This window comes from Oreochromis aureus, linkage group 18 (genome assembly GCF_013358895.1).
Source record: "Oreochromis aureus strain Israel breed Guangdong linkage group 18, ZZ_aureus, whole genome shotgun sequence".
NCBI classification, from domain to species: domain Eukaryota; kingdom Metazoa; phylum Chordata; class Actinopteri; order Cichliformes; family Cichlidae; genus Oreochromis; species Oreochromis aureus.
The window spans coordinates 31,148,169-31,401,955 of NC_052959.1; the positions used below are offsets into that span (position 1 = coordinate 31,148,169).

General features: G+C 40.7%; 3 protein-coding genes across 3 annotated transcripts in view; 2 read left to right on the forward strand and 1 right to left on the reverse strand.

Moving 5' to 3' along the window:
* march11 (membrane-associated ring finger (C3HC4) 11) overlaps nt 1-13,743 on the forward strand; it is a 20,272-nt gene extending 6,529 nt beyond the window's left edge. The window contains exons 2-4 of the mRNA XM_031735325.1: nt 2,634-2,789; nt 10,910-11,102; nt 13,421-13,743. Of these exons, the coding sequence (XP_031591185.1) occupies nt 2,634-2,789; nt 10,910-11,102; nt 13,421-13,743 (672 nt within the window). The remainder of the gene's footprint in view (nt 1-2,633; nt 2,790-10,909; nt 11,103-13,420) is intronic.
* A 4,621-nt stretch (nt 13,744-18,364) lies between these two features.
* On the reverse strand, nt 18,365-146,780 carry myo10 (myosin X). The gene is made up of 41 exons (XM_031735163.2): nt 146,227-146,780; nt 106,657-106,755; nt 94,557-94,715; nt 76,977-77,164; nt 64,235-64,369; nt 64,010-64,134; nt 63,442-63,455; nt 63,063-63,147; nt 62,773-62,876; nt 62,166-62,295; nt 61,451-61,569; nt 57,860-58,006; nt 57,386-57,486; nt 56,518-56,584; nt 56,064-56,156; nt 55,112-55,180; nt 54,850-54,932; nt 53,720-53,828; nt 52,185-52,265; nt 39,224-39,348; nt 38,968-39,082; nt 33,240-33,346; nt 32,920-33,138; nt 31,682-31,721; nt 30,324-31,277; nt 29,780-29,900; nt 29,328-29,571; nt 28,984-29,079; nt 26,531-26,624; nt 25,535-25,590; nt 24,993-25,135; nt 24,384-24,575; nt 24,143-24,300; nt 23,904-24,027; nt 23,457-23,754; nt 23,166-23,373; nt 22,368-22,504; nt 22,166-22,286; nt 21,537-22,013; nt 21,136-21,327; nt 18,365-21,032 (listed from the first exon to the last, which is right to left on the reverse strand). Exons 1-41 carry the CDS (start codon nt 146,245-146,247, stop codon nt 20,922-20,924), a joined length of 6,261 nt encoding a protein of 2,086 aa, XP_031591023.1. The 5' UTR covers nt 146,248-146,780; the 3' UTR covers nt 18,365-20,921.
* A 14,919-nt stretch (nt 146,781-161,699) lies between these two features.
* basp1 (brain abundant, membrane attached signal protein 1) lies at nt 161,700-212,017 on the forward strand. Its single transcript, XM_031735176.2, has 2 exons — nt 161,700-161,851; nt 207,788-212,017. The coding sequence occupies exon 2, from the start codon at nt 207,804-207,806 to the stop codon at nt 208,449-208,451; it is 648 nt and encodes a 215-aa protein (XP_031591036.1). The 5' UTR covers nt 161,700-161,851; nt 207,788-207,803; the 3' UTR covers nt 208,452-212,017.
* The last annotated feature ends 41,770 nt before the right edge of the window (nt 212,018-253,787 follow it).

A 253,787-nucleotide genomic window follows, 5' to 3' on the forward strand; every position in this document is an offset into this window, starting at 1 on the left:
TAATCTGCATATAGACATTTTAACATCTTATTAATTCAGTTGTGCTACTGTTGTGCAGAACAAAGAGGATGGGAGCACCTCAAGGTTACCTTTTCATGTTTAAACTACATGAATATGTGGCTTGATGAAAGATTTTAATTGTACTTTTCTGTGAAAATACTATTAATTGAAGGTTAATTTCAGTTGGTGGAAAAATAGTCCCGAACAGCAGCTGGCCAATCAACTTGCCCAACATAATTTTTTTTACTGGTGCCAAACCCTTGGTTATGTCAAACCCTGCAATATTGTTATTGCCAGTGCATTAAGGCACAGTGTGGACTGCTGTGACCCTGGCATTCCCCGAGATTAGAACACAGGTGAATTGGTTGTTTATCAATATGCCATTATTAGTCACCAAGCCCAGTATCAGCCGATCCAGACACCCATATTCATGACAGTGGAGCTTTTCCTAAATCGAGTCCCTTTTTTTGCTCTATTTCTACAGTCAGTTCAGATTCAGTGATCAGTTGTTGATAAATCCCAACAGTGATGCTGAACACCTGTGCAGGCCACTTTCTTTTCCCACAGAGAAACTTGATCAGGAATTAATAAGGGAGAAGGGAATGATAAGGAGAATCAGTAAAATCTTATCAATGCTCATCATTAACGATCTTCTCTTTATAGATGTTTCTTTAATTTTCAGCTGGAGCTCTGCCAAGCTCTCTCTCATCTCAAAAGAAATACACAAATAGCTTACACTGCTTTCTTACATTCTGACCTTGTGTACTTCTCAATGGACCAACCTTTATGTTACTAAAATAAGTGCACTGTTTTCAGAGAGGCCCTTTAGAGAATTCTCTGACTTATTTAAATTATCCTTGAAGTTGGCTTTATCAATCTCTGCTTCAGTGTATAGCTGACCTGCATCAGTTCATTCAAGCGAAAGCCTCCGAGGTCCTTTTAAACCCACAAGGTTAATATGACATGATGAAAAATGAGCTCTCTGACCACTGACCTTAATATACTATTAATATGCCACTCACAGCCCAGCCAGCAGGTCAAAGCTGCAGTAATGGCTGCTTGAGGAATGCCTAGAGGAAGAAAAAAGAAAAGAACCCATCGGAACAAATAGATGCGGCTGTAATGATTAATGTCAGGCTGCATCCCACCGTTAATATCCGTAAGTGTTGTAGCTTTGAGAAATGGTCATTGATCTGAGCGATGCTGGTAAGGCCCTCTGGTGAACAAGCCGTGTGTTTTCTTTGATGTATGACCTGTTGGGATAAAAGGCCAAACTGAGGCCTGAAAACAAGGATTTCTGGATGATGGGAAAGATGACACATGGACCATGAAAAGGATAGAAGATTAATATTGGATAGACAGCTCCAATATTGAACCAAAAGCAGATAGTTTCTCCCTGTTCCTGAAAAGAGTCTGAGGTTTAATTTATCACTGGTACTACAGGGAGTAGCCAAAATGATGAGAACATGAGACAAGATATGAATGTCAAGTAGCAAGTATAGCTCCAGTTTTTGTTTGCTGCTTTTGCATTACCATGTGCAGGGTTTGCAGAGTGATTGTGAAACACAAGTTCATATCGTGAACCTTGCACAAAGACAGGGAGAATAATGCTCTATTAGTTACATCATCTACAACCATAGACTAATGGATAAAGTCACTTTGTATATGAACATAGATTCCAGGTTTGAATACTAAAACTAGTTTGCCTCAAACCTTTTTAATGGCCAACAGAGAAGACTCCATGGGCTATACAACGTTTATCCAGATGAATAAAAGTCTATCAAACAACAGCTCTTTGGCTGCGATCTCAGTAAATATTTCCCTGTTGCATTATTGGCTCAGTCATCGTTTTTGAATCATATAAATGAACATAATAGTATTTTTTAGTAAAAGTAAATTATGGTCATTATTTGAGTCAGAAAGGGTTTGCTCAAAAGGCACAAGTTGTTAGCTAATGAGCATGCCGTCATTGATGCCGCCAACGATCCAGTCATCAATCAATGCCAACTTTTGGAAGACATCAGATACACTGATCTTTTGGACTGTCTTTGAAATCTCTCAGTGGTCAGTGAGTCCTTGGGATGTCAGTGGAACAGATATGACTTGTTTTTGCAATCACAGGAGTTGACCCCTGCTGGTGAGTAATTAGATTTGAGGTTGTTCGGATGAAGCGTATTCACATTTGTGGACATTTTTTCTCAGAATTCTGAGATTAAAGTCAGAATTCTGACTTTTTTCTCAGAATTCTGGAAAATAAGAAAAAAAAAGATGTGCCCACTTTTTCCCAGTGGCCCTAATCCTCTTGTGTCAGTATTATTGATGAAAAATCTAGAGATGAACAATTGAGGCTAGACTAATCAGAAATCATCTCTGCATCAGCCCTCATGAAGAGAGTCTAGCTATTTAGTAGTTAGTTGAGCTAATCCAGCTGTAGCTTGAAACCATCTCCTTCTTGATATGATTGGAATGATTTTTAATCCATCTTCAATCATTTTACATATAAACCAGTGGTGATTTAAAATGAATTTGACAGCTCTGGTCTAAACTGTATTTGTGTATTTGTGTCAGTTTGTCTCCTCCCCTTAAATTTATCTCTGTTTATGTTTGACCTTTGCCCTCTCTCTGGTCTCCAGGGGGACTTGTTGAACCCGTGCAGGTGTGATGGCTCGGTGCGGTATACCCACCAGCAGTGCCTGCTGAAGTGGATCAGCGAGCGGGGCTGCTGGACCTGCGAGCTGTGCTGCTACCGTTTCCAGGTGATCGCCATCAATCTGAAGAGACCATGGCAGGTATAATACTGCTGAAAGGCAGAGTATTTACCCTCTGCTGAAAGTTGCCTCACTTTCAGACTTAACTGTTCTTTCTTTATTTTTTTTTCTCTGCTGTTTGTCTTTTCTAAACTTCTACCTCTATGATTAAGGTTTGAGTAGATTGTGCAACTAAAACTGCTTAGTTAAGGTTCAGGAAAAGTGTCAGTCATTATATACAGTGGATATATGGAATATGTTAGCTGACCACATAAATAAATAATTACACTCTGACTGCATGAATTTTGTGTTGTGACATTTTAAATAAATTTGATATGTATTTGTGAAAGGGCTGTTCAGTGGTGCAGTGCTTAGGACTTGCTTACAGCAAGCCTGGGTTTAAACCTGCTGGAGGGTGTGGCGTTTGCATGTTCTCCCTGTGTCTGTGTGGCTTCTCTCCAAGTACTAGTTTCCTCTCTCAGTCCAAAGACAAACATGTTAATTGGTTATTTGGTGCTCAGTATTATTTTTGGCCTGAGGTGTGAATATAATTGGTTGTCTGTTTCTCTGTGTTTGCCCTGTCAACTTGTCCATGGTACCCTGCTGTATGTAGTGTAGGCTGGGATAAGCTAGTAACATAGGAGAGCGGAGTGCTGTTTCATTATATGAATTTTCCTTTGTTTCATTCTTGGTCAAGTACTTCCACTATTTATTTTTGTTTTCCTGAATTAATTTTTGCGTACACTGCTCAAAAAAACAAAAGCAAAAAATTCTTGTCTGAACTGTCAGTTAAGGGTTGTTAATCAGTTTAGCTGCTTTGGTGTTAAATTAACAACACAGCAACAATGACACAACCGCCAAAGCAAGAATGGTTTCACAGGTGGAGGCCACTGACGTTTTGTCCCTCCTCATCTTTTCTGATGGTTTCACTAGTTTTAGCATTTGGCTAGGTCAGTGTCACTACTTAATAGCTTGCTCAAAGGGATTGATGATTTTTGGGGGGTTTTCTCTGTTTTCTTTATATTATTGTTGAGGAGGGGTCTGGAACTCCAGTCCTCGAGGGCCGGTGTCCTGAAACTTTTCCACGTGTCCCTGTTGCAACACACCTGAATAAAATTAGTACTTCATTAGCAAGAGTCTATAGAACTTAACTGCATGCTGGCAACCTCTAACCCTACTCAAGTAAATTTAAGTAAATGTAAGTGTTTGGAAAAATGTACTACTAAAAGTACTTTTATTGCACCATGTTCATTCACTCATGAGCTGCTGTAACATGAATCAAATGGCTGAATTGCCACCTCAGCATGCAGCCAAGTTCTATAGTCTTACTAATAACCTACAAATCGTCTTCAGGTGTGTTGCGTCAAAGACATATGGAAAAGTTTCAGGACAGCGGCCCTCGAGGACTGGAGTTCCAGACCCCTGTAGAGTCTTTGCCTTGCAATTTAAAGTGCCTTGCCTGGGCCCTGTAGAGGTTGCACAGGTAGGCATTTGCGAATGCCAATCGAATACTAGAGTTGGTAAATCCCTGTGCTTTTTACAGATGAAAGCAGGTTCAGCGTGAGCATATGTGACAGACATAAAAAGGATCTGGAAAAGCCATGGACAATGTTATGCTCCAAAGGCAACCTGACTGCCATTAGGTACTGGGATGAAATCCTTAGACCCACTGTCAGACCTCATGGGGGTGCAGTGAGTCCTGGGTTCTTTCTGTTGTTCGACAATGCCCAGCCTCATGTTAATAAAACTGTTAGGTTAGGGTAAGAAAAAGATCATGATACGGGTCAAAATGCAAAGGTTGTTAGTTTTTCTAAACTCTGTATTCTTTCCAAGGTGACATCCCCCCCCCCGGAGACTCTTCGCAACATATGTGCTGCATGCACAAAGTATACTTCCTTATGAGTTTCAAACTCATTCTGAATGTCTTGTTAAGAAAAATATGGCCAAACCCTATTCATGAACTGAACAAAAAGAATATTTCATATTGGTTTTTCATGGTTTTCTGTGGCAGAGGTAAAAACCGCATGAAAGGTGGTTTCTGATGTCTAATAAGGTCATTCCACTTCACTAATTTCTAAATGAGATTCTTCAGTCTTCATGCTTGCAAACTGTGTGGAAAGGACGGAGTACATCAAAAAAACAGATGTTTCAGGGTCATCTCGATGACTGTTGTTTTTAATATACAATTTTGAGCTAGAAGATGCTGTCATGTTTTTTTTTCTTTATATCCCATTAATGTTGAAAACAGCAGCTGTTTTGGAGACCTTCAGCAGCCTTTTGCTGCTCTGCATGATTATACCAAACAGTCACATTATGGAGTAACTGATGATTTTTTTGGTAACTGCCAATTCAGTGCACACGGATATGATTGAAAAAGCGAGTGCTCTTCTTTCCAAAACGAAATGCTCTCTGCAGATTTGTAGTTTTAAGAGGCTAAAAAATGACGCGTGCCACCAAACTGCAGCCATTTGTTTCCTGTCCACCTTTTTTTAACTGCTTTTTACTACAATCGAGGTTACAATTTTCCCCCATCAAGTGTGTTCTCTAAATTATTATGGGGGCATTAACTAGAAATTGTTTTTACAGTCACTGATGTTATCGACCCATCAGTTGGATTTATGCTCAGAAATATTCACAGCTTCTCAGTTGGAGTAAAAACAGCCTCACGGAGCCAAACTGGTAAAAAGCCATTTCACTGGCAAGCTGACAACAGATAAACCCACCTGCGTCTGTTAGAGCTGCTCTTGTAAAATGGTTGGCTTAAAGTCATACACAGAACCCAAATGTGGAAGTGCACTTATCCGATGATGATGATGATGATGATGATGCACACTTTTCTCCTTATTGACCGTTTAAATAAGCGCCTCTAATTGCAGTTCAGTGACTCATTGTGCACAGAATGTAGAAATATGTGGATGAATCTTGACCTTTTTCAAAGTAGGATTTAACCCTTCAGACGCAGAGCTGTTTTGCAAAAACTTTTGATTATAAACTAGAGTTTTGTTTTGTTTTTTTTAGCAGCGATTACACAGCTTCAACCACAACGAAAAATCAGGTCCACAGCTAGAAATACACAATGCTGTGGTCAGGGCTGAACAGAGCAGGTCAATGCAAACATATAATGTCGGTATTCTTAAACCACGGAATATAAAAGAACTGGAGTACCTGTTACAGCAAAAAGGCTTTTGGTTTGACGGGTGTACCCTGGGTTTGATCTGGTGTAATCTGTCTCTGGCCTTCCGTGATTAAGCAGTTGAAAAATTGGATGGAGGGGTTTAAACATAACAACGATGTAGTCGCTGAAGTCAATAATAAGTAATGTAGACTCACAAGACAGACGCACATAATTAATATTTCTAGCTTTAGTTTAATCTCAGTATCCAATTGAAATATTAGCCCTCAAAAAGATTTACTTCAATTACATTGCTAGAAATTTGAAAGACTTGAGCACTAGTGATGGCTGTAATAATCAGTTGGTTCACCACTTTAGTTCTTAGACTAAAACATGTCAGCATCTATTTGATGAGCTGACATTAAAATCCTAATATAGGATTTAAGGTACAATAACCCTCTTTTTTCATAGTTAATAAGTTATTTCCTAAAATTTTACATAGCCACTATGAATCAATAATAAAGAGAATCTATAGGTTTCAGAGTAGAAGTTGTTAACAGAAAGCGTGGTTAACAAACTGATGGTGTGACATTAAAGAAAAGATGTGTAACCAGTATCCAAGGACAACTGCGATCTTTCTGAATTATAGAAATCTATAATCGAGATATTTTTGCCTCTATTGCTCTGTTTTTGTCAAAACACAACACATAACCAGAGGTTTTTAATTTTGCTCTGCTCAGCTAAACTTAAAGAAAATGTCTCTTCTCTTAAAGTAATCAAGTACAGAATTTATTGTGAAGAAAACAGAGACAGCGATGGCTGCTTTTGGTAGCTTGAGGTGGATGCGGCGTTGAGTATGAACCTGCTGTGCATTTCTGGTGCCACTGCACGTCACTGCTGTCATTTTGGAGCATCAGGATTCCTGCAGTCGTCCTTTCCTTCAAAAGCCCGAACAGACAGAGACTCCTGAGGCTTAAAATATCTGCATTCTGGATCGTTTCTCTCACTGAAGAACATTCAGGCCTTTTCATATCTGTTCGCTCCAGATGGGAGTTGAGTCACTGGCAGACTGAACAAACACACAGCTGAGGCTCAGCAGAGCTTTAGTTTCTGTCCACAAAGTCCGCCTTAAGTCTTTTCTTCTGAAATGAGCACCGTGCAGCTTCAGTCATCCACTTGTTGTCAACAATCTTCTGTTTCCAAGTTGTTTTATTCGAAAGTTTATTCTGTACTTTCTGGTACCTCTCCATTCTCCTATATTCTGTTTTCTTATTGTTATTGATTGAGCTCTGATGCAGAGATTTCTTATCTCCATAGCTTCTCCCTCCTTTTGTCCTCCTCCTTTACTTTCTTCATGGTCTCCTTCCACTGCTTCTTGGCCATCCTCATCTCCTTTTTGGAGACTTTGTCATTCTTGTAGCATGCTTTCAGGGTAGCCTTGAACTGTTTGGTCATTTCTTTATATTGTCGTCTGTCAGAGCTCCTGGTCCTGTTTTGGTTAATGTGATTATCCAACCATGTGTAGGTCCTTCTAGTCACGTTGGTTATTGCCTGTTGGACACAGAGGCGATGACAGGCTCTTTTTACTCATGTTTTTGTACATATATATATATATATATATATATATATATATGAACCTCAAGAGAAGTTGCATCATATTAATTACATTTTGTGGCTCTCATGTTTTCCTTACTTTTCGTATCCTGCTCAGGAGTGTACTCCAGCTCAGTGAGAGTCTCTTCCGCACACTTTGTGTCTTCAAAGAAACATAAATTACAAATCACAAATACTACCAAGAAAGTTGCTACAAAGATGACTGCCTAACAACATCTACTGCAGTTTTTAACTTATTTTAAATCTTCTTAAATATATTTTTTTTCACTATACACCCACAAGGACACTTACAGAAAACCTTTACCACCAAATTACCTGTATTCGGTTTAGATGTAAACTCCTTGTTATACTATATTTAGATTTTAACTTCATATGTTTTTCACCTTTATTGAGCAACACTGGTTTTTATGTGTTTGTGTCTGTAATTATCTGTAATTGTATATGTACAGTAATTTCCCAACCTTTGGGATAAATAAAATCAGGCTTATTTTATTTCTCTGATAATATTTTTTAAGTTTTTACTTAAGCATGATTTTTTAAATGCAGGAACTTTGCTTTTTACTGAGTAACTTTATAGAGTATTTTATTCTTGTATCAGGCATGTGTTGCCTCTCTGTGCAGTTCTTGAACCCCCTCCCAGCCCTCCTTCTATTTAAAATGGTTCTCTGGAAGTCACTTTTACATTTGCTTTTGTGCACCACCTTTATTCCAGTGTTTCAAAACTGCAACCCTTCAAACATCAGTTTAGTTTTCCATTAACACACACAATCGGTGTACAATATCGGAATGTTAAATATTCATGATTTTAAAAAAAAAAAAACAAAAAAAAAAAAAACGGAGTCCTTTGCTACGAGTTTTAGTCATGTCCATTATGTAGGTGCAATGAATGGAGTTAAAAACTTTATATTTTCCTTCTATGAGACGAGCTAAGGTCACCTGACTACACACCTTATTTGTATGCAAAGATGTTTTAATTAACAGGAATGTGGCACCATGTTTAAAAAAAAAAAAAAAAAAAAAAAAAAAAAGTGAAAGCAGGTTTAATTTTGGTGCAGTTTTATTTTCTTCTAAGCACTGCACTGACTTTAGGGTGAATAAAGACGCCCATTTTTATTTTTGATACACATATTTTTAAATTAGCAGGACTGTAGCATACATGTGTACGTGAGCGTAAGACTGTGAAATCAGTCTAATGCTTTTTTTCCAAGATTGGACGAGATTGCGCATGCTCGGGGTGCAGTCCTAAAGTCCCAAGTTATGTAAAAATGCCCTCTGAGATCAAACACCAGTGCATTATTACCATACTGACAATGCATGAACACCAAGTTATTTTCAAACGTGCAGCCAGTTTGAAAGCAGTTCAAATAAAAACAAAAAAGATGCAAAATGACAAATTTAAAGCAAAAACTGCAAAGCAGTACACTGATGCATTCTGTTATGCATGTTTGACTTAATAATGCATATTTAAGGCCACTTTTAGCAGGTTTGTCTTGTGAGCCTCCCCACATCACTGCACTGATATCATTCGCAGCTGCTTTGCTATACTTAATAAAAGTAGTTATATGCAGTAAGTTAGTGAGTGGAGTGTTTGAGTGTTTACCATCTCCGTGGAGGGTGGGTTTTCTGCGCGCTTCTCTCTCTTCCCTTCGGGCATGCGGCTTTTCCGCGTCTTAACTGACAGTGGCACAATAAAAGGAAGACTTAGAAAAACTGTGTGTGCAACAACCAGACAACTTAAAATCTTTCGAGGTGTTTTCGACGCTCCGTTTTGTGGCTTCTCGTTTCGAACAGAACATGACGTCACGTTTTTCTACTGTATGAAAAGATTCTATTTCTTTGTTAGGCATCATTTAAAATCAGATGAGACTGTATAAACTAACTTAAACTGCTGTGTTGTTTTCAGATCGTTGTTGGTGAAGTGTTCACAGCCACTGTTGCTTAAAACACAGTGTTGTCTAATATAAAAGCACAATTTAGGGAGATAATGGTTTCTCATCGTGTTTTTTGGTCCTCACAGGATGTGTTTTGTGCAATTCCGCCTCTGTTATCGCCAAATAAAACGAAATAACGAGTATGTAGCAATTATCCCTGCGCTCAGTGGCGGACTGTGGGGGTTCTGGTGGTATGAATAGTTGTATTGACCCGCAATAATATAGAAAGAGGATATGAGCTGAAAGAACTGCCGGAGTCCACCAATCACATACTGGATTCTGTCTCTGCCTCGCAGCAGTGTCCACAGGGTTTATGCCTGCTGGCGTCATGCTTATGTATAAATAAACTTTAGACGGTCAGAAGACTGAGAGGGGGGATAAAACAGAAGATGATGCTTAACACAGATACAATTAAATGTATTCTACGAGACCAAGTCATTGAAGCCAACACACACGCACGCACACTTCGATCCAGCTCATCTCAACTTGAGGTGAAATGTGCATGATTAGTGTATTCCTACTGATTCTTTTGTTGCAGTGCTCATCACCATAATATACCTTGAAAGCTCAGCTTTCAGTGAGACCACTGTGTTATTTCCGTGTTGTTTTTTTTAACAAAAGAAAAAGAAAAAATCCGAATCACCTTCCTCGCAGACGAGATAGTGGGTACAATTATGTCTAGTACCTGTTACCAGGATTTTTTAAATGAGGTGACAAAAAAACAGATGTGTTCAGGTTACAACCAGACTGATTATGCTTCGCTGTCTGGTAGATATAGAAAACAATGTCTTTTAAATTAGCAAACTAAAGAAGTTAGGGAACGGTAAGAAGTGGACAAAACCACTGTGAGACATGTAAGGGGGAGTCATTTTTCCCAAACTAAATAATAATAATAGTAATAATAATAATAAAATATTTTAGGACAGTTAACAACTTCCGTTGTGGGTTATTATATTATTATTTAGATATACACTGTACTAGTTTGTTGTAGTGTAGACGGATGAGTGAGAAGAACTCCCTTCACTACAGTTTACTGGTTGAGCTCCAGTCCCACCCTCACACTGAACTTTGAGCAGTGACCAAGAGATTAATATCATCGATAGGTGGCAGGGACAGGGAGGGCTGGCGTCTCTGACTAGGCTGCTGCTTTCTGAAAATGGAAGGATTGATTGACAGATGAATGGAATGAACAGATGGATGGATATAATTATATATTCAATAATGCATTAAAAAGTGCAACATTGTTTTTAATTATAAAAATGGGACTTGGACTGCCTTGTCACTCTGGCATGATACTGTGGAAAGGCCCTCCTTTATTTATGTCTTTGATTAACACAGGGCAGACATCCAAATTTAGTGGTGCTGTGTTTGATTGGGTTGTCGTTACAAAAGAATTTCCTTTGGGATAAATAAAGATCTTATCTTATCTCTTGCTAAAATATAACAAAAGTCTTTATTTAAAGTCAAAGTGTGTATTTCATGTATTGCCTCTGTTCTTTGTGCAGTGGCAGTCCATCACCATTACCCTGGTGGAGAAGGTGCAGATCATTGCGGTGTTCCTGGGCTCTCTCTTCCTTGTAGCCAGCATCTCCTGGCTGCTCTGGTCGGCGCTCAGCCCTCAGGCCATCTGGCAGCGTCGTGACGTCCTCTTCCAGATCTGCTATGGCATGTATGGCTTCATGGACCTGGTCTGTGTAGGTGAGAATGGGCATGCAGCTGCACACCAAACAGCTGTCCTTTGTTGATGTAGCTGACTCTCTGTCATGACCATGTGCAACTTTTAGGAAATTCCCTGAAACTCAGATGTGGATGAGCATTTGATTTCAAATGTACTTGTATAACTAAAATTCCTAAACATAGGCCTAAATTTCAGTGCTTAAAGTCAGTGTCTTTATAAACTCATTCCTTAGATATGCTCTTAAACGTGTTTAGCTGTTCTGAGGACAGAGTGAGGGGGTGGCTGGCTGAGGGCAACAGAGCTAGAAAGAAGTACAGCCAGTACTCAGTGCTCAGGTCGCCTCTCACCTCTGCAAAGCTGGACGATCACAACGTGAAGTGAGTGTGGAAAGCCTGAGAAATGATTCCCCCTATGAGTCAGAGCTGTTGGGTTTTTGTTATCCAACCATCCAATATACACATTGGACAGACCATAAATCCTCCCTAAGACTCCAAGATCCACTTTACACTTCATGGACAGTGTATGATTTCGGGGCAAAAAAATACTGCATTGTGCTTTGAGGTTATCGACTAAAGTATGAACAGCCTTTGAACCACATTTTAGTGGACAGTTCAGTGTTTTAGCAAATATTTCTTTGCCATCTTAAAGATTTTCTGTCAAATAGGATTATAAATAATATTTTTCTCAATATCTAAATTGATTGAAAAGTAATTCCTAAAATAGGATATAATACATGCACATCCACACCAGAAAATGGGACAGGTGCTGTGCTGAAATATGAGTCAATAAGTGGGAAAAAAAAAAAAATAACAGCTTGCACACTGCAGATCTCTAGTTTGCTTGTTTATTGCATCATGGTGCCAAAACTTTAATAATTTTTCATGTACTGAAAAGTAATTACAAAATGAAAAGTTGTGCAGAGACTGGGTGTCTGTCTGTCTTGGACTTCTTTAGCACAAATAAAGTTTGTATTCAATAAATATTTTATATTAGCATTTCATAAACAAAAACAAAATGAAAGAAATAAAACATTTAGGCTTGTGAGAACAGGAAGACATGAAAGCCATTTAATCGCTAAGAGATTCAAAATTACAGTGTCTTGCCGTGGAGACCATGAGTCACTGTACTGAATGAGTGTCAGTACGTATACATGAGCGTATACGCCCGCAGGTCTGATAATATGATTATAAAATTGGTCACTCAGCACTGATGTGTGTCATGGACAATCTGTGGTTAGCAGAAGTCCAACAATAGAAGACCGCTTAGGTTCAGATCAGGCAGGCTGTTGAAGTTTCCCAGTAGCTTAATGGAGTCATCCAAGAGCCTTGATCAGTTACCAGTTCAGTCCAGTTGTCTCCTTTTTTTCAAGCCTTTAAGACTACGGTGATCTGGATGACAGAGAACTAACACAGACACATGAATGGGTTGTTTAAATGATCGTTCTTGCTTTGTATGAGACAGTGTGACTGGACCTCTGTTGTACGTTGAAACTGTGTCATCATGTGTTTGTATACGATGCAGTTTTTGCCATCATACTTGTGTCAGTTTTGACTGGTGAGATAATGTCGATGTTCCACCCTTGTTTGCTGGACATAAATGACTAAATGATCTTTTTAGCAGTCAGTGCTACAAATTGGTTTCACAAATATGAAAGGTTTCTAAGATCAGCATGCTCAAAGTTCATCTCTCAGAATAGTGGTGGACCTTTTTATAATTTATGGTGTCAAGAAAATAATGCACTACTGTGCTTTTGATTCATCCACAGTCAATTTCATACTATCTCATAATAGTGCTGAGCATATCCAAGGGAGTATTTCTCTTCAGTCTTTTGTTGTAGCCATCTTAGCAGACTGAACCTTTCCAACACTGATTTCTTGACAACCACTCGCTGTTGTCAAGAAATGTCACAGCCACCTTAGGTTGGGTTACACAATAAATCACTAGAAAAAACAACAACATAAAATACCACCTTCTGAGCAGACAGTACAAACACAAAAAAGGTTTTTATGCATTTTTCCAATTTTGGGAGGCAGGGTATCCCTAAATTTGTCACTCATCCACCACTCCACTGTCTTTTTTTGTCAGTGGACCATACAGAAAATGCATTTCCCTTCAGATTTCCTCTAACATGCATATAAGAAGCCACGTTCAGCCTTTAAAATCAACAAAGGCTTTGGTGTTACTCTCGATCCACGCAAAAAACAGCTTTCTCAGCAAATAGATGTTGTTGGAAGAGAAGGATAGAAGGGCAACTTTAAAGTGAGGAAAGATGAAATATGTAAGAGGAAACAAATTATTATTATTCCTATAAACGTGTCAATTGTTGTCATCATAACAGGCTTGATCATCCACGAGGGGGCAGCAGTGTACAACGTGTTTATGCGCTGGCGAGCAGTCAACCTTCACTGGGATGTTCAGAGCTATGACAAGGCCAAGGACATGGAGGAGACGAGCACTGGTCACTCTTCGCTGGCCCCCAGGACACTTTGGTTGCCTTTGGCCACCTTTGGGCCCAGCGGCCCCTTACACCCGACCCAGCTGGGATCACATCCATGGACTTGCCTGTGTTTGGCACCCTTTTGCCACAGAATGGTACCCCGAAACAACCTCAGCCAGGACAGTGACTCAGGAGAGGTTGTCATTCGTGTAACATCGGTATAAACTCCAAGCAGTATTTGTACAGAGACAAGGCATCTGATGGGTTACATCTGGGAGTTACAGTCTGAGCTGTGCTGCAAAGTTGTTTTTTTGCAGATTTTTTCCGTGACTTAATACTTTTAATTATTTGAACTGTTTGTGCTGTCTGGGGCTGGTCCTCAAACCAATCTAATACCTTCAGTAACTCACATTTTTGTGTTGGTGCCTTTGTTTTTACTCTGAGATATAACACTGTTTATTTTGTGACAGAGACATGAGCCACCCTCATATAAATCTTTTTTTTTTTTTTTGTAGTGTTCCTTTTAAACCGTTGTGCGGCACTCATGTCATGTGGAATTGAAGGAAGTGATGGGATTATCCAGATTACAACTCTAAGGCACAACATCAGAGATGGTTTAGGATCACAGGGTTGCCTGTTCAAGGTTGAGGAATACTGTATACAGCCAATATCCCCTCTCTCTCTCTCTCTCTCTCTCTCTCTCTCTCATATATCTCTGCTCTAATATGGCATATAGACAGTATGGTGTCATAGTCTCAAGCCACCCTTAATTTCTTTAGGTTTTGTTAGGAAAATGTGAAAAAAGTGTAGCGATTTATTAAAATAAGTGCAAACATTGATGGAAATACAGGATATAAGGCAAAAAAACATATTTTCTACAATTCTAACAAGCTTGAAAGTCAATAATTGGTTTGACATTTCTTTTTCAACACAGCCGGAACTTTCTTAGACAAGCTTACTTACCTCTTGTAATTTCTTTAAGTAGCATTCAGAGACTTCTGGAAAAGCCATTCAAAGTTCTTCTTTGGATGTTGGCTGTTTTTTTGTTCCATTTACTCTGATGAGTCAACATTGCTTCAATAATGATAAAGTCAAGGCTCTGGGGAGGCCAGTCCACGACTGATAGTGTTGGCAGTGTGTCTGAAAATGATCAGAAGCTTTGCGGATAGCATTCATGGTAAATTAAAATCTGATGGTAGACTTCTACATTCAAAATTTAATACATTTAGAAAACATCCCCAAGAACACTGGCTGAAATGCAGCCCCAAATAATGACAGAGCCTCCACCATGATTTCCAGATGGCTATAGACGCCCTTGTAAATACTGAATGATTTGAAACAAACATTTTACATTTAAAACTCAATAAGAACTGGTGCCACTGATTTTCAGTCCAGTTCTTGTGCAATTTTCATTCCTCAGCCTTTTCTCTATTTGGCTTTCAGATACTGTTCGTCTGCTGTATATAGATTTTTTTCTGCAACTTATTCTTTTGTCCTCCATTTTTCTCAGTTTTGCTGAGATAAAATTTGAAAAATTTGCTGAGATAGACCAAATTATCAACTAATAGCTCTTCATTAGTGCAAAATGTACTATTACTATAATAGTATCTGTACTAATACTATTTTTTTCTGTGGTGTCTATGTCATTATTTATCAACAAATCAACAACAAATGATGCGTTTTTGGGAGAGGTTCCTAGTTGCAAAGTGTCTAAAGATACAATTTAAAATTGTATCTTAGATGCCTTTTTAATGCTCTAATCATTCATAGGTCAGTGTAAAATGGCTCAACAACAACAACAACAACATTCCTCTGAAAATTTTCTGGTACAAGAACTGGAGTGAAAATGGTGAATAAGCAGTCAATGTTCAAAGAAAAACTTTGAAAGACCTTACAAAGACCCTGCAAGTATAAGGAAGTCTGGTTCTTTGGCAGCAAAATATAAAGAAAAATATAAAGAAGATGAGATGATGACCCAGATTAAACTGGGAGAGTAATTTTCTTAGTTGGCTTACAGTTTGTAATTGGTACAAAATTAACACTAAAACCTGAGGATGCAGTAGTCATTAAACATCCAGAAGGATGGAAGGGGAAAACAGATGATTCTATTTCTAGTGTGGAAATGTTTGTCAGTCTTACATGTATACTGCCAGGCTTTCATAAGACTGAAGACAAAGTGAATTTTATGAACTTCTTTCAAGAAGCAAGTCTTCCAATATGGGAGCCATATAGGCATCAACCTCTCTTTATTTCTTCTTCTTCTTCTTCTTCTTCTTCTTCTTGGGTCGGCTATTTTTGGACACACTGACACACTGCTGAAAATCAGTGTTACAATGTACTGTTATTACGAAAACATGCTACTATTGGCACATAAACTGAATTAAAATTAGCATTCATGCATGCTAATGTTCAGTGTATCAAGAAGCATTTAAAAGTGCTGTATTGTTAATGCATCGTTGCAGGACTGCTAACACAAAGGTGTTCTAGGTTCAGAGCTGTAGTTAGGAAGTTTGTATAGCTTTTAATTTCAAGCAGGGTCTTTGAGCTTTGTAACTGTACAACCAGATGTCCTGCTTTATGTTTTATGCCGATAAAAGGATTTGACAGACAGGGATGCAGGAGTTATGACACATTTCATATGAGCACAAAAACCTGATGTCAAAATGATATTGAAGTTTTTATTTAAAAAAATGATCCAGCTAATATTTAATGCTGGTCAAGGATGTGATTCTTGCTTTGGGTATAAGAGGTCCAAATCCTGGATGAGCCCCCATTATGTTACACTCAGTCCTAGAAGAATCATGGGTGTAGGATAAAAAGTGAAAAGAAGCATTTTTCCCCAGGCTAAAGGACTGAAGAGTGCCACGGCAGAATTGCACTCCAGAAAGAAGATATTTATTTATCTATTAATGTAGACAATATCAGGGTGTGCACGAGGCCAAAGAAATAGAAAAATGCTTCCCACACCTATGCTTCCTGGAGGGAATGTCTAAGATAATTTTTAGACATAAATAACTAGATCTCTATCCACTCTAGAAATGGTTTTCTATGCTTATCAATTCTTAGGAGGAAGGAGGAGAGAGGCCAGCCTAATAGGTCTCTCATTTAAAGGAGCTGCCATCAGTCTCCCATCCAATCACCAGGTGCCACATAGAACTCAACATAATGGGTAAGCAGAAATGGTTGGACCCAGGGATGAAGGGGCAGACACCCAATGTACATAAACACAATTTAAATTATGACATGGGGCCATAACGTGATTTCCCCCCTCTGCTCCCCCTTTTTTAAGTTCATTGTCATTCATAACATTTCCAGTGCTGGTATAAGCTGGCAAAGTGACATCTGTTCAGCATGGCAGTGTTTGCCTCAAAGGACTGATCCTCAGATGGTTTGTGCCAGTATAAATATAGCTATTGGAAATTGTGTTTTTCCCTGTCTGTAAACCATTCTTTTGAGCTTCCATGAGCCCTGTGATGTTTGGGCCATGGGCTAATCTGTTCTTGACCTACGAGTCATTTAATTTTTTTGGTGCCTTAGGAGGCTGGGTGTCGACGTTGCAATGCGCAGCACAGAAATGACTTGAATGTGACTTTTGCTGTTGGTTGTATTTCTATTTGTTTTGACTGTAACATGGATGTAATGTAGAAAGAATATTTATAGATACAAAGCTGTGCGAGTTATTTGCCTGACATCATATTGGTTTTGAGTATCTGCTGCAGGATGCCGTGTGTGGCATCTTTACAAGAGATGAAGTCAAACCCCCAGTGATCAAAGGTATCATTTTTGCTCATCTAGACCAAAGAACACTGCTGCATATTGTCACAGAAATTTTATTTATGACAGCTGGGCTGGTGACATTATTGTGTGGACAGATGTGCAATCATCATTGGGAACACTGATCAGACAGTGTAACATCAATAAACCTAGGTGGCGAAATATCAGACATTCATCACTTAAGTAAGTACAGATATTGGTGTTGAAATAATAGCAGCGAAGTACTGATGCAAAGTCTTTACTCAAGTAAAAGTGAAAAAGTACAAGCTCAGAAATGTCCTTGAAGTAAAACTAAAACTAAAAAGCAGTAACCTAACATTGACCATGAACAGCACAGCTGCTCTGCCCCACTCCAACTTAGTGCATTGCTGTAAACTTCACCACAGTAAGCAAAATTAGCTGTGTGACAAACTACACAAACATTTTGTGTGTTAGCTGATATTGAGCTGTTAGAAACTTTGCATTTTAAATTACCTGTAACTTACAAAAAAGTCACTCCATTTATTCTTCTGCAGTGCGAGCTACATGCTGAAGAACTATGACCACAAGTAACTGACTTCTGCAACAAAAGCGCTGTTCCAGATTGCTCTAGTTAGGTATGTGTTTAATACTGATCTTATCTATCTATATAGATATATAGATACATACATATATAGCCAGCTAGCAGCTGGATAGCGTAGTGGTAAGACTACACGCCTTTGGAGTGGGAGTCGCAAGTTCGATTCAACATTTGGCTCTCACGGCTAGAAATTGACAAGGTACAACACACGTGCTGTGTTGTCATCACCCCCAACCAAGATTAGGAACCAAGGTGGTGGAAGTTGAATGTAAGAGGAAGTGACCTGAAAGATAGGATCATGGTGATTGCTACATAACTGGTTACTGAAGTGAAGCACCCTTGAGATCTACTAGATGATGTGAGATATATACATGGTGAAGATAAGTAGAAAAAAAAGTGGTGAGGTGTATTTGTTTGAGGCCTTTCTTTAGGTTAGCTTTAGCCATTGGTTGTCACATTTACTTTCTTAAACTAAACCTTTTTTTAGTATTCAGGAAAAATGAAACGGTCACTTGAGACCAAAAGTGTAACCATTTATTGTTAGATTCATCAGTTCAGCACATAACACTAATTACAGCTAGGAGGGGGAAAAAAACAACCCACAAAACATTGTGTCAAAGATCCACTGTCAGATAGTTGTTTAGAGAAAAATACAAGATTTGTTAGCTTGGGAAAACTGCCATCTGATCAGGATTCAGGAGAAAAAAAATAGAAGGCAAAGACTTACAATATAAAATGTACAGCCACATGATTAAAGTATATATAACATTGCACATATACCAAAAAAAGAACCCACACATGGAAAAAAAAAAAGTGTACATCATATACAACAAGGCACTGTGGAGGAAACCTGCACACGCATCTTTGGATGGATCTGCCGCCCGCGGAGCTCCAGTAAAACGTTTTTAGGAATGTTACACTGCAAACAGTCCAACTGAACAAGCCATTCAAGCTAAATCGTGACAGATTACACTGAAATACAATGATTAATTCTTATAATGTCTACACTTTTGTAGTTTCAGCTGCTTTAGGGGATACATGTAATAGCTTTTTTGAATTTGTAAGTGCTTTTTGTAGATAGGCAGCAGACAGAAAAAATATCTGCACCTTTTTATTTCATGTTTTTTAAAAGTATATTCCAATATTTCCTCTTTTCTACCCCCAAAAACCCCTTAAAAATCAATTTACATTTTAAGTTCAGGTTGTTCTAAGAGAAAAGAGGGTGTTGCAGTTCATATTTTTGCCAGCAGATGTCGACATGGATCAGAAAGAGACATCAAATTAACCATCTGCAAATATTTTATTATACGTAGCTTTTTTTTCTTTCCCAACAGCAAAAAAAAAAAAAAAAAGAAAAAGAAAAAGAAAAAAGGTTTGGAGAAAAAGATAAAAACAACTGCATGTATATATCCAATATTGTCAACGCAACATTGTCAGTAAGACTGACGTACTCGGGTACATTTGCAAACGTTCAATTAGTCAATGCTGCAGGCTGCTGCCTCACATCAGTATCTTTAATATTATAAACAATTCACCCCTCAATTCATTTCATTTCTCACTACTGACAGATTTAAAGAAGCTTGAATGACGTCCATTGCTGGACAGAGTTTGCAGTGCACAAATACATTGGCAGTTAAAGGGAAATGTGTGTGGGAGCACCTTTCAGATTCTGGCTACACGGGAATGAGTGTGGCACCAATAAAGGCTAAATCTGATTGGATATCATCCTGCTTCAGTTGGAACAGGCACTTTGTATCATAAGCAAAACAATCAGTCACAAACGTAAAGGTACAGTTGCATCTTATTTACAGTGAACAGGAAAAGGTCAAGTCCCAGAGTTTCTCAAAGCAGAGGAAAAGGCTTGTAGGCTGTAGTTGTTTTTCCTCCGTCTTCTTTGCCTTTAATTTTTTTTATACATTCGGACAGCCTGTGGACACTCTTCTTTTTTTCTAATAACACACTCCCTCTCTCTCACACACACACACACACACACACACGCTTACTAACCTCTGTGAGAAATCGACTCCTTCTGCAAAAACAGTCCCTGTAGGGCCACAGAGGTTTACCATCAGACAGAAAATTAACTGTTTCTTTTCAAAACAAGACACATCCACCTTTTAGAAGCTGCATCTGACTTCATGAAGACTAATATAAAAATATGATTGTGTTTAACCACCACCTAGTTTTCTTTGGTCTAAGAGACTGTGGTTTGTAATTAGAGTCTGGGGGTGAACGTCTGTCATGGTACACTTTGGCCTTGGGATTAGCAGATTAAACTCATCCTTTGTTCTGTTTTCTCTAGTCACCATGGGACGCTTAACTAGAAGGACCCTTTACTTTAATGTGGGGCAAAAATGTGCACTTGTTAGCTTATTTAAGAAAGGGAAGATTGTACACAGCTTTCAGCTTTAAAAAAAGGCCTTCATATTATGTTGGCTGAACAGAGGTGGAATGTGACAAGGATGATAGTCCTTCAAGCATTTTATCACTTTCTGAAAAAAAAGTGGTAATTAACTTGTGGAATTTATAGGAGCAATTGATCTTAAGCCCTAAAAGATCCTAAATAAAAAATAAAATAACACTGACAGCTAGCAGGCTTTGAGGGAACCCAATTAGAAGCTGCCCACAGTTTGAGTCTTTTAAAGTCTGGTCCCTGCTCGTTATCAAATATCTGTTGATTTAGATAACAAGAAGCATTCTCATGTTGCTTTCTCAGTCAACTTTTGGACTTCATTCAGTTTTCTTGAGTTTTATGGATAACTTTCCACCATGTTTGCTACAGAAATATCCACAGCCCTGTGCCTACATATTATCATGATGAATGAGGAGTGGATGCGTACTGTTTCTACAAGAAACCAGGTCAAGATAAGTTGAGCTAGTTTACATTAAGAGCATATTGTTTTTTTTGTCTTTTTTTCTCCAGCATTCAGAGTCATGACATGAAATGTACGAGCTGCTCTCTCCAGAGTGCAGAGGATGGGCGTCCATGCACGGCCGGCACCGGCCACGCTCGGCCCCCTGGCTGCACTCCTGCATGTGGCTACGAGGCAGAGGGTAAGAGGCCGGAGTTCACCAGGTGCTACTGTGGCTGCCGTGGCTGCTGACCGACTGACAGTTGCTGTAGCGCTTCTTGACGATCATGCTGATGTAGGCCTTCATCAGCTTGGCGATGTCCATCACCTGCAGAGGAGAGGAGGAGGAGTAAATGTTGGTGTTTTATTTGATGACCTGCATTGAAATTATGGGGAGACCAGGAGTTATGACTGAGTGAGGATATACACACCATTTGGGTTTCAAACACCAGCTCTCGGCCTTCCACAGTGATTTTGTAGGTATTGGATAATGGGGCTCCGAAAGAGAGTATCTGTTCATACGGGAACACCTCCAGAGGCCACGGCTCCCCTCGTTTGTACACTGATATGGCCTCCCGGCTCACACCCAACCAGAGCTCAGAGGGGAACATGCCATCCCGACACTGAAACAGCAAGCATGGAACATCAAACTCTCCTATCATTCCCTCTAAGATCCATTTTGTTTAGAACTGGCAATAGATGACTTTAAACCAACCAAACAATCCCATGTTTCCCACCTATGGCTGTGTAGCTGTCTTTATGGGAACATAACCATCCTTTATCATGGAGAACAAAGTTTTTGCTTAAACAGAAAAGTGATTTCTCTTCTCACCTCGACGTTGAACAAAGTGGATCCGTATCCCTGCCACTCCTTCACCAGCGCCATGTATTTGACCATTGCCTGTTCCTGGTTCATCCCCTGCAGCTTCTTCCACTTGTCCATCACGCTGGTTCTCACGGCTGCTGCCTCCTCCCTCATCCAGGCCTCCAGGCTGTTCTCCTCCTCAAGCTTCTGCCGACTCAGCGAGCCGCTCCTGAAACTCCGCCTCAGCGTCCCCTCCAGGAAACTCGAGCGTTTCCTCTCCGCCGTGCCTGAGCGGTCAGCCACCGAGCCGGTCCCCGGAGCAAATGTCTTGGCCGAGTTCTGCACTCGGGCCCGCAGTCGAGACATGGGGAACACCTGGGACATTTCAGGGATGGTGGACTGGGAGTTGTGATCACCCAGAAGGTACTGAAGTCTCAGAGCAGCCAGAAACTGAAGAGTCTCCTCAGGGGCCGGATATTGACCACGAATCACAGCTTCATGGGCCTTCGAGGGAACACAGAGAAAATTATAGTTAAATCTATAAGATCTAAGCATTTTTTTTTTTTAATTTCCACAAAAAATCTTTCCAAATTCAGTCAGAATCAGCTATAAAAGTCTCCCAGTCCCTTTCCCAGACAATGAGCCACGAGTCTGACCTGTTCAAACATAAAAGCAAACTCCACGCTGTCTTTGGGAACGTTGTCCGTGTCTAAGAAGCAGTAGAGTTTGAAGTAAAACTTCCAGCCAGTGCAGCCTTCATCTGGGCTTGCTGAAAGTCTGCAGACCACAAAGTGATTGTGTTAGCGTTGGCCAGAAGACAAAAACATTTGCTTCAGAATCAAACATGGTGGGGCTTACTTTTCAAACTTGGCGAGCACGTCAGCCACCACAGTGCGGCTCTCGATGGCTTTCTCTGTGGTGTCGTTGTGTTCAAACAGGGCAAACATATTCCTGCTGTCCTCCATGGCCAGACCGCGGATCAGTTTCTCCACCACCTGACACACACGATGAGATATAACAGGGACACATGCAACTGGTTTTAAAACTGCAGATGAGATTTTAAAAAAAGAAAAAAGCATGAATTCTTGTCTAAATTCTAGACATTTGGGACTGTCATTCAATAAAGGTGGAAAGTACAATTTCTACAACTATAAAATATTTGAACTGTCCTTTTAACAGGGTCTCAGCTCATCATATTAACCAGATTCTGATATTTTCTGCAGCATCAGAAAATAATAAATTCCAGCAACCATGTCAGTGTATGAGCATTTAAGCCTGGATGCTTACACAGGGCTCTAGTCCAAAAGAGCTGAATAAAAGCAGGATTTTATTGCTGTAACTGATGAATTAATTGTCTGCTTTGCAGAATAGTAAATCTATTGAATAACAAATAAGGAAAACGGTAAGGAAGAAGAAGAGCAGAAGAAGAGAAGCTGAGGCTGTTACAAGTCATTTTTAAAACAGCTGTCAATTCATTTTCAATTAAAATAGATGACTGACAGTCATTTCAACTCTGTATTTACTGTTGGGTTGTTTGATCTGTTGTTACAAACATATCTCTTATACTGTGCTTAAATCCTAAAAACTAGAGCTGAGTAAAGAGTAGACTATTTCTTTCTGTGCTTTGGCACATAACCCCGTTTTCCACAAACCTACCTCTCCTGCGGTGGTGTGTGAGTTGATGGTGATCTTGCAGGAGCCTCCTCCGTGGCAGTGAACGGTGGTGCTCATGTCCTGTCGGGCCACGATGCAGCGGATCTCCTCCTGAGACGGCACGTTCTCTCTGGCTCGAGTCTTCCTCAATGAGTCAGCGGCAAAGGCAGCATAACGATCCATCTCAGAGCCGGGGAACAGCTCGCGAGTCCTGCAGAGAGCGATTTGGAAATGGTCAGCTTGAGAGATTAAAAGTAACTTATCTATAAACACATGTGGCAGCCTAGTGCTCACCTCTTCAGGTGGAACTTGAGGTATCTAAGGATGCTCCTTGTCGGGACGAATGTGCAGGACATGCAGGCGAGGATCTTCCAGTTACACAGGTTCCCAGGGCTGCCGGGCTGTGGCGGCCGTGTGGTCTGCTTGATGAGCTGGCAGTAGAGCTCATCTCGCAGCGGTTTGAGTTCCTGGCCCGTCTGCAGGATGCCTTGAATGATGGGCACGGGGTCGGCCACGCCCTCCAGATGCTGCAGCGAGCTGAACACCTTGAGGGCTTCATCCTGCAGGGTTGTGTAGCTTCTGCTTCTTGGAGCTGAGCAGGGAAGAAGTTGTGATTATATCAGTATGTATGGTACATTAATATCTTAACTAAAATGGTAAAAGTTAGATACTTTAAAGACATTAATACTAAGTTCGATTGTCAGTCCCAATTTAATGCTATTCTGTCCCAGTGGTACTCACTGGTGAGATGAATGTCCCCGTAGGGCAGTGGCAGCAGTGGGGAATGCAGAGGGTGATGACTGTAGCGAAGGATCGGGTTCCTCTTGTAGATCTGCTCGACGACCTCAGAGTTCAGACAGTTCTCCTGCAAAGAGAAGAGGAGCTTGGGTTTAGTGCAGTGCTGATTATCTGAGGCTTTACTGGAAGGAAAGAATTAAAATTACCACTGACATCTTTTTTGCACTTTCACAGTTTCCTACCTTGATGTCCTGGATGAGCTGCTGGGTGGGCGTGTCGATGGGAGCTTTGGTATCTATGACATTTTGGACGGAGTTGGCCCAGCGTGTGGCTTCAGTCAGGAGCTTGCAGTAGAGACGGTACGAGTGTTTGCGGCCGTACACGATCACGTTCCAGTATCCTGACACGACAAGAGGAGCAGAGAGAAACTGAAGCTACTGGGTGGAGAATGAGCTGGCAGTTCTTGCCATTTTCTTCTCTTACCAGTCTCTTTGAAGACCTTCTCATCTGGCTGAACCACTGAGCAGAGGCTGTTCAGCACCAGCGTTCCCAGCTTGAGGGCATTACGCTCTGAGCTCTTATAGTAGTCCAGGGAATTGTGGGTAAGCAGGAACCAGCGCTTCTTCAGCTTCAGTGAGGCTTTGGTGCTGTTCTTCATCTCTTTGTGCAGCCAGCCTGGTGGGAAAAAATTACTTTATTAAATAACTTTTTGTATTCTCTGGTTTCCTCTGAACTTTTCAAAGCTATAAAAATGCAGAAAAGTCAAGATTATTCTCTGTGGAAGAGCTTTATTACAGTTTTCTTTAATAACAGAGAAAAATCAAACCTGCTTAAAACTGAGTGTTTGAAGCTTTTGCCTTATAGCTTCTACATATACAGATTTGATTATTTTAATTATAACATTAATTATAACATTTATATGAGCACCCACCACTGGAGCTGTAGATATGATGGGGGAAATTTAAATATTTAATTAAATATTCTTTTATTTAAAATCTGATTTCCTAACGTGCAACTTTTAACCAGTCGTTAAAAATTTAAAACACAAATTAAAAAAGGAAAAACGGCCACGATAAGCGAATCATTTGTCACCTCGGATGATGAACTCCTGTCCGTCGACTCGGGTGTCTCCTTTGGAGCGCTGCAGCAGAGTGATCCAGTGGTGCATTTCCTCAGGCGTGTCAGCATTGCAGTGCAGCACTCGGTTCGCAGTGATCATAACGAAGGAGTTCGGCCTGTCGCAGTTCAGAAATTAATAAGATGACAGAAAGGAGATCGATAGTCAAACACTGTAATAGCTCTTGGGTGCAATTCTTGGATTAAGAGATATGAACTAAACTTTTAATTTTGAACTAGATGACTAAGAAGAATTAAGGCTACTGACATAAAATAGCATGAATGATATATTTGTCACATATAGGTTACAGGACACCACAGAAGAAATACAGGATCAGAATGTACTGATCTAAAATGTTCCCCATGTGAAGAAATGCAGCAGCTGAGGTGCTGAAACCAAACAGGCTTCACTCTGATGGCTTTTTTCCGACACCTTCTGGTTTCTTTGCTTTGGTCTTTGTCAAAGAAAATCCATATATATATGATGTAATGTTTGATGGTTTGATGTAGGTCCTCACCTCTCTGGATTATCTGAAGCACACACTGAATCGATCATCCCCACATCCAGCGTTCCCTGAGGAGACACACAGAGAGATGGAGGGAGGTTCACAAATAGTTTTCAGGGTGTGGATAATGAGTTTGACCTTCGCCTGCACCGTGGAAACCAATTATCTCACACACAAGGGGATACGAGCAGCAATGCCTTCACTCACAGGTGCAACACTGAAAAGCACGTGGCATTTTCAGCACATCTGTGTCCTGTTACTACAAAACAAAGCATTACAACAAAATTAAAAATGTAAAAAAATAAAGAGGAGAACAAAAGAGGGTTGGGGTTAGGGCAGCATGAATGCTGAATGAAAGGGTCAGTGACAGATTTTGGGTTTTTTTTTCTAATTTTCAGTTTTTCCACCAGGTGGCATCCATAGCGATCCTCAGTTTAATTCAGCTGCTTTTCTGTGAGCTTCTTGTCACACCAGCAGACAAACTCCACTCCACAGCCTTTGCCTGCAGCTGAACTTGGAGCTTGTTCTGCTCTGGAAATCTGCTGAGAACTTCCACTCTAACCAGTTTGTCTCGAGAGCTGAGTGGAGAGGCAGCTGATTGTTACCATGTCATCACTTGTCATAAAGTATCTCTTATTATTTACTGAATGGCCGTTGATATCCATTGTGAGGAAACCCAGAAGTAGACATGCATTTATTAACTATGTTTTTTTTGAAGCTGGAATTTAAAGGAGGCAAAAATGCTACTAAGAGGTGAGGCATGAATAAGGAAATGGAGGAACATATATTAAAGGCTAACGTCCCCTCCTCGGTGTGTGAAGAACGTTTGTGTTATGGAAATCTGTTAAAGCGAAGTGCCGAACATTCTGCTGTTAGGACCACATTAATGGCTGCATTTTGAAGACTACATTAATGTGTCTTTAAACACAAAGCTCAGGATATATAAAGCTTCAGAAATGTTATTGCAACTCCATCTCCCAGAGTGCTTTGTTTCCTCACAGTACTCACCACAGCATTCTGGGGATTGGCCTGCTCATCGTGCATTTCTCTGATCTCCTGCTCTGTGGAGCCGTGGACCTGACTCAGCACGCTGAACCACTGACTGTAACCAAAGAGATCAGAGAATAGAGAATAGAATAGCCCTTTATTGTCAGGATACAATATAAATAGTAGACAGCAGGAATAAATAGCAAACTGGTGAAAAATATATAATCAAGAGAAATATAGAAAATATATATATAGAACATGTTGCAAAGTGCTTGGGACTAATGCAAAAAACCCCACCACCAACATCAACACCAACAACAACAACAGCAACAACAACAACAAAAACTGAATAGACTCTGTGTGTAAATGACCTGAGTGATGAGGGTTACTCAGGCCATGGCTCAGATTGGAGAGTTGGGTGGGCAGGGGTGGGGATAGTGTTTGTTAGCAGTCCAAATGGCCCAGGGGAAGAAGCTATTTGCGAGTCTGGATGTGCAGGACCTGATTGATCTGAGGCACCAACCAGAGGGCAGCCAGGCAAACAGGTGACATCATCATCATCATCATGAAATAACTAGCAACTCAGCTTTAAAGGTGGACATATACCCATACAGGCCGGTCAGTTAGACAAGCATCTCCCGTCCTCCTACATTCAAGAATTCACTTGAAACTGAATCTTACTCAACACTAAACTACTTCAAAGTGAGAATAACTGAAAATGAAAAATAAAATGAAAGCATATTTTTAGCCACACTTTTATCATGAATGCAATTATTAATGTGAACCTGCATCTGCGTACCTTTTAATATAAATTGTACACCTATAAGTTTTATATGTGTGTAAAATCCAAAACGATTCTGGGTTCAGTCTGATTGTGTCTCAGACATATGGAGCTGATGCTGGCTCACACTGAGAGCGTCTGGTTTTACAAACCTGCTCCTATCACACACCCACAGCCATGTTTTCATCACTTCAGAGTACATTGCATTAACTAGCATTCATGTCCTGTGACCTCAAACTAAGATTTGTCCTTTTGTATTTTTCTCCCTTAAAGGAGGTCAAATCCCCACAATGTGACAGAGCAAACATAATTATGTCCCAGATTCAGACAGACAGAGTGCTTGTTGCCCTTTTGAGCCACAGCGGAAGTAGACTGTCTGAGAGGAAATCAATGTGTTGCCAGAGGCAACCGTCACATTGACCCTATAGCAACAATACCTCCTGTTTATTATACAGTTTTCGACAGACTGTGAGCAGGTTCATGCCAGTTGAGGAAATAATAGGATCAGGAGAGAAGAAACAAGTGGGAGCACTGGGAGTGCAGCACTAGGAGTGTGATAACGATGTGACTAATAATCACTACTGTGATTATATGAAAAAGATTATAGAGCACATTTAAATCCTGCCCACCAGAGGGGAAACGGTGCATGGCTCTCCATTTACCATGTAATGTGTAAAGATGCCTTCTTGTCAATTCTACTTGGTAGCAGGTACTAAAAATTATGAATAACCCTAGAGAGCCGAGGTTTCCATGAAAAGCTGGTCATGGTTTTTGGCGGTTGCAGGTTTGAATCTGTCACAAAGCGAGTGCCGCTGTGACTGCTTTGGTTTCTACCAAAATGATGCAGTCATCACTGCTTTGTATGAAAGACACCAGCTTGCAAACACTTTTCATTTAATATCTGGGCTGTAGTGAAACTTGAAAAAGTGTGAAGTAAACCAGATAAAGAGAAGGCTTTCCTCCAAAGTTTGACTTACTGCTGCAATCAACACGTAAGGCAAATGTTTTCCATATCCAGTAAGCCTTGCATTTTTCAGTTTCACTACCTCTTGGTGAGTAGTTTGCAAGTGTGTACAGGCAACTCGGCATCTTCCATGCAAACTACGGGAGACCATGACAACCTGCTATTGACCAAAGCAATCATAAGGAGGTTTTTGGTGTCACACAGTATCCCTCTTTGCAACCAGTTTAATGCTACCAACAATCTTCAGCAACCACTGATTAGCCAGTTGTAGAATATCGCACAACTCTTGGTTATCAGCAGGTCACCAGCTAGTCTCTAAGCCTATAAGACCAAGACTTGAGTAGGTTATTAACACATAGCTACCATTAGCTGTTAGATGTTGCTAAAGATACTCCTTTAAAGAAGCTAAATCTTTAAATAGTTGAAGACATTTTGAATCATTGCACTTTTATTCTGAAAAGTGACCGTGAGATGCTTCTACTCATATAATGCATATTTCTATTAATGGACAAGACCATGTAATTAAATCTGATGGTGCAATAGACCAGACACTCTGTTAGTGGTGTCACTGAAGCTAACTTACTACTGAATTCTAGTCTTTACTTGTTATTTCAGTCACTTTGACTCCATCCTAGAATCAAAGGTCCCTTACAGATCAAATCACAGTTACTTTCTTTGGCTACTGTGAAAAGGTAAGTAGAATATATCACAGACAAACACACAGCTCACCTTGCATCCTCAGCAGATTCTGCAATCAGATGATAGGTTCTCTCTGGCATCACTATGTCGATTCCATTCTCCTTACCGGTGTTATCGATGATTTCTCTGCAGGTCAAAAAAAAGGAAAAATAATGACTGAGGTTCCCTGAGTACACAAAGCTCCTTCCATAACCATTTCACCATGGATCCTTCAGACGTCTGAGTTTTTATCTCTCTTCAATAACACAATCATAACTTTCTTGAATATTTTACATGTAAATGATTAACTGACAGCTTTTCTGTTCTTACTGTAAATAAAAGTGTATCATCAGGCAAAAACAACAACCCTCAAAGTGATGTTCTCTTGTCCTTACTTGGCGTTGTGCATGTCCAGCACCCCCTTCATCTTCTCCTCTCCGTCGTTCTCAAAGTACATGAGTTTGCTCTGGCGCAGCACGAACCAGCGCCGCTTCCAGTTGCGTCGGGAGAGGGTGGACGAGCCCCCGCCCTTCTTGTGCAGCCAGCCCTGCTTCAGAGCCTCCTGCTTAGTTCTGAACCACAGGAAAGTCTCGTCCTTCAGAACACACCAACGCCGCTTCCACGTGTTCATCAGACCACCTAGAGAGGAAAAAGATGAGATTTCAAATCCTCTGCCATCATTACATCACCTGGAGGGGAAAATTTGCTCTTTGTCTCTTAGAAGATAACACAGAAAGTACAATGCTTTCTCACCAAAATAAGTCCTAAAGCCGTATAGATGATGCATTTAACTGTTACCTGTTGGGGTTTATTAAAAGAAGAGTATGTTCTATAAGAAAATAATAACCTTTGATGTAGAGGAAGCTGTGGAAGTACGGCAACGTGACACAGCTGTAGACAGAGTCCCGGCGATAAGACAACTCATCATCTGTGTCGAACCTCTCAAAGTCGTCCTCGCTGTCCTCAAACTGGAGCAAATCAACAAAAATTAGAAATTAAACGAGACATGCAAGACCTTAGTTTGCATATTATTTCAACAAAATGCTTTATAATAACAGCGAAAGGTACAATGTGGTGCTCTTTGTACCTGTGAGTTGCAAAATGGCTAAAGTCATGGCATTTAATTGATACCTCTCACTGGATCCTTTTTTTGCTAACTTCAAAGATTACACTACTTTGGAGTAAGAGCAGCTAAGTTTTAGTAGAAAATTGTGCATGAAATTTTCTCCCTGTCATTGAAAACAGAAGTTAAACAAGAGAAACACTTAAAAGTTTTTTGGATGGGGTGACTAATGTGAAAATAATATAACTAAGAGCAGTCTTGTTGTGAACAGTAACTAGTGCAGTTGTATCCGACCTGTTTACTTCTACAAAACTAAGATTCAGCTTACCGATGACTGAGCCCCCTCTGAGCTAAAGCGGTAAGCCCCTGAGCTGTTGTAGGTGCCAACAGATCCGCGGTAATCCGGAGACCACTGTCCACTGCGAGGGTTGGAGAAAGCCATGCTGCCACTAGACACGATGGCACCTTCATCGTAGTCATCCTGATCGTAGTCTGAATCCTCATCTGGAGGTATCAGCTCTACCAGCTCATCAGATTGAGCCTCAGATGAAGCCTGGGGGTGGCAGTAAGCCGAATCCCCGCTGGATGATGCGCTGTGGCAGGCCGAAGGCATCGCTGGCAAAGAGTGGTGAAGCACAGTGGTCGGTGGCAGTGACGGAATCACAGCATCGTTGGCGTACGGGTCTTCTTCGGACGAGTCATCGCTCGTTCGGATACCGCTCGTCCGCTGGCCGTCAGAGTGGCCGTGCTCGCTTGGGTTTGGTGAGTCTTTGAAGGCATCATCATCAGCACCGAACCCTTCATCAACCTCTTCTTCCTCGTTACCCCTCCTCTGGCCATCCTCCTTCTTCTCATCTTCTTCACCCACGCCCAGGGAGCTCTCAATGTTCCTCACACACTCGTCAATCTCATCAAAGTTCAGGGAGTCCAGGAACTGCTGCGCTGCCTTGCAGGCTTCATCCTCCAGCCGCCGGAGCTCCTGATCGCGAAGCCGCTGCAGGCGGTTCAGCGAGGCTTCAGTCAAAGAGAGCTCCTGGCGCTCCTTCTGTCTCTGCAGCACCTGGATCTCCCGCTCTAGTCGAAGAATTTCCTCCACTTGTGATGCCTCGTGCGGACGTATTGCCTCCTCTTCTGATGCCTCCACAAAGGTTTCTGCTGACTCCAGCTCCTCCAGGGCGTCTGGTGATGCTGCAGCTGCTGCTTCATTTTGAGACTCCGTCAAAACCAGAGAGGCCAGCTCCTCAGCACAACGCAGCTCCTCCAGTCTTCTGGCTTCCTCAGCCTGAAACCACAAACATGAGACTGCAGTCGTAACTTTTTTCCCCCAACATATCAACACTAATTTATACAAAATACCCAAAACAAGCTGATTTACAGAAAACAAACACTGAAGTAATCTTAGTTTACTGAGAGAGGGCCTACTTTTATAACCAAATTATACACGACAAATACCTGAGAGGATACAAGCTGTCTTTTTTAACACTTCTTCACTGCCCAGTACAATAAACTGAAGCCTGCTACAATAAGCAGAAGCCTGTGTCATAGCTAAAGAACATAATAGAAAACATAATTGTGGTCTCTGTGTTCTTTACTGATCAGATATGCCTGTAGAGAGTGGGCTGCTCGGGAAACAGTCAGCCAATAAAAGTTATACACTGTCTTCCACTTAAATCAGTTTTATCATACCTCTCTGGTGAGTCTCTCGGCCTCCAGCCTCTGTCTCTCCCTGCAGGACACAAGCACACAGACATCAGCTGAATGAACAGACAGTAGGAGATACGACGTACCAAAACCAGAGTAACTGCATTTCCTGTCTCACTGTGAGATTAAAATATCAGAAACCAATTTAGAATATAGTATGCAGTTCACTATCTATCGAAACAACAAAAATACAAACGTCGCACCACACTGTGAAACCTTTCAGGAAAACATAATGCAAGCTACAGATATATTCCAATAAGGATGTTTATATAAACTCAATAGTTCACTACTGAATTGCGACAGCAGCAGTGATTATAAAGCAATCAATCTGCAGTATAAACTGAGCTGTGGCCCCTTCAAGGTCAAAGGCACCACTGAGGATATGGAGGTCATGACTCAGTCTTGATTGTGGGATTTGAGGGATTAACGCTCTATTCTTACAGACAAATTACATGCTGTTTTTTTAAGCCTGATGACATCTCCTGTCCATAAATCGTCAGAATGACTACCGTCAAAAGAAGATCACTGTGTACGTCTGTAGTAATTTATATTGTTGTCCTTACACATGCATATGTAGTGAGCATAAGATGGGGAGCAGCAGCATGACCCCCCATTGCAGAAAAAAGTAAGCATCAGTGAAAACAAATGTGAGATTCATTCAGTGAGGTAGTCTCTAAAAGAGGAGCTCAGATGGTTGCAAAGCAGCTTGCAGATGCAGAGCAGCTGTAGCCAAGCTAAGCTACTTAAATAGCATGTCCTACATAAGCTTTGTAAATTAGCTGCTGATGAGATTCACTCATCTGATGACTGCAGCTGAGAATGAATTAGTTGTCTGCCAGAACTAAAGCTATGCTCAGTTTCTCCTCCAGTATTATACACTGGCATTAGGAAAATTTGTATTATATATGTGTAGTATTTTTATGTCATTAGAAATAATGGAAGAAGGGGATTTGTACTCCTTAATGTACTCATGATCATATTTGAAAATCCTGAATACAGCCCAGATGATGGACTTGTGTTAGTTCCTCACTAACTGACTGAAATAAACCAGTGCCAGAAGAACATTTTCCACAGTGGGCACACATTTTTCAAACACATTTTCCAGTCCAGATTTCTTTCTCGTTTCTTTTTTTAATTGAAAAACCAAGCAAAAAAAACTGTCATTCGCAAAGTCATTCGGCTGTAGCTACAGTACTACACGGTGAATAAACTGAGAAGCCCACCTCTCCATCTCCTCCATCCACCTGCGACGCTCCTCCTCCTCCTTCTTCCTCCTCTCCTCCAGCATCCGGCTGTAGGTCCGACGGGCCAGCTGCCCTCGCAGACACTTCTGGAAGGTGAGCGCTGCCCAGCGGAGGAGCAAGAACTTCCTCCTCCAGTAGAAAGCCCGGTAGTTCTTCTGGATGACCACAATACACTGCAGCAGCTTCTTGTACTGCTTCCTGTTTGGGGGACAAGGACCGGGTTATTCAGCATTTTGGTTTCAATGAAGATTAAAACTGATCCTATTGAGGTTTATAATGTTTTTATTCATTTTTTGTACCTGGCCATGTAGCCCGTGACATAGGCCTGGATGATCATGGCTGCTTTCAGCACCTCCACCTCCCTCTGCTTCTCCAGGCGATGCTCCAGAGACTCCCGAAGGAAGACCTGAGATAGAAGAAAGAGACAAAAGACAGAAAGTGCAGAAAATGGAAAGAGGTGTTACTTTATTATTGTTACTGAAGAATTATCAGTAAGAGATGTAACTGCTCCTCATTTCTTTCTCTTCTAATTTTGTTTTACTTTTCAGGTAAAATCATGTTCACGTTGACCTTTAAGAGTTAAAGAACATCTCATGACATGTTTGCATAAACATGCCACATTTACAGTCTGCAACACCAAAACAGTTTGGGGGTAAAATAGTTTAAGGAAGTGCTAATATTCAGAGGGAAAAAATGCGTATTTGTGAGAATATGAAGGTGTACATTTGCAAAAGTCACATTAAAGTGTCCCGATCTCTAGTAGCCACAAAATGTTCAAGTCCCAGCAGCTTAACATAGTTCGTCCTTTACTTACGCTGTATTACCCACACATTATGAATAAAAGATTTACAAGTGAACAGAATTAAAAAGAGGCAGGCTGTTTCTTTTTCTATAACATTACCATTTAACAGACAGTCGCTCACAGAAGAACAACAGAGCCAAACAAAGCGTCCGACATAAATCAAACCCAGATCCTCCTCTCTCTTTGTTCCTGCTACTAAAGACTGCAGATTACTGCAGCGAGTGATTTCAGCTACATCTCTCCATGAAAAGACCGATCTTACGGGCACTTAGTGCAGCTGCCTGCTCCAGGAACCAAGCTGTCATCCATTGATAGAGAAACTGTGCCCAGAGAGGGCCGCGGGGGTTAATCCGATTAGGGAGGGAGGAAAATGAGATATGGGACGTGGTCTCAGGCGACTGTGACGGTGGGGAAATATCACGGTGCTACGGGGGTACAGGAGTACACACTGCCTGTTGATATGGTGTGTGTGTGTGTGTGTGTGTGTGCGTGTGTGTGTTGGCTGAGTGACAGTGTTGGATCCTCAGCAGTGAGGCACTAATGAGATTTTTGGGGGGAAATGTAAACTTGTCAGGGTGATGTGGATGTCACTTATGAGCAGGTTAATTAACAGGGAAACATCCATTACATGCCCGAACACGTGCACATGCAATACAAAGACACGCACACAAACCACTGGTGTCTCTCCAGGAATTCAGTTTTCAGGCTGGAAAAGCCCCAGAAACAAAATTTAAAGTATCAGAGCAGATTGGAACCAGATTAATATTTATGTGATATGTAAAAAATATTCATAGCAAAAAAAGAGTACCAACAAGTACATTTACTCATCTGAAAATAACAGAAAAATGGGCTTCATCATTAACAGCATGCTTGTGGACATGCTGCCTCTTGCACTCTCTTCCCAGGTGGCACTCTTGCCTACATGAGAGTATTTTAAGTAATATATTTATATATTAATAGAACACAAAAAAGACGCATATCTATGAAAAAATCTAACATAAAAATCTGTGCCAGCTCAAAGATGCGGACTGTTGTTAGAACCCTTGCAAATAAGGGAGCAGCTGAAAGAAGAAAAGAGCAAGTGCCTAAAGTTAAGTCTTCTGCTGAGTGCTACATGGCAAAGAAGAGCAACTTCTGAACACATCCCAACCTTATCCTCTCATTTTATCACACTGGTGAGCATTAACCACCATAAGCTAAGGGATAAACCTGACCAAACAGGAGGTAGGTACAACTGTGCACATCCCTAGAAATGTCAGTACAGCCTGCAACTATACTCAGTACTGTCGACTTCCTTATATCATTTCTGGCTACTGTTTTGGAACAATTTTTGAATTCATCAGCAAGAGAATAAAAGTAATCGCCTGAATATAAGTACTTACATATGTCATCAGACTCCTAGAGGAAAACTGGTGGTGAGGAAATACACAGAGAAGTGGAATAACTGGAGGGACAAATATGTTTGCCTTCGACACAAAAACAAAAGCAAAAAGAAGAACAAAGAACAAAAAGTTGCAATCCTGGAGGGAAAGAGTCGCAGCATTTCATTTGTTTCTATCATCGTCTGCACCGCATATAAAATACCGGGACACAACTAAGTGGTAATTAACACATAAATCACCATGCCAAAGCACGAATGTTGGTTTTGGTGTCGTCAACTTTTGTAGATTACTTTGTGGGCTATCCAAAGATTCACCAGAGAAGTCTAAATCAGCTGTGACATTTTAGACTTGAATAAAATGTGACAATAAAATGTGAATAAAATGTGACCAGAGCCTGAATCTGGGTGGTAAGAGTTAGAGTTAAGTTGTTGAATGAGACTAAAGTCACTAAAGTCACTTCCAATCTGTAGGACTAAATGCTAAAATCTAGTTTACCCTTATTTCTTTCATAGTAGATTTAATGTAACATGAATGTGTTTTTCCACTGTTTTTATATAAAATATATATACTCTTTAAAAAATCTAAAGAAAGAAATTAAAGTTTTCCCGTGAAGTGCTGCTATCCAGGCTCATTCAGGCATTCATACAAAATTCACACATATAAGCTGCAGAAAGCAGCTCTGTGAATCTCTACAATGCACACGCTGATTTATGTTTACATTAAACAACTAAGCCCACACAGAAATGATGCCACACAAGCTCCAAGTGAAAAACATGCAAATATACAGACCACACAAAAGACACACCCTCCTTTTATTAAACAACCTCCAACATGAGCCGCACATGCTCAGAACGCGCAGCCTCGTGTACAAGTGCACACATTTGCATCCCAATAAAACGAGCGACTAATCCTTTTTAATCATTACTATGCTAATTAGTGCAATAAAGGCCTCGCTAAGCCTCGCCGCGTTTTGATTCTTGCTGCTGGGGCCTTTGGGGAGCACCGCTTACCGTCCCAGGTCAGGCCCGTGGAGAAAACCAAGCAGTAGGAGAAGAAAGCAGAGCCACATCTTTTCCAGGAAATTAAGTTTAAGGCGGTAAAAAAGCAAGACATAAGTCTAAGACAATAGTCTGGACATGTGCTGAATGAAAAGAGCTGCAGGCCTCCTCGATGTAAATCTCACTGCGAGAGGCAGCGGGACAAAGTGGACAAATCCCTCTGAGGGAGATGGAATTGATTTAACAGTTTACAGGCAGTCACAGCAGCAGGGATGGCTCCGTGGTTCAGTGGAGAGTATGGTCTCAGGGTTAGAAGGTCTACAGAGGCCATTCAGGCTGAATGTTTTATAGGAAATTTCAAAAAAGGTCTTCCAACCAATAAGTATGCGATGAGTCATGAACAGCTGTGTAAATCTGGTAAAAGGTGGCAGACACCCAAAAGAAAAGAGAAAACAAAAAAACAAAACATGTTTTTCTCAGTCTTTTAAGATCTGTAACAAATATGTTAGTAAAAAGTATATGAAATAAAACACCTACTGCTATTTATAGTAGATTGTATATATACTAAATAATCTCCAATAGTCTTTTGGGTAATTTAAATGTTGTTGTTCTGAAGCATAAACCATTATGAATCCATTTCATCTGCTTTGATGCAAATGAAAATGATAACAGGCGCACTGGAGAGGCAAACCTCCAAAAGTGAATGGCTTGACAGGCGATGGCTACACACCACTGTGCTCATCCCTCCTGACTGATTGTCTCTATTTTTGCTTTTTGTTTGTGTCCTTGTCACTGCTGGTAGAACGAGACGGTATCTGCAGCCCACTCAGGTTGAACGGCTAATCCGGCTCCTCCAGGACGGCTCATCTATATGTGCTGTCATAGGAAGGTTTGCTGTGTCAGCACAGTCTCATGTGTGTGCAGCAGATACCAGGAGGTGGACTGCTACATGAGCAAAGGTGGAAAAGGCCGCAGAAGTTCATCAACCCAGCAGCTCTTTTGTGCTTTATATGTGTCGTGAATCCATCTCATCTGCTCTGATGCAAATGAAAGCAGATAAAATTTATATGGGTGTACTGAGACCTGTAGTCATAGAAAGGCTCCATATAAGCACCGGCCCACTTAACAGTTTTAAGTGTATCGTTATTCCTGTGACTGGAATAACATTTGTTATTCTCAGTGTGTATTTTATTTTATTTTTAGCTAAATAGCTCATTTTACTTGAAAATAATGAATAGTGTTGAAAACTGTCATTAACATGAAAATAGGTTTTTAAATGGGCTACATGTAGTGGAGGGATCCATTAAATGTTCAGCCAAAAACACACTTGTTCCACCTCACCGCTCTAACGGGGTATTCACAATTCAGTTTCCTGTGCTATTGTTGGTCCTGCATGGACACTGATACACATACTAATGACCACTCATCCGTTCGTCTGTCCACCCACGACCACACTTATCCTTCACTGCTGTCACCTCCTGCAGCATCACACGGTCATGCTGTGATTAGCGATCTGTATCCCCCATCTGTCATTTCCCCTCAAAACACAGACACACACACACCCTGGCAGTAGGTATATTCTTCCTGATCCGGTGTAGTGCAAGCAAGGAGCATTAGACTGAAGGGCTGAAGACTGGATCCAATAATTGTTGGATTCTATGCTTCAGGTGCTCTGGACCTCAATCACACACACACACACACACACACACACACACACACACACACACACACACACACACACACACACACACACACACACACACACACACACACACACACACACACACACACACACACACACACACACACACACACACACACACACACACACACACACACACACACACACACGTACAGTGTCTGCAATGGTTTCATAGAGCTGAATTTCTACGGTGTATGAAGCCAAATTAAGCCTTGAGGGGAGCACAGAGCGGCCAAAATGGATTGGCATCCCCCAGCGGTGATGTTCAGTCTGCATCCAATCATATTCCAAGTTAGCAAAGACAATACAGAACAACCAGTATGGAGCCAGATACATTCAGGAGCTCAGACAGGAAAAAGTCAATTACGCCACAGAGAACTGAGCAGAAGTCATATAATTCACTACTGACAGAAAGGGAATGCAAACCTGTAAGTAAAGACTGAGTGAAAACCAACTCTATTTGTATTGGAAAGCCTTAAACATAAATGATGTTTGGAACTGTATCGTTGCCAGAAACACTTTCATCATTTAAGACCAAGTTTAAACTAAACCAATAAACAGCAAGCTTTATGGTTAAGCAAGACTTATATGTTCTAAAGGACATTATTGGACAACAATATAATCTGGACTGAATCTGGACCTGGATCAACTCTTGGCTATAAGGAGCCAAAAGCCTCCCTGGAGACTTCTATTTAATGATCCACCCAAATGCAGAGATCTCAAATGAGACATAATTATCAGGAGTTTAAGAAGAAAAAACTTAAAAAAAAGAAACAATGATGACTTAATCCTATATTCCTGAAAATGTGACAAATCTGTTCTTCTTCATGAATCACTGTTTACCCAATCCACCAGGACCCTGAATAAGTGATATTACTGAATAAGTAATAAGTTTCCTCTAAAATAACTGCTGCCTGCTCCACTCCGTGTGCAGGGGGAGAGAGACCTGCATGTTTGTTAAAGCTAACCAAAACCTATTTCTAACTTTAACTGAGTAACCAAGTCTTATACTGTACAACTAAAATTCCCCAGCTGCGATGTATTTAATGGATATCTATAAAGTGTGGCAACAGGGAAAAACCTGGGTCACACTCTTCTGACGTTCTGCACTAATGAGCATAAAAGCAAATGCAATGTGCTCACCTTGGTCTTGCCCAGCTGCCACTCTGCACTGCTGCTGTCGTACTGGCACAGCAGCTGGACGCAACACCCTCTGGGGTCTTCTGAATTCAACAAACCACGCATCAGCACCTTGTACCTGAAGAAGTAAAAGCAGTGATGAAGGGTTTTTGCATGATTTTTATGATTGTTTTGTTTTTTAATGTTTGTTTTGGGGTGTGAAATTTTCGGTAGAGGAGTGTGGGCTTATGTATGATTGCACAGCATAGTGGGTACAAACCTCGAGCAGAAGTCCTGAATAGTTCTCCGGACGGGGAAGCCGGTGCGTCGAATCTTGACTGTTTCCAACATGCCGGAATACCTGAGCTGGTTCAGAACCACCGTCTGGTCAAAATGATCAGGCATCTTTGAAGAAAAACAGAAAACATATTCAGATGAATGTCTCTGTGTTCAAGTAAAAGTGATATTGTCTCAAAAATCAAGCACAAACAAACATCAACAGATTGAGCGTCCGTCTGCGTCCTGCAGCTACAGCTAACGATTTTCATTCTTTGACGACAGAACACTTTAACAACACAGCACACATCTATTGATGTTCCCCTACAAATCACTCAATGCTGCTTTCATAACACTGTTACAACAATACTAACAATGTGAATCGCCTTTCACATTGCGACCTTACCACTCAGCATGGTGGTCGATGACGGGGATATAATTTTTTTCACAGCAGTTTTGATTGATTTTGCTTTCTGACTTATTTTCTGTGTGTGTTTGCAGGATCGTGTGATTTTCTTGTATTTTGTTGTCTTTCACTGAGTTGGTCATTGCTTTGTGAGTGTGGCTGGCAAAAAGCGTTCAGAAAGAGTAGCAACACATCACATTTGAACACCATGACAACCAGATGGCAAAACAGCCGATACACATAAGCTTGCTAAAGCTGGCTAAAACTTAGTTTTAAAGTGTTACCTTAGTATAATGTGTTTGATTAGCTGTAGGTAAATAAGGCAAGTGCACACTTACAGACAGCTTTTAGACTGCAATAAAAGCTGCACACTGAAAAATGCTTTAGCTCAACTTAAAGAAACATAGTGGCTTACTAAAATTTGGATATTTGACATATCAGAGATAACGTGCTTGCTCTACACACAAGCATAATTGTTTCTGGAGATGCATTTTTTCATTCTTTTGGTTCAGAGGTTTATAAAAGTCTTGTTCTGGGTTCTTAAAGGCTCATCATACTCGAGTAAAACTATGACGGCAACTTCCTTGTGATTAGGAAGGCAACTGTCCAGGTCCTCTGGTGGGAGGCAACCTGTCCCCAACCAATCGCAGTCTGACTAAAATTACTCTCCTACAGATTATCCAATGTTTGCAAATAATTGCCTTCAAACTTCTAAATGTAGACAGATTGCTAACATGTTACAATCAGTCTGCGTAGATGAGTGCATCTCCTTGCAGTTTGGGTCTTGACTCAGCTGGTTGCCCAATGGCTGTATTCTGGTTATACTCTTATATAAAAGCAAGGTTACAAAGCATCTACGTCATTTTGTAGTTAAACTGCAGTCCTGCAATAACCACCTAACTATTTTTTTTTTCCAGATCTATGAGTTTCAGGCTGGTCTGAAACTGGAATTTCTGTGTGTACAGACGCAAACAATTTCTGATTTTCACTAATTTATCAAAGGTAATGGCCGTATTATCACTAACACATGCATTTCTACCTTCACTCCATTTAATGGCAAACTGATAGCAGATGGACTCCATCTTATTGATGTTTTATCACCATCTTAATGCACTAAAGTCGCTTAGAAGACATAAAATGACTGCAAGTAGTCACAGACTTGGTCCCCAAATTCAGAGCAACCATTTCAAAGGGTGAAAGGTTCATTGCAGACGGTTACAGTAACTTTAATTCATGCTGTGATTTCCAACTACTGTTTTCAAAGTATGACTATAACATACTTTACTAGTACTGTACTGTACCATGAAGAGGTGGGTGTGTGTTACTCACATCACAAGTTATTTGCTAGCAGACAAAATTGATCAAAGTTTCATGATGTTCTGAGAAAGCAGACATTTTTAAGTCCATGCCTTCAAAATTCCAACTATCTATATGGATAAACTGAACTGCAGGTTAGAAAAAATACATACATTTGATTTATGGAAGATCTGTTCCCTTTGAAAAGCCCTTTCTTATATCACAGGGCAGACATGGCAACATTATCATTCCAGTGGAGTCACGTTTCACTCTGCGTCACAGATGCAGCTCCTTTGACTTTTTATCTGGCTCGTCAGATGCTGCATGTTGTTAGATTGTGTACAGCGAGCTTATCACAGCTCATTTGTTTGAAACAGCAGTCTACTGTTGCAAACTCAGTTGATGTGAGAACAGTAAAAGAAGCAAAACTAAGCAATGAAAGAAGCTAAAAATGACCAAGAATGAATCCTGGGTAACTGAAACAATCCACCCATATCATATGACGTCTGCAGCTAAGCCTCATGAAACTTCAGTCCCTTTAAACTCTCATGCACACGCATCCAACTGCATACCAGTCATTCAAAAGTCTGAACTCCGAGACAAAGACATGTGTATGACAGCAGCAGCCAGCAACAAACCAATCCCTCCCCTCTCCAAAAACACACTTGGCTCTGAGATACCATTATTACTTACAGAAGTGCATTCAGAGAAAGCCATTTTCCCGGGGAGCCCTCTCACCCTGTAACCTCGGTGGGCGTAGAGGGGGACTCCAAATAAGAGGGTGCTTTCATACTCGATCGTAATGCCCCCTTTTATTCAGCAACCGTCTCCCCTGATAGCCCGCTGATAGTCCATTTGAGCAGTTGAGATGAAGGCAGGCCAATTCACCACCAGATCTTGACTGAATGATTGAATGGCGCCCTTTTTACTGCCACTGGTCGCAGAGTGCACCTCATTAGCATAATTTGCATTTGCATACGGCCAGGCTGCGGAGGTACAAAGCCAAGCGGTGTCAGGAAGCTGCCCTCTGCCTCCTGGCTTTCTTTGGCCCCACTATCGTTTCCTCTTTTTGCTCAGCTTTTGGCTGCTTCTGGGATGTCAAATACAGCTTTGTCTGGATGCTCCTCTGTCTTGTTCTTCTTCGGCTATCTGGCCAGCTTCAAACTGTCTGTTCTCTTTGATTTTTAAGAAGTTTCAATATGTTTCCACTGGCATTTTTTTCTCTTTTTTTCACCAATCAGAAAGAAGGTCAGAGAAAGACTTTCCTACTTTATTCATCACATTTTCTGTTTTAGAAAGATTCATTTTTTCCTTTGTACTCAGTATTTTTAGTGCTGAATGAAAGCAATCAGCAGGAAAGAAGAGGAAATAATAGATCAGGTGAAATTACATCCCTACAGAGGAAAATACACCAGGGTCTCAAACAGAACAATGGCTTTTGGTATTACACAAAACCATGTGAAAGCATTTGACACATGAATAAAGCCTTTAGGTCTCACAAAATAGGGCTAGTGTCTGAACATTTTCACATAAACAAATTATTTTTGGCATAATGTCAAATTGTTTGGAAAATTCTCCCATATTTCCCTCTCTGGAGCCAGGAACCAATTGTTTTTATTAGTAAATCAAATTTAATACATGGCCAAACACATGTGGCCATCCCTTGTATATGAGGCTGGGCTCATCCTAGTCTGAGGCTGGCTTTTATGCTTTAGATTTAACAAAGGAGAAATGCACCTAATTTTGCTTGGATATAAAATAAATCATTCACTAAACATCACATTTTTTTAACATGAGAAGGCAGCCAAGTTATAAGTATACATGTTGTGGGGAGAGTTACCAAGAATCTAACAATCCATCAGCACAGAACAATAAAAGTGACATAAATCAGCTATCAGGGGAAGGCTGAGCATCCCAAACCTCCACAGGTGCATGACAACAAAAGCCTGAAGGGTAGATTCAGTAACTTTCTCAGCCTAATTTTCCAGCTAAAAGATTCCAAACTCGGAGCATTCAGCAGGACAAATGGGGGCGTGGTAGTCGGCTCCCGAGGGGGTTGGGAACTGGCGCGGGTTAAAAAAGCAAACAAGGAAAAACAACCAAACTCAGGATGAGCTGTCCATCCTTCAATCCCAGTGAGAAGGTTCAGAGAGCTGCAGAGCTGCATTTCATCATAACCAGCGACTGCTCTATCAGTCTTTTAATAGTCCTCAGGACAAGTGCAGTGAAAGTCATAAAACCACTATCTGGCTTAGATCTGGATATTTGAAGCTGAAACAGAATGCACAGCAAAAACATGAAAACACAATCAAAACAATTTGCAGCTGTGCTGAAGCCTGAGATGTGAAAATGTCCTTTCTCACCTTCGTGAACTACAATTGTTTCTTTTTAAAAAAAATATCTAATTAATGACGGTATGAGATCTGACGTTTACTTTGATAGAACAAAGGAACCGTTACCTACTGGCTCATAGTTAAATTCTAGTGTTTAAAAGGTTAATCTCTATAAACAGACACAAATGAACATGCAGAATATGATTTTGGAAGCTTCTGGTTTCCATTTGTTTTCCTGATGTAACCCAGGTTCTGTTGACTTTTAGTACTTGGGTGCGTGCAGGTACACAGGTACAGTGTCTGCAATGGTTTCATTGAGCTGAAATTATAAATCGTAAATGTTTGGTGAGCCCAAGTCAGGTGGCTACCTGATGGGACCCAGAGTGAGAAACTGTTTGTTGTTAATCCAAGTTTGTTTTTAGGTATTAAATTAAACTTTCATTTTGACAAAAATGTTGGGTTTCTAGAATATTTATGAAAAAAAGGAAGAACCTCTTAAAGTATGGCTGTAATACATGTTTAACTGTGTTGCTCTAATATAAAGCTGCAGTTCATTAGTCACAAGCAGCAGTAATTGAATGATGAACATCATTACTCAGAAAGTATAAAAATAGGACAGAGAGAGAGAGACTGTAACTGCTGTTACAGTATTTTCGTAGTCTGCACTTCAAAGTCAAGATTCTTCTGATTAATCAGCAAATTTCACAAAATCCAAAGCAAAGCCTGCTAACAGCTTATTTTCTCCAACATAAAGTCCACAGTCCAAAGGCATTTAATGTACAGTGACTTTAAAACAAGCAATCCAAATATTGCAAAGGCTAGAATTCAGCATTTTGTACAAATAATACACAAACACCTTTAAAGTTGAATGTATTTGAAGCCTTTCCATCTTTGCAAGGATCAACATTCCTGCTCTACTGAGACGACTGAAGGCGTCAAGAGCCCCAAAACCTCTCTTTGTCAGAAGGCTCTTTTCCTGTGAGCATCCAGGTCTGACTGTGGGAGCCAGCTGGATTATCACTCACTGCTCAGTGGGGCTCCTCCAAAGACTTTTCGGGGAATCCCCCGAAACAATGTTTTCGCTCACAGGTGGACATAAAACCCTGACCCTGCTGGACTTAGAGTTAAATCCACTTTGAAGAAGGATTGTTGTGGGTTTGGATTTCTTGGTAATATCAACGGCACAAAAGAAAGGCAATGCAACTGAAATGAAACTAATAAAACAACTTTTCCACTAGTGGCTCATCTTTGGCAAATCCGCTGGATAAATAAAAACAGGACAATATCTGTGCTGATTTTTCACTAATGAACAAAACTTCTTAACCTTCTCTCGTGTGCGTATCAGTTTTAATAAACCCTGAACCTGAGATCCAGCAAATAGGTCTGAGCTATATAAGAGCCCTGATATACTTCAAAAAAGAGAAACCATCAATAAACCAGCAAAAACAGTGCAGCCTGATGCAGAAGATATTTCAATTATCAGTTAATCCATCAATTAGTTCACTGGGTGAGTGCCCGGTCAATGCATTGTCTGAAAGCAGTGTTTAGAAGAAGGCCAAAATCTCATGGTGAGATCATTTGTTGGTCTAAAATCCAAAAGGACTCAGTCTCCAATGATATAATTAAAACAAAAGCAGCAAATGCTCACATGTAAAATATTGTAAGCAAGCAAAGGATTAAAAATCGTGGAATAAATCATACAACTTGACACGTTAAGTAACACCACACAAGAGAAAACACATCTATAAAGTGACGTCCCACCATAGTGCCTTTAAAAATGTCAATTGTGTAGAAAAGGCAAACTAAAGAGTCAACTAGTCACAGTCATGCTACAAGTGCATTCTTAGCAAACACACACAGTCGTTTTCCTCTTCATTATTCTGCCATTAACTAAATCAAACCTTACCATTGTTTTGCCCTTGAACATTGATTCTAACAATCATCACGCACTCAAAAAGCAAATGCTTTCACTGTTCCCTCTTAACTCTCCAGTGTTGCTTCTCCTCAAAATGCAGTGTGCATCGTTCAGGGACTAAAAGCCTTCAAGTCCAATTAATGAGACGACAAACAGAAAACATCAGAAGGGCGGTGTGTTCCTCCAGTGCACGGCTTTATGAAGTTACAGAGGAATAACGACACTGGTGGGAATAATTCCGGCATTTAAATGAATTAAGAAATGCATGCTTGCATCTTTTTCTGGACAGAGTCATAACTAATATGCTCACAGATACTTGGACCACAGAAGAAACAAAGATCAGCCTAAACAGATTCACACGTTTTTACCCAAACTTCAGAAATGTATAGATTGATTCTTATTGCTCCTGCACCCCACTGCCTGATTAGCTTGGTTAAGTCTGTAGTTGAAGCCCTAAAAAACAACTTTAGACATTAAAATACAAGCATGGATTTCAAACATTTCCTCTAAAACCACCAATTGAACCCATGTGTCCCTGGATAATATAATATATTTGTCTGCAAAAAGTGGAAATGAAATGTGCCTGAAAAGCCTGAGACCTGCTTTGTGCATCTGTCATGTAGCCACACACACACCAATGCATCTCCCCTCATACCACAGCACTAAAACCCACCGCTTGACATTTAATCCCCATGCAACAAGCAAGTACTTGAACGCACCACTTCCCATTCAAAGCCTGCATCAGTCCCACCTTGCATCGTAGCTCCTCCACGCCACAATCTTTCAGGGTTTTTCAGATTAAAGGCAAATGACAGAAAACTTCCCAAAGCTGCTGTCCGTCTCCCCGTCTCTCTCCTCAGACACACACATGCACACTCTGCCAACACAGACTCTAACAAAGGCTTTCAATCCCCACAACTCCACTCCCCCCTTTTTTTCTGTGTGAGTGGAGAGAGGGAGGGCCATGGTTACCATGGTGATGCATCTCCTGCTGAGGCTAATTTGTGCGGGCCACTTGTCGGGCCTGACGGAGTGTGTGTGTGTGTGTGTGTGTGTGTGTGTGTGTGTGTGTGTGTGTGTGTGTGTGTGTGTGTGTGTGTGTGTGTGTGTGTGTGTGTGTGTGTGTGCGCGCGTGTGTGTGAAGGGGAGAGAGTGAGGGAGCGAGAGCAGGCTGTTTACTTTCAAACAGGGAGGTGACTTTTGTGTCCGCTCAGTGCTGAGATGCTGCCTCAGACTGGATCCTTGGTACAACAGAGGACCCAAAGGCACTGCAGTATTTCAGTTATGATAAACTTCACATCAAATCATGTTGTGTTTCTAATTTCTGCTCTTCTCATCACACACTCCACACTGTAACTTTGTAACAAAGCGTGATAAATGTTCCTTCGAGTGTTTATTCATTTCCTTTAAGCTGGAATGGTTCAGTTGTTTAATTACCTTCATTTTTCAGACCCAGAAGTTGCCACTTAAGTGAAGCCCATTAGAGGCCTACACACATTCTACAACTCCAAATCTAGGAGTAACAATTTTTTCCTCTGGCATAAATGGAAACATGGCAAAAAGAGAAGCTTTTTTCTCTTCATTATCCCTCCATTAACCAAACCAAACCTTATTACTGCTTTGCCCTCAAACATTAATTATAATAATCATCACGTACTCACAACGCAAAGACTTGCAGGCTTTTCTGTCAACTCGGGGTCTTTAAGCCTTCAAGCCCAATTAATGACATGACAAACAGGAAACAGAGCAGCGGTGTGTTCATCCAGTGCATCTCTTTATGAAAATACAGAAGATTAACACCTTTTCTTTTTGGATACCCATTTTTCTACAGCACGGAAACACTAAATGCCACAGACTGTGGTTTAGATTGATTACTACCAGTAATTACAAAGATGTTCAATATACACGTATACATACAGGAGTGTGTGGAATGAAATTCGTCAGAGGGACAAAGAAACACGCGATGTGCGGTCAATACAGGTCAGGCTTGATGAAAACAAGAACTAAAATCAATAGATTGTGATCAGCTTCAACTATTATTACTGTCACTGTCACAGAGAGTGCAGACACACAGAGAGGGGCGGGGATGCTGTGGTGACGGTCGACTGCATTTGATGAGTGAGGATGATGAGGGTGACAGCTTTTTATGAATTTGAGGTGATGCAGCTCACAGACAAAAATGGAATATGTCCGTGAAAGCTGGAATTTGAACACGATCCTTTTATCCAACAGAAATCCTTCTGACTGTCATCTAACAGGCAGTGAGGATGTCACAAAATAGAAAGATAAAGGACCCCACCCACCAAAAATATGGCTGGTCTGGTGTATTCAGGGAAAACAAAACAGTTTATATGTTAGCTCTGCTGCGTGTGAATGCATTGCACTTTTAAATAAAATTCCTCTTCTGTGTCCATGTTTCAGGCTTTAACACTTTGAACAGGGTGATGTTGTGTTTTGCTGCACATTGAATTGAAGATCTGTTGCTTTGCATTACTTATGCTAGTTGCACTAAGATTGGGGGAAAGTCATCCAATTAAATTAAGTTTTCGCAGTTGCTAGTCTGTCCACCAGAAACAGCAACGCTGCCAAAGTCTTCAAACGGGTCATGCAGGGATGCAAATGTTACAATTTCTGTTTGAAAAAGGGAAGTAATGTTGACACGATATCTTCATTGGGGTCACACTTCCTCATTTTACTATAGATAACTTGTACATCTGCGTGCTGCGCCTGATCTGGACCACAGTCTGTGGTAGGCACGGTGCCAGTGTTTCCATTTAACATACTGGCCGTTGGGCTCAAACATACAGAGCATCAAGTGTTAAAGAACCTTAAGAGTGAGTCTATTTGAAAATGTCCAGCACATGCAAATGCATTTTACATGCTGATATCTCTCCTCGTTGTATTCAGAGCCAACGGTCCCTTCCATTATGCATTCAGTCTATATATTGATATTTCCACAGACTCCACTCACCATCTGCAGGAGTCCCATTGACCATGCAGGTCCTTTCAACAAACCATTACATCACTGCAGCCGAAAAAGCTCTTAGTTTACAGTTAGACTTACAGGAAGTTCCTGAAAATCTTCCTGAAAGTCCTAAATGTTGAAACAGGGAGGGGACGTTTTGGAGCAAGAGCATTTTATTTTTTAATTTTTTTTGTCGAATGAGGTTTTCACTTTCAGATGTTTGAGACTTTTACTGCTGCTCACATGAGCACACTCACTGCATCCCTCCACCTCTCCCCCACCACCCTCCCTCAGACACCTGCTCTGAGTCAAACGGGCAGATGACAGGGACGCCTCTCGAGGGCTTTTTAGGGGCCACGTGCCGTGGTGCTCTGACCCCTGTATCCCCCTGGGGAGCAGCTGATCCTCTCTCCAACTCGTGCCCCCACTACATTAAGCTCCACTCAGGAGTCATCACCCAGCCTTGTTTAACATTCGATCAGAAGAGGAGTCCAGACGCTCGTGTTTCGCCTCATAAAAACACGCCGGCTGTCCAGCTGGACTCGCAGCGGACAGTCAAGATACTCCGTCTGTGTTTCTTGCCGCTGCATCTTTGTGTATAATATAACCTTAAAAGCTTTTCATGAGAACATCGTGTAGTGTGTTTTTTTGGTATAAGCAACAAAGCGATCTGTGATTTGTTCATTTGTTTAACAGTATGGTCTTAAATTGGAGGGTTTTTCACTCGATGCTACAATTTTGGCCTGCTGTCTTCTATAACAAATATAATGTCTCTCAATATACAGTCAAAAAAGTACAACCTTACTGCTTCCATTAGTTTCCACGATCTTCTGAGCAAATTCATCACAAGCTTAGACTCTGCAAGCTTAGTGCGCAAAGATGGATCTGAACAGACCATAAAACCTCTGGAACAATTTTCTTCAGACAGATAAGACCAAGGTGAAGATGTTCGCCCTTCCATTACGCACAGTGGCACGTTCGGTGAAAACCAAACACTGCGTATCAGCACAAACTCTCACAGAGAGATCAGTCACAGCACAGACCTCAACCTGAGTGAAATACTGTGGTGCAGCCTGAGCTGTGCATGAATGAAAGCACAGAAGAAGAGTGGGCCAAAATTACTCCACAGTGATGTGAGAGACTGATAAAAGTCATATTGCTGCTTCAGGTGGTTTTACAAACTACTGAATGAAGAGGTGCGATTAGGTTTTTACTTCATGTCTCGGATTACGTTAAAAAAAGTTACAAATATTTAAACTGCAAAAAAAAAGTTAAAAATAACATTTTTATTTAGTTTATAGATTATAGGTTTTATTCTTGTTACACTCACTACAGTTCTCCAAGGAAAAAATAAAAATGCATCTTAACTTTCATGGCAGCAACCATCTCATATGTACTGCTGATGCACAAAGAACAGACAAAAACTCTTTGCACGCACACACACACACACACACACACACACACACACACACACACACACACACACACACACACACACACACACACACACACACACACACACACACACACACACACACACACACACACACACACACACACACACACACACACACACACACACAGAGAAACAGAAGCGCCCACTGTGTGTGTGTGAATCAGACGACTTCCAGAGACGACAGAGGCACTTTCATACACAGAACTGCTCACAGTGACGATGCAGATGCACCACATCTGCGTCACAAACCTCCGAGTGTCCACGTCCGACTTCGTCACAGCTTCCCAGCAGAGAAATAAAGGCTCAACAACATAAAGCAAATAGTTACAGTTTAAATACCACAGCTGTGCCATAAATCTCAGAACTGATATCAGTTGGATTTGTCAGCGGGAATAGATCCCGCTTCAGAAAACAGGGAGAATGTGTATGTGTGTGTTGATGCCTGGATCGACAAATTACACCACCTACGACTTCCCACAGATTTTCAACTTCCCTGAAAGTCTTTTCTTCTTTTTCAGTAAAAATCCAGTCATACCTCGACCATCTTTTAATGGTTTCCTGACCTTTCAACTCTGTGAAAGTCTTACCAACAGACTTTTACTTTCTTCCACTTCTATTTTTTTCCATTTTCTTTTAAAAGTGATTGTAAGATAATGATGAAGAAAGACAAAGTGTGGCTGAGAAGCAGAGTCTTTCTTATATTTAAGGACGTTTTTGGTTTTTTTAGACTAATAGTCAAACCGATATTTAGAGATATCTCTGAAAGCTTTAATGAACAGCAAAATAAGAGCACTTATAGTATAAAGAATTCTTATTAAATTAAAAACATAATATATAATACTGTAAAATGTTACACTTTCCTCATAAATGAACTAAAACCAGTTTAAAATGCTTATGATCTCACAGTATCACTGGTGACCTTGTGGTTAGAGAAAATAAAGTTAATTAACATAACAATTAACTTTTGCCAGACAGTCGATGAGCAGAGGGAAATTATCGGGCAGCACATGATCACTGGCATCAACAATCAATCAGAGTATTTCAAATTCAGCTTGACGCATTCAGCACTTGCAGTGACGTTAAAGAGGCAGCGAGGCATCCAGACAAATATTGATGATACCCGTCAATACACGAGCACCCTGGGAAATTTGGCCAATTTCAAACCGTTTTCTATAAACCACAGCCTGCAGATAAACATGCAGCAGGTAGGAGCTAGAAAGAAATACACCACAAAAAGGTGGAATAAAAGAGGCAGCTGCTGAGAGTATGTGTGAGAAAACTGACAACCAAGCAAACAAAACGACAATCCAATGTCATGCTCCATTTTCAGGTTCCAGCTTCAGCTCAGCTCCGTTTCTGAAAAGCTGAGGGCTTCTCTGCTGCACTAAACAAGTATCTACGACTATACTGGTTCATTTTGACTGATTCGTATTTTAAAGCAAGCCAGTCATTTAATATTACATAACCACACTGTTTTAGAGCTATGTAGTTACAAACGCTGAACCAAAACTGTATAAAAATACATTATACCTTTGTTGTGGCTCATTATTAATTCTCACTGAGCACAAAAATAAACAAAAAAACAAAAAAGCTGACAATGTAAAATAAAATCTGTTGAGACAGCTGCTGGAAAACACAGGTTAAAAGTAGTTATACACAAACAAAATAGTTCCCTCTTTCTTCTTCAGCTCTTTGATCCATTTACAAAACCAGTAAAAGTTAGATTAGCCACATATCTTTCTGTTCAGACTCTAAGATAGTCTTGATTATGTTGGCTAATTAGCTTTTATAAGGACGTACAATTTTAGTGGAAGTCAGATGATGGAAAATCACCAAAAAATCTGTTTTAATAAGATAAACATAAGATCACAGAAATATATGCTTCAAGCTAGGACATGAAAACAGACTTTTATATGTATTCATATTCAAACGTTTTACATCCAAGATTGCTTCTTGGTTGTTAGCCAGCAAGCTGTAACTTAGGTAAGGTGCATTAACCTGGTGATGGTTAGCTCAGAGCATAATGGAGAGTTTGGATTCATGGTTATTATCTGGAATAGGGCACCTCAGGATTCCTAATGGTATCACATGCCATACTGATGCTGAATCTATCTTTGTCACAACTTCAACCCTATTCGTGTTTGACCACATGGATTATTGTATTTTCTATTGTGTTGTTTTCTACTTCCTCCAATCCTTATAACAAAGAAACCGAAAGCCAAATGTTATCATGCAAAGAATTTGAAAATATTTCATAAGAACAACTCAAATCACTCATTTAACATTATTAAATACAATATGCAGCAGATTTGGTTGATCCTTAGTTTGCAGAGATACTTAATCCCACCAGTCCCAGTATATCATTTGTGTACATTAACCCTGCATTCTCTACTTCTCCTGCCTGTTGCTAAGCAACCGAAGGTGAAAGGTCACCAGAAGGGCCATACACTGTTCATTCCTGTCTGCGGCTCGTTGGTGGGGGGAGGATTGTTTGATTATTAAATGACAATCCCACACAGACTTCCCCACAGCCCAACATCTAGATGTGCTAATGTGTGCTCGAGGCAAAGCTGTGTGTGTTCGTGAGCACTCACCTTGTGTGTATTTGGTTTGATGCATCGGATAAAATATGGGTTGGAAGTGCTGAGCGTGGCCATCAAGGAGTGCAAAGAGTCCTGTAAGAAAATAAATGGGTGTAAACACTTTAGTTACGGCCACCATTACAGCCGTCTACTACAGCTAACACTTTTTACTGCAACAACTGCTAATTCTTTATGACCTGTATCCACCATAGATACTACTGCAACTGCTTAGGCGAGCATTATTCTCTCTTGCAGTTGAGCACACAGAGAGCATCAGACACTATAGACAGAGCTGTTCCTATTCCACTATTTTCCAGCCTGCTTTGAGGATGCAGGCACAGTTGGTATCCTTACTGAGTGCGCTCCACAACAAGCAGGGTACATGAATACAGGACGAAGCTCTGCATTCGCCGTCTGATGATGAAATTTATGTCACTTTGACCTTTTTTTAACTTGTAATCTTTACAAACATTTACAACACGTCCAGTACTAAAGGTGTGGGAACATGTGCAGAAACTACTGTGACATCCAACAGAAGCACTCAGAGATAACGACTCTTTACACATTTCATTCAATCCTTATAGTATTATTGCAACTTGTACAACATTGCTGCTACAACCACTGTTTCTGTTACTATGTCAGCTCAAACTTTTATTATAACAACTACTGATGCTGTAATAACCACAGACTGTATATGAAAATTAAATGCAATTTCCTGGTCTGTAAAGAGAAGCCTATGAGAAAGTACCTCAAACATGCATTCTTTCCAATGGCCAGCAGGGGGAGACTCTTTGGCTGCAAAAATAAATCTTTGTATAGAATTCTATGCAAAAATGACCCTACTTTTAAACTGATTTATTACACCTTTAAATGATTTCCTGATGAGTCTATTATCTCAATCTGTAGTTTGAAGTCTTACTCACTACAGCACAATGTTCATTTTGTTACTGATGGGCCCACTCAGAGTAAAGCTCATGATGAAGCAGTATATGCTACCATATGAGCGCATGTGGTGTCAGTTTCTCAGTCAGATCACAAAACATCATGACAGCATCACTTTAAGAGACTTAGAGACAACTTTGCTATACAATGGTGACCTCATAGCGTCTCCTTCTTTTAATCCATCTTTTAATTACTATCGCAACCATTATTTCTCCAAGTCACATGTTTTTCTTTATCTGGAAAAACTACTTTACTCAAGCGCTCTCTATTACTTTCAAAGTAGTCGCTGCTGCTACCATAGCAACTGCACATTATTGAATAGGTGGTAGTTAACAATTGTTTCTGCTGTTGCTCCTAATGCAATTCTTCCTATTATCACTCTTTCTTTTACAGCCTCTCTTACTAAAATTTGTGCCACTGTAGCAAAACTCCCACTGCTGCTAATAAATAGCTTTTGGTGATTTCTACACACCTGTGCAACTTTCCCAAATACAGATCAATCGGCAAACTTCGCTGTGTCTGAACCGCCAGCTGCAGCATTCAGCACTGCTAGAGGACGATTCAGGAAGACTTTAAAGTAAACACACTGTTTATTTGTGACTTACCTTAAACTGGGTGCTGACTGTGGGCCTTCTGTGCTTGATGCTGCTCTTCAGAGTGTCCTGTTTGTTCCGGCTCAGGACGTGTTCAAACAGATCGTAGACAAAGTCCAACCTGACAAACAGAAGCAAATACTTGGAATTAGTGTGATGTGAAATTCGCAGTGCAAATACAAAAATGAAATAAACTGACAATCGTGTTGTTACGTAAAAGTCAAATTTAATACTGTTGTGACCAGATGACCCTGTTTATGTGGGACTGAATAGCATTTTTATAGCTTCGCCTCCGTCCCACATTTTTAGACAATGTTCCACATTTTAAGTGGTTCTGCAGAACAAGTGCTTTTCTAAAGTTTAGCTTTTTCCCAGTGTATATGAAAGGAAGGGTTTTTATTCTAGTCAGAAGAAGTTCAGCCTGTCTAATGCCAGGCACATCAGGAAAAAACTAATCACCAAAAAGTCTCTAGCTTTACAGATTTTGTTGAATATGATGGGAAATGAAGCAGCTGTTTATTCTGAGAAATAAAGTTTTTGCCCTTTTTGCTAGAGTTATTTTTCAATTTCACACGGGGGGAAATATGTTACAGTATATCTGCTTAACATGTCAGATGTGGCTCAAAAATGTAATTTAATCTCTGAATACATCCAAACTGAAACCCTAAAATCAGACAGAAGCTGATATAACAGTGAAATTAAACTTGGACATTCAGACTACCTCTCTGCATTGTTGACATGTCTCACTGTGTCCCACACAAACAGTGTTTGCCCCACATTTAGGTGGGATGGTCACCCTAGTTAATACTTACAGCACCAGCCCCTCTTATTTAGGTGACAACAAAGTGAAGGTTACATAAAAGTCAGTTCTGATCAAATTTTTGTCCAATTTCTAGTTTTCAGTTTTTGATTATTGGTGTGAAAAAAAAACATGTTTTTAACTGATGGAAACAGTAGAGGCCACATAGAGGCGCTGTGCACAAGCATCTATACACATGCCTACGCAGCTTAAACCTTTATTGGGTTAGGAAAATGCTTTTGAGTCTGATTTCCTTTTGAAAGATAATTTAATTACAACCTTATTTTAATAAATAAATGTGTGATCCAACAATAGAAATGCAAAAATGCAAAGCAGGGCCTACCTGCTCTCCCTCAGCATGTTCAGGATGTCGTCTCTGAAGGTGTCTCTGTTCTTCTCCAGCATCCCCCTCACGTCATACACCACCTGTGCCAAGCCACAATAGTGCGTCAGAGAGAGGCTTTCACTGGAGCAAATAAAAAGCCGAATAGCACCTGGACATGTGATTTGCTTTGGGGCTTTTTACTTTAAATCAATGTGCTCCATTAAAACTACAAAAACACAACAATAAAAAAAATAAACACAAACTGATATTATGGTCTCACCTCTCCTGCATAGTGTTTGACTCCAAAGTAGTGCACAGCAACACGTGGCTTCACATAGAAAGGGTTTTTCTGTAGGAGAAAGCATGCTTTATGACTGAGGTCACACCTGCATAAAACTGAGGGAAATATTTGTTCCTAATGCTAAAAATTACCAGTCAAGTCCCACCGTTGCTTTTTGAGTCTCCACTTAACACTCTTCTCTCTGGTTTTAATATATCTAAGAGTCATTTACTGGCTCTGAATCCTCTATAACAAGGCTGTAAAGCTGCACTAAAAGCACTGCCAAGAAAATATTTAGCAACATTAAAAAAGAGCTCCCACTCACTCAAAGTATTGCTCCTCTTTACTACTTGCAATGACATCAGTGTTGAGTCAAATCAAATCAAGCTGCTTGCTCCACAGCCAAATGCCAAGAAATGAGCAGCGCTATTTGCTCAAAGCGATCGATATCCTCTCAGCAACAGAAGCTGAAACATTAGACATGAAGCTGCACCACAGCATGTAACGCGACACACCGGGAAGTTCCCAGTTTACCAGTTATTTATCAGATGGAAACGGAGAAAGTAGATGTGAAGTTGAGTGAAATTTGAGGCACTGATCGAAATTCATTTGAACATTATCGCAGAAGTCTGAGGAATATTTAAAATTGGGTTTCACCCCACCATAAAGGAGTCTGGGTTTATTAATTAACTGTAGTGCTAACTAGGTATTAGTAGTATTAAGACATGCATTTAAAAAACTAAGATCCCTCACAAGTGAAAATGAAAACAGCAAACTTTTTAAGACTAAGGACAGGTGCGACCACTTTTATAGACCTTATATTCTTAAAGCAATGTTAAAAAAAAAAAGAGGGAAATAGATACACGTGTGGGACTGAACTCAAGCCTGTTTTCCAACAGTTAAAAGGAGAAGCTTAAGCTGCCAAAGTGAATCAAAGTAAAGCGCGACATACTGAGTGCTGGCTGTGGAGTTTCTCCAGCAAGGTGTCGTCTGTGGCTTTGGGGAAGTGACTCTCCTCATTCATCAGTGCCAGAAGACCCAGTTTCTATGGAAACACAGATTTAATTACCATCAGCAGTCATCACCATGATTTATATCATCATCTTAAATGTCTCTACACTCACCACCTTTGTGCTCTTCTTGTTCATGTCTTGTCTACTCTGATCTCATCACTGCCTTTTTTCTTGCTTTTGTAAAATAGTATCAGTCTACCACTAAATTAATAATATAACCACCACGCAAGCAAAATAACCGCTGCCTCAATGAGGTCAAATCAATAACTAATATTACCTGCAACTGCACTTTTTGGAAATATTTGTTTGCACAGGATCGTGGAAACACTTCTTTTAATCACTGACACAACAATATTTGACCGCCACCTCCCAAATTTTGAATCATCTGCATACCTTCTCAATCAAATCCAAACATTCTCCATTATCCATCCAGTCGATGTCAACCCAAACCAGGCCTTCTCTGCAAGAAGCAGCAGGAAAAACAAATAAAAGGATTTAGTAGAGCGAATTAATAATGGACACATTTAAAGGCGGGGATGAAAGTACATCTGGTGTTATGAGTCATTCTAGTCTTTCATTGGGCGTCTGCCAATGTCACCTGCACCAGCATGTTTTCATCCCTTCTTCTCATAGAGATGCTTCACATAATAGCACAAAGCACAGATTGGTGGAGATCCAACTTAGTTTTTAATTTCATAAGATGAGATTTTTTTCTTTAGGACAAATCTTTGTTCTTTTTTTTTTTAAAGAGCATCATGGTTCACTGTGCTGCTCTGGGTTACTCCCAATAAAACAAACCCTCAAGACAAACTTGAACAGATACAAACCATGGATAAATGGAGGTGCTGGGAGATTATGCTGATTTCCCTCAAGCTATTGATCCCATCAACCCACTTTTCTTTAAAATGAGTGGATATTAAAATATGTTTTGTTCAGTATATGTAAATTATTTGGCAGCATACAAACTGCAAAGATTTTCTGTGATAGTTTCTAGTCTCAAAATCTGTTCTGTAATATGTGTCGATCATTTGTTTAACTGGATAATGTCAAAATAAAGAGTCTAAAATATTAATGTGATACATTAATATCAATTAATGTATTAAAACATAACATAACTATCAAAGAGTTGACCTGGACGGCCTGAAAACTTTACAGTTGTCTTCTTTTGAAAGCAGTCTTAACAAACAGCAAAGTAACACTAGATCACAGACTTTTGGTGCAAAACAAATCGATGCATCACGAACAAACAACCTCCACCTACTTATTGTATTCAAGTTGCTCCAGGGAGAAAATGTGCTTGTTAAAATATTCCTGAAGCTTCTCATTTGCATAGTTGATGTTGAACTGCTCAAAGCGGTTGACCTGTGGGAAAATCAGGCGTTTATCAGACATAGAAAACAAAGACGAAGACTTAATGAACTGGAAAACGAGGAATCCCTGAGGGTTATTTACCGATTTCTTGATTAAAAACAAAGTATGATCAAAATTCTTGGGGAGGGGAAATATACAGTTTTACTGCTGAGTTTATTTGAATGTGCTTGAGCAATTGATTGAAATGTAATTGAACTCAGTTACATTTAATAAACTTTATTTGTCCCAGAGGGAATATTACATTCTCATGTCATAGTGGACTCACAGACTGCTGACCCGAGGGTTTTTCCTGAGTTAACCCTTTGGACCACATCTACTTGGTCATTATATTGACAAATTTAAGGGGGAATTTTACTAAACATACCTCAAAGTTCTCAAATCCAAAGATGTCCAGGATGCTGACTGACTTGAAGTCTTCTTTGCCCTTGATGCGAGTGTTGAGTTTGCGAATGATCCAGTTGAAACACTGAGAATAAAGTGCCATGGCCATGGAGTCTCGAGAGTCCACCGCCTGCAGAGGACAAACACTGTTGGTGTTCAGCTGAAGTCTTTAATTAGTGGCTTGAAAGTTATTGGAAGGTCATGAGCTAATAAACTGAAACTACCTGGAAAATTACCATCATCCTCATTTTCTGATTTTATCTCTTATTCTAATTTCTTATTGATTCACTTAATATTTTTACTATAAACACTGCCACAACTCGTCAATAATCAATATGTTAAGTGACAGAAATGTATCTTCATGAAAAGTGAGAATAATCCATTATACTAAATATTTTCTTGGTTTCCTGTTTAGATGACTGAAGCGATCATTTTTAGATAACGTCATTAGCAATACAGACAAGAAACTGGGTACAGAGAAAAAAAGTGTTTTAGATGTAAAGAAAACTGTAAGACAGAGAGGTGTTAAACTGTGGAGGTAACCATAACCAGGAGGATACACAGTCCTCATCCTCCATGTTAACATATTCAGAGAAACATAAGAGCAACAAAACTGTCAGGTCCCAGTAACATTTACTTTACCTCCACTACTGAATTAGTGAAAAAAGGCACAAACAACCTGCTTTTGACTCAAACCCAGCCCCCTACAGACTGATGAACTAAGGAAATAAGTTCAGGGTCTGACACCCCCCCCCCCCGAAGGCCTCAGTCATCACAAAGCAATAACAGCAGAGAATAGCCGGAAAGCTCGAACACTGTTTGGGTTTTGGGTGTGTTTTGTTTTGCCTTCACTTTATACAGCCGGAACCTGCTTCAGGCTAAAATTAGTGAAGAATTGTTCTCTGTGAGGTTGAAGGTTTAAATTAATAACCCAGCAAGACTTCATGTGGAGATGCATTATGGGATGGATGCAGTAGATAGTATGACTACTTAAGATGTGAAAGTCAGGATATTTTTGATCTCTGTTGCACACATTTATCTAGTGTTTATAATATGTAGATTTTGTAAGTCATCCACCTGATTCCATGAATATTATTAAGCTGATGAAGTATTCTTTTAACCAATAATAGAATAGAATAGAATGCCTTTATTGTCACTATACAGTTGTACAATGAGACACAGAGCATCTCCTACTCAGTGCAAACATGCTGGGGGTACAGTTCTGCAGCGCTATATACATATGGGCAGTATTAACAGAGGGAAAAACATATATATATATATATATAAAATGTACAAATATACAAGCCGGTTTTAAAAAAAGTAATATGTAATAAATAGTGTTGTGTATATACAGTTGGGTTATTGCACAGTGGTGGTCCATAGAGGAAGTGGGAAGAAAAAAAAAATTGGGGGGGGGGGGGGGCTGTGTTATTGGTGCATGTGTGAGTTCAGGGTGGTTATGGCTTTGGGGAAGAAACTGTTTTTGATGATGTTTGCTGCTCTGCTGAGGCAGCGGGAGGAATAAATGTCCATCAGGGAGGGGAGAGGGCAGCCGATGATCTTTTGTGCTGTCTTGACTACACTCTGAAGCCTCACTCTATCCGCCTTGGTGCAGCTGCCGTACCATACCGTGATGCAGTAGGTTAGCAGGCTCTCAATGGACGAGCGGTAGAAGGTCAGCAGCAGGTTGGAGTTCAGCTTGTACTTCCTGAGGACTCTCAGGAAGTGCAGCCGCTGTTGGGCCTTCTTGACGACCGCTGAGATGTTGTCTGTCCAGGAGATGTCAGCAGAGATGAGGACACCAAGGAACCGGAAGGTGTGGACCCTCTCCACACACTCCCCGTTGATGTAAAGGGGGGCCAAGTCAGTGCTGTGTCTCCTGAAGTCAACAATGAGCTCTTTGGTTTTCTTAGTGTTCAGTGCCAGGTTGTTTTCTGAACACCAGGCTGCCAGCTTCAGGACTTCCTCTCTGTAGTCTGCCTCGTCTCCCTTTGAGATGAGTCCGACTACCGTGGTGTCATCAGCAAACTTGATGATGAGAGTGTTGTTGTGGGTCGAACTGCAGTCGTGGGTGTAGAGAGAATACAGGAGGGGGCTCAGCACACAGCCCTGTGGGGAGCCGGTGCTCAGTGTGCGAGTGGAGGAGAGATGAGGGCCGAGTCTCACAGTCTGGGGCCGGTTTGTGAGGAAATCCTTTATCCAGGCACATGTGAGAGGAGGGAGGCCAAGAGTGTCCAGTTTGGTGATGAGGATGTCCGGGATGATTGTATTAAAGGCTGAGCTGTAGTCCACGAAGAGCATTCGGACGTAGCTCTGCCGCTGCTCTAGGTGACTCAGCACAGCGTGGAGGGCTGTGGCGATGGCGTCTTCTGTGGATCTGTTTGCACGGTATGCAAACTGGTGGGGGTCAAATTCTGGGGGGAGGTAATCCTTGATGTGCTGAAGGACTAGTCTCTCAAAGCATTTCATGATTACCGGTGTGAGGGCCACAGGGCAGTAATCATTCAGGCTGGAGATGGGAGACTTCTTCGGCACTGGGATGATTGTGGCTGATTTTAGACAGGATGGGATGGCTGCCTGATCCAGTGAGAGGTTGAAGAGTCTGGTGAAGATGAGGGTGAGCTGGTGTGCGCATGCTCTTAGTACCTTGCCAGGTACTCCGTCTGGACCGGCCGCCTTCCTGGGGTTCACTGCTAGGAGCACACGTCTGACATCGTGCTCCGTTACAGTGAGTGGAGCGGTGCAGGAACCAGGTGAGGATGAGGATGAGGATGGGAGCAGGGCTGAGGCAGATGAGTGCTGCTGCTGTGGTGTTTCAAAGTGGGCGAAGAAGCTGTTTATTTCCTCTGCCAGCTGCACACTCAGGTTTTCTGTTTTCGCAGTGCTGCCTCTGTGGTTGATGATGTCTTGCATTCCCTGCCACACCTCCCGTGTGTTGTTGCTGGACAGGTGGGACTCGATATTTCTTTTGTGGTCTGACTTGGCTTTTTTAATCCCCCTTTTCAGGTCAGCTCGAGCAGCCCTGTACAGAGCTCTGTCACCTGACCTGAAGGCGGCATCGCGGGCTTTGAGGAGTGAGCGGACCTCGCTGGTCATCCAGGGTTTTTGGTTTGGGAAAACCCGAATGCTTTTGTCCACTGTCACATTTGCAGTACAGAACTTGATGTAGTCCAGTACTGATCCTGTGAAAGTTTCTAGGTCCTGGTGTTATAATAATAATAAGAACTGGTCCTATTGCATTTGTCACCAAGAAGCCAGTTTTTCCTGAACAAACATTCTAACTAAACTTCTTCTTGTATTTCGCTGACAAACACTGAATGGTTAATTAATGATGTTAACAGTGTTTTTTAGACCAGTCATTTTCCTTGAGTCATGGGGTACGCGTTACGTTTTTCCTTCCATCTCATATTTATCACCTTTACTGCTAATCCTGGTTTGTATCAGTGTACTCATGGCTGTGGCAAAGTGTTGATGTTTAGAGGCCCACATTTAAACAATAAAGGATCATTATTATCAAAACATAACTGTTATTTTTATCCCAGCTTTGATCTGAGGTGTTTAAAGTACAACTGACCTGTTCCACAGTTAGTGGTGTGGAGATCTCCTCGCCTCTGAGGATCATGGACCGGTGCGTCAGGACCTCGGCAACCTGATCCGAGTTCAGCCCCAAGAGTTCAGATGTCCAGCTGAGCGCTGCCAACAAATGAAACACACACCGTTAACAACTTTGGACGTAAAATGTCATTTTAAGTCTAGGAAACCAGACTTTACACATCATGTTTATTAAATTGGTCCTCATTCACACCATGATCACTGTCGTCACCATCCTTTCCATTTGGCTTTTGACCTTTAAATGCATTAGCCTTTAATCAACCCAAAGGTGAAGTCACAGTGAAAGCAGATGAAAGTTTAAAAACAGTCAGAAATTAAAGTTTTAACATGCTGAGACAAAGTTAATTATGGCTTAGATCCTCAGTTTGTTTCTGAAGTCTGAATATTTTACTCTGAATGAAAAGTTTTCAAGGAAAGTGAAACCGAACTAATGACCAGCTGTGGAAGTATTTAGTTCTAATCTTCCCAAACAAACACTTTAAACATTCTGTTTGTGAGTTTTTTAAAAAAAGAGCCATTTCCCAGTTCTTTGTTTCAGACGTGGTTAAGTTTAATCATGAGAACTACTTTGCTGACAACAGTGCCAGACTTATGTGTTTGTAGGACCACAATTAGCTCACCAAAGTTCATTGTAACCATATGAAGAAAACTGTGTGGAAGGGAAGGGTAAACTCTACCTGATTTGGAGGAAATCTGAGCCCCTCCGGCCGTCACGAACTCGATGTTCCCTGTGTGGAGGATCCCAGCCAGGAGGCGCAGGATCTCGTTGATGTTCTCCTCTGTAAATTGCATCGTTCGCATGGCGTTCTGGGAACCGCAAACACACAAGGAGAAAAGAATGGATGAAAACCTCAGGTCGCCTCTGGTGGCCTCATGTTGAAATTCTCACCAGCTGATTTTGTTTCTTTTGGGTGGAAGTTGCTGTTAGACACAATCCGTCCTGAGAAGCTGAAAGGACTTTAGGGCGTTCTTTGAGGTTTGGACTGATTTAAAGCCATAAGTCTGATGCTTTGGTTTGGCAGCAGTAATTTCAGCTTTCAGTCACCGGGATGAAAAGTTTCTTACTCTGACTTATGATTATGAATCATCAGCACCATACAGAAATACCATTTGTGTCAAACTATGAGGGAAATGGAAAAGTATGTGCAGTCTGTGCGTTCTACCTTTTTGCCACATTTTAAATTTGACCAAAATCAAATGTTTTGGAACACAACACATACAGTAAAGTGCAAATAACTGTTACTTTTAGCCTTAAATCAGTAAATGCAACATAATCTCGCGCACCAGAACATCCTGAAAAGCGCCCTTGTCGTTGATTGTCTTGTCGTCCTGGCAGCTGGACTGTCTCAGGTAGTGATAGCTGTCAGGATGTGTCAACCCGAACGCCTCTGCAGACACACAGAAACACACAAAAACACACAAATTACAACATCTATGACACATTTGAACCACGTTAGCTTTCTGCTCTTTCTGTGCCTGAAGTCTGTTTGTACTGACTCATAACTTCATCTGTGTTAAACTTCCTACTTAAATGCTCATTAAATTATATGATGATGTTTTTTCCCCTCCTTCACCTCTGTGCTGGTTGTTGGTTCCTGCTAATATGGCGTAGAAAATGTGGTAGTTTCTCTCCCCTGGGTTCTGCCTGACCACTCGGTTCTGCAGAGGAAGAGGAGAGTTAATATACATCTTCACATCAAAACTAATGCTAATTTTCAGATTTTACCAAACACAGAGAACAGCAGCCTTGGTTAGTTTAAACTTCTAAATCTGAACCCAAAGATGGCGTGCATTTACAACAAGATAACAAAAAACTCCATGGAGCTGCTTGCCCCTCCCTTCTTTACAAACATATTTCACAAAGTGAAAATGTAGTGAAAACCAGCGGCCTCCAGCACTCCTGATTCAAATGTAATCACGGATTTGGTGGGAGGAAGAAAGAAGAACACTCACCTTTTCTAAGAGGTCTGCAGCCACAAAAGTGTCAAGTGTCAAGGCACAAAACAGTTAAACAAGCCTGCACGCACAACTGCTGACAGAATTCTGCAGAAATGTTCAAATAGGACAACTTAAGCAAAGACCAGCATTAAAATTTATTACAAATGTTATCAATTCTGTGTTTACCAGCCAGTTAAACGTTGTCTGAATTGTAGCTGGACCTTTAAGTAAACTTTCAAAACACATGTGAACACATAAACACATAAATAAAGATGAAGGAAAAACAAAAAAAAACAGTCAAATCAGTTTTATTCTAAATTCTAAAAAGTGGTTATTATGACTAATTTATATACTCTTTGTAATCCATGTTACTATCCTCGTGCTCCTAATGAAGGATTTGTGCTAATAAATGAACAGGAAGCTGTGGCTCTCTCTTGCTTGCTGTACTTTGCATATTTTTACCCTTGACAGCGATTTTGCTAACCCCTTAAAGCATGGCCTTCTTTTATTCTAAGCCTGCGTAGGAAATGAGCAGGGAAAGGAAGCGTAGGCCACTTAACATCAAGTAGGTTTTAAAGGATACAGTCGACAATTTTGCCTCCCTGGATGTTGCCTTTCTGGCTGAAATGCAGCTGGACGAACTTCCCAAATCGGCTGGAGTTGTTGTTGTACACAGTCTTGGCGTTCCCAAAGGCCTCCATGATGGGACTGTGGAGTGAAGAAAGGATGTGATCGTTAACCAGGAAAGCAATTGAGCCATTACCCCATAGCATCATGGAGTTAATTTGTAACGATAGGTGTAATTTACCTGCTCTCCAGCAGTGCCTCCTCCACATGTGACGTCTTGTCTCGGGATGATACTTCCAGCGAGTGTTGGCTCATAGCTGACAGGAACTTCAGGATCAGTTTGGTGCTTTCTGTTTTACCAGCGCCGCTCTCTCCACTGAGGGAAAGGAAAGAGAAATAAACACAATCATGAAGATGCCTCAGACATTAAGCAGTGATGTCATAAGAAGATTCATTTCATGGATTCCTTCAGCAGGTTTTAAATCACACTTATAGTTTGGGTTATATGTTAAATTTAATATTAGTGTTCCACACAGAGCTCACGGCATCGAGATGTTCAGGGGAAATATTCAAAACCCAACCACTAGATGGCGCACTGGGCACTGCTAACTGACTTAGGATCCCTGGCTCATGTATTGAATCAGGTCAATGAATCAAATCACACATGAAACTCAATATCATAAAAATAAGAAGTGAATAAACAGAATCTAAAGCCACTGGAAGCACGAACCACGACGGGATGAAAAACCTGATTCATGTTGGAAACAAAAACAGCAAAAAATGAGTAACTCATAGTTACAAATGGCTCCTTTTGCTTTTTCTAGCCCCACATTTTTACTCATGAACTCTACTACAGCATCTTTAGATGGTTAACACTAAGCCTCAAACAGAACAGCAGGTGGGTTTGACTTCTCTGCTCACAGACAGAACTGTGTGCTACAGGTGACCAGATCAGGGAAATCTACTCTCACTGATCGGTGAGCACCGAGGGTCAACAAAACTGTCTGACAGCAGCCACAATGAAGCACACAATTGAATGACCATTGCAACAATGATTAAGTTTAATTCTATAAATAGAGAAAAAGCATCAGTTAGTCATGGATAGTCATTCAACAGCTACAGTCCTTTCTAGTAACCCCACTTTATTTTACAGGCAGTGGCTGTGTGTATTTAAAGCAGCAAACTCCACAGCACTCAGAGCTGACATTTAAAACAGCCACTCTCCATGTGCTGTGGTGATGACTATGATTTTTGCATGTTAAACCACCTGACAAGCTTCATCTGCCTGAACCACAGTCACTTTCATCCCACTACAGGCTTGGTTTACACACCCACACACACACACCCACACCCACACACACACACAGGCATGGATACAATGATCCTGTAGGAACATTGTAATGTAGAAGACAGTCTGCAGGGCAAGAAATAGAAGTTTTCACTTGAACAACCTAGTGACATTTATCAGATGCCTGAGGGACATTAAACACAACACAACTAACAGAAATGGACAGAAAAGGGTGTAAAATCACCCAACATAATGTCCAGCTGCACCTCGACTGCTGTAATCGGTAACACAGCTTTCTTGTCAAACACAGCAGGATACCCTCACGCACATCACGGTGACATTTAACGTGAACCTGGCAACCCACAGCCAAACAGTGTGAGGTTTAGGCGAGTCACGTTAATAATCAACCTGAAAACGTAGACACCGAGAGTAACCCCCGACTGTTAGATTACTCCCCCCAAAATACATTATTCAACAGACACACTAAAGACCTGTAAGAAGATACACTTAGTGGTCATAAGTAAGACAACTACAGCAGTAACAGCTCCTCTGACCTTTTCTGGAAGCCTGGGAGAAAATCAGTTTGAAGGAAGCGTCCCAGTGATACTGTCAGGAAACAGAGCGTGCTAAGTAGACTGAAAAGAAATCCATGCAAGTCAGACTCACAATCAGAATATTTTATTACTCCCTGAGGAAATTATGTAGTTACAGTTGCTTCAACTTACAAAATATAACAAAATAGTTCTGATATATTTATTAATTGAGCTATTTGTATATGTTACTGGTAGGTAAAAGATGGATGCAGCTTGCAAGTCTGCGAAATAAATGTAGAATTGACCTAAACCTGCACTTTTAAAAATGACAAACAGGGGGCGACATCTCTGGATGCAAAAAGAAGTAAATGCATAGAAGTCTATGGAAAAATGACTCTCGGTTCTTTAGCACTGTGGCCTCAGTAAATGCTGATGAGTTTATGGGCTGGATTCATGAATGCAATATGAAGATAATTTGAATCATGAATTGCTCCCATCAGTATCCATGGGGATAATAAACCTTTAAAAGTTTATTCAAAAGGAAAGTAATCAAACTTTTTAAGCTCCCTTTAAAAAAAAAAGATCTGATTTGACTGGTGAGTCATGCAGTGTTTACATCCCACTGAACATTGAAATGAAAGCTCTGGCTTCCTCCCATTCATTTAGCCAGTAGATAGATGCCCAGAGGCATTTCCAAGATGGCTCCTGAGTTACAAGATTGCTTCTAGATTTGAGTGAAAATAATTTGAAAACCATTATCTTCAACATATCTTCAATGTGTTTTTGTTGGGTGGGAGCCTTAATTAAATGTCTGCGAGCCAAAATTCCTATGTGACTTAACCGTTGAGGAGGAAGCACCACAGCACGCTTGCTCGCCTTTGTTATGAAAACTTGTTTATGACACCTCAAAACATTTTTTTTTAAATGAGAGTTTCTCTCCCATCTGCAAACATTTGGTGACAGTAGATGGGACGTTATTTAGGAAGAAAACTCTTCATTTGGATAATGGCTGGGTGACTCCCCTTAGAGACATCACAATGTTTGACTTGTGGTTTTTCCTGCTGGTGAGTGGTAGCTCCTTCACCACTGATCAGACGTGTTTCGGTGTTCTGGTTTGCATGCAGGGAGGGAAAAAAGCCTGAAAGAAACTAAGGATGAGACTAAAAACATTTATGGATTTTTTTTAAAGCCTGAGATCAGCTACAGTAAGATTCTTCTTTTTAATTTTTTATTGTTTTTCTAGCTCATCGAAGCTAAATCAGGTTGAGAGTTCAGAACAAGGATGTTGTAACTTGGATATTATGTGCATTAAAACTGCCCAATAAACTTAGCTGACTGGGAAAAGGTCAATCAGCAACAGTTCTTGGGGGGCGGAGTCAGTTTTGCCACAAAAAAATTGGGAATTTAATCTTTTTTTTTCTTTTTTTGGTACAAAACTTTGAGACTGTTGAAAACTTCAAAGTGAATACATCTGCTTTAACTTTGTTTACTAAATAACTGATACATCAAAAAATTAGTTTTCACATTATCATCATCTGTGACCGACTTTCTTTCCTTCATTTAAAATAATCCTCTCAGAATTTGCACATTACCGAATAGGCAAAGACTTAGATTTAAAGGTCGATTAAAGTCCACTGCTCATAAGCCCACAATCCAAGCAGATAATACACAAATATTACAACACCTTGGAAACTAATTGGTTGCACACTTTATATAATGACACTGGCAGCAAATTGAGGAAATTCCACTTGAAGAGCGGCAGTGGGAAACATATGGACAGACTGCATTACAACAGATCGTCCTCTCGAGGCATTATGGTGGTTCAGAGGCCTGATGTACATACCACACAGTCACAGCACCATGAAAAACATTCATGCTCTTTACATCACCTCGCCTACCACTGACAGCTAATCTGATAACGCACAAATGTTCTTTGTTACCCGACAACTACACCGAGTGATCTGACAGCCATCTTGCTGAACTCCTCTTTTATTTGACATGTCTGAAGATGACTTTGCATGTGGGAAAGTGGAAAGATACCATCTCATTTATGTCTGAAGACTGCAAAACATTATCCAGACATTTAACTTTCTATTACAAATATTATGAGTGATTATCAGCTTAGGGATACCATCCATTTACACATGCATTTATTGCATTTTTTGGATCTATAAATTTAAAGTATTTTAAATTCAAATTATTTAGAGCATAAACTTCATAGCAACCTCCAGCTTGAAGGCACTTCTGCACTGACTTCACTTTTTGGACCTTAATGCTTTCAACTTTACTTTTATTGTTGGCATTTTAAAAAAGGTCTTTGTTGGTTTTAGGAAAAGTTTATGGTTTGGAGTACAGCGTTTTAGTTGATGAAATGTACAACCAGAAATAATGTTTAAACCTTATTTATGTGAAACTGCCTCAACAGAGTAGTGAGAGAACCTATTTGTGGACCATCTTTAAAAGCAGAGCTCCGTGGCAATGACAGCCTTGTTATTGTCTCTTGGACAGTACTTTGGGAAACACTGCTCGGTTTTGCTGAGTTTTATAAATAAAGTTGAACTTGTAGCAGGAGAGGCCACATCCTTAAAGTCAGTGTCACATTCCTGATGGACACAGAACAGGACTGGAGATAACATAAACTCTCTGGGTGACTTGCAATAACTCCTGACATGAACAGGCAGCGCATGAGTGTCGATGTTATGACAGAAGAGACTGCAGTTAAAAAAGGTGGAAAATGAAGTTTTACTGATTCAAATGGCAGATTGGCAGATCTCAGCAGTGCGTCTGACCAACAGCGAGTCAAACTTTAAAGGCTTTCACATGTGACTCTGAATAACTTCTATACAAATGGGCAAATCAGAAAAGGCCTGTTAAACGCAAGTCACCTAAAAGACTTCTGGCAGCGAGCCATCTTACCCAAACAAGAAAACACACACACACACATACACACACACACACACACAGATATCTTAGTGAGGACATCTAATTGACATAATGCTTTCCTAGCTGGTTACCCTAACCCTAGCTCTTAACTTAAACTTAACCATAACCTAATTGTAACCTTGACACTAAAACCACATTTTGAGTGTCAAACATGCCTTCAAACTCGTGAGGACCGGCTTGTCTGTTCTCACAAGTGACTGTTGGTCCCCACAAGTATAGTAACAGTCCAATTTTAGGTCCCCACAAAGATGCCTAAACAGGTACACACACACACACACACACACACACACACACACACACACACACACACACACACACACACACACACACACACACACACACACACACACACACACACACACACATACAGCACCCTGCTTTTGTACAAATCCCTGGCTCTCCTTGTGTTGTTGCCACCCAAGGCAAAAGCCCTCCCACAGGCAGGAAGGAGGGAGTCTTCAGCCGGGCGACTGATTGTGTTGGACGAACTGCCTCCACAGCTCTGGACCTCACTCAGACTCTTTGTACTGAGGCAAAGAGCCTCAGTTTCTGCTTGAGAGTGAAAGAGTTTCTGAGCAGGGAGGAGAAAACAAAAGAGAAAACAAATCTGTCTACACAAGTAATTTAATCTGGGAAATGTACTGGTTCTTTTCACTGGGACAAAAAGGTGAAATGTTCTCATCGATCGATAGCTGTTTTCATAAAAGAAGATTAAGATTAAATTACTTGTCGAGCTGGTGTGGAATGCACCATGTAAGGTTTGACGGGCACCTCTGCACGTCATGTCCTACACACTTACAGACTTCTGTGAATTCAACACATACTTGATTATATCTCACCCTGTCTATGCCTATTAACCCTTTTACAGTAAATAACTAGATCACATTGCATCATGGGGAGTTCAGATGGTCTCACACTCTATATTTATTATTTTATTGTTGTTTTTAATCTGCTGTGTCAGTTAGGGGTGTCCATAGGATCTGGAACATTTGCATTATTAAAGACAATGCTGAATTAACTGCACTTAACAATTTTGTCACTTTAAGTAAAAATCTTCTGAATTAAAAAAAGAAATAATGTGCAGCCAGAAATATTAGAACTTGAAACAACACTTAGAGGGAAATATTCTGTTTTAATGTCTTTAGTGAGTCCCTGTTCTTCCTCAATACACAGATTTATGAACAGGTGAGGACCTCCTTCATCTTCATGACACAAAGCCTCCAGTTTTAGGTTACTGCCAACATTGCACACTATAAAATGATAAGAAATGTGAATGTGTGAGTGACAAACGTGCACAGTTATTGTATATAAGTCTGATTTAATTATAGCATTAAATGGCATTTTCAAGAATTTATGAAAGAAATACTTGTTAGCAACAAAACAAAACACATGATTACCATTTGGAGTTGATAATAGGAAGATCCATTAAAAAAATGTGCCATTCATTACATAAAATTGTGGGTAATTTATAAATGGCAGCATCCAATAACACTGTTCCCAATGAATCCTTAAAAAGGTGTGAGAACACTGCATTAATAGAAAGTATATGAAGACAAAGCCATTTCCTGCTCTATACAGTCCATCTATGAACACATAAACTTTTGCATATTGACACTGTGCTGTTGTGCTGAGTGCTTTGTTGTGTGTGAACAGTTTGAGATTAGATGAGAGACGTGATGATAGGCTGACCAGACATCTGCAGATGGTGCAGTGGGAGCGAGGCTTAACTCAGGAAGTTTAGTCTGATTATCAGAGTGAAGTGGAGCCTAAGTGCAGCTAAGCCTGAGCTTAGACTGAAGTGCGACTCATGCTAAAAATCGAACCCTGTATAAGGGATTAGACCTTTTTCTTGCAGCCCAGCGTCAGACTGATGTCAAAATACCCACAGCTGAAGTTTTCAATCTGACTCAGACAGCTGTGCTGATCAAGTCTCTGCTGCTTACTTATCCAACAACGGACTGAGTTCAAGGTGTTTTTCTTCAGGCACTAATGCCCCCATAACAGCACCGCCTCTTACCCTACCAGTGTTTGCAACAGCCTTTACTTTCATGTGACACCAACCTCCTCCACAGCATCCAGGATCAGGTCACCAGTCCTGTCTGGATGTCCCCCACAAACGGTGAAGAATGATTAAAACCTTCCCCAGCTTTTAGAGCATCTTTAACGGGATGCCATGTGCATTTTAAGTTACCTGGGATATGCCATTATTTAACATGAAACTCATGAAAAGGCACTGATGCTTATTTCTATATGTAAACACTGATAAAACACAAACACCATAAAATTTCACATTTAGAAAACTGCTCGTCTCATGTTACACCTAAATCTGCACAGTTGGTTATGTTTCCTCTCCACCAGGCTCTCTTCCTTTGCTATGATCCACTCCTTCCTTTGGTCACATATTATGAGTCAGACACTCAGAGCAGGCGAAACAGAAAAATCCTGCTAAATCCCAAGAGAAACCCTCTCAGGTATGTTTTCATAAGGCTTTGCTGCAGGGCTTTTGTGACCCCAGATTCCTGAGTAATTAACAGGGCTGGAGACTATTGGGTTTGACCCGGCACCCACCTATGGGTCAGGAGGTCAGCCACAAACTGCTGGGGGAGGAACCTGTAGGCTGTGCAGAAAAACACCTCGACAGCTTTGCAATTTAAAAATTTGAGCCTTTCTAGACATTAAAAAAAAAGCGGCCCAACAAGCCAAAGTTTTTTGCAAATGAAAAAGTTTGATTGTATCGAAATTTCAGGCATGACTGTGCTTGCTTTTGTTTGTTTTTAAATGACAAACTTGTTCTGACTGTCGATTATTACAGTGTTCAAACACCCTGACTGTCTACATAATATAACCATTTGTAAACGTTGAACCATTAACATGAGTATTAATGAGCTGCCCTAACAGCCTCCACTCTTCTGACTTTAATCTTTCACTCACATGTTGGAACCTGCCTGCAAGGACTTGGTTTCATCCATAGCGTTAATGAGGTCCATCACTTCTACTGTGTGATAAGGTGTGTCACAGTCTGCATTCCAAGTTCATCCCAGTAGAGCTGGACAGGGTCAAGGTCAGTGTTTACTGCAGGTCAGTCAAGTCCTGTCCCGGCAGTAACCTCCATACATGCAAGCCTCAAAAACTGGGTACTGTACAAGGACTGAATTTATAGATGTCACCTGTTCATGTTCCATTTAGATTTAGATACAGACGTATATATTTAGATTTAGGGTGTGGTTGCTTTTAATACAATTATCTGATGAAGGCATGGCTTACTCTGCAACACTACAGTTGTAAGAATGCTACTGAGCCAACAATGAAAGCGGGTTCATATGAAATGGAGAGAATTAGCTTATAAAATGTGAATTAGAGGTCTGCATCTCCGGTTTATTGCTTTATTATCCAAACTTAAACCTGCCATGGTGGCATCTTTTGTGCACAGTGAGTGTTTGGAGGTTTTCCAGGATTTTCTTTGCTGGCAGTTGGGAAGGCATTTCTGCTGAAATCTGCAGCACCAGCTCAAAGGGGGCTTCCATTAAAACAATGTGGCTCGATGTAGGCAGGTACCCGCATAATTGAAAATGCAGAGTGGCATTTATGAGCATTAATGAGCAGATGGCCTTGTGTTAGAGCTGGCCTCTTCCTCCTCCTCCTTCTCCTCTTCCACTTATTTTACACCGGCTTCTGTTTCATTCGCCTCCCCCTGCCTGGATCTGATTACCCACAATTCCTAAATCCAGCGAGAGAAGCTTCCTGCCTCGCCTGAAAGTGCCAGCTTGCGATTTATAGCTCTTCTTCCTCCCTCTCTCTCTCTCTCTCTCTCTCACACACACACTATGAAGCGATCCTTTCTGTGTATGGGTGGAGGTGCTGGCATGTTACATGTTTTATGAGGGTCTGCACCGAGACCGCTTTGGTGACTTTGGGGGACCTGCAGGAGAAATGTGTGTGGGTGTCAGAGATCATTGTGAACCATGCCACGTACTGTGGCAGCTGGGCAGGACTTCAACTCTGTGTTAAAATGATCCTCCACCCAAAGTCTAACTTCAGGGTATCAAAAATACGACCTTTATGAGCCTGAAAACCTGCCTGTAAAAAGTCTGCAGTCGGCTCCGTCATGGAGGGAAACGACTGCGTCAGTGATCTGGTTTCAAGTACTGGTTGTCTCACTCTTTGCCACTGAAATGCATTTAAATTATCTTTTTAAATGCAAGTACAGTACAGTCCGTAATTCAGTTCACATTTAATTTGACCCAGTTCAACACACTGAAGCCAATCGGACGTGGTTAGAGATCACATATGAGATACAGGCGAGTGTTTCAACACTCAGGTCTTTCTTCACTGCCATGACTGACACTCATTAATAACTGCAGTTATCAAAAGACTTTTTGAACCATGATTGTTGCATGTGGAGCTTGTTAATTGGATCCTGTCCTGACTAATTAAATGATATCGTTCAATATATGATGTTGAATAACTCAGTGTTATTTTTGTTTGGTTACAGCGAGGACATCATGTGTTTTCAGTGACCACCACAGAGCATGACTAAAACAACCTCAGTTCTGATCCTCAGTCAAAAGGTTGGCCCACACAGCCGGCAGCGGCCCTCAGGAGAAACACAAGGTGGTTAAAAAAAAAAGTGGACGTTCTCTTCCCCTCCCTGCAATTATTCACAGCCTCACACATCCATCACTCAGAGTGGGGGGAGCGCCACCACTTCATGAACTCAGATGTGAAAGTATAAAAGCAGACAAATTCTGAGGTATTGATGCATTGGCAGATGGGGTTTAGAGGTGGGGGCGGCACAGTGGTGAGGTGGTTAGCACTGTCGCCTCACAGTCCAGGGTTTGAAACCAGTCTAGGACTTTTCTGTGTTTTCATGTTCTCTCTGTGTTTACGTGGGTTCTGCAGATACTCCAAGTACATTTTTTTAGCTTTTGAATTTTGTTTTAATTCAAAGATCGTCTTGCATTCAGAGTCCTGTTTGATTTTTACAGTTTCACATTTGAGAAAAATATATATCTATATGTGTTTTTCACAAAGCGCTGCCCAGTCTATAACCCTTAACCCTAAGTGTTTTATTCCTTTGCAAAGTTTAAAAGTCTACCTTCAGGGTAACAATTAGCAGCTAATTAGCAGCTCAGAGGCAGTAAAACACTCACAGAAAACAAACCCAGTGCTTAGAAGTAAAAGTCTTAAACTTCCCTGCCTGAGGGGTCCAAAAGAAAAAAAAACAGAAAGAAACTCTGGTGGTACTGTAGTTTAAAACAAGTTATTTAAGAATAATAATAAATTCTGTATGTAACCTTAAGTATATTGGTAAGTATAATGTCTAAGCATATAGTGGTCAGGCTGTCAGACGACAGTGTTTGAGGTCAAGCTCTTTCATTGTAATCGCCCTCATTTCCTATTTCGCAACATTGTAACCAGCTGAATTCTTAAGACAATGGAGTGCATAAAAAGCTGCAACATTGAACCTCAAAATATTCGGAATACGAAACCAACTGGAGTTAGAAGAAGATAATCAAGCAGTGCAGAGTGTACCTTGGAAAGCTCAGTGTGTCATTTACTCTATTTTAACAGACAGAAAACCATCAGGTTGTGTTTTAGCTGAGACAACAGCTAAAGGTCACGGCTGTGGTCTGCAGTCTGTCCTCTCTGGCCTGGATGACTTCACGTGCTGCTGCTGCTGTCATGGAAAAAACTACACAACTGAACTGTAGGCTTTATTTTTCTTTAAACTTTTCACATTCTGTGGTGAATTTATAAAGTTTCACAAGCTCTGTTCCCCTTTGTTAAAAATTTTCCACAGTTTTGTCCAATATACAAAAAACAACAAATGATTTTTCTTGAAAAGCAAAAGGTGATGAGGACAAACACAAAGCAGATCCACAGCAGCGATACGACTCGTTAACAAAGTGACAGCATTGTGTGGCTGTAATGCCACTACAACGTTTGTGTTTACGCCTCGCTCTGTGCACCATGGCACATGTTCTTCCCACTAACCAACATCCTGCCAGACAAAAGGCTTTCTGTGTCCCAAATACATCATCAGACCAGAAGACGACAGACAGAACACGTGAGATGAGACTGCACGCAGTGCACAAACACAGGGAAGTATTCCCATTCATTTTGTAAGTTAGGATTAAAAATGCTCATCTTTGGTTTTTTAATAAAAAAGCTTGAATGCATGTACAGAAACGAGGTTACTGGCACAGATCAAATGATGTGTTTACATGTGCTGCAGCAAAGTAAGCCAAAATCTGTTTCTATATGGAGCAACCATCGTTTTCATGTCTCTAGGCAGTTATTAAGTTTAATTATAAGCTTTTATGTTACTGGGACATAGAAATTAAATTTATAGAACGACTGATAAACCAACTGCAGCATAATAACTAGTGTCTCCATGGTGGAGCTGAACAGAGTGCCAGATGAAATGCTACCTCATGATCCAGGTGATGGGACACCAGCACCAGTGCAATGCAGACACCAGCACTGAACCGGCTCTTCCTCCTCTTTTAAGAGCCAACACACATTTTAAGAGATTCTTGTGTAGCATTACAAGCCAAATTTGGGGATGATTTTTATGGGAAGACATTGAGAGTGGACAGAATCTGTAGGCTGCATCTGCCAATTATTCCATTTCTTGTGAGATCTCCTCCCAACACACCAACATTATAAGTTTGGGCCCAACAGTGGCAGCTTTTGGAAAAGAAAAAAGGCTGAGAAAATGAGTCATGGTGAAAATTTCCACTTGACATTTTGGTTGATAAATCATGTGAGTGATGTGGATGTCATAGTGTCATAGAGATGTTTTGTGTGGTAGATGGTCAGGCCCTCAATGGTGATGACTACAGAGGTGCAACTTAAACCATCAGCAACACAGAGGCAATTAAACGTAATCGTTAATTAATGTTTCATTAATGTTTAATGCAAACAACAAAATCCCAGCTACTTAACTTTCTGCTTTCCCCACAAACTTAAACCAGTTCAAGTTTAAAGGAAACATGTGTGCCTCGTTATCCCCAACGCCAATTAAGCGAACCAAACAAGGCTGTAAACTAATGCCGGCTAATCCTAAGAAAACTGCAGCACTTTTGCCTGAAGCAGCAGACTGAGACTCTCCAAACGCGACACCTCTCCAGCACCATGTTTATTTTTTTCTGCTTCAGATACTAGCTCTAAACAGTCTTCAGTAATACGGGGATTTTAGTTTCCAAACTCTCAACACATTTTAATATGCTGTGTCTTGTAGATGAAAACATGACACACATTTCATAATGGAAGAAACAGAAATGTGAAGCTAGAATTTTAAGCTCTCAACTCTTGACTACGGCAGCTATTGAGCAAACTGTCACAGGAAAAGCTGATGGAGCTATTCTGGCTCAATAATCTCATATCAAAGCAATAATGTGTCCTACTCAAATAAGCACATGTGTCTAACACACAGTGTACCACCCTTTTTGTGCTCTTAATTTATTTGCTCATCTTTACAACTACTTTGCTGCCAACAACACAATGTTGCTACAGGAAGTTGAATGCCCACGTATTCAGGATACCTTGATGACCACTAACAACAATTCCCACGCACTCAAACTCAGACACAACTCCTGTATCCGTCCTTCACTAAATTAGCAGCCAAATATTATCATATCTGAGATACAAAAATAGCTCCTTGTTAACTTAGTAGGAAGAGAACGTCTGTGTGTGTCCGATAAAACAATGGAGCCACAGTCGACATGAAAGTTGTCCAACTGAAATCAAAGAGGAAGGATGTTGGGACGGAAAGGAGCAGAGAGAGGATGGCGATAGAAAGAGTGTGTGTGTGTGTGTGTGTGTGTGTGTGTGTGTGTGTGTGTGTGTGTGTGTGTGTGTGTGTGTGTGTGTGAGAGAGATCCTCAGAGGTGCAGCCAAAGCACTGAGGAGACTTGAAACCAGATGAAGGAGTTGGGTACACTGAGGGGGGCTATTCAAAGGACCAATAGGGATGCTTGATAAAAACCTCAGGCAAAAAATGGTGCCGATTTTATTCTAAATGTGAACCATCAGGTCTGCAAAACAATAACGAAATATTTAAAATATTCCAACTTTTCGCGCCACACTCTGCCCTCTAGTGGCCACTAGACTTTACATGAGTTTGTTTCAACTCCTTGCTTTGTCTTTATAAATCCATTAAAACTTCTGGAGATTCAAAAACAATCAAAATACATTCACAAAAATAGATCACACACCTGATCAGGACACACTGGTTCTGCAGCCTCTTCCACAGCGAGCGGTAGCACTCATTGGCGATGGCAAAGATGTGCGGGGAGATTTCACCGAGGTGGTGCTGACTGTACATCTCCACAGCGGGTCGGTCATACAGGCCAGGGAGCGGCTGGTAAGGGTTGACTGCTGCCAGGATGGAACCGATGTACGTCTGTGGACGAGTTAAATTATGAATAATTACGCAGACAGAAAGCAAATAAATCAAATTTCACTGAATGTTTTAAGTAGAGGTGAGAACAAAAGAGAAACGTGAAACAATACTAGCATGATGCATTACACGATAACAAGATTCAATGATTCTTCGATACTTCATACACCGATGAAAATATACTTATTAAAATACAGACATTTTTAATGCGTCAGTTCAATTAATAAGCCCCTATTGACCTTCTCTTCACTGTTCCCCAACTGTTTCATCTTCTCTGTTGCTAATTAGCCAAGTTCTGTTCATTTTATCTTCATTTGACTAACAAGCGCCACCATGAGGAGCCATGAAGTAGTGAATCTGAGTAATTATATTCGATACCAGCTGTTGGCGCCATAGAGGAAGCTTTTTTTCCCCCTCACTGCCATTTCAAAGTATGAACATTTGCACAGCATCCATTCTTCTCTAATGATAATTCTCTTGACCTGCATGTCGTTACTCGCCATCTATTGAACAAAGATCGGAGCAAATCATCTCTGCTGCCCATCACTGCTCAGGTGGAAGCACGGAGAGGCCAAAGGCTGCACTTTAATCCAATTTCTCAGACAGAAACACAGAGTCGTAAAACCCTTATTAAGTTCCCAGGAAGGTGGACAGCAGCAAACATCAAGCAGCCAAACATGTGACCTTAGTGATGATCACAGGCTCTTTTACAGCTTCCACTCAGGCTGTCAAAAAGCCCAGCAGCACAGCATTCAGCACATTTGACCTTTTGCTTTTATTTTCACTGCTGACAACCAGACTCAAGATTTTCCAAATTAGTTTCAGATTTCAAAGTTCAAAGCAAAACAAACCAAGCTGCTGAAATAGAAGCTCGTGAAGCCAGAAGAAATCTTGGCTGAAGCTTCAGTGCTGTGGTGGTGACTGATGGATAACTAGGCAGGCTTTGGAAGAAAAAAAAGGCAGCACATCAGCGTGCATCTGTGAGAAAACATCTGGATATTCCTACTGCTGGCCTCGGTTTGAAAAGTTGCAACGGTTACAGCAGAATTAACCGGATTCTCACAGTTACTCGGACTGGGCAGGAAAAAAGGTAATGCTGTCAGAAACGCTCATCGTCAACCGTGAAGGTCTGAGCATTTGCAAAGGTTAGAGAGGCATTAAGCCGATTTTTCACATCCACTTCAGCATAAAAATAGTAACACTGTCAAAACCTGTAAATTCTAAAAGGTCTAGTAAACACAGAAAGAAGCTTTCCATCCCTCAGACAAGAAAACTAAATCCTTAATTGGTCTTTCCACTAAAACAAAAATACTGGAACAGTAAAGGCCATTCACGTTGGAAATGTTACCATTGTTGGTTTACCCCAAACAAGCTTCTTTTGTGAGAAAACCCCTAAGAAACATGTGCAAATACTTTTAAAATGCCTAAATTTACAAGGCAAGTACGTTTCCAGCCTGGTACTACTTGTAGTCACTTTGACTGAGAGGTGCTAACTGTGGGTGCTAGTTGCTACACCTCAGCTAATAAGAGTCACTGAACTGGACTGCTTGATCTTGTCTGTGGTGTTGATGTTTTAATGGAATTACCTGACAAGTAATCTAGCCTGTGGCTTGTAACCGAGCACTCCACACTAACTCAGATATGACTGCTCCAGTATCAAAAATCAGTGTATGACCCTGGCACATGTCAACTCATCAGGACATGTCACTGTACAATTTCAGCAGCAGTCAAACCAACAGCAACCAACAGTTAAAATATTGGTTTCACAATCAGTCAGCGATCATCAATCAGTACATCCTGGCATTCTGATGCAAAATGTGTTTTTTAAACCAGGAAGAAAAAAAAACAAACAATCCACACAATTTATGGCTACATAAATATTGAGCTAAACACAATCGCCACGTGTAATGTGGCGATCTTTTAAACCTCACCTTTCTTTATTTATTTCATTTTTATGTCTCTGAATTCCTGAAGGAAATTCCTCAAGTTAAGTTTGCTATATGCTCTATGAAATATACCAGCTTTACCCTCACTGTCTCTGTCTGCTGCTCGATGCTGCGAGGTTGTGGAAACCAAAAGGAATTTCTAGAGAATTTTTTTAAATTCAAGACTTCTCAAATATGGCTTTAAACATCTGTTAACAATAGTGAAGCTGATGCTTAACACCAGGTTTATCTGTGAATTACCTTTTAAATGAACTGACTGCTTATCTGGCCTACAAATGTGTGACGTCTGACTTACCATGAACATTCATTCAAATAACAGAATCGGCTCATCTGAGAAAGCAATAACACATTTTCTAACAGGCACAAGAGTTGCAAGTAAATTACCTGCTGTGACTCAACAACCACTTTTGCCGAGAAAAGAGCACAGAAACAACCACACAGACAATCTGCAGTGAGGTGAAAGCAGTAGTTAGCAGCTCCCTCGCTGCTCATATTTCTTGTGGCAAGTTTCACAGGGGAAATCCCCACTCATTTTCTACTTAAAAGGTACAGTAATAATAAACCTCACACCTCTAATCTCTGTAAATACGGACAAAGATAACATTTTTGATCACACAATCAAAATTAACGACAACATTTCTGCCGGCGCAGCTTGGACGGAAAGTGAAAATCTCATTACAGCAGTGCACAGTGTTCCCATAACACACACATTAGCTTCTGAGAGTCTGTTGCCTGGAGGAGGAAAAGAAATGCATTTAGGAGAAAGAGAGTGGGACATTTTGATCCACAGAGCATCTGTGTCCTCTGCAGTTACACGGCTGGACTGTCTTCTATCCTGTTAATCTCGCCTGGTTCCCACTGACAGACAACGGCATGTGAAAACAAACAGGACCGTCGGTTTTCTGTCAGTCACGGTCTTCATACCAGTCTGACATTTGCTCTGTTCCTTCAGCTTGATTTATTAAAGCCTGTTTTCTTGCTGTATTTTTTTTTATTTCTTTTAATACAGTTAGTCAAACTGTTTATCAGATTAAAGAAGAGCACCAAGAGGACATAGAAGCACATACAAATTAAAAACAGAAGGCCCTTTTTCCTCAATAAAGGGGTCGATCAGGAAAAAAAAAAAAAAAGAGCCTCAAAACACTATTGGACAAGCAGAAAAAAATGTCCGTTTATAACCAGCCTGAGGTGAAACCGTGCTCAGAGCTCAGAAGTAGAGAGGAACTCAAATTACAACCATAATAGCCATAATTAGGTTAATAGGCATACCGATGTATAGAGCGTGGAAAGAACACCAACAATAACATCACACTGGAAATGCAAAGTTTCTGATGAGCAGTCTGTTGCAGTCGGACACTAAACACTCTGAACATCAAAGCTGAAAGGAAATATTTAAAGAGGTTTTCTCAGGAATGAAGAAAACAACTTCTCTCTTCCAGTTTTTTTATTTTCCAAAGACCAAGTCATGACCAACCTCAACCAACAGTTAATAACACAAATACGAGAAAACACCAAACCCTTGGTTAGAGCAAAAAGATGTAGTTTTAAAAAGCATCAGCTAACATGCTTCTACCACAGTACGCGAGCTGATGGTTGCAGGAGCAGTGCTGTAGATACAGTGGCATTAGGTTACGATCATACTGACTTCAGGAGTGTGTGAAACTCTTCAGATTTTTCTTTCATTTGAATGGGATCACCACTCCCAACAGATCTGAGAGAAGAGTTAGACCTGTGGGAGTGTCTTCTGGCACCAGGTTAGACAACCATGTATCAATAGTTTTTTTAAAAAAAAAATCTGTTATGTGTTTGGTGTCTGGTAAAGCTCTTATGTGAAGCTTTACAGGTATCTGAAAGAACACCTGCAGGGCCAACAGCAGAATTAGCAGCTGTATTTTAAACAGTATTTTGTATTTGATAGTGTGTTTAAATCCATCCATCCACCAGCTCATTCATCCACTTTTAACCACCCACCTCAACTCTGTGTCATGTTTATACATGTAGCATTTGACATGTATAAACACGACCAATCGAAGGGAATTTTTATATTCATGTCTCCTAAACAGATCAGATTGGTACTGCTTGAAAAAACACGTCAACTGAAATTAATACCGAACACTCCCTGAAGCTCTTCTAACTGTTCTAGACATTGCCACGCTGATGTGTATGTGAGAAAGACCATTTGATCTCTAATTCTACTTCATACAAAGCCCCTGTAATGTCTGATTACACCCATGCAACACAAGCAAAGGCAATGGGCTTGTCGATTTACAGCAAGAAATTAAGCTGACCATGTGGGAAAAAAGTACAAATATGATTCTGCCAGAAGTTCCTTCCTGTTAACAGGGAGTTTTTCCTTCCTACTGTTGCCTAAGCAATCACCTGTTTGTTGGGGGTCTCTTTCAAACACTATCGGCTTTTTTCCTTACAGTACAAATTACCTTAAAAGAACTTTTGTTGTGATTTGATGCTACATGAATAACCTTGAACTAAAAAAAAAAAAAAAAACTTTCAAACTATCAAAACCATAAACCAATCTTTTTATACTTTTGGACCTATCACTCCTTCCTGGCTAGACATAAGATGTAACCCAAACAACAGAGGCGAGATGTTCTTAAACACTGCTTCACAGTAACTGTACAAGGTAAGTCTGCACTCACTGTACTCCTCCTCTTCCTACACAAACCTCTTTATCACCTGCACTGCTCACTAAGCTCCTCCTGTTAATCTTTGTATTCAGAGATCCTACTGACTCACTGACCTACATTTGGCCCGGATGCAAAAACATTTGAATGGCCGTTGAGATGACATTTACAAGACAAATGCCGGTTCTGGGCTATCCTGCCTGTGCAAATCAGCACAGTACAGGGATGGTATGTCATAATAATATAGAGTGGATCATAAAGGTCTGTGTGTTATTACAATGTGGCAGCGCTCTGCTCAGGTGAAGGAATCAGTTTCTACACATAAAAGCAGAGAAGTCTGTCTTCTGCCGGCAGTGTAAACAGTTTACAGTTAAGCTAATCTCTGCCTCTGAGGCTCACATGCATCGATCAGACCGTCCTGTAAACCTCTTTCCAGATGCTTATGTAGTGTCATGTATTCTTTGGGATTTTTATGTTCACAGTATGTGGAGAAAGTAGACGGAGAAACACTCTGTGATTCGAACTTTTGCACCTTCTGACAGCTGGAACAGTCCAACACATCGTAAGTCTCACTTGTATACAATACGCTTTACAGTACAGTGAACACGGGACCAGCTACAATGAGCTCAATATTTCCATGTATCTTTTGTCAGTTTTGCCCTGCTGTCCACTCTGACACGGTTTAAAGGTGCACAGGGAAAATATTTTTTATATTTGTCAGCAGTTTTTATGATGGTCTTAGTGTCTGTATTTGCCCCAGAAAGGAAAATCAATAATCCTCTTACCTGCCCCATAACCTCTGTCGATAATATGTATCAATATTTACACAGCTTCATAGGAAATTGTCATGTTTTTAGAGAATTTATTAAGATCTTTTGATCCTAAGAAAGACATCCAGTTACCTTCAAGTCAGATAACATGTTACAAAAAATATCATTTGTGCCAAACTTAAGAAAAAACTCAAGGACGTGCTTTAAACTTGCATCCTTTCTAAGCTCCTCGCAACTTACAGGAGTCACGAGGAGTGATTCTTATAAGTGCAAATAGCAGCAGAAAGCAGAGATGCAGTAACAGTCCAGCAAACATTCGCCTGAACACTTTCACCTCTCAGTCTCTTGTTACAAGTCCTATTAAGCACAGCCTGATTTTTTTCCAAATTATGGTCCCCATTTAGGGCAATAGAGCACCGTATACCTCAGGGTAGCTGTCTTGTGATGCACATGGTGTGACCTTTAGCATATATGGCTACAGGTTGCTACCTTCTCAGTAAGATCTGCCCCTCACTTGTGGTGTTTAGTGTCTAAAAGCCATGATAATAAAACGCCCAGGCTTTAAAAACATGACTTTTCAAACTAAAACTTTATGATGGCCTTTTTTGCATTTCTGTTTGGTTCAGAAACCTTAATCTGTCGAGTGAAATGACATCTGATAGTCTGTAAGACCGACCAGTGACAAAAAAAACCCCTTTAACCCCTTTCTTTAAAAAAACAAACAAAAAAAAATGACAAGGAAAGTAATATTTAAGCACGAGTCTAAAGGGCAAAGTTCACATAAAACAGTTAGTGCTGCTTCAAGTTAGAGAAAAAATAAATAATAAAACAGCCTTAGGGAAAATTTGTGCCTGTCCTTAACTCGATGAATTACAAACATTTGGACCCAATTACATCCCCCTGTTGGTCCGTCGTGGTAACAGTCTCCCTGGCAGCACCGCAGCTGTGACTTCCATCAGAAGCCCGCCCTGCTGGCTGATGTGATTAACTGCGGCCCCTCATCCTACATGTGTGGTGTCGAATACTTGCAGCCATTCCACTGAGGTGACCCGAGTAATGCGATAGCCACTTTTTACAGTGTTTGTTTGAAGTGCTTAACCTGTGGGACTCATAGCAGTGGAAGCAAAGTTTTTTAACACCGTGATGGCTGCCCCAAAAAGTTGTTCTGTTCAGTCTGAAGAAGTCACCTGGATGAGTGACGAAACGTTTCTCCAACTGAAAACACGACGTCCAGATGAACACAATCAACTTTTTGGGATTTCCTTACCTGGATGGTTGAGCATGCATCAACACTATGATGGCTGGTTTGGAAACATTTGTATTTGGGCAGCACTCATTATTAAACCTCCAATAATCTATGTTTTATATTAATAGTGGGTAAAAAGAAAAGTATAATGTAGCATTTAAGCATGTTCTGGCTCGTTCTCTGGTCAGGTTCATTTTCATTTCTGTCATCAGCCTCATAGGGGCCGCAGGAAAAAGTTTCCAGATAAGCCTACAGTTCAAAATCTGCTCTGTACTCAACAACATGCAGTCAAAGTGAGACATTTTCAATAAAGAAAGCCGTTTTAATGAGTTGGCAGAGACCCAACAAAAGCTAAGAGCACAGTGAATACTGGAAACAAGATAAATGGCAATGTCATCTGCGTCTGCTTATTCCACTGCCCACACATGGCAGCAGAAATGAGCTTTAAAGTGACACCCAAGAAAAATAAGATGAAAGCTCCACAGGTGTATAAAGAAACAAGATCCAAGTTTGTAAAAACTGTGCTCTGTCCAGATATTCATACATTTATTGCATGTCAGGAATTCCTCTTCTGTTGCTCTTTTGGAGGTTTCTTCCCTTTCTTGTAGTGTGTGTGTGTGTGTGTGTGTGTGTGTGTGTGTGTGTGTGTGTGTGTGTGTGTGTGTGTGTGTGTGTGTGTGTGTGTGTGTGTGTGTGTGTGTGTGTGCGTGCGCAAACCCAGGGGAAAATCGGCTATTTGGAATATTGGCCTATATAAATAAAACTGACTTGACTTCTCTCAAATGTATTGCATTACAGTGGATTCCAATGAAAAAAATTTCAGTTACACAAACAATAATATATCTTAATCTGCTCTTTATTCAGTGTGTTTCAGAGAAATAATGGCTTCTTTAAAAATATGATTAAATCAGCTGCTTCTGTTCTGAAACACTGCTTTCCCAAAATCCCATAGAAAGTAGCAGCAGCAGCCCCAGTATGAAAGTTTATAAGATTAACATTTTGTTTTCTCTACTCTTTTTGCAGACTCAGTGTAGAGATGATAAGCTAACACTAGCAAGCTACTGCTGCTAATCAGTGCCAATTAATGGATTAACGAAGCACTCATTAAAACTAGAACATAGACTGCTTGGATGGGTTTTACCTCAAAGCAAGTGACATTAATTTGTCAGATAGTGTAATTAAAAAGGCTACAAAAGGCACAGACATGGTTGAGAGTCCAGTTCTATGACTAGCAGACAGTTCACAGCTATAGCTGCATAGGTCAGCAGCACTGCTCCTAATTTTTCTCCAAAAATCCAAAATTCTGATTTTAAAAAAGCATTACACAGACAATGTTCGGATGACTTTTATATAAACATTTTGCATATTGATCGCAATGTTGGCTGATTTTTTTACCACGAATCTTCGTACATCATCCCGTTTGTATTTGAATTGCAGATGAACATATTGTTCTTTTTCAAAGAGTATAACAGTAAACATTCTACAACCAACAAATCTGTGCAGTCCCCGATAATCAAAATAGGATTACGGATAAAAGTATCACTTTACATTTTGTCATCGTGTTCCTTCTATTCAAGAACTAAAACCAGCTGACAAATGCAGATATCTTCTCAAACTGACCTCCGCTTAATCTTTTCCCCTCTGACAGATAGCAGTAATAGATGCTGGAGCGCCTTTATGTTTATAGAAAGGCGTCAGTGGCTGATGATGGTGTAACTGTAGAGCAGAGAAAGGCATGCAGGCCGTCAGAACCTTCCCAAAAAAAAAAAAAAAAAAAGAGATCCCTCTGAGACAGAGCCAGATAAATTCACAGAGAAGGAAATGAAGTCCAGATGGGGGGGAAAAAAACCCTGCAGGATCAGAAGAAAAAGCATCAGCAAACCTGCCTTACTGACGGCAGGAAATGTAGGAGAGAGGGGAGCGAGGAGGGAATATTCTGCAGAATTACTGTGTCACAAGACACAAATTCCTTTGCATTTGTTATACTTGGGATTTAAAGGCATCTTGATCCTCTGTTTAGGTTTAATGTTGCCGCTGATGGACATGCGTGAAAGAAAGGAGATGCCCATTTATTTTCGAAACGATGCGGTTTCTTCCGAGTTCCTGGGAACACAAAACTGTCAACACCTTGTGAAACGTGCAGGTTTTGCTTCAGCTGTAATGCTGAATAAAAAGTTTTCTTACAAATGAAAAAAAAATATCACTGTAGAAACGTGATATTATACATCACAGACTGTAGTGGTGTTTTGTGTTTAGTGCACTCATAACCTTAACCTCACTTTAAGGAGCTTGCAAGTTCATAGCTGTGCTGACATGGATCTAATAAACCTGGGCAGGAAGTTGGATGCATGTCTGCTGTATAATGATAATCAGAGCCAACACGGCTGTCATTACTCCGTTATTTGTCTCCATGCTGCGTCCTCTTTGGCACGGTCATGGTAACAGCTGGAGGATACATCATAGAAAAAAAGCTTCTGCTACCACAACTCAACTGGATTTTGGAATCCCAAACATTTTACTTCCATCTATACGCTCTGAGTCTGTTTTGTCTTCATGTTAACCAGCACATCATTTCATGCTGCATTCCTATTTGAATAGCACGTCGCACTGCGAGACTCAGTTGCAGAGTTATTGCCTCTTCACATTCCCTCCTTCATGTTAGTCAACTTTTATGTGGCCTGCGTGACATTTTTGGAAGCAAAACAGTTTGAAATGTCAAGCATGCATTTTTTCATTTGTGGTTGGGTTTGTAGCTAATGAAACTGAACATGTGTATGATGGCAAAGAACAACTTCTGCATGTCTCTAAAGCACAAACACCATTAGATGCACTGGCAAAAACAGTTGTTTTAATTTTCTAGTTGAAAAAATAAGAAACCTTAACTTTCCTCTTTTTTTGCCTTTTTACAGCTTTATTTGAAAGGGTTTGAAAGCTTAACCGGCGCTAGAAACCTTAACTTTCCACCAGTGAAAGTTACCTTATTGGTTTGCTTCTGAAACTGTGTGTTCAAAGTGTGATTTTGGTGTACAGTCCCCATTTGGCATCATCTTTGTATCTGTATGAATTATAAAAGATTTATTGTTACTAATAACAAGTTTCAAATGAGTTTCAGATAAGCTAAGCTAAATCTAGCCCACATTAACCGAAGTTCACTCCTCAAGCTGCTTTAGTTTGCTGCACAGCTGCAAGCTGCTTTGCAGTCCACCTCCAGTCCAGCTTGTGGCCTGGTTGTTTCTGTACGGAGATCCTGTGATTGCTCAAAGACACAAAGTCACACCACCAAGTTCTAACTCGACATACAAGTTAATGTTCATGAATCAATCACGTCAGTGCACTGCTGATTAAACTTTCTAACTTGAAATTAAACACTTTACCTAATTTAGCATAAATGGGCTATGTAAGTTTAAATCACACCGCAGGAGTAGTGGTTAGACTCAAGACTGTTTGTCCAAAACCACATCTTAACGACAGCTAAAATGATAAGTCATAGATATAAGCTTGAAAGAAAGATCTAATCAACCAAGCCAGGAGTAATCTGTACACCAGATTCCAGACAAATCTGTTTCTCGCTCTTCAAGATAACTCAACAAATAACAGATGGGTGGATGAACTTTAGCCACAAAGTAACTAGCAAACCAAAAAAATGACAAAAATGGAGCAAAAAAAACCACATTCACTAATGTTGTTGTCTTTGCTAACATTTAAAAAAATAATAAATAAACCAAATCAGGATTTACAGGGAGTGAGATCAGCACGTTATTCATAGACATGTATGCAAGTTTCCTCACATCTGACAGTAATCACAACTCTTCAGCTGAAATCTCTAAAAATGTAAAAAGGACTAAACTGGGTTTGTATTTCAGAGTCTCCGAAGGAATTTGTGTGTGTGGCTTAATCCCAAACCTACCAGATATGTACAGAGGGAAAACGAGTGAAACATAATCCAACCCAGCTAAACTATTGATCTGAAAGTAAAATTCCACATAAACAGTCATTTTAGATTCCTCCCTTCTCTGAGCTTGCATCATCTGGATTTTTTCAGATGTTAAGACATGACCCCAAAGCAGGATTTCAAAACACCAAACCGGCCTTTCTACTGCTATAAAGCCACATTCCACCCATAGCTTCTTTGTTTGTAAGTACTTCAGATAATCAAATGAGACTATTAGAAGTTGTCCTGTTCTAAGTTTGTCTATGCGTAATCTGGTTTTGAGCAGTCGATCTCATTGTCAGTACAGACTTTCCACACTTTCTGGGCCTCTTCTTCCCCTGTTTATCCTCACAGTTATGAGTCAAGAGCTTGTGAAAGCGGAGCAGCAGCTGCCTGTTGCAGTCTGTCAGCGGGCCGGCAGCAGATACGCAGACTTGTTAAAATAACCGGAGCGAGCGATGAGACGGATTTTGCTCTGTGCTGAATCTGCCCGAGCCGCCAGAGACTTTGATCAAACCTATTACGAGGAAGAAGAGTGATTTAGTAGCTGTTTCTCAGGTATCCTCTCTGAACTATGAAGAAGCATTTTTGTGCCGCTCTACCTGATAATCCATCTGCTGTCATCTCGATTCTGATTGATTACAAAGGCCATTTACTCCCACCCCTGTGGTTACAGTTAATTGTTCTGTAGGCGGGGTTGGGGTTACGGTTAGGGCAGAAAACACTGGTTCTATTATAACCCAAAATGTTAAAAACAAACATGCTGTAGCTTAGCCTCAGTGTCACCACTGAGACGTCTGAGCTGAATGTTGCTTGAAACTCAGTTGTCTCTTTTATTAGATCCGTTATATTTCGTTCTCTTAACTCTTCACATCCACTGCAAGGACTGTTTTTGTCTCCATGTCGAACTAAACTGTTTTTCAAAACCAAAAGACGGGACTCTAACAGCCAAACATATTTTAGATTTCTCAGATTCTCATATGATCAAGGATTCCTCGGGTCTGCAGAACGTTCTTCACTGCCCTTTCTGCAGATCAGCCCCTCCAGAACAGACAGCGTCTCCAACCCTCTAACCAATTTTGGTAATGTGTGTATCTTACACTGAGCATCAGTGCAGACCCACAGTTCATCCACAGACTGAAATGAACCCTTTTAGCTCTTCTCCCTTTAAAGTCTCCGTCTTATCAAGCTTTCTTCTGATTGGTTGCCCCTCACAAACTCAGGATTTTAAACACCAAGTGGATTGGTCTGATGTTATATAGCCCAACTTTGGGAAACCAGGATTTTAGAGCAGTCTGAAGTCTGAATTTTTGTACACACACTAAACCGATTATTTGAACTTTTGGCCCTGGATAAGCAACATAGTGTCCTTAAGATAAAAAATAAAGAAAAGCAGACTACAGCCACTTTAACTTTGGGCCGTTTGCTCAGGTTAAAGTGCTCTGACTCTTATTTAAAGAAGATTTCTGGGGCAGGATAGTCTCATCTCCTTATACCCATTTCTATCTTTGGGTTTTTTTAAAAAACATTTTGTTGTATAATTTAAAAAGTAGCTGCTGATCCAACGAGCCTTGGAGCCTGTGGCCGGAACGCCGCTCAGTAATCAGTCTTTGGATCCATGAAGAGTATGAAAGTATTATGTACGCTTTGATGTAAGAAGGTCCAAACTTTCATCTTTATGTCCATGTCCCCATGACCATGTGATCAGGCACTAAGAGCACTTAGACAGGCGACTGTTCAAATGCTTTCAGTACCTGATCTGTTATTTTCGGGAAAACTTCTCATTCCAATCAATCAACAATCAGAGTGCATGGGGATCTCCTGCCGTGTGTGCGTGTGCGTGTGTGTGTGTGTGTGTGTGTGTGTGTGCGTGTGTGTGTGTGCGTGCGTGTGTGTATAGAGAGAAATGAGCGGGAGGTCACAGAAAATTATTGATGGGATGGAGGGACAGAGAAAAAAAGAACAGTGTGTGATAGAAAAATGAATGTCAGCGTGTTTGAAAGAAGGACCATGGGGTACAGACCGAGTCAGAGATTTTTGAGTGAAAGAATGTGTGTGTGTGTGTGTGTGTGTGTGTGTGTGTGTGTGTGTGTGTGTGTGTGTGTGTGTGTGTGTGTGTGTGTGTGTGTGTGTGTGTGTGTGTGTGTGTGTGTGTGTGTGTGTGCGCGCTTGCAGTGGAATCTGCAGAGGAGACGAGTGAGGCCACCAGTTGACAGCACAGCTGGTTACAATCACAGCAACTAAACACTGTACACACACACAGACACACACACACACACACACACACAGGTCTGGTAGCCTCTGGGACGAATTCCCTGTTAGACTATGTAATGGTGTTGCTAGCAGCTCTGATGCAGTTTAGCTGAAACAAAAATATTTTTCTGTGAAAGCAACCAGAAAGAGTCCAAAATAATCACTTCTGGATTTTTACACCATCAAAATTCAGCATGTGGCCCCAAAAAGTATAAACTAGAATTGAGGTTTTGCTTGCTTTGTTCTGAGTGTGCACTTCTTAACAGGTAAATATAAAGAAACATATTGATAGATAGAAAAACCACCTCCACCCCATCATCATCATCACCATACAACTTTCTTTGAGGCCAGAGATTTATTCATTGTGGCCATTTAATTATGTGATTGCAGCAGGTTTGTACTCATGAAAAATCTACCACGAATTCCCCCGCTGTATTGTGTTCTCTCCATGTTCTGTGTCCACATCCAAGCTTGGCTTTTTAATGGATGTTTGACAAGGACTTGTGTGATTTGTCCAGCTGGAATGCTTTCAGATTTATTGTGCTGTTTGGATTAACAACAAAACAGAGTTTTGTAATGTTCTTAAAGCTTCAACACCAGAGTTTAAGTTTTATCCAAAGCCCTTTACAGCGAGTAGAACAAGCCTTGAAATCTGCTTCATTATCCTGTAAATGTAATTCAAAATATGGAGATAACTTAAAAAGATATTTTGGCTACAGGGCCTTTGAGAAAATCCACCAAGGCTTTTTATTCATATGCAGAATTTATGCATCACCTTGTCGTGTTCTTGTTTTTCACTGCATGTACTTTTCCTGGAATATAAACGCTACATATGGCTCTTTTGCAATGAATAAACTTTATTATAACAACTGTCCCTGAAGAAAAAAAGAGAGAGAAGAAGAAGGCCGAGGAAAGCAAAGGAGAAGAGGATGAGTAGTGGTGGGAGTAACAGACCATCTAAATCACGCTGAACCCTTTAAACTGGGGTTTGACCAGTTTCATATTTGATCCTTGATGCAGCAGAAACTGTTGTTGGCTCTCTGACTTCAGTATTGTGTTTATAGCTCTTCCCTTTGGTTAACCATGACCCTCTCCATTAAAACATTCCCTCTAATTTTCCCCTTTTTCCAGCTTCTGGCCCAAAGAAAAAAAATGTCAGGCCAGAGATTGGGTGGCTGTGATGAATTGATTGGATAATTTCGACCATACGGGAGCATTCAGATGTGATTAAAGTAACGAGATGGCATTTGTCAAAGGTTAGCGCGACTGCTGCGTACAGAGAGCACAATGCCGCCTTTGTTGACAGCTTGTTTCGCTGGAGAAAGTGCTGGCTCAGGTTTGTTCTTTAAACCATAAGCACAAAATGAGACAGTAATGGTTGAGAGCCATTTGTCCCACATATCCCTTTGTGTTTCACCAGAGCAGGAGGGTTTGAAAGGTTTCTTTACTTTAACTAGGATGGGCAGCAGCAGAGCTGCTTGTTTGCTAGCTCACTGTGCAATTCAGGACAATGCATACACCTAAAACGTTGTAAGGACAACAACACAATGCAGAGATCATGTGTTCAAGGTAACATCCTGTCATCAACACTCCTGGTTAAACAGTTACAGCTACTACTCTTCATACCAGCACTAACTAGCATGACGAGACTTATTAACTTGGATTAACCAAGGAAATCACCTTCTTTTGGTCCCTTTAGCATCTCGACTGTTCTTTCTCACAACTTGGGAGATTAAGCCAGCACCTGCAGGCTCCTGCCAAACAGACTGAAACACCAGCCTCTAAAGCCCAAATAAACCGAACTCTAATTGTGTTCCCTCTCACTTGGCACTTTTCTGTTTTTGGCTGCCAAACAAGGACCACCATTACGTGGCGTCCAGTTTCTAACAAACGTCTGATTTAAAGAGACTCAAAATCCTTCGGCCTGTTTGGTTTGGTCACCTGTGCTTTTCATCGCCTGGTCGACAGCGCAAACATGGAAACACCAGAAACAAGCTTTCCTCCAACAATACTTTAAACTCTCAAAAACAGAGTGGAACAGTAAAAGTTTATGCAAATAACCACACTAACCACTGGCCAAATAACAAGGCTAAATTCATCTGAAACTCTTTGGTCACAGTGCAGTAATGTTTAAGAATTCAACCACCTGCATAAATACTCTGCAAAGGACTCACAAGGCCGCCATTTCTGAGAGAATAAAACGATCCAAGCAAAACAGTTAACTTAGTGTTTGGACTGTTTAACAGGGTTAAAACTGTCCAACTGTGTAACCCCAGCCCTGCATTTTAAAATGAACTCCCTTACACTGAATGCAACAAAAACAGCAGGCAGCAACTTTTGAGGTAAAGGTTCAGATTAAAAATGTTAAGGCTGATGTGATACACTATGTTATATAGAAAGAGACACACATTCTTTCCTAAGGAAAAAATACAACTTGAAGCTGTGAAAAACCATTTCGAAGTGCCAAAGACCTTAGCCAGGTCTGAAGACTTTTCTTCTGACAAGATAGTAACTCACAGTGTAAATCTTTAAAGGACAAAAAGCAGCGATTTCTTGTACAAACCAAAAAAAAAAAAAAAAAAAAACCTCCCCTAAGCTTGCACTGCATTTGAGCAGCGGTTAGGGTGCAGCTTAGGTGCCAGCACGGATGAGCCAATGTCTGAGGGAATGTGAGACAATGTCAGCTTTTTTTAGGGCACTGGTGTGTGTCTATGCTGGGAAATGGGACGTGTGTGCTCTTACACAGAACAATGGCAGGTGTTCATATGGTTTTACAAAGCAGTTTAAAAAGTAAAAACAGACCCTTTTAAGTAGGTAACAGCAATTTGTTTATGGTTATAATTATGGAGCTATTCTAAATTCTAATTTTTAACATTTTATAATTAAGCCATTCTTTAACCTGTCATGCATGAATTATGACAACCTCAATCAGGATTTTTGTCTTAAGTATTTTTATTCATCTTTAGGCATGAAAAGGTGAATAAAAATATTAAAAATGCTGATTGAGGTTGTCATAATTCATGCATGAAAGGGTTAAATAACAATAATTACAATGACACAAACATACACCTATAGCAACATTAAATAGCCAGTGGGTGGCAGGGTATGGAGTGACACATCAGTGTCCAATGTGGTGGTTTATGTGCAAGTATGCCATCAACACTGACACAAATACAAGAAAACAGCCTTTGAATATTTGTCCACTGTGGTGACCACTATGTGTGAAAGGGTTAAAATAATGAGCACTGCCACTACTATGATTTATTATTCTTGAAATGCTTTTTTCTTAATATGTTTTAAGGAACTGACTAACACCAGAAGCTGACTTTAGTGAATTTTAACAAATCCACCAACTGCTACACACAGAAAGAAGAAAATCAGAATCAACCCCAAAACTCTGACTGAAAAGAACTGAAATCTATATATTAGGTTTTTAAGGAATAAAAGTGTTTGCAAAAAGGCTATGTATAATCCTCCAAAAATATCTGTTTAATCTATGTTGTATTTACAGTGAACATTAGGAACTAAATCAAGAAGCTGTCCTGCAGGTTTGTGGTTTGGGAAACCCCTCATCAATACCCAGCTAGGTCTCTACATGTGTTGCTTGGAAGTTAAATAGCCAAACCTTTGAATCAGCTTCACACTGTGTAAACCTGAAAACTGAGTCGCTGAGTCCCGTTTGTAATAAATCTGAGCCGGAAAGCCAAACTTCTTCTGACAGGATATCCCAGAGGAGCCAAAGAACCATGTAGGGATATGCTTTGATTGCACTGTCAATTAATCCTACAGTCATGTACAGACCAGTAAGAAGCTCCAGAAAGACACAATACCTCTCTCACGTCCCCATTTCCTGGCACTGATTTAAAGCAGAGGAAAGCTCTCTGACCCAAGCACCTCTTTCACCTGCCTGTTTCTAGATGGTTATCCCTGCTGTTGTGCAATGTTTGAGCAGCTCAAGATATTCATGGGAGAATGCTGCAGAGCTGATGAATGAAGGTAATGTACCTTGACAAACCAAGCTGTCAACGCAAGCACTGATAGCGCAGATAGACTTGAGATCGGTTCGGGTTTTTGATGCTAGTGGTTCAGATTTTGTTTTTTGTTTTTTTTGTAACCTGCCTCATATTACTTCTGCCGAGTTATCCCGGGGATTTAAACTGCAAATTCAGCAATATTTAGCAAGTAAACCACATGTTGATGAACTGTTGAAGTTCAGTCAGGACCACCATACTCAAAAGAAGATTATTATTTCCATCTGTGGCGATTTTTATTTGATGAAATAGCTGTGTGCTTGAAACCTCCCTGCCCTTTAGCATGTTGGTGTGGATGTGGAGAGAAGTCCATCCCACTCTTCCATTTTGAATTCTTGGAATCCCAGAAGGGTCTAGAGAAGCAGCCAGACCCGCTGCACAGATGCTAGGTGAGACTAATTAAGTCAGACATGTATTGAAGGGCATCAGTGGAACCATCAGCTGTTGTGCAGATCAGCTGAGTTTCAATTCATGGTCAGTCTTAATATTAATATGTAGAATTTTTACCAGGGACAAAAAAAAGATGCTTTCAATCACTGTGTTGTTATCATCAAGTGTTGCTTGTAGGAAACTTACATAGATGTGCTTCTGTTTGTAGCGCAGGGAGAGGTTGTGCATGATGGCGCCATCGTGAAGGTCCTCGAGGCTCGCCATGTCCTCCACCCCTTTGATGCTGCTACGGTGCATGGGTTGCACTTTCTGCCTGGTGAGCGTATTCTGCTTGTAGGTGTACACCTGGGTCAGAAAATGGAAAAAGTCCATATGTAAACTTCGTATATGGCAATTACATGAATGCACATTGACATTCTAAAAGCAGAGGATGAAAGAACTACTGTAGGAAATCTTTGAAGTAGAATAAATAAAATCAACCCTCATCTTACTCAGACTTTATTTCCCCAACTTTAGGGGCGATATATCCCCTAAGAGGCAATCATGTTAAAAATCACAGGAACTCATTTATCCCTACAGCAGAGCAGTTTCCTGAGATGCTGTTTTACAGCAGAATTGGTCCATGTCAACTTCCTCTTAAAGTCTGATCTGGTCACAGGTCATTTCTTCACTGGTTTAAGGCCAGATGTGGACATCAGGCTGCCAGTTTTCTACCACAAGTTTTACAAGTGTATTTTTAGATTTGAATTTCACTCGGTTTGGCTCATTTATGACAGAATGAGCCAGACAAGAACAGATAAAGGCAAGAGCACCAGACCACAGCAGCTTCTGAGAAATGTTAAAAAGCTCAGACTTCTGAAAACCCAGATGTATCGAACAAAGTCGATGGCATTTCCCCCTTTTTTCCTTGAATCTCAACATAATTAAAGTTCTAGAATTAAATTGCATTCACGTGCAGTCATCAGGGATAAACTAGAATGAGAGAAAACATGAAATTCCAAGAACACATAGCAAACATTGTTGTGGTTCATAGTTTCACGTCACAGTCATGATGAAGCGTAACAGACAACAGCTGAGAAAAATGACTGAACCATGACAGGAAATATCGATGTGTCCAGCTTAACACAAATTTTTTCTACAAATTGCAGACATTTTGGATGTCAAACGTAAACCATAATAACTGTACGCTTTACAATGAATAATATTCTGTCTGACAGCTTTTATCTTATGTTACTGAAAGGATGGAATGCAAAGTTTGGTGGTTACAGACAGACAGAATATATTTGATGTAGAATTTCCACATGTTAAAGGTTAAAGGTGTCAAAAACCCACTGATTATGAATTCTACTGAAGGCAGGACACAACGCATGCAAGATACAACTTTGGAAAGTGGTAAAAAAGTAGGAATACCAGAGGCACAGATTATGAGAGAGACCCAGCACACTGAAAATCTATGAGTGAATTCCACAAGAGCTAAGATGATGGTAGAAATCTACCTCCCAGGGGGAAAAGCAGTTTACATTTTATTTAGTGACAAAGCTGCAAGCCATTTATCAGAACTGACTGCTGATTAAGTGCATGCAGTCTCTATGCTCCATTGAAAAGTCAATTCAGATAATGTTCCAAAATACCTCCTTTAAAAAATGTTTTTTTAAATGCCTTGAGGCATTTTGAGATGGCTGTCGAGGCGAGAAGGGTTTAAGAAATGTCGCAGTGACATATCCTTTTCTTTTGAAAACAGGTGCTTTTATTTTGAATAAAGAGAAAGTGCACAAGAATATTGAACAAGATGGATCTTTAGTTTTTTTGTGAATCAAAAGGCAAACTACAAAGCAACAAATGAAAACTTATATTTGTTTTAGATCTCCAGCTGAAAATACACTGAAAATACTAAACTGCTATTATTTGGCAGGTGGCAGCATTTAACTGGAAGGTTTGGTGTAAAAGTATTGTAATTCCTCACAGCTTATAATTCAAGGCTTGTTGTGATAAACCTGACCATGAGCCTGTAGACTACATGAAATCTGGAGCTGGACAAGGGCAGCCATCAGTAGATGTCTTCTTATCATGTGTGTCTGAGGACAAGGCCGAACAGCTTCTCGAGACTAAACTCTCATCCTGCAACTCTAGTGATAGCTGTTAAATACCCCACTGCATTTTCAAGCCATTATAAATCTCAGTCTGTCATTTAATTTCCAAAGTTTTCTAAACTTCTATTACTTCCACCTTGTGTTCAGTCTTCTGTGTGTGTTTCATAAAACTATTACTGAGATCAAGCCAACTTTCTATCTTGCTTGTGATTCAGTTTGGAGGGCAAATTAATTTCACTCTTTGCATAAATGTATAAATTGTTGGTTTCCATCATCAGACAGCCTGAAAAGCCTGATCAAGCACTACATTTAATTCTGAAGAACTCAAACTAATCAAATTCTTAAAGGACTGGTGCACAAATCAATCCACCATCCATCCATTTCATTATGGTTTTTTAAAAATTATTATTTGGTTGAACTAACTGTCCAAAATCCAAACAATTTGCTGAGATCTGATACATGTTTACACTGTAGTTCAGGACATCAGGCCTCAACCACCACAAAGGCTTCTCATAGAGATTTGTTGTTCAGAATTTGAATTTATGCATGCAAATAAGCCGGAGACACGCCTGTCTATTATAGCGAAGAGAGACGAAGACTAAGCGGACATTTGAGCGCTGAAACATGTAACGTGTAACATCATGACTTCTGCTTGTTGGAAAGCCACAATTTCTCATCCGTGTTCTTTGGTAAAGGATCTTTCCTTAAAATTGATTTGGCCTTCATGGTTAGACCACAAACTTGTGTGTGAACATCATGCAGAAGTCACAACTTTGATATCAGTATCACAAAGAAAGGACATTTCATCCAATCTATCTGCTCCAAAGCGCTCCGTGTCTGTAGGACTAACCCATTAAAAGGTTCTCCTATTAACCATATTCTATTTTTGACCATTTCTGTATTCAAATATTATATTTATTAACTTTTTTCACCTCCAAATTAGTCTTCTGGAATTGTTTGTAATAAAAATGAAATCCAAATAGAAAAGTAAAAGCAGAAGGAACAAATCTAGAGTCTCAGCCATGCAGCAGCACAGGCTCAGGCCATTCTTCAAAGCAGCTTTCTACAGTCGGTCAGTAGTGCCAACTGTTTAAGGCCACACGATGGTCCAGTTGTGAAAAGCAAGAGACAGAGAGGTTAATTTAGGGCAGACCTCCAATTATCACTGCTCTGCAGGGAGTTGCAGCCTGCAGATCACCAAGGGAGATGTGCTCAAAATAATGATCCATCACTGCAGGGAGGTCTGGACAGACCAATCTTTCAGAAGACAAATATCAGATTCTGAAGGAATGTTACCGCCTGAAGCGATGCTGAAGTAGAAAACTGTCCTCACTGTTGGACTCTGTTGGTAATGGCTTTTATTTAACTGCTCTAAATTCGTCAGTGAGGTATTACTCCATCTGACTTTAAGTCTAGTTGGCTTTGGGATTGAAAACGCAGAGCAGCCAAACCCTCTGCTGTCTCAGCCTTTTCTCCAAACAACCAAACCACAAAGTATTTTCAGCAACACACACGAACGGGGCATTTCCAAGATATTTCAGTAACCTTTAGCAATGACACATGAGGTGAAATAATGCAGTATTTCAGTTATTGCAGAACTTCGGAATACAAAGCGTTACAGTACATTTGATCATGCTCTCATCCAACAACAGACGGCCTCCACTGGAGACAAGCTGGTGAACATAATGAGACATTTAGCAGTAAAAGCTCAAGATATTGCCGACCAATATACGAGCTAAAAAAAGGGTGAATACTGGACTTCAACACATTTCACACAAGAACTATGGAAGCCGGCACGTTAAAGACCAGCTAATGTAAAAATGTTTCCATTCTCACATGTAGTTCTGCTGGTTAATCAACAAGAATTTTAAGGCTACAACAAAACTTGCAGTACAAAGAACAACTTTTATTTCACAAGCTCAAAAATGTTGGTCAAGCATTAAAACTGTTCTTTACACTACAGGTGTTGCGGGTGCTTTAACTGCTTCAGACCTTATCATCTTCACCGTGCACTTTGGAATTACATAAAGCCTAAAGCCTAAAAATCCTTCAGAGAGTGCCGAGTTCATGTGAAAACAGCTTTAGAGACAAGCTAGAGTTTGCATGTTGCATATTCACCACATTAAAACAAACACCACTCCAAAAGGTCTTTCTGGGAAATGGTAAAGCCGTAGCTTATAGGATGCAAAAGAGGAAAAAGTTGGCTTGTGGTTTCAATAGGCTGGAAAAAATATAAATAATGAAGCAAATATTCCATCATTTTAAAATTTGAAAAATAACATAACAGAAAAATAACGTAACAGAAAGAGGTTACAAAGATGCTGTGTATTTTTAATTCTTTCTTTTGTCCACATAAACTATTGTTACCAAGAATAAAAATGAGACCCTTACGAACCAGCCATCTCAGTGTATTCACACACACAAACTCAAACACACAGCAGAGGGGCCCTGAAGCCATTCGGTGACCCGCTGAGGCCGAGGGACTCTTCCAGAAGAAAACAAGTCTGTGTCTGAGGAGTCGATCACATCTGACCCCACACCCCCACGCCAACACCAAAACTGCCCTTCAGCATCCTGCCAGGCTTCATTTCTCACATTCCTCTCTCGGTGACGCTTCAGGGGATTCAGTTCATCTCTCAAATGTGTTTTTCCTTTAGATGGATGAAACGTGATCGAGTCCAAGAGGCGTTCACAACCTGCCGGCATGTTCAGACGGGTTCATTACTCCAGGTCAGAACACCACATAAGTCAAAATACTTTGACTTCTGGTAATGAAAGCTAAACTGAAAGAGGTTTACACTTCTCTAGTCACCATCACTTGCAGTTTCCATAACTTCTGTTACACCAACCTTAACAGGACTTCTCTGACATCCCCCCATACATTCCTGTAGCACCTGTTTTCAAACACTGTATGAAACACTCAGCTATAGCTCTTCTGTCTTTAAGTTTCTTCATCCAAAAAGCTCAGTTACTCATCTTTTGGTGTGAAAGAGTCTTAAACTCTGTCGGGTTTGTTCAAGATGATCTTTAAAAAATGTCAAAAAAATAAATAAATTTAAAGTGTTAAGTTTAAATCTAATCGTAAGAAGTTCAGCACTAATGTTGGGCTATAAATGTATGAAACATCCTTAGTAATTTAATTTAGCCACTTCTTAGCAAAACGCTTTTCTGTGACAAACAACAGCTGAAGAATTCATGTCTAACAGTCTGTGTTAAACACAAACTTTATTTCAGGCCTCCAACAAAAACTAATTCAAACTGACTTCAACATGAGAGAACAGTAAAGGTACAAATATGAACTCATCTCCAAGTTTTAAGAATCATTCCAGGGGCAAAAAGGTTTAAGTTGAGCCTCGTTATTCTGTAACTTTCCAAGACATCGTAACTCATGTGAATGGTGAGTTTGTCAGATCACAATCACAGTCGTAAGATCAGGGTTTTAGGAGTGCAGAGCTCTACCCTCTATGGGTCATAACGGGATGTGGCCGTTTCCCTTCGTCATAGTCCTTTTGTTGTCTGACAGCAAATATCTGAGAAAACGAGAGCTTCTTTACTCGGCCACGCTGACTGCCTCAGATGAGGGAATTGCTCAAGGATGTTGACTAAACTAGCTAAACACTCGGTATACCTCAGTTTGGCATGGGCTTTGGGCTTTGTAACTTTTATGTGTACAATAAAAGGCATCGTTATCCCAAAGTAAAGGAATTGGGAAACCCCTGAAAGAAAGACATGTATATGAATGCCATTTCAAACTATTTGCTTTTCCCTATGAGGCAAACTGTTGTACGGTGAACAGACTTGTTAGACTAGTCCAATGTAAACACTGTTTATAGCCAACAGTCAAACATGCAAGCCCTGAACCTAAAGGGCAGGTATTTACTATTTACACACCTTTATCTGTCAGCTGACAACTTCACCTTTTCACTTTGTACTTATTTCAACTAGGAAGTTACATAATGAAGTTGGAAAAAATTAGCATTTTAACACCCCAAAAACCCTGAGCATACATATATACAAATATGGCTCTAAATGGCATTGCTTTCCTTATTTTCCTTTTAGAGGTTCAGTGCTAGACAAAAAATGGCAACCTCTTATGTTATGAACAGTATTCTAGGGTTATAGCACTAGGAGAGCACAGATTGTTCGTCGACATTGACCCAATTAGATTTCTAATTGGTTCACTTGTCTTTGTGGAGATAAAGAGGGTCCACGCCTTGAAAACAAAGCCACGGGGGCCTGAGCGCTAAGCCTATAGTGACAGATGCTAACAGGAGTAAATCTCAGTGAAACAAAGCCATTACACAGCATCACTGCACGCGAGGAGGATGCAGGGGTGGGGTCACTGCTGTACTCCTGGATCAACAGGCTCTATTCTTGGATCAAACCGGATAAACTCTGTTGTTTTTACTTTGATGGATCCGGAAAGTGAATTCACTTTACATTCAGGCAATTAGAGAGGAACTTAAAATTAGCAGCAAAGGATTTTCCCCTCGACTGGTCCATCACCAATCATAGTGATACTTATTCCACGGACTGTTCTCTAAGAGAAATGCAGAGTTCGTCAGATTATCGGCTAGTAGCTCGCTCTGAAAGTCTCGAATGACCCAATTTTTTTTATTTATTTATTTTTTATTTATTTACCACCTTTTTTACTTGAAATATTGCCAGTATCTCTTCATAAAGCAAAACAAGGGGCTTCTGAATCCATTTATCCCTGCTATACGTTTATAACGTAGCCTTTAGGGATTACTTTTTCTCTAGTTTTTGCTAATGTGAAATTTTCCTACTTTTTTCTATCAGTTTGGCGAGCCAGATGGCTGTAATTACCACGATGAAAGGATATGAGTCAAAGGTGTAATTCCCAGACTAAAAACAATTTAAAAGCCTTTATCTGCTTCTTATCTTTAGCTTCAGTTTATAAAAAAGGGAAATTCCACTGTGGTGTTTATAGTTGTTTGATACTACTGCATGTAGTCTCCATGGGGAGTCTGACAAATGCTCTCAGGTGATTTTGCTTCTTGGATGTTTAAGCTACAAATTTTTAAATCAGGGGGAGTGGAGACATACCCGTCAAATGTCTGAGATAACAGCTAGCCCAGAGCTAGTTCAGATAGTTCTACGTTGCTACTATTTATATTGTTTTTGCACGCACACACACACACACACACACACACACACACACACCTATGAGAACAGGTGTGGGTGCCTTAACAAAACAGCATTAGGACCTAAAATATCTGAACATCAGACTGAGTCTGTGTGTTAACAGACACTAAAAGGCTGCAGGCGGCTAATTACTTCAGTAACATTTAATAATCACTCTGACTTTTCGTGCCAGTAATCAGTTTGTCAGGAGAGGGGAAATGAAACTCTTCATTATGTGTTGTTAGGAGGGAAAACTGAGCCCCTGGCCCCTCGCTGTCCCTCGCTCTGTCAGCGAGTTGAACAGGTAACCATCCACTCTCCTCCAGCTTCACTCCCCCACCTTTCATCATCATCAAAAGCAGCAGCTGCTCTTTGAATCACCATTCATCTCCTCCTGCATTGTCCTGCAGTCAGTGAAGGAGGAGGAGACTGTCTGCACCGTCAAAAACACTGAAACTCGAGCAAGACGAGAGGAACTCTGCAACCTCTGACAGAAAGGTGTCCACACACACACACACACACACACACACACACACACACACACACACACACACACACACACACACACACACACACACACACACACACACACACACACACACACACACACACACACACACACACACACACACACACACACACACACACACACACACACACAAGCCCTTTAACCACTGAAGGCCACTCAAAGCTTCAATATGAGGAACGAACTGGGCTCATTATTCTCTCTGGGTAGAAGGAATAAAAGTTTGAATTTTATCCCGAGTCTGGTGTCACCAAATTCATCCTCGGGATTAAGAGCTCAGCAGATTTAATGGATTTAGCAGCTAGATTACACTTAGGCTGAACACACTAATTCCAATTAGTTCAATAGTTTGTTGTTTGTCTCTAAGTGTAAGTGACACCGAAGTAACAGAAAAAGGAGTGGACACATTTAGCAGCAGGGTGCTTAAACACTGACAGAAAATTAAACACAGTATGTTCACTTTGCATTACTTAAGAAAAAAGAGAACGAAACATTGAAAGATGTCGTTTGACCGTGTGTAATGGGAATAAATGACACGTGTACAAATGTGCACAGTCCTGTAAGCAACAGGTCAGGTTAATTTTGTATTTGGGTAATTTTTGGAAATAATAATAATGATAACGAATACAACTCCACGCCACTAACACACTTTTATTCTTTAAGCCTTAAAAACCATCAGAAAACGTGCAGCGTTTGGACAGCCTTGTACTTGTGAAGCACTTCTGTAACTTATTAGCCGACACCGTTCACTCTGTAGCCACTGTGATGTTAACAGTGGACGTGTTGCAGTAACGCGTTTCTCTGACTCGTCAGCTTTGGATTTCCTCACAAGGAGCAGCATTTGTGCTGAAGCTGAACAGGTGAAGTTCATCTCCAGTTACACAAAACAGACTACTGGCAGACATACACAAGCACACACACGCATATTTAAATCTATGAATTAGAATGAGCTCACACAAACACACAAAAGAACAATGGACATGCATGCAAACACACGACTTCAGCACTCTCTTAATGATACAGAGGAGCTGCTGTACGATGTTCTGCTCAAGCGCACACACTGCAGTCACGTACTGTTTTAAGGCACTTTTTTTAGTTACAGGAGAGCCGACAGGACGGACGGCCACTCCTTCTGATGCTAGTCACAATAGTTTGTGGTGTGTAGTAAGCGATTATATATAATTATTACTAGTATTGTTGAGGCTCTTGAGCAGATTAAGGATGACTGTGTAATGCCTTTATGTTTTCAACTCTGAGCTTATTAAATTGAAACCGTTCAACACACGATCCTCAATGAGATTATCACAGCTGTTTACAGCAACTGAAGGAGCTGACAGAAAAATAAACTATATGACAAAGAGGAGAAATAAACAAGTAACATGAAATGCAGAAAAAAAGGAAATCAAAAAGATGAATAACAAGAAAATATAGAAAAAAGACGAGGATGGAAGAGAGAAAAATAAGAAACAGGCAGGAAGCCACAGAATAACGAAGAGATCGAAGGAAAAATAAGAAAAGGATTAAAGAGTCATTTAACAGAAAGCCACGAGAATCGATAAGATTTAAAAAGAAAAAAAAAAAAAAAGGAATCCTAGAGAAAACAAAACCTAAAAAAAGTTAAATTATCAAATGATTAGAGACTAAAATAAAACAATTAAAAAAGAATTTAATTTTAAAAAATAAAGAAAAATTAAATGGACAACAGAGATGGATGTATTGGGGGAAAAGGAGAAAAACCAAAATAAGAGAAAGACAAAAGAGAAGAAACAGATTTAAGAGGAATTGAAGGTACAGGTAAGACGAGTAATGAGTAAAACTTTATTAACAAAGACAACTTTATCACCACAAAGTATAAGTTGTCTGAACTTTGAGGCTCCAAAGCAGCGAGTCAGTTAGCATGCTACGGGCTGAATGTTTGCCACATGGAATAAAGAAGAAAAGACCTCAAGATTTTGAGTTACTTACATATAAAACCGTTATTATAAACCTACCATTACAATTCATCATCAGGGGAACATTAATGTTAAGGTTTTATGCTAATTTAGCATGCAGATGTGGAAAAGCTGAGATTTTTCACTCAGTAAGAGAAAACTTTGACCTGCTGGAAACACATTACAAGCTGTAAGAACGCCAAGTTCACGTGGACTCCTGAGGCGACAGATGTAAAGAGAGACGGACCCCTCCATCCTCTAGTTGAGATTTTTTACTGTGGTGAGGAGAGTCATTAGCTTCAGTGGCCGGCAGGTCTAACAGACTCTCTGAACGAGCAGAGGCCAGGAGATAAGAATGCCTTAATCTGCCAGTAAATCTTCAGGACAATACTTCAGCTCAACATGACCCTAAATCCCTCAGCACTCACATTTAGCGGCTGTCCTCTGGTAGTGACCCTCTGCTGCTCACTGGCTACACAGGAAGTCTTTGTTAAAGCTGTCAGCACAGGAGGGTAGTGCAGAGTAAATCCACCCAAACAGCTTGCACAGGTTATTGTTTGTTGGCCTGATTTTAAAGGCTTTGGTTGAACAGGAGAATAGGTGGCAGTGGAACTCACTGAAGCACAAACATGTGGAAGACTGCAGATATTAAACATCCTGGACTCTTTCAATTCCTAAAAAGGTTCCTCTATAATGACTCTGTGACCCACAGTTTGGCTTGTTAGGGTTTAGTTTAGACAAGCCCACCTTTTTTCTTTTTCTTAAGCATTTTTTTTTTTTTTTTTTGGCAGATTCAGTGTTTCACTTCCCCACATTTTGGGTGAGTTCAGTGAAATGACAAATTATTTAGTTCTTTTCCTGCTGCTGGTTCTGGTTAGAACTACTATTGTAGAAAGACTGTCACCAGTCGCATTTTAAGGGTGTCCGAGGGACGCGAACCTTCTTGAAAAGAAGCTGACATACCTGAACTACCTGGTCAACGAGTGAGCTAACAGAAGACAGAAAGGTCGCATCAAGTTAGTTATCACTGACGCAATGTCAAATATCCGAACCGCCACAACTGACTATGATCAAGCTCCTCACCTTATCTCTTTATCACTGTTGATATTGCACCAGTCCATCTATCAATCTCCCACTTGGCTCTTCCCTCATGCATGAACAAGATACCATGCCCTGCCATGGCCCCACACAATCTGGAGGGGCTCAAGGGTGGAGAAAAGCCCAGCCCAAATAAGCTACATGGGTCTGAGCTCCTGTGGTGTCTGGTGCAGTGTGGATTGGGTAGTAGGCAGAGGCAATGATCAGTCGCCAAATTTGGCATTAGGGAAATGGAGTAAAGTGTAAGTGTTCCAAATACTGGCGTGATCGATGCCTCCTCACCAACATGTGGACATCAGCCATAAGAAGTAGTCTTAGTTTGCAAGCTGTAGTTCAGTTACTCAAACTTTCATACAATTAAATTCATTCATCTGCCAAAGCAACATCCTAAAAGGTACCTTCACATTAACAAATGTATCCCATCCCAACTAATACTACAAATAATGAAAATAATCGTAGGGTCTACTTTTTGTTTCGATCTGCCTAATTAAAGAAACACAACAAAAAGTTGGTTAGACATCCAGAAATCCAGATGAGAACAGAGGTGTTGTTGACTTTCTACAGGAAGCCAGCCAAATGCTGCTCTTATATGTGATCTGGTTTGTTGACACCACATGATGCTGACAGCTATGGCTGTCTTTAAAGTGATTACTTTCATGTTTGGAGTCAATAGACCACCATTGTGTGGAGAAACAAACTTTTTGGGTACTCTCGTGAAATTTCAGTCCAAATCTATGGAACAAAACAGCTCAGAAGAAAGATGCTTTCAAATCTAACCTCAAAACCTCCTTGATTGATTGAGGCATGTTAATTCTTAATAATCAACCCAAAACAATGTAAACCCTGTTCCATCTGCCCTACATCCTCCATATCCACTGTTTTCAAAACATGTGGATGAAAGATGTTATGCAAAGCCATATGGCGTTTAGGGGATTTGCGGCATCTTGAGCTTATCCCAAATTATGGGAAGATCTCGTTAAGCCTGGGCTTTCTTATCAGCAACAGAACAGGTGTGGGAAAGATGGGAATGTTTCTCGTCTGCTAAGCAAACAGGCATATAGCCTTAATGTTTTGTTCCAGTAAATGGTAAAGACACTCAAGGAAATGTAACCCTCAGAATCACAAATTTAACCTTGGACTATACCTGCTTTTTAAGGATGTGCTATTTTACTACATCCAAAGTCAATGTTAGGTTTAAGCAAAACATACTTCATATTTTAGAAGTAATACATAGGTCATCTAACTCGTGTTTAAACACTGGATCTCCGGGCCAAACGTGTGAGATACACAAATGCAAATCAGAGTATCAGGGAACCACCACTGCTAAAGAAGCCTTACCTTGTAGCCTAAAAGGCATTGCCTTCATTTTAACAGCTAGCTGATATAAAGAGGTCCGGCTAAACTTATACATGTTCATTATGGAAGTAAGTCTGCCAAGAGGAGCTCATTATTTGGCACCAACAGTCAGTAGTGTTACCTGCTATAGTTGTTCTTACCTGGCCATAGTCAGTGGCAAAGACAACAACACCTCCGGAGCAAGAGGACACGGTGCTGGGAAGGAACTGCTCATCCTCCCGTAACCACACCCGGTCACCCTGCAGAGGAAGAAGAAACGTTTGCTGAAGACTCTGAATCAAAATATGGCATTTATACATTTGTCTCTAAACAAGCAGTGATTTTCTGTTATCAATGATATTGCGTGAATGGGACCGTTATATACAACATACTACATTTCATTTTTTTACCTGATAATTTACAAAGCAAAGGGCATCTTAATTTGTTGTTGCCCCTCAACAGATCCTAACCACACCTATTGTATTATTGCATAACAGAATCATCTAAATAATTCAATTTTATTTATATAGCGCCAAATCACAACAAAAGTCGCCTCAAGGCGCTTATAACCGAGTTGTGAAATAACTGAATTAAAACCCAAGAACCTGCTTCATGTAACCTAAAAATGTTAGAACTCTCTCCTTTTAAACGATTTAACTTGAAGGCCAGGTTTCAGATCAACCCAATCTTGTGACGCTACACAACAATGCTAACTGAGTAATGGGACCCACTTCTGCGTCTGGTTTTCTTTGTACAACATTCTAGAAATCTCAGGGAGACCGAGACACGTAACTTTATGACAGTATTTAAATAGACTATTTCAGAGGTCGTGCTGTTGGTATATTTTGTCCTTTGCTAAAGACACAGGCTTTCATGTTGCCACGGCATGACCTTTCTCTGACCAAAAGCAGAGTCTCTGCTTTCATGAAACCACGGTAAGCTGTGCAGTGTTTAGTTTCAGAGGTCTCCACCTGCAGCTGCCGTCACCCAGGAGGCCAGTAAAGCTGCATGTTTATTGATGCTTTTTAGCGAGGAGTTCCTGAGAGGACTTTAATACCTGCTGGCCAGTCAAGTTTACTGCCCCTGGTTTCTACAGCGTTTCTCCTTCAGGTTAACAGCTGGATATGAAATGACTAGAATTCCCCTACTCTGTTGTGTTTGTGGAGGATTAGCAGGGAATCTGTGGAATTTACAGAGAAGGTCTGATTCTTAAATGCATGTTTAGACGGTTGAATCTTTGTTTGAATCGTTCTTTTGGCTTTGGAAATCTTTAAAAATAATAGCTTCACATCAAGAAAAGCTTTAGTTCTGACAGTGCAGATCATTGATGGATTCGTTTGTTTGATAGGACTCGGTGGAAAAAAGCAGTTTCAGACTAGAAACCGGCCTCCCTGAAATACGACTGAGCTAAAGAATCGAGGGGCCCTTCGAGTGGATTCCCTCCTAATCGCATAGCCACATGTGCTGTTGTTCATTAGCCTGACAGGCTAATGCTAATGGCAAAAACAAGCTCTGCACTTCACTGAGATGCCCCTCCTCTCTCTGAACTAGACATACATGTGACCTTTGACCCATGGGCCCTCACTCAGACAGAGCTGTCCTGGTGCAGAGAGAGGGGCACCTGGGTGGGAAAATGTTAGCAGATGAATGAATGACTGTGGAGTGAAACATGCACACACAAAGTAAAGCTCAGGGTTGCAGTGTCAGCAGCAGATCAGAGGGGTGCTGCGTGTTGTTCTAAACCCCTGACCACTCCTCTGTGCGAGGGAAGCGGCACAGTTCAAACAGTCCTGGGATCTCCTGGTGAGATATAAATGTGGCAGTCAGAGAGATGCGTAAAGGAATTTCTCTTATGATCCCAATTTGGTCATAAGAAGTCGGACAGAGAAACTGCTCATCATCCTTTACTTTGTTTGGCAAATTATGAATGAAACTGTTGTTATACGAAGTCCTCACTTTTGTCTTTGTTTTAGTTGCTAATTTTTTTAGTTTCTGCATTCCTTTGGTTTTGTCTGCCTTATTATTCAGACCTGCTGAAATGACCGAACAAAAGGTAAGAGGGAGAAGAGGAAGGTCCCAAGAGTTAAAAACGTAAGTGCTTAAGACCACCTGAATATTCTCCTCCTGTTTAACCGTCTGAATGAACTTTTCCCCTCACCGTTGTGTTGAAAGAAGAAGTCGCCACATGAAGATAAAAATCTATTAGATATTGAAAAGACTTTCATCAGAAGATAGCACTCTTTAGTTTACAGGCCTCAGAAGATCTCAGCTTACATGAGGACCTAGAGTTTACCGTTGTTCTGGCTCGTTTTACTCACATTATATTTAACCAGTGCTGTTACTTATGCTTGTATGAATCTGCCTCTCTCCTATCTCACCATGTATGGATACTTGATCTACATCGCCTTTTTTAAAAAAAAAAAAAAAAAAAAAAAAAAATTTACCAGCAGGTTGGGTTATGAATGAACAGATTTTAACCCCAAACCATGACCCTCACAATTCCTGAACCAAACCAAACTGTAAGTGAAAGCGAAATTAAACGAGTGAAACAAAGGCAAAAAACAAATGAGAGCTCTAAACAGAGGCTGGACAGACAGCGGCGTCTGGCTCTTTGGTGCTCCAGAAAAGACCCAAACAAAGGAAGGTGCTCCATTGTAACAGGCACAAAGAGAAGGAGTGTGCTGTTTACCAGCCGGGGACATATGGACATTCCTGGTGTGCACCAGCACGGGAATCTGATGCTCGCACCAAGTTTGGATGTAGAAAGCAAAAGGAGCGTCTCCTTCCACCCACTGGCACACTTTTCAAGGCTCTTTTACCTCCAAAGACACCCCCACCCCACCCCACCCCCACAGACACACATACATTCACTTTGTTTGTCCATCCTGTCTGCTGAGAGAAGAAAAAGAAGCATCGGTCACACATCTTATTATCCTTTCTCTCCCACCCCTCTTAATCTTCTCTGGTTCTCCTCCTCCCTGATCTCTATTATCCACACACACACACACACACACACACCAGAGCTACTACCCCATTTCTAAACAAGGGATCTGGGCCAAAAGCCTCCGCTTCACCTCCTCTCCGTCATTCATCACCACTGATTGCCTGAACTTTGAACATCAAAGATCTCATTGGCGCGTTCCAAAGGAATGAAGAAAATTAGGACCTAAAGTTTCATCTGTTAATGGATGAAAACCACGCAGAGTTAAAGGCTAATAAAACTAGCTAATCACTCAAGAAGCACGTACCACGCTGCACAAAGCTTCAGTAACTGATATAAGGTGGGCTGGTTAAAGGGAAAATGATCAAGAAGGTAATGTTTTTAAAACAGCAAGTCAAACTAATACCACAAAAGTTAAGTGTATAATGCATATTTTTACTAGATTAGATCAAGTGGGCAGAGTAGAGGTTTCTCAGACGCCTGCACATAATTCCAACGTGTATGGAAGAGAGGAAAACTGTGTTCAGGCCAAACATGTAACAGACATTTGGTGCATTGCGATTACATGTAAAGTCTTCCAAACACATGACTCAATGCAAACACTTACAAAAAAAAAAAAAAAATAATAATCACTTCACACACTGATGTGCAAGCCTTTCAGCTGAAATGATTCTGCAGACTGTAGAGTCTCTTTATACCGCCAATAATCACAATTAAATCACCAGGTTATCATCGCCAATTAAAGGACATCCAAAGCAGTAAAGCTCAACTTCAATTAGGAGAGAGAACAAAACTGGAAACAGTCGAAAAAGACGTTACTGTTAAATGATTCTGCCTCTCAGTCGTACTTTAGAAACGAATAATTCTTCATTGTTAGGAACAAGTTTAAACACATCATTAACAGGTTAAAACTCCAGCATTATTTACAGTACATAGGACATTACTGTGTTTCAGCTTGTGGCGTTCATCACAACTGAAGCCAAACACTAGTCTAGTCATAAAGCTGGTCTACATGCAACAAGTGATAAGAGTGCTGAGCTCTTTAAAATGAACTTGTTATTCGATAACAGAGCATCAGTACCTGGGATAAGAGCACAACATGCGTTCCTGGTCTGTTGCAAAATGAGTTCTTCAAACTATGTTCCCTAAAATCATTTTTTAAAGACATGTAGTCCATCAACTTATTCTAATTAACCTTTCTTCAGGATCCAACCAATGGTTCAAATACCACAAAACTACGTCAAATTATAAAGAAAGTTCTGTTAAAGGAGTCAGAGAAATTTCAGCTGGTAAAAGCTTTCAAACCCACATCAACACAAATCACCAGCCAAAATTAGGAAAAGTGAGACACCTGTACAAATGCGCAGTTACACTAATTTTCTATCACCACATTGACATGAAAGGAAGCTGGGCCTCGCCGAGCTAATGTCAACACATGAGCTGGGAAACGCTTGAGAGTCTCGGGTGGGACTGGGAGCTGCGGATCAAAGCCCAGCTGTTGCACCAGAAAGACCTCTGAGCCCCTCGGTCCAGCTAAACCTGAATAAACTCTCTCACACAGCAGACTCAGAGGTGTCCGAGTATGACTGGTATGAACAGGCAGGATCATTACAGTGGGAATGAAGCTGCTGAAGAATTAAAATTAGTCTCATGTTGGATGCCCCCTTACACCAGAAAAGAGGCACAAGTTTTTGGATATAGTGAGAAAGAAAGAGCTCTGAGTCACAATTGGTTTTCTGAGGGTAGACACGTGTTATAGGAAGTGCTTTGTGCATGGATTTAGTGTTTTTGCAGGCCGTCTTATCCTATCAGATTTAAAATATATATAATAGTGAGATTCAAACTTCTATTTTTAGTCATTTTCAATTCATTAGGGTTAGAGCTTTATCCATCCTCCAACGTATAATATCCTCTGTAAACATGTTGGGCATGTCTCAGTTATCCAGGGAGATGCACTTTTCTGGCTGTTATCTCAATCCTGACACCTCCTCCTGGCCAGAGCCAAAACACCAACACAAACCTCCCACCCTGAAAGCTCGGGGAGTAGAATCGAAGCAGTCATCCATCTCCTGCGTGTATTTTCCCTGCGTAACCTCGACATGTGTGGCTAATACTCTCCCAGCAGGGTGCTGGGGAGGGGGGACGAGGATACGTTCGGGGCTGGAAGTGTTCATACGCCATCGGTGTCGGGAATGAGCAGCTGCCTTGTTTGGGAGATTCCACTTCCTCTCCCACAACAAACTGCGTCTTGTGCTCGACCACAGCTACCCCCTCTATCAGCGCCGTCAATGCAAAAGCCTGTGAGGGTTTTTCTTTATCTTTTCGTGAGCATTAAAACTTTGGCTCAACACAACTGCTGGTATGTTCTCTGGCAGATGACCCGCTGCTGCTCCTGCAAACAAACGGCACTATTTTCTTCCATCTTCATTTATTCCTCTGACGTTCAACTGCTGTTAACAAATAACTAGAATAAATGAAAAGCCTGCCTTTACACGTATGTATCTGCAAACGAGGAAGCAGCAGTCCAGTTGTTTTCTAAAAGAATCCGTGCAATGTATTGCTGCTGCTGAACTTTGACCTCGTCTACACCAGTTGTTCTGAGAGCAGGCACATCTCCAACAGCTGCAGTCCTCCATCAGTGTCTGCAGTGAATCTATCCTACCACAGTATTCCTTCAGTCAACTCTGACGCTCTACACAGAACTCACCCTTATGGTGGGTGTTAATGGCATCGTTTTGGATGTGAGATGTCTGCACTGCTTCCCTGCGTCAGTCACTTGTTGGCTGAGCCACTACTGACAGGATACGCCTGACAGGCCACTCAAACACCTGATTAGGGTCCATTATGTCAAATCTGCTCCCAGATTTCACACTTGTTTCCTATAAATCTGAGGTGGAATCCGGGCAGAAACTTCCATATCATAGCATCTGCACAAACAAGTACTTTAAACAGCTTTACGAGTTTCCAGAGAGCTTAGTTATATAAAGGAAGGTCAAATTGTTTTGATAACTGATCTTTTCAACCATTTTCCCCAAACTTTTGAAGTAATTTTTACCTGACAAATAACACAGCTTACTCTGTGTTACAGACACCCCAAAAGATTTGTGCTTCACTTTTGGAGAGGTGAAATTTCCTATTTTATAAGACGGTGTTCAGTTCATCCATACAGCTTATAAATGCTGATAACTGGGCACTCTTTTGACTAAATATAGTGACCTTTGGTTCCGCCCCCAAAAAGTAGTTTGGCAGTGCCCAGAAAATACACTATGAGACTTCAGAACCAACAGATGATGTCAAGGTACTCGCATTCATCTTCTTCATGAGATCTATTTTCTACTCTGGTTTACATTCACTGATCTAAGATAGAAGATTCATGTGCAGCTGCATGTCTTCATATATCTTTGTTTCTTTTTTAACTGAAGAAAAATGTTTAGGGTCTATACTGAAATAAAGAGTTTCATTTATTTACCTTTATTTTAGCAGGGAGAGACATTTAGATTACATCTTTTTATACAACAGAGACCTGGCCAAAGCAGCAGCCGTACATCAGTGTTGATATATGACACTACCTCTAATAATCAGAATATGATACAGTCTGCCAAATGGTACTATAATCTCGTCTCCAACCATCAGTCGTCTCCACCTGCAGATCAGCAGGTCCCCTCAGTCAGTCGAGTGGAACGGATTATCTGCCCCTTGTTTATACAAGCCCCACATGCTCATCACACCATCCGCCTTTAACATCAGGCCGAGAAGAAACGAATGACGGGTTAAAGCAAAAAGAAAAGAAAACTGACCCTGGTAATTTTTTAAAGTTCTGCACGACTGCGAATAAGAACAAAGGTGAACAACGGATCAGAAGTGGTGCGTCACGCACCGCTTATCTGAAGTCTAGAAGGCTTATGAACCCGTTTTTGATCTCAGCTGTTTGAGCACAGGTGTGCTTGGTGTTTCTTTCCTTTCATGATTGATGAGTACTTGAAACCTCAAAAACAGGCATGCTGTTTCAAAACCTTACTCTCTCTTCAGTGCTGAAAACATTATTCTGTGGCTTGAATTTTCCACCACCTGATACTCACGCACAGCTACCACTCAAGAGTAAAGATAAACAGTGATGCTGATCCTGCACCCCGTCTTACTCTGACTGTGATAGGAGATTAGAACAGACGGAGTGAAGCCCCAGATGCTTATTATCACGTCGGCTTTGTGTGAGACATTGTGTGTCCAGCAGATAGTGATCAGCTCCTGCAATGTGTCGTAGACGGCAGCTCCAGACCTTTTGTTTTGCTTTGTCTTTGGGTGTGAGCAACCGGCTGGATGAATTAATTATTAACTGTTAGTGGGAAATACGTTTTACGACTAACTGTCACACGTTCACGTGATTTTGAATTTGTCTTCAGTTTATCAAGACGTGACATTTAAACTGCTGCTGAGGAAAGCCTCAGTGTTTGTCAGCTGAGCTGTGAGGTTAACGTGAGATGGATAAAATGTCTGGAAGTTTCCCTCTTTGAGATGACGGTGGCAGCTGGAGAGTAAATCATTTTTACCACACAGAGATAATTTATGATTTCCACAAAGGTGAAAGTGTTTGATTTTTAAGCCACTTCAGGATAAAGTTTATTTTTTTGCAAACCGCGTGCTCCCTGTGCTCTACTCTGATGACAGTGAGTTACAAACAATGGAAACAATGCACACCTATACACCGGTGTTTACTGTGAAACTGCTCTGCAGTCAGGAGGAAGTCCACAAATTGACCTTGAACCTTTGCCAGCATGCGGTGCAGACCAATCACCTCACAAAGCGTTTGTAGAGAACCAATCAGCACAAGTTCAGCGGAAGACGTTATTTAGATTTGAAAGACTGGACACACAGAGTGAGATCAGGGATTGTGGGAACCGATTAGCCTGCTGTATTGACTTGCCTGGGAAAGCCTCACAATGTGTCACACACACCAAAACAAACACACAAAGACAATCACACATGATTAAACTCAAGCGCACTGACAGAAATACACACACTCGTCAGCGTGAACTCATTTATCGGATGCACACATTTCACTCACAACTGTATACACGCAGTAATATCAATAAACAAACACATTCTAATGCAAAACACATGCCATAAACTTGCAAACGTGCATTAACTCACACATGCAAACAAGCAAATCATACAAACTGCAGATGCACAAACACACACACACACACACACACACACACTGACAAATCCAAACACACACAGTTTTACGACCACGCAAACACAAGATCAGCTAAACATACTAAAAAGAATATGGACAACTGAAAATGTATCCGGGAAAATTAGTCTGTCGGAGTCACGAAAAGCTTCACCAATTAAAGAATTGTCACAAAAAAGGGAGAAAACCGGGGGGGGGGTGGGGGGGGACTGGAGCCTATTCCAGATGTCATATGGTGAGAGGAGGAATGAACCTAACATCCATGTCTTTGGACTGTGGGAGGATGCTGGAGGACGTGGAAAGAAGCATTGCAGACACAAACTACACACAGAAAAGAATCTATACCATATCACACACACACACACACACACACACACACACACACACACACACACACACACACACACACAGAGACTGCTACTTGATCCAAAAACCATAATATTTCTGTCATCATCCATGGAGCCTTTAGCACGGCTAAAAATAACAGTTACTTTACATATTGAGTATTTTAAAAGCTTCCGTTTGTTTTTCATTATGTTGATTGGAGACATGTGAAACCAATTTTCTTTTAACAAGCTTTGATGTTCTTCCATATTTCTTGAAAAGCAGTCTTATCTCAGCCTATCGTTTAGGAGAAAGTAACTCACTGAGGATGGAAGTTTACATTATCAAAGTCTGCTACAAAACTACTTGTTGTTTTTCTTTTTTTTCCCTTTAGCTTCAAGGAAAACTCAATTCACTCGAGTCGTAGGAAGTAGAAAGTTGCACGGGGAAAATGTAATTGTCTTCTTTGAAGCTACTATATGGACCAAATCTTGGAAATGGTTCAGCACTGTAAGTGACGTCCCCACCGGTAGCTCGATCAGCAGTGAATACACTCCATCTATCATAATAACTGCTGCCTTTACATGAGCTCCTTATTGAATTTCCAGTGGTTAATGCACCTTAATTAGATGTTACGTACCACTTAACTACCCGGCTCAGTGAGCAGCGCCACGTATTACTGTGCCCTGAGCTGAGTGTGTCTGCTGAAGCCTGCGTCCTGACACATGACATGTCATTTCTTCTGAGAGCGGAGAAGTTTTATCCAACTGTAACGTGAATAAATTTGTGAGTGTGGGATTTTCGGAAGGCGAGTCTGGATGGATGCGTATGTAAGGATAAAGCCTAAAACTGTAGCACCCTGTGCAGAGACAGTGCACAGTTATTTATGAGTTTAAAGATGTTTTGTTTTTTGCCGTCTGAATTCGGCTTTTAAATAAGAGTCTTCCACTCCACTCATCCAAGTTCTCAAAAGACATGAAAATGAATACAGAAGTACAACCACCTAATTAAACTAAAAGAGGGAGAAAAAAACGATTTAATGCACCAGAAGCCGATATCTCCCTCTGTGTGCAGCTCCTTGATGTGGCAGCAGAACAACAGAGTCCCACCACAGCCCAATCGCACCCACTCAGCTTGTAAGACAGACACTGAAAAGCCAAATTCCCGCTTCCCATGGCTGTTCCCTAGCACAGGGGTAAATGGAACCATGTGTGTGGCCCTGCAGACACATCGTACTGAATATTCTGAATGTTTTTCCCACAATCCAGTGAAAAGGTGTTTACGGGGACAAACAGAGTAGCCTGTGCATTATGGAAGGAAGTCAGAGGTTGCAGAGGCTTTTTCGGGGATAACTAATGATGATGGATAAAGGAGAACTGTGATTATCACACTCAAAAACACACCGACATATGCAAAAGACAGTCTGCACACACACACAGGCTCTGCTCGTATATGATCTGTGACCAATTACACAGACATGAGCAGCAGCCATAAAACACACACGGCCCCGCTCACAGCAGCCAATCGGATGCTGCGAGGAGCTGCTGACTTGACTGAGTTTAGATAATGTTTCTGATTAGATTTTCATGCATGGCGGTAATCAGAGCGCTGGCTAAATTCTGACTCTGATGATTTGTGGACAAAGGCTTTTTGTTTTTATGAGGTGTTTATAGAACTACTGCACACTGCATTCCTGTTTACAGTACACTGAGAAATGACTGTAGATGTTTTAGTCACTTGCGTTTTGCTCCAGCGGCCGATTTCAAACTCGATCTCACATTATTGTTTTCATGCCATTTTCACTATTTAAATGAGCCCTCCTGATTTAAACATAAACCGTAAAAATCCAAACACTAAATTATAAATCGATGGAGGTGCAGACATTGTGTTATATACAGTACATTGTTTGATTGGGTTTTATTAATTGCTGCTATGTTTGGCTCATTCTAAGTCCCATTCTGACCACGTCCACGTGCCCATGCACTTTCACCCTGGACGTCAAGCACACAGCAAACATCAATTGTTGTATTTAAACGTTTACAGCCAATCTGCAGTCTTCAGTGCAGACTAGGGTTGTGATGATTTTAGGATTTCAAACTCAGTACCAATACCCACGAACGTACTTGAGACTCCAAACCATTTTCGATACCACAGGCATTTTTATCCCCGTGACAAAGATCGTTGGGGGGTCACATTTCAGCAGATAAAACAAAAAGCAACAGTGTGAACTGACTGTAGTTAAAGCTCCCTGCTAGAGGCTCAGCAGCACCGTTTTATCTTGATGAGGAAATTGCATAAATGACTCTTTTATGAACGTTTTACTGATAAATATCAGCGAACTCTGCATACATGGTCAAGGAAAAGAAAGCATAAATATAAAAATGAACCAACGGAAATCTGTTTTATGACATTCATTCAGGACTTCCAGCTTTCACTGACCACAGGATCAACTTTTAACAAGCTCCCTCTGCTTGCTTTTCACTCCTGTGCCTTATTTTATGGTTTATGACGTCACCATTAGCTCAGTGGCTTTGTGGTTGGAATATACTTAGAGTCCAGACTCAACTCAGAGATGGTAAACATTTAGAGAGCAAGTGTGTGGGTTTTTTCCTTCTTTTCCCCTTCAGGCGAGTGGAAGTTCATCCAGGATCAGTTTACTCAGAGGGAATCTTCTCAGCCAGAAACTAACTGCTTTTAAAACGTATGGGATCAGGAATGAGTCAAATTTACCCCTTTTTTCACTTTAAAACATGTTGCAGTCGAGCTGTCTTCGCTCAATTCTAATTCAGCTCATAAATGTAATTTTTAAAGAATTTGTCCTTTTAAATAAAAAAATCTTCCCTCTGACAGAAACTAAGTAGTGACTGACGTTACACAGAAACATATTTAAGAAAGACACTTTGGTTTACAAGGCAGGAGAGGCCATCAATTAGCTCTCTGCTTATGAGGATGTATAAGGACACAAATTCTTTAACCTGGCCAAAATATACAAAAACAAGGTTTGAAGTTACGTCCTTAACAAACCAGGCTTTCAAGTTTTGGATGCTAAGTAGACAGAAATTATTAAAACTGAAAAAAAAAAAAAACACCTAAAAAATATAAAAACATATTAGGGCACAATATTCCAGCGGCATAAAAGCAAGAAAAAAGAAAAAAGAAAAAAAAACAACAACAAGACAATCACCATCGACTCCTATTTTAAAATAAACATGTTTTCAGCCTTCTGGAAAAATAGTTTTGTCTCTATAGTTTTGCCCTTGATGACAAACGATGGGGCTGAAATGTTTGCATACACCTCACTTGCATTAAGACTTAGAGCCATGCAGATTCACGGGTTGGCTCCTCTGAGCCATTTCTTCTTGTTCGGCATTCGTTTTCACTAAAAACACCCGAAGGAGTCCGCTAGTGTTAAGCAAAATTACAAGAATTTTCTTTTAAGCTAACCAAAAATTTTACAGTGACCTCATGTTTGACTGTTACGGATATATAAGCCGAACTTGAGCTCTATAAATACAAAGAGGCGATGTCATGTCGTTAGCTTAGCTTTGTACAAATTTTATTTTCATTCACTTCTGTAAAGATTTGGTTTGAGCCATAAATGGTAGTAAGATTTTTCAGGTATATCTATATGTATGGATATACCTATATAGGTATATCCTGATGTATCCGTATAAAATACAAAAATCAAGACTGCAGAGCAGCAAAGAAACTGGGAAATAAATCTTATTCTAAAGTAAAGAGTGTGAGGAACCACAGCTTTGGTACCAATGAACCAATAAACTGTGAGAAAAAAAATGAAAAAACAAGCTCAAAACCCAGTGAACTGTACATAACACCTGGTAGGCTTAAATTATTAACAACCCAGTTGTCACCAGGTGTCAGAGGTCCCGTCACGCAGCACATTCTGATGTCAGGTAGTGGGCGTGAGCAGAGGTGTTGAGTGGAGGCTCCACAGGAAGCAGCTGCTCATCAGCAGATCGTCTTCCTGCTGTCAGTGATCAAAAACAATGTGCACAAAGAGACGAGAGGAAAAGGTATCCCCACACTCGTGAAAGTGATACTCGCTAAACAGGACTGCACATCTCAAGAGAGCTGATTAATTAAAAGGCCCATTCATCCAAATTTAAAAAGGCATATTTCAGAAAGCCTTTAGGCTTTAAACAAATGCATGAATAACACTTTCCCACACTAAATTCTTAAAACTTCAGAGACGTTTATGTCTGGGAGATGAAGCTCTCAGTATTCTCCTTCAGCTGCTTGGTGGATAATTAAAAGGCATGTAGCTGTGGATCTGGAGAGCAGCTGTAGGGTGGATACATGTGAGTTTGCAGCTGACTCGGGAGAGACTTGGAATCTCTTTTGATTGGACGACAATCAAACCTCCAGGGGAAAAACACAAGTACGCTGTTTCATGAGCTGAGAACAAGAAACAGCACTCGGCCGGGCACTGCAACAGGACAGAAGGCAGAGCCACAGAGAGGTGTCACTGTTGTGAAATGCCTCAGCAAACACAAGTCAGTGAATCTGATGCCAATTTGTTCCCATGTTAAATATGTTTCTGCCCATTTGTTTCTGTTAGGGACTCAGCGTGCTGAAGAACTTCAGCTTTTCCAACTCTATGTGTATTTACTGTCAATATTTGTAACAGAATCCCCAAAAATGTGATAAATAAATATGCTATAAGCAATACACAATAGTCACTGTATTCATGTTTTACCCTCTTATATCCAACTAGGGTAGCACCCCCCACCTCCTCTGGGGCGAGACGGGGGACAAGCACAGGAACCAAATCAGCTGTCTCGTCTGACTTCCCTGTTTTAGCCAAGCTGTCAACAAAAAAATGAACCAAGTTGTGTAATCATAAATCACTGTGCACTCGTTTGACTCGGGGTGGAGGGACGCCGGAATATGAAAAATACAGTTCTCTGTTAATACTTACTAGGACAGATGTCCAAATACTACGCACAGTTTACTTCTAACCTTAACAGGAGGCAACCTTACCAACCTACAATAAAGACCACCTTCAGTCGGGCCAATCAGGAAACAGTTAGCTTATGTGGGAGAAGAAAATATACCGCAGTGCTGTAGGTCAGACACCCGGCTCAAGTTAATCTGCAGTTAGAAGAACACTTATCTGCACTGTCCTGAGTGTGTTACTGCTAACAGATGAGTGCAGTAAAGCTTAATTTATAGTTCTGTGTTGAATCACCTACGCTGTAGCCTGACATACACCTTTTCCAGAAGGGTAACTACAAATTCCAGCAATGCGGACTACATCAACTGTGGTTGGTCTGCTTTATTTGCTTTGCACGTGGATAATCCCTCTGTCAAACTGGACCTTTTATTTTATTTTTAAACAGTATACACATGTAGCAGTGATGGAAACTCATATTAAATAGATCAAATATGTATATGACAACAATGTAAACCAAAAGCACAGAAGCTCCACCCACCTGCTGTTTAAACCTTCTGTTGGAAGGTTCAGCGAGGAGCAGCCAATGAGAAGATGAGCATAAACGGCTTGTTTTAGAAACAATAAGACCTGAGAGGCTGCACAAAGACCAGTATATGATAAATGAGGATTATTTCCTTGGAAAGTTACTATAGTAGTTTTGCATGGTTCACATGAAGTTTGAGGATAAACATAACAGGTCAATTTTAAACAAATTTAAAGCAAATTTCATATCCCATTTTCTAATTTTTCTAATTTCCTAATTTTGAGGTCCTCTCTCTTTCAGTGTAACAGAAATTATTGATCAATATCTAACAGCTCCAAGTCCAACGGGATCAACTCAGAGCAGCAGAACTGTTCAGTAACCACGATGCACCGCGCTCTTTAAAAGGTTATATTTTCATAGGAGGCACAAAAAGAAGGATTTGGAAATGTTTCGAAATATTGGCAGATTTCCAGGATGAATCAGTCTGCGTTACAAGCCAACCAGAAGCCCAGGAAACATCACTCTGGATGTCACGCTGATCCCTGCACTCTGTAACTGCACTAATAACAGTTTTCTGTCAGCGCGGCGCCGTCATTATCACACGACAGAACGTTTACCATCTCATCTCGCTCCTACAAGTGGATGTCGTTTGAACGGGTAATCTGACAGTCCCACCACGTGTCAACACCGTGACATCTTCAGCTGAAGCAAAAGTGAGGGAAGCATGCAGGAATTTCACAATGACTGAACATCTGTGGATACTTTACTGTCGTTCCCAGACAGGCTTCAACTGTTTGTTTTTTTCCCAATAAGTGCAGTTGCTCAATAAAATTTGCTCTTGGCTGTTTGTGTCTGGACACGTTTGACGGGAGTCTTTCTGGATGAATTTATATTATTTGCTAATCGAACTTGACTGACTCAGCGGGGTGTGTAAGGTTTCACCGTTCTGCCGCTGCCACCAACAGAGACGGTCAGACTCAGATTATTTTTATCTTGTGCCGAAACGAGGAAAATCCCCGAGACACAGCATGCAGCTCTACTTTTGTTACAATATTTCCTGTAATTGAAACTTAAAAAAAACAACTATATATTTTCAAGAATGAGATAAGCACAGGTAATGAGACTACAATAGTTCTTTGTAGGCTGAAAATGTGCCGCAACCTGTACAACAAGCCTTTGAGGTAAAACTGTAATATCACAGCCAGTCAAAGATGTCAGTTAAACACTTAAAATGACATCTTAACAAGTTCTGTACTTTGTTTTTTACTACACAACCTTAGCAGAGAACTTTACTGTGAAAGTAGAATGGGAGGCAGAGCCCTCAGCTTTCAGGCTCCTCTCCTCAGGAACCAGCTCCCAGTTTGGATGCAGTCGACAGACGTCCTCTCTACTTTTGAGATTAGGCTTCAAACATTCCTTTTTGATAAGTTGGTTAGCGCTACAAACCACTCCTTAATTCTTCTTAGTAACCTCATATGATGCACTGAGTAGCTTTGCTTTCTTTAGCTCCCCGAGCAGACTGTGGTTCTGTCACAGGTGGTTTCTCCTTCACACTATCACAAAGTGCTGCTCCAGGGGGATTATTAGCTTTCTCTCTATATAATACTGTAAAGGCCTTCATCATTCCATGTAATGTACTCTGGGATGACTTTAGACTATAAAAATAAATAAATAACCAAAGAGAATGTGTAAATCGGGAGGGAGTAGCAGTTAAAACTACTTAAAATTTCATTGCTAAAAACGGAAAATGTGTAAAAACCCGACAGCTGCATGCTCAGAGTTTAATGGAGCTTATAAAAATAGTTTCAGAATCTATCCACATCTATTCATAGTTTCAGACAGAATGTCGAACTTCTAATTTTATATGTTTAAAAAGAAAATTCAGTACATCAGACTCGTGTACTCACTTTAAACAATTTAAAATGTTTAAGCTGCGTGCACTTTGATGGAAACTGAGTACAGTCCAGATGGCAGCCGGCAGGAGCCATGACTGACAGGCTGTTCAGCCTGAACCACAGTGACCAATGATGCAGACAGTGATGACATGGAAGTTTATTTATTGCTAAACAAAGCCAGAGCAAACAAAATACAAATCTAACAATGAGAGCGACGCTCTCCAGACTTTATACCACAATGACTGCTTTTTGCCTTAGACATGGCGTGAACATGTCTCTCAGGCACATTGTGTGCCATGACTCAAAGTCAAACATCTGCCCACCTTTAGTGTCTCATCAACAAACTGTTCTCTGAGATATTTCTTTATTTCTCTGAGCTTTCTAATGAACTCCTGATGACAGCAGCGTTTGTCTCCATGCACTTCCTGTGTGCTGCAGATGACAGTTTGGTTCACTGCGTCTCATTAACTATTCAGTAGCACTCATTGTGTTGTTCTGGTAATTCTCGAGTCACACTGCACGAAGGTGACATTGTGTGTTCATTAGTCTGCGTTAATGACTCAGTCGTGTATTTGGCGTTGACTAAACTGCCAAACAAAGTTTAGAGTGGTCAGATGTGAGGATGTCTTATTTATCTTAGAGCACCAAACTAACTCCTTCATCACATGTGCTAAACACTGCAGGTCTCAAAAATAAGATCCAGGCAACATTACAGTTAACATTTACAGTGCACCAAACACATTATCTTAAACCATGCAATCAGCCGCCACATAGAGGAAGTGGACCAGTCAGCCACTGCCAAAACTGGAGTTATACTGGGAAGCTCTGAGGATGTGAATGAATAGCATGAGAATAAATCTATGAACATGGAACAGACCGATGCTGGAAAGACCTTAAATACTTAGGAAACCACACTGTAATTACAGACAGAAATATATGTATAAAAAAAAACAATGTGCAATGAATCAATTCATGAAGAGAAAACAAAACATGAAAAATGTGTCTTTAGGGGTCAGACGTGGGAAAGTTGGAATGCAATGATTCCCCCTGAATATTTGACAGAGGCGATTGACTTTGGTTTTGGCTGATGAAGAAAACAGGTGTGGAGCTTCATGCACCACAAGAGACGTCCAATTCAAGCTTAGCTGCAGCTTTCTTGCAGATCTGGCACATATTACAACAACATGAAGAAAAAGGAGGGAATTTGAAGAAAACAAGCCAAATTGAGCATACCATTAGTTAAGGCAGGCCAGGAAGTTAAGCTCTGTGACACTGACGGCATCAGTCGGTATCCTTCTACACATCCAGCTGGGAGTGCAGTTTTAAGCTGGATTAGTTTGCCTGCAGTCAGTCTACCTCTGCAAGCCAATTTGCAACCCAACTTGTAGTAACTTTACAGATGCATCAAATATTCCTTTGCCCATAATGTACACAGCTCTTGCTTACTGCAAGTTGTTACAATTGATTGATACTGTAGATTGTTCCATAATGCCACACAGTGTTAATGTATGGAGGTGGTCGCCCAACAAGAACATGGAGATAGTCGCTGTTACATTTGTTGTCCATTGAGGTTCAGCACTCTCCCTCTTTCCGCTTTAAAGCTTCCACCAAGCTGTGCATGTTACACTGCAAAAATAGTTCCAAGTTTATGTTTCTGCTGATCCAAAACTCACAGTTTAGCAAAGCCACCTGCACACTGTGACCTTTCTCTTTTTCTTCAGCTAAACAGCTCCTGACTTTCTTTGAGTTGGCTCGTTATTTAGTGCCAGCACCTGATCGCTGGCCCCGCTACAGACAACTGAAAAGACGCTTCTGGTTTCCCGTTTCAAGGCAGCCACATGAAACAACACAAGAGCTAAAGATGACTTTGGCTCTGAGACACTTTTAAGAGTCCAACTAAGACATAAGCAGCATTCAAAAAAGACGAACGTGTTCAACGGAGATCTGAAGAAGTCCTTTGAAAGCAAACAGCTTTGAAGTGAAGAAATTCTAACTTGGCTTTCCTGTGAGGACTAATGTCTACGTTGACCCTGTTCTTTCTTTTTTGCCCAGGTCACCTCTGTGCCCAAAGGTTGAGATGGTTGTCAGTGTGGTTTCTCATCCATATGAAATGTTCTGAGAATGATTGTGGTCAACTATATTACAGCCAACCGTAGGTTTTTGAGAGCAGCTTGCAGGTGTGAAGCGGTAGGCGAGGCAGCTTTAAGGTTGAAACCCCGCATCTCCAAAAGTAAAAATAAATTCTCTTTTCATGTTTTTTGAATGAGGAGCCACATTTGGGCCGTTTTTGGTTTGCAGAACAAAGCGACTGTGAATCCCACAAGCCCAGGCTGTAATCTCAGTTATGCTTGTTGGGCAGCTTCCTTGTTTTCTCCTCAGTGAGTCAACCTTGCAACATGCACAGAAAGAGCCAGTGGGGCTTTGTGTGCCATTCTTAGTCAGGTATTTGTTCTTTTTCTTTTCTTTTTTTAAAATTTTTAAATTGGGGGGGGACTTTATTGCCTAAAAAGCACTGAACTGTTTTATTGCGGTCATTTAACGGAAAGAAAGACTTGTTCCTGTAACACCAACATTTTTTTACCTTCAACCAGCAACCTTGTTGTACTCTTGTCAGTGGGAAATTTGTATTTCCATGAATGGTTTTACACCAACCAGCCCACATATTTATTTTCCTCTACAGTTATATTTTTTCATTTATTTTATTTATTTGAATACATCTCATTTACATGAGCAAAGTCACTTTTGTTTCATCTGATCTTAAACAGAACAATCATTTGTATTGAAGGCAGCCTTGGTTTGGTGATCACTTTTCTTGTAATTGTGCTTTTCTAAGACATTATTTCTGTGAAATATATCCGCAGTTGGAAATGGTATTCTAGGCGCTGCTTCCATCCAAGCTTTGGTGTGTTTCCAGCATTTAGATGCGAATGAAATCCTCTACATAAATGAATAAAAATGAACTGTGCTATGAAATTCACAAACAAGATGTCAAAAGCCTAAGACTACAGATGTAAAATGGAAAGAGAAAAGCCAAGTATGACTCCAAAAACATTCTTACAGAGCACTGGTAACAGCTTAAATGAATTCACTTGTAGTCTAAATGAATTCAGCGAAGATGGCACCGTGTTTCACTCCCCAATCCAAAAATTAAACAGCATGAATTTGCTGCAGCTCTGATTCATGCCTCTGTTTGGCTGCTACTTTAAGTCACTGGCAGCTTAAACCCATGAATTCATTCAATTTTGAAATGTTGAAAAACAAATACTTTGTACAAGAAACAACCAGCGGTCAAAAATGGTTCATGTTTTTTTGGGATATCACCAACGAAAACTTTTTACAATGTCTGCTTAATCATGTTACCTACACTAAGCTCACCCCACTAAGCACCTAATGGGAGTGAATATAAACACACCACTGCAACATACCACTATTAACTGTGTTTATCCCATCACAAAACTTGGCTATCTGAGCATATATTTATGTCTCCTTCTGCTAAGAACCGTGCAGATTATGATTTCCAGATTTCATGAAGCTGGACCAGACCACAGGAAACACAGCTCTATATTAAATAAAGCCATTTTATTTTCTCCTCTGAGAGCTTTCAGTCAAAGGAAGACCAATAAGTGAGCTTTCTCCACGCTGCTCCACAAGGAGGGAAAGAAGGTAAAATTAGCATTGGCAATAAGGGATTTAAACATTACACTGTACATGAATCTAATGCACAACTTGAAAACATGATCAAAACATTGTATAAAGAAAACTGAACGCAGTGAACTAGTTTCTGGCTAAACAAATGTCTCGTCTGAGACTCATTAGTCATCACAAGCATGCATGCAAAGCGATTCGTCTCCGCCGCTGCATGTCTGAGCCCAAATCGAACTCACGTGAGGCGAGGAATTCTGAATTCAAAGGAATAAACTAAACTTAGCAGAGACTCTTAAACTTTCTGCAGATGTGAAACTCAGGATCAACAATGACCTGACGTTGAACTAACTGAGCTTAGACTGGTTTCCATCCCTGAGGACCACTTAGACCATAAAGGAGGGAAATGACCAGAGTCCTTTCAGTTGGGCCCACCTGACCTACTTTCTCCTTCTGTGTTTGTCTATGAAAGTATGCGTGTGCACGAGAGCATGGGAGAGTAATTTGTGCACGTTTAAGGCATTGTTTGCACAAGTGCAGCGATTCCGGCTGAAAAAGCATGCGCACATACAATAACTCTCATTGTAAACAGCGCTTTCAGGGACTGCGTTTGCCGGATATTCTGTGCATCATTGTGTTAGTGTGTGTGGGTTTGTGTGTGCTACAAGTTGGCAGCTGAGGCCACAGTTGCCATGTGTTGCCCAGCTGTGGTCGCCTGGCGCTGCTTTTGCAGTCTCCAAGGAGAAGAAACGGACAGAATATAAATACTGCCTTCCCCTCTCTGCCATTCTCCTGGGACGAACAACAGACGCCTTGTTGTACAAAAAAGAGGCGGATTTACCCCCAGAAACAGATTGTGTGACTCTGCAAATTAAGGTAGCAGTTTGGTGTGACCTGGAAACATCTGAAGTCATTTAAGGCGGCAAAAGCAGTGAAACAATGAAGGGGTGCATTTTTAATTTTTAATCACTTTCTTATAATCTTTAATATTCTTATTTAACTTTTTTAGAATCATCCCTTTCATTTAGTCTGAGGTAGAAGTCTTTTATGCAGTGGGAGAATCAACCATACCTACGCTGTGTTAGAACTCCATTTTTACAGGAACGTGAACTAAGCATTTGCAACTAAGCATCTGCTATTGCTTCACATTAACAACGTTTAACTGGTGGCTTGTATTGTGAAGCATTTATAGAAAAGCCCAGCAGACAACTTGTCTACGTAGTCTGCAGTTTTGCACATGTTAAACATAAAAATAACACCCTCCTGTCACAGCTTCTCACTGTCCAAAGTCTTTAAAGGTTTACTATGAAGCAGCTACAAGTAGCCTTAGAAATTGACGATGACTGTTGTTAAAAAAGGGGTTTTGATAATCTCACATACTGGTCCATAAATAAATACCTTCACATTTAGGGTTTATTAGGTCCAGAAAATACAAAAGTATGCAGCATTTGCTGTGACAAAGGAGTCTTCCATCAACAAAAAATGTGATGGCACGGAGAGCAACCAAAGGTCACACATGCATGTCAGGCCTGAACTTTTCCAGATATTACCCATCGAATCTGCAGATACCATTGTCAATGTCATTTAACCTGCCAGCTCCTCAGAACAAACAGGATGTCAGATTGAGCTCATGTGGGAATACTGCACTCAACTGTCTGGCATATTCTCAACAGAAGAGCAGGAGTCGTGTGTCCTACTTCCTGCACTAACTTCCTCAACTAAACCAATTTTCCACGTTGACAAAGTGGCAGGAGCGGATTCCTGCTACATGTGAGAAAGGGCAGCTTTGGACAATGTCCTAACCTGATTCTCACAACAGCTGATCAGCATCAGCTGACTGCTCAGAAAACCCCATTCTATGCATCCAGCTGACTAATCTCATACGGGTACCTTCTTTATGGTATGAGGGCAATCCCAAAAGTAAGGTCTCCAAAGCGGTGGGGTCGTAGAGAAACTGTTCACCACACTGTTGTGATTGGTGCTTCCTCCACTCCCAAACAAGCATGCGCAGCTTTGCTGGGATGCTCAATCTTGGCTTGGCAACCCTTGAAAATGGAGCTCCCGTTCAACGCTACCGCCAAGTTATTCGCGCACTTATTCAATTTTTGAACACAAAAGGCGTTAAGCCAGTTGAAATTAATCGCCAATAGATGGAAGTGTATGGACAGTTGTGCATGGATGTCAAAAACGTTGGCAAGCGGTGTAGAGAGTTTACAGCCGGTCGTACTGAAATTCACGCCGAACAAACGGCAACGAGTTGATTGCTCAATGCTTCCAGAAGGAGACGACGGCGAGCTGGTATGACATGGGCATTCTAAAACTGCCACAAAACCTACGAAAATCCATCGACCGAAAAGGTGATTATGTAGAAAAATAAATCGTTTTTCAACCTTATTATTATAGAAAATAAACAGTTATTTGTATTTCTTGTATTTCTTCCTTACTTTTGGGATTGCCCTCGTATATTAGCAGTTACCCGACAGTTGCTGTGCATTTACAAGTTGCTTGCAACACACCTCCTGTTGTCACTGACGGCTGCTCTGATCTTAAGCTTATGCTTTTAATGTATATGCATGCAATGACAGGGAGGTCCCAGAACATACCGCCATATCTAAATTACTGCAGAGGTAAATAATCTTGTAACTAGAGTGGTCTGACCTGAACTTTGAGAATGCCTAATCTGTCTGTTACAAAGAATATTTTACTTGGCGTGATTCAATTGAAATGTGGAGCTGCTATCCCGAGACTGCAGATAACAGCATTGGCTAAGTGGGCACCAAATGCTCTTCAGATAGACATTAAGAGACATTACAGAACACTACTTCTTATATTTAATCCAAATTCGATTTTCTTTTTCTGTCTTGCTCAGACCTTATTGACGTACATTTTCACATTCTCCCTTGAAATTCTCAGTTACCTCCATCTCTGCTCAGTTTAGGAAACAAGCCTTGATGTTAAGGTACAAAACCCCCTTGAAGCTGCCTGACCAACTGGACAGCAGAGATAACCTTGTTTTCTTTGTCTCAGCATCTTAGCTTGGTGAGCATGAGAAAGGCCTTATTCTGGGACATGCTTCAAGCCTCAGAGCTTTTAACTTCCTCTAATGACTTTATGGCTTTTTTGGAAAAGTGTCAAGTAACTGAGTGCACTCACAAAGACAATCTATGATTCTGGCGGCTTGGACGGAGAAGAAGTGGGTTAAGTGGCCCGGCGAGGAATGAATTAGAGAAGAATTGCTTTGCAGGGTAAACAAACTTTAAGGCTCTGTTTTATCACAGCAGACCCGAGAGTGTGTTTAAATCATCATGTTTCACATAGTGTAATGGGGATATTTTTCAGGCTGAATATAACTCAAGAGCTCTGCGAACAAAGGTAGACAAACACAGACTCTCTGCTACTTACGGCTCAAGGGCACACTGAAAATGGGTGTAATCTATTGCCAAAGACAAAAGAGAAGGGAGCTTTTCATTCATTATCAAACACATAAGAGCTAACCATTAAAACGTGAATAAAAGCTGTTTGTCAGGCCTGAAATTGTGAATCGCTGTAAAAACTGTAAACTGATTAAAATTCTTTAACTCTTCTTTGTAATACTCTGAGATGAGAGAGGAGAAAAAGGACAGAGAAGGGCTTCAATGTCTCAAGGCAAAAGAGAATGAGCTAAAAGCAAAACGACAGTGTTTGTTTCATTCAGGAATAATTTGAAACCAGGTCTGGAGCTGAAGGCATCCAGAGTTTAAACCAGCAAAAACAAACAGTTCATTCACCCATCAGCACTTTTCACGCCAAACCAGACCCAAAAAAAGCTAATTGAGGACTATCAAGCAGCACCGCTGCAAACAGGTTCTTTGAACTTCTTCTTCCATCACTAACCTCAGTAAACACCAACTTGAGTACTTTAAAAGGAGACGCAATCTCATCTCACTGTCCACTCAATTGTTTCCGATCATGGTTGTCAAAAACCAGAAGAAATATATCAGTGATTAACAGATTCTCAAGGACATCTCAGCTAAGTTGGCTCATCGTCACGACTATATACTAGTAAGTAAATTGTCAATAGACTGGCTTATTTATTTATTTAGCACTTTTCAACTCTTACTGAGAACTCAACGTGGTTCTTCACTACAAGCCACATATCCCTGTTCACGCATACTTCCATATAACACCTTATTCTATAAGGTATTTTATAACATTTTTTTTTTGTTAAGCTAACACATTCAGAGATGCATCAGGGACAATTTGGGGTTCAAAAATACTGACTAAGGACAATATGGCATGTGGACTATAGGAGTCAGGGGTTCTACAAACCACCCGCTCTATCCTTGTGGCCACTAGAAGGTCGAGTCAGTTGTTACTATATTGAGGATTTCACTTTACTGAATATTTATTTATTTAAAGAGTTTAATTCTTAAGGAGGTGGATGCAAATTTAGCAAAATAAGAAATCATGCAAAAGAAAAGAAAAGAAAAAAAATTACGTGGCAAGAGACTGCCAATTGGTTTTCCCCACAAAGGGTGCTTTTGCACATTCTAAACCCAGATTCAAACCATCTCGGCTCATCTAGGCTCTTGCCCAGAAGCAATTCATCAGAAAATGTCCTTGTACTTGCCACAATTTGCAGGCCAATTGTGTGATTACACCACTGAACATGTTCAGGGGCTGGAAGATGTCGACTGGTCTGGAAACATTGTTTTGGAGATTTTATGCTCCACATCAGCATCTTTAACCTTCCAACTTCCTCTTTCCTGACATCAGTCCTGGCTGTCAAAATGAAACATTAAACACAAGACAGACTGATAGGGACTAGAGCGTGGCGGGCAGATGAACATCTCTTTCAGCTACTGTTGCTCAATAAGATTTTGTTCAGAGGAAGTGAGACAAATCTGTTCAGTGATTCATGTGCTTAGTTACAGATGCAAAGAACCATCATTTACTGCTCACCAGAGGTATCAGGGAAAAAATCTAAATATGACAGATAACTATCTGCATTAGTAACGAGACATGTGGGTATTTGAGATTAGATAAAATGTTGTCCTACTCAGACTTCAGACATGTTAAGTCTTGCAACCGATCTGTTGAATTAGTTTCACTTTTCTTGTAAATTCCCCGATGACTTCAGAGCTGAACTCCATAAACTGATAAAGATAATCAGAAGCTACATGACACATTCACATTCCCAGGGTGTCACATGCTGCTGTTCTGTCAAACCTGTGGACAAGACCGGCATGATGCACAGGGTGGAGAATCTCAGGTTTTACTCCCAACTCATCACGTACTGACATTTGTAACTTGCTGTCACTTTTAAATGGATTGGGTAGCCTTTATTTTCGATTGTCCAGGGTTTGAATTTGAAAAGGCTCAATTAGCAATTTTATACATGTTAGAAGAACTTTGGCTCTCATGTACAGTAGAAAAACACTTTATAAGAACCAGTTCATTTAAATCTAACCAGTGAGTAAATGCTAAAATAAGAAGCATGTGAAAACCAGCAGAAAAACAAAAAAACAACAAAAACAACGTTCCCCAAATGAAACATGTACTACACCATCCCGCTTGACCAACTTGTGAATTACCGGTCTATTATGATCAAATATTGCCACGGCTGGTGCGTCAAGTTACTGAGGTAAAAAAACACCTTGTGGATACCTTTGCAACACCAGTAGCATCTGGGAGAACAGCAATATTTGGCACCCTGAGATAAGCCATGTAGTAGAAGCGTAATTAAGGTAAAGTAGGAGCTTAAAATCTTTATTTTTAGACGATTTTTCAGCATCATGGTGTCACGCATTCTGTTCACACATACATCTTAAAAATATCCTTTATGAGAGTCCTCAGACCTCTCCCTCCTGGGTATTCTCATCCCATCAATAAGAGTATGCATACTTAATTGCTGCTTACATACAAAGCAAAACAGCATGGTAAGTAGTAAATGGACAGATTTTTATATAACACTTTTCTACTCTGAGGATTCAAAGCGCTTTATACAACATACCTCATTCACCAAATCACCCATTCATACAAAGTTTTTCTGTGCTAAGCACCTCCTATCTAACATTCACACACAGTCATACTCGGACGGATGCATCAGAGAGCAACTTGGGGTTAGTATCTTGCCCAAGGATATTTAGCATGCAGGCCCGTGCAGGCGGGGCTCAAATCACCAACCTTCCAGTTAGTAGACGACTTCCTACCGCCTGAGCTACAGCCGCCCCGGAGCTTACTATAAGTATATTAATAGAAAAGTTATCTTGACCACTCAAGCTGCAAATACCCCTTAATGGCCTGGAAGAATCAGGAGTAAATATGAGGTCGAAGGAAAGAGCTACTTTGATTGCCTTTTAGACTCCTACTGCATAGGAAAAAAAAAAAAAGAAAGAAGTCAATCACATTAAATCAGATCCTTAAAACGATGGAACTTCTTAGTCTTCTCTAACAGAGCAAATAAGAATAGCGTGATGTTCCAGAACTCTGAGTAGCCTCAGAGGAGTGGACCTGCACTCTCACAAGGTAACAGGATCGCATGAGAACGAGTCAATTAGTGGAAATGGATGTTTGGCTTTTCGGGTTGCGCCTAGCTTCTAACTTGTGTGGTGTTGTGTGTGAGTGTGTTTGCATGGATGGGGTTTCCAGGAAGCTGCATTCAGCACAGTGCAGGATCAGATATCCCTCCTCCTACTTCTCTCTCAGATCTGATCTTAAACAGAACTGTGTTTATCAAAGATGTCCAAGACAATAACCAACATCCGACTAAAAGAAACAATTACAGCATTCAGAAAATCTGAATCTTTCAAACAAATTTAAATCAGGGGATTTTTTTATAGGTCCAGTTTAATGTTCTGGTGATTAAATCTTATGCAAGGTTCAATGCATCTGCAAAAGGCTGAAAGGCTTGCTCCGAAGCACTCAAGTTAATGGAAAGATCCGATATCTTTTTGTACAAAATGTTGTCGACTGTCATTAGAAAACAAGTTTGTGAAGTGAATTTATCTGAGTTGTATCTTCTTCCACAATTTAGAACTGTCAAACTGATGGCCTGGAGTTGTCTGTAGTGATGTAGTCTATTCACTAAAGAGAGGAAAGTGTCAGAGTAGAGCCACTGGTCCTCCCCATAGAGAGGGAGAAACATGATATTCCTTGGGACTGAAAGTGTTTCCTGAAGGTAATCACTGTGTTTCGGCTGGTTGTAAACATGCAAGGACACAGTGATAGTGAGAAGCAATATAAACAGAGTTCAACACCTGCATTCCCTCTTGACTCAACATAATGGGCCAATCACAAACTGAAGGGGATGTAATTTTAGAGTAACTGTCAGATCCAGCTCCAAGATGTCGCAGGAGGTGGTTCTCTGAGAGCCACAAAACCCAAACTAAGCCTAATGAATAGTTCAGGCTGTTCCTGTCACAGTTACAGTCGCAGCAACATGGGGATAACTCATCAGGCTTTAAAAGTGATGCTTTAAGGAACTGATCTTGCTCCTCTTCCACTCTTGCGGCGCCAGTCTACATTTTTATACTTGCAAGGGTCGTGATGTGTTTGGACCATTGATGACTTTTGCCTGACAAAACTACAGTCAGAGGAGGCTTCCTCATTATGGGAATACTCTGACCTCGTTTGAACCCTGATCATATCTGTCCATGTTTCTGTTTCTGTATCCTGTATGTCTGAAATGTGAAGTTTAAATGAGGAAAAAAGTTTAACATTTATCAGGCCCACTCTGAAAAAAAAAAACCCAAAGACTTAACAAAAGCACAATAACAGAATATTTGATTGGGTTGGATCAGGTGGTATGAGTGAAAATCAAATTCAAATGTCCAAGAAGTCGAAATAAAGAAAAAGAAGAGGAAGAAAACTCAACAGAAATGTTATCCTGGACAAGTGAACATTGTGAGTCATCTGCTCAAAGATTTTCTTTTAATTTTATTTGTATTTAATTATTTATTTTTTCCATCCAAGGAACCTGGAGTTTAAAATTACCTCGTCACATTCGACATGCAGCTTGCTCTAATCTCCAACACAGATTTCTGACCTTTGAACGGCTGAAACCAAACCACACACTGACATGTCCGACCAAACACCCGTCTCCAGACTCGCCTTCCTTTGAGCCCATTGGTTTTATTCCTTCCTGAAGATGTTTCCATTAAATTATTACAACCATTTCTGAGCGTGATGATGTGTAAACCCTGTAGCGCTAATAATAAAAGTGCTACATGCCTTTAGGTATGTGTAAATCCTAAATTAAACCACACCGAATCAAACAACATCAAAACGTTATTCGCCTACTTCACCTGTCAGGTGTGTATTTGTATGGCTCGCAGTGACAGGTAAGACAAACATAAAGCCATAAAACACAAATTCTGACTCATCCTTGTAAAGCATGACTCCTACACTGCATGACATATTTGCTAATATCATGTTTTGCTTGGCATTTATTCTGAAGTTATTCTGAATCATGCAAGTTAAAGATATTTAATTTCAAAATTAAGAAATAAATGGCAAAATAATCCTTGTAGTATCTTTACCACTGCAGAATTTCTAACTTGCATTTTACTTTTAGGATTTATTTGCAACTGATTTGGCAACTTAAATAAAACCGAACGAGAAACTCTATATGAAAGAAAAATGCCAGAAATAAACCCAGACTTTTATACTTGGATACTGATTTATGAAATAAAAAACAGACGGTGTAGATCTGAAAGCCAGTGAAAAGATCTCAAATGCCCAAAATCAAGAGCCTCAGCTTTCCTCTGCCTCCTTCTGCAGCACAGTGACACTGCAACATTGAAAATCAGTCAAAAGGCTAAAATCTACAGTCGTCCATTCCTGGTTTTAATTGACCATTTCACCAGCGGGGAACCACGACTCAGCAGGACACTGAGGGATTAGTGTCAACAGACCATCTCAGACTTAAACCCATTTTACTGCTTTTTTTTTCTTAAATATTGCTTCTACAGCCACTCAACCAAGAAATGACCTCTCATGCAGAGATGTGCAGGTTCCTGTGTCGCTGCAGAGCTGTACAGCAAGTCTGTACATCAGGTTAATGTAAAGGGAAAATATGTGTAGACATGATACAGCAGAGGAGTGATGGTTTTTAACATTAACTTAATGGAGTTTGATTTATTACACAATGATGGGGTCATAAAGAGGTCAGGACGGAAAATCCTCAAGCTGAAACTAAATCTGCGTACAGATGTACCTTCATGAAAACCTCGATGGCTCGGTTGTATAACAAAAATAAGTAGAGAAAAAAAACAAAACTTGAGGTTGGCTCCAAAAGAGAGCCCGGTGCCCCGCTCGGTGCCCCACATGTTGAAAACATCTTTAGAGACTCATACAAAAATGGTTTTGGTCTCTTGTAATAGTTTCAACTTCATAAGAACTGCACTGTGGTAGTTTTGTTATAACTGACATGTTCATGTTGTGTTAAGGCTTAAAGTTAGCAGGCTTATGTAGCCACTAGCTAAGCTAAGCTATGCTGTGCTTCAGCTGCATTAACTCAAGTCACTTGGAAGTCGTAATTTCTGAGTTCCTAGAAAAGTCAGAGCAGCCCCACCAAGGCCGAGTTACAGTTTTTCTCCGTTGCTTTGGTGCATTTCTCACAACAGAATTAAACTTTGCACAACAGTTAGTTCAACCTCCACAACATGTAGTCGTTTTGGCACAACCTTGTGGCGGTTTCATGTTCATTTCATCCAAAGGCAAATGCCTTTGGACATGAAGCAGTTGAGTAAGTACAAATATCTAAAGAATGGTCACTATCTCCTTGCTTTGATCATGAATGTCACAATTATTTATACTTGTACCGGCTGAATAGTCATTGTCCATACAACTAATAGTCTTCATGTCATTGCTTGTGTCAGTGCACTCAAAATTGTTGAACAACTTGTCAAACAATTTGTACACCCATTTTGAAAACCCTATTTTTAAGGAGTTTCCATGAAAATCTCCATAAATTACTTTTCTCAGGTGAACCTTATCTCACACTAATGAAAATTGGTGTGTGTTACTCTTACTTGCAACCAATGAAAAGCCTCTTCTACCCAGTCATAGGTGAATCGCGTTACAGTATCCCCTACTCTACAAGTATATATATATAATGTAAACCAACAGACAGGATTGGCATGAGGTGCATACTGAATCTACAAAAGCTTGTGATGACATCACAGCAGAGTCCTGCAGAGGGTGGATTCGACACTCCAGACGATACTTTCCTCGCTGCATTGCGAGGGATAACATCTGTTGTGATGTAGATGAAAATATGTGGCCAGACAGACAGGAACGTCTGGATGTGCCAGAATGATTTACTGTACTGTTACATGTGCTGTTTATTGTTCACATTAGTGCACAGCTCTACCAAATGGGTGATTTTATGTTTACATGTATTCTACAGTGAACAAGTGACTGTAGCATATTTTTCTTTTGCACAATTCTGTAGGATTACAAACACTTCTACACAATGGAAATGTGAAACGTACGTATTCAGTGTCTCAGTTACTCCCAAGACTCCCATAACATCTACAGTGACTTCACTGCACATTTCAGATGGCTGTACAGGTAGGCCATAGTGCTGTCGTCAGCATTTTCAGGTGTCACCAGTTGTTTTTGCAATGGGAAACACTGAAATTATAAACTGTCATAGTGGAAACATGACAATGCCATTTGACTATCTTGTTCATACAGATGGTGTCAAGACTTTTCATTTTGATGGCACTGGCAGTTTCATTGACATGGATACTTGCTTTTGCGGTATGGATAATCAATTCTGTGCATGTGACGTGCTTTTGCAGGCTATCCACTAGGTTTTGCAGTTTGCACTAATTGTTTTGGGAAATGCACTAACTGCTGTGCAAATGTTGATGGTGTTCTGAGAAACGCACCAAAGCGACTGAGAAAAACTGTAATAATCCAAGATGGCAGCACTGAAAGTAAACAAGAGTAAAACTAAAACTTTTAGTTTGTATTTGTGACTCATTAAATGAGCCATTCACAGAACACTGAGCAGGCTCCATCCATGGCCGTGCTGCAGCGATGTTTCTAAGCAAAAAAATATATTGCTCTGTTCTGGTGATGCGTGCATCGCTCTATTGTGCTAAGAAGTTAAATAAATCATGTTTTTCCTGCTTTAATATTGAAACATACTCAACTTGGGCGTGACGTCACGCTCAAGTTCCGACTTCTGAGATCTTTCGAAAGTAGCAACAGAAATGAATCTCTGAATTGTGTTTGTGCAGCTAGTGCTTTATTTAAACATTGGCATCATTTAAAAAATAGTTTTGATGAGTGAAATGCTAAAACTCTGCAAGTTTCTCACTTAACACTTAGTATTATTGCATCCATGCTGCCACAGGTCCAGAAAACCAAAGGCTGTGATAATGTTGCCTAAGTCCATATTTTCCGAATAGCTGCTACATTTTTAGGTAATATTTAAATTAAAATTTAAGGAAAAGACTTAAATAGATGCAAACAGCTTATTTGAAATGACCTAACAATACGATCATTTCACTAAATATTGACAGTGCACACGATAACTTCAGCTATATTCTTCAACGTCACCTACGTGCATTTTATTGACTGTTAGAGAGAAGGTGATTATGCAAGTTTCATGTTATTGGGAGGTTTAAATTGTAGTTATTTCACCAATTATAATACCAGGATTTTTTTCCCCAGCAGTGTTAATGTACAGATAAAAATCACAATGAATTGAGCTGTGCAGACCTCTGTGCACAATGTTCCATGAAAACATACACATGTGGAGGAAGCTGGACTGAGTGCGAGGTTAGGAAGTGTTAGGATCCAGAGGAATGTTTAGAACTATCCGGCAGGAAGTCAAGACTTAACAGAAAGCCAGAAGAGAAAAGAGGAGGATCGAGCAACGAGTGAGGAAGGTGAAGAAACCGAACAGGAGTGACGTTTCTGTTCCATTTTGTGTCTGGATATTCGGCACTTTTAACACTGCACTCTGCACGTTGGGATTTTGACCAAAATCTTCCACTTCTTTAATTTTGTGGGCTCGTTTTGTTGAGAAAGACCTTGAGAAAACCTCCAGCATGCACATTTGAATCATTGCCATTATTAGTGAATAAAATTAGGTGACAATTTATTTTTGAATTGGTGAACAATACAGAAGGTTCTGAACTATTTTAGTGATCATTTCCTGAAAAGGGAAAAGTGATGGTTTACCAGCAGGTTTGACATGTAAGTGTGGACTTAGTCCAAGTATGTGTTTAGTCATTTAAATGGTGAGCTGTTTAAAATGATGACATCATACTGTTGATTTAAGATAGCATGGTAAAAGCTTCATTTGTCTACTTTGTAACTCATGAATTCTCACCACGGTGGGCAGATCTACATATCGGACTTGGCAGATTTTTAGCCAGATGCCCTTCTTGATGCAAATCCCAAGGATTGGCGTCACCTTCCAGTCTTAAACCGGGGATCTTTCACATGTTAGACAAATGTGTTAACCACTATACTATGAAGCCACTAAAGCAGGGGCGGGGAAACTGCAGGCCTCACGGCCCGGTGTCCTGCAGGTTTTAGATGTGCCGCTGATCTAACACAGCTGATTTAAATGGATAAATGACCTCCTCAACATGTCTTGCAGTTCTCCAGAGGCCTGCTAATAAACTAAACATTTGATTCAGGTGTGTTGACCCAGGGTGAGATCTAAAACCTGCAGGACACCGGCCCTTGAGGCCTGGAGTTCCCCGCCCCTGCTTCACAATGCATTTTATCAGCCACACCTTTAAACCAAATTCCATTTCTCTGCAACAATAAATAAATAAATAAATGAATGAATAATAGGAAGTCCACTTGTTTCATTTCATGATTCAAGTTCTGCATGCATTCTCTTAAATAGAATAACAGCTGTCAATGTTCTTAAATAGGTTAAAGGAGATTAAAGAGTTTATGAAATTAAAAAAATAAAAAACAAAGACAACCTTGGTGCTAATCCTTGAATCCTAATCCTTCATCTGATGCGTTTGCAGTCGAAACATATGTGTGAGATCAGCCTGTACCTCATCCTCGTCTGAACCACACAAAGACTAACCTCATGTCAACCATGAGGTTCTCTTGATAACAATAACACAGACATACATGCACACAGCTGCTACAATGGCATCTAGATCATGGATTAACCTACAAACTGAGACAAAAAGCAAATATGAGGAAAAAGGGCAGTGTTTAGAGCGTTTTCAAGTCCAAAATGTCTCATCTTCAAGGAACCAATCCCTCACAAGGTGAATGACCAATGTGATTACACAGGAAGACTCTGGGTCAACTATGTTGGTGCTTTCAGCTTGTGAACATAGTCGAGTGTTTATGTCTCTGCATCGCTTCCCAGATAACTCAGAAAGTTCTGAATACTGACAAAAATCTTACGCTGAACATGAAGGCAGCTCGTCTGTGATAGAAATGCACAACTGAGGCTGGAAGATACTGAAATAAGCAGCTGACCAGAGATGATTAACTGAAAAACAATTACAAAACTGCTTGCATCAGTTTTATTCTATGAATTCAACTTTATGGCAATTTTCACCAACTTTGAATATTATTACATCATTTGGGGTGGCTGTAATTCAGGAGGAAGAGTAGGACATGCACTAACTGGAAGGTTGAGTGTTTGATCCCTGGCTGCTCCAATCTGCATGCCAAATAATCTTGTACAAGATAATAACCCCAAGTTGTTTTATGATGCATCCATCGGAGCGTGAATGTATCTGAATGTCAGACAGAAAGCACTTATGCATAGAAAAAAGTGCTTGTGAATTAAGCAAGTTGCATAAAGCACTTTCACTGATCAGGTACAGTAGATAACGCTATAAATAAAGGCTTAACCAATCCTGAACTTTATTGCTGATCCATTTTTCCGTGTTTTCTTCCATTTTCATATCCATGATGTTTAAACGTTTCGGTTATCTGGACCAATCACTTAGTATCTCACTAAAAGGTTCCTCTGGTGCTGAGAACCCCAAAAACAGGCTTTTAAGAAGTCTGATTGTCTCGTGTTCCTGCAGAGTGGAGACGTAAAGAAATGGAAACTTTCTTTAAAAGTTATGAGCAGCATCAAAAAAAAAGTTCCCGCAGTCCAAAAGCGCCCGTTGATACGCTTTTTGTTTCTCCACCAGCGTGCTGAGCTGCTCATTAAAATGATCAGCTTAAATGAAAGTTTTGGAACGGACTCACTGCTGCAGTCGGTGGAGGGAATAAAAATAAACAGGTTTCCTGTCTGGGCCCGGGTCTGAAACTGCAAGCCTGAGACTGTTTGATTTCCCACAGTCGCTGCTGCCCCTCTGCCCTACATGCAGTCAGTTGAGAGCAGTGAAACCAGTTTAGGATCGGGTGCAGGCGCCTCTGGCTCGTATCCAGAGCGTTTGACGGCTTGAGAAGGTGTTATTTTAGCAGGAGGGTAAAAAGGACTCTGAGCCAGAGCTCGACTTTTTTTTCTCAAAATGATGTAGGAAACAGGACACCAGCCCTCTTTAAATATTGTATATGTGACTGTGGAAAAGAATATTTTTTGTTCCACACACACACACACACAATTAGAAAGCTACAGACAAGGTAGCGAGGCTGCCACACTGAAAGTTCGGCTTCAGCTCCAAACAGAAACATTTACGTTTGCATGAAGGGAAAATTTAGTACCACTATATATTATATATATATATATATATATAATATATGAAGTTCCATATATATTTTCTGGTTAAATCTTGGCTTTGATATATTTGCATGAAGGAAAATTTAGTACCACTATATATATATATATATATATATATATATATATATATATATATACACACTTTGCTCCCCTTACTTTCTGCATATAGACAGATCATGCTGTGACACATGACCATCTCCATTATAATCAATAAGGGATATTTAAAACATCATTTATCCCAAAGTAAGTAAATCTTTTGCCTTTTCATCTACGTCCCAGGGCGAGCAAGCTAAATTACATTATATTGGTGTCCACATACTTCTGGTGATGAACACTGCTGGGGGTGACTGTGGGGATGAGTCACTTATGTGCATCTTGAACTCTTCAAACTCTGACTGGTCACTTGTTAAGACGACCTGAAGAAATTCCTGCAGACTGAGCAGGAATTCAGCTGTATGTATAACAGTTGTCTGACATGAACAACATGGGGGGGAGACAAAATGACAAATCTGCAAGCTGTTTAAATTCCTTGCAGTTCCTTCTGCCTGCTCCACAGGTGTCAAGTTTCAGCTTTAATAAGAAATGGAGAAAAGGAGGGAGGGAGAAGAAGCAGTTTGACCCTTCTGCTTGAAATCATCATTAAAATGGAGCAGTATAAAATGGGCAGGGCCTCTGCTTGTTGTGGTGAGCCTATTAATGTCTATGATTGAGCTGTTACTTTTTATGGTTTTAATGGGAAATGCAGGCAGCTGAGGCTGCTGGGAGGAGAAGAAATAAAAGAGGCTCAAAGAATGAAAAGCTTTGCAAGTTTTTCAGGGCTCGTTTGGAATCTAGAGAAGCAGGTTAACGAGTGCAGGGACCCGAGTCTCACTGGTTTATTTTGGAGGCATGTCCGTCCATGTGACTTTAGTACAACAGCGAAGTAAAATCTTTCAGCAGAGTTTAAACTTTGTCTCCAACTCTGAGCTCAGACTGCCAAAGATGCAGCAGCCCCTAATGCCTCGTGTGTCTTTCAGAGTTCCAACAAAGCAGCACGTAAATGCAACAGAGCTCTGCCAACATGGACGTTTATATATTCACATCAGTGCATGAACACAGAGACAGGTTTGAGCTGTGGACCTGTGCTGTGTGCAACACTCCAAAAGGGCGTGTAGTCATGTAGTCAAATATAATAGTGTTAATGGGAGCCCCTGTGTTACAGATCAGTTTTTCTAAATTCTTCTGCTCTCTGCATCGTCCATTGTTCAGTTTATCAGAACCAGCACTTCCTCAAACTACAATACCTGCAGCTCACCACGTCGAAGCACTGGGGAATTTTTTTTATGACATGAGGGACGTAACACATCTTAAGAAGTTTATTTTTATAAACTTAAGCTACAACCATTCAGTTAGCTAACGGATCCAAGTAGCCTAATGTTCAGTTTTAGCAAACAATTTTAGATTAAATAATTTATTCACCAGCTTAGTGAATCATTCATCACTGCATGTGAACAAGGCTAACCACGCTTCGGAGCTCTTCACCTGGCACGGACCTATATTACCGTCTCTTTATGCTACAAGTGGGAGATAAACGTGTTATGGTGGGTGGACAGAGGTATGCTAATTGCTTTCAACCTGCCCATCCCCACCGCTCAGTGGCAGCCTTTCTGGTGCAAACCCTGAACTTGAAGCCCAGTACATATACTGGTATTCAAAATTTAAACCACATGGACAAATAATAAAGTTATAAATCAAACTGCTGTCTGCTTCCTGTCTCCTACAGTAAAGAGAGAAAACCTTTGACTTGCAGAAAAAAAGCTAGGCAGCCAAGAAAAGGCATGAAGGCATGATTATACCTAAACAAAGTGAAAAAAATATGATTTTAGGATTTGTTCTGATTGGTCTTTAAACATAAGGCAGCCATCGTTATTAAAAACAAAGTAACTCTGTATGTCTTTGACTTTATAGCACAAACTCTGGTAAATGAACAATCCTTCTATCATTGCTCCCTGCCTTCAGGAAGCCTGACTGATATCTGTTCTCTTTTTTTTAATTCCCCCATTGCTGAATAAATTTACACTGCGATCACTGCAAACACACACCTGAGGCACAGCCGCCGTCTGATTGGTGGACAGGTGAGGCTCAGCTCTCTCCACGCCCACCAGTTCAAATAAAAACAAACCTTCTAACCGACTGAACTTAGTGACTCCATTATGTCAACACACACCCGAACATACACCACCTCAGAACACACTGCAGTTCCTGCTGCCACAGAAAAGAAAATGATCCTCTGCAGTTTATTGGATACAACAGAACTGAACATTAGCCAATCACAGACACGGGATTCTTTTCTGCTCTTCTGCCTCGAGGCCGTTGGTCAGTGAAATCGGAATGAAATCTGCCTCATCCTGCCAATGAGTACCCAAATAACACAAATGGATAAAGCTAAGCATGCAATCTCTCTGCTGAAGGGTTTTTCTGTGAAAAATACAGAGCATTAGCAATATTAACCTTCATCCTGTGCTACCTTTGTTCATCCTTAACACTAAAACATAAGTGACCGTGTTACGCAGCCGTTTTCTATGTTTAGCAGCTTTTCTCCCCGTGAAACAAAAACCTGCCGAGTATATAAAACGACTCTGATTGCTGCTGGACTGGAAGACCGATTCCTGTTTCAAGAAAATGACCAAGTGATGAAAATGTGCAGTCTGGATTTGTGGTTAGGCTCTATTTATAGTGGCTGGACTGACTGTGCTGCATACTGTTTTGGCTGCAGCTCAGTAATTAGAGATGAGAAACCTCCTGCTGAAGGATGTGTCATTGTCAACGCATTCGTGTCTCTGATGTTCAGGACAATGTGCTCTTCTGTAGCTCGCAGGAATAACTTTTAATTTAAGTCAGGCTGGAGAAATCGTTCCGAGCATTTCCACATATGAAAATCTGTCAGAACTTGATGGATAATATTAAATAAATCGCACAAATTAGGAGAAAATTATCCTAACAGATGTGATGTTAACAGTGAGATTTCTCTTCTTCGCACTCCTCCTCAAACACTTTGAACAGTCACAGTCATCATAAAGATGACAGGCATTAAGTGCTGAAACTAACACATTCTTTCAGTCTTTTGCATTTAACACTGTCGCTTAAATGTGTCATTCTCCAGTTCAGCGTGTCAGCTGCACTGCTTCAACTCTTTGAACCTCACAAATACTCCAAATAAAAGTCTCTCTTCTCCCCAGGAAGCCAAATAAGTTAATAATAATAGGATGAATCCTAACAAAGTGAATGGTCACTGGCTTGTTTCGACATAAATGTAAATAAAAACAAAATGGCAAGGCTAAAACAAACACAAATCTGACAATTACAGATGAAATATTCAGAAAATGTAGCTAAATGGTGCGATGGTTAGCACCGTTACCAGGTTCTCCCTCGCTGCATGGGTTCTCTCCAGCTTCCTCACTCAGTAAGATATAATTGGGTTTAGGTTAACTGGTGATTCTAAAGGTGACCATTAACACAAAGCAAGAAGATTCTTTAACACAGTTAATTTACTAATGGAGTTAATCAGGCACCCTAAAGAGGTTTTCAAAGACAGCCGGCTGAAGGTTTGATGCCCTTTATTAACAACATGTCTTTGTCTGTCCGGTGACTGCGGGTCCCTCATGTACACACAGCATAAATAAGAAACATTTCAGGTTCTTTCCCAGTTCACATTCCTCTCTCCTCAAACCCTTGGCCTCCATATGCAACGACTGAAGCCGGTTTACTTCCTTGTCAAATGCCCTTTTCCTTAAAGACTGGGCTCTTTGTTTCAGCTGCGATTAGCTGGCAGATATACAGGCAGGCAGGCCGATATCTGAGACTATTGTGCACGCCTGCCTGCTTCTGGCAATGAGAATTATTCCCCCTCAGACTTCCACAGAGAGCTGAACTGCTGGATGTAGCCCTGCGCACTCGTCATGAGACCGGCACGGCGTCGCAGTGTTTGTTTAACTCAGCCTCACACACGCACCTATGAGCTCAGTGAGTCCCATGACCTTTGGCCCTTCATACTGCTGAAACTGAGACTGGAATTTGAAATTTTACAAGCACCAATGGGAAAGCAGGTGTTTTGTTTTTTTCAAACCAGGAAGCAAAGCTTTTTATAATTGTTCGCCAGCCTTTAACACCGCTACCTGAAGAGAAACCAGTTTTAAATCACTTTCAGTCTCAAACGTTTTTTATTGTTTGTTTTTTTTCTGAGCAGGTCTGTTACTGAAACCAACGCAGTAATGACAGGTTGCTTTCCTGAGGGCTTCCAAAGGGCAAAAAAAGAAAGCATTCAGGTATGAGTCAGCGATGACTCAAGTGTTACCGCTGTTACCTGGCCCACGTCATCAGAGGAAAAGGTGTGAACACTGATATTGCAAGCGTATCGCAATGAACACCTCTTATCCCTGAGTCACATCTCATGCTGTTAGATGGTGGACTCACACAGTCAGAGTGCTTCAGATAATTGAGAAAAACCACCTGACGTTACAGTCATGAAGGCAGCACAAATAACCAGGTTACAGAAGTCACACCTCAGATCCACAAATGTCAGGAAAATTCTACTCATGTACTTCTGAAGCAAATGAAACCAATTTACTCATTTGTTGTTAATATAATAATTACACTACTGCACTATAAGGCTCACCAGCTGATCACCACTTACACAAAACATGACCATTCTTAACCTCGAGTGAAGACAACAGTCTGCACAAAGAACAAGACAAAAAGAGGCAGAAAGTAGGCCAGCAATCGACAAGCTGCAAAACTGTGATGTTTAGCATTGGAAAGCTTTCTTTTAATTTACATTTTAATTAATGAAATATGTGTTTAATGTCGTTGTTTGACGAAGACTTTTAAGTGTGTTTGAAAATGTTTTTTGCCGAATAAAGACCTGAAATAGTTGAGGAGTCCAAACTCTGCTGCACCATAACACAGCAAAGCAAAGTGACTGCTGCCATTAATGAAACCTCAGTGGTAGCTTACGCTGAATAAGTTCAATCAGCTTTAAAGGCAGGAGCTCATGCTTCCAAACATCCTACACTCACTGAAAGTGGGAATTTCTGCATCTTGGCCAGTACAAAGCTCCCCTTGGCCGCAGGTTTAGACTTCTATCAATATCTTTACAAGACAGTTTCTGCGGAAGGAAAGAAGAAAAGAGGTGCGGAAATACCAAAAGTCCACTGGGACCAGTCCAAACCCCCCTCTGACCAGAAAAGTCCCTGTGAGATCCATGTTTTAATGATGTACCTTTGATATTCTTACAGGGATTTGGGAAAAGCGCGTTTAAAGAATCTAAAAAGTGCTTTATGGCATCTTTATGACATGAGCAGGAACTCCACTGGGTCTATTTCACGTTGCTCACCGTTTAATTTCCATTTTAAAGCAGCCTATCCTACCATTACTCCTGGCACTCAGTAGTAAGTTTATGCCTCATAGTATTTGCATCCTTTCAATATAGCAAGATTTGGAGCCTAACTGCTGTGCATGAGCTGCACGTTTGGAGAGGTTTCCTTGTTTTACAATTCTCCAAAAGTTTGCAGGACGAGAGGAAAAGTAACACTGCGAGCATATGGAAGATGTGCTGCGTGGTGCATGAATGCAGCAGCTGCAGACTTGAGCGTCTTCTTACCTCCGTGAAGAAATTATCCATTGCCCGAGTTATTTTAATCCCCGAGGATTTACTGTATGGCACCCGCGCGTCCGGTCAATCCAACTCATGTGTTGTTAGTGGGATCCAACCAAAAACCAGAAAGAAGAAGAAGGGCGGCGGATCCGAAAGCTTCAGTGCATCATCTTTCTCCTGAAAGTGTGCGGGCTGGAGGACGCTCACGGCGTGGGTCAGTGTGGAGCTACAGTAGTAAGTTTACTCTTTTGTTTCCTGGGTTACTCATCCAGCACAGAGTCCTTTAAAGCAGATCTTTGGGGCTTCTCCTGTTGGAGCTCTCTGCGTGTCCTCCGCGCGTGTCCGGCTGTCACTTCTTGGTCCGCGTGGTTCGGTGAGCACTTTGTTTGATCAACAGTGAAAAGGTGCAGGAGACGCGACTAAACGACACGCCGGTCAAACTTTGGAGACTCTCTCTCGGCCAACCAATCACTCAGACCGGCGGACAATAATACTCAAGCCCCACCTCCAGCCCTTACAGCACCTCCCTCCTTCTCCCACTACTGCTGCCCCGCTGTCTCTCTGACTCCTCCTGCTGTCAACATGAAGAGTCCGGAGCGCAGAGACTGGGAAGGTAAAAAAAAAGGCAAAGGCGCTGGTGCGCAGAAAGGCTGAACTGCTTCCATTTGGAAAAGGACTCACTTTGGGGGCAGCCTCAAGTGGCCAATTGAAGAACTGCAGTTTTTTATTTTATTTTATTTTTTTTTTACTTCAAAGAGGATGTGATGTGATTCATATGATTGTTGGGTTTTTCTCTGTATGCATTACTCTACGATCAGTGTTGGGGAGTAACGGAATACATGTACCGCCGTTACGTATTCAGAATACAAAATATGAATAACTGTATTCCGTTACAGTTACCGTTTAAAAAGGTGGTATTCAGAATACAGTTACTTTGTTGAAATAAATGGAATACACGGCGGTACTTCCTTGTTTCATATTGTCGCGGGTCAGGACTGTTTGGGTTTGTTTGACAGCTACGTTCTGTTGTTCAGGCGGCAGCGTTACGGTTGCCATGGTTACAGGGTGACGCTCTCTCTGCGTGTTTCCTGGGTGAGAGCGCTTTTTGTTGTTGTTGTTGTGCTAAGCTAAAAGGCAGAATGCTACAGGCATGGCCCTAAAGAATGTAGCCTGATGGGCAGTGTAGTCCGTGCCGCAGGGAGAATGGACTGCCATACACGTTATGTGTCTGTGAGCGAGGGAGGAGAGAAAGGAAAAGTCCGAGCTGTCACGGAGCAAAAACGGGAGCTGGAAGCATGTAAATATAATAATAACCACTGCAGCCAAGAAGAGTGCCTGACGAGCCCAGCTGTAAGTAAGCTATTAAGACTCAACTGTACACTGTGTTCGTGTTTTCTCCGGAAAAAATAAGTTCCGTTGGAGCAGCCTTTCAACGCCCTCTCTGTCTCTGGCAAGCAAAGTTGACCCAGACAACAAAGTCAAGCTATTTTTCAGCTACCAGCCCGACACGGAACCCACTGTATTAGCCCGAGGTCCCTTTACTACGGTTCGGAGCCGCGGACCTTCAGTAACAGTAATAAATCACAGCAATAGTACATTCACGTAGTTGTAAACAGCATGATAATATATTAAGTATTCCAAAGTATTCAGAATACGTTACTCTCATTGAGTAACGTAACGGAATACGTTACAGAATACATTTTGGGGCATGTATTCAGTATTCTGTAATGGAATACATTTTAAAAGTAACCTTCCCAACACTGTCTACGATCTACCTTACAATATAAAGCACCTTGAGGCGACTGTTGTTGTGATTTGGCGCTGTATACATAAAATCGAATTGAATTGAATTGATGTGGCTTTGAATTGTACAACTGGATCAAACCTTCATTCAAATCCCCTCCTGCAGAAAAAGAACATTTATAGCTAACATGCCCCAAACACTGTTATGCAGGATTTAGTGTGCTTTGTTTGTGTTTCTTTGCGTACGTATTTGTGTATGCAGATGTGTTTGGATGCAGTCCTTCAGATGACCAACAGCATATAGAGAAGAAAAAACATCAATAAAATATAAGCTTATAACATCAGTGTGAGAAAAGAAAAATAACAGATTTTTTTTTTAAAAAAGACAGTCACTGCAATGAACAGGTTTCACTGGTCAGTTGGTTTCACTTCAGCTCTTTGTTTTTATAACTTTGCTTTTCTCCACGGTTAGCTGAAGAACCAAAAACAACACAAGCAAAAGTAGCCCACAGACCAGTTGGCTGTGATAGCGCCCCCTGGTGACAGTAAACAGCTACACTATATAGACATCCATAGACTCTGCGTAGGACCAATCATGCTTAAGCTCTTTTGGGGTCACGTACGTACTCAGAGAATTAGAGTTACAGCAGGTAACAATTCTTTATTTAGCATACGGTAACTTTTATGATGACTCATTTCTCTGCAGGCGTTTTTCCCACACAAACTCAGTTTAACAGTGTAACCATCCATGTAATTAACTTGGGCTTTATCACCAATAAAAACAATTAAGCTGAGCATTTTTCTGATTATGGTATACCCTATGGTACATTTCTACAAAGGAGTCATAAGAAATTTGTATAAAGTCCTGTAGCAAAAAATCTCAAATTAAGTTTTTATATAAATGTGGCCACTGTGAAAACAGCAATATTAAATATTAAACTACATATGAGAAACAAAAACTGAATAGTGTGTAAAACAACATCAGATGATAACATAAAATATTCATTTAATACACTAGTACTCACCTGAATCAAATAATGTTTATAAAAATAAATGTAAAGTTTGTTTCTTTTAAAAAAGTAAAACATTCATGTTCATGTAAGAAATTATCTCACCTCAATATTTACTGTGAGTTTTAGCCCTGTGTTCAGAATCCCCAGTATAATAATCACACCAAGCCATGAGAACCATTTGGCAGACTGCAGATTTTGATAATATTCCAGTTTGTTAAAAAGAACCATTTGTCACTGAGCGAAATGTTTAAACATCAAAAACACATTCAAATTTCTAAATATTCAGCAGTTTCTGAAACAAGGAGTTCACTGGAAGCCCAAAAGACACAGAGGAAGGTTTTTATCAAGCAAAAACATTTATACAGCAGCGATGATGAAAACTCGACAGCAGAAAATTGTCACATTTCCAACAAGCTGGTTGTGGAGCCTTTTTGTTCTTTGTATCTGTGAGCCGGTGTAGACCAACAGTCTGTATAAACATCTAATGAGGTAAACGGTCAAACATTAACATTCCAGCTACAGGTTAACAACACAAGCCTCACATCTGTGTCTGTGTCTGGTTTTCCCTTCACTTATAGGCACATCAAATGACCCTTAACCTCCGCAGGTTCAGGGTCCTAAACCCCACCATTCAAAAATACATTTGTATTTTTTTTAAATGGTGCGTCTTAACAAAACCCAGATGTGCTTTAAGGTTTTGTGTCAATGCTACATTATCAATGCAATACACAGCTTCAAATACAAAGTAATAGAATTTTAGGAATTTTAAATATACTCTATCGGTACCTGAAGACAGTTACTTACTATTATAGATGCATAGGACATAGCCACAACCCTCTGGTTTAGGGGCTCTGCGTTTTGAAGCGTCAACATTAGCATTATGGCTGCTGACATATTATTTTTTTGGAGGCAGAAGTGACTGTAAATGGACCAGATGTCAGGGACTTGGGTCATCAGACCCAGGGTCCATGAGAAGTTTTTGTACTTGTTTATATGTTGATGGAGCGTACCGTGGTATTGTGTATATTTGCTGTATTGTGCTGTCCCTGGTTTCCCTGCTTGCGTGTGCCCTGCCAGGTGGCTGGCCACACCCAAGGATGATAACACACACCTGCAGCTGATCAGCCTCGTCAGGGGAGCTACTTTGCAGTGTGGTTAAGCTCTCTCCGACGCTGGATTGTTGCGTCAGACTTCCAGTCAGTTACCCAGCTAGATGTCTGTTAGTGTGAGGTTGTCGTAGTGTGAAGTATTAATGGCTGCTTCTATGTTCTTCCTGCAGGAGTGTGGAGACAAGAGGGCAGCGAGCGTGGGTACTAGGAACACTAGGAAGCAGAGTTTCGGAGCACAGACACTGGAAGAAGACACTGCACAGGAGTCGGGAGAGCGCACGGGGATTTATTGTGGTTTATATTTGTGACACTGTAAATAAAGACACTGCTTCATTTGAAGAGTTCTTCCTAGTTCCCCCACATCCCCACGGTCTGCCTGCTCACACCAGAGAGTTGAGCCTCTCAGTGATCACCTGCTGGCATGCTCAAGAAGCCACATTCATAAACTGTATGGGTGCACACCTGCTAATTAGGGATTAGTAACAGACTGATAAAATACTAGAATATGCTAGAAGCTGGTGCACAGACCTGTTGAATGGTCTGTACTTTACAGCAAGCCATATCATTTATCAGATATTTCCATCAAACATACTCTAAAAGGTGCCAATAATACAGTTGATAAGGTTGAGTTCAATGAGTCAACTCAGTGGTGAGGCCTAACCAACACCTACCTGCATGTCAGAGCACCTGTTAGTCAAAGCAGCGGTCCCTAAACTCTAAGAGTTACCAAAAAAGAGACCGTTTTACTGCTTGGCCAAAGCGAACCTGAGTCTGCTAACCCTGTGGCCCGAGAGCATCATTTCTTTGGACAAGATGACTAATTCTGACCTGGTGCAGAGCGCGTTAAGGTGCCACACTGAAACTAAATGTTTCCCATTAAAGCAATAGTTTACATCATGGTGCTGGACCTGGACCCGAGGAGCAAAACTGTTTCCTGGGTTATATAAAAGTGTTTGATCAGGTAATGTTGGTAAAGTCTATACTGCTGTAAAAGTAAAGCTAAAAAAAATGCAGATGTTTCACAGTGAATAAATTTGCTTTCAAAAGTGCATTCGTCTGTTTTGGCTGCGCTTTAGGCACAAAATGTTTGCAAACCATCCATTCGCTTCCGCTTATCCTTTTCAGGGTCGCTGGAGCCTATCCCAGCTGTCATAGGGCGAGAGGCGGGGTACACCCTGGACAGGTCGCCAGTCTGTCACAGGGCCAACACACAGAGACAGACAACCATTCACACCTAGTGGCAATTTGAATTATCCGATTAACCTATCCCCACAAGTTGCATGTCTTTGGACGGTGGGAGGAAGCCGGAGTACCCGGAGGGAACCCACGCAAACACGGGGAGAACATGCAAACTCCACACAGAAAGACCCCGGCCTGATGGTAGAATTGAACTCAGGACCTTCTTGCTGTGCGGCAACAGTGCTAACCACCGTGCCACCGTGCTGCCCACTGGTTCTTTTTTTCAGGCTACATTAAGAGAGTTTAGCTGCTTCTCAATGCTTCTAATCATAACCTCGTGAGATGCAGGCAACTTCTAAGGTGCTTCTGAAATGTTTTCACTGTGGACTCTTTGTATTACTGTGTGCTTGTTTTAAATTTGTGCAATACCAAAACCACAATGATGCATGTGGTGCACAATCCTGTGACTGTCAGCAGCTCACGTAGGAGTGGAAATAAAATGTGAGGCAACCACAGAAAAGAAGAAGAAATAATGCGGTTTAAAAGAAGGAGAAAATAGATTTCTGACATATCATCCTGAGAAAGTTGAATAAGGTAAAGCAGGAATGCACTAACCAGCTAATTCCACATGTTCCAGCAAAAAGGCCATTAAGGTGGCCAAGTATGTTGGCAAGTCTACAGCTGAGAGTGTGTTCTTGCACCAGAAGTCATGCAAAGCTGCCAGATTTGGGAAATTTTAAGGGTTCTGACTCATACACTGATCTGGGTTGAGAGTTACTGCAGATCCAGCCAATGTAAGCTTTGGAACAAATGAAGCTCTGTTTCACAAACGCCAGGCATGATGAATTTAGGCCAATGCTGGACCAGGAGCTTTTGGGTACTAGGATATAGTATTTTTTAATTTTGGGTAGCTGAAAAGAGTAAAATGCAATTAACACGTCTGTCTGTTGTGTCAGACTCAGCTGTGAGAGAGTGCTGGTGGACTGATGAACAGCTGTACTGCACATAGTTCCAGAAGTTAAGGGGTTTAAAAAGGCCTCTAAGCCAGAGCTGCTGAGCGATCGAACGATTAACATCTCTTGTTAGATTTTCAGAGGCTTTTGGTAAAAATTTCCTCTGGGAACAAACATGGAAACAGTGCTAATAATGTGGTTTCATCAATCAAAAAACTATTACTTCCAACTTTAACCCTCTTAATTGTCATTAGTGAAGGCAAGTCCTAATTCCGTGCTATGTACATCGGCTTAAATTTCTTTTACCATAAAGTTTTTACTCTCCCATTTCGTTAAATCAGTGCTTGCTTAGAAATAAAACATACAAAAACTTCTTTCAGTAATTCCTGTCTGAATGAGTGCAAAGAGCAGTAAATGGAAGCAGGGCAGCACGTAAAACTGTGCTGTTGCCTTCAGGTGGTTTTCTCTGTGTTAATGTAGAACACTGATGGAGGATTTTCAAGAAATCAGCTAAGACTGTGGAGCAACAGGGATTAGTTTTCCCTCTCATACCTCGAGCTGTACATTCTTCATTCACTTCCTTCTCGCTCTTATTTTTTCAGAGACGCCGGTGCCGGTCACCTGTCTGGACTCTGTCATCTCAGCAACCCTTGACCTCTAATTTGCGGCCGTGTCAGAGGTTAAGTAACGCTCGTTCCCTGTAGCGATGGTCTTTAAGCTCCTGAGGATTTCACAGCCAGGGTCAAACTGGATTTAATGGGAGCACTGAGCTCAGCCCACCTCTGCAAATTCACACTAACCTGAACATGCCTCGACTTCTGGTCTTGACCCTCCCTGTCAAGAATTTTTGAGATTTGATCTGTGAGCGCTGATTATGAGTGAAAGACTGATCCTTCTCTTGAGTGACGAGAAGCTGCTGAACCACTTAGCGGTGTAATCTCTACATGTGTCAGCCCGCTCACTAATACACTCTCACACTTACCTGTGTTAGAACTTCAGGTGTAAATGTGGACTTTCTCAGACAGCACTTGTTTATTAATTGTGTGTGGATCGTTTATGCTGTGACGATGCTCTCATCCATCATTGCCAACCCAATGCTTGATGTGTGTACACTGCTATTTGCAGGGCATTGTGGGATACCTTGTGTACACTGTAGTGTACACTATACATGTTGACAGCGCTACAAACATTTCAGAGGGAGGAAAGCAAAGTTTTAGTTCACACCATCTATCTTTGAAAGCAAGGTGCATCTGCCTACTGTGTTTGTGCTTCACACTGATACCTGCCACTTGATCACAGTTGGATGATTGACTGCATAGAAAAGCTTTGTTATTTTTCTGACATTTCCATTAAAAATCCTCCAAAAAGTGCAACAAATATGGTTGAGAGGTCCAGTTTAGTAGCAGAGGTGGAGCCCAGCAGAATCCATGTATTTTCTTCCTTTATCCAATTCTGTGTCGGGGTTGGAGGCTGTCCCAGATGTCACTGGAAAAGAGGCTAATCTATGCCAGGGCTAACAGCCGACATGAGTTACATATAGAAAAAATAAATCAACTGTGTTACAAATATGCATATTTCTGCTGTTAAGATAGTCATTGTAACACGGCACAGAGACTGATGAGAACCTGGATCTGCAGTTTTTGGTGTTTTTGTGTTGACTTCATTTTTCAGCCCTGCAGGTTGTTGTTTTTGTTTTTCTGTGACTGATTATAAAAGTCATAGGAATGAAACCTCAGTCAGACATTAGTGGAAAGGTTAAACGACATTTAAATACCAGCTGCTGAAGAAGCCATGGGCCAAAATTTGCAGATGTTCATGTAAAACAGAGAAGCGATTCTCTCTGTGAGCATTGTTGTAATCCTTTCATCATTTTCTTATTTATTGTTTTACAAAACTCACCGACCTCTGTTCACATTATGATCTGGATTTGGATTTGACAGGGTGGTTTATGTGACAGGGGACCAGATGAATAATAAATCATATGAAAAATGTGTTTAGTGTTAGAGAATCAACTTATTAAGAGACAAATTAGAAGACAATGTTTAATGTTGAGAGAGGAAATAAAGAAATGTGTCTGAAATCTGGAACTGATCATCTCATGGTTTACCAATACTGCAGGATTATAAGAGTCAGTTCTCTCTTGTTGTTTGATTCTTGGCCAGCATCTTGAAATTTCCAAGTGCCCAAAACAGGATGAGGAAGACAAACATTTCCTGTGACTCTTTTAGACTTCTCCTAAAGATGTAAGATAACCGGACTGGGAATTATTTTCTTCCAGGACTGTGTCAGTGGTGAAGCCAAAACAGACATCCTCCAGCCGGTATCACGCTGCGAGGAAGACGGAGACAGCAGAAGACTGACTGTGGCAAAATAAAACACTGGAAGAGACGAGGAGCAGGAAAATCAGGTAACTCTGGCCATTTGACAAAGCCCTAAATACTGTAAATGCAAACAATGCTCTAAATATGTGCACAACTTTTTAACGTTACTTTTATTTATTATTTATTTTTATTTGTACTTTTTTTTACCTGCATGTTGAGATGGGTAGTTGTGCAAACTTGTTTCATTAAATAATTTCAGATTTAAAGTAGGAAACAATCTGCACAGTGTTTACCTTCAAATCCATAATTTAGTAGTTTTGTGATCATTGATTCACTTTTGTTGTTTTGCGCTCCAATTCTTATCAATTTTGTGATGTTTTTTTGTTGTTGTTGTCTATGTAATAATAAAACCAGTGTTCCTATAACTGTACACACAAATCTGGAAAACTGATTTTTTTTTTTCACTCAAGGCATAAAATTACTGTGTGAACTGCTCTAACCAATAAAAAGCATCTAAATTTTTAATGTAAGGTTTGCTAAATTATTAAGGTGGAATAAACAGCATTCAATTTAAAATGAAGTCCAGTGAATTAGAGCTCTTTTGCTTCAGTGTTATCTTATAGTTTGACTCATTCCTCTGACTTAACAGGTGACAATTTTGGAAAAATATATGTAGCGGCGATTCCTTTTGTTTGACCAACCAAACATCCAACAATTTAAAAATCTACAAGCCACTGCTGCACTGAGGTAACATTTTGTACGCAGGCAAAAGAAGTCCACTGTCCAAACCTGAAAGTTGCGTTTTATGGTTTATTCATCCAGTTTGGCAAGCAAAGATCAATTTTTGTTGCTTCCTGCTGTTTCTCCTGCTCTGGTAAGAAAAACATAGGCCCACCCCAGTGCATGCTGGTCCTATACCAGTCTCTTTATTTAAAGAAAAATGGCCCTACAGCTCTTACTGACTGACTTAACAAGATAAACAACAAAACAATGAAACAAGTATTAACCTACAAATAAAACTTGTGAATAACCCCCAAAATACAAGTAAACCAACAACAAACTTTAGCAATTTTCAAAACAATAAAAATAAAGAACAAATAGCTCCAATAATATTTTTTTTTTTTTAAAATGAAAACCAATAAACAACCATATAATACGGTGGCGGGGAAATCAAATGCACTGAATCTTCAAAAAACATCAGCAAACAGAAAAATGCTGCAAAAGCTCACAAAGCACAATCACGATGTTTTTTTTTCCTTGAAGTTTTTCAGCGAACAAAACATTGACGATGTAGCAGTTTTAAAAAAACTCACAAAAACGGACAAACACGACGCACTTGGCGTTGCAGGGTTACGGTCACACATACCGTGCAAGGTGCTTTGAGGAAATCTTTGGTAAACAAAGTTTTATTTATTACATTTTTAATCCCAACCTTCATCAATATTCTTACTTTTACACACTTTAGGCCACAAAACACAAACTGCTGTATTATGTGAAGGACCACTTTGCCTTGGTTAACCAAAAAAAGGTTCGATCTTATTAAACGAGCCTCAGTAACTCCTAATCCCCCCCATTAATAACCATAAAGCCTCATCAGACAGACATGAACCCCCTCAAGAACCGCTAGTCTCCTTCAAGGATTCCTGAAACTTCTGAAGGACTTGAGAGTAAATAAGAAAGGAGAGGGGAGGAGAAAAAGAGACAGCGTTTGATAATTACTTTCAGCCAAGCTTGTCTCCACCTCCCTGTGATTACACCGAAGGCTAAATCTAATCTTAACTACTTACCAGCAAATTATGACGCAGCAAACTCTTTCAGTCTGGGCAGGTCGTGACGAGCCTGCTTATTACTATTAAGCCCTTATAAAGAGGCAGAGGTCCCGCAAATGCTTTGAAACAGTAAGTGTTCTTTGGCAGGTTTGTTTTAAAGACCTTGCCCTTTTCAAAAGCAGAGATTGCAAATTAATTTTCTCCCACGATTTTGTAACTTAAAGGTTTGCTGTAACCATAACAGGCTGGAAATGTTGGATTTGATGGCTTTGTTTTAATTTGTTTGAACTGTAGCAAAAAACACTAGCACAACATGAGAAGCAAACAAACAGACGGACAGAGGCAGAACCCTAAATATTTGGACGAAATGACATTTCAGTGTAATACATAACCACAAATTTTCCTCTAGGTTCTTTAATGGGTCTTTCTCAGAAGTTCGACATTAGATTCGCTGAAACTGAAGAAGTGGGCTCTTATAAATCACAGAAAGCTCAATGCTTGTTTGGGTGAATTTAATATTCCCCAGTTGTTATTTGGGTTGAGGAAGCAAAATGAGTTCGTGTAGCATTTTCTATCATGTTTTTAAACAACAATCAGGAAACTGTGTGCGGTATAATTAATGCTTAAATGATGCTGTTAACAGCGGTTTGTCTGTCGTGACTCATCTTCACCACAACATCAAAGCTCCTTTTGAACTAAACTCTGATGTTTGAAAGCGTTTCTTCTTCTAACCTCAGGCCATATCTTTACTTCAGTTAATCTTCCAGTTCACTGTGCACCAATGAGTGGCTGCTCGGCCCCAGATGATAAGGTGTGAAAGTGCACTCAAGCAGATGATTCATCTGCAAATTAAAAAACTAGCACAGGAAGCCAAATGCTGTCAAACTGCTGTTTATTGGTCCTCTCATCATCAAATGCATCGTTATAAACTGCAGGTCTGTTCTCAGGTTGTTTACATGTGCGGTAATTTTATAACTGAGGAGATTAAAATAAAATGATGCAAATAAAGAGTTTTAACCTCTTGACATCCACCAGGCTGCCAGGAAATTGTTTAGGTGTAGGTTTAGGGTTGGGTAGGATTTTAGCCATTTGCTAAACATGCATTATGTCACACATGAAAGGTTGCTGGTTCAATTCCTATCAGAGACACGATTCCTACCTACCTGCTTTGGTGACCCCTTGTGGCACAAGAGCAGCCGACAGTAGCCATGTGGCATTCACATTAACTCAGGAGTGAAAAACCGTGATGCCTAGATGCAACTACCTTTGTCTTTGTGGACCTGACCCTGATGAATTTGGCTTTGCTGATGGCTTTGCTGTTTCAGTCTGCTGTTCTTTGTCTTGCTTGTTCTGAGTTTATGCACTCAGTGTTGGCTGGACCCAGTTATTTTTACAGGGTGCTCAGAACAGATACTCTTTTATTCCTCACAAAAGACTCTGAAAGAGTTCCTACATGTACAAAAGGTGCAGGCCACCTTAAAACTGGCCTCCTGTTGGTGGTATGTGCTGAGTGCACTCAGGTTTAGCACTAAATGTTGGGAAAGAAAGGAAGGACTATGGGATGTGATGGGTCACTTGTAGTTCATAGGCAGTGGGATCATCTGAGAACATGCAGGATTTATCAGCAGCTCTGTGCAGGGGTCAGGTACAGCCGGGTAAGTCAGGCCACTGCATCTCCCAGAACAAACTGACCTCTCCCTAATCCCAATACACTTCCTGCCAGAGGGAGGGGAGGGGGCAGCACTTTGTTGGTCTTCACCATGGGAATCCCTCTGGAGGAGCTGAGATGTTGATAACAAACTGCTGAGTCTCAATGTGACATTGCAGAGGCAACAACAACACATTTAAGTTGTGCATATGAAAATATACTTAAAGTGGACTTATTGTAGTTTTCCTTTTTCTCTGTGATATTTATACAGTTCAGTGATGGATGCTCACATTAACCATCGCAACTACTTTCAAATAAATTAGGTCAGAATAAAGGCAAGTAATCCTTATGAGCCAAACACTCGGCATGATGCCAGTGACATGTGATCTAATATGATCTTCTCGGGCAAACAACTCTGACCCTCTGCTTATGAGAAGCAGCCAATCAGAGAAAAGTTGGCTTACAGGGAGAAGCACTAAAAGCCTGTTGGTCACAGAAGAACGATGAACTGAGGAGCTGCACCAAGGCCAATTATACGATAAATAAGAATTTTTCTTTAATAGAAACATACTTTTAGCTGCTGCCTTATTTCCAAAGGAGTTGATTTTACACTGCATGCAATTACTGATCCAACCCTCACATTTATCTGGGCGTGGGATCAGAGCTAGGGGTAGAGAAGCTTGTGACCACTCTTGAATCTGTGCTCGTTCACAGATGAGGTGAATGTTACAACCACTAATTATTATTATTCTTTAATTATTGTTTTTGAAGGATTACTTTGAACAGTTCATGTGAAAATACTGAATTCAAATGATTCAAGGAGTCAAAAACTAAAACTTTTTAAAGCCTTTGGTTAAAGGTCATAAGTTCACCTGCAAACACTGTGAGGTGACCGACAGCCCTGCTGTCTACACTGACAAGGACGAGATTCCCCTGAGATGTGACAGAGAGGAGAGCAAGTCTCTGAAAGGAAACTAATAGCTTTACAAAATAAATGTCCCCCTCCTTTTATTTTAGTTGAGCTAACTTTTTAGCTCTGGTTTTATGTGGAACCAAGGGTGTAGATTTGGCATGGACGGAAGGGACATGTCCCCACCAATATCCAGCGATTATTGAATTGTCCTCACCAATAATTTGATCTCTTCGAGTAAAGAAAAACAAAACCGTTCTCTACTGGAGTCCTACGTCATGTGACAAATATGGCCAATGTGATTGGCTGTGTTTTTCAGGGAGCTCTGTTTAGTTTCAGCAGCAGCGAACCTGCGCTGCGAGGACCTGCAAGGAGGAGAGGAGGATGACAGCAACAAGGAAGAACCTGGATATAAGAAAGTATTTTTCAAAGAAACCTGTAAGTCACTTAAAGCCAAGTTCACTCATAAAATGTGTCCGTCATAATAACGTTACAGGCTATGCTAGGCTTTGGCCCACATCAGTCTAAAATTGTATGTAACCATGAACAACGTTGGAAACTAACTGCACAGCAGGCAGCACTATTAGTTCTCTCAGTCTCAGAGTAGCATTTCTAATTTTGATTGAAACTGTCAGAGAAAACGTCAGCCTCGAGCAAGCCAGGATATTAGTTTACAGAGGCTGTTAAAATTATATGTCTAACGTTAAAATGTTGGTGACACAATAATTTCATCCTAATGGCACTGACATATTCATAGGGTTAATTTTTGAGACAAAATATCATGAGGTAGTCATGATTTTGCAAATATTCCACCTTGTAGTGCAGTTTGCACAAATTGGTTTAAAAATGCACTCACACTACAAACATTACTGATGAGTCCAGATCTGCACACATTGACAGAAACACTGAAGCAGCTCCACATTTTATTCTTATTGTCATGTATGTCCTATTTGTCAGGTGACAGAAGAACCAACACAAAGCTCAGAGAGCAATGGTGATACAAGATCACAGGTGAAATTGGATGATGACTTGTTGGTTCATTACTGTATTTGAACACGTGTGACTGCATGTATTTGGAATGTCTCACTGTTATTTGTCAGGTGACAGAGGCAGCTCTGCCATGTTGTAGTGCGGACAGAGGTGAAGAGGCGAGGTCACAGGTGACTGACTGATGGTTTGGTGCTATAGATTAACGAGAGGAGAAGGCATGTGTTTGGCTCCTTCACATAGTGAACATTGAGTTGTTGTGTGGGGCACCAGTAGTCCATGTCTGTTGCTGTAACAGTAGTTCATGTTTAGAATAAAAAATCCCAGCTCACTGAGTTGATCGGGGCAATAGTGCCTAAAATGTTGCATAATTTTGCTGAGAGATCTTTTACTTTGTGGTAATCTTAGATGAGTAGTTTTATGGACAAAAACCAGCAGGTCATTCAGTGTTCCCTTAGTGCTAATGTGTAAGAGATGTTGGTGTACTATAACTGAAGTTAAGTCATTATGCAAATGTACTGTTTATAAGATTGAGGAAACCTGCAGTCAGCTGAGACTGAAGAAGTCACTTGGATGAGTGACGAAATGTTTCTCCCACAAAACGCTACGTCCAGATGAACAGATTCAGCTTCTGGAAAATTAATTACCTGGATGACTGAGCATGCATCAAGACGATATAACTTCTTGTTATATCGTCTTCTTTTATTGTCATGACTGTATTTGAAACTTTTTATTTTTGTATGATACCTGATTTATATGGAATATGGCTGAACTAGTCTAAAATACTTAGTCAGTCATTTGTTTAATAGTAATTTAACATTATATAATTCACATATAAAACTATGAATTGCAATTTTAAATGGTTTAAAATCATGTAGAATAACATATGTAGGCAAGTATATTTCTCCTTTTTTTTTTTTATCAAGAAGCAAAGACAAAAAGGAAAAAAAAGGAACGGGGCAGTGTTCGGTGGTTGAATCATCCGTCCCCACCAATGCCAAAACCAAATCCACGCCCTTGTGTGGAACAATGCAAAGCATCAACTCTTTGCAAACATTGCCATCTAGTGTCAAACTTTAGGTAATGCCGCACAGAAAATATGTTATGAAAATATTATTACACATTCACCAAACTTTTCTACTGTACTTAAACAGATGTAAACACATACACATAAACACAGTGACTTAATATTTCTGAAGCCCTCACAGATTAAACATTAAAATATCAACTATGGAGCATTGAGAAGCAGGTCAACATTTTTGGAGTCAACCGTTTTTCCTAAAATGTGAAACCAGTTGAGTTTTTTAATAATTATTATTATTTTGTAAAATCTGGCCCAATAAACAAATGACAGTTTCTTCAGTCTGTGCATCAACAAGTCCGTCCGGCCTACCAAGTCCTCGGAAACACGTGAGTAAAGTGAACAGCAGGGGGCGCCCTAAAGCAACGACTGACGAAAGACGGAGCGCAAGAATGAAGTATTGCAACTAAAAGAAGCGCAGAGAGAAATTTCCGTTCCCAACAATATCTGAGTAAATGTTTTCTACTAAATACATAAATAAAATAAAATGAATCATTTTGTGTAAAGGATTGAACTCAGAAAAGAAAAAAAAACATGAGCTTTACGTTTGGAGACACTGCTCGGTCACACATATGCAGCAGCACAGCAGTGATGAAATGATCATAAAGCAGCATTAAGTGTTTTATGATCCTAAAGAAATAAATGAAAATAAAGACGCGTGCACCAGAGAGCTTTAATAAAGCGCGTCGTTAGGAACACACAGGTACGTTTTCTTCACGCTTCTGCTCTGAGTGCACACCGCTCGCGCGTGCACGTGCGTACGGATGCGTGTGCGCGCAGGCGGAGGATCGCCGCGGAGCCGTACCGTGTAGCAGGCACAAGCCGCTGGGCGCGCAGGAGAAGCCGCAAAAAAATCCAGCAGCCGCTACTTGAAGCTGCCAGGAGCGCAGAGAACGCGTCGGAACTTCAGTGCACACGGTAAGAGCCACTCCATCGCCCCACTCTCCTCTTTTACTGCCCCACGGAGCCGCTCACATGCTCGTGGCTCTTTTATTTTCTTTATTCCTTTTGTCTTTTCCCATCTCTCCGTTTGGAGAGCCGCGCGGAGCGAGTGCAGGGGATGAGACAAAGGACGTGGAGATATCGTGAAAAAAGAAGGAAATCAAATATTTTTTAAAAAACGGGAAATTAGAAAACTGTAAAATTCAGTTTTCTTCTGTGCTCTTTTTTTTCTCTTTTTCTTTTCCAGGCGACAAAATGTGCACGAGTTTAAAAAGGGGTGTGTACAGTCTGGGAGAGCACGCGCTCAGACACGGTCTCGTTTTTCTCACTTTTATTGAGGAAAAAAAGCAAAAATCACCTCGACTGCGCTCAAAGTGCGATCGAGGATCGCGCTCTTTATTATTTATTGATTGCTTTGATATCGTTTATGATTATATAATTTCCACAGACTGCTCCGCACCGCAGAGGGGAGGGGGGGATTTGGGGCTCGGGGTGGGGTGGGGGTGCCCCCCCTCATAATTTGCAGCCAGTAAACAGTTGAACATCCAGAAATAAGAAGAGTGCTCTTCTGCTCGCCCCACCTCTTTGTCTTTGTGGAGGTGTGACACCGTTCTGCCTGAATACGACACGCACGCGCACACACGCACACGCACGCACTCAGTGACTCCTATCACATGCACTCTCTAACCACATCAGTCCGTGTCATGATTCAGATGAATTATTGATCTCATATTCTCGTTTTATTGCACTCAGAAGGAGGATGGAGGAGGGATGGGGGGGGGGTGTTGAGGAGCCTCTGTGGGATGATGATGATGAGGAGGAGGAGGAGAAGGAGGAGGGTGGCTCATGGAGAATCTAAGCTGCATTCCCTCCCGCACAAACACAGAGTTCATCTTTTCACTCGTCTTCTTGTTTCTGCCGCTGCGTCGAATTTATCTGTTTGCTTGCTCGGCGAGTCAAACTTTATTAGCCGTGCCCCGCCGGTTAATTGTCTGGTCCTTTGTTTGCCGCGGCACGCATGCGCATTAGGTGTAGGGTGTGGATGGGAGAGATGCCACCTTGCGTATCAATAGGATGGAGAGGAGGAGGACAGTCTTTCGGGTTTTGGTTTAGTTGTTTATTCGCGTGAAAAAAATGACAATAAACGATTAAAACGTGATGCGTTTTGGAGGGTGTGTGTGTCTGTGCGCGTGTACTTTGTGTTTTTTTCTCCCCTTCGTTTCTCGGTAATGTGACGCTGTGGATTGTGTGTGCGGATGACGGTTTGTGTGTGAATGGCGCCTCAGTTGTGGTGGTGCTGTATCGGAATTGGACTGTGCTGCAGCGATGTGCTGAAATAACTGATTAATCGAGTACTGTAATGATTAATTATGATAATTACTTCACCTGAAATCACAATGAAACCAATGCAGAAATGACAAACAGCATTATTTGCCTAAAGAAGGTTTTGTTGGACAATTTTAATGATTTTCTGGCAAACTGTCGCCTGCACTGTTCATGCACTGTAGCAACGAATAGTTAGGACATTCATGGGTTGCAGTCTTACAGCTCTGAGCCCACCAACAGCTGAAGTCAACATACAGGAATCTGCAGTCTGTGGGAGTTTTTTACTTGTGTTGACTTACTGCTGAAATCAACCTTTTACCTGACACAGCAAGTAAAGGTGTGCAGCGAGGGCGCGTCACACCTAGGGTTGTGAAATTAGTCTGATTTCACTGACACTTCCCTCCTTTAACAATTATTAAAAGAAGATAATGAAGATAAAGTTTGCACTGTGCTGCTCTGCATTTCGTAACACTGCTCTGACCCCGTTGGTCCTGCTGGGCTTTGGCATGTTTACTCCATTTCTTTCTTGCGTTCTTTATTTCCATTCCTATTTCAGATGAATTACAATCAAATTTCAAGGGAGCGTCACAACAGTTAAAGAGATGCGTTCAATAAACCCAGTCAGTCCACAAACAGTCCCGTTAACTGTGATCTCAGCCGTGGCCAAAATAACTGTGATTGTAATTGTTTACTGTAGCAGCAGTTTGTTGGACATCACTGATGAATGCAGAGGCGATTTCCATTTCTAAACTGACTCACTGTCTTTTTCACTGTTGCCCAATGATGGGAAGATTTACAGTTTGATGCTTCAAAGGCGATAGCAGATAGGGAGTGAGTGTAATTGATCTTGGTGGGTGGGCGGTTGGGGTTAATCATCAGAGTGGGTTTACGAAACTCTGCGTGAGATTAGAATTTAAGAATATGGCTGAGCATGTTCACATCATTTCCACTGATATTCCATAATTAACATATAGAGATTTTATAGTGTTCGTTTGCATCTCTTCATTAATTATTTCTGCACGTTTGCAAACACAGCCTCAGTATAAATTCAAACAGACAATAATAACATTTGTGGTGAGGGATAGATGGTTTAAAACGCCTTTTTCAAAATGAATCCCATCGATTCTGATATTATAGTGGCAAGATGGTGGGATTTATTCCAGGGTGACACGTTAAATGCTCTGATTGCTTTTCTGTGTGGAGCACAGCATGAATAGTTACCTAAGCTGACAGTTTGCTTAAAATGTCAGCAGACAAGCTCTGGGAAGTGTTTGTTTTTGGCTGAGGGTGTTAGCCCTCGGTCAGAGTGCTAATGCTAAGACGGAGGCACTTGGAAACAAATCATCCCTTCTTCTACATGAAAAGAGAGCTGGACCAGCATCACCTTGGTGATGTGTTTGCTTGTGTTGTAGATGTGCTGTTAAAAGTGCCTTCATCTGACAATACAAGTAAAAGGAGACCCTGACCACGTCAGGTGACGTAGAAACTCTTAATACAGATGTGCATTTCAGCTATACAGTCCTACACAGTGACCCAGACACTGCTTTATGTTTGGTTTGATCTGTCTTCATTGCACCCTCGTGTTATGTTTCTGTCTGTGACACTCAATAATGAGCTTTCATGTGTGGCTGATGTTGCACCAGCAATGTAATAAAACAATGTTAAGCAGATAAAACAAAACATTTAAACATATTTAAATAGGAGAATGCTGTTTCTTCCTGTTAAAAGGGAGTTTTTCCTTCCCACTGTCGCCAAAGTGCTTGCTTATAGGGGGTCATGTGATTGTTGGGTTTTTCTCTCTATGTATTATTGTAGGGTCTGCCTTACAATATAAAGCACCTTGAGGTGACTGTTGTTGTGATTTGGTGCTGTATAAATAAAAATGAATAGAATCGAATTGAATTTAAAAAAATAATATATGGAGCATTTTGATTGGTTTATATGTGACTGGGGATACTTTAGTCCTTTGAATGACTCTTATTACAGGTGAGGGTGTTTTTTATTACCTTTATTAAGATTTACAATCAGATTGGATTCACAGAAAACGTCTCAGACACGAGGTTGGTTTCTGTAATTTTCCCAATAATCGGTGATCAGTGCTTAAAGGACAAGTATGTAAGACTTTGTGACATCTAGCAGTGAAGTTGTAGATTGAAACTGACTGACTCCTCCTTTACTTCTAACCCTAACCCTCATCTGGACTAATGTGAAAACACGGCAGCCCACTACAGCAGGTTCCCTGTAAGAGGACCCCCCCCCTCCCTATGAACATATGAAGGTCCCATTTACATCTAATTAAAATGCAAAGATTTGCAGTTCCAGTCACTGATAAAAATATGCTAAATACTCATAGCTACGCACTCCTCTTATTTTGTGTTTTCTACTGCAACCTCCTCATGAGTGTTGCAGGATCACCATGGTAATGGGGGTCTTGTAGTAATGCGTGTTCTCTGTCTGGCTGTTGATTGGCTGACATAAATTCATCCCCGACTCTGTTCATTCATCTTTGCCGGTTGGAGACAAACGGCAACCTGATGAGAAGTTAGGATGGTGACTCATCCGTTACCGCCGCTGTCTGCTGCTCAGTGTGTGACTGTGAATACGTTACAGAGAGGAGAGCAGACACGTAGCAATGATACCTCACCCACCCCTGTCTGTGTTACACACATCGTGTACTCATGCAAAAGTAAGCGGACGATGAGTCATAGGTGATTATCAGTGTGTGTCCACATACTTGTTGTGTACCTGACGGACTAAGGGACTGATAATGAGGGGGTGAGGGACGTTTTGTCTAAGTGAATTTGCAGGTCTTAGAGGGTCCGTCTCTTTATATATTTTTTATTTATTTTTTGTTTCATTGTTTGGTCATAAGATCAACAGGATCACTTTTACACAATCCTGCATCAGTCTTAATTAAGGCATCATGCTGTGTGTAATAGAGAAACAGGCTGGTTAACTTAAGGGAGCAGAGATAAAGCAGAACAATGGGAGGCTGCAGCTGCTGTGTAGCACACATGAACAACTGTGTGTGTGTGTACGAGAAGGTGTGTAATGGGTACAGCTGCAGGTTGAGTCACCACTGCTGATGCTACTGTCACTACTGCTCGTACTGCAAAGAAGGAAAGAAAAAACATTTTAACACAGCTGGGCCTGAGAGGGAAAAACACACTGGGCCCATGTTCTCGTTCTCTGCATCTCTAAACACCACAGAATAAGAGTAACGTCTGCTTTAGCGTTCGCAGACATTCAGAAAAGATGGTGTAATTAGATTAACCCAACTTAATAAAAATGTGATTTTAGGACTCAAAATAAGAAACAAAATAAGCCGAAAACATTTGGTTACGTGTTGCACAACACTGTGTGTCAATGTTTGAACGCAGCTCGGGTTACATTTTTAAGGAAGTGCGAGATGATAACTTCTTTGCAGGTTGGAAGTATGTTTTAGTTACCGTGACTGCAGTGAACTGAAACCTCAAGGATATATTTAGTTGCGTGTGATATCATTTGCATTTAATTGCATTAATGTGGTGAGTTTTGCGGCTTATCCTTACAGCAGCCTGCGGACTGAAGTACCAAAAGGTGCAGTTCCACTAATGTCCACTTGAGGCTGACTCTAAAAGAAGAAAGCAAATCCCCCATAGAGTCTCATGTGATTTGAAAGCCTGTGTCAGTATTCACGCAGTTCACAAATATTTTTCTTTAAGTGATGAAGAGTTCAGGCAGTCAGCTTGAGTCAGCTGCTTCTCTCACATGTTTTTTATCTGCATCCTGTGCTATATCCCATCCCCCCTTCATCACTGTAGTCTACCTAAATCATCAAGGTCCTGCTTTTACGGCTCACCTGAAACCTAAGCCGACACCTGCTGCATACAGTATTTTAAACATCCCCCTTAACCCATCACCCAGTTGACCCTAATCACTCCCACTCAATGTTATATTGAGCGTTTCCTGTTGGGCAGTGATGAGATCACACCCTGACTGCTACTATTTCTGCTGCTAGCCCCACCACTGCTAATCTTTAATCTTTTCCATTGAAGCATTCATTTGTGGTTTCTTTCATCTGCAAGAAAACTGTACAATACAGCCCAATGCCACCTATTAAATCCCCAGAAATCACCATAAAAGGAGTTTGACATTGACAAAATGTAACTGCAGTGTCACCAGTGCATATTTTAGGCCACTTGTTCAAGCGCCTCACTCCGTTTGGCCCAGCATATCCTGTCCAATTCTCTATTCAAGCCTATAAATAAATAAAAGGCAAATGACACAGAGTTAACATTTATTACAGCACTGCTGCGGACTTCATTAGTGTGCTAGTGTTTGTGAACCCTTGGTTTAATGCCACTGTGTTATAGTTACAAAAGAAATGCTAAATGCTCTGTTTTCTATTTATAACACTAGAACAGCTGTTGCAGATGACAGCTCATAGTTTTTCTTTTGTAAGAGTGCAAAACAGGGAAGTGGATTTCTTGGACAGCAGCCACAGTTAACAGCCAGTTGTTTTATGTTGTTTGACAGACCAGCTCACAGCAGTGTGGAGGTATAAATGCTAAGTGTTGGCTGAGAGTTTGACTCCATAACGAGTGCACGAGCTGCACTGAAAGCAGAAATAGTTGCTTCCTCACAGTGGGAACTTTTGAACTTGAGGAGACTCTTCGTGTGGCTGCGCTGCCGCCGTTCGATATCCACTCAGTGTCCGTCAGTGTGGTCCTCTGGCCTGTAGGAATGAGGAAGTCAGATGTTTCAATTTCCTGTTAAAGGAAGCATGACTGTGTATCAAATGACTGTAAACTTGTGCATAAAGTTTATTTTGGTGCTGTTTATTTATGCTGCTGAAGTGCAGCACAGCAGTTGGACGTGTGGTTTTGCAAAAGATGTTGTGATGAGAAGAAGTGACTCGTACCTCTGCTACGCCCCACTGCTGACACATCTGTCGTCTCTTCTGTGTTTTATCTGCTTGGTTGGGAATTAAATCGTCATAATTGTAGACGAAAATTAGGTTATTTTTATGCCGATCGCTGTATTTTTAGACTTCTGGTCTATGGATGACTCTCTTCACATTTAATTTTTGTTGACATTTAACATTGTGTTATTGTTTTGTTTAGTTGGTGCAGTTTCAGCAGAAACATCAGATAATGCAGGGCTAGCTGCAGATAAAACCTCATACAGTAGTGTAGATGAAAAGATTAGACACAAGTCAGAAATGAAAAAGGAAGTCGAATTTTTTCTGATGGATTCTGTTGCCACTGCATTTATCAGCTCAGACGTTTTTATAGTAATATTGACTGAAATCATGTGAAAATGCTAACTTGCTAACTGTAAATGGTGATTGGTGATTCTGACTCGGCTGTGAATGCTCGTCTGCCTGTCCACGGTGCACGCTGCCTCTATCACAGCTAGGATTGGCACGAGCCCTCCCACCACCCTGACCTCACAAACCCCACAGCAAGTAACACATTATGATTGTGATTCATGTTCAGCAGTTTCCTAACTTGGTAACATTACACAGTAATTATAAGAAACTAGAGGGGAAATGCACAAGTTAATGGCCTGCTTCTCATAGAACAGAGTTGCGCAAAAAAGGGAGTAATGCATGACAAATGAAAAGCTAATAACATGTGATTAATCTGCAAACAGACAAAGAGTTGATGGTGAGTAGGTTTACCTTAATATAAAGTGCTACCAGCTTTAAAGCACCAACAGAGAGCTGGGGATAAATCTGTGATTTTTAGGTCTTTCTTATGAAAACTGTTCCTTTAATTGATTATTAAAGAAAGCAGCAGAAACATCACATCTGATGTGAGCTGACAGGAGCAAGGCTCCAAAATATACATTAATGTGATTCAACGAATGCTAAACTCTTTGACCCCCGGGGTCTTCTTGTCTTGCATTCAGGGATTTTTTGGAGTGAAAATGTGGGAAAATAGAAGCAGAAGCGACGGCCGGCCCCTCCTCGTGTCCCTGCCCGCTCTCCAGTCTCGCTGGAGGTTTGACGGCACCCCAACATGTCCTCGTCCTCGGCAGCTCTTTCACCGTGAGCGCCATCTGTCACATCGCGCCTCGTCTTCCAGGAAATTACAGCTCAAACCGAAAGCGACAACGTTATCTGATATGTACCCCGACGGGGCAGGAATGAACTCGGCCGTCTCGGCTCGCTCTCTGCTGAATCCCAAATCCACTCTCTCACTCACTCGGGCGTCCTTGTGGATGTAGAATCATTTGGCGAGGGCAGATAAAGGACCAGTGCGGCCATATTTCTTCCAACGACCTGTCCTCTTATCTGTAGAGCAGACCGAGTTCATTCTAAAAGTGGAGCAGACGGCGATAACATTTTCAGAGCTATGGGATTTTAATAGCCCAACAATTTCACTTAAGGCTTGGCTAGAAAAGCGGCACCTGTTATTGTTAAGTAATTGCTATGAAAGAGGGACAGTGCATTGTGAAGGTATTTTCAGCTCTATTAACACCTGTATCAGCCAAACGGGCACATTTTTATAGAGATATTGCTTTGTTAAATAATAACTCTGCCATTGAAGGGAAGTAATTTTTTTCCTCCGGCTTCAGGTTTGTAAACAACAGACACGGAACAGCAAATCCCGGGGAAATCACAAAGTGTCACATTCCTGATTTAAGTACTGTGACTGATATCAGAAGCATTTCTGATTTTCTATGCAAGAGTCAGTTATTTCCAGATTCAGATATTTAGTGTGACTTATAGGCCAGTGTGAACTCGGTAATAGATGTTCACAGCTCTGTCTGCAGCAGCCATCTTGTTTTAGCCCACAAGTGCAGCTGAGCACAATCTGCTGTGTAGTGTGATAAGGTGAAAAATAACGTGTGCATTTCATTCATGTCAGACTGCAAAAGAGAAGAGCGCGACACCAGCTCTTCACAAAGATACAGCTGTTTTTAAGAAACGCCGTCGCTCTGATGGCTAAATATCTATACGCCAGGAAAAACTTGACAGCTGCCTGCTAAAAATGGCCACTCCCTAAAAAAGAACCAGCTGAAAGGTGTTTGATGTGCACGTTAGTTTCATGTGTCCCTCACCTATAAACTGGCTTCCTGCCTCAGCATCCAGCCATCAAAGAACCCAAAGGAGGATTCAGCTCGCTGATGTCTGGTTGCTGCACGTGCATCTCTCCAGAACTGAAGTTGTGATAATACCACAGCTGCTTCTGGGTGTTTTCAGAGGCGATAAACTAAGAAAAAAAATAAGAAAACTGTTCTACAGACAGATGAGGAGACGACTGCCTCATTAATTAAAAATAAACTGAAAGATTCTGATGATGTTCATTCTTCTCCTGAATGCTCTTTAAAAAAATTACAGCTCGTGAAGCAGTAGCTTTAAGCACCAACTGTTAGCATCTCAAACTATTATCAGCCAGTAGCTGAGATCGTCTAACTGTGATGCATCAACAGCTGGCTCAAACGTGTCTGCAGTCACAGTTGTGTTTATCTGACGGAAACCAGAAAATCTAAGATTGCTCACTGATCGGGCCTCAGCAGATCCTCACTGTTGATGTTTTTCGTGTGTCTTACAGTTTCTGCAGCAAAATGAAACGGATCCTTCTTCTTATCGATGATGCTGAACACAGTAAGCAGAGGCATGCTGGTGCATTTAAGGCATGTTAGCATAGTGATGTTAACATGGAGACTGTTTGAATGGAAATTTCTGTTCAAAGTAGCATTAACGATCACTGTGTGATGCATTTAAATAACAGGCAGTTATTAGAGAAACGAAGGAGAAATAAAGGAAGCACACAGCCTGAGTAATTCACTGACATTGGCAGGAAACCTGAGATCTAAAAGTACCAACTTTATTCAGAACTGTGGATGACGAACAGCCATCACAGGCCGTCAGCATTTCCTTCCTTCCTCCCCGTCACTCTCTTTTTTCCTTTAAACCTTTAAGGCATGCCGAGTCTTGGAAACCGAACCAAACGGCATTCCTCGCGTGAATCTTAAACAGTCGAGGGACGGAGTCTGAAAATAATGAGACGGTACAACAGAGTTTAGACTCGGAGGTGTTCGGCCTCTGCGCGCGAGCGCCGCGGTCCCAGTTCTGTCAGCTCCCATCATCGAGAGAGAAACTGACAACGAGAAGAAAATTACAAGAATATCTCTTGCCGGATTTTTTTTTCCTGAAGTGCGAGACGTAATCAAAGGCCTGTCTGAAATCCTCAGCAATGTGTGGGACGTGTGAGACGTCGGTAAGCTGGTGGAGATGTGTGTGTTTTTAATGCATGCAAGGTGAAAGTGAAGAATTTTTACAGCACTGTGCATATTTGTGGTTTCTCTGACCACATCTGAAGCTTTTAAAGCAGAAATATAGTTTATTTATAATTTATTTACATTTATTAAATAATTTATTGTTTATTTCCCAATATTTTCCTGGTATTTATTGCTAAATCATCAACAACTAACACACTTGCTGAATTATTTTTATGTATAAAGATGAAAGTTTATTGAATTTACGTGCATATTTTGCCATGTGTTGGATTACATGCATCTAGCAATGAACTTATTTAGCAAAAAAGAATAAAATATGAAGGAATTCAGTTAAAGATTAGATTAAATAAAGTATTCTGCTTTGGCCTTTTTAGTGTTTTCATTCAAACTAATTCATTAATAAAATGTAATGTAATCATATACTAGATGTAGCTTTAACAACAACCATCAAATAAACACAGCCTGATTATAACTAATCTAATTAAAATGTATTTGTAATGATTTTGCGTGATCGTGTCTTTATTTCTTTATTGCCTTCACCTGGAACCTATAACGAGCTCACTGGTGATTAAATAATTTGGCTTTTATTCTAGAAACAAAGCAGCCCCCATCCAGACTCTGGGTGCCCCCCCGTATCCTCGCTGGTGCTCTCACCCCCACCCCCTGTGGCTCTTCTCGGGGTTAGCTGGAGTTGAGAGTCAACTTTGTCCTGTCTCCATGTCTAGCCTGGCACCCAGCGCCGCTCACTCCAGGGCTGCCCCCTCCCTCTCTCTCACTCTCGCTGTCTCACTGTTGTGGCTGAAGACAGCAAACGCCCGCCACGTCCAATTTCACTCCACCGGCGTTTGGCCGCGAGCCGCAGACACGTCGGTGACAGGGGTCGCTTAGGTCCAAAGCTGAGCGGGTCAGTTTAGCCGAGCTGGGCGGCCAGACAGACAGACAGAAGGAGGAAAACAAGGCTGGGGTGGATGTCTGAGTCTGCAGCTCTGCTATGAGTGTTAGAAATGGATGCAGTTGTTGTTCGAGATCAGCCCGAAGCTGCTTTTACTGCTGCTCAGAGAGTCCTGTTTCTCGTGTCATTTTAAGGTCACAACCACAGTTTCCTTTTTTACAGTTCGAGCTCTGGTGGAAGCCAGCAGGAGATTGTTCACCAAAGTCACATGACCCACATGTGGTGATGTGCTGTGGTGCTAATACTTGATGCAAGTATTTCCAGTGTCAGAAAAAAGCTGGTGGTGAGAAACTGGTTCTGGTGCCACCAAATTTCTTGAACCCAGAAGATGAAATCATTGAGATCTGTGGCTGTGGGAGGGAATACTGAAAGAAATGTACTGAAGACTAACAGTGAGCAGATTCTGTCCACCATGAGTTTGCTTTCACTACGGAAACATAAGCATCATGCGATTCTTTAACCTGACGAGATGTTGGCTGGTGTTGAAAAGGCACCAATGCCAACATGTTTTTGTTGGTTACAATGGTCACAGTATCAGATAAGGTAATTACAGAGTAATAAAGTCTTGACTTGGGGCAGAATGGTGGCGTTAGCACTGTTGCCTCACAGGAAAACTCGCTGTGTCTCCGAGTATTTCAGCCGCCTCCCACAGTCCAAAGACGTGCAGTTAATTGGGTTAATTGGTGATGCTAAATTGCCCATAGGTGTGAAGTTAGTGCAAATGGTTGTCTGTCTCACTGTGAGACTGCAACCGACCAGTCCAGGGTATACCCTGAATTGAATAAGTGAAAGAAAATGGATGGATGGAAAATCTTGAGTTATCGTGACAAAGATGCGACCGACCACACGCAGCTCCTCGATCATATTTGCTGACTTCAAGGTTTCCGTGACAGGTTAGTCTGAAGTCAGTTTCCATCCATTATGGCTGACTAGGGAAGATAAAACAGTTATCAGTCACGCAGCATCTGTCACCCATTTCCATTACCAACCTCAGCAAATGCCCCGCATCACTAAGACTGGGCCACAAACTATTGGCCTGGTTCTATTTTTATTAAGCTACAGATGTGGTCAACACATGTGTCACAATTATATTTAGCCAATAAAAAATATAATCAGACTACTTTTTTAATCGCTAAATAGCATTTTTGTTGCCAACAGCCATTATTTTTTACATTTTTGTTGACTGTCCAAAATGATCTGTTGGTTTGACGCCACAGACGGCATTATAGATGCACAGGCAGACTGTGTGGTGGAGAGGGAGAAGGGGGGAATGTAGGCTGTATTTTTCATCATTTTGCAAACCAAACAGAAACCTGCCTTTCATGCAGTCGGATGTTGGGATTACAGTTTTAACAGCGTTCGACACGCTGGTAGCAGGAACTAAAGGACAGATATTCTGACAGAGAGAAGTGCAAAATGCAGTGTGGCTGCTTCATGCTTGGTCTGCGTGGGCAGCAGCAGCACCCGATAAAAGCTGTTTTTTATGTTCATCTTTTGCTTGTGAACTCACTGCCTCCTTTAAACGTCTCAGGGAATCTTCCTCTCTCTTTGTGCGTCATATTTACAGCAAGATATTAAAGCTAATTCTGGGAGAGGTTTGCTTTATGCTTTTCCTGTGCACTCAGGCCTAGCTGGTAAAGGGGATCATAAACATCACAGAAAAGTCTCCAGAAAGCAGCGAGGAGTTATTACCCTCGACTCTGGGCGCAGAGGCAGGAGAGGTAAAGCATTGAAAGGATTTTTATATCAGACAGCTTCTGTCCTCACTCCTGATGGACTGAGCCGCACTCTTGTAATATGACCGAAGAGACACAACTTTGACCTCCTTGCACAAAAAACCCCCGAAGGCGCCAATTTAAGAATCCATCAGTAAATTCTCTGTTTTGCTCTGTAAGGCTTGGCACTCATGACTGAGACCATTCAGGCCAAATATTAAAGGAATGTAAACATTTCATCATATATTTATTGAGATATCTTAGTCAGATTATCGCTCACAGTGGGTGAAATCTTATTCACTGAATTAAAGCTGTCAGGTAACTTTGTAATCTTTGCAACCCAAATTTTTTCCTGCTTAAATAAATGGGAAACAATTAGGGCTTAAAAGATAAGAAGCTCAAGTAAAATCTAATGATCGTCACTCATGTAAAAAGAGTATGTCTCCAATTAGCAGCTAATGAGCTGAAACATGCAAAACAACTGATACTATTTTAAAAGCCATTTCCCATTAGGACCTTTCATTCCATTCCCAGAAATTTCTCAGAAATGTCACCTGGCTCTGATCCGATGTAAGAAAAAAAAAAACAACCTCTGAGCTCTGCTAATCAGCACAGCCCTGCAGAAATATTGATTGATGTTGGACCATGTCTGGCTCCGTCTGGAAGCCAGGAGGGGCCTCAGGGATCTGTGCAGACAGATGGAAAGGAAGATGGTGTGGGACACAGGGACAGCAGAGCTGCTACTGGTGGGCTTAGAGCTGCAGTTGTATTGATTGACACCAGAGATAGAGCTCTCTAATGCCGAGCTGAAAGCAAGACAAAGAAATATTCTGCTACGAAACAATCCCCCGGTAGCTTTGGTAGCCAGATGGAGCCTCTGTACAGATGTGATAGGAGCAGAATGTTTGCTGTAGTCTCTCTGGAGCTGGAAGTGTCACAGGAAACAGATAAGCAGCAATTAGCCTTATCCAGCATCTTTACAGAATAATACTGCAATCCAGCTGTGTGTCTGAAATTTTTCTATTAAGGTTACATTATTTCTACTCACTGTTGTTAATTAAAGAGCCGAGGCACTTTTGTTATTGCCTCCTGTTTGAATCCAGTGAATTTTGTCAAGCTTTCAGTAAATAAATCTTCATCATTGCAAATGTTTGTCTCAGAGCCTTTATTGAGATCAAATAAAGCCCACCTGTGCTCTGTCATGCAAGCACACATGGGAAATGAAGTTTATAATTGTAGTTGTGTCACTTACCAACAAGGGAGGAAAGCAGTCAAGAAATCTTTCTTCGAATAAAATAAAAAAAAATGTGGAACAAAAAATAAATAAATAAAGGAAATTTGGAAAATGTCACGTTCACTGTGGGAACTCAATCAGCACAAATCTCAAAGCAATCAAGAGCAATTGTGGCATCAGTTAACGTAACCTTTAGCTGTGCCTGCGGTGAGCTGGAACTTCGGGCTTCCAGATTTCCATTTTTCCTGGTTCATCGTGTCTGAGATGTGACTGAATCAGTGGATCCAAGCATTCATGTTTAGTTTGGCTACATTTAAAAATAAAACAAGTTCAAAGTGAAACTTGTGCCAATGTCCACGATGTCATCTGGCCAACTGCTGCGTGAACATCAGCCGGACATAAATCACTGACTGGTAAAGTCTTGATTACAAGAACTTTTGTGCTAAATGTTGCACTTCCTCTAATGGCCACTAGGGTCCAATGGTGTGTCCGTCCCCAGAGATCACCAGGTTAAAATGTGCACGAGTCATGATGTTAGCTTGTTTACAGCTTGGTGCAAAATGCTGTTTTCTTTAGCTAATAATACCTGTACTGTTACTACTTTGTAGCTCTCCTGTTCGATTGTTTTAAGGTTTAAAGTTAAGGGTGTGGTCACTTTGACAGGTGGACGGTGACACAGGCAGCTGTAGCTGAGAGGTGACCTCTCCTCAGCTAATGCCTAAACAGGACATTCATGCCTTTCAAGTGTTTTTACTTAACACTAATTAGAAGGTATGCTTATCGTTCCCTTGCACATCTATAGACCATTATATGCTTTATAGATAGATCTTCGCACTCCCGTCTTTTCCGAATATGGTCAGTTCTCGATCTAACAAATACAACACGGTGTGAGCTACCAGAATCAGACACAGCTATTTTGCAGTGATTGATTGCAATAATATAATCAGTATTTCAACATTTTTACATCGTAACCTCTGGCCATGTACCTTATTAGCACGAGGCAATCTTTGCCAGCAGTCCACTACCAGTTTTGACCAGGGACACGACGTCAGTGGGAATATTAATGTCTCTAATTGTCTCCTAATTGTCACGGTACCAACAAGAGCAGCCAAGTGCACACAAGTTCATGATCAAATATGTCCCGTAATTACTGGAATTCACAACGAAGTCTGATGACTGATTTGAAGAATTAGTTTGCATGATGGATGAAAGTCATACATGGTGTGCTGTGTATAAGGAACCATGTAAAATAGTGTCTTACTAACATCAAATTCACAAAGAAGCAACTTTTATTCTGCGATTACTGGGATTCTGAGTGTGAGTGTGTGTGTGTGTGTGTGTGTGTGTGTGTGTAACACCTGTTCAGGATTTTCAGGTATTCTATTGTTCTTTATGTGTGCTTAACAAAGTACAGAAAGGGGAAGGTATTCAAATAATCACAGAACAAAGCCGCAGTATATGAACATAAAATGCAAACACAGCTGGGAACACAAAGTTTTTATTAGTCGTTACGAAATATCACAAACAGTGGTTATGACACGGAGAGTCGTGTTTATGGACTTATTTAAATGAGTTTTCAATGTGAAAACTGAATATTCATGATTCCTGTTATTCGTGAAGTGTTTTCTCTGTGTAGACCTCACCACAGGCATGTCAGGCCACAGATGGACAAGTAATCAAAGTATATGGCTGGTGAGTTGCACTTTTCTTCCAGGCTTGAGTCAGAAAACTTCCCAGCCTGCCAGGCAGGCGGGCCGTCTCATTTAAATTCAGAGGCACCATTGATGATGAAAGATGCAGAGACGAGATCACGATTCCTTTGAATATCCGCACAAACCGAGGACATTGCAGCTCTTGAAGTCTCCTTTCTAAACAGCGTGTATCTGAGGCTGGGCGGCGACGGCGGTGTGCGTTGGGAGGAAGGATTATTGGCAGGAGCCTGTGATGGAGTGGAAGATAGAGTCGGCTGTCACAACAGTTTGGGAACTGTTCTTTTGAAATGACAGAGAGGACTAACACATCCACCCTGCACCATCTCCAGCACTGCTAAGGGTCCATTTTGGTTTTGTGGTTTATGATGTGCACTTTGCAGCTTATTGAACGTGTATGACATGCATGCCTGCTTAAAATGGCTGCCATTTGGACTGTCAGAGAGGATGGATGGCCTTTAGTGAGGGGCTTTAATGCAACAATATTCCATAGATAGAAAACAATGACCATTCAAAGTATAAAGAAAAGGAAATTACACCCAACAGTCAGATGTTTTGTTAGCGTCTCATCCAGCTCAGCCAGAAATGAGAAACAAAGTTTGCATAAAACTGAACAAAGTCACTCATATTTCTGAGTCTGACTCGATAATAATTTCTTTGGGACAAGCCCAGGAGAGAAGGGACTATATTTATGGAGATGGATGACTTCAGTTGTTAATATTCCTCCAACACATTCACTCATTAATTCATATTTTAATGCCCTTGTAGCCGGTCTGTTCTACTGTGACACAAGGTCAAAGCAGTGCAGTTGGAAGTTGTTTTCTGTTTGCACACCATTGACGACTGAGTTCAATCGACCCGTCAAGCTTCCTGACGACGTAACTTGAATCAGATGCTGTTTCAAGTTACGTCTAGACTGCTAACCAGGGGCCATTATTCCATATTAAGTCAGGATAAATGAAAGCAGACTCTACTACAGTAGGTTCTTCCTGCCTTTAAGCAGACTTCCTCCTGATTGGTTGCCCCTCGTGAACAGAATATTTTAACTGCAGGTGATGGAGCTTCTGAGCTCACGACACCTGTTGTGTGACTGACGTGACAGTGATAGGGAGCTCCCTTCTCAATTAATATTATACTGTACATACACATGTATATACATTTACAGCACGGCTCCCTCCCTGAGCCTGGCTCTGCTGGAGGTTTCTTCCTGTTAAAAGGGAGTTTTTCCTTCCCACTGTCACCAGACCGCTGGTCATCTAAATTTTGTTTTGTTTTGTTTTCTGTGTATGTTTGTTGGGTCTTTACACTATAAAGCGCCTTGAGGCAACTTGTTGTGAAATGGCTTATTATAAATAAAACTGAATTATAAAAAAATAAAAATTGACAGGATTTAGGAATCCTGTGTTTTTTAATTTGCTTTTTCAACCACTTAAACAAATATGGGACCTTTATAGAGAAACTGGTTACAAAGCAACAATGCTGGGCTGTACATCTGTTATTTAAGCCCACTGTTATATAGACCTTTTTACTACAAGCCTCAGTAGCCCAATCACACACAGATTCGTCCAAGTGTTTTCCTCTTACCTGAACACCTTGTCTAACATTGACACTCACACTCTGATGGACACACCGGGGCCACTCGGGGTTCATTATCTCGCCCAAGGACATTTTGAAAAGCAGACTTGAGGTTTTCCCAGGAAGCAAACCACCAACTTTTCTATTGGTAGACGAACCAGTCTCCCTCATGAGTCAGAGTCGCCACAAACTGGCATTGTCCAGCATAGCGAGCAATAATAATGCAGAATAAACAGTCAGCTGTTCTTCTGTGTCATTATGAAAGACTGAGAACATCCAATATGGCTGCCACAAGCTGCATTATGTTAGCTGAAAGCCGTCAAACATTTACATCAACAAAGACAACAGAGGACAGCTGATCCCTGACACACACACACAAATACACACAAACCACGTCTCTGTAAGAGTAAGACGGGTCATTGTGTTGGTCCAGACTATTTTCCATAAATCATGGAGGGAGCAGACAGAGCTCTAGTAGGAAGTGAGAACGGTTTGTGATGACCAAGACAGTCAGTCAGCCATCTTACAGACACTGTTGAAGGTGTAGGTTTTTAACGTAGTTTGGAGGTAATTTATTAGAAGTCCTACAACAATAGAGATTACAATAGAGATGGACTTATTTAATCGTAAAGTTAGAGTTCTCAAACAAACACAAATGCAGACAGTCGGGGCGTAAAACAAGAGATTTTAATGCACTGCTGTGGTGAAGAAAGCAAAGGAGGCACAGGTAGACTGCAGTCTGACAAAAGTTGACACGGAAAAGTCAAAAAGAAGGAACAGACACCGAAGACTAGAGGGAAAAAACAGAAGGAGGACAATCCAACAAAGAGGGAAAGACAAGAACAGATAGGAGGGAAAGGAGGGAAGCGGAACAAAGGTAGGAAGTGAAAACAGATAAAGAAACACGAGAACACTAACCTTCAACGTAAAGAGGGAAGTAGCTGTAAGACGAATAACACGCTGACAAACATGAAGCAGACATGGAAACAGAGATCTTTTAAATCTAATTTGTCTTGTTTAAACAATTCACTGGGTGAAAAAATGGTTACAAGTGAATGCCAGTGCTGCAAAACATTCACACATTTCTAAATAGATCTTTGCAGAGGTGTGAGCGCTAAGAAACATGAACAGTCGTGCTCAAAATAACTGCACATTTGATTCCATATTCCACCTGAAGATCCGGTTCTTGTGGATCTGATTCCTTTACAACTGAGACTCTAGATTTCTTTCTCCCACATGGAGTCCTTCACACTGCTACAAAGAACTGTTTAAATGAATAGTTTATGGGAAAGGACACATAATCATTAATATTCTGCAGTTAGACCAGCTGATTTGCATCCTGATGTATCGACTGCTATTAATTATTCTGTAGCTTTTTCTACACGATGAATATCCGTTGCTGTCCAGATTCATACCAAGCAAAGTAAAATGATGACTTTTATTTCCTCTAGACTGGAATGTTTGCAGCTCCCAGGGGCAGCACAGGCCCTGGGGATTCGTTCCTTAGCTTGCGTGGTTCTCCTTTGAAACCAAGAGACAATATTAATAAATTGGTATTATAAATAAATTGCTTTGGCAGATTCACTGGTATGAAAACACCGGGGTGTTTTGGCTACACTTTGTAGCTCTCCTAATTGAGAGGATTCAGTGCCTTTGACAGATTGAGTGGACTGCAGTGCATTGCATGATTTAGTAGATGGAGGGGCAGCATGCCAGACTGAAAACATTCAGAGAGTTGGCAGCATCCAGAGCTCCACTCAAAGGAAAAGGCAGCGGGTAGCTCAGCCCTTCAATTATCACTGTCTTCGTGCACTATGTTCACACTGATACGTTGTTGAAGGGGATGCAGCTGTTGAATTTCTGATTTGTGAAGGCCATAATGGCTCACGTGGAGGAATTCTGCATTGTTAGCACGCTGGCTTTCTGCTGAATTATTGATTTTTTGTTTCTCTTTAAAAGGGTGTTTTTAAAAAACGGTATTTAGCAGTACTGCTGGAAATTCGCTTTTTGTAACATCAAATATTATGAGAGCAACGTTCAAGAGGTCAGTGAATGCAGCACTTTCGAGCCGTTCACTTTGCCAAAACGTCATGTGTCTCAGAGATACAGCGGTAAACGCTGGATGTGTGTATTTTAATGTAAATAGCGTATATTTTCTGGACTTCATCAAGTGGTTTTTATGGTCCGAACCAAAGCAGCCATTGCAGCCACGTTGAAGAGCTTTCAGGTGCATATTTGACAGAACGTGAAACAAAAGGCAAAATAAATATATAAAGCTCCAAATCAGGACATAAACTGGCCGTCTGCTTTATACTGGTTGGACGTTTGACATGGTCAGGCAACTCCTAATTAATGTTTGTGGCTGTTCAAACACATAAAGCACTGTGAGTTCCTATCTCAGTGCTTTAAAGATCACGTTAACAAAATCAGAAGAGCTGAATTTAAATTCACATATCAGCTAAAAACAAAAAACATATACACGAAGTTCTGTGGTGGCAATGAAGTGAAACCCCTAGAATATGTTTAGTTGTGGTACCATTTGTATTTAATTGCGTGAACATTTGAGGCTTTTTTCTAGCAGTAACCACCAGAGCTGAAGAAAGAAGCCAAAACAGAAGTGTTGAAAGCTGCAGTTCCTCAAACGGCCCCTTGCCTCCAAAAGTGCATCAATCCCCACAGACTCACATGCTAAACATGCCCAACACATTTTCTCTGCAGCTATTTTCCTCCATCATGACAGCTGTACTGGTGATACATGTTTGTATAACTTATTAAATTAAGACTTAATGTTATGCATTATTAGGGCTTTGGTGCTTTGAGCAACAGGCAGCTGTAGCTCACTACCCTTTGGGCAAGATAAGGTTTACGCGGTTACAATAAATAACGCGGCAGCAATCAACATGTTCAAATCGATGCTTCGAAGCAGACTCATCACATCCTTATGATGGATAACCTCACAGTGGCCATGTTGATGTGCTGTTTACAGTTATTAGTTTAATGTGAGCTCTAATTTCTAAATTTAAAAGAAAAAAATGTATGATTAAAACAGTTTTTAAGTCTACGCATGGTAAAATGTTGCTGAGCTGAAAATGTGCAATAACCCAGCCACAGATGATTGTTGTTTCTTTGTGTGCTTGTTTATCTGTTTAATTCCACTATGAGGGTATCTATCTGGCTTCCCCATAAAGATGAATCATCAGGCTGTATATAGGAAGTTGTTATCTGTGCACACAACCAGTTTCACTAATGTCAGAAAGCAGTGAAACTCAAGAACCTCATCAGACTCTTTGTCACTCTGACAGGCCGAGCAACCAACCAGAACGAATGTCTTGATGTCTGTCTGTGCTCAGGCGACGGTGTCACATCTATTTGTCTGCAATGTCTGTGTGTGTGTGTGTGTGTGTGTGTGTGTGTGTGTGTGTGAAAGACTCGTCAGTGTTAAACCCACAACCAACTTTATCTTCCTGTGGTCTGTGTGTTTGCTGTGTGCTCTTAGAATTTCGCCACTCTTTAAAGACACAGTGACTTGCTCTACACAGAAATATTGATCAGTGTCTCACTGAAATAAAAATACATGTTTCTTACAGACTTATGTGTTTCCTTTTCAAACAAAATTAAATGTGTGGTGAGTGTCTGTGCGCCCTAATTTTACCAGCTGGTCGTGCCAAGACATGCTGCAGATCTGTAACATCAGCATTAGCAAAAATTAGCATAAGTAAGCTAACTAGATTTCATAGCCAGACTTAAACATGTCTACACATATTGATAACTATATGAAATTAATATTTACATGTAGGTATTGCCACTTAGCACTAGCTAAAAAGGTAAAGTTATTTGGGGGGGGGTAAAAGCCAATTATCAAATAATTATCTAATAATTTAATAATTATCTAATAATTTAACAAGGCAAACCAAACTACCAATAATATTAATAATAACCTCAATTTATATAGTTTATATATAGACCTTTAAAAAAAAGCTGTTTTGTTTAAAGTATCTCTATATTTCTCTGTTACTACTAGTTATAGTTGTGTGTCATCTGCATAACAGAGTAAGTCAGTTCTGCCTTTGTGGGGGTGTTTTTGTTTTGTTTGTGTTTTTTCGGGGGAAACGTTTGTTTCTCTAGATTTTCCACTCCATTATTTTCCAATACTTTCTACAATCTCCCTCCAGGAATTTGCAGACATTTGTGAGCCCTTGTATTGATTCTATGATTATTTTTGCTTATATTGAGACAATGATTGTTTTTCTTTCACTGATAAATTCAGTAAAGCATAGATAGAGCATAAGGAAGCAGCAAATAATAAAAACTATTCACATAGGACTTACTTATCACTTAGCGGTTTCCTCTGATGGAAAACCACCATTACCCTTTTCTTTATTTTTAAATGATGAGTTGGCCTATCTCTAGTGTGGTGATGAAGTATCAGCATGAAACTAACACGTTTAAAAAATAGTGCCAGTGTCTTTCTGTTGTATAAAATATTCCTGCTAAAAGCTTCTATAGGTGAGAGCGCTACATCCCCTTGGCCTTTTGAGATAATTACTTACAGATCAGCATTTAGCCATTTTCCTGTGAGACAGGAGACACCCAGGGTCCTCTCAGGTCGTGTTACTGCATTGGGGTTTAAAGAAAATGTGGTCATTACTATCACAGTTAAACAGATTGACCCATGTGGTTTGGGCTACTTAAGGGGAATATGCACAGAAAGACTTGCAGCGAAATGGCAACTATGCAGAGATCATGAAATTACTATGAAGTTTTAGTGGTGACAGAAAAATCATTGAAGAAGCAAAATGAATAACCTGAACTCAGCCTTCAGCTGTTCCAGGAGGGAAGGAAATACAGCCAGAATAGGGGGTTGCCAGTTGCTATGGCATGTTTATTATACACATTAAGGCTTGTCATGAACAAAACGGGTCAGCTGAGCCGTTTTAATATTTGCTGTTTTATCCACCACATTATTCTTGAGAATGAGTTCCATAAACCAATTCAGCATTTTGTTTTTCCTGATGAAAAAATCTCACTTGAAATAATTGCAGCTAATGATAGTGTTGGCAGGAGGAAATGTTCTGTTTTGTGTGGACACGCTCCACTTTCTATTCCCAGAGACCCATGATTTCCCAGAGGATGAGAGGCCTGTGAGGACTTTGCTGCTATTTTTGGAAAAACAATTTGGGAACATCCACTTAAGTTTAATTTTCATAAAAACATGAATAAATGCCAAATAAGTGTTTTTTTGGTTTTTTTTAGTTGCTCTTCAGCTTTAATGAGTCAGAGGACACTAATTGAAACATTTCTCTTTCTATTTTTTTGCATTAATTAGAACTAACTCCACTAAGAAGGACGTGAGATTATTTACCGCTCTCTCGCTCCAGATTCCACCGGCGCTCATTAACGTTTCAGCTACATTTTCATGAGGATTGGATGTGAGAGTTACTAGAGTTTCTATCTCCAATGCCAACACCAACATTTACAGGTTCACAAAGTTCACAACAACATGAACAGGGAAGGAAAATAAGTGTTGTGAAAATCTGTGGGCAGCAGTCCAGGATAAATGATGGAAATCGCTTAAACCAAACAAGGAAGCAAGAAAGCAAACTTACGAGACGGCCCAGCAGCTTCTTCTTCAAGTTTGCATCCAGCTTCCACTTTGTATATAAAGTAAAAATGAAGAAGGAAGCCAACTTCCACAAACACATCACATGGTTACAGTTTATCTTCCTAATTTCCAATTCCATTTGACATTCAACACCAGCGGCCTTGACCTTTTCTTCGTTATCGTTATTATGCATTGTTATTGTCACTGTGGCCATCGGTCAGACTGCAGCATTTAGGCTAATAGGAAACACTTTTGTCTTTCACACACAATAGGTCCGCCCTAATGTGAACACCCTGCCTGTCGTCCCTTTTCCCACTAATTGGGGTCATTGGACTAATATGATACAACATGAAAATCGTGTTGGGTTCATTTGGCTTGAATCTAACTTTTTAAATATAAACTCGAAATTATCCACTGAGGTCATAAATCAAATAAGACAAAGGGTTATTTTCCTATAGACTGAATTAGCTTCAACCAAAGGTGATGCCCCCCGCTGTACGTGAGAAAGAATACAGGTTTGAGGCACTTGTGTACTGATTTCACATTTCACACACAGAAGCGATGTCCATCTTTGTCACGGCGGGACACACCTGTGTGTTCATGAAGCGGGCCCAATATGCAGACACAGGAGAAAAATGAAGTATAACACAGAGTGAGCCTTTAATGCGGCTCAATATCATAAACAAGAAACACGACGAAACGAGGGAAAAACTAAACTGAAACCTATACTGGGATAAACTAAGATTAACTATGAAAGCTGTGACAAAAACATGAACAAGAACCTGGACAGGAGCAAAACCTGCCGAGACTTGACATGACGACGACAGACGACCCGACAAAGAACAGAAGAAGACAGAGGACTTAAATACACAGGAGGGTAATCAGGGAAGTGGAAACACCTGGGGAGACACAGCTGACACAAATGAACATGACACTACAGGGGGACGTAAAACAAAACACACTGAACATGGAAACACTCGACTCTTCAAAATAAAACAGGAAACATGGAGAGACGTAGACATGACACACGAGCTTGACAACGTGGACACAACACAGACCTCAAACACAGACTGGACAGGAAACATCACACATAAACCAAGGAGACATGGATGAAACAAAAACCAGAATAAACCATAACTAATAATACCACAAGAACTTACAATCACAAACTTAACATAAGAAACTCAAAAATACAGACTCAAAACGCCGGGTCACAAAACTTTATAACCACATAGAGGAGAAATATCAGACATTTCCCTCAGTCTGACTTTACTTTTAGCCATTTATTCTTTATTCTGTTCATTACAGCACTTCATTGACATGATTTCACTCTTACCTTGATCGAAAGTTTCAAACCCAGGAGGTTTCCATCAAAACATCGTCTGTAGATTTCCCCGCGGTTCAGCGTAATGCGTCTTATCTTTGGGAAACTCCCGACAGGAATTTAAATTGAACAGTCAGTTTGACTGAGATCTGGCGAGTGAATGTGTGGGAAGCAAAATCAGAAAAGAAAGAAACAACGAAATGAAAACACGAAAGGAGAAATGGAGGACTTTCTCACTTTGACTTATTTTCTTCTTTCAAGGTCTTTCATCCTTTTATAGTCACTTCACAGAGTGTTTTATTCCAAAGGTGCTGCCGCTCTGACCTCTACATTCTGTAATGTCGCTCACAGACAAAACTATCCTCAGTCAGCGTCTGGATTTTGAAGGGCAACAGCTAAAAGCCTAAATGTAGAGGGTGGTGCTGATATGATGAGGTCACAACATGACATTTACCAGGTGACATGGATGCAGAATATCCTGGTGGGGCGGACCACTTAAAACCACTTTAGAGACAAAGAGAGGATGACAAGAGCAGATAAGCAGATAAAGTGTCTTAAAAAGCTGTAAAGAGTCTTTGATCTGCAGATAATGCTGAAAGCTGCACCAAATAATTCTAACATCCATGTAAACAAATTATAACCATAAGATTGGTTCAGCCGCGGCTAGATTACTGGAAGTTTCGGGATCGTGCGCACCTGTTTTCATGAAAGGAAAAGGTTTATACTAATGTAACACCAGACTTTATTCAGCTGTGATTGTAGTTTTTGCTCAGGAAGAAATGGAGCTTTCGTTTTGGCCCTTTCTTTAAAAAAAACAGGGAATTATTAAATCGATTGCCTGACCAAAACATCCCTGTACTATAAAGAGAGTTCAACATATCCAGGATGTCTTTTCCTTACCTGACTCTACTTAAACCAACATGGACAATCAGACTCAATCACACAAAAATCATTTATTTGACTAATAAGAATTCAGTTCCTTTTAGTTTTATTTATACATCACCAAATCACAACAACAGTCACCTCAAGGTGCTTTATATTGTAAAGTAGACCCTACAATAATAGAGAAAAACCCCAAAATCATATGACCCCCTATGAGCAAGCACTTTGGCGACAGTGGGAAGGAAAAACTCCCTTTTAACAGGAAGAAACCTCCAGCAGAACCAGGCTCAGGGAGGGGCGGGGCCATCTGCTGTGACTGGTTGGGGTGAGAGAAGGAAGACAGGATAAAGACATGCTGTGGAAGAGAGACAGAGGTTAATAACAAGTGTGATTCAATAAAATAAGCAAACAGACTTATCAGCATCACAGCTTGTTAAGGCAAAGGTAGAGTCAGCGATAATTATAATGATATATTTTGTTAATGTGTTCTTTTCAAGCATTCATATGTGATGTGAGACAGTGTTGTTGTATCCACTCTCAGGTCCAATGGACCTTCCATGAAAGGTGATGCTGTTTTCCAGAAAATCTCTTGGTCAGTAGGTACTGGTTTTGTATATGCTCCCAGTGTGCACTGTAAGCACGTAACTGGTTAGAGGTGAACCACCATCTATTCTCACAGCACAGCCTCCGTTGAGTAGGTGACAGTCACTGGTCATCCTGGTACTGTGCAGTTTCACATGTCGTTTAATGATGGGATATGTTCATACTGTCAGTGTCACAGTTTTTTCACAATTAAAATGTACCTTTATTAAAAGTATAAAGACACTTTTCTCTACATTCGATGTCGTCATCAGTGCAACAGTAACTTTAAAAAAAACAACGATAACATCATAATTATTAACTGTATAAATATTAGCCCTAAGCATTCTTGGGCTCAAACCATCTGTGATGAACTACAGATTACATCTTTTAGTATCTGCAAATAGACAGATTCATTTGCCTGTAAAACGCTGAGCTTTATTGTTGACAACTCTGTCCCAGGACATTACGATCTGTTATCATCTTACTAAGTAAATCACTCCTTTAAACCCTTCCTGAAGGAGTCTCACGAGCAGATGATTTAGTCTTTTTATGAGTTTCCTGATAAATTCAGATTCATGGTTTGTGGTATCCGGCTCAGGTGACAGTTGTGCGGTTTGCGCCATTTGAACAGTACGAGGTGGGTGACTTTGTGACCTTATTTTGCGATTGACAGCTTGCATGACACCATCTGAACCTCACCGATGCAGTAAACGCCGCCCATCTGGTACCGCTCAAAGCAAACACCAAATATGGCGTGACCCTGGGCCCGCGCTGAAGGAGAGCGAGGCGGGGAAGAGGAAAAGTAACTTCTGTTTTACGCAGGAAGCGCCCTTGACTTATGGCTAGGAGCTGGATGACTTCAAATGAGGTTTCTTAAATATACAGAGCATCCTCTCTGTGAAATATTCACGGCTTTAAACAAGGTCACCGGTGACTGAGTGCACCGCAAACAGCACAAAAAGGGAGGAATAAAACTCTTTAACTCCCACCCTGTGGTGTCTAGTTGAGCATATTCTACATCGCATGTTTTGTCATAAACAACCGATGACTCAGAGCAGCCCGAAGCTGAGGGATGTCAACAGGTTTAGCATCACAGCCTAAATTCACCCTCCCGCGTTTAAAGTCAGAACTCAGCGATTCAGATCAGGATTTATTTGGCTTGTGGTTTGTTTCTGGTGATAATTGAATTTAACATGTAGCGGCTATGACTGTGAATAATTTATCTTTAAGGTAACACACTGCAAGTCTTATTTTCTCCCTCGTGCACGACTCTCATTTCTTTATGATGTACATTCTTTGTGATTTATTCTGTTTGAAATTTTTATTTACATATTTTATTTATCTTACGGGGTTTAATCTCCGTACCAGGTGACAGAAGGAGTGCACATTTTGAGGAAGCGCCCAGTTTGTGTTTGGCCTCTATCGTCCGGGGTTTCTGTCTTTCTAAACATCTACTTTTTCCTGCTGACTTACTGAAAAACATCTAACTCGATGCAGACGTTTTTAGCAGAGCTATCTCTCTGAATGTGAACGTTTAGTTGAGCTTACGTTTTGTAAAGGAGGGCCCCCTCTTGTTTTCTTTATGGCAACCTTCATGCTGACGGATGGCTGTGTGTGTGTGTGTGTGTGTGTGTGTGTGTGTGTGTGTGTGTGTGTGTGTGTGTGTGTGTGTGTGTGTGTGTGTGTGTGTGTGTTTAGAGAAGCTGTGGGCTGGTCAGAAGTCACATATTTCTCAGACATAACGTCCACAAAGCTCATTAATAAACACTGAGTGTTGTTTATCTACGCAGATATACGTTGTGCTGTTACAGAGTGTGTGTGTGTGTGTGTGTGTGTGTGTGTGTGTGTGTGTCAGTACATGCGTCAGTGCTGTGGCCTTGTGCAGACTCACACTAATAGAATTTCTGACTCCCTGAAACGTTTCATATATTTATGCTTGCAGTACTGTCACAGTCAGGTCCTGGTGAACAGTTTGGGTTCATCTCTAACAGCTGGTGTATTTTAACCCACTTGTTTCAAAGCTCCATTTTCTTGGTTTCCATGATGACGCATCCTCACTGAAGACACAACAGCACAGGGCTGCAGACACAATCCCTGCGTCCTACTACAAAAAAGTCGTGCTGATAAAGATGCAGGACAGTTTGTGTCTGTGCACCCAAACACATAGTTGTTGTTTTGCCTGTGAGAGCTGGCTGTATAATCAGTTAACATAAGTAATCACCTCAACAACTTACAGCTGCTTTAGAAAAGAGGAAGTTCTGGTTTCCCTTTTTTCACATCTTTGTATTCCCGACTCTTTTGAGCTGTTCTTATTTAATGAGATATATTACATGATTTAAAAACTTGTTTTTCTGTCTAAATAATATATAATAAAAAATCTCTGATGCTTAGGTTAAATGAGGGCCGTCTTGGACCCAGCAGGCCTCCCAGTTTGCAGTACGCTGCTGAAATCTGGTATTTAAGAGCCTTAGTCATGGTGGTTGTTTTGAGATTGGTTATTAAATCACTTGTATTAGATCTCATTTTCCCATGAAAAGTCAAGCATAATTTATTCTGTTTAAACAGGGTGGGAACAAATATCCTGTGACTGAATTGTGTTGACATGTTATAATGGCGTTTTACATTAAAATGTCATTTAAAAATGCATTAAAAATAAAAAAGCCAGTAACAGATTAGCACTACAAAAACCACACATGCCCCAAAGATCAGCTGTTTGTGCATCGCTGTTCTCATTATGTGTGAACAGATTGGCATCTGTTCTTAATTTCTTGGAAACCTTTCAGTTTAATTTTTCTTTGTTTGTACAGTATTTATTATGTTTATGGTTTTGGCATAAGCAGCTTTTCCATCAGGCCACCCAGGAAATGGATGCCTGCCAAACAGCAGCCCCTTATTGCCTCAAATTAAACCTGTCTGCATCAAAAAGTAAATGGTTACAATAGCCATAGCTAAACTGTGAAGTTGTATTTAACGGGCGTCTCGGGGATACTCTGCTTACATGCAGACGTTGTAGCTGGAACACACCGCAGTTCTGGAAAGCAATGCATTAAGCTGGCTCAGGATCTCACTCATATTCAGTGTGTTAGCATCATTTTCTGGTGGACTGTGATGGGTTTGCAACACACAGGGAAAGAAAAATAGGGCACAAAATTTAAATCTAGCATGCAATTACAAGTAAACACATTTACAGCCACCTTCAGTGGTCTCTATAGCTTATTTTATGACAACAATATGAAATTAATTTCTATATAAATTCACTAGTTGGAATCCTCTATGTCCTCTGTAGTTAATGCACTAATTTATAAGATGAGAAAAATGAGGTATGTGTGTCTGCGAGTTTTGCACAGCAAGTCTATCAATGCAGATTGCTAACCGAGCCACCAGCATTAGCTGATAACAGTCTCTATGATTACTTCTGGGAACAGTGTTGAGTAATATCTTGATTGCCACTTACATCTTTGATATACAGTTCTGATATTTGTGGGACTAAACACTCAATATTAGCATTAATAACAAATTGTATTTGTGGTGAGACACGGGGTGATGTGTGGTTTGGGGAGACTGGCTTGGAGTTAGAAATAAGTACATGAGAGTGACAGCTCAGGTTGAGTGGTTTAGAAATAAAGTTAGAGGGATAGTGGATATATTAGACAAAGGATGTTGAAGATGGAGCTGCTGAACAGGAGGAAAGAGAGACCTCAGAGGAGGTTCAATGATGTGGTGAAGGAGGACAGTGTGGCAGAAAAGCGTGCTGGAGTTAGGGCGATGTGGAGGCACATAATGTGCTGTGGCAAACCCCTATAGGAAACATACAGAAGATGAAGAAAAACAAAGGGTATTGTCCATCGGCGTCAACACAAAAGGTGTCATTTTTCTGTATTTTTGCAGCCCAGAACGTGTTGTAGGGTAAATGTTAAAACTGATAGTGAAAAACTAAAAAGGGATATAGATCCAGTAAGTGTCGTCAGTGTAGAGAGGACACGTGTGGGTGGATAACAAAAATATTCTAACAAGAATTTAAAAAAAGAAGAAGAAGGAGGCGGCTCGGCTTTGGTATTAAAATAAAAACGTATTTTTAACTGTCGTGGTTATGTGTATTTATGATTTGACTGTTGGGAATTCCTCATGAATATCTAACGTTAATCATTTTATGCTGCAGGTCGTGTGTGTGTGTGTGTGTGTGTGTGTGTGTGTGTGTGTGTGTGTGTGTGTGTGTGTTGAAATTGGATCCATTCCCTGTCGGAGGAAATACAGCAGTCTGATTTCCTGCCAATAAACTGCAGTTATGTTCTGGTTGCACTGCAGTCTTTCTATCCACATCTGCAATGAGCTGCTGGTGCTGCTCATAAATATATGTAAATGCACTTGTAAACAGTACACACACATTTTTCAGTGCTCTGTGTGTGTGTGTGTGTGTGTGTGTGTGTGTGTGTGTGTGTGTGTGTGTGTGTGTGTGTGTGTGTGTGTGTGTGTGTGTGTGTGTGTGCAGAGTTCGACAAATCACCTGCACACACACAGATATTAGAATTACACAGTGGTGAAATGAGTTTTTCCATTCAGAATAAAAACCCATGTAACACTAACATGATGAGAATGTACAAGGTTGCATTTAAAGCCCTCTGAGATGCTTGGAAACAGCCATGCATGTTAAAGAGTAAAACTTGACGTGTTATTTAATCATCTCGACAGCTGTGCTTGTTAATAAGGAGACTTTTAATGTTCATGCAGTTCTGTCAGAGCTGCTGCATCGATAATCAGTTTTAATCCTACTACAGTTCATCACAGCATATTCACAGTGAAGTTACATTTTTGGCAAGTCTGTGGAAATATAAGCAACAGCAGTTCATGAAGTCCTCTGAAAAATGACATTTCTCTATGAACCAGACAAAAAACGTCTTTTTTGCTAATTGCTAATTTTAGCAATTGCAAAAGTTAAATCTTTTGATTTGAAGCCACTATACAGTCAAGTTTGGTTAGATACAGGCCCAGACACAAATGATGTCAAATGATGTCTTCATGGCCATAAGAAACCAGGTTTAGAGTTGAAATCTGTCCACTCTGACCTTCTGATTTTCCTCCCAGAAGCACTAAAGCTGCAATTCCTTAAGTCACTTAAGGTCTTTATCACACACACACACACACACACACACACACACACACACACACACACACACACAAAGGTCTTTATGAATTTTGATTTCTAAATTGAAATCATCTGTATGTCTATTAGGAGTCACTAATAGGCACTGACACTGTTGTTTTGCATGAGTGGAGACAATTACTATTCTGTAATGGTGGTTCAGGTTTTTAAAAATTAATTAATTTATTAAAAGAATGAACTTAAATATGGATAGGATGTAAGATGTTATCTTGAGGTCTTGAGGTCTCTTGAAAAAAATGTTGTAAAAGGAACTTATTTTCTTCATTTTCTGTCACATATATATATTGAACGGACTCCTGTAAGTAATTAGTTTGTAGATTTTTTTCTACATTTGGCTCTGTCACATGTCAGAGAGTCAATATCCTCAATATGGTCATCTCAATCGTACCGATCTGGCTGTGAGTACAGAACCTCCACCCACCTGCTGTTTAACTGTTGTTTTCTGCAAGAGACAACCATTAGAAGAAGACTTCCTGTTAACAGGGAGATCTTCCTCCCCACCATCAGAAACACCCTTCCTCACTGAGGGTCATCTGACCGTTTAGGTTGTCTTTCTAATGTTGTAGGGTGCTTTGCTGTCAATATAAAGCATCTTCAGTGACTGTATAATTTAAAGCACTTTGAACTGAAGATAATTTAATTAATTATTCATCAAGTTTATTGGTAATAACCATTTAACCATCAGCCACATCTATCCCGGCTCTAACTTTGGTGTTTTTTAACCTGCAGTTCCTCAAACTAAAGATTGCTAGGAGGAGGTTTTTGTTAAACAGCAGATGTTTATGCCATGTGTTGGAATTATGGGCTTTATTTTAATACTTCTTATTGCTCCTTCCATGAATATCGCTTATTTACTGTGGACAAAATTTCTGGCTGATGCAGAAAGAGGAAATATAAGAAAAGTAAGAGACTTCGTGATATCTGTGGAGTGAAAATACAAAGTTTCTGAAAACCTTAGTGAAACGGGTTTAATACTGAATGAGATGCAAGAACTAAATATGGATTTTTTGGAAATGTGCCATCGCTCGCCTACATATTTGTGCACGATAAAGAGGCACTTGCATTAACTCTGACGTGTTTGCCATTGAAACCAAGCCTTCAGCCTATATAGATAAGCCGCATATTTGCCTTTAAAATTCATGTTTGTCAGCTCTCCTGTGTCTTATCTTTACAATATGTTGTACTTAGCACAGGTGAAGGTAAATAATGACAAAACCATCAAGCACAGCTCATGTTTAAAAGTCAACACTTTTCAGCTTGTAGTGAAATAGCTTATCATTAAAAAAAGATCTAATTTACCTGGTTTAAGTTTAAGTGGTTGCTTGTCTTTGCTAAGTGAAATATTATTATGTTTCATGGTACCATGACCCTAAAAACCTGATTCAAGCATGTCTTGCTCGGACACGTCTGCCAAAAATTGTTGCAAAAGGTCTTTTCAGATGCTAAGAAAGACCAACATCCGAGAGCAGAGTCTAAAGCAAGCCCTGGATTGGGAGCTGTTTCATGGCTACTCCTGTGTTTGTAATCCCTCCCTGTGCGCTCACTAAGTTTGACCTGCAGTCCAGTTATTGCTTGCATTTCTGAGAGCCTTGCACCGCAATTTTATTCCCAATAAATTTCACCATTTCCCTCTGCAGCCATTCCATTTTACTCAGTTCCTGATCAGTTTTGTTCTCTTGCAACGGATTCAGAAATGTTTTGAATGATTTGGGTCTGTCGTGGTTTTATACTGTAGTTCCACTTGCTCTAATAAAGTCAGTCCACTTTGTTTCCCACAGATTTAAAATCTATTTCTGCTTGTAGTAGTTGAAGGGAGATGGTAGAAGAAAGGGGGTGTAAGTGTTCACATTTCTCCTCTGCAAATATTTATTTGTGACACAAAGAGCTGCCTCGCATAAACTGGATGAACTTCAGCGCCACCATCTTAGACAGCAGCTAGGAACAGAGGAGCTTGCTGCGCTCTGCAGCCTGAGTGAACCAAGTTCTCTCTGATAGCTTATCATGGCCCTCAGGCTCACAGCTGATCTCCAGGAGAAGGACTACCATTTCCAGCTTCAGTAAAGACAGTGGAGTTGGAGTATGCTCCACCACTGTTTGAGATGTAGTAGGGGCAGTGCATTCATTAGATTGTCGTACTGCTCGGACTATTCTGAAGCCAAAACCTACTGAGTCATTCTGAAGTGTGACGATTATTCATTTCACTTTCATAACTGTGAATATCTGCTATATATGTCTTCTATAAATAAGCTGAAGATAAAGCTATTCATTTTGAAACTGTCACCTGAAGGTAATTCATTATACTTATTGCTATATCCATATTTTTATTGCTGGATTCTGCTAGAGTTGTTTTGTATGACTCCATAGCAGTCATACATACACTTTGGTCATTTTTAATATGGGTATCAAGCTTTTTAACAGTATGTATATGACAGAGAATAAGCAAAAGAAGAACAAGTGCATTTAAGCTTTTGAGAAGATCCAGACTTTGTATGTAAATGACTTTGACAATTACATTTTTATTGGAAAATCTGCAACCTAGAATGATTTCTTTATGCTATGTTCAGGATAAAGCCTGGATAAACTTTCCAAACCCTCCCTTTACACATACATTCTAACTATCTCATACTTGCAGTCGACATTATCTGGATCAGCTGTGAGCTAATGGAGCTAAACTCTTGACTTGGACTCAAAAGCCGGAGACCAAAGGTTGAATGTTGTTCATAAGTTTTCCAGACTGATAATGGTTCCACACAACCTTTGAAACTGCACCCTACATGTCAGCTATCAGGGATGTGTTAAGTGCTTCAAGTTCAATAGTGGTTTGAGTTGTGGCATTCATGCAATCCACAAGAACCTCCAAAGACATTTCCACTCACTGTGTGTGTGTTATGAGGGTGTATTGAAGACGCCTTTGTTCCTGTAGGCCCCCATAGTTCTCCACGCTGCTAAATCACTGAAGTCCCATTTAGCATGTTATGATGTTCGAACAAGGCGGGAAAGCCAAATCGATGCACATTCTGTAAAAACTCCTCCCAAACGTGTTTTTGTTGTGAAAGTGTCAAGACTTATATTGACACACTGTAAGGTTCTTTAAAGCAGCTGAGCTAACTGAACAGTACATACAGAAAATCATTATAGACTTTCCTCCCACAGGCCTGGTTTGTTAAAGTAGCTGGAACTGGAAAAGAAACCATTGGTGTCACATTTAAACTCACCAAGTAATCCTCATTTCCTTTGGCATCCATCTGTATCTTAGCCTGAAACTCTTTCTTTACACTTCATCAAGCTTTCTTTGCTCTCTAAACCTAACCAGTGACTGAAAGTGAACACCCAACAAACTAATTGATATGGCCATTAAAATGTGAAACTTCCAGACTTCAAATTAAGAATTCTTTGGAATTAAAAAGATGATTGTCGTCTTTTGGCATCTAATATTGTCCCAAAATCTTTCTGGTATGTATTTCTGCTACACCATCAACATCTGGCACCTTGGGATGAGAACGTGTTCTTTACATACTCGATGCGATAAAGCGGCAGCTTCAAAAGAGCAATCCGGTCATTCATTCAGCTCTTATGTACTCAACGACGATGTATTAAGAATTGACTTTCTTACACATCGACAGGTTTAAAATGTCCAAGTCTTCAGCTGTAAAAGTAAGCATCAGCAACATATGAAGTTAAACTCCTGCAAACATTTGATGTGGAGAAAATTTACTCCAGAAATATTTGAAATATCATTTTAAATATTTCGGATACATCAGATAAAAGCAAAAGGTGACCTCGCCTGACAAAACATCAGTATTGGATGTCCAGGGATGAGAAGGCCTCGCAGAAACTGGTGAAACTGGAGTAATGATTGGACTCATGTAAGTGAATAAAATTCCAGTCGCATTTAGGTTGGGCAGATGAAGGATTCTCCGTGCTTTCTCTTTATGTTAATGGTGTAGCTTGTCTTTATCTTCAGCAAGTTGTGACAGTTAGACTTAATTTATGTTGTGTCCCAGAGTCCATGCGGGGGGAGCCGGTTCATGCTTTTCACTCAGTTCCTCACCGGGCTGCAGACTGAAGCACGTCCCTGTGGACACCACAGCTCACAGGCTGATCCACCTGAGGCTCATTAGTATTCTCAGCATTTGGTGATAATGCCAGCAAATGAATGAATTTCTCCAGAATGAATTCCAAATAGGAAAGACAGTTATTTGTATTCATTCGGAAATCACTGAAGTCCTGAGTGTGGCTGAGAATGACTCAGGCAGAGCTCCTCTGAGGCAGAGCGGTCAGACATAACTGTTTGTGTCTGGCTGCTGAGGTGGTGGGTTTGAGATCATGTAAATATCAAACACGCCTTGGGGTTCAGTGACGAGCCGCTGTCTTTCGTCCTTGGACCTCCTCAAGTCTCTTATCTGTCTGTGAAAACAGAGCAAGTGGCCAAGGCAGCGAAGGCGTCTGACAAATCCAATCAGTCATACTCACCGCAGGGTTGGTGGAACTGACTCTTTTTACAAGTAGCCTCAGTAACCAGGTGCAGTGCTGTGTTCATGTGCCGTTATGCACTCAATAACCTCATAACACCTTCAGGCTAGAGACGATGACAGTACATTTCTGCTTTGTCACCTTAAGTTGTTTTATCTTCCTGCACATTATAAACCAAAAGATTTGTTGTCATTCACTCGCGTTTTGGGCCTTTTGGTGTTTTTGATAGCTTGACAGATTTTTCTAAAATATTCCTGTCACTCTTGCAGCGATATGATTTGTTTTTCTTGTCTATAATCAGCAGCTGTGTCTGAGTCATTTTGGCCGCCTCCTGTGGCAGCACCACAACACTGAGAGCAGTGCGTCTGACAGAGGTGAAAAGTGTAAAAGCAACAACTTTACAAATGATCAAAGTCAGGTCAAAGCAGGTACGAAGGGAAATCAGATGATGATGAGACACAAACAACAAGCTGTGCCTCACTCACTGCTACAAAAGACGGAGTTTCCACATTATGGGATGCACTGACATAACCTTTGCCAGTTCCAACACCGTGGTTTCAAGTATCTGCTAACAGAGAGTAACACAGTTAGATTAATTAGCTGAATTCCTCTCTTTGAGGACAAGAGTGGGAATCAGTCTTTTATCTGCAACGCAGCAGGATGTCTTTGTAAAGCACATCCAAGAACATAGATTTACTGAAGTGGTATTTATTAGAAAAACAATAAATGACCATTTTTTAAGGTACTTATGTCAAGATTTCATTTGAATCAACTCTCCTGACCAGTTTGTAATTTAGTCAAAAACAAAGAAAAGCTGTAAGACTTAAAGATGTGAAGTATTTACAAAAATGCTGACCCTTTGTTGTGAACTCTCTTACTAGCAACCAGTTCACTGCTGCATGGCAAAGTAAAGAAATATTCAGTTGAATTGAGCAGATCAGTGCCGTCGATCGACATGTTTTTGGATCAGTTTGTTTTGCCCTTGTGTTTTGGTGAAGTTTTTATAATAAGTCAAAGTCAAATGTATTTCTATAGCACATTTAAAACAACAACTGTTGACCAAGGTGCTGTACATTTGAGATAATCAAAAGAGATAAAAACATAAGAAGACATATTAACATTTAAGAAAAGAAGCATACAATGAGAAGATTTGATTAAGAAATAAGTCAAATAAAAGAAGCACAGACTCATTCTGGTTTAAAAGCCAAGGAATAAAAGTGGGTTTTCAAACAGGATTTGAAAGTGTCTAATGTTGGGGAGGTCCTGATGGGAAGGAGCAGTTTGTTCCACAGCAAAGGCCCGGTCTCCTCTGTGCTTTAATCTGGACCTCGGGACAGACCTCAGTGATCTTGCAGGAGCGTACCAATTCAAAAAATCAGAAAGGTATGAGGCTAACAAAAAAAATGACAGAATTATTCATGAGTTTTTGGTTAAATGCCACTAAAGCCTTTCATTCAAACCAAACCTTTAATCAAATGACCTGCAGGTTATCAGTCAATGTACAGACAAGCGTTGGGGAAAGAGCGAAGTCCAGAAAAAGGCAAAAGGTCGTTCTCAAGGAGCGGTGACTAGAAACGTTCCAGACAGAGGGGGAAAAAAGGCTGCAAACTTGGCAGTTAATTGAAAGCTTGACTGTGAGGGACACAAGACAATCTGGTAAGTGACAAGGGGAAATGGGGAGAGTATATCTGGGGGGGAGGTTGATTGGATCACCGCTGACAGTTGGTGAATGAAATGGAATGGCAAACTTTGAAAAAGAGCAGAAGTATTAAAAGGTCAGATGCAGTCAAGCACTTGGGTTCCAAAATGAAACAGGAAGTAACTAAACAGAGATTGTGGTTACATCAGCTGTCTTGATTGGTAAATGTATGTATTACAGAGAGCTGTGGGTAATCTGCCGGAGCCGCTGAAACTTTGGTAGCACCTGTTTCATCACTTAACAGAGCCTGAGAGGCTGACCTGGATGTGTCACACAGCATTAAAAAACTTTTCAACGCTTTACAGGAGAAACAAGGCCAGCGGCTTTGCCACGATTCACAGTAAATCAGGATGGAATGACAAAATTATTACAGGTTGGTGCACACAGAAAGGAAAAGTCTGTATTATAGTTTCTTAGAATGAAATGAGAAAAGAAATCAAAAAACAGAAACAAGAAAATAATTGTTCTCATAAGACAAGCCTGCAGGCTTTATTTTATTTGCTGCGTCTGATATTTGTTTCCATCAGCAGCAACTGAAGCTGCAGTTTTTCTTTTATCTCTCCCGGCCTCCCTTTTTATTTCTACAGAGGAGTAAATCACAAGGGAATGACCAAAAATACAGCTTTTATGGTTGATAGTATAATCGATGCACCAGTTAGGACAGGATCACTTTTGTAAACTTGATACGATTGAACATTTGATTGATTTAAGCAAATTACAAAACAGTTAGTCATTTTTTTTTTAGATCTAATGCCTCTTCCAGCCCTCTCTCCCATGGTTGTGTGAGGTTTGTTGGACCAGAGGTCTCTTCCTACTAAAAGGGAGTCTTCCTCCCCACTGCTGCTCGGTGCTTCCTCACAGGGAATGGTCAGATCATTAAGGTTCTCAAATCTTCCCAGTTCAATACAAAGATCTCTGAGACACAGTACAGTATTGTGAACACATTCAGTCAAACATTTTGAGAAGAATAATTTTCATTTGTAGATTCACGAAAAATAACATCTGACTGTTTCCAAGGTCATCATTCGAATCCAACTGTTTGGTGCAGAAATGTGCAGGAATGTGACAAGCAGAGAATTTGTGGCGAGTCACTTCCCTTCCACACAAACTTGCGCCAGCTTTTGCAGACATGGAGGTCATGTGAACGTCTGAGGAGGAGAGGATTTAGCAGAGCAAAATGCCACTTAATCCACAGAGACGGACATAATCGCTTTCAGTTCTGTTTTGTTTTGTCTGCCGTTGCTTTCCTCCGCAGCCAACAAAGCGTCGGGATAGATTTTGTATTCAGTATTAAACGTCTCGGTAAAAAGCGTCTCAAAGCGTCTCGCTGGCTTTCATCTCTGCTGAGTGCGTCCTCTGACTCATAAGCAGCAGCTGAGCACACAGCGGCCCTCTGTGGTCCCACTGCACTGATCAATAACCATTTCCAGCCCAGGAGTTTTCTCAAGCTCTGTCAATTTGAGGATTGATTGTCTAAACAGGACTGAATGTGAGTGTGTGTTTATTCATGCCTGCGCACGTGTGTTTATCATTTGTTTCAATGCACATGTTTGTGTGCGTGTCTTCAGCCCGAGGCCAGAATAAGCAGTGGGCAGTTCGTGTGTACTCTGGGTAATTAAACTGCTCTCCAGAACAAAGTGACGACTTTGTTTAGATCGGCTCCTGCCTCAGTTTAAAACCCAAAATGATCCACTCTCTGCTGACAAAATAAACAGTGGCTCAATTACAGAAGTTACAACAAGCAGTAATTCCTCTTTTAGTCAACTTTAACTGGTTTTTACGTTTATCATTTTAATTTGGAATTATAAGATACATGTCTGTCTTAAATCCGTTTATTACAGAATAAATAACACTTTCACCCAAAGTCACCTGCTACAGCGTATTTCATGTCCAAGACAAGTGAGCATGAGTGTTAACGACAGTATCATCAGCATACAGGTGTATATCTGCTTGAATGTTCTTACACAAGTTTTTTTTTTTAAAGAAATTAAAGCAAAATTGTTTCTATTATTTAGTTTTATCTCAACTCTAGTTTAACTTGTTTTTTCATTTAACCAAAAACTTTTTTATACCTTGTATTAATTTAGTCTCAGTGAGCTAGGATGACCTTCTTGATGACTTGTACTTTACTTTGTAGTATAACTGTATAAACTTATACAACCACAAGTCCTTGAAACTAGACGTCTTACCCTCTGTTGGCCATTAGAAAGAATGCAGTTTTAAAATACTTGCTCATTGGACATTCAAACACTGCTTTACTCATAAATGAGTGTGCATGGTCGCTTTTGTGAAGGACTATCAAATTGCACTTTTTACTGTCATGCACTTTACGGTGTTGTTGGAGAGTCCAACATGTACCTTGTATGAGAGCTGTTTTCTTTCTATCTATTCTATTAAACTATTAATTGTTTAATGTCTTCATATAGAAAAATATTTCATTAAGCAGTATACCGAAGCTAACTTGACTTGTTTCGTAGAACTTAGAATAAACACATCTTATATTTCATATATATTCTCTATATGTAGCACCTTCACACATTATTTTTTAATTTTGCCTCAGACACATGAAAATAACCACACAGCTGGAAGCTACAGTAAACTGAAAAGTGTTTACTGTTGGACAAAAATAGCAGTAGCCGCTGGTCCTGCTGTAGCTTTGACACAGGGGACCAGTTCTGATTTCCTCTGATAGTACACGTTGTGCTCGCTTGTGCAAATTCAGTCCATTCAGGCTGAAATAAAAGAGCAGAGCGTGTGGTGGGAGTGAGGGGAGAACATAGTTTTGCAACATCTTTAACTCGAATGTGGAAGTGCTCGTCAAGACCCGGGGTACTGAGCTTTTAAAATAGCCCAGCGCTGTGGGAAAATCGTATCGCCGCAATGTGAAAATTTTGTCTCTTAAAACCCTCGTCATGGACTCCAATCTGTCACTTCAGCTACTTCAATACCTCGACTCAGGCTCCTCTGACTGTGCACTCCCAGCATCCTCCACTCCCTGCTTTTTCTTCCATCTCAGCGCAGAGAACCAGAGCAGAGAGCTTTTTTTTCATTTATTTGTGTCTGTGTGTGTGATTGGGCCAAATTTTCTGCTCCAGTTTTTCTGCCTGTCCGCTCAGCCTCCTGCACTCTGCTGCTGCAGATTGGTGAATCAGTCATTTTAAATCAGCAAGCTGGATGGCAGCGGGAGGCAGTGCTCAGGCCTGTGTTATGAATTATAGCGTTACATTTGTGTAAAATTTATTCATGAACACACATGGCAGATACTTCACCCTAACCACCCATTTATCAAACTGTTGTTGGATGTTTGTTGGACCAGTGACAAATTATAGTAAAAAGCCGAACCCTTGACCCCCTACAGAAGGTTTCTATTGGCACAAAAAAAAGTAGCATGGGCGGGAATAAAAGTCTGACTGAACGAGCAGTAACAGAGTCTAAATCCACAGCAGTCCGGCACAATCAGATAGCTGCAGCAGGTTGTTGCATACTCGTAGATCTGTTCAGTCTGATGGCACAGAACTGTTTTAAAATGGAGGTCAGTGTGACATAGGACGAGAAGCTGCTGTTATTGTCCTCAGGGAGAGGATGCTATCCCTGTCAGTGAGTCCTGTGAAACCAAAACTGTGTCCTCAGTGTCAGTTTCACTGGAAAAACAGCTTTGTCAAGTGATGCAATCACTACAATGTATTTTTCTCCTTAGAGTCAGTTTCTTTTCCTTTTGTGTCACATACGGTATCTAGTTTATAGGATTTTTTTTTTTGTATCATCTGATTAGCTTCAGTGTACATAAAATTTTAAAAAACAGAATCAAATATTCTGTAGAGGGCCAGAACTGCAAATAAACTGCAAAGGAGAAAAATGAAATAATACACAAATTAATAAATAAGACATTTAATGAATCACAAAGCAAAAATGTACTAATGTAAAACATAAATTGTCAGAATTCTTTGAACTTTTAATGAAATGTAAGAGATAAAAATGAGAAGAAATACATGGAAACAAGTTCATAACATGAGTGGAATTAGTGGTATGTATTTAACGGGGACTATAGATTTATTTTTGTACTTTTTTTTTGTACCTTGGCAATTTTGGTCCTCCATCCTGCACAAAAAAGTTCATTTTCTTCACTTTCATAAAGGTTAAAAACACCAAACCATTAGTGCTCCTGCAGTTCTTCCTGTTTTCTGCTGTCAAGCTGATTTCCCAGCAGAGTGAGAGTGTCCGAGCAGGACGGGGCGTCGGACAGTGACAGCTTTAACCTTTAACGTGTCATCTTGGATGGCAGGAACACAGAACCTGCCAGGCCGGCAGGTTCACTGCTGCTCTCAGGGCGGGGATTCACGGAGACCCTGGGACCTCCTGGAGACCGCCATCTGCCGGACCGGAGGGACAAAAGAGGGACTTCAGATATTTAGTAGATAGGAATACAGTATCTCTTCAGAACTTCCACATTTTATACGTGTCTGATCCAGGTGGCATTATGTGGAGACTGTAGCTGAAGCAGAAGGCGGCAAAGATGTGGAGAAGAGTGGAGGCTGGAGCGATGATGCAGAGAAAAAGTGGAGCAGAGCTGAGCAGTGGTGTCGATGTGTGGGCGTGACAGATGACTCGCCAGAGATGGTGAGAACTGGAGAAGCTCAGCCATCTGCTCCTTCAGGGACTTTTGCTCATCCTAAACCTCTCTGCCACCTTTTTGACTCGCCAGACATGGACATGATCGTCACTTAATAATGTTTAAATGCTTTATCGCCGTGCGCCACCGCTGTAATCAGTCGTGGGTTTTGTTAACTCTGCAGCTCGAGAGGCTGAGGGATTGGAGAGTGTGTAGCTGAGGGAGGCAATTGCTGAACACAGTGGGGGAAAATAGGAGAAGAAACGCGCAGGTGTGTTAATCTTGGGAGTGTGCAGTCTCAGGAAGAATAAATGGACCTTAGAAAGATGCATCGACGTTCGCTGAGGTCTCTACAGGCTGCTTTTTAAACATGCTGAATCCGGGTCTTTTATGGGATTTCAATAGTGTCTTTAATTTTACTTTAGCTGAGCTTGAAAGCCTTTTTTGCTGTTTGTCAGCATCTTCTGGAAACAAATGTAGAGTTGTGGCGAAGACTGAACAATTCCAGTAACTTGAGAGTAAAATTACACTCTTCCCTTTCCCCTCACCCAACCGTCTGCGGCATACGGCCACCCCCTGCGTGAGGCTTCTTCCTGTTAAAAAGGAGTTTTTAACTCCCCACTCTTGCTCATGAAGGATCATCAGATTTTGCTGGGATGACTCTTGTTGGGCAAAGATAAAAGAATCCAATGATGGCAATTGTTGAGCGACTGTAGGAGTCCCAGATGTAGTGAGTACCCTCCACTTCACAGTCCCTGTCACGTTTTTAGTTTGTCGCAAAGGTTAAAGTTTCACCTATTAAACACATTTTCAGTTAAGCCCGTGAAGTCTCTCTCGTCTCGAAACACAGTTATGAAATTTGGAAATGCAGATCAACCCTGGTCAGAGCACAAGAAGCGATTTCACAGTGATGAGATCAGGGATTTCCACAGTTAGAAGATTAGCTTCTTACAACCGTAACAATGAAAGTGTGTCTAAGTGGATTGAGACAGTTGATTCCAAATCCATGCAGAGTGTGAAATAAAAGGTCAAGGAATGAGCGTAAAGATGAACTGATAAAAATAACAAAGGATTCTTTTTATGTGTGGCTTGGAAGTTTGTCCAGTGTTTTTTGGACCTTTGCTCTCTGCCTTCTAGTTGCTCCTTTTTAATTTCTTTCAAGCCACTAAGATGAAGTGGCCACCTTTCCTAAGCGCTGACGTTATTGTCCACACAAAGCCATGTTGGAAGGTCATAACAGACCATTCACACTTGCTTTTGTGCTTCTGTGACTGCAGTGTGCAGGTTAAATTAAGTCTTTTGTCAGCTGGGGGCCTTTTCTCCAGGTTGTCTCAGCCCTGCCCCAGCTCTTCAAACACTAGCACCACACGCCCAGCAGTGAGAAAGCGTGCCTTTCGTGTGAATAGCCATTGTCTGCCCGATGATCATGAGTCATTGTACTGGCAGCGCAAGCCGGGAGTCAAATGATGTGATGCGGCAGAGAGACTTGCATTGTGGGTCGTATAAAGCTGCGGCAGGAACGGCGGCCCTGGCAGATGCCAACTGTTGGACGCCCGCAGGAGCATTGCGTGAATAGTGGAGTAATTCAGTCAGTGGCGACGAGGCGATTAGCATTTTGAGTGGATTCACCGTCAGCTCAGCCCCATTCGCAGGGCAAAGTTGTGAGTAGCCGACAGAATCTCTCAGTGGTCGAGTTTGTTTGGGAGGAAAAGGTCACGTCTGCGTTCGGAGCCATTTTGACAGATTTCACACTTTTACAAGTGGCAGCACAAAGAGGACGCCTTGGTGTTAACCACATAACTGAGGAATAATAAAAAGGTCTTGTGAAGTCGATCCGTCAACATGGCCCCATGTGAGACATTCAGTCACAGAGGGCAGTTTTTTCATATTTAAAAAGAAAAGAATTATTTGTTTTTTTATTGCTCAACCAATTCAAAAACATTCTGCTGGAGGTAAAACTCAAAAGGCAACGCAAACGTCTGCACACGCAACGTAGCATAGCCTCTTGATGTATGTTTCTAAGATGGTGATCTTTATCCCTTACCTTGTTGGTAAGGCAGCTGAATTGCATATTTCACATACGCTGATGAATTCAAACTGCTTTAAGAAGAATAGCTTAATAAAATTACGACTTTCTTTCTCTCCGTTTTAATCGTCGGCGTAGAGGGATCTTATCCGAAACGGTTCCATCTTTGATCCTTTGCTCCTAATAAGCTTGATTCATTGTGGCATTGAAGTCCTCTCCCCTATGAAGCAGGCAGATGGTGACACTCCTGAAAAAAATCTTCAACTGAAAGACTGAGCCAGGAATCTGCAGGTGTGTGTGTGTCTGTGGGGGTGGGAGTGTGTACTGAGCCTGCACACACACATTTCTCTGCCTGCTTAGTGACTGGTGATTTACAGTGCTCCAAAACACCCTTTTTTATAGATTCCCTGTGTGCTTCACATCATGGTTGAGTATTTCAAGGAAATATTCTATCCTGATGACAGAATTTCATGCAGTACAATTTGAGATTTCATCTATTCATGAATAACTTGAATGTAGAAATGCTGGGTTTGAAAACGTTCATCAGCCAGTTTTGGCCACATTTTCAGATTAATCCACTGTTGGGACGAAATATATGACAGAAAATAAGGAAAGAAATGCTCTACCAGCTGTTATTATTATTCTATTATCATTAATTTTCATGAGATACATGATCAAGGACAGATAACCCATTTCATACAATATCAACCAATATTGCATTCGCATTATGACTTGTTATCGGTGCCAAAAAGTGCTGCACCAGTAGTTGGTGACCTTCTTCTGAGGTTGTTATCATTTGATTCATATGCAGGCGCTGTAATATGAGGCAGCGTTTATAGTTTTCTCAAGGCACATCTGTTGGGTTTAACTTGTGTCACATCAGGTTTGACATCCAGTATCTGCATCGGGTTTTGGGTTGGTTGGGTTTAGGAAAAGATGACAGCTTCTTCTCCAGGTATTGAGGATGTTTCAAAGCTATATTTTCAAGAATCTTTTTTTTATTATTACATCCTACAAAGAGTTAACTTTTAGCTGATCACTTATTTCCAAAGTCAGCACAGGGGACAGATCAACTTGTCTGATTTGGCACTGGCTGCCCTTCCCGACACAACCTTTCCATTAATCTGGTCTTTGGATCAGCACCAGGAGTACACTGTCTCGTGACCCCCTGAGGCTGGGTTTGTGTCTCTCCCTGGTCTTAAATCAGGGATCTGCCATGAGTAAGGTGCATGCATTAATCACTACAACATGGAGCCACTAGGATGATAACATCTTACTCAGGCGACTAGAAGGTTGAGGAGTGTGCCTACTGGTGATATGAGACTAATGAACTGATTGGTCATTCTAAAGACTGAAAACATTTCAGTCAGGTGGGAAACATACTGCAGGACTTGTATGGCTAGTTCGTGTTAATCAGAATTACATCGCTTTATCACTACCCGTAGGATACTAATCTCTGCACTGAGAAGATTTAACCCCAGAAATCCCATTCTGCACACTAAAACAGCAACTATTATTTTACACAGTTGGACACAGATCTGTTTTATATCTACTTCTCTGCAAAAATAGTCTTTCCCATCAACCAAGATAAGAATTTAATTAGCCGTGTTCGGCGGCCATTTCAGGAACTTAGGAGACGATTTGATTGGAGTGTTGTCTCAGTAACTTATTCGAATTTCCTTTACTGCTGGCATCTGAGCTTTGAAAGCTCTTTTGTGCACCTATAATTAGATGTTCCTGATCTGAAAGGTGAGAAACGAGATGTGCCTACTCTCTGTTGTCCAGGATGATGGAATATATGAGCGAGGTCTCCTTTGTGGACTTGTAGTGTAAAAGCTTCAGCATTTTTCTTACAGTGAACATCAATAATTCCGATGACTATTACGTCTTCTCGTTTTTTCTCTGTTGTAATATGTGGGAAATGAAAATATCATGCTGTGCTTCTCTCTGGGGGGCATGTGGGTCATGCTGAAAGAATGCATTAAAAATGTAATTTGAGAGATGGTTTTCCAGAAATGCATGGGTTCTGCATACACATTACACCGTCCAGATTTTGCACAGATGGTGCAACAAATCTCTTTATTTTTAAAACAGGGGTAAAAAAAAAAAAACAGCCTTTCAGTGGCCAATAGGTTATGAAGATTAGCTCATAACCTCCACCAGGTTCTGGCAAACCTCTTGGGGCTCGGGTTAGATTGCATTTTAGCCACATGCCAAACAAACATAGTTTCAGAAAATTTAAATGTTTGAATTTTTCAATGCTAAAAGTAAAAACTCCAATTAAAAAGTAAATGTGAATCTAACCCAAACTTCCGGTCTTTGCCTGGTCAATCAATGCATCTGCACACCTCATATTTCCCTTCCAGGTCTTTGATTATATGCCTTCCCACACTACAGGGTTAGGGTTCCTACCCATTTCTCACACCTCTTAATAATATATGCAGCCTAAGCCTCAGATCCATGCTTCTTCCATTTGCAGTTCTGTGGTCCCTGTTAGTGCACAAACACTGAGCTAAGACTAGCCTGAATAAAACTTGGTTTGCATGATTTTGGATTTCTGGGAAATGTGACTCGTTGCACCTCCTCGTGTTTTAAAATGGTATTACGTGAGAGTGCAGCCCAGCCTAGTTTCAACTTAAGGCAATATCTCTCCAACACAACACACAGACGTCTCAGACAGAATGTTATAGCGGTTGTTTGACATGCTGTTAATCCATTTTGCTATACCTTTAATGCATTTTCATCTGAATGCATTTTCTTTGATATAATATCTACTTTCACTAAAAGTCTTATTTTTTCCTTCTCTTTCAGAGGTCAGTGATACAAAATGGGAGGCAAGCTCAGCAAAAAGAAGAAGGGGTACAGTGTAAACGATGACAAGGCTAAAGACAAGGATGCCAAAGCAGAGGGGGCCTCAGCAGAGGAGAGCGAAGCGCCGAAAGACAACAAGGATGGGGCTCCAGCTGCCGGCGATGCTAAGGAGGTAGCTAATGACACGGCAGCCAAGGAGGCGCCAGCAGCTGATGCCGCGGCACCCAAAGAGGAGGAAAAGAATGCAGCTCCTGCCTCAAAGGAGGCAGAGAAACCTGCCGCCAACGCTGAGCCCAAAACAGAGGCGCCCAAGAGCGCAGAGCCCGCCAAGGCCGAGGAGAAACCAGCTGCCCCCGCCCCGGCTAAAGAATCGGCCCCGGCCGCGAAGGAAGCCGAGGCTAAGGCCGCGGCACCCGCCCCTGCAGCCGAGAGCAAAGATGAGGCCGACGCCAAAAAGACTGAGGCCCCTGCGGCACCAGCAGCCAAAGCCGAAGCGGCCCCCGCTGCCTCCCCTGACCCCAAGCCTACAGAGGCAGCGGCACCTCCCGCCCCGGCAAAGGAGGCCACCCCTGCTCCTAGTTCAACACCAGCCGCCGAACCTCCCAAGGAGGCAAACGCCACAGAGGCACCAAGCAAGGATCAAACCGTAGCAGTTCAAGATTAATGGACAGCCACTTTTCGAAATGAAGAAATAAATTACCTAACTCAACAACGATGAAGATTAAAAAGAAAGAAAGAAATTTACTAGTCCACCCATATTATGATAATAACAATAATAATAATAATTGTAATGATGAAGATTTGTTGATTGAGGAGGACTGAAGCAACCACCTGGAGAAGTTTCCCACCGCTGCAGATGATTATTGCTATTATTATTGTTATGTTTTATTCTATTTTTTTTCTGCTGTAGTATTTGAACTTTGATACGAGTGTATGTCGGCCATACGCCTCGCCATTTATCCGCCATCCCTCTCGCTCATACAGTCCCACAAGGTTTGGCCTGATTCCCACGTCAGGCCACAGAAGGCTCCTGCATTCGATCTGTGGACGTCTAAATTTTGGGGTTCTGATGGAGGGAAGGGGAGAGGTTAAGAAAACACCTTACCAGCTGGACTCGAGTCGAATCTGTCCCCTCTTCAGCTCTCCCTCTTCCTCTCATCCTCCTCGTCAGAATATTGTGATTTTGGCTCTGGCCTGGTACCTCCAGCTTTTCAGTGCTGTGGAGTCGTGGTTGTGGTCGTGCGTGATTGTGTGTGGTATTGTCGGGTTGTGTTGCTTCCTATTTTTCTCTCTAAAAAGATCCCACTTTCTTTGAAGAGCTTTTACTTGGAGATTCATTGCGAGGACTGGGAATTTTCAGGCTTTCTAAGGCATTTCGCAAGGTTGGTAAAGGTGGGCTTTGCAGAGATAAAAGAACATTAGACATTAAACAGTTGTAGGATTTTTCAGATAAACTTCTACATTTTGTACTGAAACCCTTAGCTATATTGTTAGTAAACTAAGTGGGTTTTTTAACATTTGTATTGCTTAGATAATCTGCAAAGCCTCGCTGAAAAGATCTCTAAAATGTTCTTAGAAAGTTCAATGCAAGCCTCTCATCCTCGAGCAAAATCTGAAGACCAATTAGAGTAAAACTTAAAGTATACGTTTTTTTTTTGTTTGTTTGAAAAGACATATCTTCTGCTGACCTGGGTGAAGTAGTCAGTACGGTCACATCTTAGAGGTTGTTTGAACTTGCTTAAAATACCAAGAAGGTGACGTTTGCTCCTTCATGGGGAGAGCTCAGTTAGTGAATGCTCAGCTGTGCCTTTGAGTGCCAGACGAGTCTATTTAGGTTACATGCATCCTGTCATTGTCTGGAAGACAAATCATTTCCTTAGCGAAAGTAAAAGGGCGTAAAACTGACTGCAAGACACACTTTCGATTCAAGTATTAGCAGGACAATACGTTTCTGAAAGGAAAAAGTCAACAGTGGATTCTTTTACTTTGAAATGAAATTGTTACATGCTCACATACAATCTCCCGACACAGAAATTTCCTTTGTCAGTAAACCAAATTACGTTAAAAAGACACTATCCAACTAGTAGATCTGTTTCATATTTAATATTCAAGTTTAGTGGACCTACCAGAGGAAACCTTACAGCACTAAAGCAGTCTGCCCTGCTGAGCAAACCTCACCCTTTTGGTATCAAAGCAGTGAAAAGGCCTTAAGCGAGAGCGCTCGCAGATGCTGTTTGACCCAGGTCTGATTTACTGGGTTTTGAATCAGTGTAGCTTTCCACCACTAACAGTCTGATACCACTGAAGAACAGGCAGGAGGCAGGATTTTAGCAAACGATCAGAGCCATCAGCAACCAATTCAGTGTAATATGGTCCATGTTTCTAAGGCTGGATGGAAAGGCCTTGCACATGGAAGGGAGCCTCTGATTTAGTCATTATCGCCATTCGTGCATTTTCCTTTACTGTTTGGAAATATAGGTTACATGTATGTACATCTGTGCAGTGGTGGAAGGAAAAGTACTAAAGTACATCTTTGATACATTAAAAACTAGCAATATTGATAGATGTCTCCACCCAAATTTATTTTTACTGTAAACACCAAGCACACTTTTGAAAACACCCAGCTTCCACCGCTTGAGGAACTTTTTTTAAAAGCCAAAACACTTTGGTGTAAAACCGTAAACAGTGTGAGACTTTGACCGACGTGAAAGAATCATGACGAAATCTTTGGTCATGGCAGTGGAGTCCTGCAAACAAAAAAAAGCTTGGGACAAAACATGCACAACAAAACTTTAGGATTCCAGCAAAGGAGAGACTTAGGTTGAGTTGCGGATGGACGAGGGGAGGACGATGTAGCATAGAAGAAAGTAGAAGAGAAATAAATGGCACGTGATCCAGTGGGTATGCCAACAACAGTATCTTGCATCAAACATGACGTCTTACCCAAGTGTATTAGATCCACATTGCACGGTGTGGCTCAAATTGCGTGTATGGAGACCTTTAAGGGTTTTTAGTGGGAGTAATCCTGCACAGAGATGGATGCTCAGAAAGCAGCAGTTGTGCTATTGACTCCATTTTTGGTTTTTCAGTCATGTTCATCACTTGTGTAAGTAGGATGTGGCGGTTGTTCGGCATGGTGTTAGCCCCACCCATCCTCTGCTACTACTGGATTACTTGGTAAAAAAGTTAAGGTGACATTGCAGCGTTTTACAGTGCTGAGCATCCTTAAACTCTCAGCAACCAGCAAAAACCAGCCCATTCAGATTCACACACGTGCACCAGGTTTACGGTGATACTGAGACAGTTCTAACTTGTCACATATGGACGGTCAAGGACCCCATAGCATCACATTTAAGTGAACTGGTTACGTGTAATCCAAATCTCCGTCTTGTACTAAACCTGCGTGCATGTGCGTCATGCTGCTTGTGTCTTTAGCACAGTGCAGTTATGCAGCACTCTCAGTGCAAACAAGTGAAAATAGAATACACTGGCCCAGGAAAAACAAAGGAGGGATTTTTATCATTTATAGTACAGTAGAAACATTTTGATGATTATCATACGAGATGAAAAAAGGAAGAAATGACATTGAAGGAAAACCAGCAGGACAGATGGAAGGAAGGACGTGAAGGACAAGAAAGCTCCGATTTTAGATTGAACTTTATGATGAATACAGTGAAGGAAGTAGTACGACTTTATCGAGCTAAATGCTTTTGCACAAAACAGTCAAGTAAGGTACCAGCAACCCAAAACTGTGCTTGGCTTATTCAAACCAACATTCGTCTTTCCACCTTTGCATGTATGTAAGTATATGTATATATATTTAGTCATCTCAGCCATCCATCTGCCAATTTTTCAGTTCCATCCATGTGACGTTCAGCGTTTTCCTCCCAGCACTCGTCAAACCGTAGCAGAAACAAACACTCGAGGAGCGCCGCGTGTCACTTGGCTCAGTTTTTTCTTCCTCTCTTGACTCAGTAACTTGCATGTCCGTGGTTGGGTGAACCTGTAGTCCTGTCTTTTTGGTCAAGTGGAAAAAAAAAAAAAAAAAATTTTCAGTCTGCATCCATGGCAACTACAGTTGATATTTTCATCCCATGTTTCACCACTGCTACTTCCACACCACACGTTCAGACAAACAAACAAAAAGATGATATGGAAATTGATGCATTCAAAATTATATGTACTTGTATAAATGGTGCAACAGTAATAAAATGTACGAAATTGACTTGAGGATTCTGTGCAAGACAATTTTTTTCAAATGCACTCCAGACACATCAGAGTCACACCTGCCAATGAGGCTGATACGTTATTGTTACATCGTAGCATTTGAACAAACACGTTAATGCAGTAGTCAAGACTATTGTAGAAGACGTTAAAAAGGGAGAGTAAATTGGTGAATGTGATAAAACAAGGTGAGTTAAGCCATATTTCATTGTTCGACTGACAGAGTATCTTAATGATGCTTCTAAACTTATCTCAAGCCATCCTCAAGCAAGCATAGATAGTAAGTAACACTGATTCTACATCTTTAGTTTTTATAGGTGGGAAACTACAGCAGGTTCCTCTGTGATGCAATCAGTTTAGTCTGAAGACTTTATATGCATCACAAACATACATTCACTAGAACGTCTGAAGCCTTCAGAATGATTTCATACAGCTCCGATGATAAAAAAAAAAATCAGTGTAAAGATGTTTAACTACACATTTCTTTTCTGACATATCTCAGTATAGGAAAAAGAAGACTGAGTTCAACAACATGTCTATATGACAAAGAAACCCTGTTGTAGTAAAGGTAAAAGCAGTGACTCATTGGGCCTAAACTGTAAGAAATAAATGTGTAAAATTACAGAAAATTCTGATAGCTGATTGGCCAGACGAGCCTGTAATTATAAAGTGGAACGTTTGTTAATTTACAGAAAATTTTCTATTTGTATTATTGATTTTATTGTGGACATAAAAAATTGACATTTCCATAGCCCATAGTGAAAAAAGCAGGACCGTCTCTGTCATTTAATTGTTTATTACTTTATTGTAGTATGAATAGCTGCGGGTGAGGTATCCTCCTTCACATTTTCCAAAGCTGTCCTTTGTGCTGGATTGGAATCTTCGCCTGGCCAATTGTGGTCCCTGGTCTTATGTTTGATACCACTGTGCTAAAGTATTCACTAAAAGCTTTGTAGAGGTGTCCCTGCCTATAAATCAGTCCATATTAAGTCAGGTTAATGACTCCTGTCCTTAAGCCACATGTTGATTACAACAACCGTCACAGAACCTTACAGGAAGCATTAGAGAGATGCACAAGAAACTGTCTTCAAATGGAGAGAAATGGACAAATGGAGACTGTTGCTACTCTACATAGCAAAAAGCATCTGCAAAGGTCACACCAAGAACTCAGCATGCAACACTGAGAAAAGCCTCAGAGCAGGAAAACACTAAAATCTGATGGTCATTTTTTTATTTTTAGGATTAGTTATATTGTTATACATAAGCACTTATGTTAGACATCGGTATCAAAGGTTGCCAAAGAGAAGCTCATATGTTCTTCACAAGTTCTTCTGTTCGCCTCTTGCCTCTATCACCTTTTCCCATTGCAGGCAAATCTGAGCAAAGGCTCTCACTGTATGCGCAGCTTCCCAAGTGTTATACAGTACGAGAACAGAATTATTTTAAGGAAGTGTGAAATTTGGGTTTGATCAGTGATGGATGCACCATCCTCTGAAGGCTGTTATGAAACAGGCTGTTTACTACAGTACAGGCAGGAAGTCAAATATAATAAAAGTCTATAAAAAGACAAAATATTACTCATGAAACGAGTTTTCATTTCAAGATGTCAGTTTCAGTGCTGAAACCCCCTTAACTGATATTTTATGACCAACAGGTGAGTAAGAGGAAAATGAAGCTAGAGCAACGATTGCAGTGAAAGCAGCTAATGAAGCAGCTTTTGTGGCCTGGAGGGCAAATCTGACCAGGTGAACCATGTAAGCTGTTGACTGTGTGAAACAGTGAAGCAGTCCCATTCTGAATGCTTTGTTTTGGCCTTTAGACAGAAAGAATAGAAGTCAGATCTCTCATTTCACTGTTTCTCACAACGAAAGCACAACGCTGGATTTGTAAACAGAGTGAACACGCTCATCATGCAAGCTCTAAAAAAGGTTTTACGGTCCCTTTGTTGCACCTCACAATGCGAGGCACATTCGATCTGAAAACAAGGAGCAACATTATGGTGCGCCTTTCAGGAAATGTAAACCAGCAGTGACGTGTGTTCTAAAAAGCTGCTACGGGGACGTAACAGCTGGTTTTGTTGAGGCTGAATGCAGCCCAAAGCAATTTTCAGTGTCACTAATGCAGCTTTTTTGTTTTTTAACCTAGATCACTATGGCAACTTATGCTGAAGACGCGTGCATGTTACGGTCCAGTGCAATTCATCATTCAGTTCAGTTCAGTCCTTCTAAAGCAGATCGCAGCACTCAGTAGCCATCCTGAAACACCTGCAGGCTCTCACTTTCAGTTATTTTAGAGCATACAAATAAATGAAAGGTCAATGAATGCACATGGGCATAAAAACTGTGCATACAGACGTACAAAAAAAAATTTCAAAGGAAAGTTTGCATAATTTGCCAAAAATAAGCTTTCAAAAATCTGCCACATCGCTCTGTAACAAGAGTCCCCGCTTTTTCTGTGAGTGCTCTCTTAGCCTGGAGCAAAACAAATCGACCCATTTTATCCAGCTCACTGGCATTTTATTGATTAATTAGTGAAGTAATTAATCAATAAAGAGAAAATTCACTGTCTAAATGATTTCACATTTAAATCATTTACACAGTCTGTGATTCCAGAGTCCTAAATGTTCTGATTTCTGAGTTTTGGTCCCACAAAAAACCAAGTTCAAGATTCCCTCTTTGACTCCAAATGGCAGGATTAAAAAAGGCTTTTGAAATAAATAGCTACACATTTATAAAATTCTTAGCTGAGCACACAATGTGAAGCTATGTCAAGGCTCACAGCTTGAGCTTGACTGTGTGTGTCGTTCGAGCTGACCGAGTTCATTTAGATAACACCCAGGCCCACCTACATAGTGTCTGTGGGGTCACGGCACTCCTGCTAAGCAATAATTCCACCCACCTTATCACACAGAAAAGAAAAATATTGATGGGGTACCTGAAAGAAGACAAGTATAAAGAAACCAAACCCTTGCCCACAGGTAATGATTGATGTCTTTATCTCTTCCTCCTTCACAGGGAGCGAGGGCTGTAAATCAAAGGCTTAATATCGCTGCTGTGATTTACACCTGTTCAGATGCCATTTCTCACCTTCCGCGTGCCTTTGCTAAGGCCACAGCAAGGCTAGATAAGGTGTACAGAAATAGGAACAGCATGAGGCTGATCACATAAAGCAAAGCTTCAGAATGTAAAAACCTGAAGCTGAAAGTTCTCTAAAAAAAGGTCAAAATAAACACGTTTTACATGGATAAAGTTTTGGTGATGGTGATTGTTTTGAAGGTGGAGAAGGATATTAATGTATGTACTAATATTACTAGATGATTGGATTATTTGATGCCAGTTCTGAATGGTTTGATAGCATGGCAGAAAGAGAACGAGTTCCTTTGTGATGTCAGAGCCACCGCTCCAGCTGTCAGCTGTGAAGACCCTACCTGCCGTTTGACTTTGACACAACGACAGCTCATGACCTGATATGGACTATTCAGGGTGTTGGTTCACATCAGGAATAATGGACAGAGTACAACCCTTGAACAATGTGTGATAATGTGCGACACTTGAGATAGGACAGCTTCCAGTTTCCCAGCAGAAAGTTGTGTAAACATCACAAAGCAAATACGCAATGACTTTTTTCATGTAGCTAGGTGCAGGTTTGCATTCTTTTCCCCAGTATTGTTAATCAGCACCGTCTTTCCTGCTGGCATCACACGAGTTGTGAAATATGGCAAAAACTGATTGGAAACAAGGTGCAGTTCAAGGTTTTTTGACTCCATACCCTCCCAGTCTGACACACACCATCCCAGCAGACACAGACTGGAGGAAGAGAGCAAAGACAATTTGTCTGAGGTGGAAGATGATCTAAGGGTCCATTATAAGCTAAATAAGGATTATTTTAGTCATGAAGCATGATGAGAGCACACAGGAGACAGAGGAAGGTCACAAAGTAAACAAATGATGACAAAAGCAGAAAATTCAGGAGAAAAAATACAGAAACCAAAAGTAAGATCTGACAAAAGGAGAAGTCATTCAAGAAGTTTAATTAGGAAACAGGGCGTAGGTTAGGGCTAATCGCAGAATGAAACAATTACCAGCAGGTGAAAGAAATCCGAGAGGATCACACGATCCTGAAGGAGAGAAAGAACAGACCCGGAGACCAGCGTATCAGCACGGCCAAAATTTATCATTCATGCATGTGGAAGCACCCTCTCTGGATTATACTAAAATGAAGTGCACTTCAGAGCAGCTTCACATTAATTGATTCACAACTGTCAAATTCACAAGTAATTACTGAGCTGTTTATGCACAACATGGATGTTTTCATTCTCCGTTTGTCTGCTTTTGGTGGTGAAATGAAGGACTTTGCTGCATTAATAATCAGTGGTGTTAAGCACTGCAAAAAGACAGATCCACAAACACAGTAGTCTCTCTGCAGACACTTTATAAACAGTAAGAAATTTACAAACAGGGCAGATACGGAAAGTGACGGTGGTAAGGACGGCCTGAAACAAGCAAAAGTGGTTAGAGACCGTTAAGCTAAGGCTGCATGCAGAGAGCTGTACAGATGGGAGGTAATGAAGTGGCAACAGGTAAGTGACAGCTGAGAGTTGCCACTGCCAGAGTTATTGCAAAGTTCATGACAAGAGTTTGAGAAAGACTTAATATGCATGTTATTCTTGCATGCATGCCGGACTCACGGACACAGAATGATTAACTAAAAGCGGTGGGAAAAACTTCACAACAAACAAACCAAAACCTCGAACATGAAAACTAGAAGCTAAACTGAACACTAGAAACTAGGAAACATGAGCTAAGAAAACAATTAACTGTGAACTAGCATTTCCGCAGGGACATAAAGGGGGAAACCACAGCAGGGTAAGAAACTCAGGACTCAAATGCACAGGCAGGACAACGAGAGGATAGGGAGCAGGTGGTAACACAGCTGGGACAAATCAGACCTCATGAGACAAATGAAGCAAAGCAGAATACACTGACAAAGGAATTAACATTGACTGTCAAAGTAAAACAGGAAGAATAACACAGAGACAGAGGGAACGTGGAGACACACGTGGCAAGGCGAGGAATATGAGAAAGGCAAAATAACCGAAACCAAAATCTAACCAAAAAAGACTAAAAATATAACACAAGCAGAACCAAAACCAAAACCTATGAATGACAATAATCAAAGTATATAACTAAAACCCACACAAAAACACTGGGTGACACACACAGTACTGTGACAGTAACTTTTTAAGAATGTAATGATTAAATGGCACTTGCCCTTGAGAAACACCAACTGTTCTGATGTTTGCTGATGACGCAGTGACTGTTTCATCTTCTGTAAAGATTGTTCTGCACATCCTGATGAGTCTGTGTCCATTCTCAGCTGTGTGGCAGGAATCAGACCCAAGTGCACGACTTGGAAGACAAATCATAAAACTCAAAACAGCTTCTTTGCTGAGGGCTTGCAAACATAACAGCGACTCACAGGGAAACCACAGGGAAGGACACCCACACACAGTTTGAGGGAGAACGCAACAACGATTCAGAAAATATATACACACACACAGGAACAGGCAATAGAGGGAACTATGGTGAAACTAATAACTGACTACTGAGACAGAGGCGGCAGAACTGAAGACAGTGCACACAGGATGAGAGACTATCCAAGTAAAACAGGAAACGAGTAACACAGACCTGAATTAAGACATAGAAGCTTAACACAAAGACAGAAGATAAACACAAAGGCAAGACAGGGAACAAACGGGGAACTAATAACACAGCAACAGAATCAGAATAACCTCATATAACACTATAAACACAAGACTAAATAATACAGAATATAGAACCAAAATACAAGATTATCCATAATAATACATGAAATACCAGAAAATGCCTGAACAACTCAAAACCTTCATCGAAGATTCAGGGGCCACAACAGTTTCCTTCATTTAAATACCAACAAAACGAAAATAAAGATTTCTAATTTTGGAGTGAAGAAGATCAGAAGCTAGGCTGGGAGCTGTTGTTAACTGTAGTGAAGTCGTAAATGTGACTGTGATTAAAAACTGTCCTGGGATGGAAACACACGTGTTACTCACAGGAGAGGATTGCAGTAACTGTAGCTGTGGATGCTGTGATAGTTTGAATTGACCTACACTTGTTCTTTATTGTTCTCGTGTCGAAAACTAGTTGAACTTTCAGCTTTACTGTCCGGCACTTTTTGCTTTCTTTAGTTAATAAGAATAAACTCAAAATGATTTTAGACACAAACCATTGCTTTGTGAGTCCTGAATGGTGGGCTGAGGGCAAGTAATCCTTAGTGATTCACCTCTTAATGGTGAATATGAGCTCCTCCGATAAAGACTGCTGTTTATTCATCGTAATAATGGGAGTTGCCGCTGGCATGATCCCAGCAGTACATAGTGTCTAAATGATACTGAAATTACTTTAAAGGCCACAATATGCCACTATTTCAGAAATTATCTCAACCCTAGGACACTAAACCGCCCACACACACATTAGTTCTTTGTTCCATTGGAATAACGGCCTCTCAACAGTCGGATGCATCCTGACATTTCTATTTTAGTTTTTATTGAAAACACTCGCAAAGCCAAGTCTGTCTCTCTGTCTGTCAGAAATATTAAAATGCTCAGAAGCAGAAGCTCTGACCTTTACTGTGTCGAGCGAACCAGAACCACACACACACACACACACACACACACACACACACACACACACACACACACACACACACACACACACACACACACACACACACACACACACAGATTCCCTGTGGCGCTAACCATTGGCTGCAAAGCTTCAGAGGCTGAAAACTGGATGAACAGGGAACAATGAAGAAAAATTTGTCTTTTGTCTCTGCCGCAATTTTCTCTCAAAATCTGGTCCATCAATGTCTGTCAGGGAAAAAAGATCCACTGATGCAATAATTACAGATATAAAAAACTGACATTCTGAGGACTTATGTCTGCAAGTGTCACATAGTGACATAGTAATGAGCTTAAAATAGAAGGTATATCAGTACAATAAGAACAAATTTCAGAGGTAAAATCTGACGAAAAAAGAAACATCAAAAGTTTAAAAAGCCAAAATTCATGTTATATTTCAAATATTAACTGTGTCACAGTTCCTTATGTCACTTTGTTCAGGTTTCCTACAGCTTAACTTAGATTTCAGAGTTAAGCTCATAATGCTCTAAGACTCAGAATAAAATCCTGGACCAGCTAAACAATAATCAAAACTAGAGAAAACCTCACCAATGTCTTAGATTATTGCTGTCTGGTTGTCCGGTTTGTGTGGTTTGTTCAAGGCTTAGTTTGCACAATAATATAAAAAGGTGTTTGTGTAGGTTGTCAGTCACCCGGGTCATGGAGATATAACGAGTTAAGAAACCAGCTGGAAGTTCCACCTCTCATCCAAGGAGCTTCTTCAGTTCTAAGACCAAATTGTGGAGAGTCCCAGGTTTATAAAGCCATAGTGGGAGTTGTGCCTTCTTTCCAAGGATATAAGAATGTCTTTATCAGCATTCACAACAAGCGATTCCTGTTGTGAGTGGGGCTAACTTATTGGACTGCTTGAACTTTCACGTGTCTGGTTCCATTGCTTTAACTCCCGCTGTTCAAAGTCTGAAACACTCTCTGCACCACAGACTCTGTGCTTCCAAACACTCACATTTATATGCATTTGTCTGCTATCTAGCAAGCGTTGCTCATCAGCTCTGAGCAAACTGGTCACTATAGTTACAGATTTCAAATTGCATTGTCAGAAAAGTCTTGGCATTTTTAAAGCATTTGAAAGATTGATGCAAATATTAAATACTAATTAAGGCTTTACTTTCAGGTTAAATCGATGCTTTATAAAACTGCTAAAGAAACTACAGGAAGACTTATTTTAACCACATTAAAAAAACATCAAGCACCTAGCCATGCAGTCTGCCGTTACAAACATTTGTGAAGGAATGAGTCACTCTAATGAGCTCGCTGAATTTGAGTGTGGTACTGTAATTGGATGACACCACTGCAGAAAGTCAATTTGTGAAATCCCTTCCCTTGTAGATGTCCCACAGTCAATCATCTGTAAGTGGTATCATTACAAAGTGGACGTGTTTATGAACCAAAACAACTCAGTCAAATTGACAGACAACATGAAGTTAGAGACCCGGGTGCTACAACACAGAGTGTGTAGAAGTCACCAAAGCTCTAATGACTCAATAACTGCAGTGTGGTCATGGTGTGGGTCTGCATGGCCGAGCGGCTCCTGTAGGTTTGTGGTCTGTCCAGACTGTGTAAGTCTCGTCACTCAGCACATGTTTTGGGAATGCCGTCAGAAAATAAACCCTTATCCAACAGGAAGAGACCTCAACACTTATTTCAAACACCACCAGGGCATAAAAACTGCCTATATGGAATCACGAGTACATTATTTCACAGAATTTTGCAGTGTGTCTGCTTCATGTAAGGCTGAGTCCACAGCGCCAACACTGTATCTATGTATCTATGTATGTGGCTGCTCCCACCAGAAGCCTTAAATATATTTCACACTAATAAAAGAAAACAGTTAGTAAAAGTCACTAACCTTCATCTTTACTATGATGTGACGTATGCATGCACAGCTAAAATGCTCATTAGCATCAACTGTGGACAGTGAAACAGTATACAGATTTTTTATGATTACCCTCCATGTAGTAAGTGAGGTCTTATGAGGAGGCTCGAATAAAGGTTTGTTTCAGTGGAGCTTTTAGGAGTGCTTCTGTCTGCTGGTGGCTCTGAGTGTTTTGGCTCCACAATGAGACACAAGGACAACTCAGCTGCTTCCAGATAAGGAGACAATGCAGGTCTGTGTGAGCTTAGAACATCAGAGATGATATTTCTATCAACGATTCTAGAGAAATATCATTTTCCTTTTGCAATGTTTTCTCCCTGTTTTTCTGTCCAGGGTTAAAAATGTACCAATAATCAAAAGCTTTCTTTGTTTTCCATCACCTGCACTGCTGTCTAACCACAGGCCAGTGTGAGGACAGGCTCTCATGCCAAGAAGCTGTCAGTTTGTCCCTCCGTGTCGCTCACGTGGATCCTTTTGTTTCTTTCCATCTGATGCGACTGTTCTTTGAAGCCTGTGTGGAGAACTGTGCCAGCACTGGTTTCAAAGAGTTTGTGTCATTTAGCTCGCTGACTGTGAGAAGGTCCTTACCCAGCCTCCATCGCTCAGCGTTTCAAAGCTAGGCGTGTGGGGGAGGATCAGAGAGAGAGAGAGAGACATGGAGCTAGATGGAGGCGAAGCTTTGTGGCAGATCAGTCAGATCCTCTTGACTGGTGGATGCCCACAATCAGGGGACCTTGGGACCAAATGCACCAGATCTGCCGGCACTTGCCTCGGTGGCTGTCGGGGACGATCTGCTATGATGTTTGTCACCACACAGTCATGTGACGGTGATCATGTTTTAGGCTCAGGGGGGAGAGAGCAGGATGTAATGTACTGCTTTGGAAATGACAGCTTGATATATTTCACTGCTGTTGCTTTGTGGATGAATATGGAGGAGCTACATTGTGTATTATGACAAAAGCTATGTATACTGAAAGAAGACAACCAATCAGACAAACAGAATCTGGCTCACCGGGAATAGTTTACTGGAGACAAAAGGTCTTTCTTAAATAAAGTAGTAACTCCAAATGGCAGCAAGCACTTATAAGATTCAGTTTTTATTTTATTTTGCATGTGTGTGTGTGTGTACCATGTTTATATATCCTTGTGGGGACCAAAAATATAAATGTTACTATGCTTGTGGAGACCAACAGCCCTTATGGGGACAAAGTGCCTGTCCCCACGAGTTTGAAGGTATGTTTAAGACTCAAAATGTGGTTTTAGTGTCAGGGTTACAATTAGGTTTTGGTTATGTTTAGGGTAAGAATTGGGATTAGGCTGTCATGATTCAGCTGTGTGGCAGGCAGGATTGGACCCAGACGCAGGACTCATGGACTGGAGGTTAAACTTAAACCGCAGCTTTGTTGCTGGGGAAAAAACTCTTCACTTTACAAACACAAACCAAAACCTCCAAACACTGAACTAGAAACTAAACTGGGGACAGGAACCTAGAAACTCACGCTGGGAAACAAACAGAAACACAAGACAAACACACAGCATAATGTGGGTATGACACAGAGCAAGGAAAACACAGGTCTTAACCTCCTAGGACCTAGACCACATTTTTGGTTATTTAGACCAAAATACTCAATTTTGCTCTACAAAGGCCTGATATCCACTTACGAGGACATTATACTGCTACTGTTCTATCAAAATTTTAAACGAATATCCTCATATGTGGCTCTCATTTTTCTTAAAAACAAAAATAAGGTAAAAAAAAAAAAAAAATCTGGTAATTCTTTGTTTTTACATTCATCGGGCCCCAATTAGCCCAAATATCAAAGAGAAATTAAAAATGCATGCCGTGGAAGAGTTCGGGTCTTAGGAGGTTAAATACACTGTGGAGTAACCAGGGGATTGGAGACACAGCTGGGAGAAATTAGACCTCAGGAGACAAGGGAAGCAAAACTAGAAACACTGACAAGAGACACAGACTTTCAAAGTAAAACAGGAAGCACACAACAGGCACAGACCTGACACTAAACTAAACCTACACTAAACACGAGGGCACAAGAACAAAACCTAAGAGCTAAATTCACAACCAGAATTAAACTGAAACATCGAATAATAATAATCAAAAACAGCACAACTAGAGAATCAGAACATAAATCATACAGAATAATACCAAAACACAAGAAACTGAAAATGCTGGGTCAAAAGAAACAGAACCATGACGCAGGCATTCATTTTGATGGTTAGAGTTAGGGTATCAGGTCAAATAGATGTCCCCACTAAGATATGAAAACACGACTGTGGGTGTGTGTGCGTGTGTGTGTGTGTGTGTGTGTGTGTGCAACCGTGTTTACATATGTTTGTGGGGACCAGAAATTTGAAGTTTACTATACTTGTGGGGACCAAAAGTCACTTATGGGGACAAAATCAAGGTCCCCATGAGTTTGAAGGCATTTTTAAGGCTCAAAATGTGGTTTTGGTGTCAGGGTTACAATTAGGTTATGGGTAGGTGTAGGCTGAGGGTTAGGCATTCATTTTTCATGGTTAGGGTAAACAGCTAGAGAAAGTATCATGTCAATTAGATGTCCCCACTAGAATAGGAAAACACGACTGTGTGTGTGTAATGGTTTTTCCTATCTTGGTGGGGACAAAAATCTGAAATTTACTATAGTGGTGGGGACCAACAGCCCTTGTGGGGACCAAAATCCAGGTCCCCACGAGTTTGAAGGCATTTTTCACACTGAAAATGTAGTTTTAGTGTCAGGGTTACAATTGGGTTAGGTTTAGCATATTCATCTTTGATGGTTAGGGTAAGCGGCTAGGGAAAGCATTATGTCAATGGGAGGTCCCCATGAGAATAGCAACACCTGACATGTGTGTGTGAAAATGTAAGTGTGATTCTCTGACGCTCACTCTCTGTTCAGCTCACAGACTGAGAGTGAATGCAGGCTTTAAACGTCCCTCCACCATCGCTGCTGTACTTCTGATGTAGCTGCTCTGTTGACACGCTCGGACTTGAATATGGTGCATTTACTGTACTGCATTGTTTATTGTGGTCTTTTTCTTTTAAAATATCATGTCTGAAAAAAAGTTTAAATTAAGACCACTCATGTAAGACAGAGGGTTTATGGTCAGACCAGCAGCTCCCCAAGCCTTCCTGTGATTGTTGTTCATGGTACTAGAAGAAAACAAGGCTGGGAGCTCCCAGAACGGAGCCTTGCTCGCAAATAGGAACGACTGAGGGGAAAAAACAAAAGTGGTCCTGAATATTTTGGGTATCTGTGACATGTACTGGATTTTTGTTTTAGTGAGACTAAACTATACATTTCAACATTATTGCTTTTAGGAATAAAATAGAAAATAAATTACACAAATTATGAAAACTGTGCTGCAAACAAACATCAGCAAGCAGGATGACTGTGTTTAAAAAGGCTCTACTCTGATGTAATTACTGCAGCTTTGTGCACATACTTCTTAAAATCAGTGAATCTCTCTATAAATGATATGATTCACTCTATAAGTGCCCTTATTTTACAAGCCATAGATTAAATCCTTGGCATGTTAAGTATTTCCCTTTATAAAGTGGCACAGTGAGCTTTTCTCTTGTGCTGTCAGTCACTCTAATAAGTCGGTGTCACTTTCTCAGATGGCAGCAGTCTCATTCTGGACCCGCAGCTCTTCATCTCTCACATTAACACACACTTTTTCATTACAGCTAAACGGCACTTTATGAAATTAAAGCTTTCATTTCCATATATCATTTTAAGAATGACTCCTTCAGGTAATCTTTGAATCACTTTCAATATAAATGAGCCAAGCCGTCATTAACTCTTTAATACTCTATATTTCTTTATAATCACTTTATTCTCCCTGCCAGTCACTATAACAGCGGCCAACACCTCCTCAAATGATAGCCGTCGCATTTGGGCTCTAACAATCATATATTCAGTTTGCACTAATGCACATCGCAGTCAATCACTGGCACAGAGCTGCTCTATCCTCTATCCTCTATTGTGTTGTCAGTCGTACTAAATAGATTATCATTAGTACTTCACAACAGTACAGAGTGCCACTGTTTTAACTTGCACCACAGTGGGATCAAAATGTTCCAGGAGTGGGTCTTTTTGGTTGGGCCTCTAAAATGCACGCTCAGTCTCTTCCTGTGTGCCTAAACTGTGATCCCGCACCTTCATTTTCACTTTCAAAAGTCCACAAAGTGTGCGCCTCCACAGCGTGGTGGTTTACTCATTGGCTTGGCAGGCTTCACTGACTCACTTCCAGCTGCAGACACAAATTCCATTTGGGGTTACGTCAGGAAGGGCATCCACTGTAAAAGTCTGCCAAATCAAACATGCTGAGCTGCCCACTGGGGTGCCCCACTGTGAAAAGGGAGCAGCTGAAAGTAGCTTCAGAAGTCAACAAAGCACAGAGGGCCATCTCACCTGCATGGGGGCAGGCGGTGATGTTTTTCAGTGCGCTCTGTGGCAGCACATTTCAGCTCCTTTCTGCTAAATGTTCTCCATCAGACAATGATGGAGGGTGACAAAGTGGACGTCCATGTTTCTCCTGGTCTCACTCCTCACCTGACATGAAGCCTTCAGGTTTGGGAAATGTGGACTGGTCCTCTGAAACCTGCTCAGTTGTATGCAGACACCCTGCTGTCATCAACAGTGGTGATCTTCTTCACATTTTTGTGTGTTTTGTTTTGCTGGGTAATATTTTAACAGCATGTTTCACTTTTTTTACTCGTCACTTCTTTCATTACAGTTTTATTTTCTAATGACTTCAATTTTAACCCATGCATTGACTTAAGAGCTCAGAGTGAGTCATCCAGACCAGACAGACCCCCAAGAAAGCACACTCGCCAAGTTTTTTTTTATTAGAGGAATAAGTACAAGTAGTGTTGAGTAAACGTGCGTTTGCCACAATTTTTAGCCCTTTCTTGGGGCCAGCGAAGCATGAGGGCATTCTTAAAATATTCAGTGCTTCCCATGATCTCCCTCATGTTTCCCCAGTCTCCCTCGTTCTTGCATAACCTTACATAATGTGTTAAATATTTAAAGCGAGTTTAGCTCTGGCGCTCACTTCCCGCTGAAGGAACGAGGACGGCAGTTAGACTCACTCCAGAGAAAATGAACAGTGACTGAAAAATACAACAAGAGACGACTGCTGAAAATAATTACAGGATGTGTTCTCCTGTCTTTGAGGATGCTCACACACCAGAACACAAATATTCATGAAACCTGCCTGCTGGTGGAGCTAATTTGAAATATTTACTCTCTCAGACTAGACTCTGTGACAGCTGTTAACACGTTTGACATGTTCACATTCAGCTTCACATCTACATTGTTTGATGGAGTCTTCTTATGTAGCAGCAATCTAAATATAATGTTTGATGTTTGCTGGGGCAAATATTAGTGACAGTTTACCTCTAAATCAAAGCTGTTTTGTTGTGAGACACCAAAGTTGCCTTATAATCAAGATAAGCCAGATGTTTCTACAGCCTAAGTTGTACCGACCTTTCGGTGTTCCAAACATCTGCCGTTAGCGGTTTCATGCATCAGCCTAAAAGAATGTGGTCCAAATTTTAATCTAAGTGTTTTAATCATCGCAATCCAAGTATCATGAGAGCAGGGTGGACCTAAATGATACAAGGTGGAAAGATGGACATTGCACGCTCTTAGAGACTCGATGATTTGAATGATTGATTGATGATATTGTACTTTTTGACTCTAACAAAACTAACACAATGTTGCATTCAAAGAGAGATTAAACTATCAATCAGACAACAAACTCATCAGAGAGAGAGTTTCGAGCTCATGTTAAAAATCAGATTTTCATGACTTTTTTGCACATAAGTCGCCCTCTATTGGTCATTAGAAAGACTGCAGGTCTAACATACTTCTGCACTGGCTTTATTTTTTATTTTTAGAAGCTACATCCATCTTTTATATACTGGCTGTACTAACTGAACCAAGTAACTGGGTTAAGCTTATTTTTCAATGTAGTTTTTGTTGCTGTTGTAGCTCCACAGTGTACTGGTTTTATAGGTTCACCTAACAAGCAGAAGATCCCAGTTTGATCCCCAGATGAGACACATAGACCTTTCTCACTCACTATGTGTTAATAGACCTCTCTGCATCGAATCATATCTGTTATTAATCTCTGTCTCTCTTCCACAGCATGTCTTTCATCCTGTTTTCCTTCTCTCACCCCAACCGGTCGCAGCAGATGGCCCCGCCCCTCCCTGAGCCTGGTTCTGCCGGAGGTTTCTTCCTGTTAAAAGGGAGTTTTTCCTTCCCACTGTCGCCAAAGTGCTTGCTCATAGGGGGTCATATGATTGTTGGGTTTTTCTCTGTATCTATTATTGTACGATCTACTGTGCAATATAAAGCGCCTTGAGGCGACTGTTGTTGTGATTTGGCGCTATATAAATAAAATTGAACTGAATTGAATTGAACAGTGCAAAAATCTACCAAATCAAAAATGTGAAGCTGCTAGTTGTGGTGACCTTCTGTGAATAACAGAGTAGCTAAAAGTAGTTAGTCATACATAATGACAAGGTGGGTTTCAAAATACGAACGTTTCTGGAGAAAATAAAGCTTGAAATTGGCCAACTCACACCAAAACAGTCTAAAGCAATAAACACCACTAGTCCAGGGAGAAATGTGTAAAAAATAAATTTAAAAAGCGATTGGAAATTGTAATGTGCACATTTTTTAACAATGCACTGACATTTAATGTGTCGGCTCATGAACTGATGGGAAGTGATTGCAGTTTAAGCCAAGACAAAAAAAGAAGTATTAGCTTATAAGTCATTAACCTGCAGTTTATACTGACTGACATGAATGGTGCAGCGCATCGACCCCCCCCCAGGAAATATGCCCCCCACTGATGCCAAAGTGCTTGTAGTTGAAGAAATCTGCACTTACTTTATGAACATGATACCAGCACAATACCAGACTTACAGGCATCATTTCACATTAGTAATGTTGTAAATGATGCACAAATATATTTTAAGAAATCCAGGAACTTTTAGTGTCCACAAATTACGCCATTACTGACTACCTACACCAACTGTGTTTATTTATGTTTATTTTACAAATAATATACATGTTATTATTTTATTTTAGATGATAAAATAGTTTTTATGATTTAAAAAAAAAATAAAAGCGAGTATTGATGGTGAACCTTTTTGAAAAGCAGCATCAAACAGAACATATTTGGTCAGCAGGAATATGCGAGTGGGTAAGAGTAATTTACAGAATTAATAATCATTTTAAGACTCCGCGGAGCTTTCTTGTGAGGAGGCGTCGCCGTTAACGGCCCACAACCAGGAACCTGATGCCACTGCTACTGAAAGAAAGCTCAGGGGGGCTGAAAATAACTCCACACACTTGCTTTGATGTCCGACACGATATAACCCCATTGAGAAATCAGTGGAAAAAGCTCCACGAAGAAGAACCCGAGCATCGGCCCACCACCTCGCTGAACCGCCTCATTGGTGCGGGGCTTTCCTCTATTCTCACGATTGGTTGCGGAGGCAGCCGCGGTGCCGGCTCTCGCCTAGCAACAGGCACAAGCGCATCCACCGCAGAGCGTCCCTCCTCCCCCTCCACCCTGCTCCTGTCTTCATATGGGAGAGCAGCTGATGGATGGAGCATGTGGAGACTCACTGAGAGAACAAGGCAGGGACATATGGATGTGAACGCACAAACACATAATGACAGGACTGAGGATGCATGCTATGTGAACACACAGACACACATGCAGTCTGCACATCGTGCACTGTCTTGTTTAACCCTTACATAACAAGCTTCAGCCTGGGGAGCAGCTGCAGGGGAAATCAAACACACAACATTGGTTAGTCTGAAATTATTCAATCACTACATTCTTCTGTATGTTGGCAGTTTTCAGCCCTACAGAGTGACACCAGAAGCCAACCCAGGACTATGATTTTTCAAGCATAAAGTAAAATACTAACATTAGGCATCGACACAGCATGACACGATCAAATATGGACATGGCTTTTGTGGCGTCACCCACCGTTTCTGAAGTCCTGCTTTCAAACTCTGAGTGTTTTCACCGCAGCCAATCGTTTGTGACCAAATGTGATGAATGACGGGCCGATCTGAATGAAACTGCATGCCCATTACATTACAACTTATGATCACATCGTTTTGTTGCTGGTATATTTCTCACATTTGTGCACAGCTTGTACTCACATAATGTGTACACTCGACGATCGGCCAAAATAATGAAGCTGTTGTCCCATATTAGTATGTTGCCCTACTTCACTGTGAGACCAGCACACATCCTGTGTAGCTGAGCATCAATATAAATGCAACCGCTAATGTCACATAGCAAAGTTGCAGCTAGCTGGCAGACTGCCCTCATTTTGGACTCCAAACAGCCTGCACTGAAATGTACTAAACTGCTTCGTACTTTCATGTAGCTTTTAAATAATAGAAATTCAGTTTCTACATTTTTTTTCGAGTCTCTCACAGAATAAAAATGGATAACTTCATAACAACAATTCATGTACAGAGCGAATATCTGATATCTAGCATAATTTCAAACCTCATGTAAGCTTGAAATTTTCACAGTGCAATAATCTCTGGACTGTGGAAGGAAATCAGAGTAACCTTAGAGAACACACGCAAACGGAAAGGCCCTGGCCAGATGGTGGACTGAACACAGCGGACCTTCATGCTGTGAGACAAGAGTACTGACCACCGTGCCACCGTGTTTCCCTCTTATTGAGGTCCAAACTGCACAATTTGAGTTTTCTGACATTTGTGGAGCTTTTTGAAATTACCTGCTAATTATAAATGTTACTTGGTTTGTGCAAAGCTATCTTCTGTAGTGCAAACCACAGCCCTCAGCTAGATGTTGCAACAACGCCTTTATTGGCATTTGTGGGATGAACACACGAGAGTATTACGATAAAAAGTCTAAAGGAAGTGTTAAGTGTATAAGCAGGCTGTGGGGTGTCATCAGTTTCTTGGTATTGACCTACCATCATCATGCCTTCACTGGAAGCAATGCCAGGCTGTAGCACATGTAAAATGAGCTCTTTTAACTCGATTATGTGTTTATAACAATCTTAATCAGATCCGATTACTCATTAATCAAAGGTGTAGAATGCCATTCTGGATCATTTGATGCTATTAACTGATAAAATAAAACATCACATGATGTAAAACAGCATTTTGCTTTATACAAAACTTAGCTGAATCATATTAGCTTATGAAATCATTAGAAATATTAGCACAGTGTGATGGACCGAGCAGTGAAGGAAACTTAGGCACAGGTTAAAGTCCAAACAAATGATTTTTTATTTAACCCAAAAACATAATTGGTTAAATCGTGCAAAAAGAATCAAAATCTTGGGCCCATAAAAGAGGTCAAAATAACAAAACTCTACTCAAAGTTGACAACACCACTGATAACTCAAACAAGCTGACCTAACTTAACGAGACAAAGGGGAAACTTAAATAGTGGCTGATCAGCCCACAGAAAACACGAGAAGGGGTAAAACACACAAAACCTAACTAAACCTAACATAATGAACTCCAATCCCCCCCCCCCCCCATGGTCCCGAGTTATGGCATGAACCAATTTGCAGTCTTCCTTTAAAGCTCGCTCCGCCCCTTTTCCACCTCTTGGCTCCTTAATCAAGGGACTGGAACAGCTGCAACTAAGGTAACTCAGAAAACAAAAGATTAATCATACATAACAGTGTAAACTAAAATGTGCGCACTTATTTTAGAACGCAGTGTTATGTAGATATGTGAATTAATTCTAAACCAAAACCAGTTATTTATTGTCCTGTAAATTAATTCCTATATTTAAAGAAAGACAAATGTGAATGCAATGTTACTTATAGGCCTCTACACTAACATGGTGGGTATTACCACTGTGTGGCTGTAAGTGCAGCCATCACAACAGACTGTAGAAAAGATGGATGCAGCCACTCTGACATCATCCCCTGGTCAGTGAAGCCCCGTTATGAAGTGTCCAGTCCGGTCACTACATCACCTGATGTGATGTCACGTCACTGCTAACCTTACCATAGAAGAGAGCTCAAGGTCAGAGTTGATCCCAAAAACCGAACGATTCCCCGCCAATGTTGATGTCTGCAGAAAACCTCCACAGATTAAGGTCCAGCACAGTTTCTTCATTTGTCCACGTTAGAGCGCACGTCAGTTTCTTACTTCTCTGAAGATGGAGAGAGATGAGATTTTAAATCAGTTCATCAAATGCCGATGTGCTGCGAGTATATTGCTACAGCCTCTTTCAGCTTCCTTTCTTTTCCACAGCGAATGAACCCATTGTCCTCTCACTGCTTTCCAAATTTAGATTTCATAGTTTGGCAGAAGATTAAAGACTGACAGGACTGGGAGAGCTTTAGCTTTTGGGATTTATCTTCATTTCTAACTTCAAGGTTAAAACATTTTCATTGATTTTATTGCCATTAAAACACACAGCCATGTGACTGCTCACTGTATCTTTATTTACAGTGTAAAAATGATTTAATGAACACAGAGTAAGTGGCCTGACTGAACGGCTACTGCATTTACAGTTTCCTCTCATTTTCTGCAGACTGGGTTGTGGTTGAGTTTTATTAACATTTCTCTCAGGACTGAAATATTCCTACTGGCAGACTCATGTTAGGAGGATTCAGGAGGTTTCTGCTTCTAACTTAATTAAGACCACAGTTTAATGAACATACAGCATCACTGATGCTGTTTTGGGTGGATGCTCATTAAGACAGGCTGAGCTCTAGGCCTGAGCTTCTGCCTTCACGTGACCGAAATGTGGACGCCAGGTCACATGATAACAGGTGTGTGTATACAGCCACCTATAATAACCTATAATAACCTAGTGGCCGCAGTACAGCAGCTTTAACCTCTTCACAGTGGATCCAGTGAGCAGTTTGTGCCAGTTTGTGCTCATGTGTGCTAAATGTTTGATGTTGACAGATATTTTGTATCTACATTTTATCTTATTTGTGTAACAATTTTCCAGAACCAGGGTTTGGCTTGTTCCTCGGGTCTTTGGGCCGTTCATACTTCACTGAAGGCTGGATGAGAAGAAATAATTAGATCTGGCCTGATCACGTTAATCGTGATTGTATCATGAACAAAAAATAAGCCTCATTATTCAGATGTGTTTTCAGCACATTCATTACCTGAATCCATTTTAAATACTACAGTTTTTACCTGAATAGCACACTTGAACGAAGCATTAACATTATGTGGGTATTGCAGTACTGAAGGTCGATCTGAAATTCAACTATGGACGGTTTCATAAGTGTTACACTCTGTATGCATTAAATATTTCTCATCTTTACCTTAGGGGTTAGTTTCTTAAGAAGGCTAGATGAAAAGTCAAAAATGTTAAGTGCTCAGAAGCACTGTGACCAGACGCTGAATCAAGAGCAGCCAATCAGAACAAAGTGGGCTTCTAGGTAAAAAAAGTTAAAATGACATGTTTCATAAAAATGAGAAACTTGGTCCAGTAGAAGGTAATGAAGTGAATCATGCAAAGCTACTCTACCACCCATCCAGAAAACACAGTGGAGCTTTAAATTAACATAAAAGAGTCTCCGTTGAATTAAGAATTCTGTGGAGCGCTACTTTAACAAAAACTCACCTTTTTTTCTGTACTAACTCATTGCCTAGTTTTTAATGATTAGTGTATCGTGTCATGACAAAATGTGTAATGATGCACAAAAAACTAACAAAAAAACAAAAAAAATTGAAATTTCACAAGCTGAAGCGAGAGGATGAGTAGATGTATGCATAAAACTGTGTGAGTTGCATTTGTGTGAATGCATTGTGCTGTTGTGTGTCTGATGTGGATAAGTGAGATATTAATAAATCACAAGGATGACAACAACAACAACAACAATAATAATGATATTGCAATAACAATAATAAATGGTAACAATAGCAGTAATAACTACAACAATAAAATAATATCATTAGTAATAACAATAATACCACCCCCACCCTCACTGCTACTACTGCTAGTACTACTACTGCTTGATAGTAATGAGCAGAGAAGGGCTCATTACTAAGGCGTTAAAAGTAACGCATTACTGTAATCAGATTACTTTTTCAAGTAATGAATAAAGTAAGGGATTACTATTGCAAAAAAGTAATTAGATTACTGTTACTTTCCCGTCAGCACGCTGCATTACTGCGTTACTAAACTGTGATTCTGTTTGTGAGAGTGTCTCATGAAAATGATGTACGAGCGTGCGACGTCCGTGGCAACAGACGTGTGCAGATCAACAATGGATAATATGGAGTGCAGGAGAGAGTACGACCATGCAGCGTTTAAAGCGTGAATGTACTGACATTACTTTGAGTTTGATTCTGTAAAAAGTGACAAAAACATTAGCGTCCGCTGTTCACTGCGTGGGACGAAAACTTCTTTCTACAGCGAAAAATTAAACTTCAAATCTGAGCGAGCACGCTGCCACGGGAATGTGACATTCACAGAGAAACCCCCCGATCCTCCCACTGACATGACCGCTGTGGGCAAACCTCCACTGGGCCCACTCCTGCTAAACAGGTGGAAATAGATTTAAGAGCGACAGGACTCAGTGCTGCTGAATCTTTGATTTTATTTATTTTCTGCTGTGTTTTACTTGCATTTATTTGAAAGAGTATAAACACAACATATTATTTTATTTTATATGCTGGAATCTGCAGAAAATAGGTTTCAATGTTCAACAAATGTCTTCCAGTCAAAGACTTTCACATATAATTTAATTTTTGCTTGATGCAATGTGCATAAAGTTAAAAGAATTTTTAAAAAGAACCTTTTTCATTTGATTCAATTTAATATGATGGATTATACAGAAAAAATAGAATTGGGCTGAAAGGTCTGTTGCTTTATTACGTATTCAGGTTGTGTATCATGTTTTAAATTTTGAAAATAAGTAATCAGTAAAGTAACAGGATTACTTTCTTGGAGAAGTAATTGGTAATTAGTAACAAATTGCTATTTTCAAGTAACTTGACCAACACTAGTAATGAGAATGCTGAAAAGGAGAGGGGGGGGGGGGATATTAATGAAAATCTGAATAAAAATAATAGTAAGGCAGGAGTGTTAGGATGGGAACTATGAGCATTTATCATACTAGGCACTGGGGACGGAGGTTTTTTGGAGGGGGTGGGGTGAAAAACGTTATGTTTGAAAGAGCAGCCGCCACATTTAAGCCTGGCAGAAATGGTCACAACAGTACTCTGCTCCATATGCAGAACGTGTCCACTGAATAATTAAAATCACTTAAGTCGGCAAGTGCAACAAATGTGCAGAAATCTGTCACAGTGGCAGAACCGCAGACAAGTCAATAAAATAAAAAAGGCTAACACAGCACTGATACATGCAGTGCAACAGGAGGAAGGTCGCTACAGCATTTTATGCACATTGGTTCTCACATAACGTCTCTCTGTACCTGCATATAAAATAAATATGTGCACTGCTGCTTTCCTTGGGCTCGTGGTAAATGATGGGAATAAGATTATTTCTGAAGCCAGTATTGAATCTCATTTGTCACAGCCATTTGCGCTCCTCCTCAGGGAGAGCTGTGGCGCTCTAAGACAGTGTTCAGCTCTCTAACAGCTCATCTCTCTCCGCACTAAAAACCTCAAGTGCTAGAAACTTATACCTCAGTGGACTCTAACACACATGAAGACAATAACAACATGAAGAGTAGGCTAATACATGTGTTTGAGACATGAAGCGTTTACAGACTGTTATTATGGGCTGTTTTATGGAAACGGTTTAGCTTGGTGAACTATAAAACGGTGTGTGTTCATTGCCCTGTGGAGGCCTTAGTAATTATTTGGAAGCACTGGAAGAAGTCAAGCGGTACTGCTGAAAAGCCATACAGGGAGGAGGCTGGGGTGGATGAACGGGTCCAAAATCTGTTTGGACTTTTGCAGAAGTCAAGGCTTCAGGCTGGTGCAGACTTATCCTAACAAACCTCTATATTTCACCAAAGACAGGATAGTCGCCTAACCTAGCTAACCTTTAGCATAACATTATCAGATGATAAAGATTTAGATATGTATGTTCTTCAGGAAAAATGTGTAGTATATTAACCTGCCACCGATATGTTTCAGTCCAAAATAAGCCTATTGTAGCATAACAAACTAAATGCAAAACTAAAGGTTTGTTTAAAACGCTGATAAAGGCCATGAAAGTAACAAAGGTCCAAAAAATAAACTAACCACAAATCAGGGTAGCAGGACATGCAAATGGCACAAAGACAAGAAGCACAATGATGGATTATAGATGATGGACACAGGAGGGTAAATGACCTCACAAAAACAGAGGAAAACGAACTGAAATTATTTGTACACTGAGGACTGAGCAGTAATGAAGTGCTGGAAGACAAAGACAGGAATTAAATTACTAATGTCGCAGATGGACATGAGTGCATCACTGAGACACATGAAGATCACAGTCAGAGGAAGACAAGTAGAAAAGGTAAGAAACACAAGGGAGAACTCAGATACTTAACCAAAACACTGAGGTTCAGTAACCTTAGTGATGAGTGGAAAATTAAGTGGATGGAAGGAAGGAAAACACTGGGATAGTCACGGAGATGCTTCTATGGGCCGAGTGTGAGCGGCTCAAAGGCTGGGAAAAACTACCATCACAGCTGTTTAGTATGGCAAGGCAAGGCAGGGCAAGGCAAGTTTATTTATATAGCACAATTCAACAACAAGGTGATTCAAAGTGCTTTACAGAGACATTAAAAACAAAAACAAATAAAAAGCATGATTTAAATTTGATTAAAACAAGCAAACAAACAAACAAACAAACAAACAATCAAAACAGTAGATAAAATCAGAACAGTAGATAAAATCAGTAGTTAAAAAGTAGGTTTTGAAATTTAAACTTAAGTGTGGATTTGGTGCTTTATTCAAATGCAGCTGAGAACAGGTGAGTCTTCAACCTGGATTTAAATAAACTGAGTGTTTCAGCTGATCTGAGGCTTTCTGGGAGTTTGTTCCAGATATATGGAGCATAAAAGCTGAATGCAGCTTCTCCGTGTCTGGTTCTGACTCTGGAGACTGTTAACAGACCGGATCCAGATGACCTGAGGGATCTGCAAGGTTCATACTGGGTCAGGAGGTCACTGATGTATTTTGGTCCTAAACCATTCAGAGCTTTATAGACCAGCATCAGAACTTTAAAGTCTATCCTCTGACGGACAGGCAGCCAGTGTAAAGACCTCAGAGCTGGACTGATGTGGTCCACTTTTTTGGTCTTAGTGAGGACTCTAGCAGCAGAGTTCTGAATGAGCTGTAGTTGTCTGACTGATTTTTTAGGTAGACGTGTAAAGATGCTGTTACAGTAATCAAGCCTACTAAAGATGAATGCATGGACTAGTTTTTCCAGGTCCTGTTGAGACATCAGATCTTTTATCCTTGAAATATTCTTGAGGTGATAGTAAGCTGACTTTATTATTGTCTTAATGTGTTTTTCTAAGTTTAGGTCTGCATCCATCACTACACCCAAATTTCTCGCCTGGTTTGTGGTTTTTAGGTGTATAGATTGAAGTTCTCTGATGACCTGTAATCATTTTTCTTTGGCTCCAAAGACTATTACCTCAGTTTTGTTTTTGTTTAGCTGGAGAAAATTGTGTCACAACCAGTCATTAATTTCCTCAATGCATTTACCAAGAGCCTGTACAGGGCCTCGGTCTCCTGGTGACATTGTGATATATATTTGTGTCATCTGCATAGCTGTGATAGTTTATTTTGTTGTTCTTTATAATCTGTGCCAGTGGGAGCATGTAAATGTTAAACAGATAAGGTCCCAAGATGGGGAACTCCACATGTGATACTTGTCTGCTCAGATGTGAAGTTACCTATTGATACAAAGTATTTCCTGTTTTCTAAGTATGTTTTGAACCAGTTTAGTACAGTTCCTGAGAGACCTGCCCAGTTCTCCAGTCGTTTGAGTAATATGTTGTGGTCAACTGTATCAAATGCTGCACTGAGATCCAGTAAAACTAAGACTGACATTTTTCCACTGTCTGTATTCAGACATATGTCATTAAACACTTTGGTCAGAGCGGTTTCAGTGCTGTGGTTCTGTCTAAAACCTGACTGGAAGGCATCATAGCAGTTTTTCTGTTTTAAGAAGTAATTGAGCTGCTGAGAAACTGCTTTTTCAATGATCTTACTTAAAAATGGGAGATTTGAGATCGGCCTGTAGTTGTTCATTTGTGTCTTGTCAAGATTGTCCTTTTTCAGTATAGGCTTAATTACAGCAGTTTTTAGTGATTCTGGAAACACACCTGACAGTAAAGAAAAGTTGACAATCTGTAACAGGTCTGACTCCAAAGTCTTTGTGACCTTTTTGAAAAAACTTGTTGGCAGGACATCTAAACAGCAAGAGGAGGAGTTCAGTTGACCTAAGATGTCCTCCAGGTCTTTGCTGTTAATAGGGTGAAACTGTTTGATGGTGTTTAAACAGTTTTTCGGTGGACACAGTACATATCCTGGATCTGCTGTTGATGTACTAATTGCTTGTCTAATCTTTTGGATTTTTTCTGTGAAGAATTTGGCAAAGTCATTGCAGGCCATGGTCGAATGAAGTTCAGCTGCCACTGACACAGGAGGGTTTGTTAGCCTGTCAACTGTAGCAAATAAGACCCGAGCATTATGACTGTTTTTGGTGATGATGTCAGAGAAGTAGGACCTCCTTGCACTCCTCAGTTGTAAGTTATAATTGTGAAGTTTCTCTTTATAGATGTTGACCCCACCCCTCTCCAGTCTCCGAAGTAATTATTTGTCTGGAAACCGTTTTCACTTATTTCAATGATCTCATAATGAACCTGGAGGTTTGTTTTCTCCATCTGCACTCAGCTTTCCTACACTCTCTTTTTTCATTTTTCACCAGTGTGGAGTTTCTCCATGGAGACTTTTTCCTTCCAGAGATAACCTTCTCTGGAAGGTCTGTTTTAACACATTGTGGCTGAAACCTGCTCTAAAAACGTGCTTTCGGCTGTCCACATGGGAACAGGCCTTATCTGTGTACAGTACGAGTATAAAAAGCAGAGCACATATTGCTTTTAAGTTCTCTTTACCTCGGACGGCTCCCATGTTGCTCTATATCGTTACAGATACTCGGAGCAGTGGTCAGCTATGCCTTGCACAGCTGTTTCTACATAAGTATGGAAAGAAAGATGCACATGCGCCTTTTCTATGTGTGTCCGAGTAACAAAAGGAATCAGATTACACTCGTAGCTTTTCTGATGGATATCTGATTTAACCGAGATGAGGGAAGAGGCCACACTTGACTTGGGAAGTACTTTGTTTTCAGACAAGTCTGCTGTACCCATCTCCATATCTATTATTTATATATAATTCACCTTCTCCCCACTGGTGTTTCTGCAGCACAGGGATGTTAGACTATTAAAATTTAAAAAAAAACTTGCCAGTGAGCAAAACAATGTGCCACCAGATTCTGCAGGATTTGTTATAGCAGACAAGTCTCAAATTACCAGGGAAGGTAAAAACTTCACATTTTCAGGGGCATTCGGGACAAGGTCCTTCCACACCATGCATCATTAGTTTAAGACATTATCTTAAGGTCAAGACAATGTTATCTTATTAAGCACTTTTGAAGATATCATAGGGGACATTCAATTACATCTTTGCGATCATCTCACAGGGGTTAGAATGCAGATTGACAAACATTAATCGCTTACGTTGGGCCCAAAACTGTCACAGGCATACATTTAATTCAGATATTTCTATAGCATTTTGCAGACAATCATATCAAACCAAATCCATAGCCTCAGCTTTAATAATCATGCTTTTTATTAACTTCTTGCACAAGTTTGTAATAATTTAAAGCAGTAAGCAGTGTGAAAATATCAAACGTTGGTTTTTAGGAGGAGAAAATGAGTTCAACAAGTGCTCCAGCAGCTCATATGCATTTTGTCAAACGGCAGGAGAAATTCAACACAACAGCAGGAAGGCTGTGACACGTTCACTTTGTCAGAGGCGCTTGTCAGCTGAGCCTCCTCCAGCTCCCTGTGTCTTTTTTTATCCCCCCTCTCCTTCCTGCCCAGCGGGGCGTCTGTGCATCCGTCAGGCTCTGTGTGGAAAACAGTGGGACTGGAGCTTTGTGATTGTTATAATTTTCATCTCACCCCCCACCCCACCCCTTCACGTCTCTTGTCCAAGGCCACCTGCTTTTGTTTTTGTTTTTTTCCTAGGTTCTTTTTCTCCCCCCCCTCACAGGGAAGTCAGCGGGCTTCATTGACTGGATTGTCATGGCAACCTGATACTTGGCAATTTATTGCTCTCTAAGAAGACACAGCAGTGCCTCTGAGTCACGTTTGTTAGATATATGCATGTTTACATGGTGCATGTCGGGTGACTTCAGCGCATGGACAATCTGAAAACCAAAGTCTGCACGATAGAATATTCTGAACTGTAAATGGACTGGTTCTTGTGTGTTTTCTACTCTTTGTGTGCTCAAGGCGCTTTATACAACAAGCTTCATTCACCCATTCACACACATTCATACCAGCGCTTGTGTTTTTCTCTGCTCAAAAGCTTTCAATCTAACACACACACACACACACACACACACACACACACACACACACACACACACTCTGATGAATGCATCAAAGAGCAACTTGGGGTTCAGGTTCTTGCCCAAGGAGACATCGAACCAATCGTTCAGTTCTTAGATGACCGGCTCTACCTCCTGACCTACAGCCACTCCACTGTTTCAGTTTAAGGTATTAACTGTAACTATGTACACCTTCTCTTCCCAAAAGGTTGATTCTGTTCATCTGCACGTAGCGTTTTCAGTGGGAGAAACGTTTCGTCGCTCATCCTCACTGCAGGTTTCCCCAACCCTATAAACAGTTCATTTGCACAGTGACTGAAACTAGTTTCACTGATGAACACGGGCTGTGAGGTCAGTTTCTTGATCATTAACATGCAAAATGTCATAACCATTTCTTCTAACAACATGGTTATGGTTCTGAGTCATTCGGGTATGATGCCTTTTTAAAGACGTTGCTGTAGGCTGGAGAACCTTATATAGCATCGGTATCTTTAGTAAGACAATCATGGTGTACAGAATCTGTGAGTGCATCAGCCAGTACTGGTGTATTTCTTGCAGTAGCCATTCCTGTGGCCATATCTGTGGTTCCAACGTTTTTGTTTTTTGGGGGGGTTTTGTTTGTCGTTTTTTAATGGTGAAAATGTACGGAAGAGGATTAGGGCCACTGGAAAGAACAAAAAAGTGGCCACGTCTTTTTGTTTCTCTTCCTCTCCAGAATTCTGAGAAAAAAGTCAGAATTTTTAAATTAAAGTCAGAATTCTGACTTTAAATAATTTTTTCTCAGAATTCTGGAAAAGAAGAAAAAAAGATGTGCCCACTTCTCTTTTTTCGGTGGCCCTAATCCTCTTCCCTAAAAATGTGCTCTCGATTTTCATTCTTATGAATCTCTCATTCAGACCACGAACTCACAACACACACAAATTCTAAGTCAAAGACATGAGCGTACTTTTGGCTCCTCCATTATTTCCCAACGGTCACCACAGTGGATGGATCTCCATGTCTGATTTACACTTCTTCATCCAATCCTCCCATTTATCTGTGCTTGGGACTAACACTGGGTTACGCTACTTTGTGACGTCCTCAGGCTGAGTTTGTGACTCCGTCCAGAATCAAAATGTGGATCTTTCACATGTTCAGCAAATGTGTTAACCACTACACCAGATATCATGAGACACTGACATGAACTGATGTAGATGATCTTGAGGTATAATGTAATATTAATTATGTTTGCTTTACTGTACAATGTTGTAACGTATGTTTGTTGAGTCCGCTTGTTCTCATTCCTCATACTGTGATTGTGCCAAAGCTGCTGTTGTCACAGTTTAAGGATAAGTAGTTTAATTTTTAAATGTGGATGGTTAGTGTTAGAACATTTAAAGCCAGTTATGGCCTCTTTCTCTCTAACTCACTAGTGTTTATAATTCACAAAATAAGATATGAAACAAGAATGTTCAGAAACATTAAGCAATAGATGAAACTGTGCAGAAAAAGAACAGTTCTCAAAGCTTTTAGTCATACTGTAAATATGGTGCATGAAGGGAAATAGAAACAATCCGTCCTCGTTTTGTGCAAATATCTTGCAGTTATTTAAAATAAACTTTTACATGTGGAAAAAGGTTAAAGTCAAATCCAGCTGTTACCTAAAACTCAATTAGCAGCTTAAAAATAGCTCCATTAGGTTTATGGTCCTGTTTATGTAAGCGTGCTTACTCACATACATGGTCAGAGCTTCCAGATGAACGTTTAAGAAGGCAGTTAATGCTGTTTTTCTGCTCTGGTAGCTGCAAACTCTCCCCGCTGAGGACGGCTATCGCAACATTTTTAGAACAAGCAATTCAGGGAGAGAGAGCATTCATTTTTGGCTCGTTCGCCTCAACAAGCTTCAATTTGTCTTCCACTTAGAGACCAATCGACTCGCTCAGCCCTTCGCCCCTGAGACCCGTGAGCAGCTTGGATTAGAAAATGGAGCTCTGCTAAACAGCCATCTGCAGAGTGTGAGGTCTTCGACTGGGTGTCCAGTACAGCAACACAACACAGGGACGTGACGTGTTGAAGAAACGTCAAGAGTGGTTCAGAAGACAACGTCTAACCTCAGCATTAATGTGGTCGTGCATTCGTGGAGGTTCATGGTGGTTTGTGCCTGTTACACACCAAGAAAATGGCAGTTAAAGAATATTTCTGACAGGCTGGAATCACTGCTTGAAGAGGGAAAAGTGAAAATTCTGCTTTTGCTCCCAGTTCCATTTCGGTGAACCTCGACACATGAATTTGCAGAGTTGACAAAGTACAACCCATCCTGACAGTAGTGACCTTTGAAAGTAGCAGAAGTCTCCATATTAGTGCTGTACTGGCATACAGTTTTCTATGAAGCGTCCTCTGCTGCAATATATCTCCTCGAAAGTGATGAGCCTTTAATGCTATAGTCAAGACTCCAATACAAGTCCAAGCACTTTTGAGTCCTTAAAACTAAGATAGAGTGGATGTCGAGTCTGATTCATGCCAAAAATTATTCTATTATTTTTTTAATCACATGGAAACACATGATTGTTGTTTCTTTCTTAAGATAAGATAAGATAAGATAATTCTTTATTGTCATTGCACAGTCATACATAGTACAATAGTACAATGAAATTGGACAAACTGTCCTACGTCAGCACTACATATAACACAACACGACACGATATGACACATCACAACGCAACACAAACAACACAACACAGTATATTAACTTAGAAATAAAAAAGAAGAATAAGTGTTATGTGCATTGCACACTGTTATTATTGCACATTAATTATTATTGCACCTTGTTATAAATATAAATATTATTATTGTTATTGTTTTAAACATTGTTACCTCCCTAAAAAAGTCCAGGCAGGTAGCCAATCAGGTCAGCTATTTGCATTGATTAGGGCTATTGCCCTGTTGTAAAAGCTGTCCTTGAGTCTGTTTGTTCGGGACCTCAGCAGCCTGAACCTCCTGCCAGACGGCAGCAGCTTAAACACCCGGTGTCCTGGGTGTGTACAGTCTCGTAGGATGCTGCGTGTCTCTTGAGACAGCGAGTGCTGTACAGGTCCTTCAGGGAGGGAAGAGGATGTCCAATGATTTTTGGGCCATATTGATGACCCTCTGAGTGCCTTTCTGTGTGCTGTGGTGCAGCTGGAGAACCATACACCGATGCAATATGTCAGCACACTTTCAATGGAGCAGCGGTAGAAGACGGTCAGCAGCTCCTTCTTCAGGTCCATTTTTCTGAGGATTCTCAGAAAGTGGAGACGCTGTTGGGCCTTCTTTAAGACCGCAGAGGTGTTAGAGCTCCATTGGAGGTCTGTGTCTATGTGCACACCCAGAAACTTGAAACTGGAGACCCTTTCCACGCACTCCCCGTTGATGCTGACAGGCTGCAGCTCGGACTTCCTCCTTCTGAAGTCAACTACTTCTAAGAGAAATTTGGGGAAATCACGCAACATCCTGGTGCAAGTTGTAACACCGCTAGATTCAGATAAATCATTGTTCTTTTTCTTAATGACTGAAACTAAAATGTTTGAGTAGCTTTCAGTGGACTCATTTACAGACAGTGCACACTCCAACAGGGGTCACTGTAGCTCAGCAGCTAGAGCAGGTCATCTAATTATAAGCTAGGTTCGATCCCTGGTAGCTCCAGTCTACATGCTAAATATCCTTTGGCAAGGTACTAAGTCCAATTTGCGCCTTGTGAGTGTTGGATAGAAAGCACTTACATAGTAAGAGCACAGAAAAATTGCTTGTGTCAGAGGGCAAATAAAGCAAGTTGTATAAAGTGCTTAGAGTGCTCAGGTAGAGTAGAAAAGTGCTATATATAAGAATCAGTGAATTTACAAGGTAGTCACATATGATATATTTAACTCTAACTGGGTTTATGGTGTCAGTGTGACGTTCATATTATAAATAATAAACCCAGTTAAAAACTGAAGCAACAAATTAAACAGGAGTCAATAATTTCAGCCAGGATTCCCCCTGCTGGCCATTGTAGAAATTGCAGGCTTAAGGCATTTTGCATTTAGTGTCACGTTTTGGGGTTCAAGGTCCATCTTCTTTATAAAGTTTGGTGCTGACCTGTGACCATATCATGTGCAAACAGATCACAGAACATGCCAGTATGTTAATATTAACCTCTTTATCAGGTTTAAGTCAAGTGCCAAAAACTGCAGTTCCTCTGGTGGCCACATGAGGCTTTAAAAAGCCCTCAAACCTGTGAGTGATGTTATGGTTGCCACAGCCATCTTTTACATACAGACTCTGGTTTTAGCCTTTTACGGCGTGATTGAGACTTAAAAAACAGAAATCAGCTGGGAAACAGTGCAGCGATTCAGCTCCCTATTGCTATTCCTGGAGTCATGCTGCTAGCGTGGCTAAAAGACAAATACTGAAAAATTCTATGTTTTGTGGCAGGGACACTGTTCAGAGGCAGACCTGTCACATTCTGTTAGGTGTGTGTGAGACAGCATCCGTGTGTGTGTGTGTGTGTGTGTGTGTGTGTGGAGACTGTTCCTTGGATGTGGGTTGAGCCCTGACAAGCCAAACACCATCACCCCACCATCACTCCCCCCCATCACCCAGAGCCAGTCTAGCAGCTTGTCCTTCCCGAGGGCCCCGTGTCTGACATGTCAGTCCATGTCTGGGTCCTCGCTGGATCATAATCACACACACACACACTTTAAATGTCAAAAATAATCACTATAAGAACTTAATACAGTGGCACACTCAGAAAGCAATCGCATTCTCATCTCAAAGAGGGTGGTTAGGTCTTTCATCGGCACTTCAGTGGAACGAGATGTGTCATGTAAACACTTTCTGATTACTTTCTATTTTCAGAACACACATCAACTTAAACTTGCAGATGCAATTGTGCTGCAAAGTCAGGGATCATTGCTCCTCCAGGGTTCAGGAGGAATATAAACAAATAGCACGTGTCTCAGTAGATTAACAGTAAGTCTGAGGTGCTGTTTCACTGTTGGTGAAACCTGCCAGGATGCTTAAGGTTGTAGTGATGTATTTGTTTTTCATAACAGACTTGTGTCAGCATGTCAAGTATGGACGTATTGCTGAGTCAGGATGTAGTTAACCTAGCTTAGCATGAAAGGAAATTAATTAATGGGCTCGATTTTTTCTTCTTATTAACACAAAATATCTGCTTCTTATTTAAAAAACATCAGTGAGCGAGGAACAGTTACAGCACGTAGCCTAAAGTTACATTTTAATGATATTATTCAAATTTTCAGAACATTTCCGAGCACTGTTTAGAACAACCAAATCTGACGCCGATATTCAGCCCAATATTATCACAGCAAGGCAATCAGAAGGCAGCAAATCTCATATTTTATTCCATAATGTCTAAAAACTGAGCATAGCAAAAGATCCGGGTCAGGGCGTTAAGTCAAGCCAAGCCACATTTCCATCTGATCTCAGATTACCCAGTCAGGTTAAGGCTCAGCTGACAGCCTTCTACACATTTACACAATTAACAAATCTCATTCAGAGTGCACTTTTTAAGCTGCTTTAGCCTGCCTTCATTTATAGGATCCACTTTGAAACACAACCAGTGCTCTGTGCTCTGCTGGGCGCCGTGGGGAGGATCCAGATTACGGCACATCGGGAATCCATTTTTGGACTATAGTGGTCTGGACTGAACTTGTGATTAAAAAATAAATGAATCACAAAATGTTTATTGAAGTCATAGTTCAAGTGAGCAGAAGAGTCGTTTCTCATGAACTATATAATCAGATTTTGCAGCCAAAGAAGTTACATCCTGCTGGCTGTTAGAAAAAATGAAGGTTTAGTGCGCTTCCCATTAAGACTTCAGTAATGAGAACTGTCACAGTTACCAATGATCTCAACTGATGAAGACTTAAAACTATCAGCTGAGATGATAAACTTATTATCAAAATGTTTTTGTTTTCTGATGGACTTAGTCGTGAATGAAGTTAGGATTACCAACACACACGGTCTGGTTTCTTTTTGCTACCACAGGAGTTGCCCCCTGCTGGCCATTAATGTGGATGCTTATGTGGATACAGACTAAGCAGTTGTGTTTACCGCCCGTTTGTTTTGATAACATAACAGAAAAAAAATCCATCATCCAACCTTAAAATTGTGAAGTCTGGAGAAAACTGTGTGCAGATGATGCTTTTTCACCTTTCAGACAGTTTATGCTTTGGTGACGTAAACCTGAGCGGAGACCTGCTGGAGAAGCACATATCTGCAGTCACATATCACATCAGGGATTGGAATACAGTTTGCAGCATGATGAACGTGGATATTTGCTTTTACTGACTGTGGACATGATAGTGTTGATGTGTCCTGTTCAACCTACTGCATTTCAGAGTCGCTCAAAAAGCACTATTTTCAATCTGCTTCATTGCAGGAAGCACAAAGATTACAGCATCTTCTCACTTTTGTTCATTATATTTTCATGGGTGTCATGGTTGCTAAGCAACAACAGCAGTATTTCTGAGTCTGAGGAGCAGTGAGAGAAACTACACAGAGGCTGAGTGGGTTTTGATTAAAAAAGAATAAATCTTTGATCTTTACTTGCTCGGCTTGTCGGAAACACAAGACTCTTAATGTGCATGTGAAATGTTTTTATTAGGCTAGAACTTTCTGCTGAACTAATAATAGAGACCGCTCGTGTCACCGTGTGCTGGAAGAGTGACAGCAAACAGACTGGCTGAATCTGCTTTTTTCCTGCATAATTAAGTTTAATTAAATTTGACTTGTTCGTGGCAAAGAAACGGCAGCGTCAGCCTGTCAGTCAGTCAGTTCAGCAATCGGGCTTGGGTGGAAATGTCTCCACATTCACTTGATGAAAGACCGTGAACTTTAGTGCAGACATTCGTTGTCCTCAGAGGATAAATGCCAGTGCCTCTGGTGAGCCCCTGACTTTTAAACTTGCAGCACCAGGGTTATAATTTGCATTGGCCCATCACTTCTGCTCATGACAGGGTAAGATTAGTTAGCAATTTCACCTGACCTTTGAGATTCTTCATCTTTACCTTGAGAGCTGAAAGGTCCAAATATTCCAGTCTTGCTTTTAGTTTAAAGCTTTTACCTTTTTCTAACCTTTCCAAACATCTCATTTTTCTTCAGATTTTTTTAATCAGTAATAAAGTTCCCTCCCCTAGAATAACATTTTCTAAGTATCTGGTAGTGCTAGCGCTGCTGCTCCACCAGTCATCAGAGATGCTTGTAAACTAGGCTAGTAGCATTAGCGTTAGCATCCAGGTCCTCCACAAGGACATGAGACTGTAGCCTAGGGTGACCAACCGTCCTCTTTTCCCCGGACATGTCCACTTTTCACGTTCTGTCCGGGGCGTCCAGGGGGATTTTTGAGATTGATAAAAATGTCCGGGTTTTCCTATAGTCCGACAGAGGACCCATGTGTGTGACGTCATCCCCGAGCTTCTACTTTGTGAGCGCTTGTTCTGCGCTCAAAGACGGGACAGACAGCGCGCAGCAACGCCCCTAATGATGTTTAAAAGATCCCGAAGCGCAAGTGCATCTTTTCAGATGAACTGCAAAAGAAATTTCCCTCTTACCGGCCCAGTACTGGTAATTTTTCTTATGCAGATGAGGCATTATTTCTGTACCATTATTTAATTACAGAGGCTTTTAAGTTTGTTTGGGGGTTTTTTGCACTTCTTGACTTGTAAAAGCCTAAATGACATTTTTTATTTCACAATTCATTAACCGCACAGAGAAAGCATGTTTCTTTAAGCAAATTTTTCATGACTGAGCCAAGTGTCCTCTTTTTTGGAAATCAAAATATGGTCACCCTGCTGTAGCCCTGACACAGCTGCTGACCTACTAAACAAATCATTTGTGTTGTAAAAAGGTTAAAAGGGTTTTGGACCGAGCCCCAGGATTGGTTCCAGGGCCCTGGGCCCAGTTCGTTCTTGTAGAACTTTAGCTGTGACGCTGACTTGCGTGCAAACATAAATCAGAACTGTCCTACTCTGGGCTAATCTGGCTGCCAAGTTTGCAGTTTCAAGTTTCTTTATCAGCTAACAGTCACCACCAGATTCAGGCAGCAGAGCAAAGTTGCAGCTATGTGGCTAATTTGCTTGCTTTCGCAGGTATTGCTAGTAAAACACTATCTGAGGAAATCATAGTTAGCTACTTTACTAAATTAATGAATTACTGATTGGTTTCTGAGGCATGCATGTTTTGTCATCTTGGTTACATTTTTTAAAACAAAAGAGAACCATATGGTGAGAAAGAGTGGGATGGTTGTGCTGACACGTTAGCTCATGAGCACATGGTTTCACAGTCTGACGAATAATCCTTTTTAAAACAGGGTATGACCAAGATTTACAAAATAGACTCTGTTTCAGCATGACTTCACATGAAGGTGTGAGTCCTTTAAAATAAAAGCGTCAAAGCATAAAGCTGTTTTTATCGTAGACTTTGTAGCCAAAAGCTTCATCATGTTCAAGCAAACCGTGTTGTTATTACGTAATTCCAATCAGGTACAGCACAGTCACATTACACATGACGTGCTCACAGCAGTGAAAAGAAAACTAAAATGCAAGCGCTGCAAAGATTTCTATATTGTTCATCTAAATCGGGGTTTGATGTTGTAGTGCGGTGTCACTACTGTAGATGCACCTGTCACACTGGATTCATTCTTATTTCCATCCCTTATCTGACCCAGTTTGTCCACTGGGATCAATAAAGTTCATTTTACTGTATCTTATCTTTGATCTGAGCCGGTATCAGCTGCACCCTGATTGGTGCTATGTATTTAAGATCGAATCGATGTGAGGCTAAGTGGGGTCTCATTTGTGTAGTAAAGCTGAACATATTGGACACATCAGACAAGAAGAATCTATACACTAAAATGCTGAACTACTGCAGAGTTTAAGGCTTCAATGACTATCATTAAATGCGAGCTGATCTAAGTACTTTTCCCACTTTCTGTTCAGTCAGATCAGATTAAGTGGGGTCACGTATATTCCCAGAAACACAAAACCAAAAGTTACAAGAGCAACAGGAAAGAAGTGGAGACCGTGCATTCCTCTCTGTGGAAGAAACAGCAGCGAATACAACTTTATTTAGTTTCATTTATTTATTCATCAGCAGTCATAAACAATCAGTGGCAGGCAGAACAGGAAGCCTCGATAAATTTGTCTTTGCCTTCAGCTGCTAAATAATAAAAGTGCAATTAAATAAAACAGCAAATCTCAGCATTCGACAAAACTAAATTAAGAGATTTTATGTTATTCTTGTTGAAAAACATTAACAGTTTTTTAAAATATATATACTAAAAGTCTGTCTAGAAGCAGGTTTTTACACTAGGTAGCCATCTTGGTGATGCTTCAGGCGCTTACTTGTGCAGATATCTACAGTAACTTTCATTTCAGTGGTCAGTGGGACATAAAAGAGTGCATGAATAAAATTGAGTTTTGCTTTGTTTCCCAGAAAACTGTCCCTAAAGGTTGATTCTGTTCATCTGGACGTAACGTTTTCAGTGGGAGAAACGTTTCATCACTCATCCAACTGACTTCTTCAGTCTCAGCTGGCTGTGGGTTTCCCCGACCTAATAAACAGTACATTTGCACAATGAGTGAAGCTAGCACCACTGATGAACAAGGCAGGTCAAGGAACTGACCTCACAGCACATTGCTCGTGGTTTGACTTGACTGCAACCTTTAACCCTACTCAAGTAAATTTAAATAAAGTGCTTGGAAAAATGTACTTCTACAAGTACTTGCACCGTGTTCACTCAGTCATGAGCTGCTGTAACATGAATCAAATGGCTGAATCGCCACCTCAGCATGCAGTCAAGTTCTATAGAGTCTTGCTAATGACCTACTAATTGTATTCAGGTGTGTTGCAGCAGGGACACCAGCCCTCGAGGATTGAAGTTTGACACTCCTGGTCCAGATGAACAGAATCACCTTTTTGGGATTTCCTTACCTGGATGTTTGAACATGCGTGCAGACTGTTTTATTAGAGCTTGTTTTTAACACATTTTTGCAGCCTTTATCAGGGTACTGCAGCTGTAGTCTATCTCAGCCGCAACAAAAACTTCCTACACTAGATTTGCTGAGAATCTAATTTATTGTTTCTATTCATTTCCCTCTGCTGTACACTGTTTTCAGATGCTTCCCGTCCCTACAGAGCAAGACTGAAGGTTCTGCTAAATTATTTCCTTTTCTTTTTAAAGAAAGGCAGCGCGTGTCCTTTGAATCATCCGGCCCTCGCTCTCCTGAATTATAGATAGTTAAGCTCAGTGATTACAGCAGATTGCCATGCAATTGCCTGTGTCAGTCAACCGGAGCACCATCGACTGTCCTAGATTCACAAATTCTCCCTCGAGTGTCTCTCCTGGGATGCAGGGTGCTACTCTTCTCCGACTGCTTCTGTTTAAGAGGTTTATGGGCTGAGAAGTGACAGAAATTCAAAGAGTGAAACTATTTTCAGCGCTTTTCAACTCGACTGGTATGATGATAGGCCGCGGTGGGATTGTTGTCACAAAATCTTAAGTAGAAGTTATTTTTGGTATCATATTAATAGGGTTGCTGTGTTGTTTTTGTCTGCCACAGAAAGAGAAGGAAAAAAGTAGAAGTGGAGACAAAAAGTGATTTCAGGTAAACGTCTTTGAGTAAAAGTTCCTAATCTCTCTGCTCAGTAAAACGATAATCTGCAGTGTAACGAGATGATATCCAGGCACTGATGTGGAAGTAATCCACCCGTATAACCCCCCAAGAAACCCACCCTACAGGGACCCCCAGGTGGATTTTGGATTTATATTGCTAAACTAAAATCACCATTTTTCCAGTGGGCAGAAAAAGCAATAAGCTTCAATCACAAAGAAAAAAGCAAGAGAAACCAAACCCAGTCCCGAGCTTTGTGTTGTTTCTCCGTTATGCAGCCCTCCTCCTGATCACGGCTCGGGACCCCGCGCACTGGGGGCTGTATACATTTCAAAGAGAGTATATCATGAGACAGAATCGCGTGTGGAAGCTGAATCGTAAAATGGGAAATCAAACATTGATGAGTGAGTCATTAATAATTGAGAGAGGCAGCGTAGAGATCTGTTGGTGAGTAGGAGTTAAAAGAGTGACTAGCAGTCCAACATGAGGGTCTGTTAAGACGAGTAGAGGGTGGATGATTTCAGGCTATCCCAGATGAAAGTTGACAAAAGACTATGACACATATAGTACTTTCTCAGTCTGTGTGTCACACGTGACCCACAATAATATGTGAACACAGCTGTGATTCAAGCATGTTCGCTCTCCTGTTTCACAGGTCACAAGCATCAAAACGCATAAACACAGTGACGTTTGTCCCGCGTTGTTTCAGGCTGTGGTTATGATGTGCAGTGTAATTACCTGAGCTTCTGCAGCTCTGCCACACTAAATAAGTACACTGTAGTACATGTGTGTGTGATGGAGGACACTATTGTTTTATGTATATATATATATGTATACATATATATATAGCTATCTGTCCATATAAACATATAAATGTTCTTCCTTCAGGATTCTTCCTTCATACTAAGATATTAATATGATAATTATTTCTTAAATGTAAAAATGTGTGTTTTTCATTTGTTTATTTATTTTAACTGAGCATTTTTCTTCTTCTCTCACCTCTTTTCACTCCCTGTGTGTTTATACACCCCTCTGCATTAAATCATTATTATTCATCTGTCTTCCACATTGTGCCCTGTTTTACTCCCCTCACCCCCTGAATTAGTTGCTGTAGATGGCTAACAATGCCAAAGGGTTTCTTCCTGTTAAAAGGGATTTTTTTCCTTCCCACTGTCACCAAGTGCTTGCTCATAGGGGTTTATCTGATGGTTGGGGTTTATAGCTGACAGTATGAAGCACATTTGAAGTGTATACAGTCCCGAATGCACAGCGCCCCGCTGAAGTTTACTGACAGAAGAAGCAGAGCTGTTTGTGTTTGTGTGAATAAATTCTGGCAAGACTAACCCAGGGAACAGCATTATGTTTCCTCTGCTCATTATTTCTTCTGTTTTACAGCGTTGTAATCCATCTTTACTCCCACTGTTACACAAACATGCAGTTAAACTTGATATTTTACTTCTGTTGTAGCTAATGTTACACTCTGGGGCTTGCAATAAATGTGTAAGATTGCCATCTTGCAGAGTCTCATTTATGCTAGAGTGACAATGACAAATATGGCAACACACAGAGCACCACGAGTACTCAGAAGGTGTATTTATAATGGCCCAGAGGTTCTCCTCAGGGTTCACCAACTTGGTTTTGCAGAAGAAGATGAAGGACCACCAACTGATTTCAGGAGACAGTTATAATCTAGGCGAGCCATTCCACTTCCTATTGATCCCACTGTGTAGAAATTGGCTTCAGTTTAGTCAAAGGCACAAGAGGAGGCGCTCACAAGCCAGTTCTCATTTATTAGGAGTGAATGGAGTTAAATGGCTGAAATAAGTGAAATAAAATGTCATTTTTCTTACAGGGAAACATGTTTTTTCCTATAAAACTACAGATGCTTGTCCATTGGTCAGTTAAGGATTTATGACAGGAAGCTCTTTGATTCCAAATGTCTGTCTTAATTCGACATTAAGTGTATTTTTAAATCCCAGCAGAAGCTTTCATGTGTGTAAGAGAGTGGCGTCATCAGGAGGCTGCTGACTGCTGCTTCATGCCTGAAATCAAAATGGCGGATTCTGCAAAGTGACGCCGTGAATACACAAATACAGAAAAGTCAGATTTAGACGCCGTAGCTCAACAAGTTGCAAATGTTCAAAAATTTTACTTTCCAGTTTTTATTTTTGCCATTTCTCCAACTTTCCATCCATCCACTCATTTTCTTAACCCCTTCAGGGTCACCAGGGTGAGGATGTGGGGGTGGGTGTCTGACACTGGGAGGTGGGGCACACACTGGAAATCATTTGTGGTCACAGTCACGCCTACAGGAGATGTAGAACAATCAGGTAACCTAGCATACATGTCCTTGGAGCGTGGGGGGAAACCAGAGTGCTGTACAGAAATTCACACACAATGCAAAGTATAGAAAAGTGTGTAATACTACACGTCCACTGTGTGTGGTGCTACGTTTGGTGTTTTAGCTCTGCCAGTAAGGATTGCATTAAAATTTTGGATATTCTGCATCCACGGTTGGTTCATACTCATATTTCTTTGTTATTTTATTTTTTGTTCCAGTTGATTTAATTGCTTTTTAAACTGCACTGACACTGAGTCCCTTAAAACTTGATCTTCATGCCTCTGAGGTCTGAAGCGATCGGCCAATGGGACAACCAGAAACAAGAAAGCTTCCAAAAATCTTTTCCCTTGTCTGGGCATCTGCACCCTCACTGGTTTTCCAGCTTCTCAAGATTCAACATCTGACTACAGCTACATAATTTAAAACATTCAATATTAAAACCAGTAGTGGCATGACCTTAAAAAAAACCCACAATCCACAAGAGACATTTTTATGGTGTGTGAACATTCACCTCAGAGCCACTGCTATACTGCTACATCTGCCGTCTTGATCCTTTACAGGATTTAATGCAGGATTTGCAGTTTACCGCATCCTATACAGAGAATTACTGACTTTGCCAGCTATACTGAATATTGATGTGAACTCTGAACGCCTCAGTCTGCAAAGCAGGACATGAACTCTGATCAAACCAACATTCATCATGTTCAGGAAAAAAAATATACTGGATTTGTCATTTTATCAGCAAGATGTGAATCTGTTGCTTAATGAAAATACATCTGCACTCTGGACAGCATGATAATGAAAAAGAGGCATTTCACAGTGAGAATGGTGACGTCGGGAAAAGACTCGAGATCGCAAAGAGTTCAAGTTTCTGTATCTGGTTCTGTTTTGTTAAAGACTAAAAATGTTGCAGTTGCCACTCTGACAGTTTTGCCAACACAGACGTGTCTTCACTGTGTTTGGAGTGTAAATAACTGTATAGCTTGCCATGTGGCATAGCACCAACTTAGTAGTATTCTATCAGTCTGTTACTAATTTGTATATATAGAAACATGAGTGAGTGCATTTACCTCCACAGTTACCAAATCCCCAGCACAAACGAAAATCTCTGGAGGGTTTTGAAGCAATCAAAGCTCCAAATGAGGCGATTGTGCTGTAAGTCTGTAGATTCAGACGGCTGCTGTCTCATTCTGCAGGAAAAAAAAGTCTTCTGACAGAAACTCCACAGATCATCTTCCTCCCTCCTTTTCCCTCACTCCGTCCTCCCAGACTCACAAACCTCATTATGCACATTATGCTGAGCGCAGATCTGCACAATCCCACAGACATGTTTAATGGGGGTTTTTTCCCCTCGTTTTTCTAGTTTGTCTCTTTTCTTTTGTCCTCACTGACCCATTTGAGCACTTCCAGGTACAGCCGTGGCCCAGCGAGACTCGATGATGGGGCTCGGGGGCTTGTTGCCTAGCAACAGGCAGCAAGCTGGCTTGTGTGGCAGTAGTGGCTTTATGTAACAGTGGGTTTGATGGTTGAATGTAGGGCGCTCAGTCTCCGGGGGGGAAGTGTAGGGACGT

What these genes read in the sequence shown, in the direction of transcription:
- myo10 (XM_031735163.2), bottom strand. Translation starts at nt 146,247, where the DNA reads ATGGATAATTTCTTCACGGAG. An exon ending in CAGTCAGCACCCAGTTTAAG is followed by an intron (nt 52,266 to 53,719) that starts GTAAGTCACAAA and finishes ATTTTCTTACAG; the next exon opens with GACTCTTTGCACTCCTTGAT. An exon ending in CACACACCACCGCAGGAGAG is followed by an intron (nt 22,505 to 23,165) that starts GTAGGTTTGTGG and finishes CGTGTGTGTCAG; the next exon opens with GTGGTGGAGAAACTGATCCG.
- basp1 (XM_031735176.2), top strand. Translation starts at nt 207,804, where the DNA reads ATGGGAGGCAAGCTCAGCAAAAAGAAGAAGGGGTACAGTGTAAACGAT.